This window comes from Aythya marila (genome assembly GCF_965140915.1).
Source record: "Aythya marila genome assembly, chromosome: 7".
NCBI classification, from domain to species: domain Eukaryota; kingdom Metazoa; phylum Chordata; class Aves; order Anseriformes; family Anatidae; genus Aythya; species Aythya marila.
In genome coordinates, this window is record NC_139048.1 from 13,433,206 (window position 1) to 13,697,556 (window position 264,351).

General features: G+C 53.6%; 12 protein-coding genes across 26 annotated transcripts; 8 read left to right on the forward strand and 4 right to left on the reverse strand.

Moving 5' to 3' along the window:
- Positions 1-7,728: 7,728 nt before the first annotated feature.
- Positions 7,729-91,477, reverse strand: SUFU (SUFU negative regulator of hedgehog signaling). 5 transcript variants are annotated; one of them, XM_082765147.1, is made up of 14 exons: positions 91,204-91,477; positions 88,832-88,966; positions 71,269-71,405; positions 51,700-51,842; positions 49,127-49,212; positions 47,115-47,187; positions 42,463-42,619; positions 40,828-40,939; positions 29,784-29,918; positions 28,164-28,302; positions 15,806-15,874; positions 12,801-13,115; positions 11,317-12,537; positions 7,729-11,161 (listed from the first exon to the last, which is right to left on the reverse strand). In XM_082765147.1, exons 1-12 carry the CDS (start codon positions 91,389-91,391, stop codon positions 13,026-13,028), a joined length of 1,464 nt encoding a protein of 487 aa, XP_082621273.1. In that variant the 5' UTR covers positions 91,392-91,477; the 3' UTR covers positions 7,729-11,161; positions 11,317-12,537; positions 12,801-13,025. The 5 variants fall into 5 exon arrangements, with proteins under 5 accessions (XP_082621273.1, XP_082621275.1, XP_082621272.1 ...); XM_082765149.1 differs by having other exon boundaries at positions 7,729-12,537; positions 42,463-42,616; XM_082765146.1 differs by having other exon boundaries at positions 7,729-12,014.
- Positions 91,478-92,642: 1,165 nt separating this feature from the next.
- On the forward strand, positions 92,643-106,502 carry ACTR1A (actin related protein 1A). The gene is made up of 11 exons (XM_082764339.1): positions 92,643-92,797; positions 96,803-96,867; positions 97,744-97,819; positions 98,612-98,737; positions 99,490-99,614; positions 99,935-100,151; positions 101,411-101,503; positions 102,402-102,576; positions 103,200-103,261; positions 103,607-103,647; positions 104,265-106,502. The coding sequence occupies exons 1-11, from the start codon at positions 92,750-92,752 to the stop codon at positions 104,365-104,367; spliced, it is 1,131 nt and encodes a 376-aa protein (XP_082620465.1). The 5' UTR covers positions 92,643-92,749; the 3' UTR covers positions 104,368-106,502.
- A 587-nt stretch (positions 106,503-107,089) lies between these two features.
- MFSD13A (major facilitator superfamily domain containing 13A) lies at positions 107,090-115,488 on the reverse strand. 3 transcript variants are annotated; one of them, XM_082765477.1, is made up of 10 exons: positions 115,470-115,488; positions 113,715-113,795; positions 113,230-113,498; positions 112,772-112,851; positions 111,538-111,987; positions 111,270-111,405; positions 110,551-110,668; positions 108,824-108,995; positions 108,341-108,534; positions 107,090-108,259 (listed from the first exon to the last, which is right to left on the reverse strand). In XM_082765477.1, the coding sequence occupies exons 3-10, from the start codon at positions 113,392-113,394 to the stop codon at positions 108,006-108,008; spliced, it is 1,569 nt and encodes a 522-aa protein (XP_082621603.1). In that variant the 5' UTR covers positions 113,395-113,498; positions 113,715-113,795; positions 115,470-115,488; the 3' UTR covers positions 107,090-108,005. The 3 variants fall into 3 exon arrangements, with proteins under 3 accessions (XP_082621603.1, XP_082621605.1, XP_082621604.1); XM_082765479.1 differs by lacking the exon at positions 111,270-111,405 and adding an exon at positions 109,681-109,777 and having other exon boundaries at positions 115,470-115,485; XM_082765478.1 differs by lacking the exon at positions 113,715-113,795.
- Positions 115,489-139,078: 23,590 nt separating this feature from the next.
- Positions 139,079-170,035, forward strand: SLF2 (SMC5-SMC6 complex localization factor 2). 2 transcript variants are annotated; one of them, XM_082764491.1, is made up of 20 exons: positions 139,079-139,252; positions 144,515-144,558; positions 145,057-145,760; positions 146,760-146,817; positions 147,812-148,959; positions 151,261-151,343; positions 152,303-152,413; positions 152,679-152,846; positions 154,408-154,510; positions 155,860-155,935; positions 157,699-157,840; positions 158,260-158,368; positions 159,504-159,680; positions 160,279-160,376; positions 161,102-161,189; positions 161,668-161,787; positions 162,263-162,340; positions 164,518-164,604; positions 166,035-166,103; positions 167,254-170,035. In XM_082764491.1, exons 1-20 carry the CDS (start codon positions 139,203-139,205, stop codon positions 167,287-167,289), a joined length of 3,549 nt encoding a protein of 1,182 aa, XP_082620617.1. In that variant the 5' UTR covers positions 139,079-139,202; the 3' UTR covers positions 167,290-170,035. The 2 variants fall into 2 exon arrangements, with proteins under 2 accessions (XP_082620617.1, XP_082620616.1); XM_082764490.1 differs by lacking the exon at positions 139,079-139,252 and adding an exon at positions 140,859-141,038.
- A 7,754-nt stretch (positions 170,036-177,789) lies between these two features.
- On the forward strand, positions 177,790-189,664 carry SEMA4G (semaphorin 4G). Of its 7 annotated transcripts, none has more exons than XR_014317950.1 (17): positions 177,790-177,964; positions 183,750-183,954; positions 184,130-184,278; positions 184,406-184,468; positions 184,554-184,652; positions 185,280-185,373; positions 185,488-185,601; positions 185,759-185,925; positions 186,064-186,233; positions 186,317-186,461; positions 186,560-186,782; positions 186,861-186,976; positions 187,063-187,214; positions 187,300-187,361; positions 187,460-188,809; positions 188,895-188,994; positions 189,078-189,664. XR_014317950.1 is itself a non-coding variant. In XM_082765191.1 (15 exons), exons 2-15 carry the CDS (start codon positions 183,834-183,836, stop codon positions 188,338-188,340), a joined length of 2,556 nt encoding a protein of 851 aa, XP_082621317.1. In that variant the 5' UTR covers positions 177,790-177,984; positions 183,750-183,833; the 3' UTR covers positions 188,341-189,664. The 7 variants fall into 7 exon arrangements, 2 of the variants coding, with proteins under 2 accessions (XP_082621317.1, XP_082621318.1); XR_014317952.1 differs by having other exon boundaries at positions 188,913-188,994; XR_014317948.1 differs by having other exon boundaries at positions 187,460-188,994.
- Positions 189,665-189,666: 2 nt separating this feature from the next.
- On the reverse strand, positions 189,667-191,130 carry MRPL43 (mitochondrial ribosomal protein L43). Its single transcript, XM_082765194.1, has 3 exons — positions 190,970-191,130; positions 190,739-190,845; positions 189,667-189,937 (listed from the first exon to the last, which is right to left on the reverse strand). Exons 1-3 carry the CDS (start codon positions 191,098-191,100, stop codon positions 189,720-189,722), a joined length of 456 nt encoding a protein of 151 aa, XP_082621320.1. The 5' UTR covers positions 191,101-191,130; the 3' UTR covers positions 189,667-189,719.
- A 110-nt stretch (positions 191,131-191,240) lies between these two features.
- Positions 191,241-194,059, forward strand: TWNK (twinkle mtDNA helicase). Its single transcript, XM_082765193.1, has 5 exons — positions 191,241-192,477; positions 192,706-192,946; positions 193,154-193,261; positions 193,403-193,544; positions 193,665-194,059. Exons 1-5 carry the CDS (start codon positions 191,256-191,258, stop codon positions 193,923-193,925), a joined length of 1,974 nt encoding a protein of 657 aa, XP_082621319.1. The 5' UTR covers positions 191,241-191,255; the 3' UTR covers positions 193,926-194,059.
- Positions 194,060-194,946: 887 nt separating this feature from the next.
- On the forward strand, positions 194,947-200,303 carry LZTS2 (leucine zipper tumor suppressor 2). Its single transcript, XM_082765268.1, has 6 exons — positions 194,947-194,972; positions 195,399-195,449; positions 196,411-196,887; positions 197,270-197,839; positions 198,256-198,525; positions 198,633-200,303. Exons 3-6 carry the CDS (start codon positions 196,450-196,452, stop codon positions 199,302-199,304), a joined length of 1,950 nt encoding a protein of 649 aa, XP_082621394.1. The 5' UTR covers positions 194,947-194,972; positions 195,399-195,449; positions 196,411-196,449; the 3' UTR covers positions 199,305-200,303.
- Positions 200,304-200,551: 248 nt separating this feature from the next.
- Positions 200,552-206,030, reverse strand: PDZD7 (PDZ domain containing 7; the record flags this gene model as incomplete). The annotated part of the gene is made up of 16 exons (XM_082764374.1): positions 205,824-206,030; positions 205,595-205,735; positions 205,222-205,396; positions 204,772-204,948; positions 204,487-204,634; positions 204,220-204,280; positions 203,341-203,769; positions 203,045-203,248; positions 202,856-202,897; positions 202,464-202,621; positions 202,268-202,359; positions 202,079-202,170; positions 201,925-201,996; positions 201,206-201,676; positions 200,827-200,927; positions 200,552-200,701 (listed from the first exon to the last, which is right to left on the reverse strand). The coding sequence occupies exons 1-16, from the start codon at positions 206,008-206,010 to the stop codon at positions 200,552-200,554; spliced, it is 2,700 nt and encodes an 899-aa protein (XP_082620500.1). The 5' UTR covers positions 206,011-206,030.
- Positions 206,031-207,603: 1,573 nt separating this feature from the next.
- SFXN3 (sideroflexin 3) lies at positions 207,604-211,692 on the forward strand. The gene is made up of 11 exons (XM_082765281.1): positions 207,604-207,738; positions 207,935-208,101; positions 208,197-208,367; positions 208,477-208,575; positions 208,659-208,734; positions 208,919-209,004; positions 209,147-209,274; positions 209,355-209,404; positions 209,520-209,569; positions 209,888-209,935; positions 210,075-211,692. The coding sequence occupies exons 2-11, from the start codon at positions 207,938-207,940 to the stop codon at positions 210,169-210,171; spliced, it is 969 nt and encodes a 322-aa protein (XP_082621407.1). The 5' UTR covers positions 207,604-207,738; positions 207,935-207,937; the 3' UTR covers positions 210,172-211,692.
- Positions 211,693-215,337: 3,645 nt separating this feature from the next.
- On the forward strand, positions 215,338-220,674 carry KAZALD1 (Kazal type serine peptidase inhibitor domain 1). The gene is made up of 5 exons (XM_082765416.1): positions 215,338-215,387; positions 216,444-217,044; positions 217,830-217,990; positions 218,668-218,815; positions 218,944-220,674. Exons 2-5 carry the CDS (start codon positions 216,543-216,545, stop codon positions 219,027-219,029), a joined length of 897 nt encoding a protein of 298 aa, XP_082621542.1. The 5' UTR covers positions 215,338-215,387; positions 216,444-216,542; the 3' UTR covers positions 219,030-220,674.
- Positions 220,675-241,440: 20,766 nt separating this feature from the next.
- TLX1 (T cell leukemia homeobox 1) lies at positions 241,441-248,939 on the forward strand. 2 transcript variants are annotated; one of them, XM_082764385.1, is made up of 3 exons: positions 241,441-242,274; positions 243,843-244,080; positions 247,491-248,939. In XM_082764385.1, the coding sequence occupies exons 1-3, from the start codon at positions 241,806-241,808 to the stop codon at positions 247,711-247,713; spliced, it is 930 nt and encodes a 309-aa protein (XP_082620511.1). In that variant the 5' UTR covers positions 241,441-241,805; the 3' UTR covers positions 247,714-248,939. The 2 variants fall into 2 exon arrangements, with proteins under 2 accessions (XP_082620511.1, XP_082620512.1); XM_082764386.1 differs by having other exon boundaries at positions 243,879-244,080.
- The last annotated feature ends 15,412 nt before the right edge of the window (positions 248,940-264,351 follow it).

Sequence of the window (264,351 nt, forward strand, 5' to 3'; positions counted from 1 at the left end):
AGTGGAGCCGGAGTAGGGCTGGGGTGGATCCGGAGTGAGGCCGGGGTGGATCCGGAGTGGATCCGGAGCGGATCCGGAGCCGCCCCCCCCCCCCCCCGCCTTCCCCGCCCCGCTTCTCCCGTAGGCGTCAGGCGGCTCCGCCCCGCTGCCGGGACACGGCGCCGAGCGGCCACCGGGAGGGGGGAGCGGGGGGTGGGATTGGGGTGGGATTGGGGTGGGGTATGGGGTAGGGGGTGGGGATGGGGTGGGGTGGGGATGGGGGGGGAATGGGGATGGGATGGGGGTGGGGTTGGGGTGGGATGGGGGGGGCAATGGGGTGGGATGGGGATAGGATGGGGATGGGGGTGGGACTGGGGTGGGATTGGGGTGGGATGGGATGGGGAGGGGAAGGGGGGGGAATTGGGATGGGATGGGGATGAGGATGGGGTGAGATGGGGGGGGAAATGGGGATGGGGGTGGGATTGGGGTGGGATGGGGATGGGGATGGGGATGGGATGGGGTGGGGATGGGATGGAGTACAATGGGGACAGAGATGGGGTTTGGGGTACAGATGGGGATAAAGATGGGATGGGGAAGGGAGGGATGGGGATATGGGTAGGATGGGGATGGGGATTGGGGATTGGGGTGGGATGGGATTGGGGTGGGGATGGGATGGAGTGCAATGGGGGCAGGGATGGGGATTGGGATACAGATGGGATGGGGAAGGGTGGGATGGGGATGGGGATACAGGTAGGATGGGGATTGGGATTGGGGTGGGATGGGGATATGGGTGGGATGGAATGGAGATAGGAATGGAGATGGGGATGGGATGGGGTGGGGATGGGGATGGGAGTGCAATGGGGACAGGGATGGGGATTGGGGATAGGGATGGGGATAAAGATGGGATGGGGAAGGGTGGGATGGGGATGGGGATTGGGGTGGGGTGGGGATGGGGATGGGAGTGCAGTGGGGACAGGGATGGGGATGGGGATACAGATGGGGATAAAGATGGGATGGGGAAGGGAGGGATGGGGATACAGGTAGGGTGGGGATGGGGATATGGGATGGGGATATGGGATGAGGGTGGGGATGGGGATGGAGACAGGGATGGGGATTGGGATACAGGTGGGGATAAAGATGGGATGGGGAAGGGTGGGATGGGGATACAGGTAGGGTGGGGATGGGGATTGGGGTAGGATGGGGATACAGATGGGGTGGGATGGGGATGGAATGCAGAGAGAAATGGGGATGGGGGTGCAGATGGGATGGGGCTAGGATACAGGAGGGATGGGGTGGGATGGGGATAGGGTGGGGCAGGGTGGAATGGGGACACAGGTGGGATAGGGTGAGATGGGGATGGGGATACAGGTGGGATGGGAACGGGGATGGAGATACAGGTGGGGTAGGGTGGGGTGGGGATGGGATGGAGATGGGGATGGGGGTGCAGATGGGGTGAGGGTAGGGATGCAGCTGGGATGGGGAGGGAGATACTAATGGGATGGAGATCCTGATGGGATGGGGATGGGGATACAGCTGTGGGCAGCAGCTGACCCAAGGCTCCTCAGGGCCTGGCCTTGTGCTTTCTGAGGTGAAGGCCACCACTGAGCTGCAGGCCCCCAGCACCACGCTCACCCCACAGACACTCCCGATAACCTGTGGGACATCCTCACCCGACTGCGGCCCCACAGGCCATCCCTGTCCCCATCTCTGGGATTCTCAGGGCACCATAGAGGGAACGCAATCCCCCAGGAACCAGCTCACACCTGGGCCACCCCTGGGTGCCAAAAGTGCCCTCCGGAGCCTCCAGCACCCTCTTGGCTCCCCCGAGACGTGCTGTAATTTCCCATGGGACCAGGCACGTTTGTCCTGTAGGGCCGTCCCAAAGCCAGCTGCCCCAGCCCCTTGGCCAGGCACAGAGGTGTCTGTGTTAGCAGCTCGGCCACCAAATGTTCCTGCAGCTGTTTCGCGGGACGCTGCAGAGCCAGCCCCTGCCAAATGTGCCGGGGGGGAAAGCAGGCCGCTGGGATAAATCCCCTTCCCACCAAGGAGGGGGTCACAAATGGCCCCAAAATGGAGAGTCTGCACCAAAAGCTGCCCAAAAGCTGCGTCCGCAATGGGGCAAGGAGGGGGTAAAGGCTCAGAGAGCAGCTGCAGCATCCAACCCCTGACCCCTTTGTTCCCACCTGCCCGGCGTGCTGACGGGCAGGGATTTAGCTAAAATTTAGCTACGGACTGAACTGGAGACCCCATATCCCAGTAACCCCAGTGCTGCAGGCCCCGGGCTGCCCACAGCGGGGTGAGCAGCCTGTAGTGATGGATACCAGCTCCCCTCAGCTTGGCTTTAGGTTTGGGGTTCCCATTTCTGTCCCTCCACTTTTCCCCTCTCGCTTTATGCTTAATCGGGATTTTGGTGTTTTCCTGGAGTTCAGTCCGGACACAGCCCCTGCCCCGGGCACCGTGGAGCGAGGTGAGGGGAAGGTGGGAGGAAGAAAAATGTGCTGGGACGGGACACGGAAACCCCGACGCTTGCAGCCTGGCCAGGCCGTTCCCACAGAGCGATCCTGCAGGGGTTGCAGTTTATCAGCAAAATAAATAACAGGCTGGATGGAGGGGCAAAAGGTTGGAGGCGACCGAGGCCGCCCCATGGGGTGTCGGAGGGGGAGAGGAGCTTTACAGAAGCTCCGTTTGCTCTTTAGGGCTGGGGACAGAGCGGGTCTGGCTGGGGAATGAGGCTGTTTGCAGGGATTTGTAGGTATGGGGCTGGAAATGGGGTGGGCTGGAAATGGGGTGGGCTGGAAATGGGGTGGCTTCCCCAGGGCCGGGATCAGAGGGGAGCCGGATGGCTGCTGGGGACAGGGTGTGGGGATGTCCTCGTCCCCAGTAGGAGGAAAAATCCTCCCCCAAATCCTCCCTGCTCGATGGATGTGCGATAGGGGCTCCTTTCATGGAAACAGGGTTGCGCTTCTCCTATTTCTCCCGTATCATAAGGACGGCTCAGAGCACGGAGCCTCACCCTGGGGCAAATTCAGGGCAAAATGGCCAACCCCGCCTGGAACAACCAAACCTGAGGGGCGAACCCCTGCTTGCCCAGCCAGACGGGGAGCGGCCCAGCCATCGGTGTCACCGCCACCACCCTGATGGCAGTGCCAGGGCGATGCTGGTCCAGCCTCGGGTGCCCTGGGGGGCTTTGGGGAGCAGGGGGGCCGGGTGCTGCTCCCCTGCCCGGTGGGGTTTCTTTCTATGCAAATGCCTGCGAGCAGCTGCCCTGCCGAGTGACTCATTTCCTGCTCTTGTGTCACATTCTGGTCAGGCCAGTTTGGCAAAAGCCTTTTTTTTTTTTCTTTTTCTTTTTTTTTTTTTTTTTCTTTTTTTTTTTTCTTTTTTTTTTTTTTTTCTCCTTCTCTTCCCCCCACCGCAGAGGGCCGGGATGTGCATTCGCTCAGCCCCTGGCAGGATGAGGCAGGATTTTCAGGAAACTGCGTCAAAGCCACAAACCTCCAAAAAAAAAAAAAAAAAAAAAAAAAAAAAGCCAAACAACAACAAAAAAAGAAAAACAGGACGATTTTCTTTTTATTTCTTTTTTTTTTTTTTTTTTTTCTTCCTTCTTTGAGAGCGAGGGAGTCTGGCAGCCACACGGGCTCCTCCTCGCTTCCCCGGGACGGGACAGAGAGCTGCAGAAATCCACTGGGGGGCAGAGGGAAAATGAGGGAAAATTCTGCCCAAATTTTACCCCTTGCTGCAAGCGGGACAGGTGCTGCCACAGCCGGGCTGCCGGTGTCTGGATGCGTCTCTTGGGATGCTTTGGGGTCGACCCCACAAATGTAGGGATTTTTGGAGAGCACTGGCTCGGTCCCCTGGGTGGGACATGGCTGTGTCCTGACCTGTGTGGGGACACGGAGCTCTGGGGCCTGGAGGTGACCACGGGAGGAGGATGGCAGGAGCGGGGTGGGATGGATCCTGCCCGGGTTGAGGCGAACCCTTCGCAGTCTTTGCTCCGGAGCGATCCCCAGCCTTCCTCTTCCTTTTCTGCATGCTCCGTGCAACGAAAGCAGGCTGCAGCCAAGTGACCCAGCATCACATGCATGCTAAAAAGCCCCCCGCCGGGCAGCTGCTGAGCTCGCTTTGAACCGAGAAGTCTTCCTAGGGCTGGGACCGCGGGCAGCATCTGCCCTGCTGCCGGTGAACCCACGGCCCCTGCTCAGCACAGCCGGGGAAACTGAGGCAGGGAACGGGAACGGGGCCTGCCCACAGCCCGTGCATCCCCAGGCCCCAAAGCCGAAGGGGTTTGCTTGCCATGGGAAGGGCACCGTGGCATCAGCGGCGTAAATTTAGGTCAGGAAGCATTGCTAATAAAATGTCAATCCCGGTTGTGTAATGGCAGCAATTACGGGGTTAGGGCTGGTTAGGACAGCAGGAAGGAAAACAGGGTCCGTCTGAGGGTAGTAGGAGCGTGAGGGCAAACAAAAAGGAGGGCCCTGTTGACAGAGGGATGAAGCTGCCGTGGCGTCGGAGGCGTTTCCTTCCCAGCCCCGTGCATCGGCCGCCCGGGGCTCGCTTCCAGTCCCGCTCTCCCCTCGCTCTGCTCCTTCCCCCGGGGCTCAGGGCAGGGGTTTGGCCCCCTCAGGTCCCCGTCCAGCTCCCACCTGCACCCAACGGGGCACGGGAAATTCGGGAGGCTCCTGGTGTGCCAGGGGGCTGGGGCGCCCCGCGGCCACGGTTAGCCTTTAACCACGAGCCGGGGGAAAGGGAAGTCTTGAGGCACCCATTAACATAAAAAGGAGTCGGACGTTACGTTCGGGTTCCACTTACGGCTTATAAATGATTACTGCATGTTTTAATAAATGGTTAATCAAGTGTTAGAGTCCAAACAAGTTGATGGGTTGCTTATTACCACGGTTTATAACCTTTTATGAATGCCTGCTGTCGATGTGCTTATAAACATCCACACCACGTACTTCTCGTGTCTTGACATGTTGGTCACATCTGTTGGGAGTTGGTTAACTCTTGAGCTGCTCGCTAATGGCAGCCCAACGGGGGTGCTGGTGGCCAGCCCAGCACCAGCCCCAGCTCGCGGGCCACCGAGAGCCACACGAGTGCCCAAATCCCCCCTCGTCCCCATGACATTGTGCCAAAAAAAGGGGCAGGGGGGATGGTGGTGGGGACGGGCCCCCCGGTTCGGAGCGAGCCAGACACATCCGAATCCTAAATAAGTCAGCAGTGTTGTTTTTTTTTTTTGTAGTTTTGTTTTTTTTTTTTTTTCCCCTCGTGTGTGCGTTTTTTGCCGCGAGGACGAACAATTAAGGGAAGTAAGTGGTGGATTCTTCATCGCTTGAAGTCCCCAAATGAAGACAGGATGTCTTGCTGGAACGCGTGCTCGAATCAAAAACACAAGTTATTGGGCTCAATGCGAGAGTAATTGGGTGAAATTCTCTGGCCTGCGAATACAGGAGGTCAAACGGGATGATTTAATGGTCTCTTCTGGCCTGAAAATCCACAGAAACATCCTTGGCCGTAGCTGCTAATTCTGCGGGTAGCGCATCTAGAGCCCCCCTCACGTCACATCGCCAGGAACGAAATAAAGCCCTCAATAAGCTGAATAACAAGGAAACAATTTCAAATAAAAGCGTCCCCGAAATCTCCTTTTAAGGCAATGACTGGGATTCCCACCGCTGATCGTGCTCCTGACGCCTCGCAGCATTGTCGGGCCGCCGCCGCCGCTGCTGCGGGCAGGCTGCCACGCCGCCCCGCAGCCCCCGGGGACGAGCCCCCGCGGCGCTTCACGTCCCCCATGCCTGTGAGACCCTCTTTTTTTTTTAATTTCCCTGCTGGATTCCCTTTTGCTGGACGCTTCGGATCATTTTGGGGTTAACCCCAGCCCTCCCTCACCTGCTCCAGGGGTGTGCCGCAGCCCAGCGTTCGCTCTGGTGTTTTTTAGCAGCCGGATTCGGGCGTTTGACTGATGGGGAATATCCCACCCGGCACCGGGAGCTCTGCTTCCCTCCTCGGGTTGACCTCAGAGCTTTTTTTTTTAATACCCTCTTTGTGTGTTTTCCTCCAGGACGGGTGGTCAGGAGCACGCGTGGATTTCCAGGGGTGCACCGAGCTCTCCGGGTGCCTGCCCGGTCCCTCCGGAGAGCTTCCCCGGTGCCGCCGTGCACCTCCCTCACCCGTGCACCCAAAACCAGCCGCCTGTGGGCCCACGGGGAACCTGTGGTGAGCGGCGTGCCCGGCTCGTCTCCAACCCATCGCTGTTTGCAAACAGAGCTAACCAAAGCACGCGTCCCAGCCTCGCGGCTGTGGGGCTTCCACCAGGCTTCCCCTGCTCGCTCTTCAGGTCTCGGGCACGCAGGTGAGGCTGAGGAATCGCCCTCACCCGAGCCTTTACCATCTGGGGAGCTCTCCTTGCTGGGATCCCAAATATCTGCCCCTGCTTTTGCTCCCCCGTGGCCACCAGCAGTGTCCCCGCGGTGCTGCCTGCCCCCAGCGGGTCATTTGTGGCCGGTGTGGAAAGTCTGAGGAAATGGGGATGATGGGAAAGTGCATTACAAATACTTTTCCCCTCGGACAAAAAACCAAAACCTCGCCACGGTTTTTTGGGAAGCTGCTGCAGCCAGAAGCCGATGCTGCCTGGAAGGTGCCCGCCGGGACGGCCTCTCCGCGTGGCAGCCTCCTTCCCGGGGTGCCAGAGCTTCGGGGCCACCGCCGAGCTCCTGATGCCTCCTCCCAGGGCAAGGGGCATCCCCGAAATGCTCTCGGCACAGGGGCAGTGCCCACGCTGAGGCTTTGAGCAGGGGCTGCTGCTGAGCTCTGCCTCCCACGTGGTGATTCCCAGGGATGTGCTGCAGCGTCTCTCCAGGGAAACCCCCCCTGAAGTCACCGGCTGTGGGACCGCACCAGCCGTCCCCATCCCCTGGGGACCCTCTCAGTCAAGGTCCCCGGGTGCTGCTGTTCACTTTTTGGATGGGAAACGAGCCCCGGCCCTCCCTCCGCACCGTAAAAAAAAAAAAAAAAAAAAAAAAAAAAAAGAAGAAGAGTGAGAGAGAAATAAACAAACAAATCCCTTCCCTCTCCTGGCTTGGCATCTGCTCGCAGCCCTTCCATTATTAATTAGAGGAGCTGCCGGCGTTATTAGCAACAAACCGCTCCTAATGAAGTTCAGAGCCGCAGATCCAGGAGGGGCTCCCAGCCACCGCTTTTCAGAAACCTTAATTAAATTCAGCGCCCGAAGGTGCGTTCGGCTGGGGCGGAGGCAGCGCGGCGAGGCCAGCTCCAGGCACGGGGCTGGCTTCAGGGGTGCTGGCCGGGGTCCCCTGCGGATTTGGGGCTGTGCTGGGCCTCTGCTGGCTTCTCCCTGTCCCCGGATTTATGTCCTGGGTCTGCCCTCGCGGCCGCTTATCTCCCCGCACAGCCTTGATGTGTTTGAATGATTAACCGGGCGCCGGCAGCACCGCCCGGCCCCGCTGTCCTTGCTGGGATGTCCCAAAGGGGCTGCAGACGCTTCGAGGCCTGGGAAGCCGATGGCTTGTGGGGTTTGGGGCGAGGGAACCCGCTGCAGGCTGCTCCTCGCTCCCCTAACCCTGAATCCAGGCTGCCCCTTCGACGTAGGAAGGCCGAGACAACATCCCCGAACTCACATCCCTTCCCTCCACCCCCCGACATTCCCCCATTCCCCTCTCTGCCCTTAAAGGAATTTATTGAGGAGCACAAAAAGGCTGCTGGGCCACCGACCCCGCAGAGAAGGACACTGACAAGTATGCAAATACCTTTAATGCACTTCGGATACACGGGAGGAAAAAAAAAAAAAAAAGGTTTAGTGATTCACAAAAATATTACAAAAGTCACGTGCAGGCGGAACACACCCAGCACCGCAATAACCATGTAGGAATTTACATTAGAAACTAATATAAAATATTTAAAAACCTCTGCTAGTTTAGCTTTCCATTTGTTTTTTTTTTTTTTTTTTGTCTTTTATATATATATAAAAAAAAAAAAAGGGGTGGGGGGACAATCGCACACGCACACCGGGAGCTGCGGGGAGCTTCGCCGCCGGGCTGGGGGCTGCCCCGGATCCCCCCGGCCAGTTTGTCTTTGCAAAATTCTGCAGGAAACCCCCCAAAAACGCAACCCAACCCACGAGCAGCACAACCCGCATCCCGCATGGATGTAGGGAAGAGCCTGGGCTGGAAGGAGAAGGGATTCGAAGGGCTAAAACCCTGCGCTGGGTTCAGAGCCCCGGGGTGGCCAAGAGGGGAGGGCAAAAGGGGGCACCGAGCCCCACCTGCGCCCCAGGACCCCGCACGGGGCTCCCGCAGCCTCGTGTTTCTGTAGGACCTACCGCTCCTGCATCCTGCGTGGTGTTTCTGTAGGACCTCCAGCGCGGTCCCTCCCACCCGCCCCGCGCGGTGTTTCCGGAGCCGCTCAGCTCCTCGCAGTTGGGCCCCGGGGACAGGAACAAAGGAGCCATTTTCATCTCCAGCCTCGCCGGGAGAGGAGGGGAGAGGGCGAGAGAGAAGCAGGGCAGCGTTTGCAGGACACAACGAGCGGCAGGAAATCTCCCTCCGGCTCTCTCGGAGGTCCCCTCCGCCCCGCTCCTCTCACCTCTTCCCCTCCTGCGAGAGGGGAGACGGCACGGCACGAGGCAGGGTGCCTGCCCGCGAGGCCGAGCTCGAGACACGTTTGCAACCCTCCGGCTTTATCCTCCGCTTGAAATTTTGGACTCGTGTCGAACACAAGGCTATTTTTCTTTTCTTTTCTTTTTTTTTTTTTTTTTTTTTTTTTTAAGGGAAAGAGAACAAGCAGGCACTGCACAACAGAGAAAAAAAAAAAATGTTACAAAAATAGTAGGTCGCTACAGAGCTCGTTAAAAACCACAACGGTCCCAGAGACCTAAATTCGGCTTTAAAATCTCGGGACGTGAACCGCCCCCCGTCCCCGTCCCCGTCCCCGGCAAGCGTGCACTCGGAGCTTGTTTGGGATTTGGGCTGGCTCCGGGGCAAGCCTGCTTCGATCCATGGGGACAGACACACGGAAAGGGGCTCCCGGCTGCCCAACAGCTCATCTGCCCTTGCAGCGTCGCTTAAAGGGAGAATTAAGGCACAATATACACTCGTTTGGGGGGCAGCCGCTAAAAGGATGAAGCCTCCGGGGTGCGGAGGGGCTGTCGGTGCTGGCAGGGGGCCCCCACCTCGTTTGGGGTCCCCGATTTCATCGAGCTAGGGGAAAATGGGATGTGGAAGGGTGGCCTCCAGCCTGAAGGGCTTCTCCCCACCTGATGTGATGCTGCCTTGCCCTGGCCAAACACCCGAGCAGCCCCATCCTCCAAACACCAGCCCTACAAAGCACACAACCAGCCAAAAACTTTGTGGTGAAGCACCCTGCGCCCCCCTCAGCTCCTCTCACAGCCTCGAGATCCCGCAAGGGCCCTGAACGAGCCCCAGCTGTGGGTTTGGGGGTGGCTGTGGGTTTTGGGTGGGCTGCCAGCCCGACCCCAGCACAAAACCTCTCTTTAATCACGAGCTGAGGAGGAAAGTAGTCCTGGCTTTTGGGATTTCTCTCGTTTCAGGGCTGCGGTCACACGTTGGACTTTTCAAGGCATCGCGGGCCCGCCATAAGGCTCCTGGTGGTTGGAAATGCCCCTGCCTACCTGCGCCGCGAGGCTTCTCCAGGAGAGAGAAAACCTGGAGCCACTGATTTCAAGCCCAGATCGCTATCTCTGGACAACAGACGCCTCGCAGGTTTGGGGTTTCTGTAATCCTGCTTCAAACCTCCTGCACAATCTAGAGCAAAATCAGCACCAAGCAGACCTGCACGGGATCTCAGCAGGTTTGGGCTAGAAAACACCGCGGCGTTTATTAGCGCTGCTGCATTTCCCTTGTCAGAACTATTCCGCTCACTAAAACACGGAGCTTGCTTTGCCATTTCCCTCGCACGCAGACACGTCCTCCTGCCCCACGATGAAAACATCCAGCCTCGAGATCTCTTTTCCTTGCCAACGAGTGAGGCTCTGGCAGGGTCGCAGACCTGAAGCCGATCAGGGGAGGGATGTCCTGTGGGTGTGCAGCTCTTCCAACACCGCACACCACGCCACTTTCTGATTCCCGGTGAGTGCTGAGAGGCAGCAGCGTGACCTTGGAGGTTCAGGGTTGACTTTCACCGGTTTCTCTCCTAGAGTTGGCCTCACAATAAGGCAGAGACTTCTATTTTAGCAGTTATTTGGCTGAGAGTTTTCCCCTTAGCTAAGTAGGAAGATTTCCACTTCCTTCCCCTCCAACCTTCCCCTCAATTGTTATCTGGCTACCGGCACAGATCTGCGAGAAAGCGTCTCCGAAACGGGGATTTCTGGCACGCCACCTGCTCCTAACTCAAATACCCAGAGCTACACATAAATACGTGGCACGGAACAGAAACACACACACACCAGGATACCGGGTGGGTTTTCGAACGCGTTCTGAGTGTGCTCCCTCTGAAGTCAATGAAAACCCAACCCAGAGCGTCTGAGGAGAGCAAATACGACGAGGAAAACATGCAGATAAGCCAGGCACAACCGGAGCACGAGGCAGCCCGGAGGAGCAGCAGCGATTGACCTTCCGAACGTCCCTTCTGCGCTACGACGTGGATTGGAGGCTCCTTTTAACGAGGGCCAGCATCTGGAAACGAGGAGGAGCAGCCAGCAGCGTGGCAGCGAGCCAGCAATGCTGCAGGCACCCCCAGCAAACCCCGTCCCGGCGCAGTCCGCGGGCTACTGCTGCCGGGTGGCTTTGGGACAACGTTGTAGCTGCTGTCTTTGCTCCGTTCCTGACGAACAATCGTCTGTTTGTTCATTATCTGGCGACGGGACGCTCGGGTGCGTTGCTTCGGAGGCTGGACCGCTCAATTTTCATGCTGCTCCCAATCCACGGTGTCCCCTGGATACGCATCGAGTGCGGGAGGCTCGGGTCGGCTCTGTGCGGGGCAGGACAAGGAAAACTGGGCAGGAGATCCCGGGGATGAACGCAGGCTGCCCCGGCACACACAGCACTCTGGCTGGCACACGCAGCTCTCGGAAAGTTTGTTCTTTCGCAGCAGGATTTGAAGATGATCCGCTGAGTTCAGACTAAATGACAGCCTCATTTACATGTAAATTGCTTTCGTAGCTTTGCAGAAGGGAAGGTTCTGCCGAGCAGTGTTGGCCCCTGCATTTGGCCTGCCTTAAATTATAATATAACAACAATTATAATAATACAAACGCTACTTTGTACACAAAGCACGCCCTCCCCTGCAAACCCTGGCATGCTTCGGTAGGTCCTACAGCCCTCTAGTCAATAATCACCCTCTCTGCACGGAGAGACACCGAGTGACTTGCCTGAGGCCACAGAGGGATTCTGCAGCAAGTCCAAGGAAAGCTTTGCGGCTCCTAGCTCTGCTTCTTGACCAGCGTTAACCAGCCTCCGATATATGCAAAAAGACATCAAAGCTGACTGTGCCAGGAAGAAATTAACTCCGAAAACAAACAGAAAACCAACCCTGGGGTACCAAGAGGCCTCCTGGACTTTGCTGTTTGATCAGGGGAGGTAAAGTGTTAAAAGCTTTTGTTCTACTTGCACTGAGATCACCCGACAGTTGCGCATACATCAGGAAGAAGGAACGGCCAAGTCAGCTTGGTGGCAGAAAGGGGTGGAAGAGAAAGCTGCACCTCCCCTGCCGAGGAGTGAAGAGTTGCCACCGAAAGACAACGGGCAGGGAAGGGCCGGGGGAATACGTCAGGGACAACCTGCAGCAGCAGCGGGGGGTAAAGCCGCAGCGCTTCGCTTCAGCACATCCCCAGCGGCCGGCCTTGCAATGCGGAGGAGACGCAACGTGATGGTGCAAAGACTGCATCCTCTGCACACCACCTTGTGCTCCGAGGGGGAGGCCGCGGGGAGCTAGAGGACAGGGTCTTTTCAAACCGATCCCGATGCTCCACAGTCCAAATCCACGCGACAGGAGGGGCACCAGCCGCAACAAGAGCCGCTGCAGCAAGGCTGAAGGGGAAAACGGAGCTGTGCTAGAGCCCAATCCTGCTGGAATGAGAATAGTTGGATTTAGTGAGGCTGAGTCTGCCTTTGCTATGCCAGGGCAGCGGAGATCTCCGTTTCATATGCTTTCAAGCAGCCCTCTGGATCCTGCAGAGCTGCCTAAGTTACCCCTGTGAACAAACGGCTCTTTCTAGCTTCTCGAATTCTGTACAATAGCAAGGAAAAAGTACTTGACAGTATCTCTTTAAAGATAAACACACTGTAAACAGGAGATCTCCCCCGCCCCGGTAGCTTTCTTCCTCCTGCCTGTGCAAAACCAGAGGTTGCGACCTTCCCTGGGGTTCAGGCACAAGGACAGGATGCGCGAGAATAAAGTTGCCTCTGTTTGCAGCGATACCATAGCTAATAGCACCAAGACCAACACTTAAAACATGCCTAATTTGAGGGCAGGGAGGATCTGGGTTTGTTTTTCTTGACTGAACTAGAAAGTTCATCTTTAAATCTGTTCAGCTTCAAGCATGTGAGCTTTTGGCCTCCTTTAAACAGGGGAAATACCATTCTGTTTCTGAAAAGAAAAAAAAAAAATAGCACATGGAAGAACAGTTCTGCAGTCAGTAAAAGTTTGGCTAACAAAAGGACTCCAGAGTCACGTAAAGAACATTTAATCCATGGATTATAGGCTCGCACCTGGCAGAATGCATGTGTAAATACAGGCGTGCAGAGCGTCTACACCCTGGGCTAAGGCAGAGGGGAGTTCTGTAGCTAGGAGAGAGAGAAAGGGTTCTTACTACTAATTTTCATAGTTAAATATTTCTCACTCGCACTCACACATACGCAGGCTGTTCCCAGAGAGCTCAGCCTTGGGAAGGATAAAGGAAAGGGCTCAGTTCGGTCTGGGCTGGTGCTGAGGAGCTCCTCTTCTGTTTGCAGTGGTTGTGCAGCAAACTCTTTTATTTTGCAGGCAGAGTTTTTACTGCATTAATTATCCTGTGAGTCACTGGGTAATGGACAGTAACTTGGCTCTCCCAGTCGTTAGGAGGGTGTAATTCAGCTCTAATGCAGCGGGTTGTCGAACACAGCATCTGGCAAGATGGAGACTTTCAGTTTCTTTTCGGGCCAGCTGTACTCCTTTGGAAGTTTAAACTGTTAAGACAACACAGAGAGCCGGTTAGCATATATCCCTGCAACCTCATCCCCAGGAAAAAAAAACAAGCTCGTTACAAAGGCAGGCAGCCCCACGTTACTATTATTATTTAAAACAAGAGGCCACTAGGAAAACATTTCCCCAGCAGTATGTTTTGGACAGCAGTGGACATTAGATAATGTGGCCTGTGCCTCGGCTGCCAAAGTAAAGTCAGGAGATTTCAGCCCCTGCATTGTTTGTTTCATCGGATGGATTCCGGAGGCTTTCTGCTCCCATCACCATCTCCCCTCCCTGATCGCACCGAAAATTCCCAAATCTCTCCCTTCCCACCTGACCGTGTCCCTTTCCCTCCAGGACCAAGGAGACCCTGTCGCAACCACGTGCATTCACACAGAGCTCTCCAAAACAGCGAGGGGGTGTGGGAGGGAGGGAGGTGGACCCGAACCATCACAGGGGCCATCCCCAGGCATTAACATCCCCGCAAGGGTTAACGTGGACTGGGGTTGACAAATGCTGTCCCGGAGCAAGACAAGCTCCCCCTCAGTGTCACTTCAAATCTTGTTCTGGCTGCTGAGCCGGCAAAGACATGCCTGAGAGTGCAAGCAGGCCAAAAAAATGCAAGCAGGCTAGATGTGGAGCTAGCAAAGGCTTCAAACCCTTACGTGGCAGCAGGGCAGCTGGTTATCTGCTGTTCTTTTTGATGCTTTTTCAGGCTAGAGATCTGCCCCAGCCAAGGCTGGCTGCCAACCACTCCTGGGCCAGCATTTCAGGCAACCCCACTGCTTGGATTGATGGTCCTGAGCACATCGGGGACAGCTCTGGAAGCCAGTTTGCAGCATGATTTTGTTTCAAACCGTGCTGCACCCATGGCACAGCACTGCCTGATGCAGCAACAGCCCCTGACACCCCTAGGGCTCTCCCAGGGAGGAATCTCGCTGGGATCCCACACCACCAGCAACAAATGGACCTGGAGGCAGCTGCTTTGGGACCACACAGCGATCCTCTCCTGTGTGAGCCCCTCTGATGGGGCTCCGTACATCCTAGAGCTGGCGCAAGAGAAAAATGACCTGCAAACGGTCCGCCTTTATCCCATTAGTTGTCTTTTTTCCCATAAAAGCCCCACTCTGAAGGATATTAACCTGCTCAGGGGCACGGCAGGATCATTCAGGACAACAGCTACTACAAACTCCTGCTTTGTCTCCTCTAGGGAGCATAAATACACGTCCCACACAGCCCAGGGGATCCTTCTGAGTTCAAGGGCTAGGGTACACACAAAATAAGCCGAAGCTACCCAAACAGCTAATTTCACTTAACACGGGCAGCTCGTGATGCAGCGGAGGAAAGGCTTTCCTCGCAGCGCCGACGGGGCTTCATTCAACCACATGAACATCAGCAGGAACCAGCCAGGGCTGCTGAGGAATGCGTGAAGTTGGCCCAAAGTGGGATCCTGCAACTTACAAATCCTTGGAGGGACCTAGATGCTGAAAGATCACATTTCACCTCCGGCATTTATTTATTTATTTATTTATTTTTTCCTTTTCGTAAACAGCGGCGGTTCCAGAGCGCTCCTCTCTGAGGAGAAGCCATCCTTTGCCTTTGTTTGTTTTTCGTTTTTGAATTTAGCAAAGCCCCAGCAGCTCGGAGGCGAGCGGCCGGCTGCCCTGCCAGGAGCTGCCATGCCCAGCGCCTTCGCCTCTCAGCGGAGCCGTGCGGAGCCTCAACTGCAGTTCAAGAGCTCCCGGGCTTCCATGTCACCGGCAAAAATGAGCTTTGGATTAGCTTTAACTGGATAAAAGCTGGCCTGAAAGTCCCTGCCCGGCCAGCAGCGTGCTCCCCTCGCTCACGCAGCGAAGAACACCCTGGCATTAAATCAGCTCCGGATTAAATAATTAGAGCCCTGAGATTTTTTCCTTAGGGGGAGGGGAGCGGGGCGAGGGATGGGAGGGCTGCTCTGCAAGCCAAGGAAAGTTTCTTTAGAGTCTGCAGGGAGCTGTAAAAAATGGGATTAAAAATATTACATGTCATTTCTGCCACCGCTCTTTGAAGTCAGGCAGAATATTTATATGGCATGCATGGGAGACAGGGTGTTAAATGTTCCCCAGGAAGAGATCACATGGCAAGGGGAAGTTTAGCACCGCACAGCAAAGCTTTCTAAAGCTCCCTGGGCTGCTGCTGCAACGCTTCCAGGCTGGTGATGGTCTTTTGCACATTGTGCACCGGCTTACAGGGGCGGCAGGTGAAGGCCAAGCAGCAGACGTGAAAAACTCCCCCGTCTGCTCCCCAGAGTGGAAAAAGGAGGCCCCCAGGACAGATTGTTCGGCAGCAAATGTGCTTCCAGCCTTCCTGAGAGGGGAGAGGAGGTGTGTTGGGGGCTGCTGATGAGGACGTTGTTATCCACAGCACGGAGACAAACCCTGAGACCCAGCCCCGGGGCTGCACCGCCTCGATTCGGGGTGCTCAGATACCGAGCTGGGAACGGTGCTGGCGGAAAGGATGCTCAGCACCTCCCTGAACACCCACCGCTGCCCTGCACTGCTTGCAATCCCTTCTCGCAGTGCCTTCCTTAGCCCAGGGCAGGTGTGAAGGTCTAGCAAAGCCTCGAGCCTCCAGGGCAGGGCTGGATCAAAGCGAGCTGCGGCGCTGCTCTCTGGGGCAGTGCACGGGGGATGCGGGAACGAGGCAGCCTTACCTCCTCCGGAGAATTCAGATCTTCTAAATCTTCCAGCATTCTCTCTACAAACTCTTCCGTCAATAGGATCTGCAAAGGAAAAGACAGCCGTTTATGCCTTTGTACGCCTGGTTTTAGCTAATTGCCAAGCAGCAGAGCAACTTTTACACTTGAGCAGACCGGACCAGCTGACTCCTTCCCCACGTCCTTCTTTCCTGCAACACAAAGGTTTGAGGGCAGGAGCTCCTAACTTTGCCTCTCGCCTCAACCGCTGGAAAAAAAAAAATGTTAAAATTATAAGGCAATCTTTTTTGACCCTCAATTATCTTCCTAAGTCTAAAATTAGAGGCTCGGCTTTAGACAGACAGAGTGGGGAAGGAGGAAAAGGGGTCAAGAGAACAACTGCCGGAGAGGCAGTGGGAGACAGAGCTGCTTTCATCTGATTCCTTGAAGTGAAGCTCACAGCTGAATTAGGAAACAGCAGTGCAGTGAGAGCCCGAAACCTGTGCAGAGCCAGAGCTCTGGGCAGGTGGAGAGCTCTGTCTGGCACACCGTGTTGTTTAGACAAACCAAGAGCCTGTGGTGGGAGCTGATGAACCAGGACCCCGGCTGTGGCTCTCGGGGACCCTTCCCACTCCTTGCCAGGACAGCAAACACGAAGCAGCCCGTGAGAGGGGCTGCTGACAGGCCAGGACGAGGCCAAGGTCCCCACGAGGCCCAGGTTGCAGCAGTACCTGGCGGATTACCCCCAGTTCAGCCTACAGGTCTGGTTCTTCCCCACCGCTCCTCCTTTCCTTCCTTCGCTCCACCCTTTCCTCTGTCCCTGCCGCCGCTTTCCATCCCGAATTGAGCACCGTCCCCAGGCCCCTTCCTCACCCTCCCCTGGCCCTGGGGAACTGCAAACCCTAAATCCAGATCTGAGAGCTACGATGTTTCTGCACTGCTCTTCCCTTCTGCCTCGCCACCACCGCACACTGATTTCCCTGGGGGTGAGGGAGCTCCAGCCTCCCCTCTCCATCACGTTTCCCTCCTTGCTTAGCAGGCTTCGGGCCAGGTTTTACAACCGAGCCGCTCAGCGTGGATGCAAGCAGCTCCACCAGGCCCCTCCGCTCATACCTCAAACCTGGAAAATGAATAAAAAAAAAAAAAAAAACAACCCTGCTGCAGCCAGCAGCCAGGATCTCGCTGCTTTGGACACGAGTCTGCAACCTGGCACCGCTCCGCAGGCTGGCGAGCTGAGAAACGTCGCGCTGAAACACGCGGTGCCACCGCAAACTGCTGCAGTCTCCTTGCAGGAGGCTGGGACCGCTCTGCCTGTTGGACTGGAGGCACCCGTTTGTTGGCTGCCTGCACGACGAGGAGGAAGGCGGCTGGCCGTGCTGGAGGCAGGAGGGCGACCCGAGAGCTCAGCAACCGGAGGAAGAGCTGGGTGGGGAGCCGGGGCCGCGGCGCGGAGCCGATGGCTTTCTGCGGAGGTGCAGCCCGCAATGGGGCGAGGGAAGGAGAACGATTTGGCAGGCACCGAAAGGCACAGAGCAGCCGGAAAAAGGAGGAGGAATTGGTATTCACAGCAATCAGGCAAGGAGGAAATGAATATTCAGCCCGCCACGGATGAGCAAAAATGCCAGAGGCTGGGATGGGTGAGGGAGCAGGAATGAGGAGCCGCGGCTTTGGCAGGGGAACCAGGCGAGGAGTAGAGCAGGAAGACCCCTGGGCGCTCCCAAGGTGCCAGAGGCAGGGGAGAAATGGGAACCACGTGTGCGAGGCAGCCAGCTGCAAATAGGCTGGTGGAAAACAAGGCAGGGTGCGCAGGGGTGAGCAGCAAAGGGTAGAGAGAGCGAAGGGGGGACAGGTCAGCTCTTGTGGCTAGCACCGACCTGGCGAGCGATCCCCGGAGATGGCCGAGCCCCTCTGCAGCTCGCTGCCACCCTCCCGGCAGGATTTGTTAATCCAGCTGAACAAAACCCAAATTCCGCTGATCTAGCGAGCCGAACTGGCTCCCTGAAGGGCCTGACAAGTGGATCGGGGCAGCCGTCTGCGGCTCAGCTGTCTCAGGGACCGTGTTAGTGGGATCTCGGCGACGGCAGCCTACGCTGTGCAGCACCACGGAGCAGGCAGAGGGAAGATCACAGCGCCGTTCTGCCAGCCCTGCACAGACACTTCACTTTGGTGGAGGGCAAGCGTCTACGGCTGCAGTGACAAACCGCTGCAGTGACATTCCCGCAGCGCGTCACTCAGAGCCCGTCCTACAGAGCCAGCTGCAGCCCGAGTCAGAAAAAAAAATACCCCAAAAACCTGACTGCCCCGTAGAGCTGGGGGAGCCTGCCCTAATTCCTGGAGCAGAAGGGAGTCTCCGAAATACGGGTGCACGCGAGCTGGTCCCTCAGCAGCACTCCTGAACTCTCCTGAGGATGCAGGGGAAGGCAGGGAAGGCAGGCGCTCCCTGCACAGAGAAAGCTTTGAAGCAAGAAGTACAGCCATCCTGGATTCGCATCCAGAGGAGACTTCTCCTCTGAGAAGCAGCCCCATTTAAACAGCCCAAGAGCATTAAGGTCTTGGCCATAGATCAGGCTGACACCCACACCTGCCATCAGCAAAACCAGCTTCGTGCTGGTGAGCCAGTCCTTGCTCCTCGGGAGGAGGATGAGAATAAATCCGATCCCATCTCAGCTTCCCTCGCTCACGATATTTCAGGTTTCCAGTTCTTGCAGCATGCCTGCTCCTGCACAGTATGATACCCCATTACATTAACACACACACGTTATATGTGCATGATATTAAAGGTGACATTCCCAGCAAATAAACATGACAGACTGCCATTGCTCTAGGCACCTAATTTAATTTCCTTTGGGATTTAAACCTTAGAAGCTCAAATTAAACAAATAGGCCCTGTTCACTTTGTATTTCAGACCTGAATCCAGAGTTTTCCTCTGATGCTGTTAGCCGATCTTATCAACAGGACACTGCACAGAGATCATAATGATGAAGCAGCTTTTTCTCTCTGCAAAGGAAAACGGAGCTGCAGCTAGGGGAAAACTCTGCGAGCTGGAAGGCAAATGAAACTCTCCCTAAATGCAGACAGCCTTCTTCCCCCAAAATCCCTTGGCCATTGCTTTGTGACGGAGCTCTCCCGAGCAGCAGCGGGTGTCCCCCAGCGCTGCAGCAGCTTGGTGCTCGCAGCTCGGTGTTTTCACAGCTCTGTGCAAACATTCTTGCCCGCCCGGCCTGCTGAAGCTGGTTGCAGGGTGTAGCTCAGCCTTTGTGATGCCTGTTTGCAGTATGCACAAGGGAAGGGACATTCCCTGTGGTGCTGCACAGTTCTGCTTGCATCAGGATCTCGGTGAGCTGACCCGGAGAGGCCCAGGCAGATGCCATCCCGTTGCTAGCAGATCCGTGCTCCATTCCCCATGCGCTCTGCGTCTCCATGAATGCTGCTAATGCTGCAGGTGCTTGGAAGAGGATGATTCCCCTAAAATTACGTCCCTATTTTCTATCACAGGGACCTTCCACGCAGCCAAGGCCAAAAATTTAGGGTTCTGGTAGCCGCGTGTGTCCAGGCGCGTTACGAAACACCTCGCCAGGCAGCCTGGTTCAGGTGGAGGCGTTCGGGGAAGGCGCGGGCTGCGAGCATGATGTCTCCCTCTCGTGGCAAGTCCCACCTGAGCCTGCTGAAACCTGCTTCTTACCTACGGGACTCTGCTACAGGTCAAGTGAAGGAGACGGCGTGGAAGCCTTCATCGTTGAAGCTTCCATGCCCGCAGATAGTTGAGAAACCTGCGTCGTGACTCCCTCCAGGTAGGCAGCTGCGGATGCGGGGAAACAGGTGAGATCTGAAGATGTACACAAGGTCACGGGGCTCTGGAACAGTTCATCTGACTTTGAAAGCTGTGCTCAGTAAAACATTAAAGACTTTACAGTCAGCTTATAGGTGCCATACACACCTAGCACCCCATCTCTCGCTTCAGGGTTCAACCCCACCACCAGGACCTGACGTTCTTTGACTACGGGTCACGCTGATGCTGATAGCCCGGCACATCTGGCAAGTTTCTGGTCAAAGATCACCCTGAGAAGCTGAGTGTAACCGAGCTGCAGCTCTGTCCAGCTTCAGGGAACACGATCTGTCCAAGGCAAGAAGAGACTGACCCGGGGACAATTACGCAGAGATGCTTTAGCTGATAATAGCCATTTTTCTTGCCTACGTCGAAACAAAACCGAACGATCCCACACTTTGCCCTAGTGCTTTGTTTGCATTAAACATTGCCACCAGCTTTTCTAACAGGTTTGTCAAAGAAAAGAAAACGTGTTTTATTAGATCTGGACTTAGTACGGAGCTGGCTCGCAGGGCTCAGCCCGAGAAGGTGGGGACACGTCGCAATAAACCCCTGTGCAAATCCCAACCCTCCTCAGCCACTGCCCATCCGTACAGATGCTGTGCCTGGAATGGGTGGAGCCGCTGTACCCTAAGCCGCGTGTCATCTGTTACCTCTGCAAATACCCAGCAGCTTTTAGGAGCCCTTTGCCCTAAAATCGTTTCAGACTAATTCCTGTCGACAGCCCAACACAAAACGCAGCTAAGGCGTGTCAGCCTTTCCCCCTGAACTTAAACGTCACCCACAAAACCCCTCACGAACCCTGCTTTGTGCCACAAGCACCCCCCAGCCCATCTCTCCGCTGTCCCCTTGGCTTGGCAGTGTTCGTGCTGCCTTTCAAGTGGCTCAGGGCCTTGTCACCACGTCTTTCTATGCCGTGCCCAGCCCTGGCACCGTCTCCAGAGCTACCAGTACTGCAGCAAACACCTTCGATGGGAAATTCCATTCTTGCTCTTCCAGGAGATTCGTAACCCTCCGTGTCAAGGAAAAACATCCACTCGCAGATGCCTACGGGACCCTATTGCTTCACAGCGCGATGTTACAACCCCAGAAGAGGAAGTATAGGATGAGGCTGGAAGATTTTGACCTTGTGGGATCTCTCCATGACGTTCCCAGCTTCAAGGCTAGTCCCGGGGGCTCTTTGTAGCCCAGCCCGACAAGACCAATCTTGCAGACAGGGCTGTATGCAGTGAACACACAAAGTTGGGTTCAGCTGGAGAAGGTTGGCAAGGGAGCCAAGAGGACAGGCAATACCCATGCTTTCAGAGTGAAAATTGGCCAGAAGAACGGGCATTTCAGGGAATGTTCTGGGCAGATGAGAGAAGAGCTACAAACAGTAGCCAAAATGTAGTTTGAGTAGCAAGGGAGAGGCATTATGCTGTCGGAGAGTCAGCCAGCTTAAGAAGGATGGAAGAACTTGACTCATCTACAACTAGCCTGGACAAAGCATGAGGGAACACGCTGCAAAGGGCTGATATGGGAAGGATCGTGATGACCTAACGGGATGTTTAACTTCTAATGCAAGCTTTTCCTGGCATCTCACGAATTCAGATAGTGGGAAAGAAGAACAAAAAAGGGATATAAAGCTAGGAGGTTTTGTGAAGTGTTGGAGGGAAGATGATAAACTTACTGGAAAGCGTTAGCTTAGATTGTCCTAGGACTGACCAAGAATTTGGGGAAAGCCACCTAAAAGATTTAGAAAACGTTTTTCTTGGGACAGATAACATAAAACTGTTTTGGGGAAGAGCAGGTTGTAGTTGGACGTGACTGAAGCCAGTTTGCGGGCACTGTCCTTAAACTCACCAGGCTAGGAACAGCACATCTAGTTTTGGGCACAGCACATCTCTTCAAGCTGGGAAGACCAAAACCCGTCCCCTACCACTTCAAAAGAGGACTTGGCCCATAGCTGCCACTTACGGGCGAGCATCTCAAGTACCAGAGTAGCTCTTCCAAAAGTTCCTTTGAACCTCTGCTGCTGCCATTATGCCAATGTGCATAAATGATTTAACATGTGGTATAGCAGAGAGAAGAACCAGATGTGCTCATTTCCAGGGGAATGTCCTAACGCTACCGGAACAGAGTCATTCTCTTGTGCTGTCTCTGTGACTAATTCAGTGTTTTATACGATGTGGAACGACTCCAATTGGATGAGCTGAGGAAGAACCAAAATACCCTATAGCTGTGGTGCCCATAAAGCTAAGAAGTAGAAATAGGGGTTGAAATAAAAGCAAGGGGATGGAACATGAGTTTCTCATATCCTGGGCGAGCGTTTTGTCCCCCAAACGCTGATTAGAGAAGGCAAAACTTCTGACAACTCCAGTTCCATTCTGCAAAACTAGATTTTGTTGGGGCTGTTTTTACTGAAGAAAACCTTCTATTTCTGGTTTCATTCAACACAAAGGGATTTTTTTTTTTTTCTCCTTTTGGTTTCTTTAAGGCTTTTGTTTCAGCAAGAAAAACTGAAAAATATTTAAAGATTGAGCTCGGTCTGATCTTCTTTCCCAGATTTTTCACTTAGGTTGCCAAACCAAAAGAATGGACTGTCCCCTCTGACCCTGCTCACTGCAATCTCCCCCCACCCTACAAGTGCCAGCACAGATAGCACATGTTGATAGCTCCCGAATGCTGGGTGCTTCCCACAGGTTCCAGGTACCTATCCTGCCGACAAACACGCTTGTTTAACATTTTCTATGAGAAATTTGACCTTGCTGTCCTAAACCTCAACTTATTTTTCCATGCTGGATGTCTTTTTTTTGTTGTTTTTTAAGGGTTTTTAGGGGAAAAGGAATCAAGTTATCTCAGAGAGGTGTTTTGGAAAACCTATCTTTTGGCAGTGCTAACAAATGCAGATCATCAGTTTGTTGCAAACAACTGGAACTACCCCTCAGGAGGAGGGCTACGAAGATTAGCAAAAAATGCTCTGGAGGTCAAAGGAGTCCTTCTCTCCATCATGAGAACGCTTTGCCAAGACAGAAGCCTCTGGAAGCGAGTGTTTGCCCACAGTCTTTCAGAGAAGGGCAGAATAATGAACCGAAGAGCCCTTCTTCACTGAGCATGTCCTTGCCCAAGACAGCTCTCCCCCAAACGCAGGGCAGAGGCAGCTAAATAGGACTTTCCCTTCCGATCATTCCTCCGAGCGATGAGGAATTGCTATGGCACCACGCACATCAGGACGAAAGGCAGGGAAACTCTCCAGCGCTCTCAGCATTTCGGCTGGAAGTCAGGCAATGTGGAGGAGGAGAAGGAATTTGCCAACTTGAATGAAGGGGAGGAGAGAAAAGCAGAGCCGGGCCAGGATGAGGGGAAGACAAAGACACAGAAAAACAGGATGGAGGGCAGACCAGAGGCCAAAGCCGGAGGCGACACAAAGGGTAGGGAGACGGGAGCAGGACCCCGTTTCCACAGCCTCAGCATCCACACAGCGACTGCTGGACGCTGCAAAGCCACTGGCACAGGAGGCGAGCAAAGCGTCCTCCGGCAGGGGCTGGTGCCAGAGGATAACACCCCACCGCAGCTCGGCTCACGTGCAGGCAGACCTTGCGCTGAGAATTGGAGGGCGCCAGCTGCAAATGAACCATAGCCTCCATCTGCCTAACAGCATTTGTTTTGAAACGGAGTAAATTACCTGGAAAAAAAAATATATATATAAAAAAAATCTCTACATTCAGAGACCAGCAATATGAGGCACAGAAAACTTTGGAAATGGCTGAATAGAGATTGCCTGCGCAATGCTCATTTGGCCCCAGCGGACGTCTGCATCACGAAACAAATCTGTAATCACAAGATCGCCTGCAGTTTTTCTCCCACAAGACCTCTGCCCTGCTCAGTCCTCAGGATGGTTCTGCTCACTGAATGCAGCATTAGTCATCATTTCTTTTCATTATCATTCAAGTTGTTTGCCCGTTCCCTCCTACTCTCTTCCCCTTTATTTAGTATGCTCCATCCGACTACTGCCAGCATGGATTACACTGGAAGCACCTAATCTTACCGTCCTTACTGCTCGCACAGTCTCTGACGTGCTCAGCCTCACATTTCTGCGAGGCAGGGAGCGCTCCTCTCCGTGCAGCAGATGGGGGAGGGAGCTAAAAGAAGCTGAGACCTGACAAAGTCTCCGAGAAAACCTGTAAGAGCAGGGGGCTGAACATGAGTCGTCGGCTCCCAGGCTGAACCCTACACCCCACAGAGTTCCCTTTCTCTCTCCTGACCTGTAAGGATGAATTTTAATATCTTCCTGAAATTGCTTCTGGTGTTCATCTGTGGTGCTGGAATGCTTGGCAAGCACTGAATTAATCTTCACAGGATGACTGGAAGGTTTTCCTTAACAGACAGGGGAAAACAAGCGAAGAGGAAATTGAGTCTGAACGTCCACTTCTTGCAGGTGCCTGCCTCAAGACTCGCAGCTCCCCGTTCTCCAGCCCACTCAGCACTGTGGGGCACAGGGGATCTGCAGCAGAATTCCTCCCGGCCTCGGGTGCTGCTGGCAACACGGATCAGACCTCAGGACTCAAGCTGGCTATCCAGAAAATAAGGAACGCAAACTCAGTTGCCACCTGTGAATATTTTAGCTTAAGAATCTAGAATAACATTGAGAAAGAGCAGAGTAATAGAGGCAGGGCCAGGATCCAGTTCTCCAGGGTAACATTTAACAGGCTTCACCATGGGACTATTGTGATTTTTTGCAATTACCTGCCTCATTCACTACACACCTTCTAATTCTGACAAACAAACGAAGTGGAAGTCCTACAGGCGAGAGGCTACCTTGCTCCATACTCCTGATTCATTCCCAAAACACGCTGTACGAGGCAGGCATACCTTGTAGAAAAAAATAAATCTAATCATTCAGTTAGATATGGCACTGGAACAGGCATACATAACAGGGGCAAGACTGTTGTTCAAATACTTCTGAAATTCGGTATGCTTGATTTTGCAGTTAACGAGGACTCGTTAACTACAGGTTTGTTTTTACTGCACCGTATTGGCTCGTATGTCGGAGTTTGCAGCAATATCTGATGCGTAACATGCACGTTGCACATGATCAAAGACTCGACTGTCATCTTCTTCCCTAGAACAATGACTGCCTAGAGCAGCAGGAGCAGAAATTATCTGAAGGTAGTGTTAAACAACCCTCCTTCTCCCCTCTGGGGAGAGTAAGCAGTCCAGGTGAGCAAGGTAGGAGGGGAGAACAGTCTGCTTTGTGCTAGACGGGCAGAGAGCTCCACATAAAAGCAGGGGAGCTTTGCAGAAGCATGTCCTGACTCCCATCACTGGAGACTTAATGATGGTAATTCCCAAAGGATGATGCATGCTGACAGGCTTTGACACAAACTACCCCAGGATAATATTAATATGTATTAAAGGCTCAGGCAACTTTATTGGGTCGGGCTTGATCAGTAACACATTTCAACAGAGCGTCTCTATCATCCGCCTGAGCATAAGTAAGGGAGGGAAGGAGAACACACGCACGACCTCACCTTGCTTCGGGTAGGTTCACAGACAAACAAGGCTGATCTGTGATGGACTGCGTGCTTGGCACCGCTCAGACCAAGGACCTGGGACACCCTACCACGAATACAAATGTCTCTGTGGGGCTGTTACTGTCGGTCTGTGGGCATGATCAACATCCTTAACCCCCTGACACTGGGCCAGGCAGCTCCTGCACAGCCTTTCGCCGTGCATCTGGGCCATCCACCCCTCGGGAAGGAGAGGAGAGGAGGCTGGGGGTGCCGAGGAGGCAGTGTGGGGACACCGCTGCCACAGCACTGGGGGAAGGGGGAATGGAAGAAAGAAGGGCGGAAGCCTTTGATCATGTGTGATGTTAATGCAAGTGTTACACATCAGAGACTCTGCCACAGTAACTAGCATATAAACAGGAGTCTAGTGTTAACAAGGAGGGCTGCTTGAGTATGTTTGTATGTTCCTGAGTCAAAGCAATTTCCCTATTCAACAATACATGACACGGTGGAAGAAGTTCAGAAATAAACCAGCCTGACATGCTTAGACCTTTAATAGAATTTAGCTTCTTAGAACTAATTAAATGTTACTTAAATGAAAAAAAAAAAATTCCAAGTACTTGGGAAAGGTGCCAATTTGACAGCTCTGGAGAATGAAATAATCTAATCATCCCCAGAGCACGGGCAGCAGCAGGACAGGCTTCCCCTAGTAACATACCTCGAACGTGACCTGGAAAGGCTGTTGATAGAAACGGGGGCGTACAATCATCGTGGTCTAATGACTTTTCTGCTGAGGCTGCTAAAAACGCTCCTGCCGAGCGCCAGCTGCCCGCTAGGAACGGCGCCGGGACCTGCCAAACCCCTGTCACCCGCTCACCGTCCATCAGGCGACCCTCAGAGCATTGCTCAGCCCGGGCTGATCGACTGACCCACCTCGGACACTCTCCATACGAGCCCAGGAGATGTGAACAGGATTTGCTGTGTTTAATCTGCACTTTTGGGCTCCCACTCGGGCCTGAGAGGAGCCAGCCTGCTGCTGCATGGGATGGAGGCCGGGATTTTTGCTGCCTCCTCCCCGGGAGGAGAGAGGCCTGCTGTCTCTCTTCCTCCCCACGGTCCCTCCGTTGCCGTGCCTTTGCAGCAAGCCTCTGCATTGCAGCGCTGCGTTTCAGGCGCCAGCTCTCCTTGGAGCTCATCGCCGTGCCTGGGGTCCCGAGCGAGGGAGGAGGCAGAGCCCCTCCGGGCCTCGCTGCGAAAGCTTCGTGGGGCCTGCCAACTCGGCCAGCCCAGGCTGCGAGGGGCTGAACCCAACGCAGCTCGCCTCCTCGGAAATGCTGCGCACCACAATTTCTTTTGCCTTCTGAAGCAAAGCCACACGAACCTCCCTCCTCCGCTCCCAACACCACAAGGGACTGCCGAGCGCAGCTGAAGCCTCCCGTTGCATATTAAGCCAAGAGCCTCAGACACTCCCACATGTATCTCACACAGCCGGGTGCTCCTCCTCTTGTCCCAGGCTGCTGCTGGCCTCCCTTCCTCCCCCACCCGGGCTGTCCTCCTTCATTCCCATCACAGGATGGGGCAAGAGCCAGCACAAAGGCAGTCACGTCAGAAGAGAAGATCCGATGCACTGACCTTGTGTAGGAGACGAGCGAGGGAACTTGCTTCTCCCTTCCCTGCAGGAGCCAGGAAGTCTCCACCTTTCCCTCCCACCTACTCCAAAAAAAATACCTAATTTTCGGTGCCCCGGTGACAGCAACCAAGTTTCTAAGGGTTAACATTAGCTGCTTGTCTGAATGGTGACCTAATTATTGCCATTCTTCACTCTTAGAGGTTACCTGACTACTCCACACATCAATACATTTCAAGATGTGATGTAAATGCAAACAAACACTCTTATGTTTGGAGTTAACACAGTCACAAGATCCCGTGTATCATGTGTTGGCAAGCACAGGAACCAACAGCAAATGACCCACCCTTAAACCTGACCGTTTGCTGTTAATCATTACAGGAGCGTTGCACTTTCCAGCCAGTACAATCAAAGCACGCAAGTTCTTTGAAAATCCCTACACGAGATGATTTCAGCCAAGATCAGCTCCTTTACAAGTCGTACAGGCTTCAAGGTATGATGTCCTCCAGACATACGAACAGAGGCAGTGGAATGCCTTGAAAACAAGTCAGGGGAAGGTTAAATGCAACGCTGCAAGGCTAAAACAAACCTCTGCCTTAAAAGCAGAAGGGAAGGCAGGAATGCCAGAGTAACAATGAAGGCAGAGAGGCACTGCATGTATACAGTCCCTCAGAGATAGGCTTTTCTGCACAAACACATTCCCTAAAGCTTTTTTTATTATTATTATTATAATTATTTTTTGCAATATGTTTATAACCGTGAAGAAATTCAAGGTTAGAACAGCGCTGTGCCACCATATCGTTAGTGCATCACTGGCTCCGTAGGGCTGACCCTCAACACCAAGCAGATGGGGAACTTCCAGGGGAAATCTGGTGCAGAAAATGTGTGGGTGCTTCAAGGAACTGCAGACTTTCATCAAAGAATCAATAGGAAAGAGGTATAACTGAAAGAGGCTGCACTATCTGTGCTGCTCTGCTGTAAAGGACAATGTAAAACTGAGGTCCTGGCTCTGTAGGATCAAAGTCCCACAGCTTTCTCTTGAGATCAGCTTGCTACTCTTCTGCCCTGGCTCCATTCTTGTTTAGGTCATTCCACTCTGCCTCCCCAAATTCCTTTCTGGAAGAAATCGTGAGTAAATACAGCCTGCAAAGTGTTCGCTGACTCCAGGAAATGGATACTACTGTATTCACAGATGATTTTAGAACTTTCCAGCCACTGCATATCAATTTGAGCTCCATTAACATAAATTGTAACATCTCACCATTATTTTTTGAGCCCATAGTCACTGAAAATATTACCCCAGAACTATAAGAAATGTTGCAGCAAGAACGAACAGGTTTGTTACACTTTTAAGCCACGTAAGCCCTTAGCAGGATCACTTTTAGGACACTGTAAAGGAGGAAGGGAGAGAAAAAGGAAGAAGGCTCTCTCACTTGTAACCAAGGTCCATGTGCTGCATAGGGGTGCTCTTCTGTTGCAAATGCTCCTTCTACTCCCGTTGATACAAACGTGATTGCTGTGTCCCCTGTAATACTTTTATACGTAAAGTGCCGTCCATGTAAGAGCCTTCCCCTGGGGAATAAAACATGCGTGTGAATTAAAAGGCTGCGAGCAGCATTCAACAGACTGATGAAGATAGATCGCTGTGATACAGCACTACAGCTTCTGCCATCAGCATGGAAACCATTTGAAGGCAGCAACTATTAATTTTTTTAGGAATATATGACTGATTTGCTTCACAAAGCCCGTCACAAGTCTCCTTCTGAGGCAGGGAGCTCTCCCCTACCTCCCCCCTCAAACTCAGGGCCTTGTTTTAGAGCTCTATCAGCTCACCTTGGTCCCCGTGCACGTCTATCCCCATGACGAGGCACTGATGCATGCATGGGCAGGGCACTGCCAGCCTTTCAGAGAGATGAGAGCTGCAGGAGAGAACCCAGACTCCACATCACGTGGCAGGGTCTAAGCAGGCTCATCCGTGGGACCAAACTTACCGACGGTGACAATGCCCAGAAATCCCCTGGGACTTGACAAATGCAACCTGCGTTAATTATGCATTTCAATAAAACGTCTAGAAGATACACACATGTGATCACCTATAATATTAACTCCCATTTTTTCACTCAGTGCTTTCTGTGGGGACAACCATGCCTCTGGTATTTACGCTCAGAGACTCTGCATTACAAGCATGCCTCCAACATGCAACAGGGAAACCTTCAGGTAAGATATATGGCACCTAACAGCAGTCACAGCTGCCTGATGAGTTACTGCTGGTCAGCTGAGCTGCGGTAAGTGATCAGGACAGACTGTTCACACATTTGTAATGTAAAATAAAATATGTTTGTGTTAACTGTCCCACTGGTTTCTCAACAGGCACAGGCAACCGTGCACCTGCTGCTGATAACTCTGATACCACAGGCACGTAACTCATTAAGCCAAAGTAACTCAATCACCTGGAACCGTTTGTCTTATGCTAACGACTACAACATTTGCCACAGGTATTTTTTAAAAATAGCGCTGATTGAAACTGTGGACGTCTAGAAAAGTCACTTGCAGTGGTATGCAAAGCCTGAACCTTTGAAAGATAAGGCATAGGGCGTACACACCATGTTCTGTTCCTTCATTCACCAAAGTGCCAGAATTTGACTAAAAACACACTTGCATGCATAAACTGACTGCAAATGGGCTTTGTACAAATACTTGTGTCTGAGTCCATAAGCCATAGTTAACAACTCAAGGGATTTCTTTGACAGAATATGATAAGACATCTCTTCTTTATCGTAGTTGCCAGCATTAGACTAATAATAATAAAAGCATACTAATCCTGTCCTGTTTCAGCACTCAAAATACACTGGAGGACAAAAAAAGAATGAGAAACAGTCTTACCACGACGAACACACATGCAAAGAACCATCTGTTTTTAATGTGTTTTGGCAAAATTATCTCAACTCTGGCCTTTAAAGACCCATTGCATGCATGCCTGTATGGCGAAACAATGCCACAAGGCAAAAGCTGCGTGTGAGTTACAAGCTGAGGAGGAGGACGGCCTCTCTCACCTTAGACAGAGGGGAATCAGCGCTCCGGACTCCTGGTTGAACTTCAGGTGTACACTCTCCAGCTGTCTCGTGCGGATAAGCTCGTGAGGAATGATAGCTGCTGAGCTCTCGCTTTCTAAACTGTCCTTCCGGCTTCTAGGAGGAGAGAGAAAAGAGATACTTAGGGTCCCAGTGCTGTGTGCCACTGCTGCTGTGATTCAGATCGATTGTGCGAATGCTGAAGGACACAGGAGCAAACTGTTAGGAAGACGCATCTGTGTTTTCATCACCCTACAGAGACGCAGCCTCTCGCAGACTACCAGGCCCAGCATGCAGCTCTTTGCCTTCATTAGACAACCTAGGATGTGAATAGGAGCCTCATCCCTTCCTAGCATACATGAAAAAAATAATAATCTGGGAAGAACTGGGGCAAAACTACACTCTCCAAAGCCCAAACCAGTATAAAATAGCTTGGAAGAATTAGCAGGTATGCCCTCCCTCCCCCTTTTGCTCTGTCTTCAGGTTATTTTAGGCAGTGGCCTGTGGGAAAGGGTCAAAAAGTCTCTTGTGCCCTTGCTGAGTATCTTTAAGGTCTGAGGCACGTCTACAATTCTCTCCAAATTATTTCTTTCCACAGTTCAACCAAAAGGTTTTGAGAACTCTGTTTCCACCAGCATCAAGACAGCCACAAGATGGATTCTGCACGTGACGAGTAGGACATCTGCAGACTGCCTTCCCTTTGAAGCAAGGCTGCTTTAAGACAACGCAGCTTTGCTTCCTATTTATTCATTTCTGCAAGGCCAGCAGCATGTCACGGAGCTACGACTAAAGGTTATGTTGTTATGTGATTAGGAGCTTCGCCAGACAGAACCCTCCAGATAATCAAGCAGGTGTATCTCAAAATACTTGACCATAAACACTTTATATGTTCAAAGAGCAGTTACTTGATAGCCCGGAACGAAGAAGGCAGAACACAGGATTTACAGTTTTTGAGGATGACACGTATTGATGCAACGTGCCCAAAAGTGACTTATATTTTTGTGACCCGATGTTCCATGTTCACTTAAAAAAAGTAAGACTTTGTGAAGATCATTTCTATACAAGAGAATCACCAGAGGAGCGGAACAGAGAAGGCAGGAGAGAGCTGAAAGATGCCACATAGCAGTGTGGTTTTATCTTGCCAGACAGACCAAAAACCAAACGAGGCTACCAGGCTGCATTTGGGAACACTGCTAAAACACGCCCAGATCCTTCCTCCACCCAAGCTGAGCCATCTTGAACGTACATCTGGAAAAAATTGTAAAGAAACAGCTTGAACTTTGTGAGATCACACCTCTACTTGACTTTACATTTGGGTGTTGTCCCAAAATTACTCCCATCCACCACACACATAGTAATGCGGTTCAGAATGGCTTCCAAAGCAGATCAGCCTCCATCCCCTGCCCAGTCACCTAGTCCCAGGTGAGCCTTCCTCTAAAATGGGGTACGAGCTCAGCTCTTCTATCTCACCATGCCTTCCTGCAAAGAAACAGAAACATGCAGAAAAAAAAACAAAACCAAAACAAAACGAGGGCAGCTCAACTCATCTCCCTGCGAGATAAAAACTGTGAAACGTGTCCTGTGTTCTGCCTTTGCCACACACAAAGTGTAATGGCCTCAGCAAGGACACAGTAGGTCAGGACACAGCTTATGCACGGGGTGGGCTCTGGGCTGTCAGTCAGCCAAGTGTCAGGCTGGTGGGTTAACCCCGAGGCAGAGACACAACATGCTTTGTAGTCTATAGGTGGCACTTAAAGCTGTGTTTAATCTACTTCAGCAAACATTTTACAGCTCTTTGTAGGTGGGGTCTTCAAAGAATGGAGTGGGCCAGCATTTTGCAGGCTGATTACCTGAGAAGTGCACGGTTGATTAATGATCAGTTGACCTTAAGCTAAGCTTTGCCTGAACTTCCTTATCAGATCTTATATACACAGCGAGCTGTGGGAAAGTCAGCCTGTGGTCTACCGCTTCCAATCATTCATTTATCAATCCCTACTAAAAGGGTCAGCCATTAGCAACGCATAGTTTTCAAGCCATAAGCTCGCACTGAAATGCAGTTGCGGAGTTTATGCACCCTGGAGCAGATCAGGAGTTACACAGAGACGGTGCCCTCCTCACCTGGATTGCCTAAGTGCTCTGGGCATGTCTCCTACCACAGCGTCCCAGGCAGTCGGTGCTGTGGGTTCGTGCTGGAGCAGGACAGACTGCCGGGGGACGGTTCCCCAAAACCCCGGGCTCCAAACTCCTGGAGCCGAAGGTGGGTTTTTCGGTTTCCACCACGCGAGCCAGTGCAGCTGCGAGCACAATGGGGCTGCAGTCCTGAGGGGAAACAGCCTCCGGTTGTTAATGCAATAATAGGAATGACGACAATATTCTGCAGGCAAGGGGCAAAGCTTTCTAAATCTTATTAAAACCAGCAAACGCTGTTTGTCATTACACACTCAAGAGAAGATGTTGACTAATGTATAACTCTCAAACGGAACTGTCATGACTTTAAGGCTGTCAATAATTATGACTTCACATTAATAAGTAACCAGCGCTTCTGTCAAAAAGGTGAAGGAGTGAAGCAAAATGGTAGTTAATTCTTTGAATGACGTGAAATTATTAATCCTTTCCACAAAACTTTTCCGAAATAGTCACGGTCTCCGTGTTTCTTTTTTCACTTTAGTGGAGCTCACACGATCTCAGCTATTCAGAGGTAGGGGTGAAACTATGGGAGCAGAAAGCAAACCTCCTAGCTAAGCTATCCATTTCTAAAAGGAGTTTGTGGGTGTGTTGGGGAAGAAGCACAACACATTGAGAGGTGACGGTGCACCCCACGGGCTTGTGGCACCTAATTCTCGCCTCAGCAGAAATCGCCACCTCGGGGCCTAGAGGTGGCCAGTCCCACCGCCCCAGAGAGGGACCCCAAAGCTCGCTGACCCAGCTGAGGCCCTGTTGTGCTTTCATGAGCATCCTAAAAACACCTCAGGAAGGTGGTGAGGGGGGCACGGGCACCCCATGGCCTACATCCAGCCTGCGGACCAGTGCTCAGACCCACGCGGTGGCTGAGGCGAGGCAGTAGGCCCGTACGTCCCACCGCTGCCTCCGCTGTTGTTATATCCTGGGATATGCAACTTCATGACAAGAAAACAGACAAAAGCAAGATCTGAAGGGTATCTACAGGCTTCAGCTTGTAAAACGGAGATGATCAAGTGAAAGAAAGGTGCTTGAGGAAGGCCACAACCGGAGCTTTCAGGCTCTGAGCATGTGCAGGGACTCTGCAGGACGCATTAAAATTCCCCCCCTGGGAACGGAAATCCTTGTGCTGACTCTTCCAAAGGGTGATAGCCCAGATGGAGGGTCAGCAGGACTTGTAGGGCGTTATTAATAAGATTAGAGGTCACGTTGTAACACGCACTGCCATCCACAGCTTGTACTTTTCAGCTGTAGAGGAAAATTTAGAAAAAGTTTGCTTTCTAACACTAACATCCCTGGTTTTACGACTGTCAGTTACCCGTAAGCCTTTGCTTCCTCCACCCCGTCACCAAATAAATCAGCAGCAGAATTTGATGGAGTTTTATTTGTTATGACTAAGATCTAGCTGACTATCACGTAAAACGTTGCAAACTCGGTCTATTCCAGATTTAATACTTCATCCAACCCACACACAAAAAATTCATGTTTCTCAGTGTCCAGAAAAAACAAGTCTGCAAAAGCCAGGGCTGCTGCATTAGGGAAAGCAGGAGATTTAAATGGAAGCAGCATGCCGGAAATGCCCCAGTTTAAGGACTGCACATCTAGTGTTTTGTGAAACTGGAGGGGAGGTGGAGGAGATTAAAGCGCATTTCCCACTGATTGGGAGCTTGTGGGAGGTGTAAACGTGGGCAGTTGTCAGATTAATTCTTTAGATGATTACATTCTTTTTGTTTCTTTAAAGCTGTTTGTAGTTGGGTTTGATGTCTCCTGTTCTGGGCAAGTGTATTGCTGCAGTTACCAAGGTGACTTTAGCTGACTTTCAACTATTTTTTCCAGCTTCGGTTTCTACCAGTAGTCTGCTTCTGGGCGGAGGAGAGAGAGAGAGAGAGGAAATTATGTTTGGTTTTGTTTTGTTTTTTTAATTTTGTGAATGCTGATTAGCACTCTGTGAACTTAACCAAAGTCATACTTGATTTTTAAAGCAAAGTTTTAGGGAGAGGGGTGGTCAAGCTGTTGCAAAAGGGTCCAACGTGGACCGCAGCCTCCCCAGACCTCTGCCCAAAGGGAAAAAGGGCCCGAGGAGACTACAGGTCCCAGCGTGCTGCGCTCCTCCATGGGAGCAGCCACACGCTGCAACCTGCAGCCTCCTGGGGGCCCTCTCCTCGTATTAAAGACGAGGGTGGCTGCAATCTGCTTAATTTTCTGCCAATTAGCAGCAGCCCTTGGGGATCCTGGAGAGTGGCCAATGCAATCAGCGGGTTGCGCAAAGTTTGGATGTCCCCTCCTTATAAGTCATGTTTACGGCAGGCTCCTCTCGAGCAGTCCCCATGGCAGTTATTTTATGGGATTCAAGAATAACCAGATCGGATTAAGAAAGGTTTATTTATTCTTGCATTTGCATTCCGCTTGATGATCAGAGCGTTTGATCTCAGGGATCTGTCACTGAAGGAGGTCTCAATTCCCTTCCAAGCTCTGTCACTGACACGGAGAGTAATTCCTCGGCGTTTCCAAGTCACCACCCTGGGCACTGAGCTCACCAAGGCCAGGCTCTTGGAAGCTGTCCACGGCAGTGACTCTGTAAAACTGGGTGCCCACCGCATTGCTAACCCGACCTGCAGCCACTTCTCCTCGCTTCCTAGGTACAAACCCCAGCACCACGAGGCAGCAGACACAGAGCGAGCTTACAGCAGCTGGGAAAGAAAGTCTGCCTGGCTTTTTTTTTTCTTCCTTTTTCCCTTCCCAACTGGGGCTATTTCAAACTTCCTCGCTCCCTAATGAAGATATGGTCAAAGATCACTTAAGCGTCGGCAACCTTCCAGTGTCTTTCCCACAGTTTCCCCTGAAGGGCAAACCGGCAGTTGTGGGAAAGAGCCCCGAGCATCTTGGCACACGGCGTTAGGGACACGTCACGGAGGCACGGAGGCAAGTGCAGAAGTGGGGGGGACGCTGCTGCACAGCTCCTGCTGTGGTCGCACGGAGCCAAGGCTCAGATCTGGGTGCTCACCCTCCTGGTTCAACCGGCCGGTGAAGATGCGCTGTGTGAGTTCCCTGGCGCAGAAGGGCTCCAAGGACAACGCCAGCAGCAACAATCTTCTTGCCGCTCACATATCCCTTTGGAAAGCTGCATAATAACTGCTGTCAGTGCTTGCAGGGGCCAGGCTGTTCCAGACCTACAGCTGAACTAGGGCTGAGCGATTCAGGCTGTGCCACCGGCACCCTGCAGGCTCAAACAACTCTTGTGTGCATCAGGTTCCCTGTGCCTGTAAAACCGAGACATTTTTCCACGCAGGGGTGTTGCAAGGATTAAGTCAATGTTTGCAGAGCACTTTTGGATTCTCAGATGGGGAGAACTATGCAGAAGTGCAAATTACTAGCATGGTGACCATTCTGCACTTCTCCTGACACCGGTTTTCCAGCCATTCGCTTTTCTAGTTCGCAGGCTTGTCACCCAGCACTCAGGCTCATGCTGAGAGACACTCCCTAAAGCACACTGCCTCCCCCCTTCAGCATTCCTTACTCAAGCAAGACACCACTGAATGGTGTCTCGATGAGAGAGCATGCCTAAATAAGCAGGACTGGCTTGGAAACTTGCTGCTTAGTGGTTGCAGAATCGCAGAGTCTAGCCAGAACTAGACAGTTTCAGAGAATGCTGAAATGCTCCCCTTTATGCAAAACGTTGCCTCCAAGAACTGAAGACAGGAAACCAGCTACACAGACAACAGCTCCCCTCCGCCCAAGGAAAGCAGCAAGCAAAACCTCGTGCGACTGGAAGACGCACAGCGCAGACGTGCCTCAAAGCAAATTCTACATCTTGATATCACCTTACGAGCTTCCTCAGAAACGCTGCTCGGATGGGGCTCGTTCATTTGCATCAACCCATCGCTACGCAGTGTTTACTGAAAGGAGGCATCAGCACGCCCTGCTTCCCGAGTCAAAGGGGCTACACGGAGAGCAGCCCCGGTCCTGCAAGCGGTTGCACTCTTATTCACTTGTTCCACACCTGGCACTGCATCACACCGTGATCTCGGAGGACTTCTGGAGCGACACAGCTCCTCCCTCTTCCCACAAGGGAAGGGCACCGACCTGAGATGCTCAGGGTGCCCTGCGCCAGGAGGTCACGGCCAGGATGGTGCCGCCAGCCCCACCTGCCAGAGGCTCGCTCCCTGCTCTGTTTGCCAGGGACCTGCCTTCATTTCCCTCCACAGCTGGGAAGTGTTCAGGGCTGGATGGAATTAGCACACTGGCACAGAGCTACCATATGTTAAGGGATCCCTAGACTCAACCTGTTTTTCTGCCGGGAAATTGAAGGCAGATGGGATTGGAGGTCTTTGGGGCATCTGCTGTGGGCTCCCGGACAAATGACCACTGTGCATGAGTGGCCTGGGGGGGACCAGAGTGTGTTGCTGCCTGGGAAATCCCAGACAGAAATATGGGAACCATGCATGAGCGGCCTGTTGAACCACACTGCTTTATCCTCCTCGACAAGAGGAGGATAAACTCTTGTCGAGTGATAAACTGTAAGGAGATGCTGGATAAACCTCGTGTTTTGTCATATTGACGCAGCCTTGGGAGACCTTTTTCCACTACTCACATCTCACCTTGAGACACCGGGGATGTGTGTGGGCACTACCTGAATCCTGGAACAATGAAGTGTAGCAATTACTGATAATTTTAGCCTCAACTTATGCAGTGATGCAGCTTGCTAGCTCTAGGTTTCTATTCCATGCCTCTGCTGACAGGAGCGGTAGAACTGAGTCAGCCAAGGGGCAGAAAAACATCACTTTCAGCAATGCTGTGTGATAAAGGGGACCCTTGAGGGGTGGAAAAGGTCAAGAACTCCCCTATCCCAGCCCTGGCTCTCACCACAACTGTGGCAAATTAACTCCTCTGTCCCCACGTGTAACATGGGGATACTACTCCCCTGCCTCACAGGACAGCACAGAGCCAGTTGCCAGGAGCAATTACAGCCTCAGCCCTGGAATCTCCTACATCGAGAAATTAAACAGCGAAGGGAGCGAGTGTCACTGATCTCTGACATCTGGAGCCTCCAGCCCACCGAGGTCTGAGCAGCACCAGTGTTTAGTCTGACATCTGAACGCTCCCTGTTGGGAACAGCTCGCAGCATCCAGCAACAGCGAATCTGCAGACTGAGAGCCTGGGAGCATCGCCTGGTTGTGTCTCGACAGCACCTACCAAGCTGAGGGGTCCTAAGAAATAACTAACGCGCCACTGGGATGTACATTTGGATTCATACACGTCTCATTTTTCCAAGGTGTAATCAAGAGTATTGTGTTACCTATGGTCAAAATGATTAGTCAAGTTTCCAAAGATTAATTTTATTTTTTTTTAAATGCATGCAAACTGATTTAATGGCTGCTTATGAACTGAGCTAGCAGTCATTTGGAGAAACAGATGTCCAATGCAGTTTTAAGCATTAAGAGTGCCTTTATTCATATCCTTAGGAGGAAAAATGGCTACACAGTCTACAGTAATAACACTAATGAATCAAAGTGCTACAGCTGCCCAACAGGGTTTTGACAGAAACCAGCTTTTTTCTCAAAGGAACTTTTTTTTTTTTTAGGATTCTGGGACAGTGAACAACTGCTAATATGAATGCTTAACGTGTAAGTATGTGCCTTGCTGAATCAAGCCCTATCTGGAACCAAACAATGTGAGGATTTTGCATAAGCACCAAGAACTGTAACGACACAAAGATGGGGAAATTCACATGGAATCTGGATCTCCAAAATTTTCTACAAATAAATATTCAAAAGTTTGAGTGTTTCTGACGCTGTTTAGTGACACTGAATGCAGAACAGGTTGTCTGCTTTAAACCCTGACAGATTATTGCGTGTGGGTGGTAGGGTTAGGATAAAAGAAAGGGAAGAAAGCCACTATGAAAGCAGCCAGTGGCTGCAAATCTATGATAAATAAACAGCACATTCCTCTTCTGCACGAAGCCATTAGAGTCTATGTCAGCCTTTAACATCCTAATGTCAGCTGGGTGCAAATTTGACAGCCACGGGGTTCTGCGGTGCTCCCTACGGAAAAGAGATTTGGAACAATTTGCCATGCCCCACCAGAGCGCTTCTGTCAGGTTCCTGAGGAGCCCCGAGTGCACCAGTTATTCGCAGGACCCTTGCAACGAACCATGGGTTTGATATTTTATGGTCTGGTGTGTACAGTGCAGGATATGATTACACTCAAGCCTGGTTCCCATCAGCCAGCACCTCGTAATCGTTAACATATTTATCCTTGTGGTGCCTCAAGAAGATGACATTGTTATTAGTCCCATTTTATAGATTTAGAACTGAAGCTCAATAGCTGGACGACTCGCCTTTCGTTACACAAGATTCACAGGGAAGGCCAGAACTGAGACCCAGCTCTACCAGGCCCGAGCGGGATCGCACCAGAAGGATGAGATCCATGTACAGAGCTGTCCTTCTCAGGTGCCTCTAAGTCCTGGGATGTTACTGTATCTGCACTGGGTTTTGTCTTGCAGGTCTCAGCCTTTGCAGCAGTGTTGTGGTTTAACCCCAGCAAGTACCCAAAAGGAATGTGGATGGAGATATCACATGCAAAAACTGAACTCCTGAGCTACATTCCCCTGCAGCAGTGGGAGACAAGAGACTCCAGACCATGTACGTGTGGTTAGAGCAGGTTGTCCAACCTTGCTCAAATGCTGATGCAGAGACAGTACATTGAGAAAGGCCAAGTGCTGGTAAGATCTTCCTCTGCTGCTTCACCTGTACCATAGTGTGCTGGAAAAAACGTTGACTGGTAAGTTTTCGCTAAAGGGTAATCATCAGGTCTGATTTAACTACAGATTAGTTAGAAGTTATGAGTAAAGACTGCTTGACGCTACAAATCACCCATCTCAGGGAGGACAACGCATCAAACAAGTCCCGCTGCATCTGTTACACAAACTAGAGAAGAAAAAACACTGCACGAGTCGAAAAAGACCTTTCCCAAACTCCTCTAAAAGCAGTCAGAGAGGAGATAGGAAGGAGGTATTAGGGCACACCGCTGTTTAAGTTGAGGAGATCAGATGTTAACCAGAGTGACCAGCAGTAAGACACAGAGCAGCCTGATAGCTCTCTTTCCCTAACAGCAATGCTGTTATGGAGAACCAGGCTAGCTATCAGCTTCCACAGCAGCAGCCACAGACCTCAGAGCAAGGTATTGATCTTCCAGGAGACAAACACTGGGAACCAGCCATTCCTACCAGCCGTGCTTCAGGGAGGATGGGTGTGCAGCTGCTACAGGTAAGAGCCTTGCTACAAAGGGTGCTATCGTGGATGTGAAGCTCTGAATTTGACCTGCCTTCCTCTCTGTCTCAGAACAGCTAAAAACTCAGGTAAATATTTGTGTGCTCCATCACAGACCTCTACGAACATTTCAGCACTCTGTCTTGAGCACACCTCTGTTTATCATACCCTGAATAGCAGACAGCTTTCTTATCTAAGCAACAACTGCCTCCCAGCATTGTGGCTTACCCATCGGCTGCCTCCCTTGTCCTGATGAACACCCAAAATGTTTCTGTTCTCTCCCAGCTGCTGCAAACAGAGAGCTTTTACTGCCATGCAGATTTATGCAGGAGCCTGGCATCAGTGAGAAATCCTGCTCAGTACTTCTAAGGCTGGCAGTGATTGATTCTTGCAAATGAGATGATATCATCTGCTTTTTTCAGTGGGGCCAACGGGACCAACCTTCAGGCAGAGAAGTACTACTCAGAATCAGAGTCAGGTATGAATCTGGCTCCGTATAATTACTACATATCAAAAATAACATTACTAAAACAATACTAAAACCACCTGATAATTTTTTTTTTTAATTTTATAAGCACCAATATCTCATCTTACGTATTAGTACACAATATCAGCAAATGATATGATACTTTCCCAAAGTACCCAGAATTATTTATAAGCAAATTAAATCAGAGGTCACCCAGAAAATGGAACAAGAAAGGACACCAGAGTCCTAATTAAGTATGAGCAGTATTTTTTCTGTGAAATGCTTGATCAAGAACGAAACTGGAATTGAAACAGAGCAAGGTGCTGCTCCTGCCTGGCACTACAGGAAAGAGCTGATTTCATGATGATCTTTACTCTTAAAGCAAGAAAGCACAGATGTTCACAGGAGACTAGAAAATACCAAGACAAAAAGAGTACGGGAAAGATACATGCCTTTCTGCATCACTTCGATGAGAACATTATGATTTATGGAAGAGATTAAACTAGTACAGTAACCAGCCTAAAATGGAAGAAACACAAAAAGACTGAAGATACTGCTGATGGCTTGAAACCACAGGTAATTTCCTACAGATTTACTGCAGCCAAAATTCACAAATGAGGACAGATCTCCAGGCCCACCTAGTCCCACTTTACTCACCTGTTAGTGTACAGACCATTAGATGTGAGGGTGATAACTGGCAGGTGATTACTGACAGTACCTGCCTGCTTAGGCAAGACTGAAGTCCCCTTAAAAATATTAATGTTTTAATCAAAAGGTCTCTAATTATGAGCTTGGAAACAAAATGTGCAGGCAAAAATATCAGCAAATGCTCACCTATGCCACCTAGCTCTTTGGATACCTCAAGACTTTTTGACAGTACATTTTAAAGGGCTCAGTCCAGCCAATGGCAGGGGGCTGGAATTAGATGGTCTGTAAGGTCCCTTCCAACCCAAACCATTCTGATTCTTCCTTTGTCTTTGCCCTTTGCAAGTGTTTGCTATCAGCTTTTTTCTCTGCCTGCCAAGCCTTTTCCCACCCAGCTTTAACTGAGTTTTCCAGTCTGAGCTCTTAGCATTCCTCCTCCCACCACCTGAGAATGCATGACGAAACTTACGGTGCTCGGTCATGGTTCAACCCATTCTGTCTTTGTGCATTTATTGGAGGTAGAACAGGTTTGCTGTTAATCTCAAGCCCTCTCCGCAAAGTCTCCCTGATTTGTTCTGTATCTGCAAAGAGAATTTTTTTAGTGTGACTCAGAGTCCCCAGAAACATCACATAACACAAGGAAACACCAGCTTTTCTTAAACGGCCTGTCTCTACGGTGTATTTCAACTAAACTCTCCCCCTTCAGAACGAAATAAAGAAATACTACGGGTGAATTCTTAATGGCCCTTCCTGCACCTCAGCAGTTACTTCACTTTATAAAGTCAGCCTGAATTCTCATGTTTTGGGTTGCAACGTTATGTCAAGCAAGGAGAACTGGAAGCTTTTCCCAACGAGAAAATTCTGGGTAGTTTTGTATCTTTTCATAAAGGAGGTGTTTGCTGTACCTGAAGCTCTTGCAGAACCTCCTGACACAGCCAGCCTTTGTGCTGGAAGTCGCTTTTCTCATTAGGCATAAAGGGAGTTTGCTCCTTCACCAAACGAGGGCAAGGAGATCCTGCAGCTTTTGCAAATGGCTTTGTAAATCTGATGATTCATTTACAATCAGATTTGCAAGAAGAAAGTCATTTTATGCAGGGTAAACTTCAGCCTCCAGCTCACGTGTGAAAATAAAATGCAAATTATGCAGCTCAGATGCAGCGTGCTTGCTTTTTCGTTTTCCTGTGGTGTTGATTGGCCAAATACTTTAACAGGATGCTTTCTTAACTTGCTTAGAAGTTTCCTGATCTTTTTTGATAATAAAGGTGGAGGAAAAAATATCCAAATGATTTCAAAACCTTTTGAAGGATACGACATACAAATATCATCTATGCCTGTTCCAGGCTCTGCATTTGCATGGCTGAGGAAGATTACTGCCTAGTCCTTTTAGATCCAATGCTCTTCAAAATATATGCACAGAAGCCAGACAGATCCATATATCCATATAGGGCTGGTTGGTTGTTTTAAACCATGGACTTAAAAACTGGCTATCATGGACTTAAGATACCATTCTTACAGAAAACATCATTAAGTCCAAGAAATCTCAAACCCTCAAATTTTATGTTACTTTGCCCGTTTGAAAGATAGCAATTTCAGGCACGCTTAATGGCCACAACATCTGTGCCCTGACACAGCATCTCACTGCAAAGGGGAACTCCACTGTATTTATTTTTTTCTTTCCAGAGTTCTGTATTTGCAAGATTCACTTGAGTTCAGCTACAGCAACATGCAGCGTCAGTCCATTGTGCCACCCAAGAAGTGACAAAGTTAAAAAGGAAACACAGGCTGGGAAAATGCAGTTGTGTCACTCTGCAGGTGCTAACAGCCCCGGTTTCACCCAGTTCTCAGCTTAACTTTGCAGATTTAGATTACAAATAGCCTAAAACCTGAAAGACACATTTAAAGAAAACAATGCAAAGATCTCCTTACCTCCTGTCTTCCTCAAAGAGGCCACACCAAAATTTATTTTGTTCCTGAGACATACTGAGCCTTCTAGCATGAGTGCTGATTTTATTTTATTTTTTTAAATGAACCCCACAATGCTGCCCAGACCAGTCAGAAAACAGGGCAAAAGGCCATGACAGCGACTCAGCCCAGGTCCTCTTACCTTTCCCGGAGAGCCGCCGCGGCTGGGTCCCAATGCAAATGCTCCTGCTGTCTTCATCATCCTCGGGGGGCCGGCTGAGATCGTCCCAGGCACATTTGGCACTCACTCCGCTCAGGTTTGAGCCATCTGTCTCAATCCCTTTGTCGACTCTCTCCTGCTTGAAAAGATCCAAAACCCCACGACTTTTTTGGGTGTGACTTGACCCTGAGCCGGAACCCACCCTGGCTCCGTGCAGCGTGAGCACGGCTGCCGTCAGCAGCTCCTACATCTCCCCCTCTGCTGCCAGCCCCTGGGCTTTGATATATCAGCTAAGGATGACCAGACACTGAGCCAAATCTTGCAGCTGATGTGAGCTGGAACAACCTTCGTGGCAGGCTGAGCTGCACCTTTCCTCCCTGCTTCCCTCTGGGGTGCTCAAGGGCATAAATCAGGGAAAGACAGAGGTGAAAATGAGAGTTCTGGGGGATACCAGGTTGCTTCTACGTTAACACCTACTCAAAGGTGAGTTACATACTCCTATACGAAGCAAAACTTCTCAGTCTACCTGTTACATGCCACTGATTACAACCCCACAAATAACTAGGACCCTTTCCCAAGCTTACCAAAGAGTCCCACAACAAAAAGTTGACACGGAGACCCATGGTTCCCAAGAGTTCACCATTTGCAAACTGCCCATACAATGACTGCTTTGTACCGTGCTGGTCTGTTCAGTTGAGGACAGACGTGCAAGGAGACATTGGTCCATATGCAAGTGTCAAAATCAAAACACACAAGCTCCTTCCCTTGCAAGTTGGACTTTCCAAGCATGTAAAGCACCGTTTGGTGTCACACACCACCACCGAGCAGCTGGATGCTCTCAGACACCACGCATTTTTTCAAGGACACCTGTATCTGCTGCCAGCAAGACTGGCCCCTACGCTGCACCCAAAACCTCCTGCAGGCACCTACCTAATGGGAACTGTCGTTCTTCTGAATTTCCACCCATTTCCCACAAGGGGGTAATGTTGAGCTGAACAGACTTAGGGCTGGGTTACACCGAGGAAGGGCTGCTCTTACACTGGCACCTCTCTCCTGGCACTGAATAAATCCGGCTCGTTTTCCTCTGTTCTGTAGGGGTGTCACTTCTCATAGCAGTGATTTCCATCTCACTACATCCAGCTGGGTCACCTCAAAATACGCGGTAAGTCCCGCTGCTCGCAGGACAGAAACTTTGCAGATTTGAGGGAAGAGCAGAGCTGTGTCCCACACGACAGGAGCAGACCTTGCTGCTCAATATTCCTAGCCTCGGGTTTGACCTTGCCACTGGAGTCAAGAGACCGTGGGAGCATTCGGTGCTTTGCAAAGTCTGTTCCCCAAGAAGCAGTTTCCAAGCTAAAACCCTCACACACTCCTCCCCCTGCCCAGCTGTAGCCACTGTACCCTACAAAGAGCCTTGCTTGCTCTTGTGACCATCCAAGAGGGGATTTGAGCAGCTCAGAGATAAGCACGAGCGCTCTGGGTGTGGTTGCACAGCGTTTGAAGCTGATGTAATTCGCAGCGGCTGCAGTCCCACCCTCCTCCATGTGCTCCTACCCCTTCCCCTCAGCCAACTGACTGTTTTTTTTTTTTTTTTTTTGCAGCTTTTTCACCTTCCTGAACTGGCTTCTCTGGCCCAAGGAGGGAGGCAGAGGGGGGTAAGACCACAGCAGTCCTGGCTTAAGTATTCAAGAGACTGCCTTCCTTCCGTCTCTCTCCCTGGAAGAAGGCTACTCGCCGGGCTCTTCCTCTGGCGTCAGGGGAAAACTGGCTTCTATGAAAAAGGAATGGGAAAATCTGAGAAATAATACAGCGGCTGGAATTTTCTTTTGTTACATGCTAAACACAGAATTAGTTGTTTAGCCCAGAAATAGAAGTTGTGAAAAAAAAAAAAAAACCAAGCCCTGCATCTGATTCTGCATATGCTGGTGATGCTCTGAGCGAGATTTACCACGTGGCCCTTCGGGGAGCCCTCCCCGGCGCTCTGCGAGGCTCCAAATCAGCTGGGGATTTTGTCAGCGTGGTTGGTTTTTTATTCCAGAGGTTGGGAAGCGAAGGAGGGCCACCAGACTTGCCCTTGAGCAGGGAGATGAAGGGCCCTGAGGACTCCAGCTGGACGTCTCTGGGATGTGCTGCTCCATCCCCGCAGCCAGAGGCCCCGCTCGCAGCACAGCACGATGCCTCGGGGAGGGGGAGAGGGATGTTCTGGGGGAGAGGGATGTTCTGCAGCCCCCGTCTGCCTCTCAGCTGCTCTGCAGAGCACTTCCTCGGGGGGGAAGAAGCGCTGCTCTGCTGGCATCCCTTGGAGATCAAGGGGAGCTGACGGGAACGAGCTGGCCTCAGGCTGCCTGTGTTTGTAAGCATCGATGTCGAAGGGGGAGAAAATAAGAGGAAATAACCAACGCAGGGTCTCCGTTTGGGGAAAAGCAGTGCTTTTTCCCCCAGTCCCAGCCAGTGAAGATGTGCCTGGGCTGAGGGGCTCTTCTTCCTCCCTTTCAGGGCAGCCTGAGCAGGAGGTTGGAGGAGCCCAGGGCAAAGGAGGTTCAGCTTTTCCCTTCCCTCAAAGAAAGGATGTTTCTGTCCCATTTTCCTCTCAGCATGTGGGAGGGATGCTCCGAGGCTCTTCTAAGCCACTGATCCCTTTCTAAACGAGCCAGAGCACTGCAGCGTGACCCGCAGAGCAGCAACCACAACTCAGGAAATTTAAATCAGCTTTATTCTCTTCTGAGATAGCTGCTAAGACAGAGAATCAGCACAGAGCTGGGGACCGACAGGGACTGCTTGACGGCGCTGCCAGGGAAATGTGAGCGGCCTACAGGGAAGCCTGGCTGCACAGAAAGCAGCCAGCGCTGCCACAGCGTTAATTGCCGACATCCTGGGATGACATCTTCGTTGGGATCCATTCGCAGCGACTTCGAACAGAAAGTACAGCTGCTGCTGCCAGGCCTGGGTTTAGGCCTCAACCCATTCCCACCAGAGACAAAGCAGCCTCACAAGGAGCTCTACCCGCGCCCTGGGAAGTCATTTTCTCCCCCCCCTCGCCTCCACCTATGTGCCTTTCAGCTCCCACATGCTGTTTAACACCACCAAAAATGCCAGGGGAATGACACTTCATCCTTCGCCCACTAATTGTGGGCAGGAGGGCTGGCCCAGCCCTGCCCACGGTCAGGTTTTGGGCTCTTTTCAGGACCTGTCCCTGCAGATTTTGCTCCGTGTCTCCCCGCAGTCTGTAGGAGCGTGGCAGGAAGGAGCAGCGCGCACACCTGCGCATACTCATTGTTGAAAGAGCAAGAGAGAACAGAAACAGGAATGTTTTAATGTGAGGAAGTCCGGAAAGACCACAGACGGAGCAGCCGTCAGTGGCAGGACACGCTGGTGAGGCAGAAGTACTCTTTATTTGCCTTAACTTGCCTTGGCTGACTCAGATTCCAGTAAGCCCAGCCACTTCTCATTTACAGTAAATTGAAGAAAACCCTGTTATCGTGAGGAATCACCGCTGCTGCAGAGAGCAGACAACACCCTCCAGGAGGGGAGAGGGCACACAGGCGAAATTCTGAAGAGCCTGAAAACTCTCGCGTGAAAAACTTGCAGTCGTATTCGCTCCCACACTGTGGGACGTTGGCGGAGCATTTTTTTTCCCTCTCTCAGGCTGGGGTTGTTATTTTGGATGAGCAAACTCTTCAGAACAGTAAAAGTAGAATTTGGTTTCCTTCCTGAGCTTTCAAATTAAAAGATGCTGTGAGGCAACTGGGGGTAATCAGATACAGACACACAGACCATAAGCGAACGCAAGAGCTTGTACAAAACGTGCACATATGCACGTGCCTTACCAGGCTACGCCATAAGTTCTCTGTTAAAGGGAAATACTCCGTGAGTCACCAAAACGAGGTCAGCACCACGCTGGATTTGCCTTGGACCCCTGCTCTCCAGTCCCACAGCTCTGCTGAAGGGGCACAGAACTGCTTCCCAAGCACACAAATCGGCGGTAGGTTGCGGGATGGAGGTAACCCCTCCACAGAGGTCCTGATCTTGTCTTTAAACTTGGGAAATTCACAACTTCAGCTCTGAAGCAGGTTTAACAGACCTTCCTGCATGTATTATTAATAACGTCATGAGAGGCTTTTGGCTCGCCATAGCTTTTCAGATCATGCTGACTACTTGGCCTCAAGTGACATCCTACAGGAATGAGCTACGCTGTCTCATTTGCTAAGAAATAAGAACTACTCATTTTGATTTTTGTGTCTTATTTCTCCTTATGCTTCCATATAAGACAAACGAGGAAGTTCCTGCTCTACCATCTCTAAAGTGGATACTGTCCTATACTCTTCATCATTTGTTTTCCTTCTTTCTTAACCATGCCACAAATCTTACTAATTGGTCTCATACACCAGACTGTGTTTTCTTGGCCTAGCTTCTCTTCATTTCCTCCTAAAGCCACCATCCACTGGGGGCAGAATATGAGCACTCTTGAACCACTTCTGAGCCAGCAAACAGTCTCTAAGACTGTTCTGAGATTACTGCAAAAATTGAGAAGATCTCAGCACCTTTACAGAAAATAATAAAACTGGTTTATGCCATTAAACCCGTTCTCCCTGGCTACCACAAAAGACGTGATGTTTTATTAACTAAAGACATACTTGCAGATGTGGGTCGATTTCAAATATCGTTTCTCCTCTTCGCATATCTGTTATCAGCCAGGGTCCTCCAGCTCTACAAAGAAAGAAAGGCAATGAACCAAACAAGGCTTTAGCTAGGAATGAAAGCCCTCCGTGACCTGTTTCTTGCCTGGTGTCTGGCACCACAAAGTCCTACAGGGCAGTCTAGATTGATGCAGGCTATCCCCTGTGTGGACCCACTTCCTCGTACAAGACTGAAGTGAGTTTTATAGGTAACTGAATTGGGACTGAGAAGTCCAACATGACCTGGTATATGAGATATAGGTACATGAGAGATCAGCAAGGCATGGGTCAAGATTTACACCTCTCCTAAGCATCTGAAGATGCAGCTGGGTCCCAATGGGACTTCCCTTTTTGCTGAGATCAGCAGTCATGTTCAGCACCATAAAAAGCTCATTGCTCTGATGAACATCCTCACAATAGACATTCCGCCCAGATGGTACTTAATGGCTGAGTACTCAGATGGTTCAGCAAAATCCTTGTTTTCGCTAGCAATGAAAGCTGGAAGGGTCAAGATGTACCCCAACAGAGGCGATAGAAAGATTACTGTGAAGATGAACTACTTGGGGACTTTATTTTGGGTCACAGTGCACCCAGGCTGGAGAAGTCAGCCTCAAAACAAGCTTTTCATTTGAAATAAAAACTGAAGTCTTGTGAAATCACCAGAGTTGGTTTTCTTTTTTTTTTTTTTTTTCATGAGACACTGTTATTGCAGTCAAAAGCCCCCTCCTCTGGCCCTGTCTGTGTTAGACTCCTAAAGCACTTGCAGCCAGACCAATAAAGGTTAATATTTTATAGGTTTTTGGATGCATCGGTAGCTACTCTTTTTTCACATCACTTTGGAAGCTGTTAATTTGTAACTGCAGAAGTGCCACCTGCTTCAGTTCCTCACTGGGACGCAAGAGCCTTTTCCCCTAGCTCCGTATCAGCAGCTCAGCAGTTTGCAGCTTTGCCTTTGAATCAGATGCATTTCTGGATTTCATTTTATCCTTGGAAAGGTGCTTGTGCCACAGCACAAAAGCCAAAAACCAACATGAAAACAGACTGGGGAGAGGGGTGCTACATCTGCATTGGTTTAGAGGAGTCAAGGGAGCTGCAGACAGCATTTATTGTCTTGGGGTCCCAGAAACAAAGCTTGCAGATGGACAAATTCCCTCTTCTCCAGGGCAATCACATGAATTATTTGCACTTGTGCCTAAACGGGAAAAGTTCAAGTTTAAGAAATTCAGCAGCAAAGGCTGGACTCTTCCAAATAATCAATCAATTAAAGCCCATGGTGGCATTATAGACTGCACTGTTGTGCCCATATTCAAAACGACTTTGTTTAAAATGTTTTGAGCTACTACCACACTGCAATAATCTCAAAATATAGGAGAAAAGCATTTAAAGCAAATGCCTGCAAATCAAAAAAGTTTGGTTGCAACCTGGCAGCAAATAAAGCATCAACAGATTACGTAATATTTAAAATCTGTCTCCTCCTTGACCCAACAATATCTTTGTTTTGCCAAGGGAGAAATAACAGGATGAACTTCACTCCTGTGAACACTCTTTCTACTGCAAATTGGCCCTTCAGGACAGAGTGATTTTCTCACTTTCAGACAGTACCCAAGCTTTTGCTCGGCACTCTAAGTCAGACCCTCACTTCCCTTTCTTTCGAACTACTCAGAGAGGTCACCAGTAACAGCTATTTTGGCTCCTTCAGGAAGAACCAATGGGAAAATGCTGCAGGTGCAAAAGACAGGAAATTTAGCTTTAAAAAGCTCATTGTGTTCCGCCCTGAACACGTGGACTTCCACATGCATTAATCCGCCATCTAAGCATCTGTGTGTGAGCAGATTTGCAATGAATTCCCATCTCTAGCTACAGCACAGGACTAAATAAGTTCCGCCAACCAGTTAAAGATTGTTGATAAAAACAAACTGAATTGTTCTCTGTCAGTATGCCCCTCTGTATGGGGCTGCAGGAACACTTACACTGGCACAGTCCGAAGCAGCTCCAGGATCCCTTGCCCGTTCCATTGTTGAGCTGCGTGCAGTTCCTCAGTACAAACCCCAACAATCTGGAAGAAATAAAAACAGAGATGGGAACTGTGTGAAAACTGTGAAGAACACGTGCCACATGGTGCTGGATCAAACTGTAGCGATACAGAGAAGCACCATTCCTTTGAACTAACGAGACAAGCGAGGACAAGAGGAGCCTGAGACAACAAAGAGATTCTGCAGTTCCTTCTGCCCTCCCAATATCATGTGAAGTGCCCTGGCATGTATGATTTAACGTTGCATGGAGTGTGTGAATTAAGTAAGAGGAAGGCCTGGTGAAACATCAGGGCTTACTGGTCTGTTGTCACACTTCAATCGAGTCCACACAAGAGAAACCAAGCCAGGACAGGTTAGGGTCTGAGTACACGCAGAACACCGTGCTGTTGGCCAATTGCTAGGAGCACGAGTAATAACAAACCATCAATTTCCATCAGGCAGGAAACTAACTGCCACCAAGGAACGCTTCGGTGCTCATGGATCCTTGACCGACTTTGTTTGCAGACTGGTTAAATCTCACCTACCACGACAAAGTAGAGCTGCTAACATAATGCATAATCCACTCCTCACTGCAGGCAACTGCAGACTTCTGCCTTCCTGCATAAGGCAGGATGTGTTTGCTCTTCAGGATGAGATCTACCACACTGAACAATACCAGACATCCTTCTCACAGCAGCTGAGATCAGACACTTCAGATGAAGGGGCGAAATATTCTTCAGCTGATAGAGAATGGCAGTTGGTTTTGTTTTTTCTTTGATCCATCAAGCACTGGCTTGTGCTTTGGAACACAATGATTCACCCCCTGGGATGAGAAAAGATTTTAGCCACGGACTTCTGCTTTGTCTCTCAAGACTTCTTTCCCAATGACATTGGATTCTTGGTCAGAATCTGTTCAAGTGGTGCTTTATCAGAGAACAGGAAAATTGAAAACTTAAGTCCTGTAGAGCAGTAAGCAGGAGTACACGATGTGCCTTCACCACAAGCAAGTATTTACACTGTCCAAGATCTGCATGGAAACCTGTCAGCATGCACCCTACCTCCTCTGCCCCTCGCAGAGCTCACTTTCTCAGGACCCAGCCCCTGGGAACTCACTTCATCCCCACCCACCTCCCAGGCTTCCTCCGTGAGCAGCCTGAATCACCCTCACTTCAGCACGCCCCTCCCTGCGCCTTTACTCACTAATTACATGCAAACAGCAAGACTCTAAACAGGAAATTATTTTGTGTTCATTCTTGCCTTTTTGCAATCATTTATCCTCGTGGGTCAAACCGAATCCATAACAACGAGCATCAAACAAACAAAGGGGAAAAACAAGTCAACCCAACGTGCTGCAGAAGATTGGAGGCCAACAGCCTCAGGATGCAACAAGCCGACTGCCCTTTGATCCTGACCAGCTGGGCACTAGAGAAGGGATGCAGACTAATGCAACACTAACTGGGGAGTCAGCCAGCAATCACCCTGCTTCGCTTGACTCTCTACTTCAGCTTCCAGACCCTACAATTCACCTTGTACTGATTAACCCCACACCCGTCTCTTTCTTGTTGATACAACACAGACTTTTGGGCAAATTGGAAGGTTCAAGAAAGCCTTTGCCCTCGCTCAGCAGTTGCCTTGTGCAGGTCTGTGATAATGGAGCTTCCCTTTACGCGCTGCAACTACAGCTGAGCACTAATGGAAACAAACAGAAGCTTAAGCTGTAAAATACAGACACTTGCATTCTCCCACGTGGCTGAAGCTTCTCCAAAGAGCAGGGAAAAATCAGCAGTTGGCGTCAACTCTGCTATGTCAACTCTTTTGCTAACGTTAGTAAGTCCACATGTAATTTTTTAAAAGTTCAAAGCAGCCCTTGTCCGAGACAAGCTTGGACACCACTGAGAAAATGGAACCTGTTTGGCCAAGGAAGCTCCCCTCACTGAGCAGCAGTGTTAATACACAAGGGTTGTTTCATTTGCAAAGCAAACCTGAACCTTTCTTAAACAGATCAGTACAGGCAAACCCACGTAGCCTCTAAAGAATCCTTATTTCTATGTGGCAGGCTACAGTTCGGCCATTAAATAACTACAATAATTTGCCAGTCCTACTAAAAACATCTCTTCTAGAACTGAAACCAATGGATCATCCACTGATACTGCCAAAACATTAATGTGAATTTAGCCCTGTATTATTATTATTTAAGTGTTTCTCTCAGCTTTTTTCCCTCCATTTGTGTTTGAAATTTCAGAGCAGTAAGGTAAATACTCAACTCCAGGTGTGTTTCAGGGTGTAAACCTTTTCTTCATAAGATAGGCCTCTATCCTGAGAACTGAGTGTGCCATTACTCAATCCCAGTAAAATCCTTACTGAACACATCCAGGGTAACACCTCAAAGGTGAGATTCATAGTAATCAAACACGGAAGCAAGGTGGAAGACAAGTGAATAAGCATCTGACTTATCAAAGCTAAATAAAATGCAGTGTTAGCTGCATTCCACGCCCAGGAAGTGATGGAGCCAGCACTGCTGGGTGTCATACCTGCAGGAAGGTAACGACCCCAAAAGGAGTCTGCACTGGCTGCATCTGAGGGTCTTCTGTCAGTAACATGTGCTGGATTCTGGATTCACTGTTGTCCAAAGGGCTGTGCCACGACACATGGTCACCACTGCAGAAGGTGTTTTCTGCAAGGAAGAGAAACAAGGAATGTTTAGTCCCTAAATTCTGCTGGAATATTCCTGCTGAGGAGCAGGACAGTCCCTGGCTGCTGTTCACAGTGACTGCCTGCAGCCGGCTCTGCTGCATCCCCAAGTCAGCTGAAGCACCTGAACCAGGAAAGGGATCTCCCTGAGCCACCTGGCTTCAAGCACTGGTTTTAAAATGGCCCAATCCTGAGTTAATCCTATGGCCAAAAAAAAAAAAAAAAAAAAAAGAGGTTATAAATTAAGTTAATATATTAAATGCCACCAAATAAAATTAGTCTCTCTCTAATTTATTATTTGTCTCATTTTGTGAGAGGGTACAGACAGTCAGAGGGCCATACAGGATGCCATTCTTACTTGGTTTGCAACTCCGATTTGCCACAGAGAACAGATTCTGAAATGTGAATTAGACACAAATAACGCCCTGCTACACCTAATAAAGCACAGTCTGCTGCCCAACTTGTGACAGTCCAAGTCAAAGACACTTTCTCTTCTAATTGTCTGGCAGCTCTGGTGCAGCATTGTAATTAATATGTTCCTTCTTTCCCAAACAATGAGAAAACCAGTAGGCTGTAAATTTCACTCCATGTCAGAAGAGTCTGCATCAAAACAAAGGGCCACAAATTATTTTCCCCTCTTCACAACTGTAAGAATTCCTTTCTTTTCCTCCTCAGAAATATAAAAACTAGATAATCCCATGTCCTACAGCTGGTTCAAGCCAAAGGCACACTGGAACCCCTGCATATGTTGCTGCCTCAGACAAGGAGAGGCTAATGCCTGCTCTCTGGAGGAACTAGGAGTAAAACCACCAGCCACGACCATTTTCCCAGCATGGTGCAGCTGCACACAGTTGGAGAAGGGCATCTGCAAGCGTGCTGCCCAGCCGACTGCCTCGAACGGGGGTCTTGCAGCGTCCCCCTGGATAGTTTTTTCACTGTACAGAGAAATCAGCAGCTTGGAAGCCACATTATGCCCTCTCACATAGGTGTAGCACCCCAGGGATGATCCGAGTATTTCCTGCGTGTTTCTAAAACCACCTGCAAGCTCATGCTTCCTCCTTACATGAGCTCATTTGTGAAGCCAGGCTGGCCTCTCCCAGCTGTGCCAGGGGTAAAGGCAAGGCTTTTCCCTCTGAAGGACAACCAGGACTTCTGCTGTGGGCTGGAAAACATCAGCAATTACTCGCATTACTGTCCTAAGACACTGGAGTACCTCCCGTGATGTGGAGCAGGTCCAGTTCAGGAGTGCTGCCTGCTGCAGATCCTCCCCTGCCTTGCAGCGGTGCAGGATGCTGCAGGTGAGCAGAGGAGAGGCACCTTGCAGCTGCTGTGCCCCAAAACACCCCAGCAGGGAGCAAACTCACGCTGCCACGGCCAGGGGGTTAATTCAGGGTGTCGCAGGCAACTCCCAGCTCCTCCACCAGGTGTCCCCATTGGCGTTTATTTGGGCTTTTCACGCTCTATGGCTTTGCAGACGGATTTCTGGGACAGCTCAACAGATTAAGAGTTAATATAAACTTTAAAAATAAAATAAAACACCAGGAGGAACTCGGCCTGCAAAACGAGGCACGGGACAGAAGTGCTGAGATAACTCAGGGAGTGCTTTGCTTAGCTAAGAAAGGAAGAAAACAGCAAATGTGAGCCGCTTGAAAGAAAGAAAGGAGTTTATCTTTCTGTACGATAAATTACACGCTTCCAGCTCTGCGGCTGAAAGGAGTGGCTCGGAGCATTACTTCACGTTTAAAGTTGGGACGTGTAAGCAGACAGAAATGAGAAATATGATTGCAAAGTTTTCCTTATATCAAAATGGGATTAAACAAACAGACAAAACCGGCACAGTTGCAAAGGATCTCGCTGATGTTTTCCAGGTTAGGCAAAACGTGGCTGATTAATTTTATTTTTTAAATGATAAAAGCCTCTCAGTCACAGTTTTCAGGAATGAAACAAAACCACAAAGAACGTATTCTTGGGCCCTGTCTCTATACCACAACATTTTGCCCATCAAATGCTCACCCAATTCTATGCTGATCGATCGCTGCGTTTCACTGCTGCTGCTGCTTCTCCTGGGAAATCCCAGCCCGTTTAGAGCAGGTTTTCAAATGCAAATGTCTCTGCTGGAAATCCACCTGTTTATGTCCAGGCGAACACTGAACACTTAGAAAATCTCCCTCTCTCTCTCACATGCGGCCGAACAGCAAAAAATTCACACTGACTACTCAATTCAATCAAAAAAAAAACCCCACAAAACCACATTCTGCCAATAACCCGCAGCCCAATTAAAAGTTGTAAGAGTGCAAAAAGTTCAGAATTACAGCCCGAAACACAGCTCTGCTCCTGCTGCATTGTAAGCCGTGCAGAATGTAAGACCAGCTCCTGTACAGAGACCACTGGAGGACGGAGGAGAGCCTGAACTGCAGGACCTGGAGGCACAGAAAGCGAGGAGCTACAGGAACAAAGCAGGAGCTGACCACTTGCACTCGCCTCCTGCTGGAAACGGGGATGTGCACCCTCCCTTCACACCTCTTGCACCCAATTTGTAAAATGAGACCATCGAAATCTTTAAGCTCCAAGCAAAGTTTTAACCAAAAGATGCTGAAGTTTTCGTAAATTTGGATTTACATCTCAGCTGTGGTTTTCGTGAATGTTGTTGAATTGGAACGTGGATCAGCCAGATAGATCCTCGCAGACATCACAGCACAGATGGACAGGAAAAACCTCCTGCGGTTTTTGTCCCTTCCTATTATTTGCAGTGCTGTCAGCAATGCGAAAACTTCCCTTCATCTGCACACATACAATGTGCTAATATTTCCTACACACAGATATTTATTTCCATAACAACAAGAGATGAGTCGGCACAGGAGGTGTGTGCTCATCTCAGGTACAGCAGAAGCACAAACACCTTACGAGGAGCAACTCACTTCAGGAAGATGCAGTGGTTCCCCAAAAAGCATCCCCATTTCTGCCATACCATGCAGAAATAACCGGAGAAACAGCCTGCCACCTCCCAGCTCGTTTCTGTGTGCTGCTGTGAACCAGGACCTACAGTGACACCAATATGGGTTTACAGCCATACCTTCTGCACGTGTTTTGAAGTCTACTGCATTTATTGAATGAGAAACCTCCAGTCACGACTGGAAACGACTTACAGCTGAAATACTGAAAATACAGATGTGAAAATAGGCATTAATGCACGCATGAAATAAATGTTTCATGTAAAAACAAAAGATGTCCCAGTGCTAGGACAAAACCCGCCTCTCCTTCCTAATAAACGCAGAATGCTCCCTTGCAAATTGTCTTGGTTTAGGAAGGCTGCAGGTTTACAGCCTCAGCAGCAAAGCTGCTTCTGCAGTGATCCCATCACACCCCCGATGCTCTCCCCTGCCCTTGGAGATTTGGGAACAGGCTCAGCTTTATCCAAGCCCGCTCCCAGCATCCACTGACCCAACTTTTTCCACTCCCACCAAGCCCTGCTCCGACAGCCCTTTTGATCTGCTGAAACGCTGTGCAGATGACCGTGCTGAGGCAGTTTCTTATCAGTTCCGAGGAGGGATTCAAGTTTTTCTGTACAAAGAGCGAGCACAACAGATAGGACACAAGGCTTCGTGCTGTATTAATGAGACAAAACGCATTTGGGCCCAGAATCCAGGAAGGGGTAAGAGAGCTTTCAGTGAGAGCTGTGAAAAACCATGGGAAAGCATCTCCTTTACCATTCAATGAGGGCAATGATCAGCCTGTGGGCAACAAACGCCAACACTACGGTGGCATTTGCTGCTGCCACGTTGAATTTCCAGGACTTACACCAACACAGCAGCACGATCTGTTCTCATGAAGCCCAGACTTTGTTGTTTGTTTTTTTTTTTCCTGCAAGTGTGCGTTTTAACAAAACCTCCTGAACTATTCCGTGCTGTTAGGGAACGCTGATTCCACAGAACTGAAATGCTTCATAGGGAGGTATCGATTTCATAAGAACTGAACACGGAAATCGTTACAGAATTTCACTGCAAACTTATTATTTCATTTCATAATTTATAACAGCAAATCTGAAGCTCCCTCCAGCTCCACAGCACTGAGAAGTCTCTAAATTTCCCCTAGACCGGCTCTTGCATTGCTCCATTATGCAAAAGCAGCATCCATAACGCAGCTACACCAGACTTCTCTGTTAAGCCTCCCATATTTTGAAGTCTTTAAAATGTCATTATCCATTTTCTTTTACAGCCCACATAAAGCAGGTGAGGCTCCTGCGTGCAGCAATGGTCATAATTCAGCTGTGCAATCTCTCCTAACTTTACTATCCAACTGCTCAATAACGAGAGCTGGGGAAATAACTCAGAGGCAACCGTTCCACTGTGGACTAGTAAATTTTCTTCGTGTAACGTTGCTCATGTATTTTCTTGGAGCGCATTCCCCTCGCCTTTAATTTGACTAAATATAGCTAATGCCTAGAGAAATAAATTCAAGTCATATTCTTGGCCTCAAGATGTTTTATAAACAGTGTGGCGCATGCAATCCATGCTCGAGAGGTGTTAGCGAGCTCTAGAGAGAGACACAACCCGTTTCCCGCTGCATTTTCCATTTCTTTTTTAAACCTGCGAGTTAAATATCTTCTCTTGCATGTGTATAGGGAACAGTATGGGGGAAAAGACAGTGCAGATGCTGTTCCACCAGCAAGGAGACAACTCAAAGCATCCCTCCTGCCCATGCATGGCCTGGCACAGTCTCCAAGTTAAGATCACACCAGCCTGATTCCAGCAAAGGCCAGAAAACTTCTCCTTGAGACCGGGTCATGCCAACACTTCTTTAGATAGATTTTCAATTTAGGGAAATCGGTTTGTAACCTGACCTTTCTTCTGTGTCACTTCTGAGACACCTCCTCCTTCACACCAGCTAAAACCTTCAGAGGAGGCGTTTTTCCCTCTAAACCAATGAGTTTGATAAATCCGTGGTGGTTCTGAGCTGACACCGAGCAGAGGGGGAGAAGCCCCCAAGTACATTAACTACTAAACATGCTCACTTTGGGGAAAACGGCCGCTCTGCTGCGCTCACACCCTTCAAAAACAAGTTTCTGTGTTCCTCCCATCTCTGCAGAAAGCCAGCCCATCGTTACACGGTCGCTTTATTCTGAGATGAATGCGATGCTGCTGAAAGAAACCACCCTGCGTGCCCCCCTGTGACAGCAGGGGCTACCTGGATCCCGACCCTGCGAGCTTGGGCTGAAAAAACCCATCTGAAATTCGGGACAGCGCATGGCAGCGGGGATGCTGGCAGGCGAAGGCGATGACCGCATCCCTTTGGCGAGCCAGCCCTACGTTATCTGCGGTGCTCGGCGGCTGGAAAACTTGCTGCTGCAAGGGGCAGGAGCTCGGAGGCTGGGTCCGACCACCAGATCCGGGCTAAAATGGAAGCAGGGAGAAACAGGAGTGAGCCAGCAGGCAGGGAAGGATTTCGAGCCCCAGGCTTACGGGTGCAGGAATGTTTAAGAGGCCCCCTGCGAGCTCCTGAGCAGCACGACAGCGATGCAGCCAGACGCTTAAATTGAAGGCAGCCTGTCCGATGGTTGCAGGAATCGTGTAATTTATTGCGCCGTTATTACCACATGCGCAGTCTGCAGAATTTATTACAGAAGTGCATTTTCCCCAACACATTTTTAATATTCAGTCTGGCTTTGTTTTATAAAAAAAAAAAAAAGGTAGTCTGGCAATCTGTCACGAGTAAGCTTTGGTGCTGTGTTTCAGTACCATTTTGCAGACTGAACAGCCAGAATTAATTAAGAGAAACGAGGGGCAGACGCAGAGCCCAACGCTGAAATCTATTAGCTCTACTTCTCACCAGAGCCACTTAATACATTTCTAATCAGCTTACTAACGTCTATGACCACGCATGCAAGGATGCAGCTATAATAAACCAACGCAAAAACTAAATACGAAGGTTATCTAAAGATCTCAAAGCAATACTGTTATGGCAACTCCTCATCCAGACGGAAATTTAAACGAAAAGAAAAACAAAAAACAGGCTATAAAGAAAAAGACTTTACTCTGACTCATTTGCCAGACACATGAAATTAAGATAATCTAGGGATAATCAAATTAATGCTAAATTCAGTCTGTCTGCTTCCTTTCCCAACCTACAAAGGACTACACAAACGGACTGGTGGAGGAGGAAAACAACGGTGATGTAAGCGGTGGGGCCTGCTGGCAGCGTCAGCTCCGAACTTCATTTTCAGCTCAAGCTGAACCTTTTAAGAACATTGGAGGAAAGAGGAGAATCCGAGCCATGATGCATTTTTATTTTTTATTTTTTTTAAAGCTTTTTCCTCGTGGTTTTCTTAAGCAGATTTGCCGTCCTGTATCTCCCACCGGGGAAAGGAGAAGTGCCCCAGCCTGGGCTCCCTAAAGAGGAGCAGACTCGCAGCACGGACAAGATGCCCGAGGAAGAATTAAATCCCCGGAGTACAATTAAACAATGGCCCCGCCGCAGGGATTCAAATTGGGCTTTTACAAACAAGGGGCCTAGGCAAAAGGTTCTTTAAAAAATAAAATAAAATAGCGTGGAGAAAAAACAGCTTATCAGCACTGTAAGGACTCCTTGACCTCTGAGGTTTGAGGTTTAGAAAACGCAATAGCGATGCAGATCTTTTTAAAAAATTGATCAGCACATTGAAAATAAAAACTGTGTGTTAACTCTGGAAAATTAACGATCCTCTCCAAGGAATCCCATCAGTTTACGCAAGTGTACGTAAACTTATTTGATCTTTTAAGTCCCCTGGGGTGAAAGCCCGAGGAAGGGGCCAGAAATGGGATGTCCCCTGCCAACCCCCCCGAGGAACAAAGAGGGCTCCTCACTCGCCATGCAGCGCTCCCAGCTGCCTGCCTTCCAGCCCTGCTGCCACGGGGCTGGGGGAAATCGCCTCTTGTTGTATTTCAGCTCCACCAGAGTTACAAACACCGGGTTTCGTATCAGGATGCAGGCACCTGGACGCCTTCTGTGACGCTGTGTTAGCTCAAGTGCCGTCGTGCAACAGGCGGCGTGGCTCTGTTTCTCCTTTGCCCCCCGTGTTTCCCAGGATGTTTCTTCCCAGCCCTTGCCCATCTGCGTGCCTGGCTCGCTCCCTCTCCCTGCCCACCACCTCTGTGCAGTTTCCATTACTGCAGCCTCGGGGAATTTCTCACGCAGGCTCCCAGTGAGTGACTCCCGTGCCCAGGGCACGCTCCCACCCTCCGGGAGCCGTGGGCCCCCTGTCCTCTCCCTGACTCCTTCCAGCCCTCTCCGCCAGCCACCTCCTCCCCTGCTTCCTCTCCTCCAGCTCCGTGCTGCCCCTGCTCCTTCCAGCCCCCCGCAGCAGCAGAGGCAGGAGCTGGCACCCCCAGCACCCGCTCTGCAGAGGGCAGGGTGCCTCTCCGGCGTTGCTTTTCCACCCACGGTCCTCACCTGCCTGCTGATTTCTCCGCACAGCACACACCCACAGGGAAGGAGTCCTGGAGAAAGGCACGGCAGCAAGGCACGGACCTCCCAGCAGACACCTTGCAGTGTTTCTGCAGCAATTCCTGCCGGTGAAGAGCAACCAAGAGGCACCCTCCTGGAGCCCAGCCTCTCACAAAATGTTTTATCCGGAGCCAGACCCTGCCACCACCATCCAGCCGTGCTGCCACCAGCTTCGCCACCCCTAAATATTGACAGGACTTCTATTCAAGAGCTCTTAAGGAACTTCAAAGGGAAACTAAGGGACTATCCTCCTCTGAAAGGACTCGGGGATGTCGAACACAGCTTTAATGCTCGGCCTTCACAGCACACAAGTCCCAAGTCTGAGAGGCAGACGGAGAGACTGTGCTGGGATCTCTCTAAGCAAAAGTTACTCAACAGAAAGGGCAGCTGGACTGGGACAAAGCACCTCTGGATGTATCACACCGTAATCTCTTAAGAAAAATCATCCAGTTACCCTGCCACTAGTTCTGGGGCTCATAATGGAAAGGGACGGGAGGTGCTAGAGAAACCATAGTGTATTTCTCAGTGGTTATTTTAAGTTTTCAGGAATTTAAGGCTTGCGTGGGCCAAACTTTAGTTTTACTTCTGGCAAAAGCAGGAAGCTGAAGGGCAGGAAACAGAGGAACTTTGTCTTCAAATGTATTTGTGTAAAATATTAGCCGAGCTCTATCAGCTCCTTACAGTGGTGCAAGGGAAACACTGAGTTTGCCCAAGAGCTATATTCATGGATCGAACACAAATCGATCGGTCTGTTCGTGGAGCACCTTTTGAAACTCCATCCCAAGCCTGCTGAGACGACTCCTTTAAGGCTCTGGCTCTAAAAGCGAGCAGGAGAGTCGGTTTTCCACAGGCTCTGGGCTGTCTGCAGCCTCCGAGTGCACTCTCCCAGTCTCTCTTCCCCACCAAGAACAAAACGCTTCCCCTGCTGTGCCCATTTGCTGCCTCCTGGCTGAGCAGGCGGCTGCGAAGGATCTTTGTGCGCAGGGCTGTCAGAAGAGGGCCTGTAATGAGCTCAGCCTGCTGCCGTACTCGCAGGCAGAGGGGGTTATAGTCAGCAAGCACAGCCTGAGCACTCCTTGCTGCACTGATCTTCAATGGGAAGAGTAAGAAGGTGGATGTGTAACCACGAGCCCAACTTCCAGCTCAGTCTGCTCCGAGATTTCGTCTAACACAGGCTGGCAGCTCTCAAGGGAGAAGCCAGTCCTTTTTTACAAGGCTACTCAGCTCGTGTGCAACCTTCACACTCTCCTCTGAGCATCCCAAACGATCGAGGGCAGGCAGAAGGAGAGGGCTCTCCTGTGACTGCAGAACAATTCTGGTTTTGTGGCTTTCAGCTCCTGGATGGGAGGAGGCAGCGCTATTCTGTGCCGAAGCCTTTCGCTGTGAGAGCGGCTGCTTCCGCTTCCCAGAAAAGGCCGGGAGGGACAAAGCCTCACAAACAAGAGGCCAGAGGACCTCACACCAGCAGGAGGGGGAGTTTCTGCCTTCCCCTGAGCTCTTTCCTTTGTCTTGCATTCCTCCCGCGGCACAGGGCACGGAGCCTTTGTCCGGGCTGGGCTGACCATGTGCAGCCCCTGCCCGCTTCCCTTCCCCAGCAGCCAGAGATGCTCCTCGGGTCCCCTCCTGCAGCGGGGATGCTCTGGGGAGGATGGAGAAAAAGCTTGGGGCAGAAAGCAAGCCAGATCCATCCTGATAACCGATCTATTCCACGATAAACACCTGCCAGGAACCAGCAACCCAGCACCCCAGGGCACGGAGCCCGCTGGCTGCCCCTGCATCGCTCCGGCTCTTGCAGCAGCCTGGCTTGGAGACGTGTCGCTGCTTTTTCCGTGTCTCCATGCCTGTTTGTTTCCTCCTTCTTCCAGGGGGAGCCCCCGTGCAGCAGGCAGGCTGTGATGACTGTGCATTTATAAATGCAACACGCATCACATTTACACGTGCTGCTGCTCTGTCCGTCCACGGCATCTGAGAGCAGCGTAAGGGCGCGCGGGCTGATGCAGAGCACAAACAGAAAACAGACTATCGTATTTTTTTTTAAATAAACCAGCTGAAAGAACCGCATTGAAGAGCTGAAAAGCAACGAGCCAAGTTCAGCTCCCATGCAGGGACAGGACACGGGCTGACAGAATTAAAAGGGACAGCACCAGCTGAAAGCCAGCCAACCCAAACCGCGCCCGAACCTGCTTTATCGAAATCGTGGCTACAAACAAGCTGCTTCTTTCAGGCAGCACCAAGACCCCTCGCTCACCGCCTAGAAATAGTTTGCAACCAGCAAAGCAGCCCAGGGAAGACAGCTTCCCTTCTATTTCAGCCAGGTCTTTTCTAAGGAACAAAGACTTTCTGTGCCTCTGCTCCTGGCACAAAGTCTCTCCGTGCGTTAGTGTCAACCTAGCCTTTGGGGTCAGGTCTGTTCTCAGCAGAGGGCTGGAAGTCCAGAGACAACAGGGACTTCCACGACAAGGCACGGGAACTGCCCAGCCTGCTCCGTGAGCCCAGACAGACTGCAGGAGAGAATAAAGCCCAAACTCCATCAAGGTTAAGGAGGGAGAGACAAAAAGACTTTAATTTATGTCACGCAGCTTGCTCACTGGCAACATAAGCCACGGACTTTTCTGCCCCTGAGCCCCAAAGGAGAGCACAGGTGTCCTTAGAAAGTTGTAGGTTCCCAGTCATGCTTTCCAACCAGCTCAGGAGGAAGCTGGGCCAGCCTCCTGCCCTCTCCAGGCTCACGTCACCACTGCTGCCAAAGCCAAAGGCAGCGTCACACAGGTGCTGGTCCCCTCCTTTCAACTTCTCGACACAGAGCCCAGCGTTTTTCCAACTTGGCTGAAGTGTTGCTGGGGCTTTTCCGTCAGCGCAGCAAAAGCAATTTGGTGGAGAAGAGAGATCCTAGCAGCTCTTGAGCAAAGGACAGGGAGATGCTACCCACCAGGTGCTACATCAGCCATGGATGCTGATCATGTGCTGGGGTGCCTGCAGCATCGCGGGGGGCAGCGCCCTGCCTGCTCTGAACAGAAAGAGAGGCCGAGTAAATTTAATCAGCCAAAAATCTAAGGTCAGGGAATTGCATTTATGCTGCCAGGACGAATGAGGACAGGGGCAAGACAAGTGCACCACCTGCCTGGGGACACACTCAGCAGCATCCACACCTGGGGCTCTGCTTTACAGCTCCCTGCCCTCCATCAGTTTTGTACCGAGCTCTGAGAGCACCTCTCCAGCCTTGACAGAGGAAGGACAGACCGCCAGCTGCGTGCTAGTGCACAGCCTGGGGAGCCTCAGCCACAGCCTCAACCACCGCGCAGCTTTTCTCTGACGACTGGCAAGCCTCCGACCTCCCTCCGTGCCTCGGCACCCAGCTGCACGCAGGGCTGGGAGCGTTTCCCTGAATGAAAGCACCAAACTTCAAAGGTCCCTGAAATTACAGACGTACAAAAAGACAAACAACATTAAGCTCTGAAAGTGCGCAGAGAAGGAGCTGCATTAAGTTTGCCTAGAGAAGGCAGCAGCACCGATGCACGGTGCTGGGGTCTGTCCTCTTGTTCCTCTCCAAGGGTTCTCCAAGGGTGCTGCGTGCCACGGACAGTCAGCACTGCTACACTCCTCTGGAGTCTGCTAGATGGCAAAACCACCTTGATGTTAAAAGAAAATAAAGAGGAAAAGGTGCTAGAGGCTTACAAGGGAAAAGAAGAGCTGTACTAAGGGTTTTCAATGGGCCCTGCTGCATCAAACACCCAGAACCGTCATGTAAAATCAAAACCAAAGCAGATTAGAGGAAAAAAAGTCCAGTGCCAAAGACTTAAAAGCGAGAAGGCTTCTCAAGACTTGTTGAAGAACTGCTGTGTCAGGAAAGCAGATGGGCATCCAGCTGCCCCATACCTCACATGCACTCAAAGACAAAATGCTTGACTCTCACTTTCCTCCTCCAGGAGCTCGGACACAAACCCAAGCTTTCGTGGCTCACCAGCACAGGCTGAGGCCAGAAGGCTGCCAAAAGAAGGGCTCAGTGCACGCAGCACTGCCCTGGGTGCTCGCCCTTGAGCATCCCGAGCACCAAGAGCAACAGGAAGGGAAGAACAAACACCAGCTCCGGACTGCTGCTTCTTACTTGTGTTTAGAAGGGAAAAGAGCCAGGTCCATGCACGACCCATGCTTTGCCATCATCCCCACCAGGAGGGAGGCAATTTGCACGAGTGCTGCTCAGCAGTTCCCTCCCAGCAGGTTCTCCAGGAGCTGGGCAGCCAGCACAGCACCGAGCACGGCCCCAGCACGAGCTCGGCAGCTGCCTGCCATGCCCGGCACGTCCGCTGCCCGCCCCGCGCACGAGGAGCCGGCTGGTTGGGACCAGCCCCGGCACGTAGATCCCAGCTGGAAGCTGAGGGGACGTGACACGGCCGCCTGAGGAGATGGGGCAATGAGAAATATCGGGGAGGTGAGCTCACCAGCAGGGAGAGGCGGATTTATTGCAGCGGGGCTGGGACGCGAGGACGTAAAGGACCGGGCTCGGCGTGTGCCGGTGCTCGCGCAACAGCTTGCTTTATGGGAAACGGCGAAGAGGAATTCGGCCAAAACCCAACCGATTTCTCATGGACCACTGAATAACTATCAGATGATGAGAGCTCTTGGCCACGACAAGCTCGGGTTAAATTGGAACCAGTGACTTCATGTTTCCATACCCCTTTCACAGGCTCGAGGCACGCAGCCCGCGCGCTCGGATCCCACTCACCTATGGCACAGGACGGGCCCAGCACTGCTGTAGGAACTGCAGCGAGCCACACTTCCAGCGTTTGCACAGGGTTCACTACACCACAGGTTCTGCTGAAATTAGATTTGATTTATACTTCTTTGCGGAGCCCAAAAACACAGTTAATCCCCCCCCATTTTTAATCTAAAATCCTGGGATACTAGAGAGGAGCCAGGGCAGCTCTATACTGGAAACTGGTCAATATTACAAACAGATGATAGAAAAATATATATTTTACAGAGCCATAGCAACCAGAAGAGAACAATAAATCAGGCTGGGATTAAAAAAAAATAAAAATAAAGGCACAGTCAGGGGAAAAAGAAACCTCTATGAAATACTGGAAGATTTTATTTGGCTTTAGTCATCCTATTAGGGAGAAATAAACACAGTTTTACCAACACGCTGGCCAAGCCTCATTTGTATTCAAGGAAGCTGGGCGTTTGTTTTGTTTTCTTTTCTTTTTACACACAGAAATTGGCCAGTGTCAAGAGTGTTTGAAAACATGTCAGCAAGGAAAGAGTCATTGAGGCTACCACATTGAGGCTTTTCTAAACTCCAGAGGATCCGAAGATGAGGTCTAGTGGTTAAGCAAGGGCAACAGGTGTCAAAGCGCTCGCTAGCTTAATGGCCTCAGGTCTGCAACCTCAGCCAAATCACTTAATCCCACTGAGTCTCATTTTCAGTGCAGAAGTTATACTGCCTGTCAACTGCACCGTGCCTCTGCGGCTCGGATTAAACTAACTTGAATCAGATGAAAATTGCTGGATAAGAAGAAAGCATCTTCTTCATCTGCAGTCCTCATGACTCTTAGCATCGTCACTTACCGGAGGAGAAACTGAGGCATGCAGAGCTGGTGTAACTCTCTCAAACTGATAGGTTTTGCAGAAATAGAGGATGAGACATTTCATGTCCAATCCTTTGGAAAGGGCATCCCTCACTGTGAGGGTGCAAAGGGGCTAGAAATGCCCACGAAGGTGACTGTGGGGAAAAAATATATATATATATTGCTAATTTGGTGCTGCGTTGACACAGTGCTATCAACACGTATCACTCATCGTGTACCTTCTGGAATCAGTTCTGTCCAATGCACTTTTCCAAGGTGTAAGACGTTTTGCTAGGGAATAATTAAGTCAAGGTTATCCAAGATCTGAAAACTGTGCTGCATATAAGCAACTTTCTCCTGAAGCAATCACCTGAAAGCCACACTAAAGCACCACCCAGAAACTGCATCTCCCATGCTTACTTCTTTTGCTTGCAGGTTTTGTTGCTACTGCTCTGCAGTCTCCAAAACACAGGCAACTTCCTACTACTGACTTGTCAAAGGTTAAATCTTCGCATTTGACTTTTAAATTGGCTGAAACTTCAGAACTTCGATTTAAATCTTTTAGTGCATTAGTAATCAGGAAACTAAGAAAAAAGGTACAGTATGTGTTTAGGGAACAAGATCACGTATAAAAGACTTGAAGAGGACATCTAATTGTTAAGACACTGATTATAAAGGGGAATCAGAAGGTTCCCCCTCTGCCCCCACCAAACGAAGAATCAACTCTTCCTGACAAATATGCATGAAGAATAGTTCAACTTACTCTCAAAGGCACGGAGCAATGTGGAATTGACAATTACGTCAGTGCTTCACTGCACTTATTATTAGAAAGTTTTACCTAATGACAAACTCTAGGCTTACCTTACAGAAATTCAAGTAGTAATGGGCCTCTCAATTTACTTTATCCCCTACAGCAACCTTTTGCTTATTTGAAGACTGTTCTCACATCTTCCCTTCATCTTCTCCTCCCTAGACTAAACAAACGTAATTCTTTCGATCATTCCTCCACAGGTCATATTTTCGGGACCTTTGGGTCATTCTTACTGCTCTCCTCCAGAATTTTTCCAACTGACTTGAAGTCTTTTGCCCAAAACCAGACAAAAAAACCTCTCTCTTTCCCCTCAAGTTGTAGCCAGCAGTGTAGGACTGCACCACATACAACACGTAGAACAGTTCCGTGTATATATATGTAGGTTTATGTATATGTGTAGGTTTAGGTTTAGCTATTGGTGAAACCAACTCTGAATCTTTTTCTCCTCCTTTCAGGACTGCTGCCTCTGCCTGTCTTTCTCCAGCCAGTGATTGTGCACTGATTACACCTGAATAAGCACAGGAACTTGCTCTTCTTGCACCTTACTGACCCTTCCTGCACACACAGGCATTTCAGACCATCTCCGCAACTTGCAAAAGGCTGTTCTGAACTCCAGCCCTGTGTGCCATAGTGCTTGCTGAGCCTGCAAGTTTTGTCAGGATACTCTGCATTTCGTCATCCCAGTCAATCCCAAATTGCATCAGCCCTAGGACAGATTTCAGAGGAATCTCAGTTCTACCCATCTTCTGCGGCTGATGACAACACATTGACAACTATTCAAGTCGAGATACCCAATCAGTATTGCAGCCCTTTCTTCAGTTTTTATCAAGATCACATTTCCTCAGCTCGCTCACATACCTGTGATATGAGACAATGTCCGAAGTCTCACTAGCATCAAGATAACTAACAGTCACTGCTTCCTATAGTGCCTATTACTTGGTCACAGAATTAAACTAGTTTGTTCTGCTTTACTCTTGATAAATCCATGCTGGAACTTCCTTATTCCCTGGACACCTTCTAGATGGTTTGCTGGTTTGCTAATAGTTGCTCAGGTGCCAAACATCGACTGATTTTAAACCTTGTGCCTTTTCACAATGTAAAGGAGAGCATTTACCATTTTCCAGCCTCCTGGGGAGCTGTGTCCCCTGTAACTGCGGAGGCTCAGACTGCACACACTGATGTGTTCTGGGGTAAATGTTATCAAGCTCAGCCAACCTGCAATCCTTGAACAAATTCAGGGAGGGCTATCTCAGTATTTTTGAAGTTTGCTGGTTTCACTAGCTAGTTCCCTACTGCAGACACCCGTTGTGGAGAATACAACCATAATATCCGTTATATTGTTATCGCAAGGCACTATGCATGTCAAGTTTTTCTGACAATTTCTCCAGCTCTGTACCTTAACGCTGGAGGTTTCTCTTTCAAGGCCAAGCAACATGGAAGCAGCAAGAACAACGCATTTGTTTCCACCTACATCAATATATTGCCCTCGTGAAGAAAATCAGGTAGGCTCCTGAAAACAACCTAACCTCACTGTAGAGAGAAAAAAAAAAAGCAGTTTTTAATGTCAGGAAAACACAACCCACAGCCACTCTATACTAACCAAGCAGAGTAATACTGCCATATGTAAAGAGTTAATCGTAACAAGTCCTGAATAAACTTTCCATAGGAAGAGCATTTCTTCCTCTGTTTGAATTCAAGTGTACATTTGTTCTACCACCAGATATTCCCAGTATACTCGTGAACCATGACAAGTTAAGGTCACTGAATTGTGCAGTTTCATTTTCAAGGTTAGGGGGGTTGGAGTTCTGTGTTTTTTTTTTTTTTTTTTTTTTTTCTCCAAACTAAAAATAACAGAGTTGGAATTTGTGGTCATGGTCAAACAGTGATAAAATTAAGAACAGATAAAGCCACAAATACAACTTTTTAAGGCTTGTAAACCCAGTTTTCTTGAAGGAGGGGAAATAGTGCCATTTAATCAAAAGCACAAAGCATCAAGTGTTTGTTACAGTGAACAGGGACGCCGAGGCTCAAAGAGGTCTGAAATTCAATGTGGGAGACAGCTTTTCTAAACTACAGCCACAGCGCAGGAGAGATGGAAACAACCAAACAACATCCATTTGCCTAAAAGCGTTTGTTACAAAAATACGTCACCTGCAACGAGACGTGTTTTGAAATTCCAATACACAGAAATAACATCTAGGGCAGCGGTAGCTGCTGGATGACTCTTGAACTCAATCACCACCATCTGAAAATGCTCAGGCTCAGCAGGAGCACAACTACATCTCACTCTCCCAGCAGCTTCAACTGGACCCAGCAAAGCACATCTATGATAACCACGAAGTTGGCTTGTTGCTCAAGAGATAAGAATTTAGCTCTTAGCATAGCTTTCAAAGTAAACAATCCTTTGACATGCCAAAGTGCCTGGAGCCTACCCAGAAAGTTTCTGCCAGTTTTATTTTTTTTTTTCCCTTGCTTCTTGTTTGGAGTGGATTAAGAAGCATTACTCAAGTTGTCTTGGTTCATCAGATGTTTTTAAAGCTACTTTAAAGTATCAGAGAGACACCACAGATTTTTAAACAACTGAGCAAGGCAACAATAAGGTATTGTTGCTTCTGACAAATGCTCCAAATTGCACAGTCAGAAGAACTTGAGCAAAAAGCAACCTTTCAGCACATAAAACAATGCCGGAGGTGCCACACCCTGCCCAACGCCGAATGGATGAATGGATTTTGGAAGGAACATGAATAGTCTGCTGCATCCCAGGTCTTGCTTTTAAATTCATCATCTTGCCAGGATTAACCTGACATCTGTGACTAGCTAGAAGATTTAAGCCTAAGTGAGAAAGTCCTTATTCAAAAGAGGAAAACGGTGAACAAATTTGTACTAAAATAAAACTAGAGCCCGATCACTTGCCTCAACAACATCAAATTTCCCTTTACACAGGGGAAGGAATGGCTGGTAATGCTTGGCGAGAGCACACAGCTGCTTGCTGAAGGGCATGAAACTATGAAAAAAATCAGAGAAGAGTTGGATTACGGGGCCTCTGGAGGCCTCTCACCAAGCCTTGTCTTGAAGTGGAGGTATCGTAGAACTTCCCACACTATGACACAGAGCTGGAGCCTCATCATTGTATTATCTAGGGCTTGACCTCTCAAATTTTGACCCCTCAATCTTCTAACTACCCCTCCATCAGCTCCTTTTAGATCGCCTTTCACCTTCTCCACATAGACAACGCAACCCTTCTCCCTCCACCTCTCCTCCTAGTTCACGTGCTCTTTTTGCCCCTCAATTGCCTTGGGCCTACTGGACCTTCTCTGGTTTCTCAGCCCCTCAAACTGTGAGGCCCAAAGCCAGACACAGCTTTTTAAGTGAGCCTTTCCCAGTGCCAAGTAGAAGAGGCAATAACTTCCCTCAATCTGCTGGTCATGCTCTTCTTAATGTAACCCAGTATGTGGTTTGCCTGTTGTATGCTCTTGGCTCATGTTCAATTTCATATTCAAAGAAGTCAATTTATGATTCATCCACTGGATTTTTTTAATAATGTAAATTGAGAACTAAACACCCAGAGGCTAGAATCCATTAAAGCATATTTGAGCAGTGCCTTTAAAGAGTCATGGTAGATAGAAAGTCAAAACCAGCACGGATAACCAGTAGATAATACTGAAGGCCCTCAGAAGTTCACATCAGAGACTGATATGCATGGGCACAACTGCTCTTTCCAGTCTAAAAACAGTTTGTTTGCTTTGAGGTCAGACAGACGAGACTGCATTACTGCAGGAAACCTGAGAAATCTTCCAGCAGAACAATCCTTTGGTTAGCAAAACTCTTCTAAGCAGCTCATTGACGCTTGCACGCCATCAATGGCTTGGTAATATTATAAAACAGAAAGTGCCAGGAAGACCCATTCTTGGGCTGCTGTGTGAGTCTCTGCCCTCGGTACCAGCTGAGTCTGAGAATTCTGTCCTAAATTTTGTCCTACTAAATGCCATTTCACTCCGCACTCATCCCCTCACTCATGGAAAGGGTCAGACAAGCAACTGCTGCAGTAGAGGTTGCTTAACGTGCAAGGCACTGAAATTACTGTTGCAAAGAGACTACACCAGACTGGAAAACATGAAAGGCTACAAAAAGGGTCTTAAATGTAATATAATTTAACAGATAACATGTTGTATGTTACTCCTAAGTGGGAGACGTTAGAACCAGATGCTTTTCTGCATATCCTGCAGTAGATAGAAATATGTGAGTATGAATTCACCACTGCATAGTTAGTACTAAAGAGTCGCTGAACTGTACAATTCAAGCAGGATGGGAACCTCAAACAGTTACAAAAACTATGAAAGTCTTGTGGATTCAGATGCTTAAGAGTAGCAAAGAATCAAGATAGAAAGATTGCAGTTGAACCCAAATGTGGATGGCAATTGGGGCACAGCAAAGGTGACAAAAGCATTTTTGTCATTTCAAACTGCAACCAGATACACTTCCAATATGAAGACAAGCAGTAATCTATGCTGGCATTGGTCTCTGTCAGTCAATACTTTGGAAAAATACTCTGAGTTACCACTGCCTCAATGATTTGTGACAGATTACCAGAGCAATCCTATTTTCACATGGACCTTTCCCTTTTGACAGTCAGCCAAGCTGACTGAAAACCAGCAGTAGAATCAGAAGTTACTGAGCAATTTATTAACTAGCAGAGCAAGTACCAAATGTTACAAATTCAGTAATCATTGATTTGGAAGGTACTTCACCTGTAGAGGATCCCAAGCTAGTTTAAAAAAAAAAAAAAAAAAAAAGTTCTTCAATTACTTTCATTCAGATCTTGTGATGGTAGAGGGTGCTTTTCAAATATGCAATGCACTCAGTCACTCCACAGATCTTTACGTGCTCACAACATAAGCTAATATTCAATCTACCAGTACAATGAAATCCAGGAAGAGTAGTGCAAAAAAAAGTTGGATGGTTCTCAACTTTCTGGTAAGTCTCCACAAGCACTGATGATTCCCAACTGTCAATTCTTTAGCCCTCCCAGCCTTGGCATCTCTTACAACTTATGTCTTTTTCATCTGTTTGTTTACACACACTGCTGCTGCTGAATTACACAGAGGACTGGAAGAGATTTACTTGCAAAGGAACTGCAACCGTTTTGGAAGTTACAGCCCTTCCGCTGAGAAGCGAGGCCTTATCAGACGCATGCTCCTCAGCCATTTCAGGATAAGCAAACAAGATTCTTACATCTCATCACCTCCTCTCACCCAGAGAGAGATGAAACCAACGTGAGAAAGCAACAAATAGGCACTGGCAGGCTTCCGATAGTTACTGACCATTCTGTACCTTCAGCTTCTCCATACTCCTGATTTGGAGTTTTGTAAACAGCAGCTGGGTTTTGTCCCCAGCAAGCAGGGTTGATGGATGATACCCACTTTTTTGGTCAAATGTTCTCACTCAAAGACAAATCTTAAGATTTGATTGAGCACCTATGACCCAAGTGCAGCACCATGTAAGAGACGTGGAATGAAAGCAGCAAAAACGAGGTAATGCATCTAACCCTGCAGTACCTGACTGGAAGACGTATCTGGCTAAGCCTTGCATTAACTCCGCTGGCCAGGTAGGTGGTGCCGACTCTCCCGTTTCCCTCTTTAGTCGAAATGTCAACTCAAAGCCGAAACCACTTGGTCCATCTGTTCCCGTAAACCTGGAGGGAATGAAAAAGGAAAAGTCACAACGTGCTTTTTGCAAAGAGAACAGGCTTCAGTGTCAGCACTACAGAGAAAAGCAGAGAGTTCTCACGGCAAAGATAAGTTCAGAAATTCTCTTGCTTTGGTCTACACCAGCTCAAATGGCATAACATTGTTAGGTTAACTGATGTAATACAATTTCAAAGATAGCCATCATAGTACAGCTCTCAGTCAGAATAATGCACTCTTGGAATTACAACTTCTTCTGGAGCACCACTGTGATTTTCAGCAGCCTGAGTTTGTTTTTAAAATAAACCTGAAAATTCTGCTGCCCTGATTATATTCGCTTAAATGGAAACACCAAAGAAAGTACCCAACAGGAAATGTTATTCAGTCCTCGTGGACTCAAATTTCTACACGTTCAGAAGTGGAATATAACCTTAAGTACAGTGTAGTAGGCTTCTGAGCTGAAACACTCACTTGTTTTGATGTATGGCACACAGTTTCTGTGCTGTTAATGGACAACAGGGAAGGAATCGAGAGGATGCAAGCAGAAATTTAATCACCTTTCACACAACACAGTAATTCTTATTTTGCACCAATATATATGATGAGACAAAAAAAAAAAAAAAGCATGTATGTACAAAGTAAGGCTTTGTATGTAACGTACACAATGTATGAATGTACAAAGCACAGCTTTGAATTTATGAGGCTATCCTCATACACACAGGGGAAGAACACTGAGTATGACAACTACAGCTCATGAATCAGGATGTTTGATCATTTCCCCAGTTTGATAGAGATAAGTGTTAACTTATTTTATTTGGTTTGGTCTAATAAGGCCTATGTAGGAGAATAAAGTCATATTAGAAGCATCACGGATATTACAAAAAGGAGCAAATAAAGGGTGTCCCATAATACTCCAACAAAACTAGTCCATAGGAATCCTGCAGTTTACACATCCCCATACAGGAAAGTTCCTGTTCCAAGTCCACAGTAGCTAAAACTGTCACATTTAATCTCTGAAAAACCTCACTAACAAGTATGTAGGCTCACAAACTCAAAAGCAAGTTGGGGACATCACTTTCCTTTCCACCACTGCCATCACATCCCTCACTCATTTGTTGTGGCTGTTGCAAGAAGGGAAAAACGTAAGGAAAAAAAAAAAAAGGATTTATACTGAGAATAAAGACACTTGATTCTGGTTTATGAAAGTTTCCATGATTCTGCAAACGCAAATCTCCTCCTCCAGCCATTGGCAAATTCTCTGGAGAAACTTTGTGCATGTTTTGGATGCTGGTACCCTGCTGACACACGTGAAAGATATAATGCACAAAGTGTTAACGTTGAGCTTCTACTAAAAAGAGCCAAACGGAGCTGTCAGAAAAGTGATGAGAGCACTTTCCATTTGCAAAACACAGATCGCTAGCAGTGCCGTGACCAGTTCCAAGTGCTGGGTGGACGGTTCCAACAGTAAGGAGCTTGTTTGAAGCAGACATGCTTTTCAGCAACCCTGAGTAATGTAAAGAGCTAAAATTGATCAAATTTAAGCATCAGGGCAACTCCTTCAAGATCCAACACAACTTTTATTTGAGGATTCTTCAAGGAAAGTTTGTGATGGACTTGCAGGTAACATAAGGAAAAAAGTTAAGAATTGAGCCCAAGGACAAAACCAAACTACGAACAGCTCTGACCGAAAACAAGAGGACGGGTAGTGAAAATCAGACATCTGCAATAGAAATGTGAGCAAACAATAGAGGAAATAAAAATTATTTATTTAAAAATCTAAGTGTATGTTTCCGTTTCTCTCCATGTCATCCACAACAAAGAATTTGAGCATTATGTACTAGAGAAGCAAATGCTCCGTGAACGCAGCAGACAATGCATTTCATAGCGGTCAGCACGTATAAAGCCTCTTTCAGGAAACAAATGTACCTTAAAGCAACAAGCCAAATAATTGCACTCGGTTCTTCAACAAAGCAAGAGCTTACTGAATAACCAGAGAGCCAGTGATCACGGAGTGAGTTTGGATGTGCAGTGGAACCTGTATTCTGCGATCGTGCATGCATGTCGACCAAAAAGATTGGTACAGGATGGTGGCAGCCTCGTAAATTCAATCAAAGCTGCACTTTGGACATTCAGCACCCCTGTGGTGTTTTATTAGTTTCACATATCAGTTAGCAAAGGAAAAACAGAAGTATTTCTTAGAGGGAGAAACAAAAAATTCTTCAAACCGGGTAGTTTTCAAGGACTGATTCCAGGAAAAAGCATTCACCAGAAACTGAGACGCATTACGAATGGGTCAACCTCAAAAAGGATCAAAGTTAACAAGAAGCCTTCAAGCTGAGCTTACATAGTTACAATTTTTGGAAAATAAGATGGCTCCCTATTGAATTTCCTCCTTTCAAGGCAGGTCCTGAAGCAACACTTATTTTTAACATGCATCAAGCTAGAGTTTGGGTTGTGGGTTTTATTTATTATTTTTTTAAAACTGAACCTCACAGATCTGTGTGCTTCAGGGGATAAACAGGAATAACTGTTTAACAGAAGACCACACGTGCTTGCTGGTGCTCCGTAAGCAGGTTACCGAGTAACAGAAGTGTTCAGGTGGGTTTCCAGCGAATTTAAAGCAAGATGTGAAGTTAAGAGAACACTGGCCTGCAACACGCCAGTGGTTGCAAAGAGGAAAAAAATCGACAGGCAATGCAACTCACCTTATTTTTTGTATGGTCATAAAGGAGCTTCTCAGAGAATTGCTAGAAAATATATAGCGTAAAAGATATGTACAGGAGCAGGAAGTTATTTCCCCTAAAATGCTAAAAAAAATCTCAAGAGTATCAAAAGATGCATAACCACCAAAAACCACTCAAAAATACAATAGCGTGCAATGCTTCTAATTCTCAGCTTTTTAAGGCAGCAGTGAATTGTCAGAAAAATCCTGTTTTGTAAGAGGTTTCTATTTAAAGATTATATTTAAGATGTTTTAGAATAATTAATGGACACAGATTGCTGAAAAGACTGTTTTGTGGGAGTAAAACTTTAAATACACACAGTTCACCTGTACTGTAAAGCTGTTCAAAGGTTTTGGTTGATAAAATCTTTGATCTGAGCTCACTTAATTTTAGATTGGTTGGTTGTTTTTGAAGAAATTGTGACACATGACTTTAAAAGCTCGATGGACTACCAAAACTTTTGTTTAATTCAGGCAGATCTTCCATAGAAAGAAAGAATTATTAATCTTCAGAATGCAATTAGGATAGTCATTTTCGGTTAACATTTTTGCCAAAGCTTTTGCTTTTATTCTTCCAAGAAAGTCTTGTGTTTGAAAACAAGTCAAAATAGTTTCAACAGCTGCCATAAAATTTCTCTCAATGAACAACCGCCCATAAATCCTTCAATCCCAGGATCCAGCTACACGATGTATGAAGTGAATTTTATGCTCAACCACTGACTCCCAGGTTGCCTTTCCTAACAGGCGCTCATTTCAATCAGCGAGTAGCCAGGAATAAATCCTGAAATCACTAGAAGTTGAGACAAGACTATGGCAGGAATTCAGAATTGTGGATTTTCTACCAGCCTCAGGTCTCAGTTTGTCCCGTTAGGAGCTCAAGACAGCTAGACACATCAACTGCTCCTCCACATAGGAGTGGAGGACCAAGGAAATGGCTTTGATCCCACACAAAGGTTTTCATTTTGGTTCAACAAGACAAAAATGCACCTATCCCAGGGAAGCAGCCACCCACAATTGGGGAATTAATCATGAGTGACTTCCCAAAAATGAGCTAACAACCCAACCACTGGAGCATCCTCAAGCTGGCCTCCATCAACCAACAAGCTAAAAAAAAAATAATGTTCTGAAAGGTGCAGACTTGAATAAGCCTCATATCCACAGAAAATGGTGTAGGGAACAGCGAGGATAGCCCAAAAAGTGATTCTACCTCCTCCTACCTGATGTGCGTGGTGACTTTGAACACACAATCCTGTAAATCAAGCACTCTCCAGGAGTCCTGGTACAGCACACATGAGGAAGCTGTGGGGAGCTGTGTTCAGGGCTCTTCCTACTCATTGCTGAAGCTCCGTGCTGCCTGCACCCATACGAGCTCGCTGCAAAGCACCTTTGCTGCTCGTGGGGTGGCCTGACCCTGGCTCCCGTGTAAACTGTCAAAGTAATACCTTTATTACATGGTTTTTGTTCCACAGAGGCAAGATTTCAGTTCTTCAGTGTTCGTTTCTTTGATTGCATGTTTTTTTTTCCTTTTTTATTTTATTTTTAAGTTATTGTTCAACACGGTTACAATACTCGAGGAGTGTCTCAGCTCTACAGGAAGACGACGGTGCCAACCCAACCAACGTGCTGACAGCACGTGTGCGAGAAGGAGCCCTCAAAACGCACGTTTTGTATCCACGCATAGCCCCAGGTACATAAACTGAAAATTGCAACACAGCATTAAGTTTCTGTACTAACAGATCCGAATACTTCGCATAGTTTGGTCTATGCCCGATTTCTGCTGAACTCTGCACTTTTGATTGAACAGTTTTTCTATGAACACCCCCAAAACGCTACGGAAAAAAAAAAAAAATCCTCATTTTGCCCAAACACTCGAGATACTAACTACAAAGAGGCAGCACGGATGGTGTTGTGCCTGCCAATTCTTTGCCCCCTCCAACAAGAGAGGGCACCACCTCTGCAGCCAACCCCATTCTGAAGCAGCCGGGTAAGTTTTCACAAAAACAAACATCGATGGAGAAATTCTTGGCTTGCTGCATGCCCACTGGCACACATCAGATAGTTTTATATTATGGCTACAGCACTAATGGCAGGCTCCGGTATCTGCCAAGTCAAATCCACCCCTATATTTAATATCAAAACCTTATTTTGTCGCATGAACAAAAACAAACCGTTCGAAAGCCAAGGTCATATATTACACGCCATTCTTCGGTTTAAAACTCTTTATCTGCTAGCAAATCAGCTCAGCAGAACAGACCACATTGCAGCGCTGCACACGGGCTGAAGACGTCTGGCTTGTTCCTTTAATGAGGTAAGAGTTTCACTGATCATGATATTTAGTTCCAGCAAAAGAATCCAAAGAAATAAGAGGCCCCTTTATTTACAGAGCCGTGCAGGCAGCCTCCTCGAGCCCCCCACCACCCCGTGCGCTGCCAGCCCTCTCCTGAAGCCACACACAGAGAGCTGAAAGGCTGCTCCCCTCCGCAGCGGAGTACCAAGGGCGTTTTTCACATCAAATAACCCAGCTTAAGAGGATCAAAAGCCAAACTAGCCTTTTGCTTTAAAAGCAGCTCTAAAAACCAGAGGCTTTTCAGTTTAAATCAAAGCAATTTGCCAAAGCATTTTCTTTCCCACTTTTGCAAAGGAAGAAGAAAAGATTCGCTTTGTTGCCGTGCAAAATGGCAGCATTTCTGAATGTCTGCTGTTAAAAGCTCCGCAGCACCGGACAAGGAGCAGAGTGTACTGGGTGTTTATTTTTTTGAGAGTTGAAGAGTATGTGTATATAAATATATTAGATGTACCAGTCCCCGAAAATGGGAGTTTACGTAGGGAAATGCTGGCCCTTCATTCACTACATTTATTTCAGCCAGGGAGCAACAAGAACGCTCTTTCAGGGTACTGGAGGATAGTTAGGAGTGCGTTTTCAGGAGTTACAGCTCCACTACCAGCAACCACCGTGAGATGAAGTGGGTTTCTTCTGGAAGCAAGGCGAGGGCAGGCTCGCAGGGCACCACGCTGACTTACCCCAGCTCCAGCTTTCAGCTCCGTCCCTGCTACTTTTGTGAAATTCCTTCTGCTGCCTTTTGCATCGACTCCTTAATTGCATTTCTTCGTGTCTTCCACAAAGACAAAGCTTCCTGCTCTGCTGTTTGCGAGCCACTCTGATGTTGTTTTGAAGGCTGCAGAAGTAAGCATCGCTGCATTTCCAGCTCTGGCAGCAGCAGGAGCTGCTGTTATTTCCATCATAAGGCAGTCTTAATTCTGCCTCAAAGAAAGAAGCGCCAGTAATTGTTAATCCATAGCTCCCAGCAGCAGTACTGGGACACCTGATTAGTTCGAGAAATCAATTAAAGCCGAGCTGGCAGGCAGGGCCACAACTCTGCTTGGTGAGGCCAAAGTCCTGCAAGGCCTAGGTTTTGCTCCAGTTTGAGGACTGCACAGCTATTAACCATCCCAGGGGGCTATCAGCTAGCAAGGATACTGCTATTAGCAACAGGGAGGGCTGCTGTAGCAAGAAGCATCAGGGCACTGTCTGACCTGACAGACTTCACCAGTCCTCTCTGAGAAAAATCAAGATGTGCGCCATTCCCTCCCCCTGCTCCCATCTGGTTGCAAACAAGTCACACAAAGGGTGGTCTCCTGGCTAAAAACCAAGGCAAAGCCCTGAGCAGGCTGGCAGGGCCGTCTGAGTTCAACACCTCCCCGTCTCCATCTCCAGGGCAGGATGTTGGGCAAGAGCCGATGTGCCCCTAACAAGTTTACTCCGAGCCAGCCTTCTGCCTTCAGACTCCAGGCGCCTCACACAATGTCCTACCCCCATGAGCAAATCGTTTGCAGATTCCAGAAGTTAACGGGAAAAATAAAATTAAAGTGACCCTACCTCGTATGTCCAGCATCTTGCCCAACAGGAAATGGTTGTTTTTAGTACAGCTGTCAAACAACGCAAAAGGCTCGTTTGAGAGCCCCGACGGCACGCTGAGGCGCTCCGCTCAAAATATTTCGTATGAAAGTGCAGCAGCCCCCCTACACCAAAGGCTTAAAAGCTCTCCAGAAGAGTTGTTTCAGCTAAAACGCACCTGCTTAGTCATGTAATCTCCTGGATTGTCTCTCGGCCTTGAGAAAAGCATCAGTTTTGAGGAAAAACGTAAAACCATCTGAGAGAGCAGGGAGCGGTTATCTGGCTGTCAGATGGTTATCTCTTCAGAGCGCTCGGCAGGAAATTCCACGAGCTCTCACTGCCCCGAACCCGCACACACACAGTCTTGCTGGACTCACTTCTACCCTGGTTTATTTAAAAAAAATGCTTCACAAACAAGCAGGGAAAATGACGGATGCCAAAAGAACACATGCCCAAAGATTTCTGAGGTAAAATCGGGGTGACGGTGACACGCGGCCTATGGCTGGGCCCGAAGCTGTTGCTGAGAGCTCGCTCTTGCAGAATGTCGCGTCAAATGTGTTTGCCATCAAGCAAATGGAAAACCTTTCTAGAAACAGCAACAGAAATTGTTTTGAGAGAATTAGTCCAACATCTAAATCCAACCAGATGCAGAGGCGCTCCCTCCGCAGCTCGGTGGAGGCAGGTTTCTCAGCTCGCTGAAACACTCACGTAGGATCCCCTCAGAAAAATCCAATTCAGACAGACCTGAGTGAAATTTGTGAATTTGTGCTACTGGCCAGTACGAAAGCGGAGCTCTGCTTCACTGACCTCCCATTCAGCAATGATACTATGGAGAAGGGAAAGAAAATACTTCAGTCGAAGTTTCACTCACACATCCACAACACTGATTCCACACATTTTACCATTCAGCTTATTCAAAACTCAGCTGGTAACAATCTCGTCCCTGAAGGCTGAAGATTTTTTTTTTTTTTTTTTTTTTTTTTTTCAGTTTCTGCAAACAGTGAATACTGATACACCAGATTTCCAGATTTCTCCTCTGATCCTCCAGACCACAGTGTCAAGTCCACACTACACCTAACCCTGCAGCCAGACTGCCTTGTGGCAGTGGCACTTGCATCACACGATAACAGGACGGTTTTCCAGTGGCTTTAGATACCTGCAGCACAGAAATTGTGTGTACTTTGCCTTGCTGACAGACAGGCCAGTTTGGAGACCCCTAAATCATAATCATTCAGGCATGAGAGAAGCACCAGGAGCACGAGTGACATTAAAATGGAGCACGGACAGCGCCAGGCCCTTCTGAGAATCGCAGCAAAATAACTAAAGTCATTGGAAATTTGTATTATATACATCAGGAAGTTGCTTGGTTTTCTTTCTCCCCCTCACGATAGCTGTCAGACCCTGGCACAGGATCCAGAGAGGCTGGGGAAGCCGCCCTCTGATCTGGCATTAACCAGAGACTGCCAGAGGTTTCTTCCAACCCAAGCGATCCTACAGAGCATTATGGCCAAGAGCACAGGTATAAACTTTTACTGCTGGTGCCGTGTCCATACCCGAGCTGACAGGACTCGCAGCTGATAATTCACAAACACACAAGTCAAACTCACTCTGAGAGAAGTGGTTCTTGTGCTTGGCTCCTGCCCACCCACGTGTGAACCAGCTCCAGAACCGTGCTGCCTCCAGCCCTGCGTGTCAAAGTAAACCACCAGCAGCTTTCAGGGCACTTTAATGGGCTAAATTGCCAAATTAAGGCAATTTAGGGGTTGCTGCTTTGAGGTTCAGCTGTCCGTGCCACGGAAGTAGTGGTATCTGGAAGAAGGCTAGGATCCTGCTTAGCTGCTGGGGGTTAATCCCTTTGAGCTCGAGAGGCTTGGAAGCATTATCCTCCCGTTCTGGAGAGTGCCAGAGCGTTTTATGTTGTACGTGTATGAATGTATGCTTGGAGATTAAGGGCAAATGGCCCTGTCTGTGCCAAAGTTATCTGCTTCGTTACTGACACTACGTCAAGAAGCTGCAGAATAAATACCCTCGCAGTCGTAAAACGGCATCCGGGTGATCTAGGTTTGAGTCCCCTGCCTACTGCAAACATCCTGCCATCCCCGACGAGTTACTCAGGAATTTGATGCTCAGATGGAAAGCAACGCTGCTTCCCCACTTCAGATGGTAATGTGACACACATCATATAGCAAATGCCTGTATATTCCAGCTGTAAAGGTCACAGCAAAGCTGGGAAATTAACTCCACATTCTGCACAGCATGGACAAATGCCGAAAGTGGGAAATGAGTAAGGCACCAAAATATGAAACAGGAGGCTGCATGGAATACGTCACCCTTTACCCCAGCAAAAAAAGACGTCCGCATGAGGGCAGTTTTCCTTTTATTTTCTGTTTTATGGCACAAAGATGTAGCTGCACCAGTTGGCGACGGTTTGATCTCCTGCTACGGTCACGATCAAATTGACAAGACCAAATCGTTTCATCCTTACATTTCCCAAAACACATATTCGGAAACAAATAAATAAAGTCTTATGAAATCAAGCAACTAGAGGCCTGGCCACGCTTTTTAGCTCGGGGGCTCCCTGCGGAGCCACCCAGGCCTCCCACCTCCCAGCCAGAAGAGCTTCACAATAAATAAATAAAATAAAAAAAGCTTCAAACATCTCAAACTTCACCTAAGGGCTTGGCTGCAACCCTGCCAGCCAAAAGGACGTAAGCAAAGGGCCAGCGTGGCTGGGAGGGCAGCGTCGCTGTGCTTGGTGAGCAGCTGGGGAAAGGGCACCGACTTTCCTTGTGCTGTCTGCTGGCTCCTTCCTAGCTCCTACTGCGGAAAGTTCTGCAGCTGCTGGGAGGAATCCATTCGCATAACAAAAGCGGCTTTCAAAAGCAGGATGGGAGAGTGGAAAGAATAAGAGAAAAACCCAAAGTTAGAAGCTCCGCTGACAGCTACAGCTAGTTGTTTGCAGCATTGCCTAAAGGTCTGGGGCTCTAACAGGTTATGTGGAACATGAACACTGTTTATAATGGTGTCTCCCATTACCTTCCTGCTGGCTAAAGAGCATAGGTAAAAAGAAAAAGGCAGGAAAGAAGTTCAGCAGACCCTTTACCACATTTTTAGGACATTGGCACAATTAAGTTCTCAGCTGCACGATAAAACAGCTCAAGGCACAATAGGCATTCAGAGCTGTGAGGAGCCTGAACTCCAGATTTCAACCAGAGCTTGGACACCTGTGTGTCCTGCTGGATCTGGGATGCAGTCCCTGAGCTTTCACTTCATTAGCTGCAGAAATCAAGACAATGCCTCTCTACTTGCCAAGCTGTTATCTAGTGGTTTTTCATTGCAAAGGGTGCATTCAAAAATACACTGATGAGCACCGCAAGAAGTCTTCACCCACTCAACAGGTAGGGAAAGACCCTTGGGGGCTGAGCCGTAATTCCAGGGAAAAGAAAACTCCCGATCACTCTGAGAAATAACCTACTCAGTAAAAGGGTTCAGCATACAACTCCTCACAGCCGTTGTTACCGAAAATCCCCCATCCATCTTCGAACATCGACTTCTCTGCTTTTCTGCTCAGTGCTACTCTTCTGGGTAAAAAGGAATTCAAGGCCCAGAGACGCATTATTTCTGCGTAATAAGGTTATACATATGGATTCAACTTAGCTAGGAAATGTCAACTTAAGGCTTGTCTTCATGAGGAAATTTACTGGAACTAGTCTACCAGTATAATTATATTGCTGTACTTCTACTGGTGAAATTCCCCTGTTGAGCCTTATTCATAACAACAGCAGCCTTTATGGTTTATTTTTGTCGACCATGCCAAAAAAAGGCCCCCGCTCCAGAAAGTCCACAACAATCCCCAGGGGAGGCGGGGGAAGGAGCTGCACCGGTAGAAAGAATAACAGTATAGAATTTGCCGCGTGGTTCTCCGGACTAATGAGCCATGGGCTACAAAAAAATAAATAAAAAATAAATTAAATACTGCAAGAAACCTGGGTTGTACATCAGGTATCTTTGCAGGTCGGGTACGTGCCAGGTTTATGCCATGTTTCAGCCCTTGGTACAGCTCTCCAGGGTGGATGCTGCTTTCCATCAGCCCCTGTGTGCATCCCTTTCCCCGTGTGCATCCTTCTCCCCCGCTGCTGCATCTCTTTCCCCATTTCCCTACGGGTGATGCCTCGCTGCCCCGCAAGCCCCCGTGCCCTGACCCTCCGAAACACAGGGGTGGCAAAGCCCAGCCCCTCTGGTTTACAGTTTGCATCTTCAGGGACGAGCGATAGCTGAAAAGCAAACAGCTCCCCTTGCAAAAAGGGATTTTAAAACAATCGCCCTTCGCTTGGGCAGTGCAAGAATGCCGAGCTAGACAAAACAATGAGCCATCTGTGCACCCTTCCCTCCCTCCTTCCCTTGTTTCTACCCTCTGGGCTTAAATCAGAGCTCCCCAAGAATGGCCGAGTCCCTCTTCACCTCCTCCCACCCTGGTTACATCCTGCAAAAAACACTTTTCTGGGCTTTTTTTTCCCCTCTCCTTTTTTGTTCTCAACAGCCCCAGCAGAATCTCTCTTTAAACCTCAGGCCTCTTTGTCAGGTGGCATCCCAGCTACCCGAATCAGCTTTGTCAACTGATCACAAACGCCTCCCCCAAGCCATCCATCCCTTGTTTACCATCCCTTGGAGGCAGCGTGGCACCCGGAGCCCTCGCCACCCCTTTGTCCAGGGGAGGGAATACCATGTGAATGGGAGACCACCAAAGATTTACAGCCCTCCTTTGTTCGCCTGGTGTCACTGCCTATTGGGCCTCGATTCAAAATTGAGATGACAGCAGAAAGGCAGACGAGTTTAGTAAATCACCGTGGGGTTTGCAGCTCGGGGGAGAGGGAGGGGGAGAAATGCTGATAGCTCAAATTTTAAAATAAATCTGCTAATTGGCAACCACCGTCCCACCGCGATGCACACACACTACTCTAGCACCGCACCAGCTAGCAAGGCACGCTCCCAGCATTGAGGGGAAAAAGGGATTAGGTCTGAGTAACAGCATTCAGATGCATCTCTTTAAACCTTATTTTTGTTAGTGTTGTTATTCCAGCAAGCAAAAGCATAAAAAAAATAAAAAAAAATAAAAAAAAAGCTTTCCTTTGATCTCACAGCTGGAGCGGCCACACAGACGAAGAAATGCTTTTACCTTCGTGTCCCACCAAGACAAAAACCAACTCTATCTTTTAATTACTGCTTTTTAGAACATCCTAAGCCAATCTTTATCAAGCTGAGCAATCTCGCAGAGGAAGACCCAGGTTTGATCTCCCATCGCTCCTCCTCCCGGCAGGCTGAACCCGCTGGGAGAGCGGAGCGCGCGCGAGCTCGCCCTGCTCCAGTCCGGCCAGATGACAGCAAGGGAGCCCTGGCTGGGGCCAACTCCCCCCCAAATACGCCGAGCTCGCAGATGCATTTCTGCTGACAGAACAGAAATCGCCTGCTTTGAACGCCGTGCCCCGGCCCTGCGTGGCAGCAGAGGCTCCTCTTACCAGGATGCACGCGCAGATGCGCTACCGAGCAGGAAGCCGGCCTTGCTTTCGGGAACGCTCAGCTGTAAACTTACATCCAATCTCTTCCTTTTTTATTGAAAACAGGCCTTTCTTGTAAACTCAACTACTTTACAGCAAACATTAAACGAATTTCCTTCGATGCTTCACAAAAAAATAATTCCAAGCCTAGCACAGCTCAGGCGTGCTCTGGTTCCCCCGAGCTCCGCAGGCACACGGAGCAGACCTCTCCGTAGGTGGCCTCCATCCTCCACGTCATTAACAGTGCTAAATGCCTCCAGCAAATGATATTTGGAAGCCAAGTGCACTCTCTGCCTGGGAGGAGGGGAAAAAAAGGTTTCCCCGTGGTGCCCGTAGCTTCAAGGGAGGTCTGTCCCCAGCAGAGGAACGCAAGGCCTAGTCCCGGTGCGCTGCCCCAGCCATCGGGGACACCACCAGCGGGGTGTGGAAGTGGGCACGACGCTTGGTTGAGATGGTTTCTGCTGGGGAAACGCGGAATTGAATGTTACGTCACGCTTGTGGGTCTTTAAAATGTCCCCATTTTTGAACTTGTTGGGCAATTCAAAGCTCTGCAAAGGATGAGGCGTCCCCAGACCAAGCAGACAGAAGAGATGGACCCACAAGTGCCACGATGCCTGCTGGAAGAAGCACAACTGCATTTCTAGACACCAGAGAACACACGTCGGAAAGAGCTGCCACAACATTTCCTCTCCTCTCTGCCTCAGAAGGAAGACTGATCAGAAAAATAAGCACCACATTTGGGGTCAGCCTCTGCCGGATGAACAGAACGAGTAAGAAAAGGAAGGTTGAGCACTCATCTTGAACTCTCCCTCCTCCAGACTTAGCTCTGGCACCTCCTTCCTAAATTCAGGCTTACCGATGTCCGTGCCCATGCCATTCCCTCTAGCAGGGGCTCTATTCTCCAGCAACAGTTCCCAGAAGGCCCTCAACTTGAAGATCTGTCCCCAAACTCAACCTCGCTTCCCTATCCACACCCCGAAGTGGTACCAAGGAGTCGGCGTCACCTGGCTTCAGAGCTAGCAGCCGAGTGCAGCAAGGTGAGGACGAGGAGGGGCTGCCACCTCCATGCTGGTATCTCAAAAGAAGTGCTCCTGAGGGTCTCCTGCATCAAGCATGCTTCAATCCCATGCTGGCAAGAAACTGGACACCACAAAAGATGGAAGAAAACTTCGGGGTTTTCATAATTTTCCTGGAATTTCATGCTTGGCTCCCAGACCGGTTCGATCTTTCGCTTCTCCACTTGCATCCTGTTTTCTATCAGTGCTGTTTCAAAATCTCCTCCGAAATATTGATCCGTAACAACCACCGCCATCCACCTCTAATTTACTGTCTCCTCAGAGGCTCTTTGTTTTACTGCATTTTGGTGAAGACAAAGGAGGGCAGAGTCGTCCCCGGCTTTTAGAAAGAGCTCCCTGTCACCTTGGAGTTCGGTGTAATATTTCAGCGCTGCTTCAGGCTTGTGGCTTAGAAAGCACTTAGGGACCCATTAAACACCAAAATTTAAGGCTAAAGGCTGGCAAGCGGAGGGCAGCGAGCTTTTAAATTTATGAAAGGCTGCAGAACTGAGAGGCCACTAAAGTGACAGCTGTCAGCACCACTCCATCCTACATTCATGCGGGCTCAAAAGAGAAGCCAGCGTGCACTCGAAAGAAAGAGAGCGCTCGTTCCAACTTCTAGGCTATTTTCTAAATACTCTTTTCAGCCTCCTTTCAGCCTCAGAAAAAGCCTTCCAGAAAACATCCACCCCTCCGCAAGCCTTGCGTTTGTTACCTGATCCAGTTTGGCGCTCCTTTTTTTTCTTCCTCCCGGCTCTAACAAGCATCCTTGCCCTTTTACAAGCCCGGGTCATTCAGAGGAGCTACACGAGGCAGCGGAGCACAAGCTGGACGGGGAGATGGTGAAGGGCTCACGCTTACCCTCACCTTTCACGGGGAGGCACCACCCACGGAGCCACCCCGTTATCCCGGTGCTGCACTCAGCCCCCTGGCAGGCTGCCACGAAAAAGGAGAGAGGAGAAAAAAACAAACCCTCGTCGACGTGAAGTTTGTGTAGGTTGGGAAACCCAATTATTGGCATTTACATAAAAGGCTGAACATCAAAACGCGGTTGGTGTGTTTCTTCTGGGGATGTGGGCAGGCCCCGCGTACAAACCTTATCTCGTAACCCAGCCGTAATTGAAGTTTTGCTTCCTGCCCTGGCTCTGAGTGACAGCCTTGCAGTTTGAATACACCCAAGACTCTTCCAGGTTCTCAGGAATGGCATCACGAGCTTCATTTCCCAGGCACTTGTGAACCTAACAAAAAGGGTGAGCGCTCGGGGAGCTACAGGAGCAACTTCTCTGCACGGGGATGTGTCCCCTGCAGGATGGAAGAGGGAGTTGAACCCATCCCATGGCCACATGTTCACACCCTGTGCACTCATTCATTGCTGCAGTGAATGATTTCTCTTTCAGAAAGCAAGAGCAGTCAAAAAAAGAAGCACAAGGCTTTACTCTAACCCTGCTCGCTAAGTTCAAGCAGTTACCCATCCGGTTGGATTTTAAAGTAGACAGAAAAAGCTGGAAATGGCAATTAACTTGCTAAAACATCCCAGAAGGTCTTCTGCTGCCACTCGAGTGGTGCAGCACGCTCCACTGGAGGGACTTACTGCCAGGCGAGGGGCTTGGCAATCCCCCTGCAAGGCCTGCGGCTCCCTAACGCCGCCCTGACGTCAGGATTTTGGATTTTGAGCACCATCAGCCCCGCACAGCTGTGTCGTGGTTGCCATTATGCCGTGAAGCACTCAGTGTTTTTAAATGAAAAAGGGTTTCCCCTGTTTGAAATTCTGAGATCTCTTCCCCGTTATTCTGCGTGCACGGGGCTGGTATTGAAGCAGAGCAGGAAGCGGTGCTGTTTTAGCTGAAAATAAATCTGTCAACGAGGAGGCACAGGGAGAGCTCCACTTCAGGCTTTTCAGGTTCTTATTAAAAAATATAAATTCAAGTCAACATTTTCACGTTACGCGCTACATCTGGTTGCTATCCCATTATAAATAAAAATATAGGGGCCTTCAGCTCAGCCCTGCATCGCTCAAAAAATCATCAAAAAGCCCTTCTCATTTAGTACTAGAATATAATTGGTTCAGATTGTCCCCTATCACCAGAAGAGGTCCACGAGAAATAAGCCAGGTGTTACCCAAAGTCAAGTGGGGAGATTAAAAGGGTCCTTGGCAGTGATATTTGTCCTCCAAAAGGATGAAAAGCAGCGAGGTGAGGGACACACGCCTCTATCGCCGCAACCTCGCTGTCGCGGGCAGGTCCAGCCCTGTGCTCCTTGCAGCAAGAGTCGGAAAACAAACCAAAAGCCACAGACCAGCAGCTGTCTCTGCTGGCCAGTGAGTGGAGTTCAGTGCCACGCCAGCTTTACAAGAAATCTTCCCAAAATTTAAACAACAGCCCTGTCGCCCCGCTCTCCTGCCAGCCGTCCCGCAGGATGCTTTGGGACAGCAGAATTTCAAAGTGCTTTGAGTGGCAGAGACCATAAATAGGGGCTTCCTCACTCCCTCCTGGATAATGAGAGCTTCTTGAGCACACAAAGTGCCAGTCCGGAGCCGTGCAGTCCACGTGGCAGTCGTGTTTTGGGAGCAGGGAACAGAACTGGTGTGGCTGAGCTCCTTCCCCCTGCCCGTCCCCAGTGCTCACCTACCCGCTGATCACTTCACGCTCAGTGTTTGAGAGATGCCGAGGTTTTTGTCCTTACACAATTTGCTTCTTCCCTCATACAAGCACATCAAAGCCATTCCTCACCCTTCGTGTCTTCGGCTGGGACCCCCACGTCCTCCCGCTGCTCTCTCCCAAACCCACCGGGCTTGAGTGTGGTCGAGGAGAACACTCTCACCAGGAGAAAGCCTCGGGCTGGCAGGCCACCAAAAAGAAGAAGCCAGCGCAGCACTTACTCCCTCCAAAATTAACCTCCAGCAGAAGGAGGCTGGAAAACACAGGTTGCCTAATCTTGGCAACCCCGTTTTTTCAGCGGCAAAGATGAAATCTCGTGATTTGAGAACAAAGGCATCGTGTGAAGGCCTGTGTGTCCATGGCTGGGTCTCTTGTGAAAGCAAGGGAAGGAAACCTTTAAACTCCTTTTTTGTTTCTTCCACCTTTTATTTGCCCTACCCTGTCCCTGCCCCAGCACCTCATGAATGGGGTTTGCTGCCAGATGTGTTGGTCAAAACGCCCCAGGCAGGTCTGGGTGACACTGAGTCTGTGTAAACTCCACTCTGAAAAGAGACTTCTGAAAACCAGCTCTGTCTCCACAAACAGAAGGAACCACCTCGAGGACGTGGGTAAGGTTAAAGAAACTGCTCAACTGCCGCTGTTGCAAGAGAAGCACCTGGGTGAAACAAAACCCATAAAGACTGCTGGCTGAAACTCAACCAAGACAAACAGAGGAGGAAAAGCTGGGATGAACAAATCAGGGCTTCTGCTGCGCCAGTCATCAGGGATATGTAGCCCGCGACGATGAAACAGCACAAGAGTTTCACTGAACAGCAGCAGCAATCTGCCCTTTCTTTTTTTTTCTGGTTAAAAACAATCCGTGTTCAGAGCCCCAGGACTGTGAAAGCTGGGTGACTGCTTATTTTACCTGCAGTTAAGGAGCAAAGTCGGTGACAGCAAGACAATACCGAGATTAGATCATGCTACTTGCCCCATCTAACACGAAACACCTCCTAAAGACTGCCCGCACCAACAACCCAAGGTAATCATTGCTGCAGAGAAGAAACTCAGCCAACTGTTTCATACTTCTGTTAGGACGGATTCGCACTTCACGCAGCAGGCACTTGGGTGGCAGTCCCCTTGCTGACAGTAACGCTGCCGTGCCAGCACCAGGAAAAATGCCCTGACAGCAGTTTTCCAGAGGAAGGCATTTAACATGCACAGGGAGGAGCCGGGATGGAAGCGTGTGAGCCCAGCAGACTATCAAGGGGGAAAAACACGGGACATTCAGCTAAAAAAAAGTTTCCCTGGGAGTTAAAAACAAAACCAAACAACAACCAAAACCACAAATCGCTCAACTTACACCACTAACAAGGACATATATCGCACGCAGAGCTCGAAGAGAGGAACACAGAAATTCTTCTGCAGCAAGAAGAATTTCTGTGGCACACGTTACCCCCCAGAAAAACAGCAGTTCAAATAACACAGACAGCAGGACAAGGTTCTACTTTCACTCCCCCCGACGTGACACAGAACACAACGCAGAGCAAGAGGACGCGGGTGATGCTTACTCGTGCACTCGGTTGTCTCCGTACAAGTCACTCAGGCCGAAGCTGACGTAGTGCCAGTGCTCAGGGACGTTCAGCGCCGGGTTGCCCACGTTCCTGTACATGCTAACGTAGTCCAGAGGATCAGGTCCCCCCAGCCTGCGTTAAAAACAAAAAGGTTCTCAGGTAAATCAGGTTATTCAAGGCAAGTGGGATGTCTCCACGGGTTCTACAAGGGGCTGTAGATGGTCCTGCCCCAAATCACAGCTAGAGATAAGTTTAGCACGGTCCAGTTACCTCCAAAAAAAAATGAAGAGGAAGGTTGGGTTAAGTCCAGGAAGCATGGAGCACGGGAAGGCAAAGTGCATGCGTGCAAAAATACTACAGTGTTTTTACCATTAAAGCACGAAGCCCTCTGGAAAATCGTATTGAAACTTCCGCAAAGCAAAGAACACCAGAAAACTCTCCGGGTAAAGGAGCAGGAGCTGTATCTGCGCTGCAAGCTCCTAACGTGGGCCAGAGGCACCTACCCCATTGAAAAGAGCATCGCTGTTCTTTCCTGACTCACGTGGGAGCACAGGTGCTTTGACAAAAGGACAAACCCTTAAGCATCTCACCCTCTGCCCTACGTGCAAACCCTTGAAGCCCCCAGAAGCTCAGGAACAGCCAGCACCATCCCCGAGCCTGGAGGAGCGCACACGGGACAGAATTGCTCCTCCAGGGCTGCTGACACAGGCGCTGACCCAGTTTTGGGGCCAGCTCTCGCACAAACTCCCGCCGCAATCTCCCTATCAGCGCGGGTTCACGCCAGGAGCTGGCAGCGTCGGAGGAGTTTATTAGGAAGAGCCCGACTTCAAAGCTGCAGGTACAAATGCGTCGCGTTCTCTATTCATGGAGCTCGTTCAGGAGCAAGAAGTGCGGCCTCGGGGGGGGAAAAACGGGGTTTGCATCGGGGCGGCACCTTCCCCTGGCTGGTGCTCGGGGCGCGCTGAAGTCTCTGCCCAAGGAACCCAACGTGGGCAGAGGGGAAACACGGCGAGAAAAGCAATCACAAACCTTCTCCCAAGACGTGCAAATTGCGTTGAAAATATAAAAAAAGACGAGTTTCATGAAAAATGCCACGCAACCCTGGCCAGGTTTCTTCCCAAACAAGGCTTTCCCTTGATTTATGGGGGCACGCAGCACGCACTGGGCTCGGGGGCTGGCACAATCCCATTAATCCCGGCCGTGGCTGAGCCCCAAACTCCGGGTCAGAAGGCAGAGCCCGAGCCTCCTGGCCAGAAGGAGAAGCTGCAGCCCCCTGAGGAACTGACCCAGCGAGGGAAACACGCTCCCTTCCCCACACCCTGCCCTCACCAGCCCCATCTCTCGCTGTGGGTCACCCCAAAAACATGTCCCCCTGGAGCTGCCTCTATGCCCACACCTCCCTGACACCCAGCATGCTGCCCTGCGGCACCCCACAGCACCCCCAAACCTTCCTGGGCATCTCCCCAGGCCTCAGCCTGCAGCCCCTGCACCTCTCCTTGCTCCCCCAAATCCCTCAAAGCTCTTCCTGCTCCCCAACCCCCTGCACCCCCCCTGCTGCCCCCTCCCAGCCCCACTCCTTTCCTCAACACCCCTCTCACCCCACAACTTCCCCCACGACCCCACAGCTCCCCCCTGCCTCCTCCGCTCCCCCAACACTCCGATATTCCCCTCAATACCCCAATGTCCCCCGTCAGACCCCACTACTCCCCCCAGACCCCAATGTCCCCCTACGTCCCCCCCCAATACCCCAATGTCCCCCTTCAGACCCCACTACTCCCCCCCAGACCCCAATATTCCCCCCAGAGCCCCAAAATCCCCCTCAGACCCCACTCCTCCCCCCAGACCCCAATGTCCCCCCTGAGACCCCACTACTCCCCCACCCAGACCCCAATATCTCCCCATATCCCCCCTCAGACCCCACTACTCTCCCCCCAGATCCCAAATATCCCCCCATATCTCCCCCCAGACCCCAATATCCCTCCATATCCCCCCTCAGACCCCACTACTCCCCCCAAATCCCCCCCAGACCCCAATATCCCCCAACTCCCCCCCCCAGACCCCAATATTCCCCCATATCCCCCCTCAGACCCCACTACTACCCCCAGGTCCCCAGTATCCCCCTCCCAGACCCCAATACCCCCCCCCTTAGCCCCACTACTTCCCCCCAAGACCCCAAATATCCCCCCATATCCCCCCCAGACCCCAATATCCCCCTCAGACCCCACAACTCCCCCCACGACCCCAATATCCCCCTCCCAGCCCCCAATACCCCCCCTTAACCCCACTACTCCCCCCCTAACCCCCGCAAATCCCCTCCCAGCCCCCCAAAACCCCTCCAGAGCCCCCCAAAAACCCCCCCGGGCACTGACCAGTACTTGAGGATGGCGGTGACCTGCAGCGGGTTGGGCTGCTCGGGGTAGAGGCGGCGGCACTCCCCATAGATCCCGTGCAGCCCCGGCGGGAAGAGCGATGGAAACGAGCCCGAACCGGACCCGGACCCCGCACCAGAGCCCGGCCCTGCCGCGGGGGCACCCCCAGCAGGCCGCACGCCCTCCATGGCGGCGCCTGAGCTGCTCCGGATCCGCTCCGGATCGGCTCCGGATCCGCTTCGCTTCCCCCGGCCCGGCCCGGCCCGGCCCAAGCGGCGCTGCGCGGCGCGGCGCTGAGGGAGGAGGAGGGGGGAAGGGGGCGGGGCCCGAGGTTGCCATGGAGACGGGGATTGACAGGTGGGGGCCGCCAATGGCGGCGCGCGGCGCTGAGGGAGGCCCCGCCTCGCCCCGCCCCTCCTCACCGCCCTCACGGCTCCGGTGCGGCGCGCTGAGAGCGCGACCCCTGGTGGGGGGGGTGGGGGGAGATAGGGGGGTGTGAGGGGAGATAGGGGGGCTGGGGGGGTGTGAGGGGAGATAGGGGGTCTGAAGGGGGCTGTGAGGGAAGATAGGGGGTCTGTGAGGGGAAATAGGGGGTCTGGGGGGGCTGTGAGGGGAGATAGGGGGGATGTGAGGGGTGATGGGGGGGCTAATGGGGGCTGTGAGGGGAGATATGGGGTCTGTGGGGGGAGCTGGGGGACTGTGAGGGGAGATAGGGGGGCTGTGAGGGGAGATGGGGGGGCTAATGGGGGTTGTGAGGGGAGATATGTGGTCTGGGGAGGGAGCTGGGGGACGGTGAGAGGAGATAGGGGGTCTGGGGGGCTGTGAGGGGAAATATGGGGTCTGTGGGGGAAGCTGGGGGGGCTGTGAGGGGAGATAGGGCGTCTGGGGGTGTGTGAGGGGAGATAGGGTGTCTGATGGGGGCTGTGAGGGGAGTTATGGCGTCTGGGGCTGCTCTGAGGGGAGCTGGGAGGGTCTGGGGGGGCTGTGAGGGGAAATGTGGGGTCTGGGGGGAGGCTGTGAGGAGCTGGGGGGGTTGTGAGAGGATCTGTGGGGCCTGTGGGGGCAGCTGGGGGGGTCTGAGGGGAGATCTGGGGGGGCTGTGAGGGGAGCTGTGGGGTCTGGAGGGGGCTGTACACCCTCAGCCACCCACTCAGGCCTCCGCTAACTTTCCCTAAAGAACTGAGGCTGCAAACTGCATCTCAGCATTTATTGAAATATTTGAGAAATTACTCTCCGTGTACCTTTTATTGCAAAAAAGGGGGAGAAAAAAAAAGAAAAAAAAAAAGCCCCCCGTGTCTCTGCGCCCCCCTCAGTCCCTCACAGCCCCCCTATTTACAACCTCCCCGCACTACAACTCCCAGCATGCCCCGCGCCCTCCCGCCGCACCCCCTTCACAGCGTGGGGAGGGGCCAGGACTACATTTCCCATCACCCCCCGCGGCCGAGGGGAATACATCACCCAGCCGGCCGCGCGCCGCCCTCCCGCGCATGCGCCGCCGCCGGCTGGGCTGTTGCTCCCTGACGGGTGGCTGCGGCGGCTGCTCGCCATGGAGTCCTACGACGTGATAGCGAACCAGCCCGTCGTCATAGACAACGTGAGTGCGGCCGGCGGCGAGCCCCGGGGCCGGGGGGAGCGGGGAGGGCCCGGCGGCGGCGATCCCTTTGTCATCGGGGGCGCCCCCACCCCCCCCTTCCCCACCCGGCCCGGCCGCTTCGCGTCCTGGTAGGGCGGGGCTACAGCGGCTCGGCGGCTCCTGATTGGCTGAGGCGGCTGCCTGTCACCCGCCCGAGGGGCGCCGCCCTTCGCCTGTGAGGCGCGGCCCCCCCGCCGCTGAGGGGTGGGGTGGAGGGGCGGGGCGGCGCGCTCCCATTGGTTGGAGAGGTCGCTCGCCCCGCCCCCTGCGCGGAGCGGGCGCTCTCATTGGCCGGCGGGGCTGCCCGTCAGGAGGGGCCGAGGCCCCGCTTTGTGCCAAGGGGGACAATGGGGCCGCGCTCCCGGCGTGCTCCGCGCCCAGGCCTCGGCCGCGCTCCCGGCGTGCACCGGGCGCCGCCCCTCACAGCGGGACCCCCCCCCCGGCGGCGGCTCCGGGGCCCATCGGGCCGGGACCTCCCCGGCTCAAAAATTCCCGTCACAAATTCCCCGCTCAGCCCCTCGGGGCTCCGCCCGGCCTGGGCCGCGTTGGCGGGGGCCGCATTTGGGGTGTGGCGGCTGTTAGGGGCCGGTCGGGCCTGCGGTGGGGCCCGGCCGTCACCCGCCGTGTGCCTGGGGGCGCTGGGGCGGCCTGAGGGGAAGGGAGAGGGAAAGGGAAAGGGTGGGGGAGGGCTGGGGGCTGGGGGGAGCCTCCTCGGCTGAGTCACGCGTTGACGCCCCTCCCTTCTGGCTGCTGCTGTCAGCCAGCCTGGTTTTGCTGTTTCAGAGGGTCAGTGCTGCCTTCCCTGCACGTCATCTGAGCTTCTCCTGAATCCTTTCACCGTATGACATGTGCCTGCTAGCCTAGCACACCTCAACACACTCCTTTTTTACAATCTGAATGGTTTACAGATCTCAAATCGAGTCAATCCTTCCAACCTTTCCTTTATTATCCATCCCACTTGCCTCTCTACAACTGGAGCTCCCCGATGCACGTTGTTGTTGTTGTTTCTTCCCCTGGAATCACAGCGGGGAGATTACTGGGGGCTTAAGGGCAGGGCTTAGGTCGATTGTTCTTAGCAGTGACTGGAGTAACGTTGATCCTGCCGTGTTGCAGTGAGTAGCTAGCCGTTAGCTCTTCCCGGGCACTCTGTGAGGAAGAATTTGTTATGATACAGTCATGTAATAGCAGCCTAACGGCAGCCTTTTTGTTACTTAGCTCAATGATTGCTTGTTCCTCCCTGCTTCAGACTTAAAGAAAGGTTCATGTGCTGCCAGAAACCGACTCTGTTTCTTTTGTTGTTTTAACAGCTGGTCTTGAAAGCTAATTCTTTTGCCTTTCTGCTAAGTGAGTTCCCTCTTTCCCCTCCCAGTGTGAGCTGTGGAATGAAGCAGTTGTTGTGAGATCTGCCTTCAGTGCTCGCAGGCTGTCAGCCGATGAGCCCTGTGGTGACGTTGCATTTTTGGTGCTCTCGGGAGCTCAGGCAGGATGGGAAACGGGGCTGCACAGAGAGGTGGTGCCGCTCCTGCTGCCTCACAGAGCTGCCGACAGCTTTCCAAGGCTGAACGCTGCCCTGTCCCATGGATGTGCACCTGTGGGAGGGCGGGGAGGGGGACCTGAGGTTCTGAGCTGGTAAACAAGCCAGACCCTCCCTGTTCCAGCCTGCCCCAGTATCCCAGCGTGTTCCAAAAGGACACTCAGGTATGTGGCCACAAAAAAAGTGACTTATTTTTTGTACCAAACTGTGTGCTCAGCTCCCCGATTCCAGCAGGGAGTTTTGTAGTGTACAGTGAGAGGCTGCAGCTGTACCCCTGCACAGTCTGATGCTCCTCCCTGTCCAGTAAGTCACTTCTAAAACACGCCTGACCCCCTCTGCCAAGTATTACATGGCAGGTTGGCTCTCTTGGATTGCCATTGAAATTTGAGTCCGAGATGCATCGAGGTGGGTGAATCAATAACTGACTTTGGCCACAGAGCTAGCAGGAGAGGTACGTTCAGATGCTTTAAGATGCTCGTGATAATTTTCCATGAGGTTATTTCAGATACGAAGGTCAAGGAAGATCTAGTTTCTTTCTTTATTTTCTCAGATAAAGAATTTTGAAACCAGCAAGGAGGATGAAAGCCCAGCCAGGATAGCTACCGGTGGAAGGATGTTAATTTTGAAATTCTTTTAAATTTTAATAAACCTGAGCTTACAGCAGAAGGAGGATTTGTTTCGTTTTTCTTGTTTTGCCTCTTTTTGTTTCCTTGAAACAGAGGAAAAACCCGCTCTTTATTTTAAACTTTCTTAATTGCCCGATGCTTAAACCTTTTCCTCTAACTGTGTAGGAATCTGAAAACGGGGTATGATAACTAGATCTGCTCAGTACACACACACACCTTCAAAGAATCAAAAAGTTCTGAAGACAATTTAAATGGCCAGAAGGTGCTGTCAGGTCCTGGTGGCATGGAGACAGCAAACTCGCTTTGCTCCCAGGCGCTGGGAAGCACAACTCTGCTCCAGTCCCATCTCGCTGCCACGTTCAAAGCAAACCTTTGTCTTTAGCTCCAGCAGAGATTGCTGAGCTGCCGCCACGTTCAGCTGACTTTGAACTTGGGTATGTAAATCTCAAAATGCATAACTTGCTGGGAAGCTCACCAGGGCGTGCGGGGTAGTTCCTGGCCTGGCATAAGTTTCTTAGTTTCTTTCCCCTGTGTTAAAATAGGGGCATCATTGTTCTGAAACCATTTCCCAGCAGCAGAGAGTCCTGGCAGCGAGATCAGTCAGTAGCTAGAATAAAATATTCATTAAGAGCAATATTCTGATGGGGTCACCTCACTGCGTTTCATGCAGGGATTTTTGTTTGTCAGTTTATTAGTGTGGTTTTGTTTTTTGTTTTGCTGCCGGGTTTGACAAAGGCTGGTAGTATTTCCCAGGTAACGAGTTTAAAAGCTCGATAAGGAAAATCAAAATGGTGTTTGTTTTATTCCTGGCTCTGCTTTGAAGCCAGGGGAGTGGCTGTCCAAAGGGACATTGTCTTAATGCTCACAGGCTGCCTCATCCCACCTGTGCCTGTGTGTGCAGGGGCTGGGAGATCTGCCAGGAGGCAGGGGGTGCAGGACGTGGCCCTGCTCCTGATGCAGAGCTCACAAAGTGCGCCCTGCAAAGCCTGACACCTTGTCCGAAACAGCTGGCAAAGGGAGCTGGGGAAGGAGGAGCTGGGACGGGAGCTAATCTCTTCTTCCTTGTCCCTTTTAAACAAGGCCCATCCTGTCAGCTGCTTTCCTGCCTCCAGCCCTTCCTCTTGCAGGCTGACTGGCACTTTTGTTGTGTCCAGAGCCTGGTCCCATTTAGTTCCCAGTGTTTTTTCTGATGGGATTTCTGTGACCTGCCTCCTTAGCACCAGCCAGCCTATCCCCCTCCTTAATTTCTTTTCCCTAGTCTCTGCTCCATCTCGTTTCACACTGCCTACTCCCTTCCCTGACTTCATCCACTCTCCCTTCATCTTCTCCAGGTCTCCTACCTCCGTGAGGCTTACAACCTCAATCCTACACATTTCAGCAGTGCTCCCCACAGCTGGCAGGGCTTGGTTGCTGTTGCACGGCTTTCCACAGAGCTCTCCTCCACCAAGGGAGCATTTAAGATTGCCAGAAAACTGCAGAGCCTCATGTACCTCTGCCACACTGTAAAAGCAGTGGCACAGGGTAGAAAAATTACTGCACGGGGCGGTGTTTGGGTGTGTACCCGGAGCCACAGCGGGATGCTCCTGGAGCTTGTGCCCTGTGATCCCTCTCTGCCAGGAGGGTGCTGGTTACTCCCCTCTAGCGGCTGAGCTGATCTGCTGGCACCTTCCCGTCCCTGCCCTGTCTGCAGGATCCCCGGGGAGCTCTATTCCGAGGGAAAAGGAGGGGTTCTGGCAGTGCTGCTGTACTTTGCTGCTCTTTTAAAAGTTGGGAAGGTGACTGAGCATCTGTCTGTTCCTCCCACAGGGCTCGGGTGTGATTAAAGCAGGCTTTGCAGGCGATCAAATACCGAAATACTGCTTCCCAAACTAGTAAGTACTCCCGATCACTTCCCAGTACCATGAACCAATTCTTTGATATGTGGAGGGGAAGAGTGGTCTCATTGTGTTACTGGATAAATGAGTTGGGTATTTCTTTTCCTGCTGTACAGAAGTGTCTGAGAGAGAAGATCTCTGCTGTTAAGCACTTGTAGATTTGGGGGACACACGGGACATGAAGGATGATCTGTCACTTCCTCAGGCTCAGCCCCCAAACCACTACAGCTTTGTAGGATTTAGTCTGGAGACATTAGGTCACCACCAAAAAGACAAGGCTGGGGCTGGAGGTGTGAATCCCTGCGTATGCCTTTGGTGTGTGGGCTGAAGCCTTCATTCCTGCCAAGCTTCCTTGCGACTTTTCTGACAGCTTTACTGGAAGAAGGACTGCTGGATCAGGAGCAGGCCCTGGCTGTTATTTTGGATAGGGTGGTTTTTTAACGAATGTATTTCTTCTGAGCGATGCAGACTCATCTGTATGGTGAAATGGGGCAAGGGACTCTAAATGTCTAATCTGAGGAACCTGCCTGAGGTCAAGCAGTATGGTGGGGGTCTGTCAGCTCAGGCTGCTGCTCAGTCTAGCCACGTTTACCCCAGGCACTGCTGGAATCCTGAATCATCAGGGAAAGCGTGGCCAGACTCAACTGGCTCACGTCCTGTTACTTCAGCAGTGCCCACAGTCTGCTCCCTTCGCTTCTGATTCTGGGATTAGCTCACACAGAGCAAACCTGGGGCTGTCTGCACCTGGGAGTGCGCTCAGACTCTGTCATGGCTGTTAGAGGGCACTGCTTGGGGCTGAGAGGAGCAAAAGGTCGTAAATTGATGGGCACACCTGAGCTGTCTCCTGACGCATTTATACTTTTGCCTCTGCAGTGTGGGGAGACCAAAGCACGTTCGTGTTATGGCTGGTGCTTTAGAAGGGGACATCTTCATTGGTCCGAAGGCAGAGGTAAGAAAACCTCTTACTGCAGTTCTCCGTGCGCCTTGCTATGCTGCTCTAAGAGCTGCAGCAGTCACCCTTGAAAGAGCTGGGGTTCTTTGAGGGCAGGGTAGGCCTGAAGAGCAGAATAAATTGTCACTTTTAAGCATGTCCAAGCTGAAGTGGGAAGCTTCATGAAATTTTTGTGCCAACCTGCTGTCCACAGACCATTTTCCTCGGTCCCAATTTATTTTCATACAAGTCCTTCCATATCTCTCCTTTTTTCTAGGCTGCTTTGCAGTCTGTATGGTTACATCCCTGTCTCTGTGACTGAGAACTTTAGAAATGGACCCTGGTTGGTTGCCTTTTATCTCTGGGGTGTAGGCAAGAGGCTCGCTTTCCACAGTTGTGCCTTTGTCAGCAGGCAGTCGTTCTGGTCTCATGTTTCCTGTGAGCCCTCTGAACTGCATTCCCCAGTATCACCCTGTTACATTTTATATCATGGTCGAGCTGGTAGAACAAAGATACCATTTGAGAGGTGTCTGTATGTTGGCTTGAAAACAGTTAGGATGGAATGTGCTCTGCAGACACCCTTTGTTCCAAATCTGTGTAAAACAGCCTTGTTTAATCTTTGTAAATGCTTCTCTGGAAGAGATGTTTGTGATTAGTGTTTAGTCTTCGCCTTGTACACTAGAGATATGATGTTTTTCAGTGGAGTTGATAATAAGCAAGTCTCTCGGATGAATTTGTAGTCATAATGCTCAGAATTGAATTGTTCCAGTTGCTGACAAGTATGCTGCATTGTCCTTTCTGTTTGCTCAGGAGCACAGAGGCCTTCTCTCGATCCGATACCCGATGGAACACGGCATAGTAAAGGACTGGAATGACATGGAGCGCATCTGGCAGTACGTGTATTCAAAAGACCAGCTTCAGACGTTCTCAGAGGAGGTGAGATGCCTCATTTCGTGATTGCACCAGAGTCTTAGAACTTTGGGAAGAACTTGGGACTCCTCCTTTGTTCTTTCTAAACTTACCTGTTGTTAAATTAAGCTCTTTCCCCTCTCAGAAGATACAAGAAATGTCCGAGATGAATTCCTCCCCATATCTCATGTTCTGGCCTGACTGAAAATCTGACTTTCAATGTTTGTTACTCACACACTCTCTAATATATTCTGCTCTGTGCCAAGTGCTCCTTACTTTTCCTGTTTTGCCTGTGCATCAGGCATACCCACTCAGCAGTGACATAATTTGAAGTGAGGAAGGAGAAAACCACAGTCATGTGGTTTGGAAGGAGCTGACCAAAAATTATTACATGACTGAGAGTGAGAGGCTGTGTAAGTGGAGGAGGAATATTTCTGCTTACACATGCCATGACCTTGTGCCTTTACCCTTTCTTAGGGGCTGTGTTTTTCGGGCAGTCTGGCTGACTTTTGGTACAAAGGGTCACCTTGTTCATCCTTGATGAAAAAGGGTCACTCACAGGGCAGATTTCCTAAGATTTCTTCATAACTAGACCAGAGCCCTACTGGTCCCCCAACCTAGTAGTGATTATTCACCGTCTAGCAAATTACTTGGAGTTACTCCCTTCCACATCTTGTTCTACTGTTGGTTCCAGAGGTGGAACAATAACCAGAATTTTTTGGGTAGCACACATCTAGCTGCATCCTGGTTATTACAACACAGCTCCTTTTCTTTACCAGCATCCTGTGCTGCTGACAGAAGCACCCCTAAACCCACGCAAGAACAGAGAACGTGCTGCTGAGGTGTTTTTCGAGACCTTCAACGTGCCAGCACTGTTCATTTCCATGCAAGCTGTGCTCAGCCTGTAAGTACCTCTCATCTTTGATTTGTTGTGAAATGTTTCTTGAAATCTATTTTTTTTGTTCCCAAAACCAAACAGAGCAGGGAAGACCACACAAATGTCTGACTTACCTCCTGTTTCAAGCACAAACTGAACTTAAATTTCAATTTCTGTAATAGAGTTTATAGGAATTTGGTGAAATCTGATGAGAAATGGCTGTGGGGATTTTTTTTATAGCCTGTTTGTGTGAAATCTCTGCTCCTAGAGTTGGGTCTGGTTGTGCTGCATGCTCGGGGCTCACCTTTAATGGCTCTTTTTGGCTTGATGGTTTGTCCCTTCACCAGGTATGCTACTGGGAGGACCACGGGGGTGGTGCTGGACTCGGGGGATGGCGTTACCCACGCGGTTCCCATTTATGAAGGCTTTGCCATGCCTCACTCCATCATGCGGATTGACATCGCCGGCCGCGACGTGTCCCGCTTCCTGCGCCTCTATCTGCGGAAGGAAGGCTACGACTTCCACACAACCTCAGAGTTTGAGATCGTCAAGACCATCAAGGAGGTGATGTACTGTCTGCTCCTGTGGTTATCCAGGGAGGGATTTCTGCCCCAGGGAAGTTGTTGACTCTCTGAAATATATTGGGAAGTGCCAGCCTACCTAGCTCTGAACCTCATTTCTTTTTCTGCCTGAGGGAGAGCAGAGCCTCCAAGATGATTAAGGGACTGGAGCTACCCTCCTGTGAGGAAGTACTGAGAGGGATGGGGTCATCGAGCCTGGGCAAGAGACAGCTGGGAGGGTTTCGTCAATGTGTATAAATATCTGAAGGGAGGGAGCAGAGAAGACAGCCAGATTCCAGACTCATTTCAGTGATGTTCAGTGACAGAACAGAAAGCACAAACTGAAACAAAGGAGGCTTCATCTGAATGTAAAGGGATTCTTAGTATTATTATTTTTTTTAATGTGAGAGTGACACATTAAAAACAAGATGACCTCCTGAGGTCCCTTCCAACCTCAGCCATCGCGTGGTCTGAGATTTACAGTCCAGATGGTGTCCAATCCCTACCGAGGGGCTGTACGCATTGAGGACTGGATGATCTCAAGAGGTCTCTTCCAACCTCAACTGTTCTGTGATTCTGTTTAGATGTTTGTTTGTTTTTAATCTCCAAATGATAACAACATAGAAAAGCAAAGCTTAACTATGGAAGAAAAAATAAGGCTGCTGGAGCAGTTTGAAGAGTCAAAATATTTTGTTTCCTGTAACTTAGAATGTAGGTGGTCAGCGGGCAGCAAGCCACATAGACCATGTTGAGTAAGAAATTTTGCTATTGGCTATTAGTTATTTCCTCTGAAATGTAATAATACAGTTTGTTCATGCTCCTAATCTGCTGCCAAGTTACCCAAAGCCACCTTTGTATACGGTTAATGTCACTGAAGGTGTTCCAGGTGCCTGTTTTGCTTTCCAGTACAGTAGTTTGGAAGTGCTCTCACGATAATTATCCCATCTGCAGCAGATGGAAATAATTTCTTAAGCAGTAAGAGAGGGATGAAAACAAAAGGTGAGCAGCAGCTAGAGCAATTGTGAGCAGCCTGAATGTTTCTTATTACACGGAGCCGAAGCATGAAGAGCAGATAAGGTATTTTTCCTGATGAGAACCCACAAGGTCTTTTCCCCAATACAAAATAATGTTGAAATTGGTCTCCCCAGAGGGATGCTTGGATTTTCATAGTTAAGGAACTTACTTCTTGTAGTCAGAAACGTGTTTATGAGAGGTATTTGCATTTACCCTTATCTTCTTCTCCCTGACTCTGCTTCCTCCCAGCGTGCCTGCTACCTGTCAATAAACCCCCAGAAGGATGAGACTCTGGAGACCGAGAAGGCTCAGTACTACCTGCCAGATGGGAGCACGATTGAGGTTTGTGAGGACTGCTGTCAAAAGATTCCTCCTGTGATGCACTGGGTTTCCAGAACAGCTTTCTACCTCCTGATGGGAAACTTAATGCAATGTTGGGTGGGAGAGGGTAATTTTAAAAGAGCAGAACTCATCCCAGGCTGCTGGCTGGGGCACTGGAGTTCTTAGGGGAAGAAAACGTTATTAGAAACCTCACTGATTCTACTGGGAGTCCTGGGTAAGGACAAAGCATAGCCAGGGGGACTGAGAGCTCTTTGAATGCAGGCTCTGATCTAGCAAATCTTTATGTGGATCAGGTATGAAGTGTGGGTTGGTACCAGCTTGCTGTAAATCCCACTGGGGTTTTGTACATGGTTTTTGTTCTGCCTGGAGGTGCAGAAACAATTGGTTTGAAGAGTGTTTTGGGAATACTCCTCAAAAGATTGAGCCTTGAATGAGAAGAAATACAAGTCTTACCTCCAGCACCGGGGGTGGATCTGCTCCCTTGTCCACCATTGACCTGCTGAATGAAGCTGAGGAGTGTTGTGAATTAATTTGTACAGAGCTTTGATTCAGCAGCAATATAGGACTTATTGATACTTTTATGGCAAATCACTAGATTGGATTGTGTGCTGCCTAACAGCACTTACTCATCAGCCAATTCAGCAGAATTTACTGCAATTGAAACAGCAACTTAAAGATTTGCACCAGCGGGTTTCTTCATCTTTCATCTGCAAAATGGAAATGGCACCTTTGCCAGGAGTAGTAGGTCAATCTGGCGGTTGCCTGGGAGCTGATGATGCAGCACAAGTGTCCCAAGAAACTTTCTCTGAAGCTTTGCCTAAGAGAGAAAGACCCAAACTTGAGACAGTGAACTGGGCCGCGCTGCTCTCTCACTCTGTGCTACCTTCTCCTCTTGCAGATTGGCCCTGCCCGTTTTCGAGCCCCAGAGCTCTTGTTCCGGCCAGACCTGATAGGGGAGGAATGTGAAGGACTCCATGAGGTGCTCGTTTTTGCCATTCAAAAATCAGACATGGACCTGAGGCGAACGCTGTTCTCCAACATTGTGCTGTCTGGAGGCTCCACGCTTTTCAAAGGTTCCTGCTTCTCTTTCAGTGGGCTGTGCTTTTTCTTTTCCTTCTCATGTGAAACAGGGAAGATAACTTAGATCACCCAGCTTGTCCTGTGGGATGAGGGCTGTGGGAACTCTGTTCTCTTTGGGGAGTTAGAGTGAGAAGCAGAACACTGATTCTCACTAATTTTCTGAGTCCTAGTCAGAACCAGGGTGCATCTGGCCCCTATTAATTTATAGATATCCTCTGCCAGAACTTGTCCACCCTTTATCCACAGGTGGATGTCTCCAGATAGATCCCATTTTTCCCGTTCAAACCCTGTTCTGCCCTACAAAAGGGGCTGGATACAGGAGGAAGGCCAAGGGAAGAGGGAGGGAACTGGCCCATTTGTGATCCTAGCTAGGAATCTTGGTTGCTTGTCTCAAGTTGCTGCTGCGGGACACAGTCTGTGGTAGTGTTTGAGGTCTGAGTGAGACAAAATCCTGGTACTTCTCTGGCTGTGTTCTGTGCTCCTTCAACGTGGTTTCTTTGTGAGATCAGGAGTGGGATATTTGAATAGGACTATGTAGGATCTGGCCACACTGTTAGTAGATGGAACTTGGAATTTTGCTGAGGGATTCAGACTACTTTGTTTTTGTCTTGTGCAGGCTTTGGTGATAGGCTCTTGAGCGAAGTGAAGAAACTAGCTCCGAAGGACGTCAAAATAAGGGTAGGAGCATTCTCTTGGGTGTTTGTCACATGCTCTGTGTGTCTTCTTGAGAGAACTGTGCTAAAAATGCTGCTGCCACGTGGTTCAAGCCAGCAGCAGCTTTTCTGGAGACAGCCCAACAATATCTGCTGTCGTGATGAAAACCTGTGTGGTTTCATCAGAGAAGGCAGCTCCTCGGGCAGCATACCTGTCTAGGATCCTGGGGGTGGTTCTGTGGGGGATCCGCCAGGTGCCTTTATGGTGGGAGAGGTCGTCCCTGTGTTTGTCAGCTGTAGGAGGGGCAGTGTGCCAGGAGGAGCAGGCTGGAGCTTGGAAAAGTACTGACTGACTCTCTGCTTCTCCTAGATATCAGCTCCTCAGGAGAGATTGTATTCCACGTGGATCGGGTACGTACTGCATGATGCTGGGTCGCTCTGTGGGATGAGGGCGGGGGAATCGCCGTCTGCTGGCTCTCAGAGCCCTGTCCCTCCTGCTGCTGTGTCACTGCTCAGCCACGTGATACTCAGCCTGGTTCCTGAGCCCGTCTCCATGCTGCCAGCCCCTTAGCCCTTTGCATCTTCAAGGCTCCTGCAAGTCCTGTTAATTCTCCTGGTTGTCTGAACCAGTCCAGTTCAAAGTAGAACAAGCTTGTTGGTAGGAAATGCACCTAGGGCCTCTGCCCTAAGGCATTTTCCCTTTTGTGTTGCTGATCGGGGGAACTAAACTCAGCTCCACAATCCTAAGCAGTGAGACCAGACCCCACGTGAAGAGGGCTGGTGTTTGCAGCAGTGTCAGCACATTGTTTGGGGGGTGCCTGGTGCCAGGCTCTGTAGTGCCAGCATATTTGAGGCTAACGGGAGAGGAGGTGACAGTTCAGAGAGCATTTCTGTTGTAGGAAACAAGGAGCCTTAGCACCTTTCTCAAGCATGGAAGCGTTGTGCAGTAGAACCAGCTCCTCTCTGCAGAGAGGCAGTGGGAGTGCCCCCGTTTGCCTGTAATACGTAACATGTGTGTCTCTCCCCAGTGGCTCTATTCTGGCCTCACTGGACACCTTTAAGAAAATGTGGGTTTCGAAAAAGGAATATGAAGAAGACGGAGCTCGTGCCATCCACCGAAAAACCTTCTAGCCCTGGGACCTGTCCTCAAGTCTCCTCCGAAGACTCACTTCAGTTCTAAACTCGCTTTTCTGAGTCCGAGTGTCTGAGAGCTGCCTGTATGTGTGTGTGTGCGCCAGCATGCCCCGATGTCACTGAGCAAAGACGACAGCAGCAGGAGGGTTGTATTCATACTAACTTCATATTTTTTTTATTTTTTGATGTTTGTTTTTTTTTTTTTAATGGAAAGGAGAAAACCCCAGTCTGAATTTCTCCAGAATGGCCCATTCCTTTTTCATTTCAGTCCCTTTAGTTTCTGTGTTACGATCACATTTGCCACTGTAAAACGAGCGAGCGAAAACAAAAGGGAACAGCTTAGAATCTGCCTAGCAAGCCAGAAGGGAGCCAACCACTGCAAACCCCTCACGCAGGCTTTAGTCGGCCTGGCTGCAATGCCTGGGTTGTCTGGAAATACACAGCGGAGGCCCCGTAGCTACTTTCTTAGTCTGCAGCGTCTTCGACATCAGTAGGTTTTGGAAGTTGTTTTTAATATATTTTTTTTTTAATTAAGAGGAAGCACATTCTCAACAGTTCAGCCCGTTTGCCCCCACTGTTTTTGGTGTGTGTGTGTGGGTGTTGTGTGAGTGTGGCGGGGTGGAACTTCTCAGACTGACGTGTGGGTCGGTGCCGCAGCCGGAGAAGTCGGTGATAGGACTTAGTTCATATTGCATGGAGTAGAACAAAGCAATCTCTAATCAGCTTTCATTATGCTAGACGGTTACTCTCTCATTCCTCGTTTTAAATAACTTTTCTCCTCCGGAAGCAAGTGCCCCGGAGTGGGGGTGAAGGCACTTGTGTGTTCCCCCTCGACCTGCCAAGAGTCACAGTACTGAGCTCTCACGTTCTTGCTCTGTAGGAGCTGAGGCTGTTTGCCTCCTCCTCGCCACGTCAGGGCGAAGGGAGCACGCGTTTTCAGCCAGGCGTAACTCGTGTACTATATCCACTCGGGGGCTAAGTAATAGTTGGAAAGGTGCGTCGTAATGTAAGAATTGTTTTATTTATTGAAATGTCTGCGTATTATCTCCAATACTGACCGCAGCACCTGGGAATTTTGCTTCGGGTCTTCCTTGAACGCCTGCTCCCCAGTTGTCTGTTGTTTGATGTTAACACTGTTTACAGCACACACACGCTTTGCAAAATAACCGGCCAGCCCTGCATCACCGCTCGGTAACCGTTGTGTAGGGAGCCTCGCTGTTCTCTGGGAATACACTAAAGGAGAGGACAAGGAATCACCTCAACGCGGTGGTGGGAGCAGCCAGCTGTCGCAGGGGCTGCGTTCTGCTGTCCTCTCGTGCTGCTTAGGCCTTTCTGCTCAGCTGCTGGCTGTTCTCTAGAACATCCTCATCCCTCCTGCAGCTCGCGTGGAGGTGTGGCACTGTTCCCCTTGCTTCTGTTGGTGCTCTTCGTTTCCTTCACCACTGATTTTTCTGTATTACCCGGCATTCGCAGTGGGCCTGGAGTTGTTCGGTGGCAGTTCCTCCCTGTTCCCTTCCTTTCTGTTCGTTTCCACCCATCACCTTGGGGTCACTCCCTCGCCAGAGCTGAGAAGGGGCAGGAGCCGGAGGGTTGCAACAGCCCCGCTGCGGAGGCTCGGCGGGAGCTGGCGTGAATGTAAGCAAGCAGCACGCTGCCCTAGCACAAAGGGGGTTCTCCGGGATCCGAGAGGCTGCAGGTAGGCAGGTCGGGTGCTCTGCTCCCAGCTGAGGCCGTGTTGCTTGTTCTCCTACCCCTACCAGAACAGATCGTGGTTTTTAAGCAAGAACCCGTCGGGTAGGGACGAGCTCTCACTGCTCAGCCTCCTCCTGCCAGAAAATAAGTTGCGTTCTTGCTGGTTTGTTGTTAACGTGCGGAGGGGAAGAAGCAAACCCCTCTGCTCGCCTCCCACGTGCCCCAGGCAGTGCCAGTGATCTCTTCCTCCCCTTCCCAGCCCCTCTGCTGGCCTCGCAGGAGCAGCAGTGCTCCATTTTGTAAACTGCAGTGACCGGACAGAAAGGTGCCGTCTCCAATCTAGCATTTGTTTGATCTGCCTGACTGTTCCCTCGCACACTGTCCAAACCATGTTGCCTGGTGGTGCCCAGCATACTTAAATAAAGTCATTCATATACAAACCTCGAGCCTCCTGGCCTCCTCTTCCCACGCTTTTGCATTTCTCAGGAGGTAACTTGTGTTCTTCTCTTGCCTGTACAGAACTTGTGGGCTAATCGCCGCCTGGAGACAGCACCGGTGGTCCAAGACTGCCTTCAGAGCAGGCCTTTGTGCTGAGGTAGGATGTTGAGGATTGCTCTCCTCGACAATTGTTGCCCCCAGAGCAGCTGAGGGGCTGAGAAGCTGTAAGAGGGAGTGAGGAGGAGGACGCACAGGTGAGAGGGGTGATGCTGCTGGCATGGGGGGAGCTGGTGCCAGCCCAGGGGCTTGCTGAGAAGCAGCAGGCAAGCTTCCCGCCCAAGGAAGGGTGGGGGAACGTGGTTCACCCCTGGGACTTCACTTTTCATTAACGGTCCCTTTCTCAGCCTCTACCAGCTGTAAGTGGGGCAGGCAGCATTCCAAAACACCCTCATTGCAGCTCAAGCTCTTGCTTCTTGCCCACCTCATCAAGGGAAGCAGCACCCGGGGCCTCACGGGGTTAGGTGAGCCCACGCAGGGCCAGATGGGTGGCAAATAATTCAAACGGGACCGCAGCCATACAGAAAAGATCTTTAATTTATGAAATGAAGAATCAAACTTGGTTAAAATCTGCACAAATAAGTTATGATTGAACTATTGAGAACGACAGAAGCCCCGTGGCAGAAACATCTTGGTCCGAGACAGGAGGCAGCTGTGTCCTGAGGCAAAATGGCAGAGCTGTGGGCTGCAACCCCAGGAGGAGCCTGGTGCTGAGGCTGGGGAGGCAACTCAGTGAAGAACAGCAGGAATGTGAGTGGGCACACCTCCTACTGCAGGAGGGCACAGGGCAGAGCACTGCTGGCCCCCACCCAGCCTGCTTTGGCACCACACTCGCCCTAGGGAGTTGGAGGAGACTCCCTCACCCTGGGGACTTCTGGTGACCGCCTGCCCTGTCCTTCCCCCTTGGATCCGTGGCTGGACAATCAACCCCTGGGGCGCTGTTTCAAGCAGAGAGGAGCTGTGGTGTCTGTCCTTCCCCACAGGTAAAATCCTACCCCTGTGACTACCCAGCATTGTGTCAAACGGGCTCCCAAGTGGAATTGAAGGCACAAAAGCAAGAGCTGAGCTTTCCTTCTGGCTCTGCTCTCCCCCCTGCAAGGAGGTCAGCCCTGGGAGAGGGGCACATCAATCCCCTGGGTTTAGAAAAGGAGCAAGGAAAGGCTGTGTGCGCGCTCCCTGCCCTGCTCTGCCCACCAGGGACGTGTATGCCTGCAGCATGTGTTGCACCCCAGCTCCTCCTGCCCTGGAATCAGCAGCCCTGGGCCCAGCGAGGTTAAAATGCTCTTGCTCCTGTGTCAAGGCTTCTCTGCCTTCCCCAGCAGCCCCTCCTGGAATAAGCAAGCACCGGCCTTACAGCATTTCACAGTCGAATCACAAATGCAGGGTTTCCTCGCTCAGCAGTCCCCTCGTTTTGCCCCAGCCTGGAACCAGGAGGGCCCCAGGCACCCCTAAATCATTTTCACTTCGGGCGCTTCCCCCTGCGTCAGGCCTTGGCGCTGAGCCTTCACCATCTGCAGGCGCTTCCCGTGCAGGCTGAACTGCGACCAGGTGAGGAGCTGCAGCAGCGCGCAGGCGATGGGCACGAAGACCAGGAGGTAAAAGCAGCCCTGGCGGAGGGTCGGCTCCAAGGCGGCGGCAGACTCCAGCTTCGGCGGGGCGCTCACCACGTTGCCCAAGGGGCTGCGCTGGAAAATGTCGTAGCCTGGGGGCGAGAAGAGGTGGTGAGACACAGCAGGGACACAGCAGTGACAGCTTTTGCCACCCCGCTGCTGTTTGGACTTACCTGTGTAGGCGCAGAGCAGCCAGGTGCCAATGAGGGGGGCGAACGTTTGCCCTGGCTTGGTGACCAGCGCGACCATCCCAAAAAGCAGCGCCGAGGCCGCCTGCTTCCTGCGGTTCAGGACCAGGTCCTCGTCCACCAGGTCGGTGACCACCAGGTTGAGCAGCTTGCAGGTCCCTTCCGTGAACACGCGGTTGCTGCGGGACAACAGGCAAAGCACTGGGTAGGGGCACCGAGAAGCGATGGGAATGGGCAAGAGATCAGAGAAAATGCAGAGAGAGATGAGAGGGGTTCCCTGATGCTTAAAATAAGAATTTCGGAAGCCCTGGCTACTGGGGGGGAACCAGTCATCGATGCCAGTGACCTGCCCCAAGCTGGGTGCTGTCAGAGCTGGGAGCCACCTGGCTTCTCTTCTCTGGTGGAAACAGGGACAAGTTGTTTTCCTTCCCAGCTGGCAGAGAGCAGGGGATGTGAGTGTTTGCGTACCTGGCTATGAAGATGCAGAGCAGATAGACCTGGTTGGGTCCTGCCAGCAGCATGACGACGCTGAGAGCCAGCTTCAGGAAGAAGAGTCCTCGGACCACAGCGTAAACCCCACAGCGGCGGCAGAGGGAGAGGAAGTAGAGGTTGTTGAGGTGGGGGGCGATGTAGGAAACACCTGAGCAGAGAAAGAATCACAAATAATTCTCTTGAGTTTTAGTATCCACCATCCACCCCAGTACCAATACCAAGAGGGAGGACGAGGAGGGTAGGGTAGGAGATTTCAACAGCCCCCAAACGCATACAGGAGAGGGTGGCTGCAGCAAATGTACTCAGTGGGTTTGTGACAGCGCACACTCTTCCTCCAGAGGGCAGAGCGTGTGCTCTGTTTCATCAGCCTGGTGGGCAGGAAGGAAGAAAAGACTTGCCCCTTGTTCCACAGGGGCTGGGACTCAGCCCTGGAGCAGGAGGGAGAGAGACTGGGCAGCACGAGCAGACCTGGCCCAGGCAGAATTCTCTCAGAGTGACTCTAGCCCTACGGGACTAATGCCCACAGAGGGAATAAATTCAGAGCTGTGCTCCCTGCTGCATCCTAGAGCCATATCCACAGGCACAGATGTTATCCTCAGCAACACCTGGGTGGAGCCATGGAGTCAGAGTCCAGCACTCGGTGCTTTTCACTTCTAGAAAAGGCTCCAAGTTACTCCTCCTGTGCCCAGAAAGGAGGTTCCAGGGAAGGATGTGTGAATCTTACAGCCCAGAGCCCTGTGTGTGAGCACCTCTTCCCAGCTGGGGTTTGTGAAGGCAGAACACAGACTCAGGCCCTGCCCCAGCTGCTCCCTTTGGTCCCATCTGCCACTCACCGAGGAGGAAGGATCCGGTAGAGACAGAGATCTGGTCTGACAGCAGGTGCTCCAGGAACAGGGGGAAGAAGTTGCTGTTAAAGTGGCAGTGAAAAACCTGTGAAAGCAGCATGCAGACAAGCCGGTCAGCAGGAACAGCAGGAAGAGGGAAGAGAAAAAGCTAACAGCCCCCTGGACTCCTGTCTGAGGAGTCCTGTGCCCAGGGATCGTGCAGGATGGGCCTCCAGCACCTTAGCACAGCAAGAGCTTGGCTGTGGAGCTTGCAACCCTGGAGGCTTTGAGACTGCAAAGCTGCAATGCCACCTGCCTGCCTGGGGCAGGCACCGTGTGCCAGCTGCCAAAGCATTCCTCACTGGTGAGCTCACACAGCAGGGCAGGGCAAGGAGTCCACAGCCGTGGCCACAAGGATTTGAAGGAGGAAACAGTGGTACAGCAGGTGGGAGGAAGCAGCTGTCAGGATGACAGCAACAAAAAGAAGGCAGCGAGGCTCAAACACGAGGATTCAGGCATTAAAAGCCTGCCTGAGGGTGCGCGAGGGACCCAAGGGGAGGCAGAGCTGTGACGGCAGCACACCAAGCTCAGGGAAGCTGGGCACGCTGCTGCCATTTCATAATAATTGAAGGGGATGAAAAACAGAAATGGCAAAAGCCAGCTGGGAGGTGGATCCAGCTGGACAGTGAGAGCAGTGACATGAGGCTCAGGAAAGGAGGAGGACACGGCGCTGACAGCTGAGCCAGCAAACTGCACTCCTGAATCCTTCCCACCACAAACCAGGCCTCGTGCTTCTGCACCCCAGATGGATGTTGGCAGCCAGCCCCTGTAATCCAGCCTGCACCCGGCAGACGCTCGGGAAGTCGCTGCTGGACCTACCTGGACCAGGTTCATGCAGACAAACCAGAGGAAGTTGCGATGCCGCTTGAGCTGCTGGAGATATTCTGCCAGGGTGATCCTCTTCTCCTGGGGGACGGAATGTTTCTCGATGTACAGCCTAAAGGGAGAGGAGGAAGGACAAACAAAAAAACAAAACAACTGTGATTCCTTCACAAGCAGGGCAGGGTGCATCCCGTGCAGATGCAGAGCTCTCTCCTCAGCTCCCATTCCAACCTTCCTTCTCTCTAGAGACCAAACCAAAAAGAGCAGGGTCTTCAACAACATTTACAAGGCCAAAAGGGTACAGGGCTCCCGAAGAACATTTATTTCCTGAGCCCACAGTTCGGATTTCTGTCCAAAAAAGCATTCTCCTATCAGCCATTACACTCCATACACGCCCCCAGTCCAGATTAGCTCACCTGGCAGATCTCATCAGGACCTGCTGTGTTAGTACAGCATAAAGCTGGCAGCTTGGAACAAGAGACAAGTGAGTGTAACAAAAGTGAGGCAGCCCAAGGAAAAGCAAGGGAGCTGAGTGGGGTAGCCAGCTGCATCGTGGCCCACGCAGCCCAGTCACCATCAGGCAGCTAAAGCGAGCAAAAAGGTGAGGGGTTCGCTTGTCCTGCTCCACGGGGAAGGGGCAGCAAGGTGGTCTCATGCTCAAGCAGCTTCTGGCGTTTCGCCACTCACAGGCCTCAGTGGGTGCTCTAGATACTAACTCGTGTCTCGTTCCAAACACTGGGAAGGTCAGGGCTCTGCCTCCAGTTTGGGCCTGGGCTTTCACGAGATAGTTTTGTCCTATTTTCAGAGGGCCTTAGCAGCCAGTGTGACCTCAGGCAGAGGTGATTCTGAAAACTGTATCAACAGATAAGAACCACAGGTGATTAACAACAGTTTTCCTTGTCCTGGATCTTCTCACGGTGGTGCATATCAGGACCCTACAGATCTACGCCAAGCTGTCCCTGCTGCGGAATGGGTGACACTTACTGTTTTAGGGTTGATTCCTGATCCCATTTCGCTTTCCCATCAGCCTCAAATCGCTGGCGGAGCAGCTGTGTGGACAGGGTAAAACCGACGATGGAGCAGAGGGCCAGCGCGACGCAAAATATGCGAAAGGAAAAGAAGTCTTCCTTGTTCCACACTGTGTAGGACATGAAGACAGAGAGCGAGCCTATGGCACTGAAGAGAGAGCAGTAGAAGTTGAGGCTCGTCCTGTCTCTTGCCGAAACAGCCAGGTCTGCGAGCAAGGCGTTGTGATGGAGGTCGACCATGGTGAGAAAGCTGTCGTACATGCAAAGGCAGAGAAGGAACTGCACGCCAGGATGAGCCCAGGCGACCCAGAAAGCCAGGAAAGAGATGGCAAAGAGAGGGCCATTGTGGCTCAGTGCTCTGAGCCTCTTCAGAACTACTTCTGGGGAGGAAATCTCTGCTCCTGGCCTGCAACAGAAGATAAAAGTTTTAGAGACTTGGACAAAATCCTGCATGACCACGTATTCCTGCTTTCCAAGGAAGTTGTGTAAGTGGCCCAGACGACAACTCAGCTTTTGCTCATGTAACAAACACCCACATACAATAAATTCTCATCTAATGTATGAATCCACAGAAAACACAAGTTTAAGGCTGAAAAGCACAGAGGAAAGGGATCCTTTTTCTCCTGAGCAAGGGTCTCCCTGATAGCGCTGCACCGTCTGCTTTGCATAATGTAAGTTACTTCAAACAACACTTAAGAAGTTTCCACGAGGTGCAGGAAGCCACACCGTGCTTTTCATTAGAAACTTGAAGCAAGTAACACAAGAAATGCTAATGACCATCTGTGGTCCGTGATTCAACAATTTTAGGAACAACTGGTTTGATGTATTGCAGGAGGAAAGATTGTCCTTTCCCCCAAGTCCCCCAGACTACATCCAGATACTTTCCGACACCCCAGTAAAGGGCTTGGGATTTTAGATTATTTTTAGATATTTTAGGTTCTGTACCACTTGTGAATGTTAAGAGTTAGGGTCACATCTACTTGGTACATATATGACCTCCTCTGTACAGCCAGGTACTGAAACAAGGTGCAAAGAGCTCTGAACTTCTAAGACAGCAGGAAAAGGAGGTGTTTAAAGTTTCATTCTCCAGTAACCATTCCTGTGACACAGTTTTAAAGCTCCCACTTTCACATTTACCCCCAGAGACTCAGCAACTTCCCAGCCTCTGCTGGAAGTGGAACTTTACTTACTGCTGCGTGCTCAGGAACACCCGGTCGCTCAGCCAGCCAAACAGAGGGTCATTGAGGCTGTTCCAGATCAGGAACACTGTCTGGGAAAGAAAACAGGACGGTGAAACAAACCACAGCAGGAACCCCCAGCGTGCCCTCCCTGCGCCACCATCGCGGGGCAGTTCCCCTGTCTGGGGCAACTGGCACAAACGCAGTGAGGCCACTGGTTTCCAGGCTTCTGAAACACCCCCACATCCCCAGAGAAAAGCCTGTCTTAAGAACAAAGCCTCCGGGTTTTCTATTTCATCTCCTTTTCTGTTTGCGTGAGGAAAAAAAAGCTAAAAAAAACCAAACAGACTAGCACTCAGAAGGCTCCTTTCCCAAAGGAGAATACAACTAACGCCCTGTACACCTTTAGCAAGGGCCAGTCTCAAAATTTCATTTTTCCAAGGGCAAAAAAATCCACGGCAAAGACTAACCTCCCCTATCCAAAAGGATAGCTTATCGATCTTGTAAACAGAGACGAAGGTGTCCACGTAGTAGAGGAGAAACACATTGTGCAAAATGGAAACGAACAGCGACAAGGACCCGTAGATCACTGCGGTGGGCAATCGGAAGAGACAAGCCAACAGTCGCAACCCCATGTCGGTGCGGGCGGCGCTCAGCTCCCCGCATCACCTCCATTTCAGGTGGGATGTCTTCCCCCAGCACCTGCTGGGTCTCTCTTGGGGCCAATCCATGGCTGCTCCTGCAGGAGAGAGAAAAAAATAAGTCAATTTCTTAAACAAACAAAAATTGAATCTAATTAATCGATAAATCTTTGCCAGCGAAGATCGGAATTAGTGTTGCTTTGAGGAAGTGGTTGGATGGGGATTAGGCCAGAAGCTGCCTGCTGCACTGAAGCCACTTAATTAAGGGGAGGCCAGGGGTGGGCTCAGGGGTGCAGCTGCCCCATCCTTTTTACCTTGATGGTTTTTGTCAGCCAGCTGATCAGCTCCTTCCACCTCTTTAACAGCAAGGTCAGAGGAAGAATCCAGCGAGGTAGCTGCAAACAGCAAAGCAGCCCTCAGGAAACAGCCCCAGTCACTGACATTTTTAGGTGCTGATGTTAATTTTCGGCCAAATAAGAGTGACAACAGCCCTGATGTCATCTCTCACAAGCTGCTTTCCCCAGGCAGTCGCAGCTGGCTGCACCTGGGCTCGCTCAGACAGCAGTTATTTACGGCGAGCGGTGCTGCTGCTGCTTTGTGGCATGAAGAGACACGACCAGAGCGCGACGGCGTGCAGCAGACACGGTGCCATCACGCCACAAAGGCTCCCAAAAGCCACCTCACAGCTGGATTGCAATAAAGATGCTTTAGCTGGGCAGCAGTATACAGGGAAACTAAACCAGTGGAAAGAGCAGCCTCCACCTGGAGCGACCCAGGAGGAAGCCGTCAGTCTGACCGCTTCTGGGCAATATCAGAGAAGCAAAAAATAACTGTCTGCTCTGCCCAGCCCGAGGAATTCCTCACAATGAGCTCAGCAGGAGCACACAGTGTTTGTTCCCAGCACTTATGTCGCCGGGCTGAAGCTGCACATCAGCCCTGCTCCTGGCCAAAGCGCCAGACCTCGCTTCGGATCCAGCTGCTGAGCCAAAACCCATGGGCAGATAAAAGGGTGGCACCGCTCCACGGGGAGCTCAGCCAGACAACGAGCGTTTGTAGGTGTAATTAAAGGCAGACACGCTGACAGGCCTCGAAGAGAAATGGCATTTTGTAGGGTTATGCCCTGAAAAGGAGGCAGGAATTTGTGGTGTGTGGAGATGAAGGTTGAGGAGCAGCGAGCTGAGTTGGCACAGCTCTGTGCCTCTCACCAGAGCTTCCTACAGGGGAGCAGCTGGAGGGCACATCGGGCTTTTGGGGCACTTTTTGGGGCAGCCTCACGAACGGGACGCACACAGGCACCCCTTCCACTTGGGCTCTGTGAGGATTATTTAGCTCCTGGGTTATTCCTGCAGAGGGACAGGGCTAAGAGGTGGCTGACAAACACATTAAAAAGCCTCAAGGTAGCAGCTAGTTGGACACCAGACACATCCCCAGCTGGCATTTCAGATTGATCTCAGCCTGTGCTGCCACAGCTGTCTCTTTTTTTTTTTTTTTTTAATAATCTCCCTCATCTGCGAGCATGCAGATGAAAAGAAGCAAGTTATAGTGGCCCATAAAAAGCAGATTTCGCTCCTACATCCAGCGTGCTGTGTTATTGATGCTGGCCACGGTGGTATTTTCATAACCTTCTCCTTGGGACAGACAGAGCGTTAGTCACGGGTTTGTCAAAACGAGGCTTTAAAAAATGGGGGGAAAAGGAGCTGTAGGAGGGAACGGCTGGCATTTATTCACACTGAACTTAGAACACACACTCCTAAAGCAAGGATCTCGTAGATTAGCCTTTATTTCACTCAATTTCCACATCTGGTGGGGCTGCCAGTGCCGCTCGCAGCCCCCTTTCCCGGTTAAAGCCCTCCCAGCAGCACCAGTGCCCATGGCGCCCTTCACCCCCCCACAGCCCGCTCCCTCACAGCCCCTCAGCCCCTTCAGGAGGGCGCTACCAGGGGGTATCCCATGGGGGGGGAACCCCCCCGCCGGCCCCGCGTGGGAGCGCCCGGGGGAGCGGGGGCAGGTGGGCGGCCGGGCGCTACCACTGTGCTCGGGGGGGGGGGGGGGGGGGCGCCACCTCCTACCTGCGTCCGGTGCCGGCGCTGCCCCGCCGCTCCGCTGCCCAACCGGCGTCTGCGCATGCGCATCTAGAGGCGTCCCTCCCCGACCCCACCCCGCGGCCATTTTGCGTCCTGGCGGGTGAAGCCGCCCCTCACGCCGCCATCTTGTTTGAGGGCAGCTCGCCGGGACGCGCCCCCTTCGGTTGCCATGGAAACGGTGACGGCCGCGAGGCCTGGCCTAGGCCTAGGCCTGGGCCTACACCGGGCCCGGCTCCCGGGACCCCGGGGCTGAACGGCCGAGCCCCGTCAGGGGGCCCCGAAAGGGCCGGGCTGCCCAGCAGCAAGTCCAGAAGGGTGCCGAGACCCCGAGCGTGGCTCTCAGAGGGTGCTCGGTGTTGCCAACAGCCTGTAAAACACACGGCTTGCCTCTGGTCCCCGTCACTCACAATCATCACCCAAGATCCGTTTGATGTTATGTTGTTCAAAATAATAAAAAAATAGAGACTGTGGTTGGTTGTCCGTTGGTTCGATGCTTTCCCCTGAAGGAGGATCTGCACATTGCCTCCCACCTCTCACTGCAGCAGTTGTGCTGATCCCACACATCTCACCTGGGGAAACAAAGTCCTAGTTGTTATATTTCTTAAAAAGCACAATTTAGCCATTTCAGCAACCCCTTCAGCTTAAAATGCTACATATTTTGTGTTTCATACTCCTTCTTTCAATTGCACCCTATTACAGAACTGACAGCAGTGACCTAAACAAGGCGTATTTATAAACTCAGGGAGCCAGGCAGTTAACGACAGCCGTGCAATTACAGGCTGTGCAATTAGCGAGGGGAAGGTGTTGGCCCACCCCACAATGACCCTGCTGCAGCCCTAAAGGCCTGTGGCAGCACAGGTGCTGGCAGTGAGCCCGCTGAAGGAGCGGGTGTACAAATACAAGCTCAATCCCTGCCTATGCTAAGTGCTTGTGTTCTCTTTTTTCCTCTTTGAGGCTTTTCCCTCACTAAAACATGCACCTTGTATTAGGTTTAGCAGCCAGGTAAGTTTTCTCAGGCTCCCCCCCCCGAGTGTGCAGCTCTGCAGGAGGGCAGGCACTGTAGCCCTGGCTACCAGCAGCGTGCTTCTGCAAGGTGTGGTACTGCACCCATGTGTGTTTGCTCCTGTTGACCTGTCAGGGTGTGCTGGTGAGAGGCGGCTGCAGGAAGAAAGCTGCCTTTGCGAGGTTGGGTTATCCTGCTGCTCCCGATCCGAGCACAGGCACCGCCTTGGCTGTTTTTCCTCAGGAAGTGAGTACAAGCACACCAGACGACTGTCTGATCGTGACTAAAGACTTGTGTTGCAATACTTTAAAAGCTGTGATGGCAAAATGATACTGCTGCTAACTTAAATACTTTCAGTATGAGCATGTAAGTGAGGGTTTCTAACTTTTGTTTGGTTTGAATCCCCCTGGAGGCAATGCCTCGCTCACCCCTGCACATCCTCTGCTCCTCTGGTGGAGGCATGTGCAGTAGTCCAGCTGGGTTGGAGCAGAGATTCATGTGAGTGCTCCAGCCGGTGACTTTCGTAACATCTCCTGATTGTGAAAGATAATGTAAATTGTTATTGTTGTGTGGTGCTAGGGTTTGAACACTTTAGTTTTAGAAAAATGACATTTCTCTGAACGATTGCGTTTGTGGAAACACAGGGTTGCATTTTCAATCCCATGTTTAAAAAAAAAATAATCAATAAAGTTGCTTGTAAGCTATTCTCCATGCTGCTGAAAGGCCATAACAGAAGGTAGCTGGAAGGGGGGGAGCCCGTGATATAGAGCCCTAGATCAGCAGAAGCTGTGGCTGTTTTCCTTAGGGGTGCAATAAAAGCAGTATTCCCATGGCTATTTTTAGCTCAGAAGCTTGAGCTTAAACTGGAAACACAGTGTGGGTGTTCAAAAATGTGGTGGTGGTGTAACAGAAGCTAGTTTTATACACTAAAGGCATGATATGTAATACAAGCCCAAACTCTGGGTAATCTGCTGCTCTATCTAGCTGTTGGTCCCATGGAGGATCCAGTGCAAACGAGCAGTGCTTCCTTTGCTTTTTAACAACGTGTCCTCAGTGTAGGGTGCATATTCTCTGGTATTCTTAAGACACGTAACTCAAGTGCAAATGTCTTGTTGTGATATTAGTCACCAGTGTATGACAACAGTTGGAGGCGACCGTCTGTGAGCATGAAATCCCTCTGGAGGAGCAGGCTGTGTCACCAGCTCAGGCCTTTGCAGGAAGGCAGGAGGTTCTCCCAAGAAATCTTCAAGGGCACAAGGCTTGTAATCCTGCAGTTGAGGGAGCAGGATGGTGCAAAAGCACAAAAACAGCGTGTAAAACATGCTGTTCTGCTGTGCAAACTGTCTGTTTGATAAGGAGGTGCTGGTAGGTAACCGGAGCTAGGCGGGGGAACCAAGGCTGCAGCAGAAAGGTTTGTTTTGGAGGGTGTAAAGTCAACAGCGTTTAACCAGATAATGGCAGGGGAGGCTGAAGCAGCTCTCGCAGGGCAGAACTGTGCAAGGCTACTCAGCCCCTATCAGTAATGCCATGGAAGGCTGAGATCGCCTAGGGAACGGTATCAGAAGTGCCGGACTTGGTTGTGGATGTAGCAAAACTGAGACCAATGAGGAAGAAGTAGTTAGGGGTGGAATGATTACTTGGGAGGAGACTGGCTGGAGGAAGGGAGGCATCTGCATGGCAAAAAAAGTGGGTACAGAAATGAAAGAAGTAAAAAAAGGAGGTATTAAATGGGATGGAAGAACAAAGGAAGGTGGGACTGCAGGAGTGCAGACACCTACAGGTGGTAGCTGAGCCTGAGGACCTGAACCTGTGGGGCTGCTGGACTCCGTCAGGTCTAGGCTGGAAATATTTGGGGGGGGGGGATCAGATCAGCAACCTTGCACTGGGTGCTGTGGGAGGGAAGGGAGGCATTTATAATGCACTGGCAGTGCCGTGTGGGTCAGAAAGCTCGATTAGGAGCTTTATGGTTGTGTGCAGACTGATGTAAATAATGTGAGTTACGAGTGGTGTGTTAATGAGGTTATCGATTCTCCAGGTGAGTTATTGGTGTGATTAATCTGTAGTGGTCGGTCTCTTCTGTCAGGTGTCCTCAGGCTGCAATCTGGAGTACAGAGAGGGGCTCATCCAGGGTCTCCCAGCTTGGAAGCCTGAGCAGCTGATAGTGAGATCCCCTGTTTGAAGAAGAGGGGTGTGTGGATGGAGGAGGTGGATATCAGATGAACTTTTGGGGGTGGATGGGGTGCAGGCTGTGCTGGAACACAGAGGGGATCCTTGGGCCTGTGAGTGTTATGGCGTGCCAAGAAAAATGTGCCCTGGGGGAAGGAGAAAAGTGGGGTGTTTATTTGTGGCAGTGCAGCTGTCCTGGCCCTGCTGTGTTATCCAGCAGCAGGAGGAGGGGCTGTCTGCTCCAAGCCCCTGAGCAGAGCTATGAGCTTGACTGCTCTTTGGGGAAATCATTAGGTTTTCATTCCGAGTACCCGTGTGTCTCTGGAAAGCCCTTTCATTCCTGGCGGGCTGCTCTCGGTACCAACCCTTTTCCTTTTCATGTCCCTGCCAGACGCTGCACGGGAGCGGGTCAGACAGCCTCACCCCTCCTCTGAGGAGTGCAGGCTGGGTTCTCCTGCCTCGCCGGGCTTTCTGTCCAGAAATATCAAACGACAATCAGCATCGGGAGGCGCTGGCGTGTACTGGCTGCCTGCAGGAAGCTGATCGCTGCCTCATGCACCGTGGCTTTGTAGGAAACTGATTGCATGCAGAAAAGAGCGCTGGCAGGATGAGGCAAGTGTGGGAATTCGTGCCCCTGGATAAAAATGAAGATCTGGAAGAGCCCAGCTTGCGGCTGTGTGGGGAGCTGCTGTGCTTTCCTCACATCCCTGCCATGCTGCCAGGCACCTCTGGCCGAGCGACAGCATCCCCTCCAGGCAGGCAGCCAGGAGCCAGTGCCTGAAGTCAGTCCTAGTGGCGGGGGAGCAGAGCCTGGTGCTGTGCTGGGTGCTTTCTGTGCCCCTTCCCCTCCTCTCCCCCTGCTCCTTCCCAAAAGAAGCCCTTGGGAGGCCTCTCCTGGGTGAGGGTTTATTTTTTTCTTTTCTAGAGACCTTGACCAGAGCAAGATCTGATGTTGGCAGTAGGGGGGGAAGGAAACGACAAAGTTTTTGCTGCAATCCTCTCCCACGCACCATTTCCAGCTATGGGGTTGCTGGATAAGCTTGTGGGACTGGCTGTGGAGGGCAGACCTTAGCCCGATGTGCTGGCACTGTGACGTGAAAGAGTAGCTTTGGTCATAACGTCTCCCTTCCAGAGAAACCCTTGAAGCTTTTCTCGCTCTGTGCTGTTTCCCAAGGGAGGCCTTTGCCAAAGCTTTGCCAGATGGCAGCGGTTCTGCAGAGTCTGCTCAAAAATGTGGGGATTAACTGGAAATAGCCCATGACTTCATCCCTCCTGGTTCAAGGAAAACGCTGCTTGCGCCGTACTCATCCCTGTACCCTTGGGGATTGCTACGGAGAAGTCGCAACAGATCTGTGGGTTTGGGTTTTTTTTTTTTTTTTTTTTTTTTTTTTTTTTTTGGTGGGGTGGGGAGAACAAGGCATGAAGAAGGCCAGGTAGGAGTCTGCAATAACCTGCTTGATGTGCCAGCCGGGCCCAAGAACTTGGCTAATTTTGCTGTGTGGGGTGGACAAAAGACTTGGTGCCCACACAGGTTTTTTGGCACACTAGCTCAGCCCTGTGCCATCTAGCAGGGCTCTGCTCCAGCTGCGGTCTCCCAAAACCAGCCTCTGGAGATGGGAGCAGGGGTCCAGGAACCATGGACACCATCCCAGGGATGGATCACTCGCCCTGAAACACAGAGGATCCATGGAAATGAGGGATCCTGGTGGTTTTGCTGAACTGGAGCAAAAGATGCACTGAAACTCCTTAAGGAAGGACAGTTTATTCTGTTTATCTGCCTTGTGCTGCCACCAATGCACGATACCCTCTGGGTTTTGCAGTGCTGAGTAAGGCAGACAGCATGCTTGGAGGCAGCTGGCAGCCTGCTGAAGGGTGCCTGGCGTTGTGCAGGGCTGTTACAAGGATATTGGGGCCGTCTCTCCTGCCCGCTGTGGGTTTTATGCCAGCTCCTTCCCACCCGTGTGCCTTCCTTCGGGACCTGGCTGGGTTAGGTGATGGCTGGTGCTGAGTTTGCTTACAGCACTAGGTTATCCAGGCTTATTCAGCCTGCTTCTGGAGCATGTAATGGTGTGAATAATTTCTCTTCCTCCTGTCCTCACAGCTATTGACACTCAGCAGCTGCTCCAGACGGATGTCCCCGCTGTGAGGCCCAGCTCCTGCACCATGTACCAGTCTCCTTTCGTGCCACGGGAGCTCTGCCCTCCTGTCATCCCACCGCCCCCCTACACCTACCTGCCCCTACGGATGGGGAGAGAAGAGGCTGCGAGCTCCGTAATGATCCCTGCCATCCACATGCACAACTTCTACAGCCGCCCCATCACCTTCGTGGTGGATAGGAGCGGATACCCTGACTATGCAGGAGGCCAGGTGGAGTTTCATCACCTCTACGGTGCCTCCCAGCCCTATTTCCCCCCCTACTACACCTGGCAGTTCCCTGCTGTGCTCCCCGTCCCTCTGTACAGCCCCTACCCTGGCTACAATCCCTACCAGAGGGGGGATCCGTATCAAGAGATGTGGCCGGAGGGCTTCACCATGAGAGGGGAGCTCCAGTGGGGGAAGCTGGCGAAGGTGTTTGGGCCGAGGAAAGAGCTGCCAGACTTTGTGAAGGATGATCTCCGGAGGGTTTACGGCACCTACCCGCGGACCAGCATCTCCATAACCTACCGCAAAGGGGAGTTCCTGGTCAAGGGAGACCCTAAGGTAGGAGAGCAGGAATATACGGTGGAAAAAAGGGTCGTCCAGAGGGCTGTGACCACCAGCGAGGCAGATGACAGCGGCGAGGACCGGGGTCGGAAGAAGAAAAAGAAACTGAGACGCTGATGTGACCTCTCAGCACAGGGACAGATGCTCCGGAGCCCCCAGGAGCCAGCTGGCAACAGCTGGGAAGCATCACGAGCAATGGGTGTCCCCACTGGCTTCCGACTTCTCCTCCTCCACGAGCTTGTGGCAGCTTCACCCTGTCTGGCACACGATGCCTGTCCTGTGAAAAAACCACCCAGCACTTGACTCCCTGTCGGGCCGGCTCTTCGGTCCCATTTTTGATATGAATTTGCTTCCCACTGGTTTGGCTGAGTGGTCACAGTCTGCTGAGGGGATTCCCAGGCAGCAGCCCTCGCCTAGAAGCTGGGCCTCTTCCCACCCTGTCCCGGGGAGGTTCCTGGAAGCTGGGTCCCTTCCTGGCACTCATCTGAGGAGATGGAGTCTGGATTTCCTCCCAGATGGAGGCAGCATGGGTTTGGAGGGGAGAGAGCAGCTCTTAGGCGCTGTGAAGAGCAATCATCTGCACATCTCATCACTGGTTTATGGCCACACCACTGTGCCTACGGTGTGACACCTCCCTGCAGCACTTCCCTACACGCTGGCAGATCTGGGTGTCCCCATCCCCTGACACTTGGTGACCTGCTGCTTGTGTCTCCTGGCCCTGTGTCCTTGCTGAAATAGCTGATGAGGCTCCCGGAGCTGCAGCGCCTCCACGGATGGGTCCCCTGGGAGGGGGCCTGAGCTGTGCTGGAAACCCCGAGGGGTGTGAGGGGCTGGGGCTGAGTCTGACTTCCTTGTGAACTTCTGTACCTTTTAGATGATTATAAATAAACAATAAAAAAAAAAATGCAAATAGTTAAATTTCTGCTTTTTAGCTACCTGACAGCGGTCAGCTGCAAACAACCTCCAGCCTGTCCTGGCACCTTTTGAGCTCCTGACTTCACAGACCCCTGCAGCTCATCCCTTCAGCTGGCTCGTAACTGAGCCCCCATCCCTAGTGGGGTGCCACAGAAATGTAGCCCCCAGCTCTTACATCCTCACAACTTAATTTCTGTGTTTGATGTGCTGTCCAGGCTGCTTTCAGATTCAGCTTTTGCTCACCATCAGCATGGCAAAGGAGGGAGCCTGGGGGACCCTCGGTGGCTCTGAGCTGCTGCAAGGGAAAAGCGAGTGGGTGCCTTTGTGTAATGCACCAGCTCTGCTTGCTGAAGCAACTGCCAGACCAGCTCAGCAGCTATCTGAATTTCCCCTTCCCCAATCGGTTTCTTCGTCTTCGAAACGGGTGAGCTCTGCTGTTAGATAAAGCAGTGAGAGGCCTGAACCAGAAAAAAAAGTGCTGCAGAAACCTCAGACCGAGCTGCTGCTGCCTGGCTGGGCTCTGCTCAGTGACTGGCAGCCCGTCGGGCCTGCCCTGATTACCAGAGTAAGAAAAGAGCAATTCTTAGCTCTTTGCTCTCCCTTGAGCATCCTTTACATGCAGATGGAGAGACGGTGGTGGGATGTCTGCTGTCCCTCCACCAGCAGCTCCTAGGGGCAAAGTTTGTGTTAGATCCTTGTGGGTGATGCAGCACTCGGGTGGATTTTCTCCCATATGTGGATTTTTTTCACATCCCCGTAGCTGGTGCAGGTAGGGCTGATAAAGGGGAATGTGAGGTTTGCTTTCTGGTGGTGATCGGATGCTGCATAAATTGCCAGAACTTGTGTAATTCATCCTAAACGTCACTATTCCAGGCATGCCTGGTACCAGTTTTGCACCTTTTGCACCCTGTTGTAATGGAAAGCATCTCTGAAACCTCATGTGGGCAGCCAAAATCTCTCAGAGGCGTATGAAGGATGGGTGGGAAGAGCCAATTGTCTGCACAAAGCTTTCCCTGAAATAACTCTGCCGGGTTCCCCAGGTGCCTGCCAGCAGCCCTGCCTGCCCCAGCTCCCCCAGCCTGTCCTGTCCTGCTGGGGACACCTCTGGGGCTGGCCGGGAGGGAGCAGGCACAGCCCGAGGCTTTACCCAGCCCCTTCTGTTTATCTTCTCCCGAGTCCTGTTTGGTTTTGCTGCCCGGACTCTGTACAGGAGATTGCCAGGCACACCCAGGCCCTTGTTCTGACAACCAACGGGTATTTTTAGCATGGGTTTACAATCATCAGGAGGCAGCGATGTATTTTCCAAAGGGCCATTCTGCTCTCAGATGGAAGAAATGCTTTGCAGTTGGGCTCTTTTTGCCTTCGGGGGAAGCACCCACCGTGTAAATCACGCCCAGGTGGCCGTAACTCACCTCCACCCCTACTCGGATCCCCACGTAGGAGCAAAGACTCGCACGATCCCTGCAGGCACAGCCCTGGGCTGCTCTCTTCTTGGAGGTTCGAGGCTTATGTGCTGCCCAGCTGCAGAACTGAATCCATAGGGCATTTGGGGGTGCTCTAACGCCTATGGAATTCAGTTCTCAGAGCCAAGCAGCCAGCGCGCGCTGCCTTCCCGTCGGCCCGCCCGGCTGCGTCTCCATCTGCGGGGAGGAAAAAATAGAAAAGAGCTCACAGCGGCGGCGGTGGTGGTGATGATGACACAGAGCAGGCAGCGAGCTGACACACATTTTGCAGCTGGGAGAGCGAGGAGAGGGCTCTGGCACCTCCTGCTCTGCCCCAGATGCAGCGCACGCAGCTGTGGCTTTATTTGGAAGCGCTGCTCAAGCTGCCTGCTGGATTATTTATTTATTTTTTTTCCCAACGCTTCCACGTGTCACCCTGTCACTTGGAGCTGCTGCGGAGTTTCGTGCCGGCCCTGAGCTCTGTAACCTGCTGGAGCTGGGAGAGAAATGCTGCTCCTTCCAGATACAGTGGTTATATGCAGGTGCCTGAGGAGTCCCGCCTGCATTTTTGCCTTGTGTGCGGGTGGTAATGCAGCGCATCCTCGGTGTAAGCTGCTCTTCCTCTGCTTGCCCCTCTCTCAAAAGGCACAGCAGGGCAGGGGCAGCACTGGGGGGACTGCTCGGTGCTCTCGTCCCCAAACCAGTGCTTGCTGAACCCCCTTGAGCTGGGATGCACGGGCTGCTGGATGGAGACGTGTTGTGCCCGCCTGGGGCTGCGAGAGCCCCCAGGGCAACTCCGCAGCTGGAAATGAAGCAGTGAAAGGCATTTTCCAGGCAGCCAGGTGCCTTCCAGCCAGCTCAGATGCAGCAGATGGGAAGGGTTGGGGCTGGGCTGGGACATCCTGGTGCACCCAACGTGCGCCCTTTGCTCCCTGCCAGCCCCACGCCTGCTTTGGGAGCAAAGGGGAAAAGCGTGGGGCAGGTGGGGACCCCCGTGAGCTGCTCATTTTCAACCAAACCAGGAGGTTGGGCTGGCAGCTGACATGCACAGGGAGGCGTTTTTTGGCTCAGCAGTGCTTTGCCAGGGCTGTGACGGCAGCAGCAGCGTGGGGTGGCCGGGGAGGGAGCGCAGCTGGCAGGGGGCTGCGCGCCGGAGACGAGCCCCCGGCTCTGGAGGATCAGCAGAGAGCCGGGAAATGACAGGCGCGCTTTGGAGCCCCGACAAAGATTTTGGTGGGGGAAATACCCAGCAAATGTCTGCGCCGGGAGCCAGCTCCACGGTTGCTCAACAGCCAGCCTGGGGCTCTATTTTTGTCTGTCCACGGGGAGCCGGGTTCAGCCGGGGCAGCGCGACCCCGCTGTGCCTCCCCTGCTCCCACTGAGCTCACCACGCTGCGGAGGGAGAGGTGGGCTCAGGGACCCTGCTGTGCTATTTTTCAGGCTGCTGCGGCTTGGTGGAGAGGTTTTGATAGCCCTGAGCCCCCCCCAAGCTGAGAAAAGTGGGGTGATTTCCCCCTCCTCTCCCCCAGGGATGCTACAGCTGCAGCAGGCTGTTGGGGTCCGGATGGGGGGTGCTGGTATTCAGCCCCAGGTAGAGACTGGGGGTTTTGGGGTGTGTCCAGGGGCTCCTCGGCCACCTTCTGGCTGTTTAAATGTGTTGAAACCCTTTCTGCTTTCATTCCCATGCTGTAAAACTCCTCTCCGATGTGTTTCCCCCAAAGGGCTGCAGGATGCTGCTACCCCAAGTGCCGGCCACCCTCCCTCAGCCCTTGGCCACCCCAAGCAGCTCAGCTTCCAGGAACCAAAAGGAAAAGCCTTCCCCAGCCTTCCTCCACATCCTGCTCTTCTCAGAAAGGGGAAGAGCCTCAAGCAGAGGGGTTAACCCCAATGCCCCCGTGGTGCCCGGAGCGGTGTCCCCTTCCCTTGCTGCGTGGCCCCGGGGAGGTGACGGGTGCAGGGGCAGCCTGGCACGTGCCCTGCTGTGCCCTGTCCCCCTGCACGCCCGGATGGAGCAGGGCCAGCTCCAGGAAAGCTCTTTTTGGGGTCCTGCCCCTGGGTGCCCATCTCCTGAAGGTCCTGGGTCAGTCTGACCTGGGCGAAATGGGAAGCCTGCAGGGGCTGAGATGCAAACTCCAGGCTCCGGCTGTTTCCCCTGGCTTGCAAGGTTTATTGCTCTGCGGGGCTGAGGAAGAAGCAACGCCCCGGTTTTGGCACCGCCAGCTAATTAGCACGGGAGCTACTGATTAGCCCAGGGCCGGGCAGCGGTGTCGCGTGGGCGTTCATCCAGCCTGCCTGGCTTTGTCTTCCCAGGAAGCCTGCAGAAATAGTTACAGGCAGCCCCCATCCCGAGTGAACATATCAGCGGGACGGGTCCGCTTTCGCAGCTTACCCAAAAAAATACCGATAAAACCGAGGCTGGGCTGGAGATGCTCGCACCCGTGGGGCTGTGCCCGGCGGTGAAACCTCAGCATATCCATGCTTTGGCTCCCTGGGGACAGCAGCAGCAGGGGAACCCCCCCTCACCCGGCCACACCGACACCCCCCGGCCCCGGCAGGGACCCTGCACTCACCCTCAGCTCCTGCCCCGGCTCCGTCTGTGCCGACTGCGAGCGGAGGCACTCTAAATATCGCCGCCGACTTACTCACTTCTCTTCCTGGACGGCGGCGTGCAGGGTTTCCACCCACTTCTTTCACCTTTGGTTTCCAGGCTTTCTGAGAAAAGGGGAAGCCGTGGGAGGGAGCGACCGGCATCCCCGTGCCAGGGACGCAGCCTCCGGGAGCTCGCGGCCCCCCCCGGGAAGGGGGGTCCCGTGGATGGGGGCCCCCAGGAGCCTCCAGGAGCTCGCTGTGTGGTGCTGAGTTTTGGGGGGCTTCTCCTGCCCAGCATGGCTCGGGGGAGGCTCAGACTGCCTTTGGGGATGAGAAATCCCCCTGGGACTCGGGTGCCTCCTGGCATTGCCCAGCCACCTCCTGCTCCTGCTAACACAGCTCCTCTGCGAGCAGTGGCGGTGCTGGGGCTGATATCCACGTCACCCACACCTGTGATGAGCGGTGTCCGTCCTCAGCCTGCAGATCCCTGCGCTTTTAACCCCGCAGCATCCCCTCAGCACCTCTCCGGGACGTGTAAAGCACCACAGCCGGGCAGGTGCCCAGGCGGGGAGAGCGCACGGGCCTGGCGGGGTGGCTTTTCCACCCGGTCACGTTGCCCGGCGTCCTGTTCCTGTCCTGTCCCCCTCTGGCCGCCCCGTGCCCGAGCATTGTTCTGCTCAGAACTGACGTCAGGTCCCCCGGGGCTCCCCTCCGCCCGCGGGTTGGAAAGGAGAGGCTGGGGGCATGAGGGGCATGCCCTGCTGCTGCCCGCAGAGCCACACGGGTGTTTAGCTAATATCTGCCTGGTGTTTTCATCTTCTGGGGGCTGTCGGGTGTTTTTGGGGGTAGGAAGTGCCCGGAAGGCTGTGGGGCTGAGATTACCGAGCTGGCTTATCTGCGCCCCGAGCGCGTGATGAGCACTCGCGCTGCAGCCCACGGGTTTATCATGCGGTGCCCAAAGCGGCCAGCAGCAATGATTTGGGGACCCGATGTGGTCTCAGAGCCCCGGCTCTGCGTGGTCTCAGCCCCACGCCTCCTTCACAGCGGGGATAAGGCTGGATGGGAACTTTGTGAACCTCAATTCCTCCCATTTCCCGAGCGAAGGCAGCCTGCAGCAGGTCGAGGCGGGCGTTGTGCAGGGGGACAAGACCCAAGACCTGCTCCCTCCTCCTGAGGCCAGCCAAAACCCCTGGTGGGATGGCAGCTCAGCCCCAAAGCAGACACCAGAGAATCCCCCGGAGGGGAAAATGCATTTTTCATCCTGCCCTTTGGGGTGAGGGATGCAGTTTGGACTCAGCAGGTGCCTGATTTGCAGCCCGCTGCTCACAGCCCGCTGCCTGGCGAGCTGATTTTGCCCTGTGACAGATTTTCCCCATCCTTTGGGACCTTTTTCCCCATGGCCACATGGATAAAAGCTGAGTGATGTTTCCTGAATGCCCAGGAGTGGGGAGAAACGGAGACAAACAGGGGACACAGAGGGGACTTTGGAGCCACGGAGCCGTCCCCACATGCCTGCAGCACCGGAGGAAGCAGGGCAGGGCGGGGGGAAGGGAGTTTCTCGGGTTGTTTTTCCCCTCAAGGTTCCTGTTTCCCCTCCAGCCCCGCTCCACACATACCGGCAGCCCTCCCCGTGCCCCTTGCAGCGGGGAGGAAAAGGAAAAAAAAAGGAACAATCGGGGATGAACTGGGGGAAAACCGCAGGGCTGAGTCACTCCTCGGAGAGCTCCGTGTCCGGGCAGGGTCCCCCCGAGCCCTCCCCGGGGACAGTCACGCTCAGCATCATCTGCCAGCATCCCTGGCGGGTGTCCATCGCACGGCAGGAAGGTTTCCTGGTGGCCAAAGAAGCAGAAGCGAGAGCGAAGGCATGCGGAGAGCGGGGGGAAGGTGCTGCTCGGAGAGAAAACGGCACCGAGAGGGGACCCTGGGAACCCCTGGGGGATGCGTCCCAAAAGGAGCCTCCCGGCCCAGGGGTGGCTTTGGGTTAATGATAGGACTGGGGGTGGCAGCTTGCGAGGTGGGCTCGCCCCCAGAAATGTCTTGGGGAGCAGGGTGAGCCTGGTGAACCCCCACCTCCAGCCCCCTTGCTGTGGCCCCAAAAAGCCCGGCTGGTGCTGGGAGGGATTGCGCCATCGTGCTGCTGCTTCCCCACGCTCTGCGCCCAGGGCTGGTGTTTCCCCGAAATGTAAACCCCCCGATGGTCAAAGCCATGCTCCTCGAGTGCGTGGCCGGAGCAGGATGGGGCCTGGGACAGGTCCAGATGTGGGACTCGCCCCATGCAGCAGCTCCAAGCTCCTGCACCCCCCTCTAGCGGCAAATCCTAGAGGGTTTTGCCTCTGGGACAGGGGGCACAAGGGGATCCCTCACCCCAATCACCCCCACGTTGGGCTCCCTGCCCCCAGCTGGGTTTGGGACCACGTTACACGTGCCAGGAGGCTTCTGCCAAGTGTAGGGTGGGCAGCGGGCGTTCCTACACTGGGGAGCACAGCATCGCACCCACACCCTGCCACCCGAATCGGGGCTGGCAGGGGGCTCGTCGCCCTCTGTACCCCTGTCAGCATCGCACAGGGGTGCGGGGACTGCATCGTGCAGGTGCTGCGAGGTGCAGGGCTGCAAATCCCCAGGCCGGGAATCGGCGCGGCGTCGCTCCCGGAAATCCAGCCGGGGTCCACCCACTGTTTGGAGAGGAAAGCGAGCTGAATCACCCACGTGGGGAAGGAAAACGCTGCGAGCGTGGGCCTCCAGAGCTCCCCGGGCAGGTCTGCTGCAGGAGGGGGCACGGGGGGAGCAGCCCATGGGGTGGCAACCCTTGGGATGGGCTGTGGTCTGCTGGGGTCTTCTGATGTCCCTCAGCCCCGTGGGATGTCTCAGGTACCCCGTGGGGCAACAAACAGCGAGTGAGGAGAGATTTATGTGTTAAAGAAAGATGTGCAACCCTCCAGCCACATCAGACTCTTATTTCAGAGGTCTCCTTACAGCAGGACCTGTGTGCCATACCCCCAGCTGCAGCAGGGACGGGCTCAGACAGCATCCAAAGGGCATCAGGGATGGGGTCTGGGCTCTTTAGGATCTGGCAGTGATGGGAAGGGCACGTTGCAGGCACCCGCTGCCAGCTGATAAAGGACACTGCAGGCAGCCCCCCTGCACCACCCTGCTGCTTCCCTCCCCGTGCCGTGCCCTGGGCCCTTCAGAAACCTTCAGAAACCCTCCAGGAGCAGCAGGGTAGGACAGAAGGGAGGACACGGGGGCCGTGGAGCAGTGGTGGCTCTGTGGGGACACGAGAAGCGTGGCTGGGAGCAGGCACTAGAGGGCTGCATGCTCCTGCTGTTGCTGTCAGACTCCAGCCACGCAGCTGGGGATGCTGATGGGTCTGCCAGGGGCTGGGTTACCTGGAGAGAGCTGAGAACTTTGCAGAATTAGCATTTACCCTCTGTGTGACCAATATATATATATTTTTCTTATCACTTTAATTATGTTTTGCCCAAGCTCTGCTGCTGCCTGAGCAAATTTGCACAGCAGAAAGAGGCAAACTGGGGCTGTGCCCTGTTCCCTGAGCCCTCGGGAGCTGCAGTGGCACAGCACTTGCCCCAGGCAGGCTGCCTCCTGCTGAGAAATGGGCATCCCTTTCACTGTAGGACCAGCTGTGATTCTCCTTCCACCCCTCACGGGGCTTTTAAGCCTGAGCACGCTGAGACACATCTCCAGATCCCACATACGAGCCCCTGTTAGCAAGCTTGAGCTTGATTCATCCTGAGCGTGTTTTCGGGGCAGCCCAGTGCCCCACCAGGCGCTGTCCCAGGCCGTGGAAGTTTGGCATTTCCATTTTCCTTCCCGTACCTCGAGGTGTGTGAGGTGTTTGCTTTCAGCAGGTTCGCTCTGAGTCATCTCCCTGCCCTGCCCTGCTGACAGCAGGGGATGGAAACGCTCCCCTCGGAGCCTGCCCCTGCCCTCAGCGCTGGGACAAGCACCTGGTGTGCACTGGGTGTGGGGAAAACTGCGTGAACTCGTTAGGATAAGAGAGCCCGTGCAGATATTGCTTGGCGTGCTGATAAAGCAAAGGCAAGGGAAGGAAAAGGCAGCTTGGGAGGCTGTGCTCCCGCAGCAGGAAGGGCCCTTCAGCTTTACTGCTCCGTCAGCACCGGCTCGAGGAGGAGTTCAAAAGGAACCCGAAATCTGATTTGCTTTATATCATATCAGGCGGGATAATCATATTTATTTCCCTCGGAAAACCGAAGCTTTCAATTTCAGCCCAGATTAAGAAGTTGTCCTCTGATCTACATTGCAGGAGACTGTAATTGGGAACAGGAGGTCAGGAGCTTCCCAGGCTGCTTCTTGTACGCCGAACCCTCAGGATTAGCATCACGGCGTCTCGTTGCATGGAAATAAATCCCGAGAGCTGCTACCTTTGCAAAGACACTCTGCAGTTGAACTTCTTTCTCTTAGCAGTGTTAAACTCCCCTCCCTTTTCTGGCGAGGAAACCTGATCAATACCTGGTTGTGTTGGGTCACTGCAGGTAAATTTGGGGCAAGAAAGATGAAAACCAAGTTGTGCCTTTTGAAAGCTTCCTCTTTGGGATCCCTGCTCCTGCCTTTGAGCACATCTACAAATGGCTGTTGGCCTGCACCAGCAAGGCAAGGATCTTCCTGTGGTAAAAGGATTTTGCAGAGGCACTTTGAGAGACTGCTGTGGTCCCAAAGGGTGAACGTTGATGGCAGGGTGTCACTGAGCAGGAAAGGAGAGGCAAAGTTATTCCTTTTCTGCCCCAAATGACCTGGTATTGATGGGCGTGATGGTCTAAGTGGGACCCCCAGAAGTGGGAAGTGCTGAGGGGGCCCTCATCTGGTCCGTGGGTCGTGTCAGGCCGCAGAAAAACTGCAGAAAGCTGCTGCAGTGCAGGATAGCAGCGTGTAGGGCCGCCGTGTGGGGCTGGCAGCCAGCTGTCCGAGCTCTGTGCTGTGCAGCGTGCACGCAGATGCAAAATAAACCCCTATTTCTCGTCCTGGAGTTCACTTCCACAGGCAGAGACCCTTGGATTGCACGGGCTGACCTCCCAGCTCTCACAGGCCGTGCATTTTCTTCATGTTTCTCTTGAAATTAACCATGATTTATGCTCGAGAACGTATTTTCAACAAGACAGATCCGAAGACATCAGGAAATGAGCAACATTTTTCCAGATAGTTTGTTTTATCAGTTAACCACTGGCACTGCTTTTTTCCCCTTGGATTTTTTTTTTTTGTTTTGTTTTGTTTTTTTTTGTTTCTTATTTGTCTGGCTGAAATCCTAAACATTAGTTCCTGTTATGGATATCAGGAGGAATTAAAATGCCCTCTGGTATAGTACGAGTTTTCTTTTCAGAATGTGGGGTACGGTAATTAATTATTTCAGATTTTTTTTTTTTTTTCTCCTGAAAAAGTTGGGATTTGCTGCCTTTTGCTGCTGGGAAAAAAGCCATTCCTGCAGATTTCAGCCCTGTTCCAGCAGCATTTTTTGCCTTCCCTCTCCAGCTCATGTTCCTGCAGCCCTGTAGCGCGGCAGGTCAGGGACCTGACCCTTTGTTTTTTGCAGCCTCTGGGTTACTTCCAGCTTGCAGTCTGCTTGCTGTAGGGCTGTGTGGTTTGGTGCAGATCCTAGCACAGCTAGGGCTGGGTGGGATGTCACAGCAGTGCCACCTGTGCCATCACGCTGCCACCGAAGCCTCAGGCCAAGAGAAAAGCAAAAGGCCACTGCTTGCCCAGTGCCTAGCACAGCCAGCCTTGCTTACAGTGCTAAATGGCACAGAATGTTACTGAAACTGAAGCAATCGAGCTTTGAGTGTCTGAGAGCAAGCAGTACCTTGAGTGGCAAGAAAATGGCTTTGTTTCCTTGCCTCCAAAGGGCCACGGCTGCTCACCGAGGACAGAAGTACAGGCAGAAGTGCCAGCACGCACTGCGAGTGTGCGCCCTGTTCTGTCCTGGGGCTGGCTGCAGGGAGAGAAAGCACAGACAGATAAATATTGCTGCTGGCACCAGCCCACCTGAAGGTGAGGTGAACTTAGAGAGACTCAGCCGAATTAAAGCACGCGTGAGCCAGAGCTATTGGCAGGGAAACACAGGGAGATCTTTGGTTCTGCGCTCGCCCTCGCTTCAGTTCAAGCAACCTGGGTTAGCAAAGTGTCAGCAGGGAGCTGTGTGAGCCCACTTCGATGGAATTGGGTGAGGGTGCAGCTGGTGCTGGGCCAGGAGAGGCGAGGCAGCAGCAGAGGGCAGTGACCTGTCTGCTAGGGCTGCGCTGGAAGGGGCGCGGGTGGCACCATGGAGCTGATTGCAGCCTTATCTTTATGAGCTACTCCTCGCTGTGAGAAGGAATTAAAGGGAAGTTGTTTGGCCCAGCTGAGCCAAGTGTGAGAATAATATGAAAGAACCATTTCTTACCCTTTGTGGGCCATTTAATGGGGCTGAATGCCATGCGTTGTATGACTCAATCCCAATATTTTCTGTTTCAACACGGGAAATGCTTTCCAGGTGAGTTCACGCAGTGTCATTCCTCACATAATAAAAAAACTTATTCAAAGCTGTTATGTGAAAATAAAACTTTTGAGTAAAATCCTCTATGACTTAATTCTCTTGTTACAGAAGAGCTACGTTAATAATTAAACAAGATAATTGTAAACCGGGGCTATCACCCGATGCCTCGCTGAGTTCCAAACAGTTTCATGACCGAAGACGCTCCGATAACCAAACTCAACTAGGCTGCTGGGAATACCAACCTTGTACCTAGAGTCGGAGCTTCTAAGGATTAAAATGTCAACGCAGGGTTATAGAGGGTCACTCACACGCCCTTCCCAAGGTTTATTTTGTGTTACAGCAGCTCGCCTCAGCTCAGGGTTTGCTGTGTGGATCAGAACAGGCTGTTTGTGTAATAGCAGAGACAACAACTCGTCAAGTGGCAGATAAGCTACCAAGGAAAAGCAGCTGTGGGTGCCCCAGGATAGCTGTCTGGTGCTGCTCTGAAGCTGGAAAGAGGCAGGTTTTGCTGGAAGTAGGAGGCTGTAGTGGAGGGGGCCTTCTCAGAGACAAAAACACAAAATAGAGCATGGGGGGGACCCCAATTATCTCTCCGAATTGAGCTGGGAATACTGGAAGTGGGAATTTTTTAGTAAAAAAAACAAGTGAGAATTATCCAAGAGGTGTTTTACCTGCCTGAGGCAGTGCACCTGAAGGTCCTTGTGGAGAAGTGGCTTGAGGCATGGGCACTGACAGCTCTCCCAAGCACAGGTCGGAGGGCTGGGAGGCACACTTGCAGCCAGCTGTAGTGCTGTGCTGCATTTAGCTGCCTGATTGCCAAGAGGTCTTCATATTTACACACATTGGTCTTCATATTTACACGTAACTTCCATTGAATGAGACTCCAGCTAGCACGTGTACCTCAAACCACTTTCAAAGTTCAGAAATCAACACAATGTAACCCTACAGAAAACAACTTTGCAAGGTGTATTTGCCTTTTTGAGATGTGTCTGTGTACCTTCAGGGGCAGCCTGCAAGACTGAAACAAATTTTGAAGCAATTTTTGCCTGAACTGCACCAGTTCCTGGCCACCTGTACCCATGCTGTGCCCCCTTGTACTCAGGTAAGCTATTACAGGCTTGTTACCAGAAGGAAAAGATTTATTAGTACAAGTTTTACAGGAGCCTGTCCGATGTCCAAGGGCATTCAATGTTTTCACGATGAGCTTATATAATGAAATGAGGGGCGTGCTTACTGCATTTGCAGGGAATGTTTGTGAAATTGTTGTGAGCTTGAGAGGGACGATAAGCACTGGAGAACATACTTAGCATTACAAGTTATCTTGACAAATTGGAGAAACAGTCTTGGGAAAAACTGCAATCCTTCGTACAGCTCCTTCTGGTAAGTTAAAGCCATCAGCTGCGTGACGGTGAGAAGGAGATCGATCTCTCACCACCAGCTCTGCAAGAAATGGTCTGCAGGTTGCAGTAAACCACAGGTGTAGTGAGGGAGAAAAGTCCTAGATGTATGAGCAGGAATTTATCCTCTGGGTATGCTTCTGCTCCATGCGGTGCCAGTTGTGCCACAGGGGGAATGCTGCTTTTTTGTGCTTTTTTCTTCAGGAAAGCTGGGAACCCCTTGGAGGGAGTTCAGAGGAGTGCTTGGTAGTAATACCAGACCTTTCTTAGGTAGAAAGTGTTCCAGGCAACCCTGTGTGCTGCCCAGTTTTGTGCATTTCTGGAAGGGATTTGGCTTTAGATCCGAGGAAAGCCCGTGACTCATCACAGCTTTCTGTGATATGGGCCAGCAGAGAGGGGAAACTTGGAGTGCTGGACTGGGGGAGTGCAGGGAGACATAACACAAGGAAGGTGAGTGTGCTGCACTTGCTGCCCTGTGCCTGTAAGAAATTCGTATAACAATATAATCTTAATCTTTAGGAAGGGTATGATGGGATGTTGGCTGTCAAATCCTTGCTGCTGCTGCTTTTGGGTTCCTCTTGATCAGCCTAAGCCTGGCTTTTGATCAGATTTGAACCAGTTTTTGGACAGGTCTAATATTTCCTGCAGTGATTTTTTTTTTTTTTTTTTTTTTTTTTTTTTTAATCCTACTAAGAATCTTGCTGCTTTCTCCATCAGTCTCAGACAAGCTTGCCCATTTTTTTTTTGTCTCACTTTCAGTATCCTCGGGGCCACAGCTGTCTGTCCCCCCGGGACAGCAAGAAGAGCACAGGCACATACAGGATGACACAACCTTGTTACTGTCCTGCTGTTATCAGAGCAAAGCTCTATCGATGATTTGTTCATGCTGTGGCCTTATCAGAGCACAGGCTTCACGCTGTAAACACCTCCCCTATCGAGGTTTCACCTTGTTTCAGTTATGTTCTTGGCTGCTCTTCTAGCCCTTGCTCCATTAATGGCTTCTGCTGGTATTCCCCTGCATAACACCTCCAGCGTTTTTTGCTCTGCATTGCTATCTGAACACCAGCCTTCCTGGAACAGGCAGATGGATGAGGTGTGTCGTGATCCATAGCTTTTTCTACGTGTGAGGGGACTCAGGGCCTCTGTGGGAGGAAGCAGCCCCTTCACAGACTGTTCCACAAACCTTGTTGACACGTTGGTATCAGTGACAAAGCTGAGAGTCTCCAGATTAATACAAAAGCAAGCCGTAAGTACAAGCAGAATTTTGGCTTTGCCTGCTTACTGAATCATCCTACCAGAACAATCATGTTTGTTTTCTGAAAGCCAGCTGGTATTCCAGGTGTATTTCTGTATATCAGCCTGCCGTTTCTCAATTCAGACATGGGGAGCTCATGAAAATAGCAGTGAGGTGGGCTGAGGGGTTTTACTGCCTGGTTGCACATATTGTTTCTGAAATATACTCAAGTGTCATTCATTTTAACTGGACATCAAATGCCCTGTATCAACTTACTTCTGATGGAGGCTGTAATTCTTATTCTCCTTTCCCAGCAAGCACTTTCTAATTATTTTTTTTTTTCAGGGGATGAGCAGCATCAGCTTCTTTAGATCTCTCATGGCAAAAGACAAATAACACTAGAAGCTGATGCAGGGCTCTTCCTCAACCTTTACAAAACACTTCTAAGAGGTTAGGGGCAGCATAATGTGTGAGTCGAAGAAAGGAATGAGGCCTGGCAACTCTGATTAACAAACTGAATCATCTGACTAATTTCTGTTGCATGTTATGCTGAAAGCACTGTGGAAAAAAACCACTAAGCTGCTGAAGGAGACCCCCCTTCTCCTTGACTGCTAGCAGTGCATTGCCACTCACCACTATTTCTGGCATCATTTGAACTTTGTGTCAAGAATGATTAATTTTTTCACAGAAAACATCAGCAGCAGGTAGGATGTTTACCAAGAACATAGCACAGCTTTTCTTTGAGAGCCTCCGTGGAAAGGTGTCTGCAAGGACAGGAACTGTCTTTGGCAAATGTTAACATGATAGATGTCTGCTGAAGAAGCTGCGGGTGAAATTGCTTTCCATTTTTACTTTAATTTGCTTAAGCTGTGAACCAGGCTATTTCTAGTGCTCATGACAAGGGAATTTAGTGTAGGTAGTTATACGGCTCTGGCCTATGAAGCGCGAGTCCTGACACTGATAACTGTCCTGGCACAGGACACTGGTAATTAGAAGTTAGGGTATCTGAGAAGCAAAACAGGTGAAACTTTAACTTTTCCCTGGGTGAAATAGGCTGTAAAAGATGAGTCAATACTTAACAATGTGAGGATAGTTTAATCAGTGGGGAATTTTCCTATTATTGCAGCTGAAACTGTGGTACCATAAATGTTCTCTCCAGATGTTCGCTATAATTAAAATGCAGTCTTCTGGCCAGAGAGCTCCATGTCAGGCTAAGCATCTGTTTGGTAAAGCAGGTGTAAGCTGCTTCCTGGAATTAGATTCTGAGATTTTGTGGGAAGGGGAGAGATCCTCCAGAAAGATGGAAGAAAAGGAAACTGGGAATGCCAGTCTGAACACGAGGAGAATCTTCTAAACACTTCCTGCCTCTCTATCCATTCCTTGCCATATACACATTCAAATCTGTCACCTCTTTTTTGTTACTTCCCAGTTTTCCTCATGTGTGCCACGTGATGCAAATGGATGCTGAGATGGAGCTGAGCATTGACCCAGAAGCCACTGGTAATTCGGTATGACCCACGATATCTGAGAGAACCCCTGTGGTCAGCTTTCCTCTGGATAAAAATGAGTGACTGCATGTGTGAACCATTAAAAAAAAATATAATTTACTGTCTGAGTAGTTACCTATTATTAATTTATTACAGCAGCTTAATAAAAGGTATGCTAACAGATATTGATCGATCTGCTTCTCCATAGGCTTGATTGTAAATTGCCTTTTCCCTGATACACAGCACTTAAACTCTAAGGGGGAAGGCTTCTGAAGATGCCTGCCTTTGCCATTACCCATCACTCTGTGTAATTGCTCAGGGAAGTCTTTTGCAGCCTCACTGCTCGTGTTCTTTGCTGCTGCCTGCCTCTGTTCTGGTACGTAATGTTCTAGGAGAATTTCATGGTCCTCTGCTGCTTCAGGAAAACTTCTCACTCTGATTCCCTTGAGGTAGCACACGGTGATTATAAATGAGTTACCCTTTGCTGTGCCTTTGGTGAGGTCAGGTGTGCTAAAGCAAGGTAGGAATGAACAGACACGTTAATGGGACAGAAGGTCCCTGGAATGTCAGGCAGCGTGATCAGGATAAATGTCACCTGTTCCCGTGGAGCTTTGAAACAGTAATGTTGTAAAGGAGGTGCAGACTCAAGGCCCAAGAAGGCCATCCACGTGCAATGACACAAATCCTGACACAAGCTGCTCGAAGAGGAAGTTGGAGTTAATGGTTGAACACGTTATAGCCTCTTGTGAACCCGACACAGGCAGAACCTGCAATTGTTGGGAGGGCTGGTGGTTGTGTTGTCCAATAAAAGTTGTCCAATAAAAGGTTTGGGTTTGTTACCTGCTGTGCAATAAGCCAGCCCATGCACTACATCAAGATATTGTTTATTTCAGATCCGCTCAAGTCTGGGTACCAGGTGGTTTCCCACTAAGCTGGCACGCCTAAAGATTTTCAACACCCAACTTTATACAATCTCTTAGAAGTACATTTGCATGTTAGCACAACCTCCTAACTTCTAATTGGTTATATTTTAACATCCTGCTGACATGACAAGATTGCTTTGTGCATCCTCGGAGGGGATGGGTCTCTTGTTGGGCTCAGGTCTCTCAACCTAGGGGCATGATTTTTAATATTATAATGAGGATAGTTTGTGGATAGTTCATATTATAACACTCATCATTGGTTTTCAGCCAATTTTTTGGAACAATTTAATTATTAACAAACTCAAGGGCATGTGTGTTGCATTTTCCTTACAAAATGGTCCTCTTGATGAAATAGTTTCTTAGTTATTCATCCTTCAAGGCCTGGGTCATCTGTGCCCTTGCCTTGAAGTACATATTTTACATCTTTTCACATGAAGCCAAGTTAACAAAACAAAATTAACCAGCTACTGGCATCCGCTGGAGTGCACATCTGAAGGAGGTCTCTCCTGCCCCTCCAGCAGGTGTTTCATCACAGAAAGCCACAGTGGATCTGCAAGGAGAAAGGAAAAATGTTCTTTTTCTACAAAATAACTATGAGGCATAAACTATCTCTGTGGCTTCTGAAATCAAAACGCAGGCTGAAACTCTTCAGGAAATGAAGAATTTTTACAGGATGGTTTCAGCTACTTCAGAAAGTAGCTGAACTTCAGAAATATTTGGTGTTCCTTGTGTTAAAGTGCTATAAGTTTGCAGTGATTGATGACTTTCTAGAAGGTTTGACACAGAAGAAATATACTGATATATTTAAATGAACATTAAACAATTATTAAGTTCAGCTATGCTTTCTGGAGTCTAAATGTAATTATTGTTCACGGACTAGAAATGCTGCTTTGATTATTTCCTCTTTTTTATCTCTTAGACAAAAGCAGATGTGCCCTTTTGGGTTCAGGGCTTTTAACTCTATTTAGAGAGTCTGCATCAAAATATTATAATAAAGATCACATGGGTGAGTGATACGTTTCAGATGTTGGTGGCCCGGGGCCAGCTCACAGATGATCGTGGTTGTGTAGCCACTCCATGGGCAACCCATTTCCCTGCTGGGGACGCAGCGTTCTGCGATACTTCCTGGTTTTGCTTAAGAAAAGGCATGAGTCATGCTGGAAGGCAATTAAAAAATAGATGAAACGAAACTGATAGCAAAGGCTGACTTACGCAATGCTCTGGTTCCAAATCTGCTTGTAAAAGTTGGCCAACTTTTTCACATTTGTCGCTTTTCAAAGTTTCTGCTGATCTATGTTTGTGGGTATTCAAACTGCGTTATGGGAAGAACTAATAGAAATGAGCATCAGTAGAAGGAATGGACAGGAGGCAAATGAATTTCCAACTTATTTGGAGCAAGGCTATGAGGTAAGTTTCTAACTTTTGCTTAGTTTGGCAAAGGGAACTGGAAGTGGTGAGGTGCTCACAAGCTGTCAGGGAAGGTAAATTTAAAAAGTAGTTTATTATGATTACTTTCTTGTACCTATACTTCTGTGCATAAGAAGTGCTGTTGCCTATTTATTTGAAGTTAAAGCCTGCTGAAGGGCATGTATTATCTTAAACAGTGTGTATGTGTGTGCAAGTTTCCCACTGGGGGGATGTCGAACTGAAACCACTTCAGCTGTTGCACCTTTATTCTTATTTCCCCTACTGTCCTCAGTGCCATCATATCCTGCCTTCCGCAGTTACTGCATTTCAGGTAGTTGCCCTAAACAAGTTAATATAAGAGATGTTATTATTTAATGCTGTTCCTTGTGTCTTTGTTTTGGGTGGCTGATGAGAAACAGCTTCACCTTGACATCACTAGTGCTGGAAGCGGTCTTTCTGTAGAAGCTGTTGAAACAGTGTCTCTGTTTCTTGTAAACTCATAAATACATTCCACGTCTGACTTTTTGGTTGTCTTTTGTGACTGTCTCCAGGTCAGTAACAATTTGCAGGGTTAAAGTATTAAACTGAAAGCTAAAGAAAACGTTTAATTTGTGCTTCCTCATTGTGACATGAAAAAATATTTCTGGAATTCTTTGTCGGTAGCACTGGGCATGAAATTTTGCTTTGGTACTTCATTAGACAGTAATTCAAATATGTACAGTAGTATTTTCAAGAAACTATGTGACTGCAAACCCAATTGTTCTCCATTTGTTGTTAGAGCGTGTGCAGGGCAGGCAAAGCAAGGAGACAGCAGCGTTCATTATGCAATGGCAGGAAGCTTTTGTTTTACTCTTCTGAGGTTAGGTTGAAGACGTGATGGATGAGATGACTGAAAGCTCTTGGAAAACGGAGGGGCAATGAGTGATGGGGTGGGATGAAAGGAGCTGGAGCACTCAGCGCGCAGCAGACACTCAGGCACTTGAGATGCTCCCGCAGCTGTTTCCTATTTCCACTTGTTTTGACTTGGGCACCCCGTTTTGCTGCTGTGCCTTGTGTTTTTCAGACCTTCCTGAAGGGTGCAGAGACATTTCCCTTCAAATGGAGCTAGCCAGAGGCTGTGGTCACCTCCACTGTGGGACAAAGCACTACAAATCCCGACCACTTTCACCTAAAACTACCCCAAACCAGCCTTCAGGGCACCGGGACAGGCACACCCCTGCTTATTACCCGTTATTTCTGCAGAGCAAGGGCGGGAGCTAGGGGGTATCTGTGTGGTGCTTGCTTTAACCGTTACAGCTACTGCTGTGGGCACGTTTTGGAACTACAGCTAATTTTCACGGACTAATTACAAGGCTCATTTAACGGCTGCGTGCGGAGCTGAGCGTGGGCGGCCCCTCACAGCCGCCCCCCCCTCCTCCCCTCCTGGCCCTGAGGCGGGAACGCCTCGCGCCGGGTGCTGCGCGCCCTCCAATGAGCGAGCGTGGAGCCGCACATAGTCCCGCCCCGGAGGCGGAGAACCAATGAGAGCCGCGATCCCTTCACACACTCAGCCAATCAGCGACCGAGTTTACACCCTCTCCGTGAGGGCCGCCTGAGGCGCGGGGCCTGTGAGGGCGGCGGCGGCGGCGGCCCCGGGGCTGCGCTGGGCCGGGCCGGGCCGGGCCCCCCCCGCCATGACCCGGCCGCTGGGCCTGGCGCCGCCATCACCGAGCCCGCCCGCCGCCAACAGGGCCCGGCGCCATTTTAGGCTGGCGGCGGCGGGCAGGGAGGCGGCCCGGGACTGCAGGTAGGGCTGGGGGTGAGGGGGGGCAGCAGCGAGGCCTGGTGGGGCCGCAGGGGGAGGGGGGGCTGGGGGGGGGCTGCTGAGGGGCTGAGGCAGGGGGTGTTGGGGGCAGGCTGTGGGTGTCAGGGCGCTGGGGCAGCCCCCCAGGGCAGTGGGTGTGGTGTTGTGCTCAGGGAGTGTTTGGGTGATGCTCAAGGTATGGGTTTTGGATGGGTTTGTGTGCAGGAATTGGGCTGGGTGGGTCTTGTGGGCTCCTTCCAAATTTTGGGGTGTTGTGTGAGGCGGTTTTGCTGTGAGGGGGAGCGAGCGCTTGAGCAGGTTGCTCCCTGGGGTCTCCCTCCTTTGGGAGCGTCAGGCGTGGGTGGGGTGTTGGGCTTGGTGACCTCCTTTGCTCCCTCCCAGCCTCAGCCATGCTGCAGGCAGGTGGCCTGACACTGTGAGCAAAGACACTGAAGGCTTCTTGTTGTGTTCTCACTGGCATCTTCAGCTCATTGTTCAAAATCCACGCGTGCTCCCACACGTACCTGTTTCAGTACCCATCCTACTTCTCACTGTGCGTTGGCAAGCCTGGCTATAGGCTATAGCGGTTTGGCTGTAAAGAAAGAACTTCAGTTGTCACTGGTACAATTCCCCTGCCCATTCTGCTTGTGAAATGTCCCTTTGGAGAGGTACCGTTGATGGCAATGGAGCTTGAGAATGCTACAGAATTCCAGAGAACGCGGTGGTGAGCAGGGAGAGTTCTGAGACATGATGAACCTGCCCATCTACTAGAAATCCTCATTCTGTCATAGACCTGGTAAGGTTTTTCCACAGGCTGCTGAATTAAATACATTTTGCTCCTTTCCTATAAGGCAAGTCATAATTTTCTTATGCCATTAGCAGCACTTTATTGTGTTTCTGCTGAGCCTCTTTTTTTGGTAGCCGTGACCTCTGGAGGAAGTAAAAGTTCTGTTGTCTGTGCTGGTATTTGCCTGTGAAAGTGAAATTACTGCATGAGTTGTGGTTTTGCTGCTCATGAATATTTCAAAATGGTTTTGCTCTGAGGAAAAAAAAAAATTGCAGTCTGTTATATTTCAGTTGTCCTAACAAAGAAAGTAACTGAAAGAAAAATTGGGAGGTTTTGTGTGTAACTCTCCTGTTCGTTTTTTTTCATTCTGTCACCTCTAGTACTTCTCAAGATGCTTCATTAAAAAAAATTACTAGACCTCCTATTAAAACGATAGCGGAAATCCTCCCGTTATGGTCCTGCTCGTGTAGGAAGTCACGTGCTCTTTTCATGTTTTATAGTATGAAAAGCAGGTTGGAAGGCCCGATGCTTTCTCATGATCCTCCCTGTGCAGCAGCACGTGCTCGCTTGCCCTCCCAGCCCTGTGGTGTTCAAGTTCCCAGTGCGCTTCCTTGTCTGCGGTGCCGCAGAGGGGCACTTGAGGAAATTATTGTTCTGGTTTAGCTGGGCAGTTCCCATCCCTTGTGCTTTGAAAATGCCGAATGACAAATGCAAAGTAGAAAATGTTGAGAGCTGAACGCTTAAAAAAGGGTGGTCTAAGACAAATCACTCTACTCCAGTCAAACTTTTGATGCCTCCCTCCTTTCATCTATTCAACCTTGCCTCTGTTTTCAGCGATGTTATACAAAGCTCAGTGTAACTGGTATAAATACGGTCATTGTTACGAAGTTCCTTTGTTTTCAGTGAGGGACAGCTGAAAGGACGCAGCTGAGATAGGGACTGCGGCAGGGTAAAGGAGGGAGAGGATACAGGAGGGCTTGGGCTTGGTTTTGGGTTGTTTTCTGACGCGGGAAAGGAATCTGGGCTGTATCTGAAGGTTTCCTTTGAACAAGTGAGCAGCAGGTTCTTCTGGCTCCAACTTCAGAAACCGTTACCGAGTCTGTGGAAGCACAGAAGTATAGTGATACCTGGAAACGTGAGTCTGGAATAAATGTTTTCATCCTCTGTAGTCAATGTTACACGGGCAGCAGGATGGCTTTGAGTGTTTTGGAAGGCACAGCAAGCTTATAAAACATAGAATACCTGTCCTAAACAGACAGGTATTTTTCATGTTTTCTTGTACCAGTGCCTCTTGTTTGGAATTCAGAGAAACTTCCAAAGCAGACATACATGTGTAGCCTTAAATCGTAAGTTTCCATGCTATGTGGAAGAAGGAAGAGATAGCAAGTTTGTAGTTTTTGCGTGCAGGCCAGTATTCTAATACTCAAACTGCACGTTACTCAGATAAGCTGGTCACATTTAGAAGTGAACATTCTCTCATGGGAAATGCCTGCTTGCTTTCAAGTCCCACATATTTTTGCAAGGAAAAAATACCTCTGATACAAAGCTGTTGCTTACCTTGTTGTGCATATGTGAAAATAAGACGGCTGTAGGTGGCTGTTTCTGTTGGAAGCCAGAGGATGCCCTTAATGCGTGCTGGATGCGAGGAATTTGCAGCCCAGCCTGGCACCAGATGGGTGACAAAAGCACCAAGCATGGTGCCTTTTGGACAAGAAAGAAAGTTACGGAGCTCGTTGAATTTAACAACTTGCAGATAGGACTGTGCAGTTCTTGATTGCAATTAATAATGCATTGACGGGGTTTGCTGTTGAGCAGGCCATCCGTCTAATGCTCTAACATCCTCTCCTCAGTCATCTGCAGCTTTATGCTGCTTGTAAAGTTGCTTTTCATGCCAGAGGCTGTCTCAGGCTGAAATTTGAGTACAATTTTTATGAAAATCCTGTAGCTTTATGCTGCTTTTTAGAATTTTTGTGTGCAATGGAGTGAGAGCTTGATCTTAAATGGGTGATTTTGCCGTGTAACCTGTGCCATGTTATTTCATGGAAACTACTTCTGCTTGATCCTCGTAAGGCTGTTGAGGAAAAAGTCTCTCAGTTGATAATCCTGCTTTCTGTAGGCTTACTAGAAATCAGTAGCGTAGGTGGTTACAGGCAGTTTACACTACACATGCGTGTTGTCTGGTACATAAAAGGTTGTGGTTGTGTTAAGGGGACTGAGACTGGATTCAGAAGCTATGGAGAGCTGATCCGCTAGGTTGCGGGTGCTGGAAGAGGAGAATCCTGTTCTGTCCACCTTCCTGCTCACCTTTCATTGTGTTGGCTCTGGCCTCTTCCTGAACAACTTCAATGCCTTGATCTGACAGAAGGTGATGTTTCTAGGGGATACCAAGTTGAATAGCTCTTAGTTTAAGCTGGTGGGTAGGTGAGACTTCCAGGGTTGGTGAAAGAAGTGGTGTCTGAGAGGGCGCTGGCAAGTTGGCTTTGGTAGCCGAGCAGAATAAAGGCTTGAAGGCAACGATGGTGATGCTTGCTGTGATCTGTCAGAAAGCTAAACTCCAGATTGAAATAACAGCTGCTGGCTTTAAAAAAAGTAAAAGATATATAAATAAATCACAGCGTTCTAATTTTATTGCTATTTACTGTGTGGGCATTTAGATATTGTTCTTAAAAAGTAATATTTGTTTTCTTTTCAGAAACCAGTCTATTAAAGAATTCTTCAAACCAGTTTTAAAACAAGGTAATTATAATATCTCCTATTTAAAAAAAAAAAAAAGTGTGCAGAACTATAGTCTACTCTTATTCCAAACTGGAGCAGTGATATAATGGCTATAGCTTACCATGCATGTCAAAATGAGCATGTTTAATTTTTTCTAACATAATTGAAAAACTAAATATTTAAATGAGTACGTCTAAATAGTGGTGTAATTATTGGTTAGTTATTCTCTCATGCTTCAGCTAAATTGTTTATAGCAACTGCAGCCATGGCATAAATCATGCAGCTCTTATTTGATATGAAATAAATTGCGTGGTGCTAGCAAATACTAAATGATTAAGTAAATTAATTTTGGATTGTGTGTGACCGAGGTAAAATACCAAGCAATATAATCAAAAAGATTTTTTTTCTCCAATATTGTGGTTGTGGATGATTTGTATTAAGGTTGGATCAGGTGATCTTAGAGGTCTTTTCCAACCTAAATGATTCTATGATACGATGATGTTTTCTTTACTCTTTTAGACCTTGGCCATAAGGACAGAAGTGTGTTGTGCTCCTCAGACACGACATATCTAAAAGATGCAGGAAATGGACTGCCGGTTTTAAGTGCTGAACGTTTTGAGAAGAAAGTATCTTCTGCAAAGAAGGTTAAACGAAAAAAGATGCCAGACCAAACACCAAACACGAGTCCTGTGTTAGATGCCTTTCGGAGAGGAATTAAGGAGAAAAGAGGCAACATGGACATGCTGGAGAACAACGGAGCGTGCAAGTCACTGGGTTCTGTATGCCCAAGAGTTGTGGTTCGAAAACTCCTTGTTAACTCAGGTTCTCCCAAATGTCTCTTGGCCAAAAACGATAAAGCTATCAAGACAGACCAGGGAAAAAATGAGAAGTATCTGGGTGTAACAAGAACACCATTGTCTTGTGGAAATAGTTGGGAACAGAAAACTGATTTTATGGATCTAGAAGAGACCAGTTCAGACTCTGACAAATGGATTTCGTTGCCACAAGCTGATACTCAGAAAGCCTGTGCTCGAAATAACGACAACACGTCGTTGTGTCAAAACTCGGGGCTTCCCACGAACTTGCCATGCACGCCACCTGACTCCACATTGAGGTTAGCACTGGAAACTCTGCACAGAGAAAGAAAGCGTAAGAAACGTAGAGTCAAACAATCTAAGGCGCCGCCTGTAATGCCCATCTCAGGAACAAGTGTGTCATATCAGGTGTGTTTAAAAACATTGTTAAGGCTTGACAGCAGTGACCATTGTGCATGCCTTCTTTGTCTGTTTTTTTTAATGTAGAGTGAAATTCTGAGTGCTGCCTCTTTGAGTTGTAACAAAATCCATGCTCTTTTGCTGTTCTTTAAAAGTCTGCTTGTGCTTGGGTAAGCTGTTTCATAACTATTTTTCAAGAAATTAGAAATTTGCTGGCTGAAGAGCAAGGGAGATGGGCTGGTTTAGATGCAAGCATGAAGATGCAATGCAATTTAAACGGTAATTATTTTGTAGAAAAAATGTCTTACTAAAAATGATCTTTCCTTTTTCACTACAGTGTAGTGTAGGGAACAGATGGGCAAATATCTACTAGTTAGAAGTTGCAGTGAGTAGCTGTTCAGATTTATGCACTTAAGCCACAGTACTTGGGTAGAGGTGGGAGTGATCCTGTTAAGTATGTGATATTTCATTACATGTTTAATTATTTTTTTCTTTTACCAACCAAGATAGCCCTTTAGAGGGTAGGTAATTACTTGAAAGGATGATCATTGTGTGCCTCCATAATATGTTATGAATTAATAATAATAAAAAAATACTATTAAGCTTGTTTTCTTTTTCTCATTAGCACTCCTCCTGTATTTGCTTGTCAGTGCTTACTATCGCTTTGTTATTAAAGTTCCTAATGGATTGTTTTGGGGAAGGCTAGCTAGCCTGTTACCAAATAGCCCAGGGAGGCAAGTGGCTAATGGCACTCATTATTACTGAAAGCGGGGAGACTTAAAAAGAGAGGCCAATCTGAAGAAAAAGCTTAAAATTAGGGTTTGGGGGAAGAGTCCTTCTGTCAAGATCTTTGCAGCTGTGTTTTGTCTGGAAATGAAGTATATTATCATATTTCTGAGGGTGTGTGGAACTGAGGCTGTGCTGGACTTGATGCTTGGCTCAGGACATCAACAGCCTATTTTTAAAAGTATGCAATTAACTTTTTATCTTCTCTGTTTTTGTTTTTAGGAAAATGGACATGAGTTAAGAAAAATAACACGTTCTGGTTCAGGGGAGACTGCCTCAGGTAGTGCTGATAATATTGAATTATAATTGAGCAATCAAGTCCATCACTTAATGTCTTTTTAAAGTGCTTTTTTAAGTTATGTTTATTTTACATGTATGTAATTAAAACACGTTCTTCAGCTTTTGATAGATATTCCGACAGTTAAGTGCAAGGAATATGAAGGTGAAGGTTACTTCATAAAGAGGATTATTTTGGTAGTGTGATTCAGGTGACTAGGACAGTCCTTGTACAATTTCATAGGCTTGAACAGTAGTGATAGTGGTTAAAGTGGTTTGTAACTAGATAAAGGAAACAGATTTAAGATACTTTTCAGAAGTGTTGTGAGTTTGCTAAAAGGAGTAAATCTACTTAAATTTCTGTGTCAAAAATTATTACTGCTATATAGTCAAGGTTATTTCTAATACAAGGGAAGCTTGATGAGTAATTTGGGACTTGGGATCATTTAGTGAAAACCAGATTGTTAATCACTTAATTAAAAGTGATCTCTTTTTTGTCTTAATCCCTGATTTTTATTTTTTTATAGTATATCTTGCATTTTGGAAAACGTATCTTCACTGTGGTGACTAACAAAATTTGAAATTCAGATTAAATAACAGCAACAAAAAAACCCAACCACAACATTATTCTTATTGAACAGAACGGTAAAATTCAGGCAGTATTGTTGTTTTCTTTGCCCTTTTTAACCATATAATTTTCTCTATGGTAAATAGAACTACTGTAGTGTTCTACTGTAGGTGCTGAGCTGCTTTTAAAATAAAAGGACTTAATTTCATTTTCAAGTTAATAAAGGTGACAATCTAAGAGTACAGTGTAGAGTGAATCTTAACTGTGGTCTTCAGGAAAAGCATTTCAATTCTGCTTGAACACTGGTCAGTTATTTCAGACATAGCACAGTTTAAAAACGTAAGTTACTTGTTTTTAAAGGGTAGACTGTTACAATTATGACTGTTTTTTTTAAAACGGTGGTTTACTTTTTCTTAAACGTTTTTCATAGATGACCCAACCCAACCGAAGCAGTTTCAAACACGTGATACTCTCAGTGAATTTGGAGATGATACCTCATCCAAGAAAGCTGCCAGTACGTGGGAAAGCCAGTCTGTTCCATCAGCCTGCCTTCAATCTAAGCCATCTTCTGGGCCATCCAAACAAGTAGGCTGTCCTGGGAAAAGAAAACACGCTGTGATGAGTGTGGATGCAAACGGTTCTGAAGTAACAGGTTTGAGCGACCCTGCTTTCAGTTGGTCACCTCAAAAAAGCAAAAATAGAAAGTCTGCTTTTGTTAAAAACATTGGCTTAAAGTCTCTTTCTAGTGGTGTTCTGCAGCTATCGGAGGTTGCTGCTCTACCTGGACCTCATTCTGCTTATTCAGAGGAATACCCAGAGGGTGTCTCAAGGAATGAAAATGAGAAAAATAATTGCTCTTCTGTAGATTTGTCATCATATTCTGCACAGAGTCTTAATGAAAATAACCAAGTTTCTCTTGTGGATACCAAAGAGAATCAATTGCAGGTGGCCAACTCTCACTTTTTCTTGGAAAAGTCCCTTCCTTCTCAGGAGAAAAGTACTGTGTTGCCTTCCCTACACCATATAGCACAAAGAGAAGCTGTATTCACAAAAGCTGTGAAGCCTCAATGCCACACAGCTGGCTTATCTCGGGTGTTAGACGCTAAGATGGAGCAAGAAGGTAAAAGACCAAAAAGACTCAATAGCGCTGATGATGTAGAACCCAGCAACGCTTTTTCAAAACCAGAAGAAAATAGTTCAGAAAATGCTTCCGATTTTTGTTTGGTGGAAGATTCAGGGAAACTTTCAGGCTCAGTGGAGACTGGTGAAGGATTTCCCCGTTTGTTGCCTTTTCAAGAAGAGTCCGAGGACAGCAACCATGCGTCTTCACAACTCTCACAAGAGTTGAAAGTTGAAAGCACCTGTTCAGAGATGTTCAAGTTGAATGGAAAATCAAAAATCAGCCTTGATAGTGAAGATGAGAGTTTGGGATGTGCTCTAGATGATGATGATGAAGAACCATTCGTGACACTGCAAGAAATTTTGTCTGCAACTCCCAAGCCACAGACGGAAGCCTCGGAAGGAGACTGTTCAGACAGTTTTTCTCAGGACACCGTGGCTCCATTACTGAAACTTCATGTAAGTGGCTAAAACAAAGAACCATTGTATCAGGTTACGTTGCCCGTTTCGGTACGACTCTTTTCCTTTAACTGAGTTTTCATGCATTAAGAATATTTGCCTGTGAAACTGGTGGCTGAGCTTACTTGAGGGTCCTATGCTGCTCGGTGGAATGTCATCAGTCAAAGGGTGCTTTTTGTTCTTGCTGTTGGCATGGCTGAAAGATGGTTCCTGCAGCTGGATTGCGTGAGCTGGATTGCCATCAGCATTTTTTGAAGAGTTCTGGCTTTGCATTTTTCCCCTAAAGAAAAAGGGGAGAGGTTACACTTAGAAGATGTGTGGGGTCTAATGTTTTCATTTTTCTGATGGGGCAAGGTACTTATGAGTTGAAGTTAAGGAGAGGAAATTGATCTGTCCATTGAGAGATCTGTGCTAGACTGCAACAATATATCCTTGTCACAGTTTGTGATCTGTCAGGAATCTGTGTGTAAGTTCTTGGTCTGTGTGAGGTATTTTCCTTGAGGTTGAATTTCATGGAAATTGGAAGTACTTTTAGAAAGGATTTCAGAAAGCTGAATGACTTCTGCTCATAGGGGATGGATGAAGAAGTATTTAACTACCAGTTTACAGGATATTATGGTGATGAATTGATTTATTTTTAAAAGTTAACCTATTCAGTCAATTACAGCATGTCGAAAGTTGTTGATTTTGCAGGTTTATTGTAAAAGAATAGTTTAGTTAAAGTCCTATGCTAGGACTTAGCGTAGCGTTCCTTACAAAGCAGATACGGGTTGGAAATGGCTGTATTTAAGTGGATCTGGTGGGGATGGAGTTAATTTTTTGCAGAGCAGCCTGTGTTCTGGTGCTTTGTGCTTTGAATTTGTGGCTAAAACAGTGTTGATAAGACATTAGGTTTTGGCTACTGCTAAACAGTGCTTGCACAGCTGACCGAGGGGATATTTCCAGTGCTGCATCGTGTCATGTTCAGCAATAAACCAAAAGGTGGCGGGGAGCTTCTGGCAGGTAGCCACGAAGCCACTGCTTGGAGATGAGCCGGGTATCAGTCTGCTTGGGGGAGGTGGTGAGCGAGTGCCATTTGCGTCAATTTTGTTTTCTTCCCTCTCTTTTCACTTACTAAACTGTCGTTATCCAGCTCCATGATTTTCTTGCTTTTGGTCTTTCTGTTTTTTCCCTGGTACCACTGGGAGGGAGGAATGAGCAGGCTGTGTGGTGCTGAGCTGCTGGCTGGGATCAGCCCACCAGTTTCCTGCAACAGCAAACAAACCTGTTGTTAGCAGAATGCCTGTACAAATACAGCTCCTTGTCCCCTTCTCCCATTTATAAATCTCTGAAATGCTTTATTTTGCTGACTGAATTTCTTTTAAAAAGTATTTCCATAGGCAAGTGTTGAACAGCCACAATTATTTTATCTGCCCTTACCATTAATTATGCAAGCACGTTATAGATCAGGCTTTTGTGGTTACATACATATCCAGTCTTAACCAACAGGGCTGTGTAATTAATGGCTAAGAATGATAAACAGATGCAGTCTAGATCAAATTTTTGTGGAACATGTATGACCACAGCGTTTGGCTTATCCTGTTTGTACTAATTCATGACCAACAGGCACAAAACAATTGAACTGTCCCAAAAATTCCATGAGCGTGGTTTTTGCATGTACTAGGGTTCTTATCCTCTTTTGTAAGAGGGGGCATATGTAAAACTGGATGCAATCTTTAACACACCCTGACCAAACAACTAAGGAATAAACAGATATAAAATAAGGTAAGAGGGCTTCAACCTACCCACAAAATTTCCCCACAAAGATATTCTGATTGTTACATTTGAAAGATATCTCTAGGCAAGGGTGAGAGTGACAGAGATGTGCTGAATCATTTTAGGAGTTTGTGTCATGCACAAGAAAGGGGATTCCCAGCGTCTCGGTGGATAGTGATAAGCTGTGAAGCACCAGGCTTCTGGTGCTAACGCTGTTCATGAAGGTTAGCTGGAGGTTGGCCCCAGGGAGAGAAGAAGACTTGCTTTGCTGTTCAGATTCATTGTGAAGCATAATTATTTCTAAATTAATCACTGAGAGAGATTTAGCAATTAATGGAAAACTATTGAGGAATTGAGAAACCCCGTTAGTTGTCCAGCTTTACAGGGTCTCCTTTGATTTTTATTTTTTAATTATTATTTTTTTTACCTTCAGCTAAAATATCTTAAAATATGAAGAGATTCATATTTTGACCATATTTGTTGTCTAATAGTGAATCAGTTGATAGTTTGTGGTATTTCATAAATATCTTGTTACTTCATTTACAGCTTTCTAAGACTCCTGTTGTTAGCCAGGTGTCATATGTGAACAGCTTGGAACATCTCTTGAAGGAGAAAGAAGAATCTAAAAGGTTTGTTTCTTAAAGCTGCCTTAAAAATTTGGTACAAAGTTGTGGATGCTTAGATCTACCTTGTCTCCCCAGAGTGATGGGGTTTGGGTAGCAGCACGCTAAGCTTTGCCTGCTGGTACCACTAACATATGTCTGATGGAACCTACCAGCATGGCTTAACTCTGAAAGCTGAGTGACAGGCTCCTTGCAAGCAGTAATGAGTGGTTTGTGATTAATCTGTCTACCCCACAAGAGCTGGACTAAATTTACTAATGCTGTTGTTGCAGGTCATTGAGCCAGCTAACAGCTGCTAGTCAGGCATGAAATAAGAGTATTTCTGTAGACTGATTATGCTAGTTCCTTCAAAATCATTCGTAGCTCAGTTTTGGTTTCCAAAGTTGTGTAGACTGACAGTATCCAAGTAGTTACACAATTCAGAACTAATACATGCTCTTGGAAGAGATCTTTCAGGTAAAAAGGAATGTGGTATGTGCACTAATGGCAATCAGCAGTGAGTATATTCTTTTTTTCGTAAAGAATCTGACCCTAGTTAACAGTGAACTGACTAGCAACATAGTGGCTGCTTCTATAACGGACACTATTTAACGAATAATATGCTAGTGTTAAGCTATAAAAAGTAAAAATCTAGGAGATACAAAGCTTTGTGCAATTGCAAAAATAAAAATAAAAAATGTCAGCAGCTGGTTTGAGTGTCTTTGTCTCTCACAAACTACTGACTGAGTGCAGTTGGAAATTCATTAGGTGTTGGGAAACATGAACTTTGTATCTTGGACTAGCAATATGCTTGTTCTGTTACACAGATACAACGTCTTGTATGCTTTTGCCCTGATACAATGTCTTGCATGCTTTTGCCCTGTTTAGTGGGCTACTGGCCCCTGGGTTTGGGAGCTTGATTCTTGTTTCCTTCTGTTGTAGATACTACGTGGTGATGATATGTTTTGCTATTATTGTTATTTCAGATTAGATGAACTAGAAAAATTGTTACAAGAAAACATACAAGAAAAGGAAACTGATTCTTCAGATAGAGAAGATGAGAATGTCACAGATGAAGACCTCTCAGAAGAACACAGGTCCAAAACCAATTAAACCCAGTTCTTCACTTTGTTTTCCTTGCCTTTTTTTCCTAATCTCTCTCTCATTCCATCAGTTGCTGCTAGTGTGTCTAGTTTGAAATGATTTATCTTTTAGGGTTGTGTGGATTTTCTTAGATGTTACTGTATTATAATCTAACTCTACCTTCATATGCAGTTGATGTGTTCGTCATCTGAAAATGACTATCTCAAACAGCACATGGCCTCTTCTTGAAATTCATAGAAGTATTTTTTAATTTTGTAGGGCGTTTATAAAGAGATTTTCATTAACAGCTCGTGCCATACCTGACTACCACCCCGGAGAAGACATATTTGATTTAACAGTCTCTGGGAAAATCTTCAATCAACATGACCTTGATTTGAGGAATTTTTATTTCATCCCTCAAAATCCTATAGAAAAACTCCTCCTTAGGTAAGAATATCCTCTTCGCTCTATTGTGTTTACTTGTAGGATTTTCATAAGTGCTAGAAGTTTTTAAGATCAAATAGTATCTTTGCATACAAATGAACTCATTCTTACAAAGTAGGCAAGACTGACTCTGTAATTCTGCTTTCCAGATAAGCTTTACAGAACAGTAAATAGTTACTTGAACCTTCTTTCTTTACTCCTCAAACTTTTGAAAAAACATCTTAATTGAGGCATCAGGAGAAGGGGAAAAAGTGTCCTGACCTCTTTCATATTTATGCTGCGTTGGGCTATCGCTGATAATCTGACAGGTTTGTGGAAGATGAGTGCAGAACTGAAATATTATGGTGAACAAAAGCTTAAATATCCCAGATAGATGGTCACAAAGGTCCTCTTTCTAATGTTATGTTATGTCTGCTGAAAACCTTCTGTGTTGAATGACCCTGGGACTTAAGATTCCACATAATCGGGATTGCAGGAAGTTACAGTTTACGGCATCTGTTAGATTCAGTCGGCGAGCTAAGTCTTTATATATGCACACACAACTGTTATGTAACTGATGGAGATTTGTGGTCCATTTTATGAGGCTGTCAGACTACAGATAGATGGACGATTTCTTTTCTAATCCACAAGTGCAAATCCTAAAAGTAATTCCACTGATTTCAGTTGGTATTTTACTCTGAACTTGAATCAGTGAAACTGAGGGAGCTGTAAACATTTGTATATGCTGTTGTGGCTGTAAGGAGAAACCATCCTCCTCCTTGTCTCCTGAGGAAGTTGGGTTTGTGATAAGGAGGCCTGAAGCCAGAGGAGTTTATTAATATGTGAAGGTCACAGGGATGTAAGCTCTAAGAAATATCTTGTAAATCAGTGACTGGAAGAATGAGAATTAAATGAATTGTCCCTTGCAAAATGCAGTTATGATTTAATTGCTTTGGTGTTCTGAAACCATCCAGCTGGCACGTATTGGCTGCCCAGCTGACACAGATGTCTTCCTAGCTGCTTTGTTGGTCAGGCAGGTAGATGGATGGGATATGGAGAAGTGAGGAGGCAGGCCTCACAACAGAACTACTTGCTCTAGTAGATACTGGGAACAGAGGAGCCTAAACAGGGGTACATGGTAAATTGGGTATCTAATTCAGCTGCTTATGGCACACACTACTTGCTAAGGAAGATTTCAACTAAAAGAACTTACTACTAAATCATACAGAGTTCTGCACCTCACAAATTTGCCTAGCAAGATGAGACCATTTGATTTTATTTGCTTCATTTTCCCTCTAGATTATTTGAAAGATTCTTCAAAAAACGAGATTTCAAGAAATTTGAAATGTTTTTTCTCTTTTCCTGTAAAAGAGTTTGTAAAGGTCATTGTCAGTAAAAATAAATAAATAAAAATTTGGTATCTCATTTGCTAATCTGACAGAGCCCATCTGTGTAGACAGGAATAATGATTCATAATACAATAGTGTAAATCCATGTTTGTTTGAAGCCATTTTAATTGTGAAACTTGATTCAACCAATAATGGATTTTTTCTCCTTTTTCTCCCACCCCATCTTTGTCTTACAGTTCCGATGTAACACAGCAGCTTTTTCTAGCTCTTCATGGTTTTCTAAGTTCTGCTTACAGCTGTAGCTTGTGTCCTGCACCAATTCTGAAGTGGCTTTTCCAGGTAAGACCACACTGTTCTGCAGTTACACTCTGTCAGATAGAACATTCTTCCTGGAAGCCAGCTGTTGCAGAAGTAATCAGTACAAGTTTGTGAATCTGTTGCATTTGTTAAGCAATTTTTTGATCAAAAAACCTTCCTTTTTGGGTTCTGATTTGTTCTCCAGTCTGAAATACCTTGACTGTCACTAGGGTTAAAAGGCTTTTTCCATGCTTTTCTCCACACTTTGAGTGGCTGTAAAGCTTCCTGTCCATCTTTATATGTGGTATTTCATCTGAAAAGGGCTCAGCGCATGCTAGGTGAGAGGATATTTTGGGATGTTCATAATGTGGGCCACATCAGAAGCAAATATTTATCTATTTCCTTCCCCACGCACAAAAAAAGTACACGCTGTAGTATGTACCTTTATAAATCTAAATATGTGCATTATCAGAATTTTTATTCTGAAAAAGTCGATGTGCATTATGGCTCAGGAAAAAAAAGTAGAGATGCTGTCAAAGGAAATGTTGTGGCTGTCTTCTTTCTAGATGCCTGTGCTGGTACCCAAGTCCCCAGGGAATGTGCATTGTTCTGTTACTCACAAAATGCCCATTTGCTATCTTCACTCCCTTATTACTTAACGCTTTTAACTGTGCCTGAAATGAAGAATAAAGCTGGACTGCCTGCAAAATTGCAGCCTGGATCTGTTGACTCCCTTTCTGCTTTTGCCAAAAGGAAAACGTTTTTGTTTTCCATCTCTTTCTCTCCCGCTAGGAAAGTACTGCCTTCCTCTCTTACATGAGCTCTGGCGTTCTTCTGATAAGGTGGAAGGGTGAGCCAGTTCAGTTTGCCCACAGAGCACAAAAACATCCAGCACTTGGGGGAGAAGAAGAGGAGGTTTTGCTGGCCTGGTGAAATGTTAGGGAGCGTGACTTGTATTTCATCATATTCTTGTAGTTAATAATTGATTGTTTTGGTGTAGTCTTGCCCGTGTTCTACTTACCTGCAACTGAAAAAGGTTGAGTTCAACTCTCAGTTGCCCTCACTTCTGATTAAGGAGTTCAGTTTGATCACAGATACAAACGGGTTCCAAAAGGACAGCTAATAATTCATTCCCCTAATCCTCACTACTTTCTTAAGAACAGACTTTCAACATGGGGTGCAGTTTTTCTGATACTGTGAGTAATTACTTAAAGCATTCACAGAATGTGTGTACTGATTGAAATCATGTCTGTTCTGTGATATATTATGCATTAGAGAGTTTATTTTATTTTTTTTTAACTTTAATGAAGAGTTTCTTTCTTTTTTCAAAGAAAAATGTTATTTGGCAACTTGATGTTTGACTCATAGCTTTTTTTTTTTTCCCTCCACAGATGATGTCTGTTCATCCTGGCTATTGTGTTTCCTTGCAGATTTTAAACAGTTTGATGGAAATAACAGTAAAAAATGGTGAGTATTTGAGGGATGGAAGACTGACCATCTAAACAAAGGTATTTCCCTTCCGTGAAGTATAGGACGGTGTTGGAAAGGAAGGAAAAAGCACAGAATCTTGTGATTCTGGCATGAATTTAAGTTCTTCTAGCCTTTGTGCATTATGTAAGTAACAGGAGTTGGTCTTCACCGAGTTTGTGCAAGCTGTTCCACAGGGAGTGGTCCTGGCATATATTTGCAAATGTGTGCATCCAGTACAGAACCTTTTAAACACGCTTCTGTTCTTTCACAAATAGAACTGATCTAAGGAGGAGCCCGGTCTGCTCAAGTTTACTCTCCTTCCCATCTTTCTCTTTGGAAGATGCAGACATTCATTTCATAAATTAAGAACTACAAGGTGGTTTTCACATAGTCATACTCAGTACGTAGCACTGCGTGTGGTTTACTTTCCAAATAAATGGCAAAAGTGAGAGGAGCTGTACACTTACATGTAAACATTTACAAGGGTCTGGTTCAGCCTACACTGTTGCTTGTTTCCTGTGCATTTTGCCTTCCTTTATCTGTACTCTGAACTTCTTCAGTACCAGCTGCTTTGTATGTTCTCAGTGTCTTCATTCAGATCCATCAGTCACTCTTTAAATTAACAGTTAACATCATTAAAGTAATCAAGATCATTTGACATTCTTGGGCAGTTCTATTGAAATTGTTCTACATATTTTGAGTCTTGTTTGAAACAGGACTGTGAGCTGATATGAGAGGAAATGTAGCCTCCTTTATTTTTTGCTTTGTTGACATTAAGCTTGTTTCAGAATGAACAATTCAAGCTGATCAGTGAGCATTCAAAGAATTAAGACTAGGAGAGATCTTAGCCCATCTCTGACTTATGTATCTACCTTAAGCAGGATCAAATAGGCTACAGTTGCTCCTGAAAAGCTTGTCTAACTACAAAACTGCAAACTGTGGAGTCTCCAAACTGTTCTGAGATGTTCTGTTCTGGTGCTTAACTAAGGATGTTTTATTTAAAAAAAAAAAGGGGGGGAAAAAAAACATCAAAAAAACAAAACACCAAAAGAAAATGAGGAACACTTGAATTGAACATTGAGATCTGAACTTTCAGTGTCTTGAGTGATACTGTTTTATTATATTTGCCTTTCTTGTTCTTAAAGAATTAACCCTAAGAGACCCAATTCAAAATTCTAGTGACTTCTGTCATTGTTTGGAAAACACTGCATCGAGTTTGATGTCACCTTGCTAGTTAGTATCCTATACAGAATCCTGTGTACAGTTTGCAGCTGTTCAGATGTGAGTCGTGATACAGATTAGCTTTTTGCAATGAGCATTTTTGCTTACCTCAATCAGTGAATTCCTTGTATTTTGCACTTCTGTTCTGGAAACCTTCCCTGTCTTGAAAGTGGAGATAAGATTTTAGTCCCATTATAACACCCTCTTACCTCTACCTACACAGAACAGTAATTTATCTGTTCTCTTAAAAGTAAATCTTGCCTTCTTGCTTATTCTACTGTATGTGGTGAGAGACAGCTGTGAGAGAAAATGGGTGGAATCTTAAAGTAATTTACCTGTTACATAGGCAAGATGCTTCTTAAGTGTAAAATACTGTGTAAGACTACCCCTCACGCTACAGTTCTGAAAATAACAGCAATTTTTCTGAGATTAGAGCTGGTAGAATTGATGCAAACAGCTGAATGTATTTGCTTCCCTGAAAAGGAACTAACGTTAAGAACTAAATTTAAACTAATCCATTCCGTATCTTTTACTCGTAGCTTCCATCAGCGATAAACAGTCTAAACCCTGGATACCTTCACTAGCTGATGTGTCAACTGTTTTTGTCAATATGGGTGTTACATTTGCGTCTCTCTTTCCATTGGAGCATCTGCAGCCCAACTTTAATGAGTGTGATATTTTGTAAGTGTTTTCATTTTGACACCTATTGCTTAGATCCTGTGAAAGCAGGTCTTGTATTCAGAATGTAGAATCAGAAGGTTTTTCTTTATTTTCCCCTATTCCGTCTCCTTACATTCTAAACTTAGGTATTCATAGAGTAAATAAGCCAGAGTTTAAAACAGTTCCTGCCAGGTTCAGCAAATCAGAGTATTGTTCTTGGTCCTACAACTGTCTAAGGGGTATTAACATGAATAGTTGCCGAAACAGCTGGGCAGAATTGTAAGTAATTGGTTACAAGTTTATGATGTGCACTCTGTAGCTGGGGATAGTTCTGATTTGAAGGTGTTTAAACCATGCTGTTTTCTCCTTCGGTTTGATGCAAATAAGCCTTTGTGGGCTTTTAAATTGTTGATTGCTCAGATTAGCATCTCTTTCATTAGGAGTCAGATGCAAGGAACAGTGAGCAAACAGCAACCAAGAGAATCTCTCTCCTCTGCCAGTCCAGCCTTCACCAGTCTACCAGAAAACAATCTAATGAATGTAATCAAGGTGAGAAAACTCCAGTTCCTGTGCAAGGGTTTTTGTTTAATTTTTTTTTGAGGGGGAAAAAAAGGAACCTTAATCTAGCCCTGGGCTTGTTTTTTGAGTAGGTGTTTTGCTGGGGTTTCAGCTCCACATTCAGCAGAGATTGCTGCAGGCTTGTTGCAAGCTTCGGTTTCCTTTCTCCCTGACTTCCATTGGCTTCTCTCAATTCCTGGTGCCTCCCTTTTCCAGTGTGGCTCTCTGTCAGGCTTCTTTGCTCCCTCATATAAAAGAAAAGTGTCAGGGTGTTCCAGTGGGACGGGGAGCTGGTATTGGCTGTTCTGTTTTATGCTGCCTCTGTGTTAGTGCAGCTCACAGAGGCACGTGGTCAGTCCCTGTGCAGCAGAAGGTGAATGAGGTGGGAGCTCACAGAGGGCAGGTGGAGCTGGGACTGCCTCTTTTGAGGAAGTGAGCTGTGAATCTGTGCTGTGTCCTGTGAAACCGTGGGCTGGTCACACTTCCCAGGCCTGTTCTGTGATTAAACATTTCATGAAAATCCTGCCTCTATAACTGGTTTACAAGTTCCTTGTGGAAGTATTTGAACCCTCCTGACAATGCCTCTTTAGAGATTTGCAATGATCATTTACATGATCATATACAATCGTGTAGTTCAAGAGGAAGCAAATGTAGCATCTCCTTTAGAGACAGACTTACGTGTCTTGATTCATTTCTTTCCTTCTAAATACACATCCCATACTGTAAGTAATCCATCTGATGATAATTGGGCGGGGAAAAATCTCTTGATTGTTTTCAGTGTTGCTTGTATAGCTAGAAAGTCTGTCAGTCTTCTGTTTAGTTAGAATGGGATTAACGGTGCAGTGTAGAGAGATCTTTCATACTCTAATGTCCAGGGATTATTGTCATTGTTCAAAAGTATTTCTTTAAATCTTTATAAGATGAGCCTCCAGCAGGTGTTTTTTTTTATAACAATAAAAAATGCAGACAGTTACTAGGGGAGCTAGTATTGTTCTTGCAGTAAGAACAGGAAAACTTTGTTACTCAAAGAGCATTTTAAAGTGAGGGTGGAAAACTTAAGTTCTTGTCACGCTTTAATAGAAGCTAAACCAATTTCAGATTGTAATGCTTTTTATTTCTTTTAAAGTTTCTAGATTTCTGTACAACGGTAGTCGAAGGTGGATATACAGACCAAGAAATATTGCTGCTGCTTCTATTACTATTTAAAATAAGCTTGGAGAAACAGCTGAAGCAAGTTCCCTTGATAGATTTTCAGTGCCTTTTCATAAAGCTTCTGATAAGTATAAAAGACTGGGATACAAAGGTAACTTCATAATTCGTTTTCTAGTGCTAGATTTATGAAACTGCAGCTTAATTTTCAAGGAATTTATTTTGAAGTTTTGTTTTTTTCCTTTACGTAGCAGAAAAGTACTGCTTGTAAATGTAATATGAACAGATTGGGAACTTTGTGTCCTTGAGATTTAGGAGGGGGCTGGGTGTACTGAGAGACTGTCTGCTTAAAAACATTATGCTTGCCTGTCCCCTTCTGCAAGGGGACTGTTGTATTGAACTTGCAGCGATTTTGTTAATTATAGATTGTTTAAAAGGGCTATTTGAAAGAATAAATGAAATGATTGCACTAAGCTGATGAAATGTCAGGAAAGGCAACCTGATCTCAGCTACCCTACTGTAAAATAGTATTTAGGAGACATAGCCACAGCTGCAGTGCAGAAATATCTTCATGCACATCATCTTTTACTAGCTCAATTCCTTTTAATATCTATGCTGTGGATGTGTTTCTTGGTAGCAGATGTGTATTCCTGTGCAAATAAAACAAATGTCCAATGTCCCCATTGCTTAGTAAATCAGGTGATTTAAAACAAAACAAAACAAAAAAAACCCATGTTTTTATTCTTTTAAAGATGCCTGAGCTCTGTCTGGCAGTGAGTGAACTCTCCAGTCAGCACCATAATCTTCTGTGGCTGGTTCAGCTGGTCCCTAGCTGGATAATACGTGGACGGTAATGACTGTGTAACACTTAATTTATTAGTATAAGCCCAGAGCCTGACAAATGCAATAGGTGTAACATTGCTTTTGTATTTTCTTTTGTTTTGTTTTGTTTTTTTTTTTTTCTGGGGGGGAGGAGGGAGATACTTTAACAAACCACCACAAATAGTTAGGTTTTATCTTATGTTACAGATGTATGTGCATGTCATTGTGCACACATAGTTTCTTAATCACCTCTGTGGTTGGAAAGGGTTGTTCAACATTTTATTTGTAGTTTTCTGGGCTATACACTTTCTGGTACCCTATAGTAAATAAAGGCATAACTTCCAACATCCATCACCTACTCTAATCTTTGGCTGAATGATCAAAAATTAAATGTCCTTGGGGTGATTAATGTCTGATTTTATGTCAATCTGTCAAGAGTTCTGCATCTTTGAAATAAATTTAAAAATGTATCTGAGAGAGAGGAGAACGATTTTGGCCTTTGATTTCAGGCTTGGAGGCAAGCTTCTAGCAATGTTTGCTTGTCCACAAGAAAAGCTGTAATGAGACAAGGATACTTGCACCTTACTAGCCTCTTTACTGGTTTAATAGCACCTATCTTCAGTAAATCCAACTTAACAGCTGTGGGCAAGTCTTTGTCTAGGGAAGCCGTGCACAGCCTTGCTATACATTGTTGAAACTGTGGATTTGAGACTTTCTCTAGGAAAGAAATAAAAAACAAACTTGTTTTTTCAGGGAAGTAAGAAGACGCCTTAGCCTGGTGATAATTGCAAAGCTTCTTAATCAGAAGCATATAAGAATACCTGATGACAGCGACAAGCAGGTACTGCATGTTTTGTGTGTATAATTCTAAAAGTTTAGAAGACTTAGGTATTGTTTGTTTTTGTATTTTGGTCATTCTTTAACACAAAAATAGGCTTACAGTATTAAAAACAATCACTGTTTTTTATTTTAGTGTTAGAAGTATATTTGTACACGTGTGTAACCTGTAGCTTGTAAATGCAACATTGCTTAAGTGCCTAAACATTAATTTTGGTCATTGGAAAGAAGTTTATGCCTCTCTGCCTTCTTTTTATATTTATGTAGAATCACTGTGAAAACAAGGGGTTAATGAGGCAACATATAAATGCTTTAGTTTGCAAATAGTCAAGAATTACCCAAAGCATGAAATAATCAATTTTAATTAAGAGCCTCATTTATAGAAGTTCTTGTGTTAATGGTCATGTGATATGGTAGTGGCACTGTTTCAAATCGTCCGTTGCCAGTGAACCAGTCCAATCTGTTAATGCATCTGTCTGTAGATGTCTCTTCTGCATCAGTATCTGGTGTACATGAAACCGTCTAATCTACTAGAGAAGATGAGAACTGATGAGCAGCAGAATGTCAGTGAAGACCACCTTCATATAGAACTCGAACAGGAGGTATATAGCTGATAGTATACCTTTTTGTTTGTCTTTTTATATATCTTCTGCACTTTTGAAAACTAATCTTCTATTGTAAACAAGTTCTAGAAAAACTTGCACTCATCTGAGAATTCAATATTGGTTTGGTTATATGAGTCTACCATGAAATCTCTTAGCAAGTATTTTGATCTGGATGTAGATAATGGGAAAACAAAGTCAACTGCTGAGTTTAATTTTCAGTAATTGAAACCACAGAAAGCTTTGTGGGTCACTTGGGTAACTTAAAACAGCGTAGTACTGTTTTAAAATGATTCTAATATATGAATGTATTGTTTCATACTGTTTATTTAGGCAAATGTTTAGACGTACCTATTCATTTATTTGGCTGTTGGAGGATGCCAGTGAAGTCATAATACTGAATCATTAAAGCAAAGATAATGCTGTAGCTAAAGATTGTGCTTTGACTGCTGAAGCTCTGCTGGTTTCTTTCCAGGTGTACTACCTAGTCTACATCCTCCTTCATCTAGTCAGCGAAGCTAGCTGCTTTGACACTGTAAATTCCAACCAGAGGGTAAGTAACTACAGTGGCTAGATCTTTAGATTTTAAAAGGCTAACTATTATGTACTTCTGGTCTATTGTGGTAAGGTGATAGAAGATCACCAGAGGATAACAGCACTGGGAGAAACTTGTTCTGAGGCAAAGTAAATGCAGAAGAGCTCTTCCCTGCAGTTACTGCAGAGAAAGAAACCTCTCCTGCGTTTTTGCAGGTGGAATTGTGTCAAAACACAATTCTGTTGATCAGCGGACGTCATCTTTCACAGAGTAACTGGAGATTAACTCAACACAGATCCTCAGAACTCTGGTGATCCTATGAACTACTTAAGTAAAGCTGAAACTTTAATCTAGAAGAAAACCATTTTGAAAATATCCAGTAAAATATGCTCAAACACATTTTGTTTTTCTGTGCTGGAGCGTAGCCATCAGCAAGTGAGGGCTATGACTGTATCTATTCTGTTCTCACAGCACGAGGGAACTATGGCTATGGAGATGTGAACATCTGTTAAGTAATACCTTCTGTTTAGCCTCCTGGTAATCTTATTGAGATTCCTGTGAACGTTTGCTGTGAGTTGCTGGCTGCAAGATGTTTGTGTAAATCTTCTGTTCTATAAAACCACTCCTGGCTTTTAAGAAATGTGTTATGTGAAGCCTTGAAGAGGGAGGTAAAGCAGTAATATTTGCTTCTGTTTCACAGAATCACAGAATGGTTCAGGTTGGAAGGGACCTCTGGAGGTTCAAACAGGGCCACTCAGGGCACGTTTCCCAGCACCATGGCCAGACAGCTTTTTGGGTATCAATGAGGGGAACTCCACAGCATCTCTGATCAATGTTTGAGCACTCAGTCACCTTTGCAGTAAAGAAGTGTTTTCCTGCTGTTCAGATGAAACCTCTCTATCTAGAATACTAACCAGTGTTCTCAGGCCCCTCTTCCTTCCAAGGCCTTATCCTGTGGGACTTTTCCAAGCAGATCCTTGAAGAGGCCAAAGTCTGTAACAGACTCCCACTACAATGTTGCCTTTAGGGGTCTTCTATTTAATTCTAACCCCATGAGCTCTCAGTGGGCTCCTCATCCATCCCCAGGCAGAGCTCCGTGCACTCAGGCTGCTTTCTCACATACAGGGCAACACACCCTCATCATCTTCCCAGCCTATCCTTCCTAAAAAGCCTGGGGCTTAAGAGTCTCAGTTGCCTACTCAATTGCAAAAAGATTATCACAGACTGCAAAGTGAAGGAAAGACGTCTTTGGTAAAAAAAAAATAAAAAATAAAATAGTTATATTGCAGTGATCTCTTTGAGATGTGTCTTTTACAACTGCTTTCTGAAGATCTATGGGGAATTGGATTAAAAAACAAACCCACACACTGAATTTCTCTGAATTTCTTGAAGAAATATTCACTGACCTGGTAGCAGTCAAATGGAAAGAGGTGTGTGGCTGAGTGGCACTGTATGTAAATCTTGTGCAGGCTTGATTGGCTATAAAATCAGTATTATTATTTCGGTTCTAGTCATCTTCCAGTTGGATGGAGGTGAATTGCCATGGTCTTGAGACACCAGCAAATGTTTATAAGTAGAATTTCAGCATGCTCCACCTACAGAGTGGAGCTGTTTTGCAGCAGGTTAGTGGGGGATTAAGTACGAGAATTTTATCATGAGATTCACAGAATATCAAAGATCTTGGGAGCTGTTATTAGGAGATTATGAAGCTGCAAAAAAGACCATCAGAAGGTTAGAGATCAGTGCATGTACACTGCATATGTTTTACCTGTTCAGCCAATTCCTGCAGACTGCAAAAGGAAATTACCTGAGTTATTACTGAAAAGGTTATTTTTAGCTGTTTAAGCTGCAGAACTTTTTTTCGTTGGTGAAAGACCTGAGTGGCACTGTTCTTACTACTTTGGGAACAGAAAGGACTTATAAATTAGCTAGTAGGAACTTTAAAATTTTTGATATATAGCTGTGCTCTGATTAACATTTTGGAACTTCTTTTTCTCTTGTCTCATGAGGTGCATATCAACAGCTGATACAGGATCTCCTGATATTGTTTTTTTTTTTTTCCCATTCCTTACTTTATATGCTTCAATCTGAAGTTTTCTCCAAAATATAATTGTTACACTGAAATAGTACTTGAAGCAAATTTTTAGTTTCAACATGGAGTATTAAAATAGCTGTTCATTTTTGTCTTTATTTAGCAACACTTACTGAAGCTCTGTGGTGCCTTAGATAAGCACATAAAATGTGATATTAGGGAAGATGCAAGGCTGTTCTATCGAACTAAGGTAAGACAAACTGGTTTTGTTGGTTTTTTGTTTGGTTTGAGTTCTGTGTTTTGTGTTTTTTGTTGTTGTTGTTTTTTGTTTTTGTTTTGTGCTGTTCCCTCATCCCTACCCTGACATTTCTAAGCTCTTTCCTCGTGGATTTCTTTTTCCTGGTTTCTCTGTCTGAATCACATCTGTGCTCATACATAAATACGTTTGTTTTAATGCACTGGAAACACTCCTTTTGCTAGCTACAGGACTAAGAACTCTTAAGATGCGAGCTTGTCATCTTTTAGCTAGTTATTTCAACTTTCAGACCCATGGAGTTGCTCCTTTTCTTTTTCATGGCAGTCCTTGTTAATTGACAGGAAGCAATCTTCTGCTTTTAAGCAGTCTTCTGCTTTTAAAAGCGGAGACTACATGCAGTGTGGGACACAGCACAGAAAAACTAGCCTGACCATCTTGCACGTCTTTTATTTTCAAAATAATGACTTAGTTAAAATTAGTTGTTAAAAACATTGTGGGTTTAAGCCAACACTATATGTGATGTAGCATCAAGCCTGGATAATTGCCTTTCATTTGCTTTGTGGTACGTAGCTTGCTAATGTTAGGCCTAATTCTGGGACTTTCGTGGTCTGCCTCCTGTCATAGCAAGCCAAACGGGATCAGCTCAACTTTGAAAAGCCTTGGCTTTGCCAGTCTTAAACATTTGTGCCTGTGTATGTTCTTAACTCTCAAGAAGACTTCTTTTTTTTTATTATTCAGCAAGATCAGTACAACATGGATCCTGCTATAAAGTTACAGAATCTTGGCTTGAATTTTTGAATATCAGACCCCTGTCTGTTTTGTTTCTATTGCACTTGCACTGGGAGATGAAAATCTTACTTGCTTTTTTTTTTCCCTTTCACTACTTCTGCTGTTGTGATACTGCAGTAACTGCAGAAGGCACCACTGTGATTTTACGCAGTATATGAAGCAAATTTCAACTCTGAATACCTTGTATTTAACACCTGCTTGTGATTGGTTATGAAAAAAAAATATAAGGAATACAAATTCAGACAGTGCTGCATAGTTGGCTTTCATGATTGCCATGGCAGGCACTTTTTTCTCCTTAGAAGCAATCAGACTTGTGTAACAAAGCTAAGTTACCCAAAGGCTGAGATGGGTATTTGGAGGCCAGAGGCTTGCCTGTTGATGCCAAACACTTTACATTTTAAATCGTCTTCCTGTAATGAGCTTTTGTGGAGTAGATAATTTTGGATTCAAAATCCCAGATTACAGGGATCTTGTTGGAGTTGAGGTGGTGATGTTCTGTATGCCTGTTGTGAAACTGTTTCCTCCCAGTAACCCTTGGTTGTTGGGTTTTTGTTTTGTGGGGTGGTGGTATTGTGATTTTTGGCTTTTTTTTTTTTTTTTTAAATACAAGTGGCTAAACTCATCTGTATTTGCAGGTAAAAGACTTGGTTGCTAGGATATACAGCAAATGGCAAGATATGATACAAACCACTCGGCTTTCTCAGGTATTGTAATGAAAACTTTCTTTTTTTTTATTTCTTTTTCATATTGCAGGGTGCATTAAACTCATTCTTTACCATTTGAAAACAGCATAACAGCATGTTGATTTTTAAAAGATTTTTTTTCTCCTTAAATTGCTTGACTGTTGAATACACTTAGGTGTATTAGGATAGTCTTTAGTTAAAACCCTTGCTTTGCTGGCTTTGGTAAAACCAAGACTCCATCTTTACCCTTAAAAATGCTGTTCTCATAAATGGCTTACGCAATAACCTGAAATGCTAATACTGAGTCAGGTCGCAGGGCTTGTCTCTGATTACAGTCATTAGTGGATGCTTTGGAAAGGCCTGAGTGGGGCAGGAATGCCGTGATGCACTTCCTGCTATTGTCTGGCACTCTGTCACTTGGAGGCTGCTTGAATCCAAGGCTCTATGCACATGTGTTTAACAGCTCTTGATTAACAGCCCCCCACCGCCCCCTGCCTCGAAAGTGTCTAATTTCATGCAATGATGAGGAAAACCCTCTCGTGCTCTGTGCATGTGTGCAGTAGCAAGAAGTTTCACGATCAGCCCTTCGTTAATACTTGCCTTGGCTGACCTTGGTGGAATAGGTGGATGACTTCTAATATCCAGAGCTCAGCTCTGTTCCTGTGTTTCTTAACGTGCTGAGGTCCTCTCTTGGAATATAAAGTTACCTTCAAAAATAAATACAAAAATTGTTCAGCTTTCCAGTAAACTACTGCATTTCTTACAGGAAGTTTACGTTACACATTTTTAAACTGAAATCAATACTAAGCTTATATGTGTAATCAAACATTTGTCTGTAAAGAATAATAATGACTCAAAGCAATTCATGAAAAAGACATCATTTGTAGTGTCTCGGGTTTCCTGTTACAGGGAGGGAAGGGAATTAGAGGGTAGACATGGTCACAGAGGTACTTAGCAGATGATGAAAGTTATTAAAGATGCTGCTCTTCCAGAGTTGTTTCTTTCAGAGGCAGTTGGGTTTGATTCACATGTGGGGAAACTGGAAAGTGTTTCCAAATTAAAATAAACAAATAAAGAAGAGAGCAGGCAACTGCTTAGCTTAAGGTCACCACGTTGGATTGTGAGTCCTTACAAATTTGAGTTGTTTTCTTTTTTTGTTTTTACTCTTTAGGGAAAACTGCATGACTTCTGGGAGCCAGATTCGTGAGAGCTTGCCTAGTTCAGGGAAATAACAGAAAAAAAATGAAATCAAGGAAGATGCAGAATGAATGGAGCTTCAACTTGGTTGGAACACAAGGAATCAGTCCTCTGAATTACAACTTGGGCTTGATTCAGGCCAACATTAAAAACACAATGATTCAATATGATGATCATTGTTTTTACAAATACGGTACTTCAGAAAAAAATGAAGTGGATAAACTGTAAAAGTAGCTATTTCTATAGCCCTGTCTGATTGTCCAGGCGTATTTTATCATCTTGAAAACTGAGGGAAGTTTCTCATTTCCATTGCTAATCACAAGATGTTTTTGAAAACAGTATGCATCAGTTTTCTTGCCAGCACACACCTGTAAGCGTTGCTTTAGGGTGTCTAGGAAAAAACTGTCCTGTGATGTGGAATGTGAGTTGAGAAACAGTATTAGACCTCCCCTGTTGTGGGCAGGTGAGGAAGCTCAGTTTCACTACGAGCCAAATAACAGAGTCACCTGCACGTGTTAATCTGCAAAGCAAGAATTGGTAAGACCAGCTGGTTTCTCTAAATAACACAAATACAGCAGTCACGTGTGAACAAGTGACCGTCTCCTTCGCTTGAGGGTGGAGACAGCTGAAGAGGGGCTGTACCCAAACAACTTGTGGACACTTCTTTGCTCTGCGGTTGTCTTTTATCAAATAAGAGAATCAAATTTGTTCTTACAGTGATGCGTTCATTTTAACGTCCTCAGGCATCAATTTATGTACGCAGTGTATGTGACTGCACAGAAAGTGATTCTCTAAGACCATATTGTAAATGAAATCTTAATACTCAAGTAGTATTGTTGTATTCCTCTTTAAGAAATATTCCTCTTTAAGAAACAAACTTATATTTGTTATCTGGCTTCGGTGCTTTATCTAAACAGAGAGAATAACTATTTCTGAAATGTCAAGTCAGTGGAAATTTGAGGAGATGAGCTTTTGGCCCATGCAAGTAGAAATAACTCTGAAAGCTGTATGAGGTCTGAATTCCTTTGTGCAAAGTCTTGCAGCGTACACAGCGTGTGTTCAGAGCTCCCCAAACTTTGTGAAATAATCAGCCCAAGAGGTAATCTCCTTTTGTGCTTTGTGTAAATGCCATCATTTAAATCTTACGCTGTTGTGTTTGGGGGGCGGGGGGATGTATGTGTATATGAACAGAAATTTAATGTATTGGGTAAAAGCACTGAGTGGGAGTCTCTTAACTGTAATTTTTAATAACTACGTGTACATTTTATAATACTGTTTCCTTTTCAATTTTTATAGATTACCCTGTCTTGTATGATAGACTTGCTATGACTTCACAAAAATGTAAAAAAAGGATCAAATTCAAACAAAAAAAAAATGAAATTTAAGTATGTTACATGTTAAAGAACTGCTCTAGATTGGACTCAACTCAGAGGGAAGGTATTTTATTTGCAAATCATATTCAGTGTTTTGTCTTTCAAATGTTAGTGAGTTAGCCTGAGTCTGTGCAGCTGTACCCTTTACAGAATAATCAACTTACCTTAACAGCAAGAGTTACGTGTATGACATTATTCAGGGGAGAAGAAAAATTCCTTTTTTAATCTCACCATGATTAAATTGGATGAGTCTACCTCAAAGGGTATCCTTGACAATGGAACTGTTTCAGGCTTAAAAAAAAATGGTGTGGTGGTAAACAGGTATGGCAGTGCCACCCTTTGCTCTGCTCATCTTTCGTGGTGTCAGCCTTCCCTCTGGTAGCATTTGCTTACTAGGTTGAATATATTGTATGTGATTTTATTAACGTTTATATTTTTTTCTCACTAATGTTGTATAAAGTTTTAAAAAGTACAGAATATGTTTCCTGTATGTAACGTGTATATATTTTTCTTACTATGTAAAGTTGACTTTGCAGTCCTGTATATTTTGAGGAAGGAAAGGGTTGGGGTCTAGATTGGCACCTCTTTTGTATTGCAGTTCAGAACACATTGAAACTGCTGTGCTTTTTTTTTTCCCATACAAAGTAACCACTTTGATACATACTTCTATTTAATAGACCCATGGAAAATAAAACCAGACGTGGTTTTCTAATTAAACGTCTCTGCACAAAATGGGTATGCATCAACTGTGTTTCACAAAAAAAATGGCTGCAGGTCCTATTTTGGTCTTGCTGCAGACGCTGTAGTTCAGAGGTTCGCAGCTGATGAGCTTACTATAAATGGAGAAAGTCCTGAAGTAGTTCTCAGCTCAGCCAGTTCTGTGTTTTCATGCTTAATGTCTGTGTATACAATCTGGCATTTCTCCTCTCTCCCCCCATCCCCCTTTTGTCTGGACTTGCTTCCATCTGTTTTGTAGCTGAGTAATAATCCCCCAGTTGCTGGAGTCTAGACGTTGGCTGAGTTGGAGCTCACCGGTGTCCCTACAGAGATGATCCCAAAGCATCGCTGCAGAGTCTTAAAAGGGACTGCCGAGCTGAGTACTGCTTCAGGACCGGCAGTGAAATAGCAAACCTGCTGCTGTTTTGTGTTTTGCTGACTCATTTACTGGCCCCCAGCCAGCAGCTACACGCATTGAAAAAGGCTGTTTGCGCAGTAAATGTCTTAACTGCTTTGGTTGTCTTCAGATAAGCGTTTTTGCACTGAGGTTTATCTTGATATTACGTTGGTTGTATTAAGAACCATGTTATCTCATTTCACGGACAATTAGATGCACTTTATTGCAGTAATCACAGACAAAAAATTAAAGGCTGCCTATAAAATATACATTTGTGGCTTTTCTTTTTTATTTTTTTCCTTCTGACAAGCCTCTGCGTGGCTTAGTTTGCTTCTAAGTTGGAGAAACCGGCCAGCACGTTTCACGTTCTCACCGTTGTGTTGTGGAACTCGGTAATGGATGGGGATTTCACAAGTGATTAATGACTCGCAGGCAGGTCTGGCTGAAGGTCAGTAGCACGCGGCCGCTTCATTGATGCAGCGGCTGCAGGAACTCTCTGAAGTCCCCAAATCCGAGGACAGCTTTGGGAAAAGCAGCTGCCTGTGGAACAAGCGCGCTGCTCTTACTGGCAGAGCAGCTGGAGGGGCTGCTACCTGGTAGGATTACAGAGGTGGCGTTTTAATGTGGATTTATTTATTTTTAATAATAAGGGATGGATGCTGTGGTGTTAGCTTCCTGAGCACAGCCAAGCTCTGTGCTTTGAGGGGCTGGCAGGGACGTACACTGCCCTCGTTGAACACATTGGGGGTGAGGAGCTGCCTGGAGAGGTCGTGCTGATGGATTTAGCCTGCTCCTGGTGGTTTACATTATCTGCGTGCTCTTAATGACGTTCCTAATGACGTTCACGTTGTGATTTTTTCACCCCCCAGGCTGTGAAATATCTCGGTGTTTTGCCTTGTGGATGTTTTGCCAGCTTAACTGATGGGGGCCCCTCCTTATCTCGTGTTGAAAAGGCCTTTCAGTGCTGGGGAGCGGCGTGGGCTGCTGATGGGAAGGCTCCCAGAGAAAGTCGATTCCTCGAAGGGCTTGTCCTCACCGAGGTGCTTTTAGTTTTGTCTGCCTGCTGCTTTCAGCCAGCATTTCTTCATCCCGGCAGCAAGGAAGTTGAAAGGGAGCGCGTTATCGGGTATCGAAAGTAGCGCCGGGTGGTGAGAGAGGAAAAACATTCCCATCTTCCTGCCCTGATATTTTGGTCCGGGTGCTGAAAGCCAGGCCCTGTGCTTGCTGGGTGGAAGCGCTGCCTGCGGAGATGCATTTCCACGTGGCTTTTAAGCAGCTTTTGGATGCCTTGTAGTTCTGTCTCCCCTCTCTCAGCTTGCTGAATAACACTTTGTCTCCTCCAGCAGCTCTGCCTCCCCCAGTTCCATGTGGGGCGGTAACGGGGAGGGAAATGGAACAACTGGAAGTGTTCCTTTGGCTGATATTGGGGTGTCTCAGGCTTTGCCACCAGCCCTGGAGATGTTGAAAGGCCACTGCCCTTCCCCAGGGTGGCAAGTGCTGGGAATTGGGGCTTGGCTCAAAGGCTCCAGGGCTTGGCTACCTGTCCCTGGCTCTGTTTTCTCAAAGCCTGCTTGGAGATGAAAGTCCTGGCTCTTGCAGCTCGGGCAGTAGCAGGAGGTCCATTTCTTCCGCAGGCTGCTGTTGGAATCAAAATTCGAGCTGCAAGCTGTCAGGCTCGGTGCTGGGGAGAGGAGGATGGCTAGGCAGGATGTTCTGCGCTTTATTCACCCTGCAGGCTTTCGTAGAGGCGATGGAAATCATGCAGGGCGGCTGCGGGCTCTTCAGACAGCACCAGTCAGGCTCGTAGACACTGATCTGCGTGCTGAAACCGAATCTGTGTCCCCTGGCTGCAGGTGAGACCACGTAGGAGCTGCGCTGCGTATCAGTTCCCTTCCACATTTATGGGGGAGCCTCCTCCCTCCCCCGTGTGCTAACCTATTTCTCCAGCATCTGTGCTCCAGCACTGTCACGGCGCAGTTCGCACAGCGCAGCGCGTTTTTCATTCCGGCTGACTTTCTCTTCTTATTAGCCCATTTTTATTTTTTTTTTCCCCTTGCCCTCATTCTGTATTTTTCTTTTCCCAGCGCTACGCAGCTGCTGCTCGCCGAGGAGCTGTGTCAGCCTGGCAGGAGCAGCCGTGCTGGAGATGCCCCTCGTGGTTCGGAGCCGGCGGTGAGCTCCTCGGGGATGTGGGGCCGTGCCCAGCGGGGCCGTGCCACAGGAGGACTGCGAGGAGCCCGCAGTGAGTACCTGGGGCGCGTCTCTGCTGGCTGTGGGATCTCGGAGAGTGGCCCCAGCCCTCGCCGGGGTGTATCAGCCTCTAGGCTTAGCCCTTCGGGTGGGAGCCTGCGTACGTGTGTGCTCCTAGGGTGGGGATAAAGCAAGGCGCCGTGCTCTGCGTCTGCTCAGCTCGGCCGTGGGTAATAGTGGTGCTGCTGGGAGGTGAGATGGGAGCTCTACAATCACACGGCCTAAAAAAAAGGGCAGAGAGAGGAGTTATTCAACGCCGCTCTGTAATTTGGCTTCAGACTCCGTAGTGCTTTTATTAGCGTGAAGGCTCAAAGCAAACCGAAGGAGACGGAGCTGGGGATCTTCCTGCCTCGGGATGCTGAAAGCCAAGATGTTCAAAAAGTGTTTCATGGCAGAAAAACCCATCAGGGGCTACAGAAAAAGCAGCCATCTCTGGCTGAGAAAGCTTCAAGCTGCAGATCCCTGGAGGGAGCGGGATGGTGCCAGGAGGCATCCCCACGTGCCTGTCCTCTTCCTGCACCCCCAAGGCCCTGGGGCTCTGGTCCGATGCGCTGGGCCTTTGTTTTTTTTACGTTAGGGGTGAAGCGAGGGGTTTTGTGTCACCCCGTCTCAGTTCCCAAAGTGTCACGTTCCCGATTCTCTCTCTCCTGCTCCTGAGAGATGTCGCTGTCAGAGCTGTCACACGCCAGCCCTCGGGAGGTCTGTGTGACCAGTTCTCACGTGGCTGAGGAAAACCCAGTGTCCTTTTTTTTTTTTTTTTTTTGTTTGGGTCCTTAATGACATTGCAAGAAAGACTTGGAGAAACATCGTATGGTTCAGGATCTCCAGCAGGACGTGGTAAAGCCAAGCAGCCACCCACCAAAAGCCGCCTCCTCCCCTCCCACCCCATCCAGTAGCTGTTGGCAGCTAGTGGAGCAGGAAGAATAAGGGCAAGGCGCTATCTTTGGGGCAGAACTCGGGGTTTTTCCCTCCGTGCTTGCTGTGTCGGATTTGCCTCTTGGGGGCAACCTCGCCCTGCTCCAGCCCGGAGCGTGGCTTTTGTGCTTGCAAAGACAAAAGGGAGCTCAGCGGGCCTGGGCGAGGAGGGCTCGCTGTCCCTCCCTGCCTTTGCGTTATCAGGCAACTTTTGGCAGTCGCTGCAGTTATTTGCTGAAAGGATTTAAGGAAGGCTGCCAAGGCTGGGCTGCTCGCTGCTTTCCAGAAACGAGCCGCTTGGCTCCTGAAGGGCCCTTCCAAATCCTTCCTGCCCCTCTGTGGCGGGAGAGGGACGGCTCCTCTGCGGCTCCCGGCTAGCGGGCAGCACGTAAATGCACACGTGTAGGATTTGCAGCCATCTCCCCGCTGTTCTTCTGCCCGGGATCCCTTGGGCAATCCCTAATCCTATCGGCGCTGCGGTGAGCACACTCACTGCTCCAGCCCCGTTGTAGGGCCGTGCTCCCCAGCAGATGTGTCATCCGTGCCCGGTCCCTAAATAACCATTTACCTTTATTTAAAGGGCGTTGAGGTGCGTGCTGGAAGAAAGGGAGCATTATTCACACGTCGTGCTCTGGTTCCTAATGGGGCTTTTACGCCCCGATGGGACCTACAAAGCCGCTCGTTCCGCGCCCGCAGCGCCCCGATCTGCTTCTTACCCTGTGGGTCAGAAAGGACGGGAATAAACGGCGGTGACAGGCGCCTCGCGTGGCAGTGTCCTTGCAGGGGAGGCGCTGGGGACATTGCAGGCAGGGGGGGCACATGAATCAGCTTCGGCTTGCGGTGCAAAATCGATGCTTTCCTATTTTGTGCCTTCATATTTCGTGCCTTCCCTGAAGAGAAGCCATGGCCAGGTAGGAGGGGGACCCCGCACGCTCCTCGCACAGCAGTGGGGATGTTGGCACCGGGGGCTGGAGCCCCACAGCCCCCCCCCCAGCGTCCCGTTTGGGGCTGGTGGCAGCAGCCAGGGCTGCGGGGTGCCTGTGGGGACAGCGTCAGCCCTGCTGGGACAGCGGCGCTGGCTCCAGCCAGCCGGGGAGGGAACGTGGAGCTCATTAAGCCGGCCCTCCGGCGTGCGCCCTGCTGGCTTTGCCACCGTCCTGCTTAACAGCTCCCTCCTCTTCTCCTCTCTGCCTTTTTGTTTTGTTTATAAAGGTAAATGAGCTGTGCGGATACGCAGGGACATGAATCAAAGGAATTCGGCTGACTCCCGCGCGCCCCGTTTGCCCCGTCACGTAACAGGAGATGCGCCCTGAGTGCTGCCCGCTCTGAAAACACCCCGGGACAAAAAACTCTTTGGGAGGCGTCTCAGTGCAACTTCCCAAAATCTGGTTACGTAAGGGGAAAAAAAAAAAAAAACAATAATCCAGCTTTGGAATATATTAACTTGGTCGGACAGTCCTGGGCGGAGGTAGCAGTCAGAAACAAATCAATTAGCGAAGGCTGCAGAGAAATTTCGCTGGTTTTGAGCTGCAGAGCCAGGCTGGGGAGGTGCATGTTCCACCTCTAACATTTAACACCGGGCATTTGAAACATCACCCGTGTCTAAAGAGCCCACGAGGTGACGTGAGAGGAGCCTCGGGCCCGTGCTGTGCTTTTGATGGGTTAACCCCCAACTTTAAAAAAAAAAACGAAAGCAGGGGGAGGGGGAGGCTGCAGCACTCCTCGGCTGGAAGCAAAAATCAGCACGGAATGAAAGCCGAGCTGCTTTTGGGACGCGTGCTGATGGCTGTGTTGTTAGGATGGAGATGTTTCCATGGCAAAACCATCGCCCTCGGCGCTGCTGCACGGCGCGGGGATGCGGCGGTGGCCCTGGGGAGCGTCCTGGCGCGCGCTCAGCATCTCCCCAACGCAGGGTGGGAGCTCGGGGCCGTGCCTGCTCAGCATTTATTTGCCAGCCCTCCCGACTTTAAAGGAAAACTACAAGCAAAGGCGAGACCGAAATAGCTCATTTTTGTCTCAGCAGAGAAATTCTTGCTTTGAGCATCGTTGTCACTCAGCCTAAATTGGTTTTAAATGCTTGTCGGGATGGGGCAGCGTTTTTCAGCCGCTCGTTCCCCGGCACCCCGCTGGGGCAGAGTCTGGCCGTGAAGGCCAAGGACTCAGACGTCGCCGTGCTTCTTCCTGACGTCCCCTCGGCTTTATCATTGGATTTCTGAGAGAAAATCCAAAATCCTCTCTGTGCCTGGCCGGGCCATCCCTCCAGGGACACCGTTTGCCATGCGGGTCTCCCAAATCCCTCCTGCAGAGGCAGGCGTGGCGCTGCTCGGGGCTGTATTTTTAAACCCCAGCTGATAAATTTTGGAAGCTCCTCGCCTTCCCCTGCCCCCTCGCCCCTCTCAAAGTGTCAGAGACGAAGGGAAACCGTGAGAGTGATGGACGAGCTCGGCTTCGGCTGCTGGTGGGTTATTTACTGTGCCACCCTTCCCTCGCAGTGCGGATGGGGTTAGCCGGGCTCGGGGGAGAGAAAAGTCCCGGCCCTACAAAAAACCCAGCCCTGAGCTGGCGCTGAGGCAGCAGGGGCCGTGCCGCTGCCTCCTGGCACGTCGCAGCTTTCTCAGACAAATCCCTCAGCAATTGTAATTTTCCTCGCTGGCTCCCAGCCCGCAGAAGGAAGAGGGGTTGGGAAAGTTTGCTCCAAGGGAAGAGGATCCTTGTGCCCTGCGCCCCCTGGGGCATTTACCCCAGGGCCCATGCGGGGCATTTGGCAGGGATTACCCACGGTTTTCTGCAGAAAAGCCGGGCTGGGAAGTCCCGAGTGCTGCTAGAGGGATGGGGGCAAAGAGGGAGAGGAAACCCCAAAATCAAGGGGCCAGGAGGCAGCAGGCACGGGGCGTGCTGGCGTGGTTGGAGCGCGGGGCTTTGCGGGTTTCATAAATCCCCGAGTGAGGAGGTTTTGTAACTCAGGAGGCAGCCAGCCAAGTCCCCGGGCTGGGGGTTGTGTCTTCTGCTCCCGCTCGGGGCGAGGGCGAGGTTTTGGGCCAAAGGAGGCGAATTTGGGGCTCCGTGTGTGCGATGGGGAGAGCCCAGCTGCAAGGCATCGGGGTGCCGGGGCTGTCTTAGAGGTACCGGTCACCTGGGGGGTGGGGATGTGGGTGGAATTTGGGGTTCGGTGGTGCTGGCTGGGCATCAGAGGGGTGAAGCGGGCTGTGAGGAGGCACAGTGGGAACCAGCCCGGTTTTGGGAACGAGAGCAAAGCCCAATTAAGGAGCAGCCGGGCTGGGCAGGGCACCACGGCGGCTCCTCTGCTGCCCCACGGGGCCGGGCTGGCTTCGGCTCCCGGCTGCTGGGACCCCGCCGAGGCCCCCGGGAAGCCGTGAGAAGAAGGCAAAGGGCGCCAGCGGGGCCCTAAATTCCTTCGGAGGATCTCACGGGGGCAGCAGAGCGAGCGGAGGGCTCTGGAAATAGATCTCCTTCCAGCTGCCGATGAGTCGCGTTAATTAATTAAAGCCTCGCAAGCTCGGGCCTGTAACTACGCAGCGCGCCGGGCTCAGCTCGCGCCTTGCTCATGCACTAATTACCCCGCTGCGAGGCCGGGAGCTAGCGCAACCCCAAATTGGGCTTGTAGCCACGTGGGTGGGCAAGGAGCCCTGCTGCGGGACGGGACGGGACGGGATGGGATGAGACGGGACGGGCCAGACCTGCCTGCCCTCTCCCAGGACAGCAGGCACGCAGGCAGCGTCCCCTCTGTGCCTTTTTTTGGGGTGCCTTTTTTTTGGGGAAAGCCTCCACTGTCCACCCTGCTGAGAGCCCTAAAAAGCAGGGCCCTGCTCGCTTCCCACGGGAGGTCGGGGAGAGCGCAGCCCACGGATTTCTGTGGGGTGGGAGGCGAGGCGTGGAGCCGCTCGGGTTTTGCTCAGGGACGGGAGGAAATGGCAATTAGCTGCCCGAGCGTGCAGGCGGGGCGGGAGGGAGGCCAACAGCACACGAGGAGGTGATTAGGGTCTCCCCTCTGCTCGTAGGGCCCCAGGAGTGCAGGTTGAGAGTTTGTGCCGGAAAAAAAAGGGCCATGGGGGCAGGCACCGTGCCCGCAGGAGCCCCCGGAGGTTTTATTTTGGCTCTGCCCCCCCCAGATTTCCCACGTCCAGGTGGTGAGGAGCAGTTTCCATGCGGGCTGACCCTCATCCCGCAGCCATCCTCCAAAAATCGCTCTCCAGCACCTCCCACCTGGCACCCAGCCCGGCTGTGGGGCGCAGGGGTAAGGGACAGGGGGGGACACACGGCCTCTTTACCCCCTTTCCTATGGGGTTGGCGTGGAGAGGAGGGGCCGCGCGGTGCCCGCTGGCAGCGTGCCGGCACCAGGTGCTGTACGGCTTGGCAAACACGGCCCAGCCACGGGAGGAGCTGCAGGAGCCACCCAGGACACCAAGGCTCCGTGTGGGGCCTCTTTGGGGTTACCCAGCCCCAAAAAGAGCTCCTGCTGGGTGACCACAGGCTGTAGGGGGACGCACGGTGTGACACGGGACACGGTGAGCGTGGCATGGCACAAGGTGGCACCGTGCCACGCACCCACACCACCAGGACACCCCAAGGGGCTCAGCACCCCTCCGGCGAACCCCCAATCCCCCAAAACCCCACCCCAAGCCCACGGTGGGGCCACCCCCATCCCCAAACCCCCCTCTCCGCCGCCCCTAAGGCCACGTCCCCCCGCTGGGCGCACGCTTTGGGAGACTTTGCCCCTCTCCGCGCCACGCCGGGCGCGCTGCCCAGATACGGCAACCTCGAGGAGGGGGGGGTGCCACGAAGCGGGGACGGTCCCGGGGCCTCTCAATTGGGGTTTTTAGAGGGGGGCAGAGCCCCGGCGTCGCTCCCAACCCCACACAAACCCGGCCCGGTACCGGCGGGGCTGCGCGCAGCCGGCAGAGGGCGGCGCGGGGCGGCTCGGCACGGCCCACGGCGGGGCTGCGCGCAGCGACCTGCGCCGGGCGGCTCGCCCCGAGCCGAAAGGAGCCGAGAGGAGCCGCGCCGAGCCGCAGGCGAGTGAAAAAGGGGCAAGGTCGGGTTGTCCCGCATGTGGGGAGCGTGTAGGGGTGAGGATTTTTTGGGGGGGTGGGGGCCCGGCCGGCAGCGGGAGGGCTGGGGGTTGCGCCCGTGGGTAGGGTGGTGAGGGAGGAGGAGGGGGCTGGGAGCTGTTTGGAGGAGGGAGGGGAGGGTTTGGGGGGATGTGGGGCGCCCCATAGAGGGGGTGGGGGGTGGGGGGAGCTGGAGAAGAGCCATGGGGAGAGGGGAGAATTTGGGGGGGGTTGTGGTGCAGGTGGGGGTTCGGGGAGGCGAGGGCTGAAAGGGGGGAGGGATGCGTGGGGGTGGTGTAGGCGCTGGTGCCCGGCTTTGGGGACAGTTTGGGGGGCAGTTTTGGGGGCTGGGGGACCTGGGTAGGGGCAAGAAGGGGTGAGGTGACTGCAGCAGGCAGGGCTCCAGCTGGGGGGGGTTTGGTGCAGCCCCCCACGGCTGCAAGCTTGGGGTCACGGCTGTGCTGGGAGGAGCCCGGAGCTATCAGGGGCCCCAGCGGAGCCGTGCAACCTTGTGGGGGGCTGCGGGGGGCTGTGGGGGGCTGTGGGGTCGGGGCTGTGCAGGGCTGGGGGCAGGAGGGACCCGCCGTGCAGCCGGGATTGGGGTCTGGGCTCTGTCTGGCGGCACGCACACGGCCTTGACATCGCGGGGCTCGATTTGGGAAATGGGGGGGGGGACACACGCTGTGAGAGGGCTCTGGTGGTGCCAAGAAAAATCCTCCGGGGAGACAAAGAGGCTGCCCAAAATGGATGAGGAGCGCAGATTCCCCCCAGAGGCTGGGAAATTATTAATAACAGCGCTGCCGGGGTTTGTGCTACTTGTGCTGCCGCCGTGGGCTCCTGCTGCTTCTCCCCTCTCCGGCTGGGTAGGATCTGGCCGTGCTCCCCGTGCTCAGCCCCTACCCGGACCCCGTCCCCCTTTTTGGTCCCCCCGGGACGTGGCCTTGGCCGGGCCGGAGGTGCCCGGAGGGCTGCGGGGCGGAGAGCTGCCCCCCGCTGCCGTGATCTCTATCTTGGCTTTGGGGTTTGTGTTGCAACCCGAGGGGAAAAAAAAAAAAAAAAAAAAGCAAAGCAACAAGGAAAATGAAACCCGACAAACCCGACGCAACCCTTTCGGTTCCTGCAAGCCAGGGCTTTGTGGCGTCAGGCTTTTTCTTTCCCCCCCCTTTTTTTTTTTTTTTTTTTCCCAACCAACATCCACGTGAACCTTTCCCTGCTTTCCCCGCCAGGAATGCCGGAGCCGGGAGGTTTTTTGGGCAAAAGCTGGCAGCGAATTCGGGCCGAGAGCAGCCAGGTGTGCTCGGCGGGGCTGCCCGTGGCAGCGTGCACGGCCGGCACCCGGGGGGCTGGGGATTTCCAACCCCCCCCCGGGGCTCGGCACGGCGTCGTGACGGGGCTTGCTGGGGAGCTGGGGGGGGGATGAGAGGTTGTGGGGCTCTGCTGGGGGGTCCCCAGGGGTCCTGGTGCTTTGGGATGTTTCCTGGATGGGTTGAACCAGCTGGGGGGCAGCAGGAGGAGGGTTTTGGGGTCTTAAAGGCTGATGCTTGGAGGATGAGGCTGTCCCAAATCGTGCTGGGACTGGGAGTCTCTCCCCTCTTCCTGCTGCCGAGCCCATGCAAATCCCCGCCGGGGCTGGCTGCACGCAAACCACTCTGGGAAAGGCCGAGGGAAAAAGCTCAGGGCTCCGAGTGTGCGGGCTTTGGACCCGGGGTTAAAAAGGCCGTGGGCTCCGCTCTGACCCCAAAACCGAAGCTTCCTCGGAGGGCAACCCAAGCAAACAAGATGAGGTCGGGTTAAGCCGGGACCGACAAAAACGCTGCTGTCATCTGGTTTTGCTGGCCGTTCGGGAAGAGGAGAAGAAAAAAACAGTTTATCTTTGGGATAAATAAAACGGGAGAGGGCCGGGCTTGCGGTCAGAAGCCTTGAACTGGGGCGAGGCCGGCTTGGTCGGGCTCCAGCTGCCCCCGCAGCCTCTGATGTGCCCCAAAAGCCCGCGGGCCGGGAGCCCCCTCGCCGTGCCGGGCACCTCCGTGGGAACGGCGCCGTGGGCAGCACGCGGCTCTGAAACCTGAGAAGAAAGTGGAAGGCAAAGCAGCTCTGAGCAAACCCCCGCGCAAATTCACTGCCCCGCATTGTACGAGCCCAGCCAGACGAAACAAAGCGTCCACGGGGATGAAAACGGCCCCGAATTCACCCAAAAACCCGAGCGAGGCTACGCCGGCAGCAGCGGGCTCTGCAGCGTCCCTTTAAATTTAAGGCTGGGGCTTTGGGTTGTTTTCTTTCATTTTATTTTTTTTTTTTTAATTGTTCCTGGGAGTCGAACTCTGAAACGATCCCGCTCGTTGTGCCGTGGCAGCAACGCGCCTCGGCCGCAGAGCCTTGTAAGGCTGAGCTGCAGCTCGCAGCCAGCCAGCCCCTTGCGACGAGCTGCGGCGTGTGAGCGAGGCGCCGCACGCCCCCTCGCTGGGAACCTCTGCTGTGGCGTGTAGGGCTGTCCGTCCGTCCGTCTGTCTGTCCGTCCATCCGTGCCGTCCCGGCCTGCCACAGCGAGGAAAAAAAAAAAAAAAAAAAAAAAAAAAAAAGGCACAGAAAAAAAACTGTTGATTTTTGGTGGCGACGTTCCCCGCGCTGCGTCCGCCTCTTCCTCCCAGCGCTTCCCCGGGGTGGTGCGGGGCGATGCTGAGGGTGCCGGAGGTGGGATTGGGGCTCCTGCGGCTGCTTTTCCCCCTCGTTCCCTGCAGAGCATCCCTGCAGCATCCCCCGGGCCCCGTGCCGAGGCTCCACACCCCGCATCCCCGTCCCGTACAGGGCAGGGCTGGCAGCAGGGGGAAGTCAGCGCCCGGCCGCGGCGTCCCGGCGGTGTCTCGGCTCCCTTCAGGTTTTGTTTCACTTCTCTGTCCCCTCGGCTCCTGCGGTGTCTCCGTGCAGATGCCGTGGGGATGTGGGGTGACGTGCTGGCTGGGGGCTCGCCGAGTTCGCTCTCCTTCCCCTCTGCAGCGCCCGAATCCCTAATTTGGGGGAAGGAGCACCAGCTCGCGAGCCACCGGCACCCAAACGCATCACAGAGCCCGTTTTCCCGCAGGACTTTTGGCAAGTTGGCATTTTGCTTGCTGCTGTTGACAAAACCCCAGCCGGTTGGGAAATTTCTGTCCTGCGGCTCCCCTCCGGCCCCGGGACGCAGCCGCTGGGGCTGGCGTTTGGGGACGGTGCCGGGAGGAGCTGGTGCTGGACCCCGCGGCTGCTTTCCAGCCTGCAAGTTGGGAAAAAGCCGAATTAAAGTTGCCTGGCAACCCTCATCCCAGCTGCCCTCGCCGGGCGCCGCGGGATCTCGCAGGATTTCGCAGCCTCTCTCCAACCGGGGACGCGCTCGCGGCTCCTCGCTTCTGCCGGGCTCCCCTCGCCCGTCCCCATTCCCACAGCTGCAGGGCTCTGAGGCGTTTGCTGCCCCGCAGAGCGCGGATTTGGGATGTTGGGGGAGCTCCCTGCCTCGTGCTGCTCCTCGGGCAGACCCCAAAGCTCCCCACGTGCCCGTGTTGCTGCTCGATGTGGGCATTTTAAGGAGCCGAGGACCGGGCCGGCTCGTCTGGGTGTGCTGCGCAGAGCGGAGGCTGCCCCAGCCACGCTCCAGTTGTGACCCAGTAAACCCAGTCCGACCTGACCGGGGCTGGCTGCCGGTGACACCCTGCTCTTCCTCCAGCACCGCCCGGCAGCTGGGGGCGTTTTTGGGGTCCCCCTGCCCGCGTTGTCCCCATGCCAGGCACGGGGAGCGCAGCTGATGCCCGACATCCAGCACCGGAGCATCCGAAGGGTGCCGGGTGGTTTTCCCCTCAAATCCCAGGTTTTGGCAGAGCCGCCGCCGCCTCCTCTCTCCCTTTTGTCTCCCTCCCATGGAGAAATCTCTCCGTGGCGTTCCTCCTTCTGCCTCTTCCCCTTTTCTGACGGGAAAGCTGCGTGCGTCCCGTGGCCCTGAGCTCTCTGCCCCTGGCACGGAGCCTGAGCTTGGGATTTGCTTTTTGGGGAGCAGCGGGGCTGGAGGAGCCTGGCGCGGTGATCCAAGAAGCACCAGGGATGCTCTCAGCTCTCTCCTCCTCCTTCCCCCATCCTCAGGTGTTAAAAAAAAAAAAAAACCTCGCACACTAAAACAAATAAAAAAAAAAGAACATCTGGAAACAGCCCTTCCCTGGGAGTAAAACATTAACCAGCCCTCGGAGCGCAGCGATTCGTTTCCTTCGGGACAAAGTTAAGAGCGGAGCGGGGCCGAAGGAGCCTTTGCACATGGGCGCAGCCGCTGGGCTGGAACAGCCGCGTGCGCCCCGGCCCTGCCTCGAGCCCTGGCGGCGCTGGCGCGGGGTAAAGTCCACGGGCGCTGCGTGAGCGGGGGCAGGACGCCGGGGAGGGGGCACCCAGCAAAGGTCAGGGCTCGTTTGGGGGCAGGAGACGCGGTCTGGTCTGTATGGCCGTGCTGCTTTTGGTCGCGGTGTAGGGCTGAAGCCCCCCAGCCAGCTCTGGGGTGACACCGAGGGGTCGGGGCCACCCCCAGAAGGATTTGGGACCGGGACCGTGCTCCTCCCGGGCCCTTCTGGTTCCTGCCTTGTTTTGTTTTGCCCTCCCCTCTGTCTGAAGCCCGGCCGGCGAGGTATTTGCTTTAGGGAAACCGTCTGCAGCCGAGCGTGTTTGAACAGCTTTGCTAGAGGGCCAGGTATTTTTGGTGTGTGTAGAAGGAAACCCTAAGCAAACAGATTAGTGCCGGCTGCTTTGCGGGGAGGTCTCCCCGTCGGAGACACCCCACGGGCTCTGTCCTCCTCGGCACCCCCGAGGCCCCCAGGCAGCTGCGGGGTGCCAGGGGTCCCTTTTAGGAAACGGGGTGCCCCTTTCTCCGGGCTCGCTTCCCAGCCAGGAGGACGGAGGTGCTGCACCTTGATGGCTGTTTTAGGGGATCCCCAGCCCCGCGCTCCCTCCCCACGTCTCCCCATCCTCCTGCCCGGCCCCACTCCAGCCCGCTTGCAGTTTTGTTTCCCCAGGGACGTGCCGCCCGCCTCGCTATCTCCCCGCTCTGGTTTCACACCTCCTGCCCGGGGCCGGCTGAGGTGGGGTTTGGGGGGAGCGGCAGCCTTTTTGGCCGGGTTTTTTTTTTTTTTTTTTTGCTTTTTGCTTCCTGGCCGGGAGCGGAGGCAGATGCTGAGCTTCAAGGCAGCTTTTGATGAAAGGGAAGCTGAAATGTAGTGGAAAAACACTGGGGGGGAAAACAACCTCCTCGTTTGGAAAGACCTGGTGGAGGAGCCAAATGGCTCCGGATCACTTCTCCCCTGCCCTGCGCTGCACGTGCCTGGAGCATCCTTCCCCGGCCCTTTGTCCTGAGCAGTTTCAGGCCAAATTTCCGTGTTTTTGGGGTTTGCTTTCCTTCCTGCCAGCTCCTCTCTCCTGTGGGGACCCCGGGGCTCGTGGATCTGGGGAAGGGGCAGAGCCCTTTGGCGTTTGGGGCGCACCAGCTGCCTGGGGACAGCTCGGGGACGGTCCCCACGTGGTGGCTGCCGGCCAGGTGCTGCTGGGGGCTTTTGGGGCACTTCTGCTCCTGCACCTGCTGCGGAGAGACGTGCGGTCTCGTGACGCGCTTGCCTCCCCGACCACGGGACCGTGGCATCCTCCGCCACTCCCCCTCACTGCGCCTTCACCCCCTGTGCACACCTCTGGGGCTGAAAGTCCCCAAATCCCCATGGCTGGCAGCACCCCCGACCCCCTCTCTGTGTTTCAGGAGGGTCCCGGGGAGCCCGTCCCCAGCAGTGGCTCTGCCGGGCCCCCCCAGCCCGGGGGCCAGCCTCGCCGGGGGCCGGGGAAGATGCTCGGGGGCACGCTGAGGGTCCTGGCTGCCCTCCTGGTGGCCGCGGTCATGGGCTACCCGTCCCGGCGCTCCGCCACCGACCTGGATGCCACCCCCAGGACGACGGTCACTTTTGAGGGTAAGGGGGGCGCAGTTTGGGTGCCGGGAGGGAAAACGGGAAGGAAGCTCAGCCCGCTTTCGAGTGCTTTGCGGCGAGAAACCGCTTCGAGACTTTCCCCCGTGAAGCCGGATCCCAAAATCCGGGGTGGTGGCCGTGTGCCCCCCGCCCCCAGCGCCCCCATTTTCTCTCGCAGAGCTCTCCGGGGTGCGGCGGTTCAGCGGGCACAGCCTGAACTACACCACGCTGCTGCTGGAGGACGAGCGGGGCATCCTCTACGTGGGGGCCCGCGGGGCCATCTTCGCCCTCAACGCCAGCAACGTGGCCGACGGCTCGCACCGCACGGTGAGCACGGCCCCGTGGCCCCGTCCCCTCGTCCCCGAGCGGCCTCCAAACGGGGAGAGAGGCTTTTTGGAGCCTCCCCCGTGCCACAGGGGGGGTTGTGAGGTGGTGTCTGCTTTTCCCCGTGCAGATCCATTGGGAAGCGTCCCCGGAGAAGCAGCTGGACTGCCTGCAGAAGGGCAGAAACAACAAGGTAGGGCCAGCACCGGGCGGCGAGGGGGGGACACGGTGGCGGTGTCACCGGCTGGTGACCGGGGTCCTCCTCCTCCTCTCCGCAGACCGAGTGCTTCAACCACGTGCGGTTCCTGCAGAGGCTCAACAGCACGCACCTCTACACCTGCGGCACCTACGCCTTCCACCCGCTCTGCGCTGCCATCGTGAGTCCTCCCGACCCCGTTCCCGGCCCTTTTTGGGGCGCGGGGACCCCGTGTCCGGGCGCGTGGCTTTGGGGTGGCAGCGCCGCGGCGTGGTCAATGTCACGCAGACGCCGCCAGTCCCCACCCCGGCGCTGGGGCTGGACTCTGATCCCGCAGCGGGGTGGTGCTGGGGACATGTGGGGACACGGGGGGGGACAAAAGAGTGGGATGTGCTGGTGTTTGGGGTCTCAGAGCCGTGCTGTGCATCCCTGGGGGTGTCCCTCCCGCAGCCTGGGGGGGACGGAGGGGCCACGGTGCACGTCCCCGCGTCCCCAGCTGCCCGTGGCACTGCGAGGCTGTTCCCACGGCCCTGCTGCCCGTCTGGTTTGTCCCCAGCCGCTGACGGAGCCGCCACGCCGCTTGGCCCCGTCATTATTGGAAGCGCTTTGAACTGCAAAACCCCAAAGAAAATAACTCCTGCGGTGACACAGCGACGTCGCCGCGGCCCCGGGGGGACCCAGCCCGGCTGGGCAGCGGCCACTTGGCCAGGCTGAGGCTTGCTGGGGTGCAGAAACCCCACAGGCGCTCGTGTGGGGTTTTTTTTGGGGGGGGAGGCTCGTCCCGCTGACGCTGCCCCCGGTCCCGCAGGACGCCGACAGGTTCACGCTGCCCGCCCGCTTGGAGGAAGGCAAGGAGAAGTGCCCCTACGACCCCTCCCGCGGCTACACCGGCCTCATCGTGGGTAAGCGGCCCCGTAGCCACACGGGACACTCCTCCACGTGGACGTGGGGGGACTTTTGGGGTTGTCCCTGCTGTGAGGTGGTGGCCGTGCTGACGGGTGCCTGCCCCAACGCAGATGGTGGCTTGTACACGGCCACGCGCTACGAATTTCGGAGCCTTCCCGACATCCGCAGGAACCTGCACCAGCGGCCGCTGAAGATGGAGGAGTCCCCGCTGCACTGGCTGAACGGTAGGGCTGTCCCCGTCCCTGTCCCTGTCCCTGTCCCTGTCCCCTCGGACTGGTGGCACTGGTGCTTGCCCCGAGCGCTTTGCTGCAAGGGGAAACCGAGGCAGGGAGGGACCCTGGAGAGCCCCCGGGTGCCACCTTCCCACCCTGCGCCCCCCAGACGCTGACTTTGTGGCCTCTGTGCTGGTCCGGGAGAGCAAGGACAGCCCCGTGGGGGACGATGACAAAATCTACTACTTCTTCACGGAGCGGGCGGGCGAGGAGACCACCTCCTTCTTCGACAAGAGCCAGGTGGCCCGCGTGGCCCGGGTGGCCCGCGTCTGCAAGGTGAGGGTGGCCCTGGGGAGCGGGGCGCCGCTCCTCCAGCTGCAGGGCCTCCGAGTTTAACCCCCCCCCGGGGGGGGGGAAACTGAGGCACGGGCAGGGCAGAATAACAGCCTGCAACATCCCCCGCGTGCCCTTCAGAGCGACGTGGGGGGGAAGAAGATCCTGCAGCGCAAGTGGACGTCCTTCATGAAGGCCCGCCTGGTGTGCTACATCCCCTACTACGAGGTGCTGCGCAGCGTCTGCAGCCTGGACGGGGGCGGCTGGGCCAGCACCGTCTTCTACGCCGCCTTCACCCTCTCGGCGCAGTGGTGAGCGGGGCCGGGTGGGCACGAGGATGGGAAAAAAAAAAAAAAAAAAGGAAAGCCCGGGTTGACTTGAGCTGTGCGCCCAGGAGGGCGATGGAGGCGTCGGCCGTGTGCCGCTACAACATCTCCGAGGTGCAGCGCGCCTTCGAGGGCCCCTACATGGAGTACCAGGACTCCTCTCGCAAGTGGTCCCGCTACGACGGCGCCGTGCCCGAGCCCCGGCCCGGCTCTGTGAGTGCTGGAGGAGTTTTTGGGTTTTTTTTGGGGTGGTGCAAGCGGGTGAGCCACCCGCTGATGGTTCTCTGTGTCCCCCTATGTTCCCCGGGCAGTGCATCACGGACGGCTCCCGCAGGAAGGGCTTCAACTCGTCGCAGGACCTGCCCAACAGCGTGCTGGACTTCGTCAAGCTGCACCCGCTGATGTTCGAGGAGGTGCAGCCGGCGGGCGGCGAGCCGCTGCTGGTCAAGAGGAGCGTGGCCTACAGCCGCCTGGCCGTGGACCGCGTGCGGGCCCTCGACGGGCGCCCCTACGACGTGCTCTTTATGGGGACGGGTGAGTGCGGGACGTGGGATGGGTCCCCGAGGAGTGCCGGGGATGGGGTTGGTGTCCCCTGAGCGCCCGGCTCCGCAGGGGACGGCTGGCTGCACAAGGCCGTGGTGCTGGACTCCGGCGTGCACATCATCGAGGAGGTGCAGCTGTTCGGGGAGCCGCAGCCCGTGGAGACCCTGGTGGTCTCCCGCAAGCAGGTGAGGGGGTGGAAACGGGGTTGAGGGGCTTGCAGGGGTGCCCCCTGCGTGGGGCGACGCTGCGAGCTTGGCCCTTTTCACCCCAGAGGAGCCTGTACGTGGGGGCAGCCAGCGGGGTCCTGCAGGTGCCCCTGGCCTCCTGCGCCAGGTACACCTCCTGCTACGACTGCATCCTCGCCCGGGACCCCTACTGCGCCTGGGACGGCCGGGCTTGCCGTGACACGGCCAACAGGGACAGGTAGGGACAGCCCTGGGGGTGCCCATCGCCCCGATAATTTCGGGGCTGTGCAGGCTGCAGGGTGCTGACCCCACTTGTCCCGCAGCACGGGGCTGGTGCAGGACGTGCAGGGCGGCAACGCGGGATGCCGGAGCGGCTCCGGGCGCAGTGAGTCCACGCACATAGGGGTGGGGGCTTCACGGGGTGCCGGGTGGCTCGGGGAGGGGATCCACGACACCGTAACAACGCGGCGTGCGCCCCCGTAGGCTCCCTGCCGTGGAAGAACCGGACGGTGCTGCGTGGGGACGACGTGCTGCTGCCCTGCGACCAGCGCTCCAACCTGGCGCGGGCCGTGTGGCTGCTGAACGGCAGCGAGGTGCCGGGCGCGGGGCAGGAGCGGCTGCGCGTGGGGGTGGACGGGCTGCTGGTGACCGACACGCTGCCGGAGCACGGCGGCGAGTACCGCTGCTACGGCGAGGAGCGAGGGCTGCGGACGCTGCTGGCCGCCTACAGCCTCAGCGTGCTGCCCGAGCTGCCCCGCGCCGCCGCCACCGCCGCCACCGCCGAGCCGCACGCCGCCTCCCGGCTGGCCGGCGACGCCAAGGTGGCTTACGTCTCCACCATCGTGGTGCTGGTGGTGCTGTGCGCCGTGCTGGCCATCGTCCTGCTCTACGTGTCCTGCCTGGAGAAGCGCAAGGGCAAGTACGTCCTGGGCGAGCCGCGGGCCGCCAACGCCGAGCTGCAGACGGTCTCGGCCAGCTGCCTCCGCAAGGGCCGCAAGGAGGAGGAGGAGGAGGAGGAGGATGAAGAGCGGCTCGCTTACCCCGACGGCTGCCTGCGCATCATCCCCGGCGAGGCGCCCACGGCCGCCACCTCGCCGGTCAAGGAGCTGCCGGCGGTGGTGCCGCCGCCGCCGCTGCTACCGCCGCCGCCGCCGCTGCTGCTGCCCTCGGAGCTGAGCAACGGGGTGGGCGCCCTGCCCAGCGTCCTGCGCAAGATGAACGGCAACAGCTACATGCTGCTGCAGCAGGACGAGCCCCTGGCCTCGCCGCTCTGCAGCGCGTCCTTCACCGAGGAGCTCAGCAAGATCCTGGAGAAGAGGAAACACACGACGCTGGTGGAGAAGCTGGACGAGAGCTCCGTGTAGGGGCCGGGGAGGGGGGGAAGTCCCCTCCGGCCCCCTTCTCCCACCCCCCCCCCCCTTGCCAGCAGTGTTATGAGACTCAGGTGGAAACTACCTCCGGGACCGCCAGCGTTGGGCCGGGCCCAGCCTCGTCGGTTCCTTCGGCTTTTCGTTCACTTTTAAAGACTTGGGATGTCCGAAAACTAGAAAAAAAAAAAAAAAACGGAAAAGGAGAGGAAAAAAAAAAAAAAAAAAAAAAAGCCCAGAGAAGAATCTATTTAAATTTGAAACCTTTATTTAAGTACAAAAAACCCACTGACGGCGGTCACAAGCTGGAGGCAGGAGCTGGCGCCTGGCTGAAGGTGGACACGGGGCCGGGAGGGGAGGGAGCCTTTCTGTCCGTCCGTCCGTCTGTCTGTCCAGGCCGGAGACCCCGTCCCAGACGTGAGGACGCCCCCTCGGGCAGCCCTGGCCCCGGGTGCCCGGCAGCCAGGTGGGTGCTGAGCGGGAATTGGGGGGCGCAGGGGGGGGCTGTGGGGCCGCCAGCCCCTGCCCGCTGCCACGCCTGCTCCCCCCAGGGCTCACTCTCCTGGCAGGACGCTCAGCGAGGAAGAGGAGGAGGAGGAGGAAGAGGAGAGCTACCCCGTGCCCACCCCGAGGAGGGATCAGTAGCGCCGGGTGAGTTGTGGGATGGGTGCCGTGGGGAGGTGGCCCTACAGCTGGGGGGTTAACCCTGATGGCACTCTGCTCCCTCCCCGCAGGGCGCTGCTGGCGGCACAGAGGGGACGTGGTGGCGGGCAGCAGGACGCTGGCAGTGAGGTTGTCCTGTCCCCAAGGGTTGTCCCTGTCCTCGCCCTGCAGTGTGGGAAGGGACCAGCACCGCTCCTGTGTCCTCGCACAGCCCGGAGACGGCACATTTCAGCCCTCCCCCGTGGCACGATGGATGTTTGGGGGGTGTCGGGCACTGCCCTGTCCCCCGTGGCACAAAGATGTCCCCTTGGCAGTCCCTTGTGCACCAAGGAGGATCCCTGCACCAGGGCCTGCCTCCTGTAGGGCCACTTCATGGCACTACCAGGGGCAGCCACCAGCCTTGAATCCCCAAATCCCGCCCCAACTCTCTCCGTGTCCCTGTGACAGGGAGGAGGTGACACTGGAGGACAAACCTGGGCTGGGGAATTCCTTTTCCATACCCCCAAACGTTGCCCAGAGATCAGCCCCCTCCTGCCTCTTCCCTCTGAAGAGTTGGGGGGGGGGGGCAAAATCCACCCCGTACGCCCCTAAGGGGGCATCACCCTCCCTGCCTGCTCCCCCCTGGCACGGCCCCGGGGCAATAAACGTGATGGTCAGTCTGGAGGTGTCTCTGTGGGGACAGGGGCCGAGGTTTTTGGTGTTGTTTTTTTTTTTTATTGGGGGGGTGCCAGGCGGGGACCCCGCAGGAGGAGGGCGGGGGGCTTGTTGGTGAGGGGGTGCCACTGGCCCTGGATGCTGGGGTTGTCGGTGTGGAAGGGCTTGCGGATGCGCACCACGTCCAGGCCGGACTGGTTGGCCAGTTTGGTGGCCAGCTGGGCGATCTCCTCGCTGCTCTTGTTGGCGATCAGCTCCTCCCGCACCGTCCCGTTCACTGCGGCATAGAGGGGGTGAGGCGGGGGGGTCCCCAGTGCCCCCCCCTTGTGTGTCCCCTCCTTCTGTACCCCCTCCCTCTGGTGCCTGCCCCCATTTCCCTCTTCTCCTGGTGCCCCCCCAGTCCCCCCTCTCCCTCCCAGTTCCCCCGCCCCTCCCAGTGCCCCCCCTCCCCATACCCTTCTCCTTCCAGTGTCCCACCAGTTCCCTCCCCTCCCAGTCCCCTCCCAGTTCCCCATCTCCTCCCAGTACCCCCCCAGTTCCCTCCCCTCCCAGTCCCCCCTCTCCCCTCACCCTTCTCCTTCCAGTGCCTCCCAGTCCCTCCTCTCCCTCCCAGTGCCCCATACCCAGTATCCCCCCTCCAGTGTCCCCTCTCCTCCCAGTCCCCCCCCTCCCTCCCAGTGCCCTTCCAGTCCCCTCTCTCCTCCCAGTACCCCCACCAGTTCCCCCTCCCTTCCCAGTCCCCCTCCCCTCCCAGTATCCCCCCTCCCCATACCCTTCTCCTCCCAGTGCCCCCCCAGGCCCCCCTCTCCTCCCAGTGCCCCCCTCCCAGTATCCCCCCTCCAGTCTCCCTCTCCTCCCAGTTGCCCCTCTCCCTCCCAGTACCCCCCCTCCCAGTACTCCCCATCCAGTCTCCCCCTCCTCCCAGTTCCCTCCCAGTACCCCATACCCAGTATCCCCCCTCCCCGTCCCCCCCCTCCAACCTCCTCCTCCTCCCAGCTCCCCTCCCAGTCCCCCCTCCCCTCCCAGTCCCTCCCAGTCCCTCCCAGTCCCTCCCAGTGCTCCCAGTCCCCCCACTCACAGTACTCTGCCCGCAGCACTGGGGCCGCCCCCCCCTCGTTCCGCACGTACAGCACCACCTCAGGGTGCCCGCGGGCGAACTCCGCCGCCCGCTCCTCCACGAACTGCCTGCGGGACGGCCCGAAACCCCAAAAAAACAACACCCTCAGCGCTCAAACACCACCACCAACCCCAAGCAAACCCCAAATAAACCCCAAACAAACCCCAAACGCCTCGATTATCCCCGCTCTACCTGGCCCCGCGGGCGTCGGGCGCGACGGGGCTGAAGAGGAGCTGCAGGCGCTGCAGCTGCCTCACGTAGCGCCCCAGCCCGCAGCACAGGGCGGCCCCCAAAAACCTGCTGGGAGCCCCCCGGGCCGTCATGGCGGCTCCTGCTGCCCCGGAAGAGGAGGAGGAGGAGAAACAGAGGAGGAGGAGGAGGAGGAGGAGGAACGAGGGAGGCGGGCCGCGAAATGGCGGCGCCCGCCGGGCTCCACGCGAGGGGCGCGGCGTGAGGGGGGGAAGCCGAGGGGGGGGAGATGGCGGCGGGGCCGCTGCGCCCCTGCAGAGCCGCCGCCGGGTTCTCGGCAATTTGGAGCCGCGGGGGGGTGATGATGATGATGGTGGGCATGGAGAAGGCTGTGGGGAGGATGAGGCAGCGCCGCTTCAAGAGGGCCGTGCTGCCCGAGCCCGCTGCCTCTGTCCCCGCCGTGTCGGTCACCGAGATCCGCAGGTATCTCCGTGAGCAGGGGCTGCCCTTCCACGATGGCCACAGCTGCCTGCACGCCCCCAGCCTCTTCGCCCCCGGCCCCGCCGCGCCGCCCTTCACGCTCTTCATCGACAAGACGACCGGCGGCTTCCTCTGCACCGCCACGCTGGCCGAGGGCACCTGGCAGGACCTGCAGGCCGCCGTGGAGCTGCGCCACCGTGGGCTGCCTCCTCCCAGCCCTCGGGAGGATGAGGAGGAGGAGGAAGAAGACGAAGGCAGGAGGGCGAGGGAGGCCGCCCGGCGCATCTGGGAGCGGGCGCTGCCGCTCGGGGAGCTGCTGGACGAAGAGGAGAGCCGGGCCACCAAGGCGGCGTTCGGCATCGCCCAGCTGGCCGACGCCACCCTGAAGCGTTTCGGGGTGCGCTACCTGCGCGCCGCCAGGGCGCTCGTCTTCCCTTGGTTCGCCCCCCGCGACGGCGCCCTGCGGGGGCTGAAGCTGGTGGGCGCCGCGGAGGAGACGTTCCCCCGCTTCGACGCCTACCACAACCTCTTCGGGTTGCCTTTAATCGGGCGCCGCGACACCGAGGTGGTGCTGACGGGGCGCGAGCTCGACGCCCTGGCCCTGCACCAAGCCACCGGGGTGCCCAGCCTGGCCCTGCCGCGGGGGGCTACCTGCTTGCCCCCGGCGCTGCTGCCCTACCTGGAGCAGTTCAAGCGCGTCACGCTGTGGCTGGGCGACGACCTGCGCTCCTGGGAGGCCGCCAAGCTCTTCGCCCGCAAGCTGAGCGTCAAGCGCTGCTCCCTGGTGCGCCCCGGGGACCTCCAGCCCCGGCCCTTGGAGGCGTTGAACCGGGGGCTGAACCTCACCAAGATCCTGCGCGCCGCCCTGCCCGCCGGCCACAAGTCCATCGTCTCCTTCAGGCAGCTGCGCGAGGAGGTTTTCGGGGAGCTGGCCAACAGCGAGCAGGTGGCCGGCGTCAAGTGGGCGCGCTTCCCCGAGCTCAACAAGCTCCTCAAGGGGCACCGCAAAGGCGAGCTCACCGTCTTCACAGGTGAGGGGCGCGCAGGGCGCAGCCAGCCCCCAAATCCCAGCTGGGAGATGCACGAGGCGCTAGGGTGATGCGCGAGCACCCAGGCGTGGGGTGCTGCCTGTTCCTGGTGGAAACACCAGTCTTGGGTTGCTCTTGGCTGTACCCGGGTGTTTTTTCCTTCAAATACCTTCCCGAGCAATCAGCACGGGTTGCGTCTTCTCCCCCAGCTCATTTCTCCCTTTCCCCCAGGCCCGACGGGCAGCGGGAAGACGACGTTCATCAGCGAGTACGCGCTGGACCTGTGCACGCAGGGGGTGTGCACGCTGTGGGGCAGCTTCGAGATCAACAACATCCGCCTGGCCAAGATCATGCTGACCCAGTTTGCGGCGCGGCGCCTGGAGGACCAGTTGGAGCTGTACGACGAGTGGGCCGACCGCTTCGAGGAGCTGCCGCTCTACTTCATGACCTTCCACGGCCAGCAGAACATCAAGTACGGCCCCGTCCCTTTGTTCTCCCCGAAATCTCGCTCTCTGTGTGCCGGCGGGGTGAGGGGACACGTGGGGCAGGGCGTGCTGTGGCTCTCAGGGCTGCGTGGCAGCGTCCCTGCTGTCACCAGCGCTGTTCTGGCTTTCTTCTGCATCTCGCCGTGCCTGGCTCGGTGTCCGTGTCCCCAATAATTTTGGTGTCCCCCATGCAGGACGGTTCTCGACACCATGAAGCACGCTGTTTACATGTACGACATCACCCACGTGGTCGTGGACAACTTGCAGTTCATGATGGGGCACGAGCAGCTCTCAGCAGACAGGTAACACTTCTCTGGGAGTTATAACACCAAACGGGTGTCCCGTTGAGGTCCTATCCAACACGACAGCCCCGTTTTGGGGTGGTGGCTGCAATTGGGAGCGTGGGGCTGCCCCCGACGTGCCCTCGCTGTCCCTCCCCGCAGGCTCGCAGCCCAGGATTTCATCATCGGTGCCTTCCGCAAGTTCGCCACGGACAACACGTGCCACATCACGCTGATCATCCACCCCCGCAAGGAGGACGACGAGAAGGAGCTGCAGACCGCCTCCATCTTCGGCTCCGCCAAGGTGCCTCCTCCCGGCCGCTTTGGGGCTGTTCCCACAGCTCACCGGGACGGGGTCGGGTATCGGGGGCGCCCCTTTCCCCACGCGGCACCCCCTGGAGATGTTTTTTTTTTCTCCCCGCAGGCCAGCCAGGAGGCCGACAACGTCCTCATCCTGCAGGACCGCAAGCTGACGACGGGCCCCGGGAAGCGGTACCTGCAGGTGGCCAAGAACCGCTTCGACGGGGACGTGGGCGTCTTCCCCCTGGAGTTCAGCAAGGCCTCGCTCACCTTCTCCTCCAGCAAGAGCAAGGCCAAGCTGAAGAAGGTGAAGGAGGAGAAGGCGCCTTCGGCCAAGAAGGATCCGGACAGAGGTTCCAGCACCGGGGGCTCCAGCAAGCCCTGAGCGCGGCGATTCCCTTCCCTGGCCATGGAGCACCGCGGTTTTGGGGTGCACCGGGAGTAGTAGGGCCATGTGCCCGTGTTCTGTCCTCCTGTGTGAAGCAGCCCCGTTGTCCTGCGGGGTGTGAGGGGAGCAGGAGAGAAGGCACCTGGAATTTGGGGGCTCTGGACGCGGGGCAGGTCCTTAAATTGCTGCGAAAGCGGGGCCAAATGCCCGGGGGGGTCACGGTCCAGGTTTGCCTCCTGCTGCGTGCCGCAGGGCTCCTGCAGCTCTGCGGGGTCCGGCCCCTGCTTGGGGTCACCCCAAACCCCCCGTTCTTGTGGGGCATCACCAGCATCACACCCTCAGGGAGCAGCCCCCGGGGGACCTGGGGGCGTTTTATGGCAAAATACTGTGACGTGGCCCGGCCCCGCTGCGGCGGGGAGCCCGCGGTGGGCTCCGGGTCCGACCCTTGGGGTTTTATTAAAGCAGAAACGTTGAGTGCTGTGCCTGTGCCCTGTCCTCTGCTACCTGGGACCGGGGAGGGGGGTGTCCCTATGCTGTAACCCATCCCAAATCCCCCACATCCAGGCCGTGGAGCCCCGTTTCTCCCCGCGGGTGCGGGTTGGGCACGTGCCCTGCATTTAGGGTCTGGGGTCTGTGTTCCCGTGCTATGTGAGGACGGTGCTATGGGGCCACGCTGCCCCACATACTCCATCCCCATGCGCCTCCCACACCCCACAGCACCCCCAACCTCAAGGAACCGACCCCACAACGGGCAAAAGCAGCTGCACCCCATTAGGGATAGAGCCCCGGGGGGTGACCCTATCCCCCCTAAACACCCCCCTAACCCCACAAGCGACCCCAGGACCACCTCCCCCGGCGGGGGGCAGCCTCCCAACCCCTTTCCCTTTTCGGCTCCGGTGCCGGTCGCTGCCGGGCGCCCCGGCCGTAGGGCTCCCCCCTGCCGCCTCCCGCTCCGCTCCGCTGCGGGGCCGGGGGCCGGGGGCGGCGGGGGCGGGCGGGGCCTGGCGGGGCCCGGGCCGGCGGGGAGCGGCGGCGGAGCCAGGGGTGAGCGGGGCAGGGACCGGGGGAGCCCCCCGGAGGGGGACCCCAAAGCTCGGCGGTGGGCGAGGAGGGGATGGGATGAAAGGGAAGGGGTCGGGGAACGGGGCGCTGGCGGATCGAGGGGGTCCGGGAGCCGGCTGGGGCTGCGGGAGCCCCCCCGCTGCGCACCGGGTGCTCGCACCGGGATATGGGGCGCATGGGGGGCGCGGCGCCGGCCCCCTTTTTTCCCTCGTTACCCCACAGAGGGAAAGAGGGAGGGGGGAAGAAGGAGAAGATGGAGGCGCCGCCGCCCGCCCCCGGCACGGCTCCCCCCCGCCGGCCGCCTCCCCAAAGCCGGTCCCGGGGGGGGGGGGTTCCGGGGGTCCCGGTGCGCCCTGACCCCATCCCTTGCCCCCCTTTTCCCCCTCCTCCGGCTCTTTCCCGTTGCAGGAGCCGAGCCGGGAGCCGGGCACACCGCCCGGATGGGCCTCGGCTGGCGAGGTGAGCACCGGGGGGGTCCCCAAAACACCGGGGGGGGGCACCCCGAGGGGACCCCCGGTGCCCGGGGGCAGCGCCCCGACCCCACAGCGCGCTCCCGTTCCCATGGGGCTGGGACCCCCGCTACCTATAGGCTAAGGGGGGCACCCCCCCAGCCCAGCCCATCCTTATTTTTTAGTTTTTGGGGTGGGGGGCGCACAGGGTGGTTCAGGGGGGGGGTCCCCCGATGGTGGGACCCGGGGGGGCGGCCCCGGGGGCGGCCCGGAGGGGACCGGGGCGGTGCCAGCCCGGCGGGCGGAGCGAGGCGGCCCGAGCGCATCATGGGGCGCCCCGGCCCAGGTGGGTGTAGGGCCGGATCTGGGGGGGGTCCCCGGTTATCCCCCTCCCCCCGTTATCCCCCGTAGCCCCCCGGTAGCCCCGGAGCTCGGGGGGATCCTTTAGGGGCCGCCCGTCGGGGCGCCGGGGGGCGCGGGGTGGTGGTGGGGGTATGGGGGGGGTAATGGGGGTGTGGGGTTGTGGTTATGGGGCTGGGGGGGCTGGGGGCTGTGGGGAGGTGGGTGGGGGGTGTGGGGCACGTAGGGGTGTGGAGGGGGTGAGTGGGGCAGGGTTTGGGGGTGCTGGGGGGGTGTTGGAGCTGTAGGGTGGAGTGTTGTGGGGTGGGGGTGCTTTGGGGATGGATGTTTGGGGTGCTGGGTGCTATGGGGGTGTTTGGGGCAGGGAGCTGGGGCATGGCAGCGTGGCGATGCTGGGGGGCAGGGTTTGGGGCAGGGTTTGGGGCAGCAGCACAGCCCCCCCCATACCCTGTGCGCCCCCCCCCAGTTAATCCCAGCTTTATTCCGCTTCGCTCGGTGCCACCCCTCGCTCCTGCCCCGCGGCACCCCATTATCAGGGATGTTTGGGGTGGGTGCAGACGGGTTTTTCCCTGATGCCCAGTGTCCCCACACCGCCCTTCTCCTCCCCACAGGCTGCCCGCGCCCCCCAGCCCGCCGGGGGCCCCCCCGCCATGGCCATCGTGCAGACTCTGCCCGTCTCCATCGAGGCCGCCCCTGAGGGGGCCGCCCAGCTCCGCGCTGCCGCCCGCTCCCCCAAATCCTCTCGGGGCGCCATGGGCAGCGTGGGCAGCCTCATCGCCGGCCGGCCCTGCCACGACCGCTCCTGCCAGCCCCCCGCCACCAGCTCCTTCCTCCTGCACGACGGGCTGCTGCGGGCCAGCCCCCCGGACCCTTTGCTCCACGCGCTGCCCCCCAAAAAACCCTGCTCTGCCGCTCCCGGCGTCGCCCACGCCTACGCCAACGAAGGTTTCCACGGGGAGTGGTTGGAGGCAGCCTCTCCGGTCAGCCCCTGCAGCGATTCGGATGAGGCCCGGGATGAACGAGCCCCCGGTGGCAGCATTCGGGGGCCGCCCCCCAAGCTTGTCCCCGTGTCCGGGAAGCTGGAGGAGGTAGGGTGGGAGAGGTGCTGGGGTCTCTGCTCAGCACCCGGTGCTGTGCTGGGGGTGGGGGCCTCGGGGAGGTGTGTGGGTAGGGGCTGTGTGGTCACGTTGTCCCTGTCCCTGGGGGTGGAGGTGGTCTCTGCGCTCCTGATGTCCCCTACATCGTGCCAGGGGTGGCACTGTGAATGTGGGAGCCTTCCCGACCCCATCTGGGGGCAGAGAGCGTTTGGTGCTTGTCCCCTTCAGCACGTGGAAGTTTTTGGGTTGGGGACACCTCCAAGCGTTGCATGGGGACAGGATCAGAGGGTTACCAGAGGGTTACGAGGTGCGGGGCCACCCTCTGGAGGCTGCCAGCTCCCGGAGCCGCGCTCTCCCCTCTTTCCCTCCCCAGAACGTGGAGAAGACCCTGATCCGCCCCATGGCCTTCAAACCGGTGGTACCCAAAATCAGGACTGCTCCGGGGCCGGCCAGCTTGGGGGTGCGCCCGGCGGCCCCGGCGCTTTCGGAGAGCCAGGTGAGCCTCACCCACCTGCTGGGGGCCGCCGGGGCTGAGAAACCCGGCTCGCTGAGCTGCCGCGCCAGCAGCCACTCGGGCACGCTCTCGGACTCGGGGCGCAACTCCCTGTCCAGCCTGCCCACCTACAGCACGGGCTGCAGCCAGCACGCCGAGGCGGGCGCCCTGCCGGCCACCCCACACGGCCACCCCGAGCCCCCGGGTGGCTACCGCCCGCCCGCCGGCCCCTCCAACTCGGACAGCGGCCGCTCGTCCTCCAGCAAGAGCACGGGCTCGCTGAGCGGCCGGGGGAGACCCTCCTCCGAAAGTGGCTCCTGTGGGCGCTCACCCCTGCCCGGAGAGGAGGCCCTGCTGGTGCGGGAGCTGGAGGACAAGCTGCGGGAGAGGGAGGCCGAGCTGCAGCAGCTGCGGGATAGCCTGGACGAGAACGAGGTGGCCATCTGCCAGGTGGGTGCCTGCAGGGGGCTAAACGGGCTTGGAAATTGGGGTGGGGGGCTCCTCGGTGGGTGCTGGTGGTGGTGGGGTGCGCATGGGGGTGCTGTTGGGGCAGGGCTTAGGAATGGGCTGGGAATTAGGTGGGGTGGAATTAGGAATATAATAGGAATATAATTAGGAATATAATAGGAATATAATTAGGAATATAATAGGAATTAGGTGGGGTGGGCTCCACGGGTTGAGGGAGCCCCTTGGAGACTCCGCATGCGCATTTTGGGGTCTGGCACGGGGGCGGCAGCACTCCGTCCCGCTCTGGGAAGCGCAAACCTCCAGGACCCCCCTCCAGCCGTGAGGACGTGGGGGTGGCGGTATTTGGGATCCCATCCTGGGGTTGCTGTGCCGCTTATCCAGCACGTTCCCGTGCCCAGGTGTACGAGGAGAAGCAGCGGCGCTGCGAGCAGGAGCTGGAGGGTTTGCGGCAGCGCTGCGCGGCCCAGGTGCGGCAGGCGGCGCAGCAGGCGCAGCGCGGGCAGCAGGTCCTGCAGCTCCAGGTGCTGCAGCTGCAGCAGGAGAAGAAGCAGCTGCAGGAGGACTTTGCCCAGCTGCTGCAGGAGCGCGAGCTGCTGGAGCGGCGCTGCGCCTCCTTCCAGAGGGAGCACACCGAGCTGGGACCCCGGCTGGAGGAGACCAAGTGGGAGGTGAGCCACGGCACGGTGACCCCCCTGCACCGCGGGGCGACCGCGGTGTCCCCGTCCCCGAGAGGCCGGGATGGGGACATGGCACCTGAGCTGTCGCCGCCCCGCAGGTGTGCCAGAAGTCGGGGGAGATCTCCCTGCTGAAGCAGCAGCTGAAGGAGTCGCAGGCGGAGCTGGCGCAGCGGGGCACGGAGCTGCTGGTGCTGCGGGCGCAGCTGCGGGAGGCGCGGGCCGAGCTGCAGGCGGGCGAGCAGACGGCGCGGGGGCTGCAGGAGGCCGCCCGGCTCAAGGCGCTGGAGCTGGAGGTGTGCGCCAACGAACTGCAGCGCCGCAAGAGCGAGGCCGACCTCTTCCGTGCCAAAGCGGGACGCCTGGAGCAGGAGGTGGCGGGGCTGCGGGAAGCCGCCCGAGGACGCTGCCCCTGCCCCGAGCCCGGCGAGGGCTGCCCGGAGCCCGGCGAGGAGGCGCGGGGCACGGCGGGGCTGCGGAGGCAGCTGGAGAGGCTGCGGGCGGAGGTGGCCCTGGAGAGGCGGCGCGGGCAGGAGCAGCGGGACGCCTTCGAGCAGGAGAGGAGCACGTGGCAGGGCGAGAAGGAGCGGGTGATCCGCTACCAGAAGCAGCTGCAGTACAACTACATCCAGATGTACCGCCGCAACCGGCGCCTCGAGCAGCGCCTCCAGCACCTCCGGCTGCAGGGCGAGGACCCCCCGGCTTCCTCCGAGCCCTGCGAGCCCCCCGGGATGGACCCGGCCTTCGAGGAGATCACGGCCACCGAGATCTGAGACGCTGCCTGCGCCCCGGCCCCCTGCTCGGACAGCGGGGGGGCTCCAGCTCCTTGGATTTTGGGGGGTCCCCGCTCCGCCCCCCGCTACGCAGAGACCGCCGGTGCCGGGAGGGGGCAGAGGGGACCTCGGGAGCTGCCCCCTCCCTGGTGTTGAGGCATTGGGGTGAGGTTGTGGTGGCCCCCCCGCTGTGGCAGGGGGGTGCCCCGGAGCTGTGGGGTCTTGGGGTGCTGCGTCACGGCCCCGGGGCCTCTTGGGGCTGGTTTCCTGCTGATCCTCTTAGCGCCCGGGGATTAGCAGCGCTGCCTTCAGCCGGGGTCACCTTGGGCACGGGGAGGGTGGCTCGTCCCCTCCCTCCCGTCCCTCCCAGCACTGTCACCCAGCCGCTGTCCCCTGGGGGAGCGCTGCCCTGTCCCTGCCTTCCTTCCACCCGCCCGCCCCCTGCGTGTTTGTCAGGGGATTGGTTTCTGTGCCATTTTAAAGAACTCTATTTTTATAGGACCTACCAAAAAAAAAACAAACAAAACACAAACCAGCGCCCGCTCCGTGCTCACGCCCTGCCTGGCTGCGGACCCCTCACCCCCGCCACCGGGCGCATCGCCCTCAGTGCCTTCCCCGTGCCCTTGCCCCCAGCATCCCTGTGTGTCTCCCCCCCCAAAAAAAAACACCTAAAATCCCAGCCCGTGCCCCTGTGATGCCCGGCCTGCTCGGCCCGGGGGAGAGGGGCTCGGTGCGGGGCAGCCAGCGCCGGCCACCAGTGGGGGACACCTCGGGGACACCGGGGTTTTGGGGGTCAGGCTCTGTGCCCGCGGGGTCAAACCAAAGGAAAAGCCTGGCCGTGCCCAGCTCTGGCTTGCTCGCCCCCGAGTTGTTTTTGGGGGAGGTGGTGGGGGGGGAGAGAGTTGGAATTGTATTTTTGTACTTTTATTTCGGTTGTGTCCCATTTCCAGAGCCCGGCTCGCCCTTGTACCACCTGGAAACGCCGATTAAAAGCAAGCCCCCGGCTGTGTTTTTTTTTCAGGGCAGCGTCCGTGTGGCCGGAGCCACTTGTTTCGGGGTCAGGTCCGCTTGTTTTCCCCCCTCCCCACCTTCTTTTCCGTGCCCCCACCTCGGTCCCTCTCCGGGCACCTCTTCGGTCCCCCTGTCCCTGCTGGCTGAGGCCGGCCACAGCTCGGTGCAGGAACGAGCCGGCTCCGTGGGGTCCCGGGAAGGCTTTTTGGGTCCGGGGGGGGAAAATATTTTTGAAATCACTCCGGGGGGGGTCCGGGCACCCTCACCACCAGCTCCATGGGCTCCTTGGCTTTGTTGCGGTAGGCCTGGCGGATGATGTCCACGGCCCGCTGGTGCGTCACGTTCTGCAGGCTCTCCCCGTCCACCGACACCAGCTCGTGGCCCGCCTGGCCCCAAGGGGATGGGGGTGGTGGGGGGAAGGCAGCGGGGTGAAACGCAGCCCCAGGAGGGGCTGGGGGGCAAGGGGAAGGGGCCCTGTCCCACCCTGTCCCCAAAAAGGCAGGCGGGGTACCTTGAGGACGCCGCTGAGGAAGGCGGCTCCCCCGGGGAAGATCTTCTCGATCTTCACCACCGGCTGCGCCCGCGACTCGATGCCTCCCGAGATGCTGATCCCTAAAAGGGAGCCCCGATGCCTTTGGGTGCGGGTAGATGGGGTGTTGTGCCCCCCCTCCCCAAACCCCCATGGGGCTGTATGGCCTCTCTCCGTCCCCTACACGAGGGTATGGGGCTGGAGGAACGGGGACTGGCACTGCTCAGGGCTTCTCCCATATCCCTGCCCCCATAAAGAGCCCAAGGGGACCCCACCCACCCCAAAGGTTCAGATGGGGGGGTCCCCATCCCACCCCAACCCTGCGTCACCCCCCAAAACCCTCCCAGCAAGACCCACGCACCCAGCGAGTGCTTCAGCTTGGAGAGGGTGACGGTCAGCAGCCGCTCTTCCTCCTCCTCCTCCTCCTCCTCCTCCTTGGGGCCATTGGCGGCTGGCGCAGCCCCTACCTCCCCTCCTGGTCCCCCAAAAAGGGGCGCAAGGGGGGCCCGCGCCCTCCGGGGCTTCCCCAGCCCCTCGCCCACCCCGGGGGGCTCCGTGCGCCGGGTGGGCTGGGGGCTGCGCCTGCGCCCCTCCCGGGGGGGCTCGGCCAGCAGCCAGCTTTTTTGGGGGGGCCCCGGTCCTGGGGTGGCCGGGGGGCCGCTGGCGCTGTTGTAGGAGTCCACTGGCACGTCGGGGAGCGGGGTGTAGGGGCGGGGGTGAAGCCGGTGAGGGCTGGGGGGTGCCCGTGGCCGGGCCGGGCTCGGTGGCAGCCCCCCGACATCCTCGGGGTCCGGGGTCCCCGCTGGCTTCAGGAGGAATCCGCCGCGGTAGTCTGCAAAGAGAGGGGTCGGGGGGGCAAAGAGAGGGGTCATGGGGGGCACGAGGTGTCCACGGCCCCCTTGGCACCACGGTTCCGGGGTCATCCTCCTCCAGGAACCCCCCCAGGGCCCTCTCTCTCCATAGGGACCCCATAACGCCCCGCACCCGGTGCCCCCCTCGGAGCCGAGCTCCCCGTTTCGCACCCCCCCCCGGGCTGTCCCCAAAATCCCTGCCCCTTCCTGGCACCCCGCTGGCACCCACCAGGCACTGGCGTGATGAGGTGTCTCTTGGGGGGGACGTCGTGGTGGGCCGGGCGGAGGGCAGGCGACCGCACTGCGGGGGGGGAGAGCAGCGGGGGTCACCCCTGCGCCCCCTCCCCAAACCCTCCCCACGGTTTTTTGGGGCCGGGCTCTACCCGAGCGGCTCTTGAGGGCGTCGAAGGCTTCCAGCTCCAGGGGCATCACCATGCTGTCGAAGCGACCCAGGTCCGTGGGGGCCACCACGCTCCTGCGGGGGGGGGGGGGACACAAAACGGGGCCAGGCTGCGGGTGCTGACCGGGACACGAGGTTTTTGGGGCCACCCCGGGGTGCCCGCAGCCCCCACCTCACGTCCCGAAGCAGCAGCACCTTCTCGGGCCGGTCCAGGATGGCGAGCAGCGGCCTCACCAGATCCTCCACGCCGCCCTCGTGCAGGTACTGAGGACACAGAGCGGGGATCAGCGGTGGGTCCCCAAACCCTATAACCCCTTCTGACCCCCGATGGGGTCGCGGAGCTGCCCGGTGTCCCCGCGGTGCCGTACCCGGGTGCAGTGGCGGAGCACGGCCGTCACCTCGTCGGGGCTGAGCAGCCTCGCCGCCGTGTCCTGGATGAGCGGGAGCCGTGCCTCGGGGTCGCTGCCGTTGGGTTGTGGGGCCGTGGGGCCAGCCAGGGCCAGGATGCTGGCACGGCGGCTTTTCTCTGCAGGGAGGCAGAGCACGGGGTGGCCAGCGGGGTAGGGACGCCCCGTGCCCACCGCCAGCCCCAAACCCACGCACCCCACCGGTGCCGGGGGGCTCAACCCGTGCCAAAATCACACAGGCATGCAAACACACGCAGCCCCGGATTTGGGGACCCCCTCCCCGGTGCCACACCGTGCGGGGACAGGCGCATGCAGGAGCTGCCCCGCAGCCCCCCCGGGGGCACCCCCGTTACCCCGCTTCAGGCTCCGGATGACAAACTTCTGCACAGCGCCTACTGCAAGGGAGACGGAGAGGGGTGAGCACGCAGGGGGAGGGCGAAAATGTGCACACGGGGACCCCCCCTCTCCACGCTCCCCCTCTTTGCGGTGCCCCATAAGGGGGGAGCTGTGCCAGGCCGGTTCCCCGTCCCCCCCCCCGGTACCTCTGTCCCCATCGGGGCGCCCCGGGGACTTGGCGCGCGCCCGGCGCTCGGAGCCGGGGGGGTCCTGGCTCGGGGGGGCCCAGCTCTGGCTGGTGGCACGGCCGCCCTTGAAGAAGAGGTTGACGAGGGTCTTGGAGCGGTGCAACCCGGGGGGGGCCCCCTGCGCCCCCTGTCCCTCCGGCTTCTCCTTCTTCCGCTTCTCCTCTGCGGGCAGAGAGGGGCGAATCGAGGGGGTCGGGGGGGACACCGAGTGGAGGAGAGCCCCGTGGGGGGGGGTGCAGCACCCCGGTGCCTACCAGCCACGGTGAGGTCGCTCTGGGATCGTGTGATGGGCTGCCGAGGCCGGCTGAGGGCCAGCAGCAGCGCCGTTTTGGGCGAGTGGCCGAAGGTGCGGCGCGGGTGGGGGCCGGGGGGCTCGCGGGTGCCCTGGCCCCGGATGGCCGTGTCCCGCAGCAGCTCGGGGGGCCGCATGGTGCGCCGCGTCTCCGCCAGCCCCTCGGTGGCCGGCTCGGTCTGCATGGCCCTCTCGGCACGCTCCCGGCTCCAGCCCCTCCGTGGCCCGTCCTCGGTGGAGATGGCCACGTCCACGGTGCGGGCGGGTGGCCCCGGGGTCGCCGTCCCCAGCCCGTTCACCGCCGCCGGTGGTGGGGGTCCCGAGGAGTAGGAGGAGATGGAGGAGCTGGTCTCTGATGTCTGTGATAGCTGCTGCAGCTGCCCGTTGGTCACTGTAACAGGGACACATCGTGGGGACACACCGTGGGGATGTGGGGACTTTGGATCCAGCTTGAGGACGGGGGATGTGGGGGCCATAGGGCCATGGCACGGGGAATATAGGGCTGTGGGTACTGCAGGGCCATAGCAAAGGGATGGGGACGTGTGGGGCCGTGAGATCACAGAGCATGGGGCTGTAGGCCACGGCACGGGGATCTTTGTGTCCCCTCCACGGATGGGGACACGGGGGACCCTGCAAGGCCGTGGGCACTTTGGTGATGCCGATCGTGGCCCGGGGAGCTTTATGCCCCCTCCCAGGACAGAGGGCACGCGGGGACCCCATGGCACACGGACCTTCTCCCTCCCAATTGGGCATTGGGGCCCCTGTGCCCTGCAGATACCCCTTCCAGGGGGGTCCCAGCCCCTCCACGTGCCCCCCGCTACCCGGCTGGCCGTGTCCTTACAGCGGCTGAGCCAGCAGTACTCGGCCACCAGCTCCTTGTAGGCAGGGAACCGCCCGGTCTCCTAGGCGCAGAGGGAGAAGATGCGGGGGTCAGCGCGTGCCGGCCGAACCCGATCCGGGTGCCAGCCATGAATAATGCATCCCCCTCCCACCTGCCTGAAACCCAACCAGCCCGCGGCCGTGCCGAGCCTCCCCCCGGCACCGGGATCAGCTGGGGCAGAGCCAGCGTTGGGGGCACGCAGACCCCCGGGGGGTTGGGTGCGGGTACCTTGATGGTCAGCATGATGTGGGTCTGCCCCTTGAGCACCTCCACCGCCTTGCTATGGCTTATGTCTTCGAACTTGACTCCGTTGGCTGCAAGGACTTGGTCGCCCACCCGAATGCCGTTCTGCTCCGCCAGCCCCCCGGGGTCCACCCTACGGGCAGCAGAGTTGGGGGCAGGATGGGGACGGAGCCCCACGCCTCCCCCCGGGCGGCTCCGTGCCCCGGCACCCAAGGGTGCTGAGCCCCAGCGTGTCCCCCTCGTGCCCCCCGGGGGCTGGCCGGGCCGTACTTGGAGACGTAGATGCCGAGGCCGAACTCGCGGCCGCCGCGGATGTTGAAGCCCAGGCAGTAGTCGTCGGAGGTGGTGTAGAGGTGGACGATGCGCCGCAGGCCGTCCTCGGAGCCGCTCTCCGACGGCGTCGAGCCGCTCTTCTCCACCACCAGCCGCCTGTTCACCACGTCCACCCTGGGGCACGGTGTTGGTGGGGGGGCTCAGGGGTCCAGCTCGTGTCCCCCAGCGTCTCCCAGTGGAGGACGGTGATTGGGGTGGTGAGGATGGGGCTCGCACCCACCCTGCCTGCTCCAGACCTTCCCATCCCCTCCTGCACCCTCCCACCTTTTCGGGGACCTCCAGCGCAGCCCACCCTGAAGCTCCCCCCACCTCTGCTTCCTCCCTGCCCCACAGCATCCCCCCCAGAGCCCTCCACGGGGGTTTTTGGGGTGCGGGTGCCCCGCTCACCAGGCCGTTTTCTCCTTGGAGAACTTGATGCCCGGCACGCGGCCCATGCGCCGCACCACCATGCGCAGGCGGTTGTTGCCGGTGAGGACCTTGACGGCGCTGCTCATGGTGATGTTCTCCAGGCTGACGCTGTTCACCTCCGTGATCTTGTCGCCCACGCACAGCCCAGCCTGCTCTGCGAGGGGCGAGCGGCTCGGACGGGCACCCAAAATTGTGCCGTTCCCCTTGCCGGGTGCCCCGTCCCCAAACGGGACCGGCTCAGCCCAACCCAGAGGGTGCAGGAGGTGCCACCACCCCTGTGGCACCACGTCCCTGGTGGCTCTCCGGAGCGTTTTGGTGGCCCGTGTCCCATCCCCAGTGGTGTCCCACTTACCGGCAGCGCTGCCCTCCTCCACCTTGCTCACGAAGATGCCCAGCCCGTGCTCAGAGCCACCACGGACGCTGAAGCCCAGCTTGCCATCCGCGCTCTTCTCCACCGTGATGGCGTTGATAACGTCACTCTCATTGCTGCTGGCTGCGGGGACAGCCGTGTCACCAGGGGATGGCACCCAAACGCCCCTTCCCTTGGGCCGGGGGAGGGTCCGGGGGGGGTCCCCACGCACCTTCGATGGGCGAGTTGATGAGGATGACGCGCCCCATGGGGGAGGTGGCGCGGGCACCCCGCACGGTCCCGTTGGGCAGGCGGCTCTGCTTGCTCAGCAGGCAGCGGGGCGCCAGGCTGGCCTCGCTGCTCGAGCTCCGGGACCTCCCGGGCACCGTCATCTCCGCGTCCTCCCAGCCCTGGGCCATGGCGGTGGCCGAGCAGCCGGGCTGGGACTCGCCGGGTGCTCACGGGGCCGGGGCTGCCCGCCGGCGGGGGGGAGCCGTGGCACCCTCCAGCAGCACATGCCCGGGCTGGGGCGAGCTCCTCAGCAGCGCAGCGCCGGGGCCGGCTGGGGGCTGGCTGCAGGAGGGGTCCCGGGCACGGTGGCACGACCTGCGGGGACAAGAAGCGGCGTGGGGGGGCCCCCTTTAGTCCTGTGTCCCTGTGTCCCCCCCTCCCTCCCCATGCACCCCGTCCCTTTGCGCCCCGGCTGTGGGGCTCCCGGGTGGCACCGTGGGGACCTGGCGGCCGGGCAGGATCCGGCCCCGTGGGGATTTGCACCGGGATGGGGCAGCCCCCACCCTCTCCGTGCCCTTCCACGCCCCCCCCCCCCACGCTCGCCCCGTTCCCGCGGGGGGGATTTTCCCAGCGTGGGCGCACCGCCCCCCGCTCGCCCCGGCCTGACCCCCATAAATAAGTGATGTCGCCGTGCCTGCGGCGACAGCGAGGGGGACACGGCGGTGTCCCCGCCACCCGGCAGCACCCCCCCACGGCCCCATTTCCACCCCCCCAATATCTCCAAGCCCCCCTCTCCGGCAGCCCCCAGCGGTGCCCCCTCCCCCGACGGGGCGCACGGCTCCGGGGGCCCCCTGCAGCCTCCGGGCTGCCCCCCCCCGTGCCCTCCTCACCTGTCCCCATGGTGCCACCTGCGAAAGAGACACCGGCAGCAAGGGGGGGATGGAGAGGACGCGGGGGGGGGACACAGCGCCGCCTCCCCCCGCCGCTACCCGCGGGGATTGGCCGTCCCGTGGCTGTGCCGGCCGGGGGAGCTGTCGCTCAAGCGGCCGGGGCTGGCCTTGAACGAGGGGGGGGAGCCCCGTGTGCCCCCCCCCAACCCCAGGACACCGTGGGGGGGGCGCAGGGGACGAGGCTCCCCGCGGGGGGGCTGCGCGGAGCTTTGCGCACAGGGGGAGCGAGGCGCAGGGTGGGTCCTCGGGTGTTTTTTTGCGCGTGGGGGGGTGCGTGTGGCCCCCCCGCGATGCCATCCGCTGCCCCCCCTTCCCCACGGCATATTTCACCCCCCCAAACACCCCCCCCCCCGCGACCCACGGCGGCGCCGGCGCCGCGAACCCGACACCGCGGCGGTTTCAGGTGATGCGCGGCGGCGCAGAGCGGCCGGGGGGGGGGGGTTTAAAGGAGGGGTGGCAGCCCCCGCAGCGCCGCGAACACGCGTGTGCCCCCCCCCACACACAGCACAGCCGATGGGACACGCGTGGACGCGTGCGCATCCGTGTCCCGAGCCCGCTTTGCGCAGCGCTCGTCCCCTGGTGCCACCCCGTGGCGCGCGTAAAACACGCGCGGGCGCACACGGACACGCGTGGAAATGACACCAACACCCACGGCCGGGGGGGGGGAGGAGGAACGGGCATACATAAACACGCCTGGACGCCCCCCCCCACGATAAAAACACGCGTGGGGATAGCTCGGTGCCGAGCCGTGCCGCGCAGCACGTAGGGGCCGCCCGGCGCAGATGGCCCGGGCCCGGCTTAGCGCGCCCCCCCTCCGGTGGCCCCCCCCCGGTCCCCGGTGCCCCCCCCCGTGTCGGGGCGGCCCCGTGACGGTCCCGGACGTCAGCGGGGCGGGGCGGCGGCGGCGCTGAGCGGAGCGAAGCGAAGCGGAGCGGTGCGGAGCAGAGCGGGCGCTGCACCGGAGCCGTGAGTGCGGGGCGGGTCGGGGGGGTCCCCACAAAGGGGATGGGGATTGGGGCTCAGTGCCCACCCCAGAACAGGGAGGGGGGGTGCTGGGGCATGCGGGAGGGGGAGATTTTCCGGGGGGGGGTGCGTGGGGTGGGTGTCACCGTGTCACCATGTCGCCCCGTGTTGGTTTTTTCGTGGGTCCCCCCCCACCTAGAGGATGCCCCCCCCGCTGCCCGCCTCCATCGATATCCGGGAGCCCCGCTGGGACCAGAGCACGTTCCAGGGCCGTGCCAAGCACTTCTTCACCGTCACCGACCCCCGCAACCTGCTGCTCTCGGGGGCGCAGCTGGAGGAGGCTCGCCGCCTGGTGCACGACTACCGGTAGGGTACGGGCTGGGGGTGGCACCGTGCGACCCCCCCCCTGCGCCCTTAGGGTGAGCTTTGGGGGTGCCAGCAGCTCCGTGCCCCCCTCGCAGGGCCGGCACCGTGCCCCCGGGGCTGACCGAGGAGCAGCTGTGGCGGGCCAAGTACATCTACGACTCGGCCTTCCACCCCGACACGGGCGAGAAGATGCTGCTCATCGGGCGCATGGCGGCCCAGGTGCCCATGAACATGACCATCACCGGCTGCATGCTGACCTTCTACAGGTAGCCGAGCCCCCCGATCCCCTCCCAGGGCACCCATGGGTGCTTGCCCTCAACCCCCAGCCCCTTGGGGTCCGTCCCCATGCTGCGGGGTGATGCTGGTGCCCGGCAGGACCACGCCGGCCGTGGTTTTCTGGCAGTGGGTGAACCAATCCTTCAACGCCATCGTCAACTACACCAACCGCAGCGGGGACGCCCCCATCACCCCCAGGTGAGCGGCCCCTCCGCCACGGGGACCCGGTGCGTCACAGGGGGGTGGCCCTGGCTCATCGGTGTCACCTCCCGCCCTTGCAGCCAGCTGGGGACAGCCTATGTGAGTGCCACCACCGGGGCGGTGGTCACGGCGTTGGGGCTCAAGGCTCTCACCAAGGTAAGGGGACCCTCGGTGACCCCGCTACCCCCCAGGGACCCCGTTGTCTCCCCGCTGCGCCCTGCAGCTTTCGGCAGCAGGGAGTAGCAGGCAGGGGGGGGAGTTTTCCTTGGTGGCCGACCTGGGGACAGCTGGCTCTGTCCCCAAAACCTCTCCGTGACCCTCTCCTTGCTGTCCCCCCCAGCACCTGCCAGCCATCATCGGGCGCTACGTGCCTTTCGCGGCCGTGGCCGCTGCCAACTGCATCAACATCCCGCTGATGAGGCAGAGGTGGGTGCCTGAGCGGGGGGGGGACACCCGGGCTGTCCCGCTGAGCCCCCCCCAAAACATCACACAGCCCACGGATGGGGAACACGGAGGGGCACCAGCCTGCCCCCGAGCCGTCCCCGTCTCAGCCCCGCTGTCCCCGCAGGGAGCTGAAGCTGGGCATCCCCGTCACGGACGAGAACGGGAACCGCCTGGGCGAGTCGGTGGCGGCGGCGCAGAAGGCCATCCTCCAGGTGGTGGTGTCCCGCATCGGCATGGCAGCCCCGGCCATGGGTGAGTGGCCGGCCCCCACCCTACACTCGGGTGCCCTTCGTGGGGTCCCGCGGAGCTCATTTCCTTCTCCTCTGCCCCAGCTATCCCCCCCGTGATCATGAACGCCCTGGAGAAGAGAGCCTTCCTGAAGGTACTGCTGGCTGCTAGGAGGGCAGGGTGGGCTTGGGGGCGCCCTGCTGGCACCCAGCGGGGAAATGGGCGCCCTCCCGCCTGCTGACACCAAATCTCCCCCCGTCCCCCGGCAGCGGTACCCGTACCTCAACGCCCCCCTGCAGGTCGGCCTGGTGGGACTCTGGTAAGTGACCCCCTGGGGCCACATGGGGACACCCTGCTGCTGCTGCTGCTGCTCCCCAGGCAGATAGGATGGGGGGCAGGAAACGTGTCAAGAGCTTTTCTTGCTCTTGGGAGGACATCTGAAGCCTCCAGCGGGTTCCTCAGCATCCCCGTGCGCCCCGTGTCAGGAAAAGCAGGGTCTGGGGTTTGGAGAGGCCCCAAAGCCCTGGCGCTGCCCGGCACGGTGCTGGGCTGCCTCCTGCCTGCCCCAGGGACCGGCTGCGGGTGGGAGCAGGCTGCTCAGCCCTGCTTCTCCTCTCCTTTTGTCCTCCCCGTGCAGCTTGGTGTTCGCCACCCCGCTGTGCTGCGCGCTGTTCCCACAGAAGAGGTAAGGCCGGGCACCGCGCCCCACGGGCGGGCTCCTCGTGCCCTCTGACCCCCCCAGAGGTGCTTTCGCTCGCCTGAGCGGGCAGAGGCTTGGAGACGCGCGTCCCCCTTTCCATCCCCTGCACCCCGTGTCCCCGCAGCTCCATGCAGGTGAGCCGCCTGGAGCCCCAACTCCAAGCTGGGATCCGGGAGAGGGACCCGCAGCTGCAGACCGTCTACTTCAACAAGGGGCTGTGAGCCGTGAGCAGGGCTCCCCGCGGGGCTGCTGCGTCGCTGAGCTTTACCCTCGGAGCCCCCCGGGGACCCCGCTGCTGCCCCTTGGCTGTCCCCTGTCCTCCTGTCCCCGTGCTCGCCCCCCCGGGGCGTAGCTGAGCCCCCGAACAAACCCGGAGGGGCTCCCACCCCGGCACCTCCCCGGCGCTGTCCCCCCCGAGCTGGTTTGCTCCTATCCCTGCTGTGGGGCTGTCCCCAAGGCCAGCAGCCACAGCGTCACTGTCCCCAGTGCCAGGAGGAGGGGAATAATTCCCTGGTGACGTGTGGCTGGCAGGCAGAGGTGCCAGGGGCTGGGGGAGAGGCTGCAGCGGCGCTGGGCGCTGGCACGGCGCGGGGCACGGCACGGTCACGTTGTCCTTCCCAAGGACAGGGCCAGGGGGGCCCCGTGTGCCACTGCGGGCACCCACGGAGCAGAAATGTCCCCGTTCCCTGCGTGTCACCGTGTGGAAGCCCCATCCTGCCTGGGGGGAGGCAAATGTCCCCGTCCCCGTCCCCATCCGTGGTGCCAGCGCCAAGAAAGCTTGTGCGCACCGGGGCGGGGGCACCCCCAGGGGTGCTGCGGGGAGGGAAGCTGGCACACAGCACGGGTTAATCTCGGCAGAGCCCCCGTTTTATTCTCTTTGTAATGCCCTCTGTGCTCCCCCAAGGGGTTACCCTACATCCTCCTTCCCGGCGGACCTTCTCCAGTGGCTTTAAGCACCCCACGGTTTCCTCCGGTTGTTTTTTACATACAGACCCTGTACCTACACCCACCAAATAATAAAGGCAGGCTGTTTATACAAAACCAAAAGCAAAAAGAAGCGTGGCGCCGGTTCCTCCCTGGTCAAAAGGGGCTGGGGGCTGCCCTCTTCTCCCCGGGGGCTGTCTGCAAAGAGGGGCGAGGATGGGAACAGGGTGCCCCGGGGCCGGCCGTGCTCCCATTTCGTGCTGTGCCAGCCGTGCCGGGTGCTCCAGCGGGTGCTGGAGCCTGCTGCCCAGCTGTCGGGGTGGCTTTTTTTAGCACAAGCAGCTTAGCACCTCGCCCAGGGCTCTGCGAGCCCGTGCCTGGGATGCTGCACGCTTGGAGAGGCCACCACGTTGTGCCCAAACCCACGGGGCTGGATGGCCCAAACCCATCACCACGGTGCCAGCACCCACCCGGGACGGGGGGCAGGAGCGGGGTGGGCACGGGGCGGCTCCAGCCCCCCTCCTCCTGGCAGCCCCAGCATATTGCAAATATCTCCCCCGAGCCAGCCATCGGCGGCTTATAAATAATGCAGCCCCTCGCCGCGCAATAAGGGCTTGTCAATTGCTATTCTGCTCTCATAAATTAAAGATGAAAAGGTACAAGGCTCTTGCCAGAAAAATGAAGACAAATTTTTAATAGCTTGCCAAGACGCGGGGAAGATGGAGCGCTCGGGAAAAATGAATTACGTTTTTATTATGTGTTTTATTGTGCTGTAATTGAACGGGATTAGCTGAGAACACAATATATTTCCAGGGCGGTGCGAGGAAAACAAAAATAATGATGACACCTCTCCCCCCACACCTGTGCGGGGACAGCTCCGGCGTCCAGGGGCTCAGATAGGGCTGGGGGGGCACTTATAGGGCCGGGTTCACCCCAATTCCCCCCCCCCAGGCTGTGGGGCAGGGTGGCACAGAGCCCCGCACAGGGCGCCGGGCGTCTCACATCCGTCCCCACGTCCCCACCGCTGCCACCCTGGGGGACGCTGGGGGCACTTTCCGAGCTGTCCAACCCCAAAAGTGGCAGGGCAGGCCCTGAGAAGGTGACAGCCACATGTCCCTGGGACTCTGGGGGTGTCTGGGGGGGGGGGGGACATCGATTGGTCCCTGGCATTTTTAATGAGCCGCCCGACCACAGGCTTTAACCTTGCCCATAATGAGGGCGAGCGGCAGCAATCCCTCCTGCCCCAGCCGGCTCCCCCAGCCTTAATGAGCTAATCAATACTTGTTCTCAGCTTAATTTCCAGCTAATTGCTCTTTAATGACGCCTGGAAATGGGCAGCCTGCTCGTGGGCCTCCCCCTTCCTTGCTCAGGGTCCCCAGGGTGGGGGTCTCGGGGTCCCGGCCGGGTGCAGGTCACCTTCGTCCCAGCCCCGCTGGCGCTGGGGGTCCCGGCACACGGAGCCACCTGGGCGACCCCTTGGCGTGTCCCATGGGTTTGGGGGTCCCCAAGGCACTTGGGGGAGGGCAGGGGGACAAGGGGGGACAGGGCACGCTGTCACAGTGAGGGTCACACAACCTGGGCAGGTCCCCAGACCCCTACAGGGTCCCCAAACCCCTCTTGGAGAGGGGCGCGAAGTTGCCGTGGGGTCCCCAGGGTGGTTTTGGGGAAGGGGTGCTTGGGGTGGGGGGGGACCTGCAGGGACAGGGCTAGGGTGTAGGGACAGGGCGGCGTGGCAAGGGGATGGGGACGAGGCCAGCAGCGCCCTGGAGGTGGCAGCAGAGACCCCAGAGCCTGTCCCCTGCCTGTCCCCTGCCACCACCCCAGGGCAGTGTCACCCCCCCAGGACCCGCAGGGGGGGCGTTTAGGGGCTGAGCGCAGGGTTACATCTCTGGGCCACCAAACCCCAAATGGAGACCCCCAATCTCAGCTGTAGGGTGTAGGGAATGGGGCACCCCATAGCCATTTAGGGGCAGGGTTCCCAGTTCGGGTGCCCACGCTGCAGCCAGAAATAGCCTCGGTGCTGGGGGGGGACACACAGGGGTGACGGGGCGGCCATCAACACCACGCTTTGGGGGCAGAACCGTGGGTGATGCCACTTGTATGGGAGTGGGGTGGCGAGGAATGTCCCCCCCCTATCCAAAATACCCTGCCATGGGGCTGCAACCCCAAAAAATCCCAGAGCCTGGCCCCATTCCTGGGGGGCAGGAGTGCAGGGGGGACCTTGGCACGTGGGGGCTGCCCCAGCCCCAAGGTGTGGGGCCCCATGGGGATGCCATACAGAAAGGGGGAGCCCCCACAGCCCCCCAGAAGGAGCTGGGTGCCCCCAAAAACCCCCACGGAGGTGATGGAGACCGCCGGGTGCCCGGGGACCGGAGTGTCCCTCGCCACCTGGCCACCATTCCTGGTCCCCCCCCCTGTGAAGCCCCCGTCCCTCCCGCGCACAGCTGCAAACGCTTCCCCAAGAATTTGCTGACGGGCTCGTTCCGGGGAGGAATTTGCTCCGGAGAAGCCCCGAGAAACCTGAGCCCGGCTGATTTATGGCACGGGACCCGCCTGGCACACGGGGCAGGGGGACCTGCCCGCGCCTCGTCCCCGTTGGGGACCCACAGGACGCGGTCGGGACCCTTCGGGAGCCCTGCGTGGCTCCGGGGTGGATTCAAGCTGCTCCGAAGGGCAGGAGACAAAAAGGGGCAGGGGTGGGTTTGAGCTGAAAAAAGGGAGATTTGGGGGGTTACCAGCCAGACCCTCACGGCTCCGGGTGCAATCCCTGCCCCACAGCCAGCGGACACGTGCTGCTGCTCCCGCCCCGGAGCCTCCCTGCCAAAACTGCCACAACCCTGACTCATTTGGCCCACGGCTTCGTTTCCAGGGTGGGATTTTCGTCAGCCTTTGGCCCCCCCTTTGGGATCGCCTGGGCCAGCAGCCCAGCGCCGGGGCAGGACCGGGGCAACCCCGGGACAGGCAGCGAGCAGCATGGGGCCACGTCCCCACGGCACAGCCAGGAGGGGTGCCACGTTCAGGGGGACGTCTGCAGATATTTGGGGCAATCACTAGGGGAAATATTGGGGCCGGGAGCCCTGGGGTGCGCTGTGCCGGGGGCACGCTGATTGGAGCGGGGTGTGATGGGGGTACAGCTCCTCCTGCAGCACAGGTTAGCTCTTCCACCCCTAATTCAGGGCTGCTGCTATTTATTAGCGCGTTCAACAGCCTCGTTAAGCAGGAGGTTTAATTATCCGCCTGGCTGTAGCTCCATCTTGATTTTAGGGCCGAGCCCAACAGTTTTTAGGGGCAGCGCTTGGCACAGGGGTGCCTGAGGATGCGGGTGATGCTTCCCCCAAGGGCTGTGGCTCTGGGGGTGCCTAAAAGGCTCCCTCAGCTCTCCCCTGCTCCCCAAGTGGTCTCAGGGACCCCCGAAATCCCCAGCAGCTGGGGTTGCCAAAAAAACCTGCAGCAGGGCTGGGCCGGGCCAGAGGAGCTGGGGGGGGGGGCTCGGCCCCGAGCCACGGGGCTGGGGGCCGCTAAGGGGGAGCAGAGAGGGGCTGAAGGCAGAGCCAGCAGGACCCCCCCTCCGTGACAGGCTGCTGGAGGGGGATTTTGGCCAGCAAGAGTGGGTTTTTGGGGCTGCAGCCCCGTGGATTTTCCATCATTAGCCACGGCCGGGTTCGCAACGTGCCGGAGCCCGGAATGGATTTGCAGCGGGGGTTTTGGAAAGCAAAAGCAGATTTATTTTTTTTTTTTTTCTTTTTGCAGCGCAGTGAAGGAAACCAGATCCTGCGAGGGCTCCCGGGACGGCTTTGCCTCGGCTGAGATTCGCCGTGGAAGCAAATCCCACAAATTCCTCGCTTGGAAAAGGGGAGGGGGCTGCGCCCCCCCCCCCAGCACGGTGGCGGAGCAGGGCGCGAGCGCGCAGCGGGTTTGTGCTCAGCCCCGTGTCCCCCTGCTCGGGAAGGGGCTGGGGTGTCCCCCCCAAATTCAGAGCAGGGGAAACTGAGGCAGAGGGGGCCCTGCAGCCCTGTGGGGGGGTTGGCAGTACACCGCTGGGACTCGGGGGGGGGACCCAACCAAGGCAATGCCACCACTCGCGTCCCCTCTGTGCCCGCTCCCTGGGTGGGTGGGGGGTGTCATGGGCATCCCTCGGGAATCACCCCCCTGTTTAATCACAGCAGCTGCCCAAATTCCATCCTGTGGGGTGCTCCTGCTCCCTGCCCCGGCTGTGCCAATCCTATTTCACCCACATCTCCCCACGGATCCCCAAAAAGCCCCCCCTGGGGACGGCATCCCACAGCAGGGGGGTGCCGGCCGTGGCACCGGGGGGTGACCCCAGTAACCAGGGGTCCTGCCGCAGCCCGGTGGGTCCCGGCAGGGAAGGGGTGGCCGCCAGCTCGGGGCCTGTCCGGGGTTGGGACGGGGCCCGTCGGGGGGCGTGGGGACTGGCGTGGCGCTGACATCACGGCCGGTGGCAGCGGGGCTGTCGGGGCTGGGCGCACCGAGCCATTGCGCACCGGAGCCTCCGGTAAGTGGCGGCTTGGGGTCGGGAAAGGAGGGGGTCTCGGGGGGATTTGGGGAGCGGGGGGGGGTGGCTTTGCATGCTGGCTGCTTCCTCCCCTTTTCCTGGCCCCAGCTGCTGTGGCTGCTCAGGGTTGGGGCTTTTCGCTGTGCAGGAGGAGGGTTGGGGGCTCCGGTGGATGTTTTGGGGAGTGCTGTGGGATGAGGTTTGTTGTCCCTTTTGTAATCCGGGGGGGGTTTAATGGGGGAAAACAGGGAGCTGTGGAGGGGGCTGCAGCCCTTGTTTGGGGGAAGACATGCAGGGATAGCTCGCAGTAGATGTGGGAAGCCTGGGGGCCCCCTGCTTGGGGACAGGGACCCCACGGTGCCGGTGCAGGCTGCCCACTTGTGCACCGAGTTCCCCCGTGCTCAGCCAGCAGTGTGACAGCTGGGAGGGGGTTCACAGAGCTTTTTGGGGTGGCTGAGCCCCTGCTTGGGTGAGATATGGGGTGGGAGGTGAGGGCAGAGAGGGGTCATGGCAAGGAGAGGGGGGGAAAAAAAGCCAGGAGCGAGCGGGAGCATCCTCCTGGCTGGGCTCCTCTCGGCTGGCTGCCTCCAGCACGGAAAGAGCCCCTTGTCTGCTGGATCCGCCGCTCCACTGCGCTCCTCCGGGCGGTGACGGAGGGGAAAAAAGCCTCGTGACTCCTGCGGAGAGGTGGGGAAAGGAAAGGGGCGCCCGGCTCCACAGCAGCTTCCCGAGAGGAGCCGGGCATGAGGCCGGCGGGGCGGCGTGGAGCAGCCTCTCGGGTGCCTGGGCCACAGTGGGGTCGGAGCAGGCTGGGCTCTGCCTGCCAGGGGAATGGGGTGAAGCTGGGTCTGGGGTCAGCAGCCCCATTTGGGGAGAAAGAAGGGGCTGTGTGATGTCACGTTTTGGGGTGGTGTCACGTTTTGGGGTGGTTTAGGAGCCTGGTAGGAGGTGGGGAGCTGCAGGGTGGGAAGAGCCCCCCCTGCATGTCCTGCTGTGCTGCCCAGGGGGCTGGGGCGCCCTCTCCATGCCCCTAAAACACGTTCTCCCTCCTGGCAGGCCACGATGGCAGCTCAGCTCTAACCCGGGAGGCCGGAGCGGTGCCGGAGGTCCCCGTCCAAGTGATGGTGGCCCCGTGCTCGGGGAGCCGCCGCGAGGATGCCTGAGGCCAAGCCCCTGAGCTCCTCCTGCCTGGTGCTCTCCTTGCTCTCCGCGCACTGGGCTTGGCTCCAGCTGGGCCAGGCTTTCCCCAGCACCTCCGACTACCTGCAGCGGGGCTGGCAGCGGCTGCTGGAGGAAGGGGAAAGCTGCACCCAGTGCCGGCCGGACGAGTGCCCGGAGCCGCGCGGGTGCCTGGCCGGCACGGTGCGGGACGCCTGCGACTGCTGCTGGGAGTGCGCCAACCTGGAGGGGCAAATCTGCGACCTGGACAACACCAACCACTTCTACGGCAAGTGCGGGGAGCACCTGGAGTGCCGGCTGGACGCCGGCGACCTGCGGCACGGCGAGGTGCCCGAGCCCCAGTGCGCCTGCCTCTCGCACCGAGCCCTCTGCGGCTCCGACGGCAGGACCTACCCGCAGCTCTGCCGCTTCCTCGAGGCCGCCCGTGCCCGCCCCGATGCCAACCTCACCGTGGCCCACGAGGGTCCCTGCGAGGCAGGTAGCCCCCCGGGGGGAGCGGTGGGAAGAGGGGGCTGGGTGAAATCTTCCACCCGGGGGCCCTTCTGCTGCGGGCACGGCGCGCGGAGAGCTCCGGGAGAGGCTTTGCCAAGTCCGTGCGGGATTTACGGGAGGCTGAGCGCTGCTGAGGCTGCTGGGGGAGATCCAGGGCGTCGTTAGCGAGCTCTTGGCTGCGGCTGGAGGGCGGCTGGTGCCAAGAAACTCCCCAGAAACGCGGCTCCTTCGCCCTGGCCGCTGCTTGCGTGCGGAAAGCTGGCCCGGGTCGGTTTGCTGTGTGATTTCCATCTACGAACTGAAAGCCAGAAAACCCAGAGTGTGGCTAAGGGGTGGGGGGCAACCCGTGGGCAACCCCGTGGCACTGGTTGCCGCAGCCCAAGGGGGTGCCAGGGTTGGTTTTATTTTCTCTAGCTCGTCTTGTCCCTGAGTTTTTCCTCCAGGAGCACGCTCTTGGGCACCTGTAAGAGCCGGGCCGCTTCTGGGACAGGTGGGGGGATCGTGGCCAGGACAGGGGACCTGAAGGGGGCAGGGGACATGAAGGCTGTGTCCTGGGGGGCTCCAAGGTGCAGGAGGGGCTGCAGCAACCGTGGGTTTGTGGGGAGCTGGGGGTGGCCCCCAGCCCTGGCCGGGAGGAAGGGCAGCACCCTGGGGGCACAGCGATGCTCTGCGAGGGTGGGCTTGGAGAGGGGTCACGGGGAGGGTCCCGGCATCGCTCCCCTGAGCCAAATTCTCCCGGCTTGGCTCTCCTGGCCCCTCTGTGTCCCCCAGAGCCCCAGATCACCTCCCCTCCCTACGACGCCTGGAACGTCACCGGCCAGGACGTCGTCTTCGGCTGCGAGGTCTTCGCCTACCCCATGGCGTCCATCGAGTGGAGGAAGGACGGCACCGAGATGCTGCTGCCGGGGGACGACCCCCACATCTCCGTCCAGGTGGGCGCCCTCCCTCCCCTCTCCTCTCCTCCAAACACCTCTGGTAGCTTCTGAGCTCCTCCTGCTCCTCGTGGAGCAGCACAAAGGGAGCTCCCTTTGGCTCGCCCTGCCTGCTGCCTTCGTGCCGTGTCCGCTGGACGAGGGGACCAGCCCCTGGACACCCTGCCAGCTTCCTGACCCCAAATATAGCACGGAGCAAGCCCCGTGGCACCCATCCAGGTCATACCCAGCCATTATAGGGCGTGGGCAGCAGCACGGGGCCGTGCAACCCAGCTGGGCACCGGTGAGGGGGGGATCGTGGTGGGGAGCACCCAGCGCTGCTGTAGGGTGACGTGCCGGTCCCCTGCACCTTTCTGACCCCACTGCCCTGCTGTAGGGTCTGGCTGAGGACCCTGCCCGGCCAAGGGAGCCTCAGCTCTCCGCCCTCAGCCACTACATGGCCAGAGCAGCCTGCAAACAGCTGCAGCCCAGCTGGGGCCGGAGAAGGTTGTTTGGTGCTGGGGACAAACAAAAAAAAAATAGCCCCGCTGGCGCCAGGGAGCTCGGGGCCCCTCTGAGCCACCCCTGTGGGGTTTGCAGAGCTGCCTCTCCCATCCAGGGGGCTGTGCCCACCCCCAAGACCATAATTAACGGGGGGGAAAAAGGCTTTCCCTGGCATCCACCCCCCCTCCTTGCAGTTCAGGGGCGGTCCCCAGAGGTACGAGGTGACGGGCTGGCTGCAGATCCAGGGCGTGCGGGTGACCGACGAGGGCACCTACCGCTGCTTCGCCAGGAACAAGGTCGGCGAGGTGGTGGCCTTCGCCAGCCTGACCGTCTTCACGCCGGGTGAGCGCCCGTCCCCTGTCCCCAGGAGGTCCCGTGGGGTGTGGGAGGGGACATTTGGGATATTGGGCACAGCCACGGCGTGGTTTGGAGGGGGGCGATGTCACCCTGTCCCTGTGCTGCCGTTCCAGACCAGCTCAACCTGACGGGCTCGTCCCTGCCCAAGCCCCGCGTGGTGCCCGAGGACTACGGGGACAGCGAGGAGGACTACTACTAGCCCGGCTCTCTGCTGGGCTCGCCCCACGGGGTGCCACCTCGTCCCACGGGGCCCGTCCCTGGGGAGCAAACACCCCCAAACCCGTCTGCATCCCCTGGGTAGGGACAGCCAGGCTTCGCCCCAGGAGCTCGCTGCAGGAACGCCCTCCCTTTCCCGTTTCGTTTTTAAGCAGAAAAGTAGTGATTTGAGGAAACCAGACACTTGTGGTTTTCACCACTATCTTCCCCTCCCTGGACAATGCCGGCCCGAACGTCGACGTGGCCAGAAACACTTTTTGGCCTTTTTTTTTTGACTGACTTTGTCCCTTCCAAGCAGCTCTGCGTCGGGACGTTTCGGCGAGCGCTGGTGCGCACGTGCCCGGATCAAAGCTGACCCAGGGCAGCGAGCGTCCCGCACCCCCAGGGCTCATCCCGGGGGGGGTCCCCTGCATGCTGGGGATCCTGCTGGCTCTCTGCACCCCCAGCTCCTCGCCTCCCATCCCTGCCACCACCCGGCCCCGGCCCCTTCCCTCCTCCCAGCTGCGGGGAGGTCTGGAGCCGAGGCCGGGAGCCAGCGCCTCGAGGAAGGAGCTGGCGGGTCCCCAGGCAGGATGCGCCCAGCCTTGGCTGCTCCGGGGTCGTCCCCTGCTCTCCTTCCCCTTTCTTCTTTTTCTTTCCCTTTCCTCTTTCTCTCGAGAGCTGGCTCGGACGCTGCAATTACAGCATCAAAACCTGAACAAGCAAATAAAAGGGATTTGTCTGGAGTTGGCAGCAGCCCCAAATTCCTGCAGCCGGTGAGGCTGGGCCAGCCCCGTGCCGCAGCCAGCAGCGCTGCTGCGCCTCCCCGGCCCCTCTGGCGGCAGCTCCTGTCCCTATCCCTGTCCCCACCATGTCCCCACACCTTTGTGGTAACCCTGGGGCCCTTTTTGTGATGGGGAACCCCATAAAACTGGGAGACAGGACATGCTCCTTGCCCCTGGGCTGCTTTTGCTCCCCAGGCAGCGTGATTTTTCCATCCTTGCTCTTTACTTTTGCCTTTTTTAGGTGCAAAACCTGCTTTTTTTTTGGAGAAACTGGGCCACTTCCATCACTCCTCACCCCCTCCCTCCCCGTTTGTGTGTTTGGTGGAACGGGGCCATGCTGGGGCTGCGGCTGCCGCGGGGAAACCCGAGAGCATCCCATGGCTCCCAGCCGCTCGCTGGGCTCCCCGCCTGGCCCCGGGCTGGCCCCCAGCCAGGCTCCCGTGCCAATCCTACCCCGAGCAGCTCTGCCCGGGGCCACACGGGCCTGGGACACACCGGGCTGGCCGGGGGCTGGATGGGCTGGATCCCTTCCAGGGGTCAGGATGGAGCTGGGGCTCCGTTCCCTGCAAGGCGAGGGGGTTGGGGTCCCCCATGCCCGTTCCCAGCCCCTTTAAAAAATTCAAGGAGCCAATATCGCTGCCTGGCTGGAATCGGTCACTGCCACCGAGCCTAATTGAGGTTATTTGTTGCCTCGGGAAGCGTTCGGTCAGCTCTGACACGGGCTGTGTGAGTGCCTCCCCCGGGGTCTGCGTGGGGACGGTGCTCGGCTCCGGACGCCTGGGGACCTGCATGGGGACAGGGCTGGCTGCCCTGCTTTTTGGGGTGGTTTATCTCTGCTACTGGCTTGTCCCAGAGCTGATGTGGGGACGTATCCAGATCCCCAGGAGGCGGTGGAGGTGCTCGGTGGCTGTCCCTGGAAGCCACCAGGGTGCTCCTTGGATAGCACCGGGGTGTCCCCCTCCCCAGCGAACGGCCTGACCCCAAAACCCTTGCCAAAAACTCACATCCCCGAGCCACCCGGAGCTGGTGCCGGCCCCTGGTCGCCTCCCTGTCGCCGAACAGTGCCACCTCCTGGCAAAGCCACCACCGCGCCACCCCGCTCCCCCAGTCCTCCGGCCCCGCTTGGGAACGGGGAAACTGAGGCACGAAGCCACCGAGCCCCGAGGGGCTCAGCAGGGGCTGCCACCCGCACCCCGACCCCTGTCCCCAGCCTGTCCCCGTCCCCGGGGACCCCAGCTTCCCTCGTGCCCTCTGCGTGGCACCTCTCCAGGCTGGCTGGGGGAGAGAGAGAGAGAGAAAGGAGCGGGACCCGCAGCACTTACGCCGTCTGATAAATAAAATGGAAATAAATCCTCCTGCGTTTGCAGCAAAGAGGTCTCCGCGGGGGGTTGCTTTCAATAATTCAAATGCCGCCGCAGAGCGGAGCCCACGCCGATGGGTTTTAATAAACAGCGCCGTAATGTGACATGCAATTTATTATTAAGCTTAAAACAGGAAGCCAGGAGTTTAATAAAAGCGCCGGGTCCCCGGTTCAGGCACGGCGAGCAGGGGGTGCTGGATTGGGGAGGGGGGGGGGGACACAGCGGGGCTGGCCCTGGGGGCTCCGAAATGGGGTCGTGGTGACCCTGGGCAGGGGTAAGGCACAAAATGCTGCCTGTTCCTAACGCAGCTCCACCTGGGCAGCCCTGCACCACTCCATCGGGGTGGTTTAAAGGCAGGCAGAGCGGGCTGAGAGCCTGCTGGGGCCGTGGGGCTGTGCGGAATGGGGGCTGCGGGGAGCATCGGAGGATTGGTGCCTGCTCCTGTGGCGGCCAGAAGAGGTGGTGCAGAGGCTGCCTGTGCTCTTCCCCCATAGAAATGGGGTTTGGAGAGGCTGATCCCTGCGTGCCAGCTCATTTACTGCTGCGTTACACAGCAGCAAGCCCCCTGAAGGCTGTGGGGTTTGTCCCACCACAGAGCCGTGGAGCGGGGCACCTGTGGCTCCCCGAGCCCAGCGAGCAGCCCTTATCTCAGGGGGGTTTTCCAGCCAGATAAAGCCCAGCAGGCAGCCTCCTTCCCCGGGCTTATCTGACGTGCTGGCAGGGCTGTGCGTGGGGCAGCACCAGGGTGAGCTGGACCTTGGTGCAGGGCAGGGCCGTGGTGTCCCACCGTCCCCTCCAGGTGACCGTCCGCGTGCCACCAGCCCGAGGATGGGGGGGGCTCCTCCTTTCGGGGTTATCTCGGCAGCGAGGAGGTGCTCAGCAGGGACCTGCCTTATCGGGGAGCTGGTTGCTGTCTCTCCTCGCGGGCTTTTTCTGCCCCGGGGCTGCTCTCTGTCACTTCTCTGCTCCGTAACAGCCGGAGGCAGGAGGAAATGGGAGCCTCCGTGCCTGGTCCCTGCCGGAGAGCGCGCGGCTTCGGAAGTGGTGTGGGGGGGGTGGATCTGGCTTGCAATTACCGTGCCTCTGGCTTGGCAGGCCTCAAAGTGTGAGTGATGGGGCTCCTGCAGAGCAGCCCCCCAGCCCACGCAGGCTGGAGAAGTGCTCGCACCCCTCAGCAGCCTCCCGGGCTGCGGCATCCACCTCCTGCCTGGGCTTGGCTGGTTTGGGGGTGTGGGATGCCAGAGGGGGCACGGCACAGCCCCGTGGGGAGCTGCAACGCCTGGGTACTGGAGAACACCCCAAAAAATTCACATCCCCTGACCTGGGGTGTCCTGGGAGCGCAGGGGATGGATTGGAGCCCGGTGTCCATATACAACATGCAGCTGATGGGTTTTGCAGGACGGGAGCAGCAGCTCACAAGCATTTTGGGAAGGAGGCCGGGCAGCTCCGTGCTTGCTGCTGGAGGATGGAGGAGCTGGAATCAAACACTACAGATCCCAGCCCAGCAGGGCTCATTTCAAACGTGGAAAGAGGACCCAAAGCGCCAAGCACATTAGGCCGGTGTCCCCCAGCCTCAAGAGGCACCCCAAGCTCCATCTCTCTCCCACCACCACCTTGCCCTGGCGGTGGGGACGGAAGGGTTAAAGCCCGAGGTCCCGGCAAAGCAAATGCTCACCGAAACAGCCAGCAGCTGCCCGGGGCTCCCCTCTGCCCCCTGCCCTTATCCATCTCCCTTATCCCCGGGCAGGAGCGGGGCGCTTCCCCTCTGCCTCCTGACGAGGAGCAGAGCTGGCGGAAGCCGGACTGGGGTCCCCATCCCTGGGCAGAGGGGGGGGGATGCTCAGGGTATGGGGTGGGGGCTTGGGGGGGGGGTCAGGCAGGGGCGTTTTGCCCCTCCTCGGAGCATCTCCGGCAGCACGGAGCTGGAGCGGCGGCGGGCAGGCTGGGACGGGCTGTTTAATTAAATGTGAAGGGCTCCCGAGCTCCAGCCCTCGCTGCAGCCTGAGCGACTTCGGGAAAGAGGCCTTTTATTAAAAGAGAGAGAGGCTCGGGCTCTGCCAGGCAGCCATCAAACGGCACATTTAATTGTCTCGCCTCGTTTAGCCGCTGTGTGGGGAAGGGGACGCGCTCCAAGCCCTCCCCAAAGGTCCCCGGGGTGGCGAAGGGGTTTGGGCACGGGTTCAGCTGCGGGTACCAAAGCGGGGCTGGGTCCTGGGGACGTGATGGGATCCCCCAGGGGACAGCCACAGCCTTTCCCCTGGCTGGGCCGGAGCAGCCAGGGCCAGGGCTCCCCGTTTGGGGAGGAAAACGAAGATCTGGAGGGGGAGGAAATGCGGGCTTTTATCAAAACCTCCGACTTCAAAGTTGTCCAGCTGAAGTGCTCCCCTCTGGCTTAATTTGAAGTGATGTTTCCTTCAGTGGCTGCGGCTAAATGGCATCAAACGAGGCTGAAACGGCCGGAAAGCCTGGGAAGGAGGCACAATGTTTGGGAACGGCAGGGCTTGGGCCTTCCCAAAGCCTTTCCCCAGAGGTGAAAACCTTCCGGGGAGGGGGAAGCCTTTTGATCTCTCCCCTTAGGTGATTTTGGGGGCTTTGTGCTGGCCCTGAGGCTCCTGGCCGGGATGGGAGGTGATGGGTTTTGGTCCAGCCCTGCGCATGGAGGAGGGGTGCTGAGAGCCGGCTGCTGTCCCGCTGCTGGGGCTGCTCACAAACAGCTCCCCAAATCCTCCTGCCACCCAAAAGGGGTTTGGGATTGCTCTCAAAAACGCGGTTCCAGTGACCCAAAAGGGCTTTTCTTGCACCAAATCTCAGGGGGGAGATTGCAGCCATGGGACCTCCATGGAGCAGCGGGCTTCTGCCCACGTGCCCAATTTTTCGTGCTCAACCTCAGCCCTCGATGCTTGGTAAAATCAAGCACCAACACCACATCAATGCACCAAGCTCCAACCTCCCACCCTTTAGAGGCAAGAAAGGGAAAAAAAAAAACACCCTCTCCCATAAGAGAGGGCTGAGTGGAGCTGCAATTCCCCTGCTCCCAGCCCAACAGCTCCGCTCCGGCGCTGGCAGGGCTGCGGCTGTTTCCACTCGCCCCCTCCTCTGCCTCCCCCAGCCCCGCTCCCAGCTGCTGCGGGGTGCTGAGTTCACGGGAGCCGTACCTGTGCTTTGTCTTCATCTGTCACCCCTCCTGACAGTCAGATCCATCTTAAACTGGGAGCGCGAGGGGAAGAGAGGGAAGCAATAATTAACCTCTGCGCGGGCCGCTCCCGAAATGCTGCGGTCTGCTGATGCGCGAGGAGACGGCCCTGACACTTTTATTGCTGCTCCAGCGCCGGGCAGCGCGTGGAGGAGGCGATGTGGCCGGGCTGGGACACCTGAGGCTGTCACTGAGCTGGAGGAGCCGCTGGCACACGGCTCATTTGGGGGCTATACGGGGTGCCCGGGGTGGGGTCTCATGGCACAGCCCTCGTAGAGGGGGATTTGGGGGCGCGGGTCGGCGCCCTGTGCGGTGTGGCACCCACCTCGTCCTGGATGGGGAAGTTTCTTCAGCAGTGCCATGAGCTGGGGAGAGGGGCTGGGGGCTCCCAGGCTGGCCCGAGGTGCTGTGCCCAAACCCACCAAGATGCCAGACAACGATCATTTTCCCAAACCCTGTGAGCCCAACACCAGCACAGACTGATCCCCTCAGCTCAGGTACTCAGGTACGGTGCTGGTTCTTTTTTTTTTTTTTTTTTTTTTTGCAGAGGAATCAGGGACAAAACCTGCAGGGACTGGTTTCTGGGCAGTTTGCTCAGTCCTGGTGAGGAGCGTGAGCTGTAGGATCGCCGGGGCTGTCCATCAGAGCAGTGGCTGTGCTTTCCTACATACTGATGCCCAGCCAGCAGGTGCTGCAACTTTCCAGCTCAGCCTTTTTTTGGGGTGCTTTACAAGAGGGGCAGGGGGGAATAACGCCCCCAAACACCTGACGTGCCCACGAGTGCTGCCAGCTCCCTCGCTCCCTCGCGGCGGCGGGGCTCGCTCCCTGCACAGATGGGGGTTTAATCAGCCCCGCTCTAAGCACATGGGTGTTCGGCGCTAATTGAGTTTCCCTCCGTTCATTAGGCTGGTTATTCATCACTCGGGAATGACGAAAGGCTGCGAATCTGCCGGGTGCTGGGAGCGGCGGTGCCGCTCGAGGCCGGCGTGCAGCCGAGCATCCTTCCCTCGCCGTGGGATTATTTGGGGTGGGGACAGTCCCTCGGCCCTATAGTGGCACCGATGGGGTCTGGAGGCCGAGCTGTTGTAGGATTGTCCACCAAGTGGCTGGGAAAGCAGCCGGCCCACGAGGTAACACGCAGACCCTGCTGTGGTCATCCCCCCTGGCCCTAAAGTTGCATTTGGTGGCGTGGTTTGTGGTGGATGAGAGCCACCAGGCTGCCCCCGGGGGCTGGCAGGTAGCTGCCAATTAGTGGTTGGAGTTATTGGGTAATTCTCATTATCACGAGGTGCCTGGGGACCGCTGGGTCATTGCCACGGGGGCTTGGAGCAGGGATCTAATGGGGTTCTGCAGGGAACCGAGTGATCTCCATGTCCCGAAGACCTTGCCTGGAGTCAGCTCTCTCCTATGGCATCCTCCAACCCCCCCCAGCACCTCGCAGCCCCCCGAGCCCCTCTCGCCCCCTCCCCAGCACCCTCCTCCCCGTGCCCGGCCGCGTGGAGCAGCGCCAGCGCCGGCACCCCTCTACCTTCCGAGAGGGGCTGGTGCTCGGGTTTGATGGGAGCAATCCATCTCCATCACTGTAATGACCGTTCCCATTAATCGGCCATAAACTAATAAAGTAAGCACTTTCCCCTCCATCCCCGCCACCCCCCCTAAACTTCATTAAGTCTTTAGTACATTAATATGTCTTACTTAGTGTCTGCTTTGGCCTCTGTTGTTTTTTTCTTTTTTTTTTTCTATTTTTTTCCTTTTTTTTTGCTGCGGGTAGCAGGGGTTTACCTGATGATGCTATTCCCCACAGCCCCCAGGATGCTTTGACAGCCCGGGTCATCCCCACGGTGGCCAGAGCCTCGTGCCCGCGCGTGCTGGCGAGCGGAGAAGAAAGGGAAAGGGACAGGGAAAGGGGGGGGGGACACGGGACGCACGACGGAGGGAGGCGCGAATCAAAAGATCCCGGACACCTCCAAATTAAATTTGTGATGCCTGGCATCAGATGGGCCCGCAGCCAGAGATTAATTCGACTGATCAAGTTATAAAGAGCGCTGCGGCGGGTAATCAATCTTGGAGCTGTCAGGCGGATAGGCAGCGGTATTAACCTGGCAGGACTCGCACACACACACACACACACACACACATGTGTGCACACGCAGAAGCCTTTTTAATTCCTCTCCCACTGGCTGTTATTTCCCAGGCCGGGTTATTTCGGAAGGGCTGGGGGGAGCTCTCAAGTCCTGCAGCCCAAGCGGCCGTAGCCCCGTCCAGGCAGAGCATCCTTCTCCCCCTCGTGTGCTCGCCACCCCAAAATGTGAAGGGACGGCGCTTGGACGTGGAGCTGGGAGTCTTTAGGGTCTGTTTTCCAAGGGACAACGCTGGATTTTCTGCTGGATGCTATGAAAACTCAGACTGGGCTTCCTCCTCTTCCCATAATGGTGGTTTTCTGTGTTTTTTTTTGGAGAGGATTCTGCACAGCCCCTGCTGGGTGAAGGCCAGGAGGTCTTCCTCAGCAATGGGGTGCACACGAAGCCACCCAGACATAATGAGAGCCGGGCAGATCCTTGCTCTGAGCAGCCCCCAGGTCCCAGAGCCTGCGTGGGCTGGAGACCCCCGTGCTGGGGGTGCTGGCAGAGACCCCTCCTGGGTCAGCCTCAGGTGGAAGGGGAAATCCTACGGGCTCAGCTTTTGGAGCCCAAACACCCTCAGATCGACCCTGCAGAGAGGAGGAAACTCATGGGCAAGAGCAAATTCATAGCACTTTGGAAAAGTGACCAAAGAGCAGAATTTTGGGGGTCACCCTTGTGACCAGGGCAGGCTGGATTTTTGTGGTGGCCCCAGTGACCCCTCCAGTGCCAAAGCTGCGAGCCGTCAGCGTGACACGGGGCTCGGGCTGCTGGGAACGCCGTGGCCTTTTCTGGATGCTCAAGTGGCTCCTTCCAGGCTGGAACAAACCCCGTGGGCGGCGGTGGGATGCGCTGAGAAACGCGTTGGGGTGGGAGCTGGCCTCTCGCTGAGAGGAGACGCTTTCTGAGCCATGTCCCCTGGTCAAACATCCCCAAATCCTTTCGCTCCCACGGTTTCCCCGAACGTCCCCTTTAGGGTCTGTCCATCAGCCCGTGCAGACAGCACGGCCACAGCTGGCAGCCAGCAGCCCGCTCTGAGCCTGTGTACAAGGAACGGGGGGGGGGCACCTGCTTTTGGGGTGCTGGGGTTGGGTCCCCAAAGGGGATGGAGGTAGGAGAAGGATTTGGGGTGATGCGCTCAGTGCCAGCACCCGGTCTCTGCGTCCCCGATCCAAAGGGATGTGGGGCTCCTGGTGGCAGCTGGCACGTGCCCTGGGGGTGTCCCCAACCTTTTTGTGTCCCCCACCGCAGGGGTGCTGTGGCCACCCACCCCCTGTGCCGGGCAGGGTCCTCTCGGAGCACATAGGCTGCTGGGGGGCACCAGCACCCCGTGCCCCCTTTCTTACAGCCCCCAGCCCTGCCTGATGCCGCAGCCCCTTCCTAAAAGCCCCCCAACAAACACCTGTATCCTCGGCTGGCTGCGCCCACCCCACCAGCTCGCGGGGCTCCGGGGCTGCCTCCCGCTGCCAAGCCGCTCCCGCTCAGCTCGTGCTGGCGGATTTCGGAGCCGTTCGGTGCCAAAGCCTCCTCCAATTAATCTTCCCCCTTCCCCGGCTCCCTCCCCTCCTCGCTGGGCCGCATCCTGGGGAGGATCCATCGATCTCGGCAGTGTCCAAACGCAGCAGCTGGAGCTGGGTGTTTGCCGGCACCTTCTCCAGGTTGCTGGGCACCGGCGCGGATGCTGTCTTCATATTTGATGGGATTATTAGCATGGGGGGAGGAGGAGGGGGGAGAAAGCGAGCACTAATTGATCTGGTAATAAAGTTAATAGAAGCTCTTATGAGCTTGCCCATTAAGAATAATTAAGGAAGGGCGAGGGAGGGGAGGAGAGCGAAGGGAAAACCCCCAGGGCTGGGGCGCGCCGGCTGCATGGGGTCCCTTTGCCCCCAGCCCCACTCCTGTCCCCACTCCCGAGGTCCCACAGGTCCTCAGGATCCTGTTCCAGAGACCTCCCAGGACAAGGGAACAGCAGGTTTCATGGGCTGCTCAGGGATGTTGGGGCTCAGGGACAACCTGGGGACAGCGGGGAGCTGGAGCCAGCCTGGCTGAGCCGCGGCACGGGGCCGAGGCGAGGTAAACAGGGCTGGTGAAAGAAGAAAAGAGCAGCCCGGCGGGGTCAGGGGTTAACACGGATGGGGCTGGGACTACACAGGGCTGGGAAAACAGGTGGAGTTCTGGTGGCTGATGGCAGGAGGCACTGGGGACCTGCGGGGATCACACTGAGCCCTGCCCGGTGCTCCCGGGATGGTGGCGGTGCCCTGGAGAGGACCAGACCATGCACAACCCGGGCACTTGTGGGATTCCCCCTGCTTTGCCCTCTGTGGCTGGCAGAGGGACCCACACGGAGGTCGGTGACATCTTAAAAGCTGCTGCAACACGAGCTGGTGGCTTGGGAACACCCATATGCTCCTCCAGACCCCGGGGAGGGCGGCCGGGACCGGCAGGCTCCAAATATTGATCATGGCTGGGATGCTCACCGAGCCTCCTCCACTCTGAGCCCTGGCCAGATGTCCTTGCTTTATCCCCACGGGTGGGAACTGGCATGGGTAAAGCAGCGGGTGCTCACCCCAAATCCCCCCCCCATGATCCAGGGGTGGCTGCAGCAAGCTGGGGACATCACCCGTGGCACCGCGGGGCCGTGGAGCGAAGGGTGCCCCCTTCTCCCCAGCTAAGTAATGGGGCTTGGGATGCTGCGTGGTAATCCTGAGCAATGATTTACATTTAATTAGGCAAATGAATATGAAAATAGACTCTGCCCAAGAGCCTACTAATAACTTGGTGTGTTAATGGCTTGGGCTAATATAACTCCGATCTGGCAGATCGCGGTGCGGCGGGGAGCGAGCGCCCGGCCAGGCTGCGGGCAGCGGGCAGGCACAGCCTCCCCCTTCAGTTCAACACATCCTGGCCCTAAATGTGGTGTTGTGTTTGTTAGACACGTCTGGGCCTGAAAAACAGTCTTGGGGCCACCATGGGAGAAGAAGAATTTGGGTATAAGTGCAGCAGAGAGGGCAAAAGGCAAAAAATCTGTCGCTTCGAGGAGCCTGCTCCCTCTTTGGCCCTACAGCAGATGCAGGATCCCTGTAAGGCTGCGGGGCATCAGGGGTAAATCAGTTGGTACCTTTTGGGGCATTGAGGGATCCTGCCCTGGAAAAGCAGGGCTCCCAGCCTGGCTTGGAAACACGAACATCACAGGGCTGTGCCTCGGACTGGGCGAAAGAGGGCACTTAGAGCCAGCTGTTACCAAGGAGCTAAAGTATCTCACAGTTTGTTAATTAATCAATGTTAATGAATTGTTAATTAATTAATGTTAACCGAGCCAACATGTTGTATTTTTCACATCTAGAACAGCCTCTGCACCCCGGGCTGGGCTGGTTTGCTGCTGGGCACTGGCACAGAGCTGCGGGACGGATGCCACCGCTTTGCCCGGGATCACACGCGCAGGGGGATTTCAGACTGTGCCATATTTTCACCTGAGTTTGTTTTCCTAACCTTCCTGAACCCCATTAAACCTGTGCGAGGCTGAAAGTGGTGCAGGTCCACCCGAAGTCCCTTACAGAGGCCAGGGTCCCCCCATCGGTGTGCTCTGCGCCGTTCCTGCTGCCCCCCAGCACCTGTAATTTGGGGCCGGGGCTCCCATCCAGGGCAGCGGCGGTGCATTCATCACTGCAACCCGGCGGGGCCAGGCCGATAGATCTTCCTAGCACGTAAAATAACTCATGTTAATCATCCCCAGCAATTTATCCTCTTCTCTGTCTCGTACATGAATTATTCAGGGTGGTGCTGGAGGAGGCCAGGGCAGGGAAAACCACCAGAAAGTCCCATGGCTGACACTGGCGGCCCCACTGCCCCTACTGGGAGGGCAGTGGGGTGCTGTGGGGCTGCCCTACCCCATGGGGACCCCAAACAGAGACACCCCATGTCCCCCTCCTGCCCTGTGTTTTTGAGTGGGGCTGGCATAGGGCTGCGGGGGGCTGCTCCCATCTCCCCCCTCCCAGTCCTAGGCGCATCCACGCTGCAGGAGGTTTGTGGACAGGGCATTTTGCTGGAAATTAATTGTGTGGTTGACAGCCAAGCGTTGAAGTGCCCGAACATCTCTACCTGGGCTGCTCGGGACAGGCTCCCCTCTCATCCGTCTTCGCGCTGGCTGCAGGGCCGTGTCCGTCATTGGCGCCGCGTTTGTTTTGCTGCGGGTATTTTCCTTCAGCCCCAATTACGCTCGGGCTTACACCAAAACAAACAAGCCCTGGGACTCGGAGGTACCTGCCTGGCTCAGACAGGCTGGTGCCGCGGCCGGCCCCGGGGCTGATAAAGGACCCGCGGTGTCGCTGCCACGGAGCCTGGGCTTGCACAGCGTGACACGCTTTCTCCCGACAATTAATCACTGGGGAGCGGGCAGCATCAATTAATGGGTAATTGGCCTCGTTTTGGGGCAGGTTTTCCGGGCAGGGCTCCTCTTGGCCCCCTCTGATTGCTGGGCATCCCCATGGTGATGTTCAGCATGGTTCTGGGGAGCCGAGAGCCCCAAAAACAGTGGGATGGGAGAGAAACCTGATGCTACGGGGTCCGGGAGAGATCCTGCCAGAAATACCCATCTGACACGCTCCTTGAGATAAAGCAGGGGAGCCGGCTTTACTTTAGCTTATCGGACACATTTCCTCCAGAGAGATCTCCATCAGCTCGGGGAGGAAACTACTGGATTTCTGTCTTTCGGTGGCTTTTTTTCCTTTTGAAATTTTTTCAAGAGGAACAAAGGTCTCAGACACCATTGAGGGAAAAAAAAAAATAATAATGTTTTGCTTGGTCCGTGTTTTGTTAGCGAGGAAAGGTTTGAAATGGAAAGATTTTGTCTCTGTTTTCTTCCAGTACCAAAAATAGAACATTTGGGTATTTATTTTTTTTTCCATAGCTGAGTAGAAGTCAAAAAATACTGCCTGGAGAATGAGGTGGAAGAGAAATTTTTAAGTTGAGAAAGAGCAAACGACACGCTTGGAAAGCTGCATTTTTCATAATTGTCCAATGGAGACAAAGTGAAGCGCGGGCACGGCGTGGGAATTTTCCCTTCTACTTCAAAGCTGATTTAATGAAATCCCATTTTTCAGTGAAAGACGCAGCTCATGGCAAAGTGTTTCCAGCACCCCCCCCCCCCCCATCTCCCCAGGAACCCACTCTCTGCTCCTTTTTGCCAACTGGGGAGGTGTGAAAAGAGAAGGAGCTGCTCTGGGGACACTGGGATGGGGGTTTCCAGCCATCAGGGGGCATTTCCCCATGGCCACAGGACTCGGGACAGGGGCAGGAGCAGAGGTTCCCACAGGCAGCGGTGACCCTAAATGCCCCAGCAGCTCTGGGTGCGTGGCCAGGGTGGGCAGCGTGGTGGGGAGCTGGTTGGGGTGGTGATGGATGGGCGAGGTGCTCAGGGCTCATTAATTTCCCAGCAGGGATCAGCCTGTCACATCCCATAACGTGATCAGAGCGGGAGCGTCTCGGGGACACGGCGAGCACTAGAGAGGGAGGCAGAGCGCAAAACCCTTCCCCTGATAATAAAAATTGCAATAACAAACAAATCTCCCAAACCCACCCAAACAGAGCTTCGGGCAGCTGTGGGGATTTAATCCGGGTAGATGCTGAACACCTGGGGCACAGCTCTGCCCTGGCCATATAGTCCTCAGCAGGGGGATGGCTCTCTTTTAGCTGATTTCTCCAAGGTGTTTAGGGTAATAGGGGCTTTGTAGGGGATGTCAGCATTCAGTGCTGTCTTTATGTGAAGCCCTGCTGACCTTGGGGTGCAAGTCTCTTGGGGGGAACCCCTGCTCTCCAGCATGAGGTCTGGTCGGGGAGGTTGGATGTGGAGCATGAGGACGGGGCACAGCACAGGTTGTGCTCACCCTCCCTTCCTCCTGACCTTGGCTGCAGCAGGATTTGGCCTTGCCTGGATCACTGGAGCCAAAAAGAGGATGTTGTGCTGGGACTGAGGAGGATCTGCATCGTGCTGCTGGGCTGGGAGGCGATGGACAATGTGCAGGTGATGTTTGGCTTTCTGCCACGCTAAGCCAATGCTGGGGCTCCAAAGCAATGGGAGAGCATAGGAACAAGTGTTTTTTTTTTTGTTTGTTTTATTTTATTTATTTTTGTGTATTTTTTTAAAGCCCTTGTGGTGACAAACGTGAGCAGCATGGCTCTGAGGATGGATATGGGGGGGACATCACACAGCCCCTCTGGTGGGTGTTTTTCCTACCGTAGCATCGTTCTGCAGCACCAGGGGGCTGCAGGATAAGATGTCCCAGCTGGGATACCCAGGCAAAGGGCACGTTTCCCTGCTGGAGCTGTAAGAAAGCCCCTTTGTGTCTTCTGCTGACCCCCAGAGCTACCCCTGCTCCTGCAGCTTTCACACTTCAGGTTTTGTGGCCAGCCCCACGGTGTTTTGGGGAGGCTCTCACAGGTGCAGCCCCAGCTGATGGATGGTCCTGGGGGGTGATGGCACGAGGCTGCTGCGGTGTCTGGGGATGCTGCTGCTCCACAGGGCAGCAAAGGGCTCGGTGCAGCCAGCTCTGGAGGCACCAGCAAGCAGGACTTGCCAAGCCAGACATGATGTTGGGAATTTAATTTCCCCCTGCCGTTTGCATTAGTTTCTCTCCAAGCAGTCGTCCCTAGTTTTGCTGCTTGATCAGCCACCCCCTGCCCAGCCTGCCTGGCTGTGCTGCAGCAGTCCCCTGGAGCACACGATGCTCTTCTCCATCCTTCTGCCTGGTGCAGGAGCCGGAGGAAAAGCCTCGTGGCCAGGGAGCAGGTCAGCAGCTCACTTTGTGTCTGTTATCCAAGGCACTGAAAGGGCCGCAGATGAACTAAGTGAGGGGCTAAGTAAATAAAGGATTGACCTTCCACCCTGGGGGCCAGAGGGCAGCTACAAACTAGTGTTAATGCGAAATGGAGAAGCAAACTTTGCAGGCTCTGGAGGAATTTGCCCTGGAAGCATCAAAGAAGGCAAGGGATTTGTGTCATGCTGCTTGCACCAGCACGGGACGGTGGCCCTGCCACCCAGACAACCGGGTTTTGGAAAGGATGCTGTGCTGAGGGGCTGGAGCAGGTCTGTGGGAAATGAGCAGAGGGGAAATCACTGACCTGGGGGCCTGGGGCTGCCTCTTGCTTTTAGCCTGGTGCCCCAGGGGTGGCCCAGCATGAGCCAGCTGCCATTTCTCAGCATCTTGTAAAGTCACCTCGGGGCTGCTGTGTGCCAGGCAAGAGGAAGGGGATGATGCTTGTGTGCCAACCCTGTGGGTGCTTGAGCCAGCAGGGCTGGGGCTGTGCAGCACAGCATCTTGGAGGGACTCTGAAAAAGAGGCCAGGTCTGAAAATCTTGGGCTGGGCAGCCAAAAAGCCCTATTACTTTTGGCCACAAGTGGCCCTGTGGCTGACAGTCATAGGATTGAGGCAGAGGACCACAAAGGGTGGACGGGTCAATAGGAGGTGGCAGATGGACACGGTCACCGGAGAGAGGGAGAGATGGGTGGGTAAAGGTCAGAGCTGGGGATCAGCAGAGGGAAGGTCTGGTGGGGGTGTTTTGTTCTGCCTGGGGGGGAGCTGGACCAAAGGGTGTTTTCTGCTGCTGTTCCTCTTGGAACCCCCTTGCTTTCCAGGTGGATGCATTTTAGCATCTCCCCCAGCCTCACACCGGGGGTTTCTGTCCCACACGCGTGCTGTCCTGTGTGCCAAAAGTGGCACAGCTCCTCCTCCTGTGCGACTGATGCTGTGGTACTGCACAAACCTTCCCCACGGTGCCAAAAGTCCCCCGAAGCCCCCTGTTATGAACTTCCGCAGCTCATTGAGCTGTTATTAATAGGGGGGCTGTCGAGTGTCACCGCACAGGCGTAAAATACATTAACATTATCGCGTAATCTTATTTAGCAAACGTTTGTGCCGCTTTGCCCTTGGTAATTGCATTTGGGAGATGCAATATTTATGAAAGGGGAGAAGGAAACGTCTTGGCTCATCTCCTCTGAGCAGTAAAAGTCCTGGGGAAAATAAAATAAAGTAAAAAACACGGAGGGGGGGGTATGGGAGGAGCCCAGGAAGAGGGGAGTGAGAGCTGCTGCTTTGCCCACAGTGGGACTGAGCTTTGCTGCTGAGCTGCTCCTGGAAGTGAGAGGGACTAGGAACACAGATCTGAGTTTTGCGAGGGGTTTTTCTGCTGCTCCTGGCTGGGTCGGACCCCAGCACTGCCCTGGCATCTCTGCAAACATCGCTGCGAGCTCACTCGCTGCCTGAAGTTAGCTCTTACCTCTAATTGCACCTGCAAGGCGCTCTGCTGAGGCTGCTCTCGGAGCTCAGCGCTGTGCTAAGCACGGTGATGGATTTCCTGGGCTGAAATCCACCTCCCCAGCCCTATAGGATCCTGCAGGTCCACAGCAGGGTCTGTTTCTCAGGGCTGTACCTGAGCCCAGCCACAGCAGTGATACGAAGAGAGATCACCTGGGGGGTTATTTCAGTGCCTGGGACCGCTCCATCCCTTCGGTGCCTTCAAGTATTTGTCTCCAGAAATTAAATCTCACTTCTCCACCCCTGTCCCTGCGTGCCAGGTCCTCAGCGGTGACCCGCCCGGGTAGCCCCGATGTCCCCAAAGCTCCAAGTCCTCCAAGAGCCAGAGGGGAGCAACGATAAGAAACAGCGACTTTTGGCCCCAAAGCCGGCCCTGCGCTGCGCCCCCGGCCGTGTGCGCGCACCCTGCGCGGCTCCTTGGCGCTCTGTCGCGATCCCAGTCGCCTGGCGGCGAGCCGCGGGGCCGCGACGCTGGGAAGCACGGCTCACTTCGGGGAGAAAAAGCGGTGAAGGCGACGGTCAGCAACGCAAATAAGCAGTTTAATTTATTAGGGTGGGAAATGCCGACTGCAGAAATGCTCGATCGCCTTCAAACCCCGGCTTTTTTGCTGGGCGGTCCAGGGGGGGAGCAGGGCTGGGAGCCCTCAGTATTCCCTGAATATTTATTCAGAAAAAGATCTCCCTGTTTTTCTGTTTATTTCGATATCGATTTATTTATCTAAATTCTTATTTATTTATATTTTTGCCGCAGTTAATCCCAAACACCCCCCCCTCCGCATCTGCGCTGCAAACGACGCGCAGCCAGTGCCGAGACAGAGCCCGGCTTTCTTTTTGCCAGTACGGGAAGAAAGAAGGCGGGCAGCCCTCCGCCCCCCGGTTTTGGGGACCGAGGGGACCCCCGGGCAGGACGAGGACTTGTCCCCGCAGCCGGTGGCGAGGTGGCCCGGCCTCGCTGCGCCCACCTGTACGGCAGCTGTGCCTCCCGCTGGGGGGGGGCTGCCCGGCCCTCCTCTCCTCTCCGAGGGCTAATGCAAACAGCAGCAAATTAGATTTAAGTTTACCCATCGGCTCCGCCATAATTTGTATTTTTTTTTCCTTTTTTAAATTTATTTTTTATTTTTTTTGGCGTGCTAATTAACCTCAGGGAGGGGAAAGGGAAAGAAAGAACCAAACTGCGAGGAGAGTTTTTTTTTTTTTTTTTTTTTTTTTGGAGGTTTTACGGCTAAGCCCCGACCGATGTTTGCAATAATTAAGCCCATTATTAGTGGATCTTCTCGTTCATTAGTGAAAGCTACTTTGGTAGCGGGGACGGCAGGGCGTGCCGCCGCCCCGCCTGCGGAGCTGCCTGCGCCCCTGCCCCCGGGGGCTGCTTTTAAAAGCTGGGAGGGGGGGAAAAAAGACAAAAATCTGTTGGCAAAACAGGACTTTGTCTGCTCGGGAAAAGGCCCGGGGGCTGGAGCAGGCAGCAGACAAAAGCAGCCGCCGCTCCCCCGGCAAGCAAACAAACAAGGCAGCTGCCGGCAGCCCCGGCGGGCGAGGGGGAGCCGCAGGATCGGGGCCCGGCGGAGGGCCGATAGCACGACAGCCTCCCTTTCTGTCGCGACAGGCCTGGCTGTCGCAGGGCCCGGCGTTTCTCGGAGCGGGGGGCGCGGGTCCCCCCGACCCACGCGTGTTCCTTTACCCCATTGCCCAGCGCGGAGCCGCAATTAGCTGGTGGGGGGATGCGGTGTAATTAAGCCGGGAGTTAATAACGGGGCAGAGCCCCCGGTGTCCCTCGGTGCCCCCGGGGGGGTGGTGGCGACCAGCCGCCGTTCATTAGCGGGGCTGGTGGCCAAGGGGAAGGGGGCTAATGGGATTACACGCGGTGCTGCGCGGGGGGGGGGAGTGGAGAGACAGAGGGGCTGGGGCTGCAGGACCAATAACTTCTCGGCAGATGCTCCCCCTGCGAGAGGGGGTGTTGCATATTCATGGGGTGAATATTTTTTCAGCCCCCCCTTTCGTCCCTTCCCACGGGGACCCCGTCCGGGGGGGCTCTGTCCTGTTGCGCGGAGCTGTCCCCGCGCAGGGATGGGGACGGGGGGGGGGTCACGGCACCGAGCAGCTCCCCCCCCCCCGGCCCCGCCGCTTTAACCCGCAGCCGTTTTGGGGTCGTTTGTAACCATAAAGCGGGAGAAATATGGTTGCGGGTGAAGTTTGCGCGGTGCCGCGTCTCCGGGCACTTTATACTCATTAAGTGCAGCGGCGCTAAGTCATTACCGTAATAAGGAGCTATCCTGGATGGGGGGGGGGGGGGGGCCACGCTTCCAAAAGCCATAAATTACAACTGTCAGCGCGCCCGTTCGAGGGATCACCGGAGCTGGGAGTAATTATTTACAGCGTGCTTTATCGAGCAATTAAAAATTCCCCAAATGGTGTTAATTGCTGCTGGTGCCCTGCCCGCGGACGGCGGCGAGGCGGAGAAACGCCGCTGCTGGCCCCGACGGGGGGGGGTGGGTACGTGGGGGGGGTGTTTTTCGATGGGAAAATGCGGGAAACGAGATTTAGAGCCCCAAAACCCGCACGGCTTCGGCTGCTGCGGCTCTGGGGGCAGAGGGCCCGCCGCTCGGCATCGGCACCGGCCGCTGTCGCGACACGCCGGGAGTGTCGCGACGGGCAGCGTCCCCGCACGGGTCTGGGTTTCTCCTTCGGAATCGGTTTCGCAGGGGATGGGGAGGGAGGGAAAGAACTTCAGAAAGTGGCGGAGAGCCCCCAGCAGAAGGGAATAAATGGAAATAAAAAGAAACGAGGAAGGGAAGGAGCCGGGCAGCGCCCTGCTGGCACCGCGGGGGGTGGCTTTTCGCCCTCCTTTTAGGAAATGGGGAGGGTTTTGCAAGTTTGCCTCAAAGCTCTGCTCCAAACGCAGGCTTTGGAGTAAGCAGCACGTTTTTTGCTGGGCCCCTGCCAAGGTGTCAGGCGTGCCACTTTTGTCCCTGCTCCCCGCAGGAGGGTTTTGGGGACAGCCCCCCCATGGCCAGCAGCTGCCCGGGGTGGGGGCAGCTCCGCACCGCGGTGCTCAGCCCGCTGGGGGCTCTTCTCCGAGGAGATGGGTGGCTGAAAGCCCTCGGAATTCAGCAAAGTGGGAGAAAATGGGAGAAAATGGGAGCAGAGGGTGGAGGTCAGGCCCCGGCTGGGCTGTCCCCCTCCCCGCTGCAGGAGGCAGATGCACCGGATCAATGAGAAAACCTGAGAAAGGGTCCCAAGCCTTTGTGGGGAGGGGAGAGGGGGGGGCTCATGCGGCACGGGAAGGGCTCTCATCTCCGCTGCCATCTCCTAGCACGGATAAACCCAGTCCTGAACCCCAAACTGGGGCAGGATTGAACAATTGCTTTAGAAATGAGCACGTCCCACCGGGGTTCACCTTCCCCACTGGGGACAGGCAGTGTCCCTGGGTGCTGGGAGGGGGGTGAGATGTTCTGGAGAAGCAGGGAGGGAGGGCACGAGGCTCCTCCACGCACTGATTTTGCAAGAATTTAGTGCCTGAGTCAGCGTGAGCTTTGGAGGCTTTCTCTGCCTCCGAAGAGGGCTGATCCAGCTTGTTGCTGCTGCCTGCAGAAAATGATTCCTCTGGCCAGAAGAGACCCCCCCCCACCCCCGCCCTACTTAGATCTTTGGGCAAACATCTGAGAATGCCTTTCTCCTGGGCCCTGCTTGGAGAGTGATCTCTGAATTATTTTCTGACACCCAGAGGCAGACAAAGCCAGCCCTCGGCAGGTGGGGATCTGCCTCCGAGCACCGGCCAGGCGGTCCTGGGGGTGCCTCTGCCACCAGGCCAGCCGTTTGTGGGCTCACTGGATGCACCTCAAAGCGGGTGCTGATCCTCCTAAACTCTCCTGTGGGGATGTGAAGATGAAAGCACCGAGACCGGCCCTGACTTGTCCGGCTGTGGGAACTCGCAGCGCTGTGTGCGAGCCCCCCTCGGCCCCCGAATTTGTGACTTGGCTGTGGAAAAGCTGGCAGCTTTCGTAGGGCAGGGTTTTTTTTTTTCTCAGCAGTGCTGCTGGAGCCCCTGCCGTGGTCAGCCCGTGGGGAAACTGAGGCCAGGAGCAATTTTAGCTGGAGCACCTGAACCGGGTGTTGCCCTGGGGCTGAGATGAGCAGTGCCCAAACTTCCAAATGCCAGGAGCCGTGTGGCTTGGCCAGGGCTGCAGGGGAGATCTGTGGCTTGTGCAGGAATTAAATCCTGGGGCCATGCATCATCCTATAACCCACTGATAATTCCTATCAACTTCCAGGGGTCTCAGCTCCCATCTGGGATCCAGCTCTGCCTCCCTGACTCATTGTCCTCACCGGACGCTCGGCAGAGCAAACCCTGCCTTACCCTGGTCTCTCTCCTGGTTTTATCACCCCAAAGCCCCAACTTCGGGCCCAGCAGCTGGGGGTTGTGGCACTCAGCAGCCAGCCTGGCTCACTGGTGCTGACCTTGTGATTTCTCGGGGCCAGTCCCCAGGGCACCCAGCATCTGCTCAGGCTGGGGGATCGTGCAGGGACGCCCAGAGGCTTTGTCCAGCATCGACTGGGGCTTTCGGGACGCACCAGCAGCATGTGAGGGCTGTGTTATTTACTGGAGAGAGGGCACCCCCCAGGACCTGCCAGCAGAGCTGGGTCCCCCTGGGTGTCAGGGTTCACCAGCAGGGACCCCGTGTCCCTATTGGGGCTGGCACAGCATGCTCTGACTTGCTTGGGGCTGCCCCACGTTCCTCGCACAGGAAAGGGCTGGAGAAGAGGCCCAGGCTGGTCTCTGCAGAAGGACAAATGCAGCTGTGGCCTGGGGGGGGACAAAAGAAAGCCCCTGCCTGGGGGCAGCCCCCCGGACCTCGCTCCCTCCCTCCCTCCCCTCCCAGCTCCTCCTAACCACAAGGACTTTGGTTGATGGAGCTGGCGCCAGCGAGTTCCCTGAAGAGTTCAGAAGTCAAGAACTGAGGCAGGTATGGGGAGGGGGGAAACCTGACCCCAGCAGGAGGGGGGGGACTGGCTGGCCAGGCACCGGGCACCGGGCTGGGCATGGGGCTGAGGGGTGGCTGTGAGCTGCTGCTGCCCCTGTGGTGTCCCTGTGGTGTCCCTGCTGTAGGGTCACGGTGATGGGAGGGTCCCCAGTGGGGGTCTGGGGGTGTCAGAGCAGGGCTGTGTGTCTGAGAGCGGGGTGTCTGGGGGAATGGGTGTGCAAAGACGCAGGTGTGCATGCGAGATATTGTGTAGGTATGGGGTTGTGGGGCAGCATGGGTGCTGGTGAGTGTGCAAGGGGGTTGTGAGCACCTTGGGGAGATGGAGCGGGGCTGTTTGTGAGGATGCACACGGGAAGACACCCGTACTAGTGAGCAAGGAGGTGAGTGGGAGAGCACAGCAGAATATCTTAGAGCCTGTGTGCCGTTGTGTTCGTACCATGTGGGATGTGTCCACCCAGTCCCCGTGGGCACTAAGCCCCCAGCGCGCTGAAGACACAGAGAGTTGGGATCAGCTGTACGGAGTGGGCGCACTGAGAACAGAGTCAAAACAAGTTTTGCAGCAAAATCCCAGCAGCAGCTTTCACTTTTTAATTATTATTATTTTTTTCCTTAAACAAAAATGCTCATCTCCCTGCGGGCAGGCCACAGCTGGGAGCAGCGGGTGCCCGTTCAGCCCTCATCCCACAGGGAGCAGCGGGGCCAACCTGCACCCTGGGGGTGATGAGCCCCCACAAGAACCCCATGGCAGTTCTCTGGGTGGGAATTTTGCCCGTGTCCCCCTCCACGGAGCAACTCCCTCCAGGCCTGGGCACCCATGGGTGCCCTCCAGCCCAGCCCCATGCCTCCACTCAGGGGTCTGGAGCTCGGGGCACCCCCCCCCTCCTTCTCCCCAGCCTTATGAGAGGCGCAGCCTGTTGAACTTGACAAAACCCATCTGGGGAAGCGGGGCACGGCGGGGGCGAGCCGAGGCCCTGCACTGGAGCTGTTGCTCACTTCCCCTTGGCTGGGCCCATCCACCACCAGCTCGGGGACCAAATGCCCCCCTCCTGCCCCCGGAGCGGGTCCCATGGGTGCCAGCAGCTTGGGGACAGCAGGGACACAGGCTGCTTGCCTCTCCCTTGCCCACCCCAAAATCCCAGCCCTGCCCTGCGCGCACCCGGCGCAGCCGCTCTGCCTTCCTAAAGCCGAGCCAGGCGGTGGATTTTTTTTTTATTTTATTTTATTTATTTTTTTAAAATTTATTATTATTTTCCGAGGCGGGGGGAGGCCGGGGAAGAAGCAACTCCTTTTCTCGTGCGCTCCTCTCCGCTGTCATTCACTCGGCTCCTTTCAGCATCCAGCCAATGGAGAGTGAGGGCCTGGGAGCAGCAGGCCTGGGGTAGCGTGATTGATGGGCAAACAGGACGGCGGGGCGCTCGCACTCGCACTCCGCAGCGCTCCGCTCCGCACCGCGGGGCTCCGGCTCAGCACCGCCGCCGACGGCCGAAGGGACCCGGGCCGGCCGGGCGCGCCGTCGGGTGGCCGCGTCCCCACGGGTGCCCGGGGTGGCCCCGGCTCGGGGTGGTGGCGGTGGTCTTGGGGTGGCGAGGGGGCAGCGCTGTGGCCGGGGGGAGCTTGTAGGGCCGGGGGGATTTGGGGGTTGGGGGTGTTGTGGGGTTGGGGACCCCGCTGAGCTCGCCGCGATCGTGGCTCGGGGTTGAGCGAGGCGGCCGGGAGCGGCGTGGGGGTGCGCAGCACGCGTGTCCCGACCTCGCATGGCTCTGTCGCGCGTGGTTCTGTCGCGAGGGGTGGCTCTGTCGCGGTGTCCCGGGGCGCGCCGCTGCGGCGCGATGGGCTTGAGAGCCTAAGGGCGTGAGCGCGCCTCGGTCACGCGTGGCTCCGCCGCGTGTCGGTGCCGTGGGTGCGGAGCCGAGCCCGGTGCTGAGCCCACGGCGGCCGTGGCCGGGCGGTGCGGGGCCGGGCTGCCGTGGGGGGGCTGTGCGCGGCCCCGCAAGCGGGACGGGAGCGCGGCCGGGCTGCGGGGGCCGGCATGGAGCACTTAGGGGCTCACCACCTGCACCAAGGGCAAGCCGAGCCCATCAGCTTCGGCATCGACCAGATCCTCAACACGTCGGAGCCGGGCAGCTGCATGGTTTCGCACCCGCGGCTGCAGGACTCGGCGGATTACGGCCTGGGCTGCATCGTGGGCAGCGCCTACAACACGGTCACCGGCGGCTACGGGACCGGCGGCGGCTCGGCCGGCGCTTACACCGGCACCTCGTGCAGCATGGGGGCCCTGCCCGGCTCCTATAACGTGAACATGGCGGTGAGCATGAACGGCAACACCTTGAGCTCGGCCGGGGGGGTGATCCGCGTCCCGGCCCACCGGCCCGTTACCGGCGGCGTGCACCAGCCCCTCTCCGCCGCCGTGCCGCCGGTGAACGGCGTCAACAGCCTCACCGGGCTCACCTTCCCCTGGATGGAGAGCAACAGGCGGTACACAAAAGACAGGTTCACAGGTGAGTCGGGACGCCGGGAACCCCCTCTCCTCCCTGCTCCCGTTCCCCCAAATCGCCGGTGCCCGCCGGGGAAAATCGGAGCCGGCCCCGGGCGGGGAGCGCGCCCCGCACCGCCATGGGACGGCGGGTCCCGGAGCAGGCCAGGAGCAAGAAAGGGTGGAAAATCGGGCGCGTTGGGGCACCCCTAAATACCTTATTGTTACTATTACTATAATAATTATTATTATTTTTTGCAATTTCCCGGGAAAGCCGGAAAACTCCTCAAACCCCGGGTACGGCCACCCTCTCCCCGCGTCCCCGCCAGCCGGGCGCAGCAAGTTTCCCCTAAAAAAAAACACTGGAGCTGCGGAGGAGGCACGGCACGGCCCGGCACGGCACGGGAGGAGCCCGGCGGCCCCGGCCTTGGCCCTCCCGGGCAGGCAGCCCCGTGTCGGTCTGTCCCGTGTGTCCCCTTGTCCCGCTGGGGCTCTGCCTTGTCCCCAACCACAGCGGATTTTTGGCAACCCCAAACCGAGCCGGGCTCTGCTCGGAGCCGCTTTCCGAAGCCGCCGCCGCCGCCGCCTTTTCCAGGTGGACCCGCGCTCGGCTTTCGGTGCTAACAAAGCCAAAGCTCCCATAACGAAAATGGAGAGAAAAAAAAAAAAAAAAGCAAAACAACGAAATCGTAACGGGGAAAGCGCGTTCCCCGCTCCCGCCGCGCCCGGCCCGGCTCCTTTATCTCGGGACCGACCCAGGCCTCGTTTTTGCAAGTTCCCGTTTCATTTCGATCCGTTCCGACTTGGCTCCGCCGGGGACGGACAGACGGACATTGTCCCCGGGAGCCGCCGGGTTTATTTTCCTACAGCCCTTCCCGGCCCGGCAGCGCTCGCAACCACCGCGGGTTTTATCGAATTATAATTCTTATACTTTTTATTTTATTTTATTTTTTTTTCGTGGGGTAAAAAGAAAAGCAAACCAAAACGAAACGCGAGTCCCGGCTCCAGCCCGGGAAGTTATTTCCCGGCTACGAAACGATCGGGCCGAGGGCGGCGGCGGTGACCGCCGCGCCGAAACGAATTTCCCCCGGTTCCCGTTCACACGGGGCGCGGAACCAGGGGGCCGGGAGGCACCGGGCCGGACCCCGCTGCGCCGTGCCCCCCTCCCCGCCAAGCCCCCCCCGCTCTGCCGCTCTTGGTCCCCGCTTTTTCGTTTCTTTCCTAAAGCGCCCCCCCCTCCCTTTCCTTTTTTTTTGCTTGGGGTTTTTCGGATTTCTCCACGCTTTAGGGCTGCGGGTTTGTCCCGTCCCCCCCTCCTCAAGCCCCGACCCTTTTTCCTGGGACAAAGCCGAGCAAGGAGCCGCCTCCCCCACCGTGCCCGGTGGGTGCCCGCAGCCCACCTCCGGGCTCTCCAGCCCCGGGGAAGGCCCGGGATGGCGGCACGGGCGGTGCTCGGTACCGGGACCGCGACCCGTGCAGCAGGGGGGGGTCCCAAAACCCCCCCAGCCCAGCGCCCGGGAGCCGGATCCCCTCTGCTGATGTGTCGCTGCTTGCTTCTTTACCTCTCATCCCCTCCTCCCGTGTCCCCCCCAGTGGCCCTCTCACCCTTCACTGTAACACGCCGTATAGGTCACCCCTACCAGAACCGCACGCCCCCCAAGAAGAAGAAGCCGCGCACGTCCTTCACCCGCCTGCAGATCTGCGAGCTGGAGAAGCGCTTCCACCGCCAGAAGTACCTGGCCTCGGCCGAGCGCGCTGCCCTGGCCAAGGCCCTGAAGATGACGGACGCCCAGGTGAAGACCTGGTTCCAGAACCGGCGCACCAAGTGGAGGTGAGGGGCCGGGGGCCTGGCCGTGCCCTGCGGGGTCCTCGTGCGCGTACGGGCGTGGAAATCCCCCTGTGCACGCACCGTGTGTGTGCGCGCAGTGCCCGTGGGTACGGATGCGTGCTTGGTGTGCAGGTTTTGTGAGTGTGTTTGTGTGTAGGCCGTGCGTCCGTGGGTGTGCACACATGCAGGGTGTGCGTGGGTGCGTGTGCGAGCCGGGTGTGTGCACGCTGAACGTGGTGTGCATTTGGAGTGTGTGCGCTCAGGGTGTGCGTGCAAGTGTGTGTGTGTGTACGGCAGTGTGTGCATGCACATGGGAGATATTACGGGCAGCAGGCACGCCGTGAGTGTGCACTGGGTGCGTGCACGGCGGGGGGGACATGCCGTGTCCCCCAGGGTGCTGTGTGTGGGACCCCAGCCTGGTGGGGAGCCCTCGGGGGGCTGTTGGGGAGCGGTGGCTGCAGCTTTACGGCAGGTATGTGGCCGCACTGAGGCCCTTTAGGACCCTCCTGTGCTGGATGGGACTGGCTCAGAGCTGGCCTGAGCTGGATCCTGCACCTCAGCTTACCAGGATATTGTATAAAAGCTGTGTAAAGCTCAAATTTTGATCCTTGTGGAGCTTTCTGCACCTCTTTGTGAAAGTGCTTTTTTTTTCCTCCTGGATGTGGCAGTAAACACGGGCAGGAGAGGAGGAGGAGGCCGGGCTCTGGCAGAGGCTCCCAGCCTCTGTCCCGCGTTGCAGCTCCCCTGGGGTGTCCCCGGAGAGGCACCCGGAGCACCCCTTGTCCTGTCCCAGGTGGGGACAGGCAGGCTGCAAGGCTGGGGAGGAGCAGCAGCTCCCCGGCAGGTCGTGGGGTGCTGTTGTGCTGGGTGCTGGGGTGCAAGCAGGCGGAGGTGGAGGCACCTTTTGCTTTTCCCCCGTGTGAGCTGCTGGGATGAGGTGCACACAGCCAAAGCGGGGGGATCCAGGTGGGGAAAGGGGGCTCAGCAGCGTGGCCGTGCCCCCTCGTTTCTCAGCCGGATGCTCTGTGCACAAAGAGTTGAATCCCTCGGAGGGAAATCCAAGCCGAGCCTGGGTATTTTGCAAGTTCAGGCTTCAATCCTGGCCGTCCCTACAATTTCTCCAATGTGGGGGAAAAGGGGTTTCCCCATGGGCTGTGTGGGGCAGCGATAGCCTGGGGTTGGATGAGGAACAGAGGCCGAGGAAGCTGAAACCCAGGGTGTGGGTGAACCCCCACCTCAGCGGGTCCTTCCCTAAAGTGCCCAGGGAGCCGTGGAGCTCCCCGAGAGCCAGGAAGTCTCGGGCTGGAGGGATTTCTGTGAGCCAGGAGCAAAGTCCTGGAGGAGGAGGAACAATCCTGCCGCGGCCTGCACAGCAGGGTCAGCCGTGTCTTCTAACCTGGTTTCCTAAGGAAGTGAGGCAAATGCGGCTTGGCTGCCTCTCCTTCTGTCTGTCAATACTCCTTGCGTCTGTTGGCTAAGTTCAGCCCCCTTTGGCAGAGGAGCAGAGGATACAAACCTATTCATGTGCCTGACACACACACGAAAAAAAATAATAGCTGGGTGAAGAGAAATAAATGACTGGTTCTGTCTAAGGGAAGGTCTGCAGCCTGACCTCAGCCGTAGTAGGAGACATGGGAGAATCCCCACCAGCCCAGAGGGACAGAGGTGTGGAAGCTCTGCTCCTTTGTGCCTGTGGACATCGGGTGTTGCAGCAGAGGACGTGGGTGCATGGCCTTCAGCACACCCCGTGCAGCCCCCCGGGGCTGGGTGAGCTCTGGGTGCTGGCAGGAGTGAGCAGGGGGTGCAGGCAGCCAGGGATATTTAAGAAAGGAGAGTTGCTTTAAGGCTTTTGAAGGATTGAAGTGCTAAAAAAAATGTGAGCTGAGGGGAAGCTGGGGGGAGAGTCATGCTTCTGCACGGAGCCTCTTTGCCGGGTGCATCCATGGGGTTGAGGTGGCTGCGTGATCCCCTCCCCAGGTTTGGGGGCTCACTTGAGAGGCATCGAGGTTTAATTCCTCCCTCTGACCAAGCAGATTCGAACTGCAAACCCCAGCCTGAGGCAAAAAGCACGAGCACCCCGGCCAGGTGCTGGCAGCCCCCTGGACGTGGGGCTCTCCCCCTCGCTCCTCCCGGGAGCATCTCTTCATTGTGCGGGGAGCCATGAAATATTCATGGCGGCAGGGACCGAGCCGCTGCTGCGAGCCCCCTCTCCCCGGGATGTCTGACACGGTGAGATGCTGACACCGTGATGAGAGCAGGGACCGAGCCCCGAGCTGCCTGCTCCCAGCGCACGCCTGGTGTCTGCAGCCCTGTCCCCACGCAGCCCTCGCCGGGACCCCAGCCCTGCTCCCTCGTTGCACAGAGCTGCCGCTGAAAATCTCCGTGGAGGAAGAAGACGAGATGTCTCTTGTCCCCCACGGGCTGCTAAATTAAAAAACTGCCTTTTCCCTCATCATTGATCTGCTGGAACTGCCAGGGGAGCATGGGCTGGGGGTGAGGGAGGGGTGCTCCTGGTGCCAGGGATGCTCCCGGTCAGAGCCGAGGTGACCACGGGCTGCAGCCTCCGGGCCGACCCGCCGTCGAGGAGAGGGGAGGTGGGATTTTTGTTGTGGATTTAAGCACATTCAGGCCATTCCTCTCCCATCCCCTCCTCCCAGGCAATCCGGGGCTTGGACCCTGGCGGAGGTGGCTGGGACCTCCGCCGGCCCCTAATCCCCCCCCGGCGGGTTGGGCTCTGCCTCTGTCATTCCAGACAGACGCGTGTCCAACCTGTTCTTAAAAATTTCCTCCTCCGCCCTGCCCAGACAGCGTATTCTGGCCCTTTGATTGTTCTCGCCGCTGAAAACGCGTTTCCTAAGTGTTTATCCTGCATTTTACCACTCGTACCGTGTGTGAGTTTTGCCCTGCCCGCCACGGGTGTCTCGTTGCCTTCATCTCCCTCCAGCTGGCTGGGGTCCAGCAGAGGAGAGGGCTGCTTGGGGCATGGGGAGGGGGCTGGCACGGCCCCAGGGTGATGCTACTTGCCTCTGGCCACCTGGCACTGCCACTTGGCCACCTTTTGCCCGAGCCCATCCCCATGGCCCCACTCCCTGCCCCGTGGTTCTCTCTGTGTCATCCTGCCTGGCTGCTGCATTGCAGGGAATCACAACCTTTGCAGCCCCATCTTGACCCTTTTTGGGTGTTTGGGGCAGAAAAAGGAGGGGAGCAGGGGCTGTGACCCTGGGCTTGGTGCCTTTGCCTGCTGAGATGGGAGCAATTTTCCTTGGGGCCACCAAGACGGCCTCAACCCCTAGTGCATGGGGGACACCAACAGTACACGCAGGGGCCATGGGACCGGTTTGTGGCCGTGTCCCCAGCCCTGACCCAATTTTTTTCCCTCCCCCCGGCCCCCCTGATGGCTGCCTCTCTCCTAGGAGGCAGACGGCGGAGGAGCGGGAGGCCGAGCGGCAGCAAGCGAACCGCATCCTCATGCAGCTGCAGCAGGAGGCCTTCCAAAAAACCATCAACCAGCCCATCCAAGCCGACCCCATCTGCGTCCACAACTCCTCTCTCTTCGCCCTGCAGAACCTCCAGCCCTGGTCCGACGACTCCACCAAGATCACCAGCGTCACCACCGTCGCCTCCGCCTGCGAGTAAAGGCTCGGCACCTTCGGCGTCCCCCTTTTGTCGCCGCCGCCTCCGGCCGCACGTGCGTCCCACGGAGCAAACGGCGAGGACTGACGGGAGGGGAAAACCACCCCAAAAACTCTCCCCGCCCGTGGGGCTGCCGGAGCAGCGGTGTCGTCTCGCCTCCCCCCAACCCTTTTGTTCTTCCCAAAGTCTCTGGTGCCGACCACGAACTTCCTGACGCGCCGCCAGACAAAAGCCGAGCCCTGACAGACGCGGCCGCGGGCGAGCGCCCAGCTGGGGGAAACTTCCTCTGGGTTCTGCAGGGCTTGGGGCACCCCTATAGGTCCCTATGTATATATATAAATCCCATATATATATACACACAGACACCCTTCGGACTGATCGAGACAAAAGGACGAGGCTCCCTGGGAAGCGTGTTCCTGCAGCCAGGCGTTGTGCCGGGCCGTTCGCGCTGGAGACGTTTGGGGATGCAACAAATGGAGGAAACAACCCGGCTTTTTGATTTTATTTTTATTATTTTATTTTATTTTTCTCCTCCCGGCAGCAATTTCTGCTGGCGACAGATGCGAACCCTTCGGATCTCACCTAGCCGTGTCTCCTCCCCTTTTTCATTAATTTTTTCGTGCGAGGGGGGAATAAGCCAAGGAACTGACAGACTCCTGAGGACGGTAAATGTGATAGCTCAATCGCAGGAAGAGCCCAAACTGTCCCCGGCTGCCACGGACTCGGCGCCGATCAGCCTGCGTTTTAATAACGAGAAGACCTCGGTGGCAGTTGGCAGGGGTAACGCGGTTTCTTTCGATGGGTTTATTTCCATATCATTTGCAAAATGCTGTCCGGTGTTTCGTTTTCCCTGTTTTCCTTGATGAGGCAGTTCGCGAGGGCAAAAATCGATTCGATTTCACTCCCGACTTCGTTGTTTCTTTAACTGAGGGAATGAGACACAATTAAACAAAGCACTTCCTATAGCAAAGGCCAGGAATATATATATATATATATATACAGTATATATTTTTTGGTTACTTATAATCTAAAACAGCACTGCCAATTTAAACAGCTAGCACAAACAAGCGATCAGAAATCCTATTTTCAGCGAGATTTTAAAAGGCATTCGTTTGTTTGTTCGTTTGTTTTTAAGTTATGCACTTCTACGGTGTTTTACGTGTATTCATTTTATAAAGTGCTTGTGTAATTTATGTGGAAACGAAAAGGAAAATAAAAAAAAAAAAAATCTCCAGGGTACTGAATAAATCATTTCATGCCTTGCTCTTCCCTGCCTATTAGCTCCCCGAGAGGAGACAGCAGATCGGAGCGAGCGCTGCAGCCTCCTCTATTTGTTTAGGATGAAAATAGCATTAGCATTTCCTTCTGACTTTGCTCAAGTCCCCTTGGCTCGGGAAGCTCTGGAGATAACAGGGTGTATTTTAATCCCTCGTCCTGGAGCCGTTTTCAGGCTCCAAGCAGCACCTGGTTTGATCCCATCCCTGGGTGCGCCTCCTGCTTGCGTGGGGATATTCCCTGAGCGGGACCCACGGTGCTCGCCTCGGTGTTGGTGTCCAGGATTTTGTGCCGAAGTGGGGCTGAGGATAAAGGAATCTCCAACATTTTAGACGCAGCCTGGCAGGGGATTATTTTTGGGACTATTTTCTGTCTGTGCTCAGCTTTATTCTGGGGCACCATCCCTAGCCAGGCAGAAGAAAACCCCACCGGGGGAAAAATTCTCCCTGGTTTCCTCAGGGGATGCTCCCAGGCTCATGGCCAGGGATGTGGCCTTGCCTTCAGCCTGGCATTTCCTTCAGTGCTGGGAACTGCCGGGCAGAGGATGTGCGAGGAGGGGGCTGCAAGCTCGGCCAGCCCCCAGCTCTTGCCCTTGGTCTTGTAGGGTGCACAATAAAACAGCCCCAGCTGCTGCAGGACCCAAACTCAGTCCTCGGAGAAAGCTCCTCTGGAGATTGTTAGGTGAATGTAGGTATAAGCTATTTTTTGTTATTATTATTATTATTTTTTTCAAAATCAATTATTGTGGAGTTGGGCTCCAAATTTATGGTGCTTCAGGATTTTCCTACCCATCCTTCAGTCCAACACGCAAGGGAACACAGAGAAACATTTGCAGAGGTGGAGAGACGAGAAGCCAAAAACAAACAAAAAACAAGAGAAAACATGGGAAAATAAGTAAAATACACAGACCACAAATTTCTGGGGATATCTTTAAAAAGATACCTGCTTACAAAAAAAAAAAAAAAAAAAAAAAAAAAAGATAAATAACATAGCTTGTATTTTTTTTTCCAAGATAACTTTGACAGAGGTCTTTTGTTTGAATTCTGTTTCGTACCACAGACAGATTTTTAAGAGCTGATTAAGCTACTTATTTAATATGTGCCCAACTTTGGCTGCAAAGAGAATGCTGTGCTTAGTGCTTAATCCTTGCGGAGGCATCGCCGTGTGCAGGGCTGGGATGGCTCACAGCGTGTGGCTCTGCTCGCTTTCCTTTCCAAGGTTTTTGTGCAGGAAAAAAAAAAAAAACACCAACCACAAAATAAATAAAGAAGGGATCACGGTGCTCACCGCTGATATTAAAAGTGTTTTCTATTTTATTATTATGACACATCAATATCTTACAATTTAATTCCGAGACAACCATTTTATAATATCCACATTATTCATTTCATATTCCAAAATGTTTCCCGGCGAAGTCGAACGTATGATAATGCACACCCGAGGGCATGTGTTTAAATACAATCTTTAGCTACACCTTGTTCTAAAAACTGTTGACTTCCTCCTTTTCTTATCAATCTTTCCTGTTTAAAAAAAAAAAGACCAAAAAAGAAAAAAAGAAATCTCGATATGCAACGACAATATAGGTAGTGTTGGAACCAGAAAAATTCTCGTCCGGTCTTTCTTGTTCTTGGAACAATTGCTGCTGGAAGGGGTTTCTGTTCAAATATTTCTCCTGGATTCGTTTTTAGAATTGGTTTAATCGCAGGAGGTTTTTTTTTTTTTGCTATCTGCATACATGCTTCCAGTTATTAACATGATGAACTGTACCCAGACAATGAAAGTTGCCTGAAATATGATGGAATTAAATCAATAAACAATGACACGAAACGGTGACATATAATTATACGTTTTGTAGACTGACATCACCTCAGACATATCCTGGGGCCATCCATACCACACTGAAGGCTGATTTCACTTCTCGTATTGTGCCTGGTTGGGAACAGGACCACAAATGCACTGCGAAGCATTGAAAGGCATTTCCCACTTCCGCGTATCTCAAAACGTAGCAAAGCCCAAACGTGAAACCAGAGGTGGTGCAAGAGGTTTTTCCAGCGTTCGCCTGCCCGTCTCGAGGAGGTGCAAAGCCAGGTAGGGACAACTTTTGTTGGAGGGGAAAGCTGGGGTGCAACACAGAGCACCCAGAGACATCGCCGGGTGGCCGTGGGTGACCGAGAGCAATGGGTTGTGTTGGCTCAGCTGCAGAGGTGCTGAGCTTCCAAAGGCAAAATTTGGGGATGAGGGGGGATGCTAGCCGTGCAGGAGCAAGAGGAATACCGAACATCTGTGCGGAGCTGGAGGAGACGAAGCCCAGCTGGACATGCTGCGGTTGTCTGGGCTTGGTCCCAGCTCTGTGGGCATGAGGGAGGAGAGGTCTGGCCCCCATCGAACCAATTAGCTAAGCAGGCGAGTCATCCAAACGAGGATCAGCTGTCTCATATCTGCCAGGAACTGGCCATGGGTGAGGGCTAGGGGGGAGGGCTTTGTCCGGGGCTGTGCCCCCAGGCACATGGCGGTGAGTGTGCTTCTGTGCTAGCACCAACATGGGCACAGTACAAGGGGGTGTGCAGCCTCCGTTGGGCTCCCCTGGCCTGTCTGTGGGTTTTTCTTGGTCTGATGCTGTCTGGCAATGACTATGAGGGTCACCTGTACCTGGCAGCTGTGGCAGGAAGAGCAGGCAAGTGTGTGTAATCTCTGATATAACTTGCTGTGATTAATAGTAAAGAGGAACTCTGCTCCTGCCATGCATGAGATCGTTTTCCCGACCTCACTGGGACTGTGAATAGGTATTTTTGTAACACCCCTCATCAGCAACCAGATCTTGCTGCTTCTTCTGCTATCAATTCGGATGTGCTCGTAATTAATTTGTGCCCCGTGGGGCTTAAAATCAGTGCTTGGAGCTCAGTGGGACGGCTATGGGAGCTCACGGTAGGGTGCATGGTCCCATAGGGAAATCAAGTTTACTGGCAAAACCCAGAACTGTTTTGTGGAACGTTGTTTGGGTTACACGAAAAAGCCAGTCCTGTCTGGTGCACTGGGACAGCTGGAACTCCTTAAATTAATCTTTTTTGCTTTCTGCCAGAAAAATGCCAGTGGAGCGACGCCGATTTCTTTGTGCGACGACGAGCTTCCACCAGCGCCCATTTGAGAAAACTCTTGTGAAGTAAGACTTGAGATTATCGGAATATCCTGGTTTGAGATTTTATAAATGAAAGGGTCTTGATTTGGGGATGAAAGCTAGATTTTTTGAAAACATTTTTTAGTGGATAGTAAGCAAAGAAAAAAGTACATAAAGCAGCAGATTATCACAAGTTTCTGCTGGAGTCGGATCTTCCAGATTGTCTCCGTTTCTGCAGAACTTTTATTTGTTAAACTAGCTGGGACTTTGGTTTTATTATAATTATTGTTACTTCTGCTATTATTGTTTGTTATTTTTGGCCTTAGTTACGTTAGGAAACTTTTAGTTTGATATAACAGTGCTCACCCAAGATTAGGACGTAGTTTCTTTGCCCCTGCTCGTGTCCATTGCTCAGAAACGTTTTCTTACATTGGTAATTTTAAAATCAGCCTTTACATAAATTTAAGTCCAACTCAAAACTATATTCAAAGAGATTTTTTTTCCCAAAGGCACAAAAAAAAAAAAATCTACATTTTCCCAGTCTGAAAACTGATTTCTGGCTGTGGTAACTGGAGGAAGGTGGGGGGCACCAGCCGAATTTCTATCCAAACCCGCGGGCCCTTGGCTCGGTGGGGCTTCATGCCGAGAGGAAGAGATCTGTCTGTCAGGGCTGGGAGTTTGTGCTTTTGGAGTAAAAACAAACTGCTGAGAGTGAGATGGGGTGTTTCTGAGCTAGATTTGAGCAGGAACAAGAGAGGCTTGAGAAAACTGATTTTCTCCTTTTCTCCAAAGAATGTGAACGCGCTCGTCATGGGGAAGCTGCGGTTAGCTGTCTGTCTCTTAGACAGCAGTAGCCTAAAAATAACAAACTAGTGATTACAAAAAATCAATCAATATCTACTTTTTTTTAAACTTCAGTTGGAAAGCAGCACAAGGGGCGGGATAGGGGAAAACACGGAGAGCAGCTCCATTTCCCAGGGACTTTCACTGCCAGCAAGAGGCAGTGGCGTTGCTGGGAGGCCGATACCTGCTGACCCCGGCCTGATGCTGATGTGCGGCCCTAGGGCTGCCCTGACTCTTCCTCTTCAGGATTTCAGGTAGAGGATCCTTGCTTTGTGATGCTGATGGTCAGTGGGTGCAAGGCCAGGGCTGGCCACTCAGGTCTGCTGGATGTGAATCGTGCTCGGGGGCACTGTCAGCGAGTGATCTCCTGTGCTCCAAGCTGTGGTCAGGCCTCTGTGGTGTCAGGCACGGCATCCCCGACCTGGGGATGTGAGCCCACCCAGGTGAGGGGGCTCCCCACTGCCTCCCATCCTCCTGGAGATGCCTGCAGAGCCCCAGTTTGCCCTTCAGGATGAAGCGAAAGCAAACGTTGAGACCTTATCGGCTGTCTTGGTGGGTCTGAACCAAGCTGTGGCTGAGAACCCCTCTCCTGAAACAGGAGGTGATGTGCAGGGCACGATGTGCTCCCTGGGACATGTCTGTGGGCCCATGGCTGTCCCCATCCAGCCCAAACCCCTGGACACCACAGGACACACGTCCCCCAGAGCAGAGTTGTGCTGTGTGCCGTGCCAAGCTTTGGTATTTATGCCACGAGCACAGCAGGGGAAAGCCAGAGAAGAAAAGCCACACCTGCAACCTCATCCACAGGAAAATGAATCCTGAGAGCTTGCATGGCTGCAGACACTGCCAAAAATTAGGGTGCTGTGCTGCTGAACATCTGCACCAGGTAGTCAGCTCCTCTCCCCTCGCCAGCAGCACCACAGGAGGTAGGTCTTGGCTCCAGCCCTCGCTCCCCTTCTCAGAAAAATCCCTAAAAGTACCCAAATGGTGGGATGGCAGGGATGGGGGCTATCACCTGGCAGTGCTGCAGGTGCTGCCTTGCACGGCTCTGAGCCCAGCATCCTTCCTCCCTTGTGCACCAATATTCAATCCCAGCGAGCCCCCCACCATTCCCCTTTATTTTAAGGACCCCAAACAGCAGCCAAACGCGGGGGCCGGGCTCCCTCTAGGGGCTGCAGGGAGCTCGGCTGCTGCTTGGGGGGGGGGTGCACTGCACCCAGCAGCTCCTTCCTTCCAGGAGGGAGAAATAGAAACCCAAGAGATAAAAAAAAATAATTTAAAAAGGAACTCGTCCCTTCCTGGTTTATTTTTTTTTATTCTTATTCGCGGCGCAGGAAGTCAATAAGGCAGGAGGAAATCACCTGGGTTTTATTATCACCTATTTATATGTTTAGTGCTGTTAAAATAGGAGCCTGGGCTTTGAGCTGCAGGGAATCAAAGCATTTCATGGTGCAGAGGCGAGCCCCCTCTCTCCTCCCTCCCCAAAAGTGATTCGGACCGGTTTAAACAAATGCGCCTTCGTCTCTTAAAATAATTATGTGATTTAGAGGTGGTTTTCCCTGGCTCGTATCAAATGACTTTAATGGGGTCTGCTTGTGTGCGAGTATCTGTTTAACCAGTTATTGCTTTTTAAAGCTGCATTTATTCCCCAGAATTCGCCAGAAAAGTAATTCTCTCTGAAAAGGGATTATTTGTGCTCCGCCATCGCTTGGTGTTTATTCCACGGTGCATTTAGTAGTGAAATGGTGCCCAGAGGGCAGAGGCCAAAATGTGAGCTAAAACGATGTGCTGAAATTTGGGAACAACATCCCCTGGATGCTCTACCAGCTGTGAAGTTTCTCTTCTTTGTTTCCTCTTCTCAGCCTGGTTTCCAGAAAAGCAAGGCTTTTGAGGTGAGTCTCTGTGTGTCTGTCATCTTCACCTAATATTTTTTTCATCTCCTCTGGCCCAATTTTGGCCAAATTCAGCCGTCTTGGAGGCAGCAGGTTCCTGTGATTGCACATTGGTAGCTGGGGCTCGCAGGACCTGCAGGTAGGATTCATGCCTGCCACCACGTCCCCCATAGGTAGCCCTGCAGGCGTTGCCCCACAAAGCCCCTTCCTCCCTTTTGGGATGAAAAGGGCCATTTTAGGGGCCAGGTGAGCATGCAGGGGCAGTGGGAGCCAGTTGGGCCAGCTAAGGGGTGGCTTCTACAGACACTCAGGGTAATACTAGCAGTGCAGGCATGGGGAACCTGTTGCTCCATCCCAGCCCTACAAGGCTTCTGCCATGTTAATTACTGCAACTTCAGCCCCAGATTTTGTCTCACTGAACCTTTTGTCTTTTCAAGGTTAAAGAAGCAGTTTCCACTGGAACTATTTTTTCCCATGTAGCTTAAATCTTTCCTGGAGGAAGGGATTGGATCAATTTGTGCATCCTTTGTGCCTGCAATAGCTGCCATCGCAAATAACTGCAGCCCTTGCCCTGACACGGTGCTGCAGAGCTCTTACTCTCCTTTAACCTTCCATTTCTCTGCAGAACCAGAGCAAACCACAACGGATCCTTTTAAGTGCTCTCTCCTGCTTCCTGCACCACTGGGTGCTCCGGTCAGACTCTGCCCTTGTGTGGTGCTGGGTGGGTGCTTGCGTGGGTCCTGTGAATGAGGCACCAGGAAGCACACCGGTACAGACTGGTGGTTGTTGCAGAGCGTGCTGGCCTCAGTCCATCACGTCCTTTTCCTTCTCCTCCTTGTAATCACATTCTTTGGGAGCTTGTTCACTCACCTATTTCACAATTAATGATTAATTACAGGCTCTGCCTTGGACTTCTCTCTAAGGGACAGTGATGATTCACCTGGCCGTGCCCTCAGCACCCACAGACATGAATGCCCTTTCTGTGAAAGCGCTGAGCTGACGCCAGGATGGAAATGATTCACTTGCCCAGTCTGAGCTGAGGTGGGTGAGCCTGCCAGCCCCGCATGGACACCAGCAGCTGCGTACCTCAGAGCATCACAGGGAGCTGGGCATGGCATGAATCTGCCCTCCACTTTCCCCTGGAGATGGGCATTTGGCCATTCCAGCATCCTGCTCGGGGAATGGCCCCAAGGACCCTCTGAAATCTCTGGTGCCCCTTTGCTCATCTCCTGGCTGGAGGGAGAAATGGGGCTGATGGGGGAGAAGCGGCACCTGGGCTGCAGCAATGTGGGGTGGGTTAGGCAGTACCCAGGAGCATGCCCTTGTCCCCAAACCTACATGGTGGCCTGTGAGCTGCTTGCCAGGAGGGGTTGTTGACGTGATGCTGCTGCATCTTCCCGTGGGATCGGGTGGCAAGAGGCTGCTGGTAACAGCCCAGTTCACCCCATGTCCCCTGCCCCTGTCCCCTGCCAGCCCCATCCTCTGCTCCTCCCCATCCTCATACTGTGCCTCCCCTCTTCTGCCTCAAAAGCCCAGGGCGGGGGGGCTCGGTGCCATCTCTTTGTTTTGCAGACAGCAGCACACAGGGATAAGGTAACTAATTTGGGAAATGACTCCGGCCATCAATTTCCTGAATGATTTGGTGGGAAAGGCTTGGCTTTGAATGATAAGCTGAATCTCACGCACGCTCCCTGCTGTCCGCTTGGTCTTGAATTACCCTTTTATTTTACTTCCTCCTTGTTCTCATTGCCACACCACTCAAACTAAAATTATTCGCCTACAACTGCAAACGCGGGGATATATCACCCGGAGTGCTGTAGGGCTGTCGCCATATATAATGCTCTGAGCTCAATATTTATAGAGCTACATACAGCACAAATCATATCCAGAGAGCCCGTCGAGCTGGAGAGCTAGGTATAAACTCCAGAAATATCGCAAGCCATCGCTCACAAGAGACTGCCCGGCAGAGCCGCTGGCCGTACATCACGCTGTAATGCCATCCGAGTCCACGCTCAGAGCTGGAGCGGAGCAGAGGTCACTGCCAAGCTTTCCTTCCATAAATCCTAGGCGCTGGCTCTGAGCAAGGTTAGGGGCTGAGAGAGCCCTGCTCCCCGTGCTGCTTCCTCCTGGCCCCGAATTGTCCCAGCACTGAGGGTGGGCATTTATCTTTGGGGTCTTGTCCTTCCTTCTCCCTCTGCTGTAGGAACTGGTGGGGGACTGCCGGATGGGCATTGTGGCTGTCGTGGCTCAAATCTGCAAGTTATGGGGAGCCAATGGTTTGTCTGAAATGGGCTTTTGATGGCTTTGGGGGGGGATGTGAGCCCCTCTTCTTCTCACCTTGATGGGTCACGTTCTCCCTTATCTCCCTGCCCCGTGCAACAATGTGAATTTTCTCCAAATCCTTTAGCCAAGCCCATAGGTTTATGGGCATCCAGTAGTCTGCAAAGGCATAGCCATGCATCCCAAGGAAGGCCATGTCCTTCTGCCACTACTTTTTCTCCTCCTTCCCCTCTCTCAAATTTTCTCTTTGGCCTAGTAGAGCTGGGCATGGCTCCTGACCAGGGCAGATCCTGGTGATCCCCAAGGGGTTTGTTGGCATTTCTGCTGCTGGAAACCATCAGTGAACATCCCAGCCTGTGTCCCCACTGTGAGCCCAGGGCTCTCTCCAGGAGGAATTTCCCTCCAGCAGCCCTCTCCTCAAGGCCGTGCTGCTGCAGAGGGAGAAGATCCAGGCTGAGCTGGTGATGAGAACAGATGCAGGACGTGGTAAAACCTCCCCAGAACAGGGAGACAGTGACGTGGTGGAAACAAGTGCTCAAATTTTGCCTAAGCCATGGCCAGCCCGACAGCCACTTGCATTTCTAAGCCCATCGTGATGGACTCGAGCTAACCGGTCTGTGGCTCCCTCCTCTCCCCCAGCAGTGTGGCAGGCAGACTCTGACATTAAGCAAAATAAAATCCAACCCTTAGCATTAAGTAAAACTCCCAGCGTGATGGGTTTGTGGCTTGCAGCAACAACTCAGCAGGGGCGTGTTAAAGCCGGTCTCCAGCGAGTGGAAGAATGAAGCTCTGCAAAACCCTGACGAGGCAAAGCTCCTAAAATAACAATTGAATTAAACTTAATTCATTTTCACTTAATACCCTAATAGTGCCTTTAGCAAATGAGGCTATTATTATTTTGAGGAGGAAAATGGGGAGGTGCAGTCTGGATGCAGCTCACATCTCCTTAGTGAAAGAAAGAAAACTTTGGTGGAAAAAAAAAAAAAAAAAAGAAAAAGAAAAAGGGAAGAAATGCAGACAATTCGGAGTTGCCCTTTGGGATGAAGCACCCCCAAACCCAGCCTTACTCATGTTCAGAATGTGCCCTAGACCTCAAAGTGTGCAAAACTGGCTCATTTTCTGCCAGACCCTGGGGAATTTGCTGAGTTTGGGTCACATCCAGCACCCACGGCTGGCTGGGAGGTTCTTGCTTTCCTCATCACGAAGCTTTTTGTGCGTCTCCGAGCTGTGTGAGCCCCAAACCTTTCTCTCCCTCATGGAGGCTGGCCTGCAGGGCTCTCAGTGCCGTGCTCAGCCCTCTTTCTGCATGTGAGGTGCTGGTGTGAGACCTTCCCTGGCGAAAACCGAGTGAGCCCCATGCCACCAGGCCCTGACACTGGGCACGTGAGCACCGAGCACCTGGGCCAGGTCCCTGTTTCCAGCCATGCCCCCACCCTCATTCCACTGGGGGGGTCACAAAACCGATACGTTTAAATGATGCACTCAGCAAAGGGGCTCGAGGAACCATCCCAATTTTGTCCCCCAAACTTCCCAGGCCTCCCTGAAATGGCCTTGCAGGCACCGAACTACACTTCCCAGTAGGCCACAGAGCAAAGGCCGCGCTCCCACCATGAGCAGGAGGAGAAGGAGCCCTGTGGCTCGCTTGTGCTCAGGGGGGGCTCAGGGGGAACCAAGGGGTCTCCAAGCAGCCAGGGGGGCTCAGGGCCTGAGGTGGTGGCAGGGGGGAGCAGCATCACGGTGTGAGCAGCAGCAGGCGTCAGGGCAAACTGAATTTCCTCTCCTAACGCAGCTCTGCAATCTTCCTCTAGAAAATAGCCCAGACAGGCTTTGCAAGGTCGGCCTCGCCCGCTGTCTTGCTCGGAGGCAGGCTCTGCTCCAGCTAATCCTCTCCTGACAGACTTTTTTTGTCTCCTGTTCTTAGAAACCTTTCTCCACCTGCCCTGGTTAGGGCAGGCAGCTTCTTAGCTTTAAGGAAAAGGAGAAAGGAGATTTGCGTTAAGACGGTTTTTCAAAACTTTCTGCTCTTCCTCTCAACTGGAACCGGCTGATTTTAGGGTTAATCCACCAAAACCAAACAGGAAGATCCCTGGGGCAGCAAGCATCCATCCTTCCCCGTCACAGCCCCTCTGCTGCTTCTCTCTCGCTGCCAAACAGGCAGAAGTGATGTGCAGAGCCTGTACCTGCAGCAGCAGTGAAAGGCAGCTGAGAAGCAGCTCCTGCCTTTCCTAATAACTTCCCTGGGATGCAATAACTTCCCTGGGACATCTTCCTGCAGCCCAAGGAACCAGCACCCATCCACCCAGCACCACTCCACACTGCTCTGCTGCCACCACCCCACTCCTCTTCTCCCTGGCAGACTTCACGGCTGTTCCAACTAAAATCCAGCTCTGCTCTTGAAAGCGAGGACTAATGGGAAAACAGTTAGCAGACCTGTGGAGTACTCCATCTAAATCAGACCGTCAGATATATATATATTTAATTAATTGCAGATGGGGAAGGATGGCAGGTGTAGGGGGTGAGCTCCACCACCTCCTGGGCTGCTGTCTGCTACTCGCTTTTTGGGTCTCTATCTAAGAAATAGACATTTTGAGCGTTGTTGCTCTGAAGGGAGACTCCTGCCTTGGGTGCCAGCCAAGGCTTGAGGAAACAAGGACCTGGGTATCCCTTAGTGCTGACTAACCTTGACATGAAATGGATCATCGAAATAAAATGTTCACGGATCTAACAGGGTGAATTCCCTCCCCCCTTGGCCATGGTTTCTGCACACTGGGATGGGCAGGGCATGAGGAATGAAGGCAGAAGCTGTTTTGTAACCTTGCTCGTGGGTGTTGCAGCTGATTTCTCCTGCAGGGCAAAGAAAAAGAGAAGGAAGTGAGAGAAATGAAAGCTATTAGTATCAAACAATTAAGGGCTACGGTTGAATTAGGTGAAGAACAAATGGGATTATTCGGGGAAAGCATTAGTGGATCATAAAATAATATGTTTTTAAGAAATGAGAAATAGAAACTGATTACAGGGTGCGTGACACTGGCATTATACTGCTGCTTGTGCTGGTGGGCTTAGAAGTAGCTTGGTTGCTTTATTTAGGTTTATTGTGCTGGATGAGGGGGGTAGGGGAGCAGCCAGAGGTTTGGTTATACCACCAAGTCATAGCGTAATTCAGGTCGGAGTGACTTCAGGATGCCCCTGATCAGTCCTCTCTCTGAGCAGGGATCACGGGTGCTGGGTCAGGTCGCTCAGTTCAGTCAACCTTTGAGCATCCCCAGGGATGGAGACCTCAAAGTCTGATCCCTGCTCCAGTGTTTGACCATCCTCCATATAGAAAGTTATTCTCCTGAGTTACAGGGCTTCTTCCAGGTGTGATGTGCTGTCAGATGGCATGGTGACCTTGCCATCCTCCCATCTCTGGGGGCACAGAGAGAGGCAGGAAAGTCTCTGCCAGTGGTGACCCTGCTGCGAAAGCAGCAGTGCACGCACCAGGAAGTGCTTGTAAGCTCTGCTTCGTGGGGTGGTGGGGTTTAAAATGTTTGGGGGCTGAATTTCCTGCAATTGTCACCTCTCTAGTCACATTTTGGCTGAAATTCAAGAAGATATTTAACTCTGGGAGAGGGAGGTGTGCATGGTGTGCACACAGGACCATCTTGGAGGAGCCGCCCTTCACTTCCCTGCTGCCCCACTGTTTCTCAGTGTGTTCATGTCCTGCATAACCCCGTGCCTGGCTCTGACCTCCTCTCCCACCCCTGATATCTGTGGCACTGGGGTCACTTAGATTTTAGGAGAAATCCACTTGGAAACCACCATGGACCAGGGGAAGGGGCTCACCCTCCAGGCTTAGTTAATGGGGGGAGCATCCTGCTTCTTCACGTTCTGGTACAGGGATGGGGGGTGGCGTATCCTTGGAGCTGTGATAGGAAAGGGTCAGGCTGGGTGTTAGGAAAATATTTGTCACCAAGAGGGTGGTCGGGCACTGGGACGGGCTCCCCAGGGCAGTGGTCATGGCACTGAGCCTGCTGGAGTTCAAGAAGCGTTTGGATAACTCTCAGACATAGGGTCTGATTTTTGGAAGGTCATGTGTGGAGCCGGGAGTTTTACTGGATGATCCTTCTGGGTCATTTCCACCTCGGAATATTCTATGATACATCTTCCAGCCAGTCTGTCTGCCCTTAGCAGCATACAAACCCTGGGAAACACGACTTCATTCCCCCGCCGGACCCCCAGCTCACCCCGAAGGGATGCCACGGGGCTTTGGCAACCTCCCCTCCTTTTTTTAACCTTTCAAAAAAAGCCTTCCCCTAACAAACCCCTGCCAGGGGGAAGCCTGCCCTGCTCTTATCCCACAGCCTGCTGTAGGACGATGAGCAGCGGGGGCCGCTGCCTGCAGAGGTCCCCCTCGCCTAAGCTTTGCGAGCCGGGCAGGGCGGCAGCGCCGAGCCGGCCTCGGGCTGCTCCGTGCAGGGCAGGGGAAGGGGCTGGGACCCCCCGAACCCCTCCAGACCCTTCCCTGGTCCCCTCCCGAGCTCGCTGCCGGGTGTTGGGTGTCCGGGGGCTGGTGCTGGGACCCCCCGGGGCTCGCTTCTGCTGGGAGCCCGGACAGGAGGTGGCCTTCAAGCGGGATGCTGGAAAGGCAGGGGAATTAGTGGCCTGGGGTAATTAGCAGCGTGGGGGCACTGGGACAGGGTTGATTTGATTTTGGGGAGGTGCCATGGGGCCTCCTCTCACCCCAAGAGCCTGGGAGCCCCGCAGGGAGGTGCTGCCTGAGCTGGGGCTGGGGGCAGCACACTGCACTCACCCAATCTCATTTTTTATCTTTTATTTTTTAAATAAAAGGCACAGGGCAAGCAAGGCAGTGCCTCCACATGCCAGTACCTGGTGCTGAGCCTGGGCTGATGGAGTTGCAAGTCGTGCATCTTGGGGACAAGTGGCCTCCCTGCCACCAGGTAGCTGCGTCTACCCAGCCACAATATTTTCCAGCACATGTTGTGTTCCTGCTCCCAGGGAATGGAAAACACACGGAGAAGGAGAACATTGGCCTGCTGCTCGGGAAAGAGAGGAAAAGCCCCGTTTCTGCGGTGACTTGCCCTGTTCTGCCCTGTCCTCTGAGCACGGAGCGAGCCCCTTCCAAGGGGGAAGTTATTGATGGATGAGCTGGGAGGAATATTGGCTTTGGCAGGAAAGGACAGATCAGAAGTGATTTATTCGGATGAAACCGACACCTTGCAAAACTCCAGTCTGGCTGTAATGATTTTGTTTTTATTTTAAGGCAAGGAGCAGCTGTGCAACAAGCAGGTCCTCGTGTGGCTGGGCCTCAGCACTGCTTTGTGCTGGGAGCTCAGCCTGCTCTGCCTCTGCCTGAATGCCTTGAGTGGGTTCCCAGCAGTGGCTCCAGGAGCAGAAAAGAGCTCCTGGTGGGCAGATGAGCTTGCTGGGGACTTGGGGGGGACAGCCACAAAACCCCCAGATCCCCTGCTACCCCAGGAATACCCCTGCTTTGGAGATGCCCCCTTGGGATGGGACCAGTGCAGGGGTTGGGGGACACCCCCAGCTCCCCCCCACTCGAGAACCGTGGGCTCAGAGGGGAATTTCAGCCGTCCCCGGGCTCTGCATCCCCCCTGGAGGGCTTGGGGGGGCAGCGCTGCCTTGTTCTGGAAATGGGAGACAGGGGTTTGGAAGGAGGGAGAAAGGCTTTTGCCAGAGGAAATCGATACCCCGTGAAAAGTAATTATTGAAGCATAAATTTATCATAAGGGTGATCACCAATAAAACATCTCTTGGCGACATTTTAATTTAAAATCAAATTCGAGAAGGCCCCCTCCCCCTTCCAAAAAAAAAAAAAAAAAAATCCTTAACAAGCAGAAAAATAACTGCAGCCCTTGGAACACTTCATTATACGTTCAAAGAGAGCTCCATCATCTTCGCACCGACGCCGGGCTCTGCTCTTCTGATGGATCCAATGCAGCTGATTTATGGAAATGACTTGCAAATCCATAAATGTAGTTTGCAGTGACAGCCGTGCATATCACTAGTAATTCCTTTAAAGTATGCAAAGAAAAATGATTCATATCTGCTTGGACCCTGGCTTTTCCAAGGGTCGCCACTCTCGAGTCTTGATGTGTTTGCCTGTATTGGTTTCCCCGCTGATTTTTTTTTATTATTTATTTTTTATTTATTTATTTTTTTAACTCGGTGATGGATGAGGCGGAGATCTTAGAGCTGAAAGCCGGGACCCCGAGACTGCGGGCGAGGGAAGGGTTAAGCCCGTGGGCAGGTGCCTGCGCCCCCCCATCCCCGGGGACACGCGTGGGGAGGGGGGGGGACACGACACAAAATCCCCTTCCCCGGGTTTCAGCCCCGGGTCCCGAAAGCTTAATTGCGATAATTAATTAGCCCTTCACGCGTGATTGCTGGGTGGGGAGGGGGGTGGCAGGGAGGGCTGCGGGGGCCCCAGAGAGGCGGCTCGGAGGGCGGCGTGCCCGTGCCTCAGTTTCCCCACCCGCGAGTGGGGCAGCACCCGGGGGAGCTGGGGGGGTACCGGGGGGAGCCGGGGGATGTCGGAGGAGGTCTGGGGGGGGCTGGGGGGGCCGGGGGGAGCCGGGCTCCCGGTTCTCAGGTCTGGCCCACACCGCCGGGCATGGGCAAACCTTGCTGGGGAGCTTAACAGGGTGCAAAATTAGCGGGTGCTGGAAGATCTTCAGCGTTTTTTCCGCGTTATCCCAGGTCTTGGGTGTCCCCCCCCCCCCTCCCCCCTTTGTCTCCCCAAAGATCCTCCTCCAGCGGTGTCTCTGCTTAAGGCATTTATTGGGTTTCATGATGCAATGAGCAGAAGCAGCCAGAAAATGTAGCATATTTCCACATTATCATCCAATTTCCCTTCCCGGGTATTTAGTTCAACTCTTTAACACCAGCCACATAATTAGAATTTGGATTTCCATTAATTTTCCTTGGGCCTGCAACCATTTTAAGATCACACTGGTAATTAACGTGATACATCACTAATTTCACCAAGCACGAGCTAAGCGGGCGCTCCCCCCTCCCTCCCGGCGGCCGGGCCGGGGGGGCCCGGGGCTGGGGGGGGGCCGGGGACCCCGGCTGGGGGGGAGATCAAAGAGGGGAGGGGGTCTGCATCCGTCCAAGCCCCCCCCCAAGCAGAGGGGCGAGCCCTGCCGCAGCCCGGCCCCGCCGCAGCCCTCACGTTTGCGGTGGAAAAATACACTTTTCCTTTCCAGTAAATTTAACAAT

Excerpts from the sequence above, each read along its gene's own strand:
- MFSD13A (XM_082765478.1), bottom strand. The coding sequence starts at position 113,394 with ATGGGGTTGCGACTGTTGGCTTGTCTCTTCCGATTGCCCACCGCAGTG. Across the intron at positions 111,988-112,771 it reads GTGTTCCTGAGCACGCAGCA|GCCAGGAGCAGAGATTTCCT; the intron begins GTAAGTAAAGTT and ends CTTCTGTTGCAG. Across the intron at positions 108,535-108,823 it reads CTCTGCATCTTCATAGCCAG|CAACCGCGTGTTCACGGAAG; the intron begins GTACGCAAACAC and ends GTTGTCCCGCAG.
- MRPL43 (XM_082765194.1), bottom strand. The coding sequence starts at position 191,100 with ATGACGGCCCGGGGGGCTCCCAGCAGGTTTTTGGGGGCCGCCCTGTGC. Across the intron at positions 190,846-190,969 it reads CCCGACGCCCGCGGGGCCAG|GCAGTTCGTGGAGGAGCGGG; the intron begins GTAGAGCGGGGA and ends GCCGTCCCGCAG. Across the intron at positions 189,938-190,738 it reads AGTGCTGCGGGCAGAGTACT|TGAACGGGACGGTGCGGGAG; the intron begins GTGAGTGGGGGG and ends TCTATGCCGCAG.
- LZTS2 (XM_082765268.1), top strand. The coding sequence starts at position 196,450 with ATGGCCATCGTGCAGACTCTGCCCGTCTCCATCGAGGCCGCCCCTGAG. Across the intron at positions 196,888-197,269 it reads TGTCCGGGAAGCTGGAGGAG|AACGTGGAGAAGACCCTGAT; the intron begins GTAGGGTGGGAG and ends TTCCCTCCCCAG. Across the intron at positions 198,526-198,632 it reads TGGAGGAGACCAAGTGGGAG|GTGTGCCAGAAGTCGGGGGA; the intron begins GTGAGCCACGGC and ends GCCGCCCCGCAG.
- SUFU (XM_082765146.1), bottom strand. The coding sequence starts at position 91,391 with ATGGAGGGCGTGCGGCCTGCTGGGGGTGCCCCCGCGGCAGGGCCGGGC. Across the intron at positions 47,188-49,126 it reads CTGCTTCGGACTGTGCCAGT|AGCTGGAGGACCCTGGCTGA; the intron begins GTAAGTGTTCCT and ends CTTTCTTTGTAG. Across the intron at positions 15,875-28,163 it reads CACATGGACCTTGGTTACAA|ATCCTATTGACGGAAGAGTT; the intron begins GTGAGAGAGCCT and ends TTTCCTTTGCAG.
- KAZALD1 (XM_082765416.1), top strand. The coding sequence starts at position 216,543 with ATGCCTGAGGCCAAGCCCCTGAGCTCCTCCTGCCTGGTGCTCTCCTTG. Across the intron at positions 217,991-218,667 it reads ACCCCCACATCTCCGTCCAG|TTCAGGGGCGGTCCCCAGAG; the intron begins GTGGGCGCCCTC and ends CCCTCCTTGCAG. Across the intron at positions 218,816-218,943 it reads CCTGACCGTCTTCACGCCGG|ACCAGCTCAACCTGACGGGC; the intron begins GTGAGCGCCCGT and ends CTGCCGTTCCAG.
- ACTR1A (XM_082764339.1), top strand. The coding sequence starts at position 92,750 with ATGGAGTCCTACGACGTGATAGCGAACCAGCCCGTCGTCATAGACAAC. Across the intron at positions 100,152-101,410 it reads TCGTCAAGACCATCAAGGAG|CGTGCCTGCTACCTGTCAAT; the intron begins GTGATGTACTGT and ends GCTTCCTCCCAG. Across the intron at positions 102,577-103,199 it reads AGGCTCCACGCTTTTCAAAG|GCTTTGGTGATAGGCTCTTG; the intron begins GTTCCTGCTTCT and ends TGTCTTGTGCAG.
- TWNK (XM_082765193.1), top strand. The coding sequence starts at position 191,256 with ATGGCGGCGGGGCCGCTGCGCCCCTGCAGAGCCGCCGCCGGGTTCTCG. Across the intron at positions 193,262-193,402 it reads GAGCAGCTCTCAGCAGACAG|GCTCGCAGCCCAGGATTTCA; the intron begins GTAACACTTCTC and ends CCCTCCCCGCAG. Across the intron at positions 193,545-193,664 it reads CCATCTTCGGCTCCGCCAAG|GCCAGCCAGGAGGCCGACAA; the intron begins GTGCCTCCTCCC and ends TTCTCCCCGCAG.
- SFXN3 (XM_082765281.1), top strand. The coding sequence starts at position 207,938 with ATGCCCCCCCCGCTGCCCGCCTCCATCGATATCCGGGAGCCCCGCTGG. Across the intron at positions 208,368-208,476 it reads TGCATGCTGACCTTCTACAG|GACCACGCCGGCCGTGGTTT; the intron begins GTAGCCGAGCCC and ends GGTGCCCGGCAG. Across the intron at positions 209,936-210,074 it reads GCGCTGTTCCCACAGAAGAG|CTCCATGCAGGTGAGCCGCC; the intron begins GTAAGGCCGGGC and ends GTGTCCCCGCAG.
- SEMA4G (XM_082765191.1), top strand. The coding sequence starts at position 183,834 with ATGCTCGGGGGCACGCTGAGGGTCCTGGCTGCCCTCCTGGTGGCCGCG. Across the intron at positions 186,462-186,559 it reads CCGAGCCCCGGCCCGGCTCT|TGCATCACGGACGGCTCCCG; the intron begins GTGAGTGCTGGA and ends TTCCCCGGGCAG. Across the intron at positions 187,362-187,459 it reads CCGGAGCGGCTCCGGGCGCA|GCTCCCTGCCGTGGAAGAAC; the intron begins GTGAGTCCACGC and ends GCGCCCCCGTAG.
- TLX1 (XM_082764385.1), top strand. The coding sequence starts at position 241,806 with ATGGAGCACTTAGGGGCTCACCACCTGCACCAAGGGCAAGCCGAGCCC. Across the intron at positions 242,275-243,842 it reads CACAAAAGACAGGTTCACAG|TGGCCCTCTCACCCTTCACT; the intron begins GTGAGTCGGGAC and ends TGTCCCCCCCAG. Across the intron at positions 244,081-247,490 it reads AACCGGCGCACCAAGTGGAG|GAGGCAGACGGCGGAGGAGC; the intron begins GTGAGGGGCCGG and ends CCTCTCTCCTAG.
- SLF2 (XM_082764490.1), top strand. The coding sequence starts at position 140,926 with ATGACCCGGCCGCTGGGCCTGGCGCCGCCATCACCGAGCCCGCCCGCC. Across the intron at positions 155,936-157,698 it reads GGAAATAACAGTAAAAAATG|CTTCCATCAGCGATAAACAG; the intron begins GTGAGTATTTGA and ends TTTTACTCGTAG. Across the intron at positions 161,190-161,667 it reads CTGATGACAGCGACAAGCAG|ATGTCTCTTCTGCATCAGTA; the intron begins GTACTGCATGTT and ends ATCTGTCTGTAG.